Source organism: Schistocerca piceifrons, chromosome 2 (genome assembly GCF_021461385.2).
Source record: "Schistocerca piceifrons isolate TAMUIC-IGC-003096 chromosome 2, iqSchPice1.1, whole genome shotgun sequence".
Taxonomy (NCBI): domain Eukaryota; kingdom Metazoa; phylum Arthropoda; class Insecta; order Orthoptera; family Acrididae; genus Schistocerca; species Schistocerca piceifrons.
In genome coordinates, this window is record NC_060139.1 from 37,084,827 (window position 1) to 37,373,184 (window position 288,358).

The following is a 288,358-nucleotide window of genomic DNA, read 5'->3' on the forward strand; positions in this document are numbered from 1 at the left end:
CATTGCTGGTGCCATCCAGCACTAGTAACAGACCCTCTGCTCTACCTTCCCTTCCACACACTCACTCTACAGCCAGCCCTACTGCATACCAGCTTGCCTCCATGATTACTACCTGTATGTAGGGCTTTTTCTATGGTTATAAAGATGTAATTTATTGAGTCTGCTGATTTCACAGAGTCCTTTGAAATGTTTAATGTTCTGAGAACAACTGTTGATGTTCAAGGAATCACTGGGTTACACAATGAAATGGTGAAAGTGGCAAAGATGGTGCCAAGGGCATATACTTAGTCTTACAGTTTGAGCAGGACATGCGAATATTCCACATGAGAAACATAATATGCAATATTGTACACTCAGTAGTATTAATAAAACTGCCTACAATCTACTAATACAGATGTTTCAATATACTATTGATTTCCCTAGTAGAAATGAAAGAGCAGATATTTGCTCTCCCTCTCATATATATATAGTGAACAAATTACAATTTTTTAATAAATTTTATTTACATATCTTATAACAATATATACAAAAATGTCACAATTTTTATTAAAAATATGAAATAATAATGGATATCTATCTCTAAATATACATCAATAATGAGTAATACATAAATATTACACACAGATTACAAATTTCATATAGGCAAGACTGAGTTTTAGACATTCCAGTGAAATAACTCTTGATCCTGCTTCCTTAAGGCCTACACTGATTTTCAGCATATGATGCAGATAATGTATGTATGTAATAGAGCCTAAAGCAAGATTTAGGCAATTTAAAGTTAGCTTTGATAACTGATTCACAAATAAGCAGGCTAGAAACACACATTCTTCCATGACATTGACAACTAATGAAAATGATGTTCTTGGGCAAACAACTTTAAAAGTATGTAAGCTTACAACTGTCGAGGCACAATAAAAATAAATAAACATTAATCAACAAAAACAGAGAACTTAAAAATTACAACATGCACAATTTTTATGAGTCTTCAACAAATTCATGAATGTTCTGATGATTGTTTGAATTTCATGTCATTCATCGTCTATAAGTTGACTTCGTGTAGGGACCACGTCCACCTTCCTCTTGGACAAGCTGATAGTAACTGAACACTACCAGCCAAAGGTACACATATATTGCTGTAAAAAACAAATCACAATCAGGCACAAGTGTCTTGGAAAGGAAAATGTTAAAAATTATTTCAAGACAATCCTGACACTTTTTGTTCTTGATGAGATGCTTTCATAAAGAGAAAACTCATAATCTCTAGTAATAAAATAATATTTTCTCCATTTTCAACCACTCATTCATTTATTCATTTACAATGTGCTTTAATTTTCAAGATACTGGAAGTACAGGTAATCACATGAGTAATATTAGTGCTGGGAAATACCTATGGACCTGTATGAAGTCTGTTCAAAAAATTCCGGAACATTGTCCACAAAATTTTTCTACACTTACCTTTTTCTTATTGTGCATGGTCTACTTGAAAATACTCTCCTCCACAATTGACACACAGCTCTCAATGCCATTTCCACTTCCAGAAGCAGTCTTGGTACTCCTCTTGCCGGATTTCGTGAAGCACCATCTGTGAATTTTCTTTTGTGTTGTCTGTCGTTGCAATATCCATCCTTTCAACAGGGTTTCCAACTTTGGAAACATAAAAAACTCTACAGCACTCAGGTCAGGAGAGTATTGAGAATGATGCAGCACAGTGATTTCATTTTTTGTGCAATAGTCATGCACCAATGGAGGTGAATGTGTGGGTGTATTATCATGATGTAGGAGCCATGGATTATCTCACCACATTTCAGGTCACTTTCTTCTCACATTTTCTTGCAGGCATCACAACACATCCTAATAGTACCACTGATTAACAGGCTGCCTGTGGAATGAATTCATGATGAACTAATCCTCCAAAGTCAAAGAAAACTATCAGCACGGCTTTGACATTTGACCTGACCTGATGAGCGTTTTTGGTCTTGGAGAACATTTCCCGACATATTGTGAAGACTGAGCCTTGATCTCAACATCATAGCTGTAGACCCATATCTCATCACCTGCTATGATTCTCTTAATGAACATCTCTTTCTCATTTGCATGATCAAAAAGTTCTTCACAGATTGTGAGGTGAAGGTCTTTCTGGTCTTGGTTCATGAGCCATGGGATGATCTCGGTGGCTACAAGATGCATTCCAAGATGCTGTGTCAGGAGTTCATTACATGATCCAGCTGACATGTTATATTCTTCTGCAGTCAATCTCCGAATGGCACGCACAATTTTGTTGACTCCTGAAATGAATATTGTCGGTAGAAATCGAAAGGTGCCCTGAATTAAGGTCATCTTTAACTTCCATCTGCCACTTTTAAACTATGTGACCCATTCATAACACCAAGTACAGCTTAAGCACTGATCACCATAGACTTCCTGCATTATGTGATGCATTTCTGTAAACGTTTTCTCGAGTTGTATGCAAAATTTAATACAGTTGCATTGCTCCTCTAGCTCTGCCATCTTGAAATTTGCAAACTGTGGGACACAAAATTCTTCTCAATACATCACTGAAAAATAGCTAACAGACACACAAAAATGAAACCTCTGGCAGTTACACATCAAATACAGGAGTGTGCAGGGATGGCAACTGCATTTTGCTCCAACACACCACTGGCGCCTTACGAACTTTCTAGAATTTTTTGAACAGACCTCACACTTGTGAACTATATTACAATGATTTACAGAAGTTACAAGATGAAAACAGCAGCCGCAAAATGAAAGCAGGGACAGACAAAAACCCATCTGCAGATAAATGAGGAGACATAAGTACACTGAGAAAGCCTTTATATTGCACTGCCTTTTGAACTTTAGCCCTTTTTTGTATGAACAAGCTCTCTCATTCATAGCAGCTGTTGTTAGGAGGAGAAGCTTGCAGGATTTGTATGGCACATATATTGAAACAACTGTTGAGATCATTAGTGTTGTGGTGTACTCCATGTTCAGAATTTAGATGATCAAATGCATGATTAGAAATAATTTGTCAGTTACCATTCACTTATTTAATGGTCATACACATAATACAGCATGGTAATTGCAGTACATTTGATATATGATGTTAGTGGATTCAGATTCTAGCTCTCAAACTTGCATCACAAGGAGTAATACCTTGAGGATGATGCACCCACTACCATAACACAGTCAAGTCACAGGCATTTTCTATCCATAGTCAATGGTCATATAACAGCTATCCTGCAATTGCTGCACATTACCCTATGTAGCTGTTGGGTCAGATCTAGTACGCGATTCCAAGTCTCGGCTTTGAGCGATGACACTGTGTGTGAGATCATGAGTTAATGATGCAAAGGATGTTTATAGCCATGGAGCATAATAAGGGGAGGTGGTGCTATGTAAATCGCTTTGATGCTGGCACCACCATGCTGGATGCTCTAAAACATTAGCAGACTACTGCTTATGATTGCTTCTTGTTCTTAATTTCAGTTATTTTCATGGAAGAGTTGTTTAATAAGAAAATGTTAAAAGTGTTTAGGTGAATAAGATAGTGTCAGTAAAGCATTTAGAGAAGTTTTTCTAGTCTTAAATGCACATTTGATCCAATAATATGATGCAGTTCACCTCATTAATGTAACTTTCCTTTTGTTATAAGTTTTGAATGACCAAGAAGAGAAGTATTTATATGAAAGGGCTGCCTTCATAATCCAGCATTTTCCTTAATATGGACTGATGAACTGATGTTTGGTTTATGTCCTTGTCTCAAAAATGCTAAGAACATATTTTGATAAGTTGGGACAGTTACCAATCTTTCCTTCTCACAGTGTTCACCAAGAGAGTTTTTTGAGTTGGAATGACAGGAAATCTAGTCAAATGATAGAAATAAAACCACTACCATAAAAGGCAACAATGCAACCCAAAAATAAAACCACTACCATAAAAGGCAACAATGCAACCCAAATTGATATTTATAAAAGAAAATATCACTTGAATCAGTCTTATGAATGACATGTGAAACCATTACACTTTAGACTGTAATGAGAATGATTAATATGTCCATAAATTTTTTAAGCTGGCATTTTTTATCAAAATATTTCCATGAGAAGCTAACGTTTTTGGAAACTAATATGGCACTTGTTGCCTTCAAGTTTTTGACATCATGACAAGTTCCCTTATTATGCCTCCGCAGAAGAATGTAAACAGCCTATTATTAAATGTTGTCTGTCACTGTCTCAATAACATGTGTAAACTACGGTATTTTATCTGAATATGTCATGATTTCTGAGGGTGCGCTTAGACAGAAAAATAAAAACACAGAGTAAATTGCTGTGAGTGAAATGAGTAGCAATCATATTTATAATCTTGGTTCACACAAATACTTAGCTGTTTTCTCCAAATGTGGCACAATTTACAAAGCTGAGGTTAGGCAGAAACTGAAGAGGGTAACTCAAATTGCTGTGAGTGAAATGAGCAGCAATTATATTTACAGTCTTGGTTCTAACAGTTTCTTTTGGGATTTACTTCTTCGGTATCACTCTGTCACTCAAGTTGCCGATTCTAAGTTTCATTATTATTTGTGATTTTTGTCTATATCTTGTTCTTGTGTATATAATAGAGGGAAACATTCCACGTAGGAAAAATATATCTAAAAACAAAGACGATGTAACTTACCAAACGAAAGCGTTGATATGTTGATAGACACACAAACAAACAACCACACAAAATTCAAGCCTTCGCAACCCACAGTTGCTTCATCAGGAAAGAGGGAAGGAGAGGGAAAGACGAAAGGATGTGGGTTTTAAGGGAGAGGGTAAGGAGTCATTCCAATCCCGGGAGCTGAAAGACTCACTTTAGGGGGAAAAAAAGACAGGTATACACTTGCACACACACACATATCCATCTGCACATATACAGACACAAGCATACATATGTCTGCTTGTGTCTGCTTGTGTTTGCATTTACCTTTTCAGATTTTCTAGCTTCCCTACCACATTCAACCTAGTGAAATTCCATGCCTTGACTCATAGAAAGTTATCCTTTCATTGGTTATTGAATCTTATTCTCATGATCACCTCCGCCTTTGCAGTCTCCTCCCGAAGACCCGAACGAATGACTATTTCAGAATCTTTTGCCAATGGAGAGATCATCATGACACTTTTTCAATTACAGGCCACAAGTCCTGTGAATTCACATTATGTGTCATTAATGTAGTGGTTTCCATTGGCTTCTGAATCCTCAAGCTGTTGATCATTGCTGATTCTTCCGCCTTAAGCGACAGTTTCCCACCCCAAAGACAACCTCTTCCCACTCCTCTGCCCTCTTTCACATGGCCGTTGGTAGACTGAGGGTGACTTCTTACGCCAGAAGTCTTTGGACACCAATGCTAATTATTAATCAAAATTTAAGCGGTAGCAGGTTTCAAACCCGGGACCAAGGACGAATTGATTTCTAATCAAAGACGCTACCTCTATATCACGGATACAATATACAAGTATGTCATAAAACTTAAGTATCAGAGGCAGAGAGGGGGGGGGGGGGGGGGGAGAGAGAGAGAGATACCACAAAAAGAACATGAAATACATCAAAGTATGAAAAGGCAACGATCAGCAACTACAAAAGTTGCACAAATAGAAAGGAAACAAATGTGGATTTTGCAGACAGTATGAGCAAACTTAGCAAAAGTTTTTTTTTATTTCACGGCCAACAGAAGATAGACAAGATACATAACAAGGAATACAATATGGTTACATGTAAGTCTCCAATGACAACAGATTTTCAACAGCTCAGGAATCATTGAAAGGAAAATAAAATTAGCCATACCTCAAGACATTTCAATGCCTAGGCAACATAAAAATAAAGTCGAAATGTTCCTGAGTGAAACACAACCAGGTTTGTAATGCATTAGTGAGCAAGGACTAAATGAAGCAGAATGTTGCAGTTTAATAATAAGGAAATATGATCTGAATAATTATTTCTGTAGATCAAAACATAAAGCTGGAGGTGTTGCCATATACAACAAGAAAATTTGTAATCTATAAGTTGCTGAATACTGTAAATATATAAACTTCCAGCATGCACTGACTCGGCTATTGAAATTACTGGTGTAATGAGTGAAGAACTAAGAATTTTCTGTGTATGTAGGTCTCCAAGTGGTAATATTGAAATATTTCTGAAAAAAACTAGCAAAATTATTATTGAAGTTTAAAACGAAGGATGCTTAATATGTGGAGACTATGACACAGACACAGGTAAAGACTCAAAAACAAAACAAGAATTAAAAGAAGCATTGTTACAGTGTAAATGTAATCAACGTACCTAGGAAAGTGGCTGATCAGAGTCAGACCGTCATTGAAAACATTATCACTAGTATTGAAAATAGTGAATGTGAAGCAGAAGTTCTGCTAACAACAGCCTCTGATCAATATGGGTTAATATTTTGTATATACAAAAATAGGAACTCAAAAACAGAAATAAAGTCAGAAAACAGGGCAGTGAGAATTATAAATCTATAAAACATGAATGTTTTAAAAATAACTCTGAGGAAAGAAGACTGAATGAAACAATGAGAACAAAATGCAAATGAGAAGTATGGTATATTTCTTAACACACTAATGCATCACTTTCATGCAGTCTTTCCCAAAACAGTCTGACAGAAAAAGCAAGGTCACAGTAAAAAATTGATTATCAAAGAAATAATTGAACCCAGGACTAAAGTGAAGGCACTCAGGCAAACAGGGAACATGGAGACATATAAAAAATATCAGAAGTACAGCCAATCGATAAGAGAAGCAAAAGCCAGCTCACTAAACAAATCCATAGCAAATTAAAATCATAAAAGTAAAATAGCATGGGGGCATAATCAACACCAAAAATTTAGTCAAAAGAGTGTAAGTAACAGCAATTTTATTAAGTCAATGAGAACTGAGAAGAGTATAGTTACAGATGGAGCAAACGTTGTGAATATACTCAGCAGCACTTTTATAGATGCTATGTAAAATTTGAAGGGGGAAACAAATCACTAGGGATTACAGCATCCTAGAATACTTGGACAGCCATTCCACTCAGTGTTCCTGGAACCAGTAACACGAACATAACTCATAAAAATAATGCAAAAATTAAAATTGAAGAAGTCTGCAGGAGATGATGAAATATCAAATTGTGTAATAAAGCATATGAATTAAGTGTTCATTTGGAGAAGGAGAGTTTCTAGAAAAAATAAAATAAGAAATATATAAGAGAGGTGACAAAGATGACCCAAATAATTATGGACCATTATCTTTAACCTCTTGTTTTTCAAAAATACTATAGATGCTTGTGTATGGTAGAATGACTGCATTTCTGGAGAAACATAGCATTCTGATTCCAGTACAACATTGTTTCCAAAAAGAGAAATCTACAAAAACTGCTATCTTAAGCCCTATGTAATCTGTTATAGATGCATTACACAAACGAAACTCTGTATCTGCTATGTTTGTGGAATTGACTAAAGCTTTTGACACAGTTCTGATCAAAAAATTTGAAAGCAGTGGAACATGTGGAGCTTGCAGTGCAATGAATGACATCATGTGTCAGTAACAGAAAGCAGTATGTGATAACAGAATCTGGATGCAGATCTGAAATCAGGGTTGTTAAGTACTGTGTACTTCAAGAATCTGTACTTGACCCACTTCTGTTCAACCTATTTATAAGCAACATTGAAACCAGTGAGAAGGATCAAAAAATACTATATGCTGATGACATGATTTTAGTGAATGTAGAAGAAAATCTGGAAACATTGTCAACAAGCATGTTCATGTTGAAAAATAACATAGTACAGTAACTCATACAGAGTGACATACTTATAAATCTAAAAACGACAGTGTTCATGGTGCTCATGAATAGAGAAAAGGATGATCATATAGACGTATTCATAGATGAAACAAGACTGGAAGAAGTTACCTCCATAACATTTTTGGGAATTACTATTGACAATGAGCTCCAATGGATACAACATATAATCAGTGTCTGTTGTGAATTACACGCTATGATATTTATTATGAAAAAACTTGTACATTGTTACAGTGTGCCATTTTCTATTTGAACTGTACTTACTCTATGGAATTACTGTTTAGGGGAACTGCAGCAGCAATTATACAAAAAAGGCCATTAGAATCATTTTGAATAATAATAATAATAATAATAGTAACACTTAAACAAAACTGCCTTCAGTAATATAGAAAACTACTTTTTCATTCCTGTACGTGTGCAGGACAATAATTTCATGAATCAAGCACAATACATTACTGGAAAAAATATGGATATTCATTCATATGACACAAGAAGTAAGGGCCAGCTGAGAAGTATACTACACAGACTGCAAGCTGGTGAAAAAGGTCCTTGATATTCAGGTGAACAACTGGTAAACATCTTCTTAAGAGTCTACAGGACAGCATGAGTGAAAGGATATTCCAAAAACTTCTAAAGGGTTACTTAATGGAAAAAGATATAGTAGGGTGAAGTGAAATGGAAGGAAGACAAGGATTTCTGGTCAGATGAGTATAGAGTAATATCAAAACCAACAGAAAATGGTAAAACATGTGCAGGATTTGTTAAGAATAGGAAGGCAGGGCAGAGAGTGTGTTATTGTGAACACTTCAATGATAGGGTTGTTCTTATCAGAATCGACACCAAAACAACACCAACTATGATACTTTAGGTACATATGCTGACATTGCAAGCTTAAGATGAAGAGAGAGAGAAAGTATATGAGGATATTGAATGGATGATACAGTACACAAAGGGAAATGAAAATCTAACCGTCATGGCGAGACTGCAGTTGTAGGGGAAGGAGTAAAAGAAAAGTTTACAGAAGAATATGGGCTTCAAACAAGGAATAGGAGAGGAGAAAGACTAATTGAGTTCTGTAATAAATTTTAGCTAGTAATAGTGAATACTCTGTTCAAGAATCACAAGAGAAGGAGGTATATTTGGAAAAGGCAGGGTGATATGGGAAGATTTCAGTTAGATTACACCATAGTCAGACAGATTACAAAATCAGATACTGTAATTGTAAGGCACACCCAGGAGCAGATGCAGACTCAGATCACAATGTACTAGTGATGAAGAATGGCTGAAGTTTAAGAAATTAGTCAGGAAGAATGAAAGGCAAAGAAGAGGGATAGGGAAGTACTAAGGAATAACAAAATATGCCTGAAGTTCGCTAAGGCTATAGATATTGCAATAAGGAACAGCTCAGTAGGCACTACAGTTGAAGAGCAATGGACATCTCTAAAAAGAGCAATCACAGAGGGTGGAAAGAAAAATGTAGGTACGAAAAAGGTAAATGTGAAGAAACCATGGGTAACAGAAGAAATACTTCAGTTGATCAATAAAAGAAGGGAGGAAAGAAATAAATAGGTTGTGCAGGGAAGCTAAGACGACAAGGCTGCTTGAAAAATCTGAAAAAATAAAAAAGAAATGATTGTCAGAAGGACTGATTCAGTACATAGGAAAGTCAAAACAACCTTCAGTGAAATTATAATCAATGGTCATAATATTAAGAGTGCAATGGGAATTTCACTGTCAAATGAAGAGGAGAGGGTGGATAGGTGGAAAGAGTACATTGAAGGCCTCTAAGAGGGGGAAGATTTGTCTGAATGACAGAAGAAGAAGCAGGAGTCGATTTAGAAGAGATAGGGAATCAGAATTTAAGAGAGCTTTGAAGGACTTAAGATCAAATAAGGCAGAAGGGATGGATAACATTCCATCAGAGTTTCTAAAATCATTCTGGGAAGCGGCAACAAAACACCTCTTCATGTTGATGTGAAGAATGTATGAGTCTGGTGACATACCATCTGACTTTCGGGAAAATATCATCTCTCATAATTCTGAAGACTGCAAGGGCTGACAAGTGTGAGAATTACTGCACAATCAGTTTAACAGCTCATGCATCAAAGTTACTGAGAAGAATATTATACAGAAGAAAGGAAAAGTAATTGAGGGTGTGTTGGATGATGATCAGTTTGGTTTTAGGAAAGGCAAAGACAAAAAGAGGCAATTCTGACATTGGAGTTGATAATGGAAGCAAAGCTAAAGAAAAATCAAGACACCTTCATAGGATCTGTCAACCTGGAAAAGGGCTCTACAATATAAAATGGTGCAAGATGTTCGAAATTCTGAGAAAAATATGGGTAAGCTATAGGAAGAGACGGATAATCTACAATACGTACAAGAGCCAAGAGACCAAGGACGAAGTGCTCAAATTAGAAAGAACATAAGACAGGGATGTAGTCTTTTGCTCTTACTGTTCAATCTGTACATCAAAGAAGCAGAGGTGGAAACGAAAGAAGGGTTCACGAGTGAGATTAGAAACCAAGGTGAAAGGATATCACTGATATGATTCACTGATGACATTGCCATCCTGGGTGAAAGTGAAGAAGAATTACATGAGCTGCTGAACTGAATGAACAATCTAATAAGTACAGAATATGGGCTGAGAGTAAATTGAAGAGAGATGAAAGTAATGAGAAGTAGCAAAAATGAGAACAGCAAGAAACTTAATATCAGGATTGATGGTCATGAAGGAGATGAAGTTCAGGAATTCTACAACTTAGGCAGCAAAATAACCAATGACAGACAGAGCAAGGCAGACATAAAAAACAGACTAGCAATGGCAAAAAGGACATTTCTGGCCAAGAGAAGTCTGCTAGTATCATAGGCCTTAATTTGAGGATGAAGTTTCTTAGAATGTATGTTTGGACCACAGCATTGTTTGACAGGGAACAGCATTATAAACATGGACTGCACGAAAACTGGAAGAGAAGAGAATCAAACCATCTGAGATGTGGTGTTACAGGCGAATGTTGAAAATTAAGTGGACTGATAAAGTAAGCAATGAGAAGCTTCTGCGCAGAATCTGAGAGGAAAGGAGTATGTGGGAAAAAAAAAAAAAAAAAAAAAAATTTAAAAAATTATTATTATTATTACCTGAACTAATCTACTTGTTACCTGTCTTCTCCACTTTCAGCTCCCAAAACTTTCCAGCCCTATCCCTGTGCCACCATATCTTCTCTCCCAGTGAACAAATCCTTTTCTTCCTTCCTACTCATTTCCTCTCCTCCCATCCATTTACTTGAGCAACTGCTCATAAGGAGACAGTGCCACTGCAGCCATTAAAAATGTGCAATTATGTGTAAGCATGTGCATGTGAGTGTTTCAGGGAGTATATGTAGCAATTCCAGGAAACGAGCTGTAACTTGAGGCCACTGTCATTAAATAATTTTTCAACAGTGTCTGCTAGCAATTTATCGTTTTGGTTATTACTTTTCACATTTGGCAACTAAGATTCATTAATGTTAACCTAAAATAAAATAAACTCTTTTGATAGTTATCAATAAAACAAATTATTTCTATTCTGTATATGCTTATTTAAAACGATTATTATAAATGTCTTGAGTAGAAAAACACCACTTTCTTTTAATAGCTTATAGGTTTCCAGTTACACCATTCAGCTATTTTTGGCTAGCACTAGAGAGTGCACAGTTATGCAGTTTCATTGTGATTTACTTAACTTAAAGTTACCTGTTCTGGAAACATGAAAGCTTAGTTTAGCATATGCATGCTCCCTTACACTACTAACAGGAATTTGCATTTCCAAACTGTTGTTGTTGTTGTTGTTGTTGTGGTCTTCAGTCCTGAGACTGGTTTGATGCAGCTCTCCATGCTACTCTATCCTGTGCAAGCTTCTTCATCTCCCAGTACCTACTGCAACCTACATCCTTCTGAATCTGCTTAGTGTATTCATCTCTTGGTCTCCCCCTATGATTTTTCCAAACTAAGGAAGTCAAATGCCAATCTGTTATTCCCTGGAAGAATCCTGAGGAAATGTAATTTATGCATGAAAGAGGTAGCTCACAAGGCTTCTGTTTGACTTGTTCTTGAGTGCCACTTATCAGCCAAAGACTCATTCATAACAGCTAGTATTAATAGAAGGTCTAGAGAAAGTAGCACATTTTACTTCAATAAGTCTCAGATGGTCATGGAGATGCTCAGCCAATTTCAATAGCTGACACCAAAAGATGGGAACTGTGCATTACAAGGAGGGTTATTGTTTAAGTTCTAAGAGTGTACATTTCCAGAAGAGTCAAACAACATATTGCTTTCTCCTGCTTATATCTTGCAAAATTACCAAGGCATTAAAATCACATAAATCTAAACATATACAGAGGATCACTAACAGTTCCTTTATTTTTGCCAGCTACCATTTGTGAACAGAATACATAAAACACTCTCTGTCATGTACTCTAAGGGACCACTTTCTTTTCTTATGTTCACAAGGCATTTGAAGTGAATGAGAAAAGTCAACTTAGTATGAACTGTGGTACATGCGACAACAATATAGGATATAAAAATCCTCATATAGCTATCCTGGACTTCAGCTCAGAGTGGGGATGTGTATTCTGGAGCAAAAGTCTTTAAAAATATATCAACTGATATAAAGCAGAGAACTGGTAAACCCTAACAACGAGAAAACCTTAACAATTATTTGCTGTCCCTTCTGTATTACTGTCTTAATATCAGGATCCTGGTTTTGTAAATTTACACTAGCATTATAATAATATTTTCAGAACAATAACTTTTAATAGAGAGTTAGGTAGCCATGTAAAATACATAGCAGCCATGTAAAATACATAGCAGCATATAAACAACAGCTGAACAATATCACAGCAAAAGCCGCTACATATTTCCTATGTAGTCTGTAGTATGTTCAATTACTACAATTTTAAATACTAAAAAGTTTAAGCTATAATGCCATACAATCCTCGTAGCATAGTTATTAGAGAGTGTATTATATAGAAGAGATTTATAGCAGCTACTTTTCTACTAATTGTATCTCTAAAAGGTTCTCTTCAATGCTGGGAGTTACAGATCTTAATTTTAATGTGTAAATTGGAATATATAAATGAAGATAAAACCTACTGAAAAAAGTAATCAAAATGAAATTAAGATATTAATAATATATTATTTATGCGAGACAAAGAGCACTCACTTAACAAGCCAGGAACAAATGAAGCATAGCTCAGAAGCATAAATTTTTTATACATCCTATAGTTTCTAGCTTTTCAATTTTTTAAAGATTCCTGCATTGGAGGAGAGAGGTAAGAAATGCAGCAACGTAGATATTGCAAGAAACAAAAAGCTATTAAAAACCACGAGCAGGTGAAACTCATGGTACAGAACATAATAAGGAAAAACAGTTAATCTTTGCTGTTAACACACTGTTACATCATAATCACTTCTTATGCTTTCTGTTTCTCCTCTTACAACATTTGGGATGACTTTCACTAAAAAAACAAAAAAAAAAAAAAAAAAAAAAAAAAAAACCCTAGTGCTCTTTGTCTTCTTCGTCCTATTCTTTGAACAGCCGGTGTGGATGTTATTCTTTGTTTTTTTAAAGAAAAAATTAAAAGGAAGATGTCAAATATTAAATATTCACTCATATTTTTCAGTTCATGAGTCTGTCAGCCTTAGTCCTATCGTTCCTGTTTTAATAGACAGTAAGTACACTCTCCTTCTCTGTTGCAAATATCATGTTCATTCAAAAAAGAAAATTAACTACTTACCAACACTGATAAGGCCACCAACCAACCAAATGCTTCCTAATAATTCCTTTCCCTTTATGAAATTTGTAACAGATGTGTATATTATTGAGATGAACAATCCAATTGCCAGCATTATTCCAAGGACAACAAATGGCAACATCATGTACTTGCTGCGCTGTGGAATAAAGAGTTTATTGTCAAATAATAATTTTCAGAATCATTCTCAAGCAAATGCTCTACAGATATGACTTAAATGTATTATGAGTTTGCCAACTAATTTATAGATAAACTTACATATGTCCATAGTCGCCAAGTCATTTATTTGGTGTACTGGTATTATTTTATAGCCCATTTAGTTGTTTGCAAATATTGTTGCAACTGCTATGTCCATAGTCAGTATACAAACAGCACTACTATGTCTCAAAGAATATTTTTAGAATTCCTTGTTTTCAGTTGCTAAACTGAGGTGCAGGGTTTTAGAGTATAAGAAAAATAGCCATGAAATGTAACTTTATGTTTGCTTGCACCTACCTCCCCTTAATAAGAGGTAATGTCATCTGTTTTTAATGTGCCATATTATTCAGTCACAAAAAATTCAGAAACCTTTTAAACTTGGACAAAATGTACTTTTTAATAGCTAGGGTTCATTATGAAGACATTATTAACATATCTGGATGTTGTAATGAAAGAATATACATTCCAAATGAGTGAAAGCACCCACTATCTGCCAGATTCATGATATGGATTGTCAGTGAAATAGTTAACCAAAATGAATGGATTACTATTTACATTTTTAATAAATTGTGTAGTTGAAGTGCGGAGTGGTCAACAGGCATGTAAACAAGACCAAAAATGTTGCTGAGACTTAGGACAATATCCTTGTTCACAGCTAACAAAACACACACGCACGAACGCGCGTGCACGCCCACACACACACACACACACACACACACACACACGTGCGCATAGAGCTACATTGTCCTGGCTTGACTACAGTATTGCAGACTAGTTGTGGTGAGAAGTTGTGACAGGTGGAGAGGGTGAAAGGAGCGAAGAGACTGGGAGAAGAACAGAAGGGCAGAGGTGAGGGAGGCTGACATCTGTGAAAGAGTAGAACAAGGGAATGGCATAGGAAGAGCCTACCTGGTGTAGGAAGTAGAAGCTGTGTCTTGTGTCATACTTTTAGATTTTCTTTCTGGTAACCAGAAAATTCATTTAAGGAATAAAATGACTTTTTCTCCCATATTCCTTTGACTGTGTGCTTAAAGGCATTAATGTTCCTTATTTGGGTGATATTGTTTGGAACACAACTGAATAGGTACATCCCCACGTATGTTACAGTTGGACTGTTCTCAGTTTTCAACAGTTTCTTGTCTGGTATTGATGAACCTCCTCATTTTTCTTAAAATTACTAATGTTCTAGTATTGGGTACCAGTATTTTATATTTATTACTGTTAAAATATTTAGCAGTTTGAATTTTGGCATGCAGCTCATTTTAGAGGAGCTGCAATCACTGAAAGTAAGATGAAACATTTGGATTCCAACACACTCCAGACAAATTATTTGAGATCCACTGGATGATATCAACCATGACAGATGGATATGTGGTTCCATGGTCTATAAGTTCTCCCAGCCTCAGTTCTGTTAGGTTATCCTTTATGCAGCAGACATTATTAACACAGAGACAGTTTGTCAACATGTCATGAGGGCCATTGAAATTATTTGACTCTATGCACGTGTGATTATAAAATGTACAATGGTTCATGGTTCTATGAATGCATGCGGATGCAGAAGCAAGCAGAGGAGATTTTAGATATTTTATATATGTCTGACAGGAGAACTTGGAGAAATGGCCTTTCATCTTTAACTCAAAAATTAATCAAAAAATGGGAAATCCTGGATAGAATAACGAAATATTATGAAAAGAATGGATTGTTGCTCACCATGTGGAGGAGACATTTTATTTATTTATTTTATTTTATTTATCCATCTGTTGACAATAAATATTGTATGGATGTTGTCAAGGGTACATGTAAACCATTTCAAAGAAATGGGACCCAAACAATATATACGTAAAAAAGTACAAAGCAAAATAATACAATTAAGTTAATAATAATACAATGAAATTAATACAGCCTATATACATCCCTGCAGAGAGGCACAACAAAAAGACTGCTGTGTATTTAAGCTTTTGTTTAAAACTTCTAATAGAAAACATACATACACATTCACATAACCATACAAAGCTTATGAAGAAAATACTTGTATACTTCCACTCTGTCTACCCTCTGTACTTTGCACAAAGATTTTATGTAAACTAGCAGTAGGATACTAAAAAATAAATTTCAAACATTTTACTTACTCTGATTGCTCCAATAACAAGTAGTCCTGAGATGAGAACTGTCATCACAAGGTTTATGGCTAGTATAATTTTCACTGAAAAAGAGCAGACATGATAAGTAAGAATCATTGGATAACAACACACTGTCAGTACGGTACAAAGACATCATAGTTATATATACATGTTTGTGACAGTAGTATGCAAACAGATGACCAGCTTAAAGATTTTCATGATGTCCATTCCCAGGTGCTGGGCTATAACAATCTGCTCTTTGTCAAAGTCACTTACTGTATTTTATGGACTATAAGATGCACTTTTGCTTCAAAAAATTGTCTCCAAAATTAAGGTAAGACTTGAACTCAAAATTATCATAAAAATGTCCAGTGTTTGATTTAAAATTCCCACCAGTCTTAAAAATGGCCATTCCACCCTGCCATCGCAAACCCAGAGCACTCTCTAGTCTATGACGTGTCACTGCAGTCTATGGTGGCAGTGAACTTGAACTGAAAGTGATTTGTGTTATTGGTAACAGTACAATATTTTTGTTAGTGGCTAGCTTCATAATGGGAAAAAAAAGGTATTCATATGATTTGAGCTATAAACTGAAAGTAATAGCATACGCAGAAGAAGATGGAAACACAGCAGCTGAGTGGTATTTTGGCCCTCCACAAACAGAAAAAACCATTTGCAATTAGTGGGATAGTGAAGAATAACTGAAAAAATTGAGATACACTAAATGTGCAGATAGAGGACTGAATGCTAAGTGGCCAACACTAGAAGATATCATACTGAAATGGATTCAAGGACACCATCAAAGTGGCACTGAAATTAATACAAAAACAATTCAAATACTTACTTTTAAGCTAATGCTACAGTGGAAATTAACAGACTTTAAGGCTGGAGTTGGTTGGTGCTACAGATCTTTGAAGTGTCATGGACTTAGCATTTGAACCAAAACCAAAATATCTCAGAAAATACCACCAGAATATGAAGAGAAAATATTAGCTTTCCATCACTTTATTATTCAACATCAAAAGAAAACCAGAGTAAAACTAAGGCAAATAGTAAATAGGTACAAAATTCCTCTGACATTTGATGTGCCAAGTAACAGAACCATTGTCATGGAAGGTGCTAAAACTGCAACTATAAAGACAAACGGACCTGAAAAAATGCCCTGCACTGTTGCCCTTTTGTGTTGTGCTGACAGTACTGTACTTAATCCAATGATCATTTTCAAGTGCAAAGAAATGCCAAAACCTTTTGATGTACTGCCAAGCGTTGTTCATGTAAATGACAAAGGTTGGATGGACGAGGCTGGTATGAAATTTTGGTTTAACAGAGTGGGGGATTGAAGGAAAGATATTTTATTGAAGAAGAGTTGTCTTCTTGTGCTAGATCAGCTTAGTAGGCATCTGAAAAATTCTCTGAAAGAGAAACTGAGACAGGGAAGTACAGAGATTGTTACTATTCTGGGAGGACTTATTTCATAATTGCATCCTGTTGACGTCTCAATAAATAAACCAATTAAAGTGTATATGAGAGAGGAATGGAACAAATGAGTAATGAATGAAATCCAACAGGAATTCACAACATATAATCAAACAAGAGTGTCAGTGGCTAAAATTGTCATGGTCTAGAGTGACAGAAGATATTATTGTTAAATCTTTCAAGAAGCACAGCATAAGTAACATACTTGATTGGAGTGAAGGCCATCTTATATATGAAGAGGACAATGATGTCAATGAAGAGGAAGAAGAAGATGAAGAACGTCAGTTTGGTTTTATAAACTAAGAATTTTTTATTTACTTTGGCTTTGCAATATAACAAAAAAATGGTAAAAATGTTACTTTTTAAAAAACTGCTTAAAAATTAAGGTTCATCTTATGGCCCACAGAATCCTATAGTCCATGTTAAGTGTCCTGAAATACAGGGTGTCCCAAAAATAATGACCCAATTTTAAATAGAATTATTTATTAGGAAGAAGGGCTTAACACCAACAAATTGCATACTATATTACTCAGAAAAGACAGAAGTTTAAAAAAATCCATCATAAATGTTCAATATGTCCTCCACTGCTGCACGGACGACACCTAGCCAATAGCCAAATTCATCCCAAACTGAGCGTAAGGTGTCTTCTGTCACTGAAACTACAGCAGCTGATATTCTGGTTCTTAGTTCTTCAGTGTCACAGGAAGAAATCATATGGTGTTAAGTCAGGTGACCTAGGAGGCCAAGAGTGTAAAGCCTGGTCTCGCGGTCCTGTATGCCCTATTCAATGTTGAGGCATGTTGGCATTGAGGAAACTGCGCAGAGCGGTGGTGCTCCATATTGCTGTTAGATGAAATTGTCAGAGTCAAGTTGAGGGAATAACCAGTTCAGTAGCATTGCAAGATATGATTGTCCTGTTACAGTTTCTTCCTCAAAAAAGTAGTGTCCATAAACCTTGGTTTGTGAAACAGCACAAAAAACATTAACTTTTGGTAAATCACATTTATGTTCAATTGTTTCATGAGGATTTACAAGCCCCCATATATGCACATAATGATGGTGAACCTTACAGCTAATATGGAAAGTTGCCTCATTGCTGAATATCAACCATGACATAAAAGTGTCATCTTCCATGTCCTCTACAATAGCATTGCTAAAGCCCACTCGCTTCACTTTGTCTGTATCTTGAAGAGCTTGTACCAATTGTAATTGGTATGGTTTGAGGGCTAAATGATGCCGTAACTCATGCAACACTGTCATGTGTGGTAACACAAGTTCTCGGCTAGCATGACTTGCGGGGCTCCACTCAAATGCTCGTCGGATTTGTTCCACTGTTTGTACAGGAACACATGGCCGGGTAGGACTTTTGCCTTTACAGAGGCACCGTGTTTCTTCAAACTGTTTATACCACTGTCAAATGTTCTTTGGTGATGGTGGTTCAGCACAAAATCGAATATGAAATGCCTGCTGAACTGCAATCACTGATTGAGTATGAGTGAATTCAATAACACAATACGCCTACTGTTGTGTGGATGCCATATTGCATGAGACTGGCTGCATGCTCCAGGTCAGGGCTCGTAGCGACATCCTGCAGATTTTTTCTGAAACTCTAGACCATGCCAATTACATCTAGTGCTGTTTCTGTTACCTAGTGACATTTGTCTCAGTATTATTACAAGTTAAAAATGGGTCATTATTTTAGGGATACCCTGTATATGTTATAGACATAAAAATCAAATACTTGAAAATGACATAAAAGGCTGAAACCTCTGTTGTACTTAAATAAACGATAAAACACTCATACGGTGGTTGTCATGTACAATAAATATTACTTAAGTTTGACTATGCAGATGTGTCAAAACTCCAAATCCTCTGCATATACAAATAATATGAATATAGCTTTGTGTAGTCTTTCTCACAATTTATCACATGTGGAGATTTAAGATGTAAGTAGTTAATCAAATAATTATTTATTTTAGAGAGTACCATCAAAATTAGCTCCATGAGGTATTGAACATAATATTTTATGATGTTTCCATTGTGTGTGTGTGTATATATATATATATATATATATATATATATATATATATATATAAAAAAAACAAAGATGAGGTGACTTACCGAACAAAAGCGCTGGCAGGTCGATAGATACACAAACAAACACAAACATACACACAAAATTCAAGCTTTCGCAACAAACTGTTGCCTCATCAGGAAAGAGGGAAGGAGAGGGGAAGACGAAAGGAAGTGGATTTCTGCTTGTGTCTGTATGTGTGGATGGATATGTGCGTGTGTGCGAGTGTATACCTGTCCTTTTTTCCCCCTAAGGTAAGTCTTTCCGCTCCCGGGATTGGAATTACTCCTTACCCTCTCCCTTAAAACCCACTTCCTTTTGTCTTCCCCTCTCCTTCCCTCTTTCCTGATGAGGCAACAGTTTGTTGCGAAAGCTTGATCTCTGCCCAAACTCTTTGTCTTTAAATATGTCTGCTTGTGTCTGTATATGTGTGGATGGATATGTGTGTGTATGTGTGTGTGTGTGTGTGTGTGCGAGTGTATACCCGTCCTTTTTTCCCCCTAAGGTAAGTCTTTCCACTCCCGGGATTGGAATGACTCCTTACCCTCTCCCTTAAAACCCACATCCTTTCCCTCTCCTTCCCTCTTTCCTGATGAGGCAACAGTTTGTTGCGAAATCTTGAATTTTGTGTGTATGTTTGTGTGTCTATCGACCTGCCAGCGCTTTCGTTCGGTAAGTCACCTCATCTTTGTTTTATATATATGCAAAATATGTATTTTCATTCAGACAAATCAGTCAGAATCAAGTCTAATGCCACATGGGTAAGAGGGCAGAAAGATGAATATATTAATTTATTTATTGACAGAATATCTTATGTTAACTGGGACTTTGTATACAACACACAACCTGGAAAGGGTGCTGGTGAAATGGTGTTTAACAAATTCCTGGAAATACTCATAGATTTATGGTACTCCTGCTCACCATTAATCAAAAGTAGCCCTAAGCATAAACAGAAAAACAAACAGCTAAAATGGTATACAGATGAGCTAGCTCTCACTAGGGAGGAGATGCTCAGACTGTACAGAATATATAAAAATTATTGTAAACAAGGACCTGAGCTAGATAATACTTCTTATAGAGCCTATCTAAAATGTAAAAAAAATCTACAAAGACAAACTGTCCTTGGCCAAAAGGCAAGCATGTGAACATTACATTGAAAGTGCTCCCAACAAATGTAAAGCAGCATGGGATATCATCAACCAATATAATTCACAAACCCATACACAAGAACCAATGCTGGTCCCAGAAGAAGTAAATAATTACTTCCTAACCTCAGTGAGTGAGCTGAAAAACAAAATCAAGCAAAATGGCACTTGTGCACTAGATGACACAACAATCATTTGCACAGCTGACACAAAGGAGGAGCTTGAGAAGGAAGCACTCCTGACTATTGAAAATGCAAATAAATATTTAACACAAAACAACCTGTTTATGAATCAGTTTAAAACAATGAATGTAGTATTTCAGACCAAGCATAGTGAAAATTATAATATAAATGTTAACATAAATGGAAAGACTATTAAAGAAGTAACCAGCACAAATTTTCTAGGAACTATAATAGACAAACATTTGGCATGGGGGGAGCACATAGATGCACTGTGTAAACAGATAAACAAACAGATCTTCATCATGCATAAAACAGCTAAGACTGTGGATGATAAAGTCCTCAGATCAATGTATTATGGACTTGTCTTCCCACATTTGTCTTATTCAGTTCATATATGGGGAAATGCACAAGCTGGCTACCTAAAAAGAATATTCACAATTCAGAAAAGGGCAGTGAGATGCATTGCAAAAATAACACCAAGACAGACCTGTAGGCAAGCTTTTGTACACTATAATATTATGACAGTATATTCACTGTATATATACCAAAGCATAATGGTGGTAAGGTCAAGTGATAAACACCTCCTAAATAAAGATGTACACAAACACGGTACAAGAGGAAATGAAAATTACTACATGATAAACAGAAATCTAAAACTGTCTATGACTGCCCCAGAAGAAGCAGGCAAAAGGTTTTTTTAATAAACTCCCCAAAATCATTAAAAAAGAAACAGATCTAAAATGTTTTAAAAATCATTTGAAACTATATCTCACAGAGAAATCTATATACAGTTTGAGTGAATACTAAGATAGTGTTTAAATATATCATTACTGAAATGTACCTGTAAAAATTATCATTTCTGTATGTTTTTTTGATTTGTGTGTACGTATAATGTGAAACATGTAAAACCTTTGTATGATTATGGACTATTTCTGCTTAATCATTTGTTTCATTTATATATATATTGAAATCAAGTTTGATGTTAATAGGCTATTGTATGACACACCCAATACTCTCAGCTGGATTTTCAGCTGGAGTCCATGGGCAAAGAATAAATAAATAAATAAATAAATAAATCATCTTGGTGCCATGCCCCATAGTATGCATACTTTCCACTGGAATGTTGTCACCCCAGAGGATATTGTAAAAGCTGTGGCAAGGTTCACCAATTCCAAAAGTATGGACTGTTATTGGTTTTCTAACTATGTAATGAAAAAAATAATACACCTTATCTGTCAACCTCTTTATTTCATTTTTAATATATGTTTAGAATCTGGAGTTTTCCCAGATGCACTCAAAACTGCTAAAGTAATACCAGCCTTTAAAAAGGGAGATAAGCATCTGCCCCAAAACTATCGACCAGTGTCTATTGTCCCAATTTTCTCTAAAGATTTTGAATATGTAATGTACAGTCAACTAAATAACCATTTTGATAAGCACGATCTCCTCTCCAACAGACAGTTTGCATATCAGCATGGTAAAAACACCACTACTGCTGTCACTGAAGTTGTTAACCAAGTGTTAACTGCATTCGAAAATAAGGATCTAGTATCAGTCGTACTGTGCAATCTTAGCAAAGCCTTTGACTGCATACCATCTAACACCCTACTTGCAAAACTGGAATTTTATGGCATACACAAACCATCTTTGGATGTAATCGAATCATACTTAAGTAACAGGAGACAGTATGTATCAATTAAAAATAGATGCTCCTCACTGAAGGAAGTTCAGACTGGAGTGCCTCAGGGCTCGGTCCTAGGTCCTTTTCTGTTTATCATTGCAGTTAATGACTTACCTTACCATGTAGGAGCAAATTCAGTTGTGTGTTATGCAGATGATACAACGTTGCTCAATACACACCATGACACAACAGAACTGCTTCAGGCAACACAGGAAAAACTAGAACTAGTAATGGATTGGTTTTCTTCTAATGAACTCCTGTGTAATCCTGATAAAACACAAGAACTAATACTGGGTTTAACTACAGCTGTTGAAAGCAAATCAATAAAATTGTTAGGATTCCACACTGACTCAAAATTAAACTGGGAGGAACACATTAGCCATATCTGCAAGAGAATAGCAAGAGTGTGTTATCTCATCTGGAGACTGACAGATGTAGTCACTGATGAGTATCTAAAGATGGTATATTTTGGCCTCTTTCAGTCACACATTTCCTACGGCATATTGTTATGGGGACATTCTTGCTTTGTCAGTGAAATTCTGAAAATTCAAAAAAAAGTAATCAGAATAATAAGCAAAGCTAAGCCCAAGGAACACTGCCGTCCCCTCTTTATCAAGCATATGATATTAACTGTGGTGAACCTATACATCTACACAGCACTGCTTTATGTCAAAAGCAACTTAAATGAGTTCGAGACCAGAGAGAACATACATCCCCACAACACCAGAGGCAAACTGGACTTTGACATACCAAGACACAGACACACAAAGACTGCAAACCCACACAAAATAATGAGTTTAAAACTCTTCAATAAACTTCCAGCATCTGCTCGGTCACTGACCAATAATATTTTCAAGTGTAAGGTTTATGACTGGCTTCTCAAACACCCATTTTATAAGATAACAGAATATTTTGAAATAAGCATTGACATTAGTATATAAGAATATTCCTAAAAGAAAAGGAATTAAATTGTAAAAACTTTACTGTAAAGTTATTGTTAATTGTATATTTAATGTTTAGACCTATTCCACTGTAAGTGGAATGGTGAATAAACTGAATTAATGAAATGTCACAAAATGACTGGTGAGGAGAGGAATTCCCGCCAACATGTTAACTGTAGGCCTAATTTCCTGTAAATTTGAATGGTGGGCAATTTTCTTAAATTTTCATAGTTACATTGGAACTTGGTGTGAGAGTATTTAAAGATAAATGATGGAAAGCTTGTGATATGTTGCATGTTCTCACATGGTGAGGTAGGACTGTGTCAGTTTCTATGACATTCAGCTGATAGATTCTTGGGTCATGACTCAGCCACAGCAGTTTCGTACTTTAACATTTTACAAGTAACTGTCTCTGGGCACTAGCTTTGATCTTGTTTGGTTTTTATATAACAGAATTTTTATTGCGATCCAATTTTTAAACAACTAATGACTGATAGAATTAGAAATATTTGTGCTGTTTTTGATGATAACTCTAGTGTGTTTTAAATATTGACTTTTATCTCACAATCTTTGCCCAAATTTAAACAGATTGAGTGGTTTGCTTTCTCAAAGATTTGCCCTTCATTGCTGGTGATGGACCTGAGTCAAGTCCATATCTAGAGGTTATATGTACACTCTCTGCTAACATCTATGGTAGGTGTCTCCCTGGTGACTGTTGCTGTAGCTCATCAGTTGTTTTGTGCAGCAGTCATTCATTGCAGCATTGGAATCCAGGATCCATTTATCTTGAGGATTTCTTCTTTTTGTTAAGTCTGTTGCCCAGTCTATGAATTTCAATGGGTTCTCTGAACAAACAGGTCTAAGTGTTATACACTGTGAGAGCCTGCATGTCAGCAAATTTTATTTCTTGGTTAGTGTCATGTGGCACTTACTCTACCATGACTAATTTCCCTCCAGCTGTCCCAATCTGCAGTACTGATTATGTTTGATGATCCTGGTGTTGGTGGATTGTCCAGTCATTCCACCACAGACTTTTCCACATGTACATGGTACGCAATGAACTCTCAACATTGCAAGGGGGTCTCTTTTGTCACCTGCCAACCTGAGATGCTCTCTAATCTTCATTGTTGTTTTGTATCTGTCACCCTGACATGTCATAGCAATGGGTATTAGGTTTCATAACACTTCTTACATAACTGCTGACGTACCCATTGTTCATTGTAACACATTCCAGATGTTTCATGTTGCATGCCAGATATTACAGCACACATATTCATCTTGCATCAGTTATGGCCATATTAATCATACCTTTTTCCTGGCTTTAGTGATGATTTGGTAGTTTGTGCAGGTATAAGTGATAAGAATACGACCAGGTGAAATGTGTATTTTCATTTTTTACTGCCAGTGCAGCACTGGTGATCACCATTTCTCTTAACCAGCACATTTAGAAAGAGTAGCTATTGATCCTCTTTTACCTCCAGAGTACATTTAATGTCAGAAGGAAGGTTGTTCAAGTGTCTTAGGAAATCATCGAGCTGTTGAGCTGTACATCACTACAGCTTCGCACAACTCAGGTATCATGACTGTACCTATACCACACCTTTGGTTTGAAAGGTGAGAAGTCCAGCAGCACCTGCTACTCAAAATGTTCCATGAAGAAATTTGCAACTACTGCACTGAGTGGACTACACCGTGTGATGCCTTCCAGTTGTTTGTAGAAATTGCCATTCCACATGAAGTATCTCATGGTAAAATGCACATGAAACACCTTGGTGATGTCCTGTGCAAAATCACACTGAGTAACCTGGAGAGTAATTGACTGGCACTTTTAGTAAACAAAGAAACAACATCAAAGCTGACCTGGCCCAAGTTTTAGTCTCTTCAACTTCTCAATGAAATATGTTTTTTATGTACATGTTGGATTTTTTTCGTGTGCAGATGAAACAGACAGACCAAGCGTTTCAACAGTTTATATATCAATGAACCTTGAGCACTTAGTATCAGTCTTAATGGTTTGATCAATGAAAGATGGAAGTACAAAACTGTTCAGGAAAGACAGGAATGCAGCATTACAAACCATTTAGGAATGAAATAGATGGGAAGTCCAGTGCAGCCAAGATGAAATGGCTGCAGGAAAAATGAGAAGAAACTGAAAAAGAAATGATCATTGGAAGGACTGACTAGGCTTATACAAAAGTCAAAACAACCTTCAATGACATTAAAACCAAGGGCAGTAACATTTAAGAGTGCAATGGGAAGAACGAGAAGATAGATACAAAGAGTGCACTGAACCCTCTGTGAATGGGAGGACTTGCCTGACGACATGTTAGAAGAAGAAATTAGAGTTGACAAGGAAGGCATAAGGGACCCAGCATTGGAGTTAGAATTTAAAAGAGCTCTGGAAGACTTGAGAGCAATTAAGATAGAAAGGATAGATAACATTCCATTGAAATTTCTAAAATAATTGGCAAAGTTGCAAACAAATGACTATTTAAGTTAGCAAGTAGAATCTATGAGATTGGTGACATGCAATCAGACTTTCAGAATAATATCATCCACACCGTTTCAAAGATAGCAAGAGTAGATAAGTGTGAGAACTATCACCAGTCAGCTTAACAGCTAATGCATACAGGCAACTGACATCAATAATATACAGAAGAGTGGAGAAGGAAATTGAGGATCTGTTAGATCACAATCAGTTTGGCTTCGGGAAAAGTAAGACCACAGAAAGGCAGTTCTGATGTTGCACTTGATAATGGAAGAAAGACTGAAGAAAAAAATCTCAACCTACAAAAAGTGTTCAACAATGTAAAATGGTGCAAGATGTTCAAAATTATGAGAAAATAGGAGTTAACTGTGGGGAAAGATAGATAATACACAACATGCACAAGAACCAAGAGAGAGCAATAAAACTGGAAGGCCAATAGTGAAGTTCTGGGATTAGAATGGATGTAAGACAGGGATGCAATTTTTCACCCCTACTGTTCAATCCATACCTCGAAGAAGCAAAGGTGGGAATAGAAGAAAGTTTCAAGTGTGGGATTAATGAAAGGATATCAATGATAAGATTCAATGATGACACTGCTGCCCTCAGTGGAAGTGAAGAAGAATTATAGGGCCTGTTGAATGAAATGAACAATTTTTTAGCACATGGAATGAGAATAAATTGAGAAAAAGACAAAATAAATGAGAATAATGAAAACTTAACATCAAAACTGGTGATCATGAAGTAGACTAAGTTAAGGAATTCTACTACAATGGCAGGAAAATGATACAGAATGGATAAAGCAAGAAGTACATAAAAAGTAGACTTGCACTTTCAAAGAGGGTACTTCTGGTCAAGAGAAGTCTGGTAGTAGGAATTAATTTGAGGAAGAAATTTCAGGGAATGTATGTTATGGGCACAGCATTGTATAGTGGTGAATAGTGGACAGACGGAAAACCAAAACAGAAGGGAATCGAAGCATCTGAGATGTGGTGCTACAGAAGAGAATTAGATGGACTAATGAGATAAGGAATGAAGATATTTTCTGCATAATCATTGAAGAGAGGAGCATATGGAAAACTGTCAAGAAGGAACAGGATGGTGGGACATATATTAAGACATCAGGGAGTAACCTCCATGGTAATAGAGGGAGCTGAAAAGGGTAGAAGAAGACAGAGGTTTGAGTACGTCCAACTACTAAATGAGGATGTGGCTTGCAAGTGCTACTCTGAGATGAAGAGGCTGCAGCATGAGGTATTCACGGCAGGTCACATAAAAGGATAGCCACTTCAGTGGACAGACAGTTTGTCTCAGGTCAGCGATCATTCACTTATGTTGACAACTGTACACGACGTGTCAGTAATTGACTTGTCAATTTGTTCTTTCCCTTTCAAATTTTCTCTTCAGTCGTTCAGTTCAACAGTCGAGCTAATACTGTGTGCTTCTGTCAGTGATGCAGAAGATTTTGTCCCAATCAGCTCAGTGCATAATGTCACTGAGGTGATAGAAAATGTCCATAAGTTTCTAAGTCTCTCCCTGTTGTATAAATTCACTCATAAACAAAGCTTTTTCCATCCTGTCATAAATACAACAAATTGGGTCAGGTGGAGAAATTGGTCATGGAGGAGCACACACTGTATGGGACAAAACACTTGATAAAATATGCTGACATGTAGGGTCTCACTGTGATTCAGAGAAGGCACTGAAATACATAAACGTGAAATTAGTTTTAACAAGAATGAAAAAAGAATCAAGAAAAATGGAACCTGGATTCCCATTCTGCAACAAATAACAATTTCAAGCAAAAATGGAAGAAGTACACTAACAATAAACAAGGGCATGCCTCTCACAGAAATTAACACAGAAAATACACATAACATGCAGCCATGGACTAGACTCCAATCCACCACTAGCAATGGAAGGTGAATGATTGACAGTGCCAACCACTTGTGGTGATGAAATATCAGAGAAATCATTAGACAAAAATAGACCAAAGATTCCAATATGAAAACCAACAGACAGTATGTCAACCAACAAAAGGCTACAAAAGCCCCAACAAGTTTGTGGTTTAACTGTTTTGCCTTTTCTCACAAGGAATGTACACTAATTCTATGAGATTTGGGACTGTATTTTGGCATATTAACTGTTTGACTTTTGGATCATTAAGATATTTCAGGACTCGCCATTAATGCTCCATTTAAAAGGACAGTAGTTTAAGAGGGTATGCTGTTGGTTGTTCATTATACATGCAAGCCTTACTGCACTTCTAATATCTTCCATGTTAAGATACAACTTTACTTGAAGCTAGCATTTAAGGCATTGTAAGACCATTATTTATAAGTTTCAATGTACCAAATGCAAAATGCCCCAACTTAAGATTTATTTAATTTTATGATCGTGTGTGAAATATGTTTTATTTTCAGCCAGAGCAACAGTTGGGCACGTATGTAAGACAGTGCAACCTACCCTTAAGATTATGTAAATGAGCTACAGTAATTTAGGGTCATACATTTACTTAACTGGTGCTACCTAATTGCTGGTTGTTAATGGTAGCAAGAGGCATCAAGGTAGCAAGGCTACACAAATCTGGGACTTTACAAGTTTTCGGTTACTATTATTAATGGTGATGTAAGAGAAAAGCATTTCACTGACTTTGTTTATACTAATATGGCAGCATGTGGCCATCTTAAAGAGCTCCTGGTAAAGCTACAGACTACTGTTTTTGTTGTCATTTTGCTACTAAACCATAAGAAATTTGTCTAAGATCATAAACTGTGCCAAGGAAAATAATTATCTTTGTAAGAAAGGAGCCTTATTCTAACAGCAGCATGATTCTGTTAGATGAATTTTCAGAGTCAGGCTCATATTCATATGTAATGTAGGAAAGTGACTTATGAGGTATTGTTTTAATCTAATATTTAAGGATTCTTGGCATCTACTGCTTCCCATTTTCTGTAGTCAGCAAATATATTACTGAACTGAAGGAGCAGTAAGATACTTTGGTACTAACAAGCGTTAATATTAATTTTTCCTGTAGCATAACAGTTATACAAATTCTTTTGCATTTGTGCTTGTATATGACAGTCATGTACATCACAGTCTACAGCTTACAAAGAAAACAAATGATGTTAATGTTACGCTGCACACCTCAGATAACCAACCATCAGTGTTAACCAGAATTTACATCTTCTCCAAATCCAAATATTTGGTTAACATTTTTTGAATACTTTGGATTTCCAATTTCTGTGTGTTGTCTGCTAGCAACATGACATTTGCCCCATAATATGAAATTACATTCTCACCCTTAGACTGGGAAGCAAAATCTTTAGAGAAATAACTTTTAGTTTTATTAAAGCAGTTGTGAATTTCACAGTTCTTCCTAAATTCACCCTTATTATTAGCCACAAACATCTTCAGGGAGTAAATGTATTGGTGTGTGAGTGTAAGAACCCTGTCTTTCTGAAGCCTATTCACACTACATCGCAAATAAGATCTATCCAATCATTTTTGCCTGCTGGTCCAGATTTTACAATAACTTCTTTTATTTTTCAATATTTATATTTGTTCTTTTTCATATATCTTTTGTACCTTTCTGCCTTACAAGAAAGGAACTAGTTTTAATTCCCAATAATCTGATAATGACTGCACATTATAAATGTGCATGTTCCCTTAACCCTATTGTGGATACCTCTTTTTCAGTTATTAGTAAACAGTGGTTGCTTAGTGGAATTCCTTTTCAGTCTCTGTGAAGTATCACAATGATGTACATCATAGCGCATCAGAAGATAAATTCTGCTGTTACATACAAACATCATTATAGAGTAAATGCTCTAATAAATAAGTGTACAAATTCTAAAGAAATATTTGAGTACTGTTGTTACTTTTTCATTAATTTTCTTAAACTGTAAAATTTGAAATTGAGGTAGGCAGAGTGATACGCCACAGAGACTGAAAAGAATGCTGTGAAGTGAGCACTGTTCACTAATAACTGAGAAAGAAGTAACCAGAATATGGCAAGGTACACATGCACATATAAAGTGTGTAGCAAATGTCAAATTATTGGGTATTAAAACTAGTCCTTTGTTATAAGACAGAAAGGTGTAAAAGTTACATGACAAAGTAGAAGATATAAATGTATAAAAATAAGAGAAGAAGTTAATTTAAAACCTGGAACAATAGACAAATATGATTGACTAGATCTTATTTCTGATGCAGTGTGAATAGGCAGTTGCTACAAGAGATACAAAAATAACACACTGGCCTTGCTTTGCTGCTCAAAGTTCAGACTGACTTTCTGTAACCTAGTGCTGTGAGGTCCTTGTGTTACAGGATCTGTAAATAAGCATAAATTTCTGGGACTGCAATTCAGCAGGTGGACTGGAATGAGGGATCATGTTGAGTGGGGTGGACAGAGGGAGAAAGAGGCAGGAAGCAGGAGGGGGGTTGGGGTCAGGCAGCTAGCAGCTTGGAGAGAGGCAACAGGTGTGCTGGATAGAAATGTCGGAGTGTGGGGTGTTAGGTGTACAGGCTAGGCACGAGACACAAGTATATCCGAACCAGCGAGTTCATGTACAACATGTGGCATAGAGGTATGGATTGGAACTGGGTGACAGGAGAGAGAAAAGGGAAGCTATTGGGTAGAGCATCTGGGGACAGTGGGTTTACAGAGATTGACGTTGAGAAGATTATTGGAGTGCAGCACATTCTTCTCTCCTGTAAATATCACTCTCTGATTCTCTGTTAATCCAATGTTCCCCTCCTCTGTCCTGTCACCCCCTCCCCCAATCCATGTCTCCACATTGTCTTCACTGTGCACCGCACAAACTCATTGGCCCAGGTGCCTTGTGTCACATGCCTAGCTTGTGCATCTTCCAGCCCTCGCTCCTGTGTCCCTATCCTGCACACCTGCTGCCTCCTTCCAACCTGCTACCTGCCTGTCGTCAACTCATCCTTCCGCTTCCCACCTCTTTCTCCCTCTGCCCATCCCACCCAACACAATTCCTCACCCAGTTCACCTACCAAACAGCAATCCCAGCATTGTGGTCCATCTGGCAAAATACAGGTGCACAGGTGTGTGTGTGTGTGTGTGTGTGTGTGTGTGTGTGTGTGTGTGTGTGTTTGAGAGAGACAGAGAGAGAGAGAGAGAGAGAGAGAGAGAGAGAGAGAGATTATTTTATGAGCAGAACTTACCAATTAGAGGTGGCAATGTGTCAATCACAATTGTCTGCATCTTCACATTTGTAACAAGAACAAAGATAAGTGTAGCAATTGCAAGAATCTGAAACAAATAAATAGACAATAGTATTATGCTTACAAACCAACAAATTAAAAACAGCAAAACTTCAAATGATATTTAAAGATGATGCATCAAATTATATAATTATTTTCTACAACAGCTGTGGTTGTCAATGTAAAATTAATACATGCATTATCTGCCACAAATGAATAAACAAATAGCCATCAGAGAATGTAGCAAAAAGAGGAAGATATTCTTGCGCACATGATTTACTCCTCCCCCTTTTTCTGTGCACTGCAGCTCTTGTCAGCCATTGACTTACTCAACAATCTGCTTTAATCTATTGCATTAAAAGCCAGTGTTTCACCGATCAAGTCAAAGCCAGTGTTTCACCGATCAAGTCAAAAAACTGAACAATGGAAATTCTGGGTGGAATAATAACAAAATGGAAAGGACAGATTGCTACTCACCTCACAGAAGAGGCATTGAGCTACAGACAGATACAATGGAAAAGAATAGTAGGAATATTCAGCTTTTGGACTAAGTCCTTCATCACACATGGAAACACACACATTCACACAATCACAACTCACACACACATGGCCACTGTTGTCTCCAGACACTAAGGCCTGGATGGAGCTGTGCCTGAGGTGAGCAGCAGTCTTAGCTGGGATGGGTAGTGGGGATACAGAACAGGTGTGGGGCAGGGAGGGGGAGGGATAGCAGAACAGAGATGGAGAAAGGTGCTAGTGCTGCCTATGGGAACATGCAGGGACATGGTATGGACAGGATAGGGCTGCTAGAGTTGAGGTGGCGTAAGCAGATCCCTGACAGCTTGTAGTGCTGTTGCCAGCTTTCAACTCCGAACAGCTATTCCTGCAGCAGAAACAGTAGCTGTCTACATAGCTGTGACAATACTAAGGTGTTCCCATGAAGAAATTTGCAAAATCGCATTACATTATTGACTGAGGTAGACCCACGATGCTGTCACACCCAGCCCAAAGCAACTGTCAGGAATCAATTTACACTGTCTCAACTATAGCTGCAACACTGGGAGGCTGTGCAGGGTGGGGGGAAGGGGGGGGGGGGGGGACATAGAGAAGGGATAGGACTGTGCAGGCAGGTTGGCATGATAAAAGTGGGAGCTGGAAAGGGAATAAGCAGACAGATGATAGCAAGTAGTAAAGGTTGTTACCAAGGGAGTTACAGGAATGAAGGCTATTTTACAGGGAGAGTACCTATCTGCACAATTCAGAAAAGATGGTGTCGGTAGAAAGAATACACACAGCAGAAGCTGTGAAGCAGTTGTTAGAGGGAAACACATTGTGTTGGGTGGCAGACTCAACAATTGAGTGGTCCACCTGTCTTTTGGCCACAGTTTGGTGCAATTCATGTGGACAGACAGCTGTCAGAGGTCATGCCCACATAGAATGTGACACAGTGATTGCAGCTAAGTTGGTTTACCATGAGGGTGCTTTCCCAGGTGGCTCTGTCGTTCATGGAGTAGGAGATGCCTGTGACAGGACTGGAGTAGGTGGTAGTGGTAGGATGTATGGAACAGTTCCTGCATCTAGGACAACTGTAGGGGTATGAGCCTTGAGGCAAGGGGTTGGGAGCAGGAGTGGAGTAGGGGCAGACAAAGACCTGCATATGTTGGGTGGGTAGGTGGAATACCACTGTGAGAGGGGTAACGAGGCTATTTCTCACTTCAAGGCACAATGATAGATAGTCAAAACCCTGGGGAGAAAGTGATTCATTTACTCCAGACCTGTGTGGTACAGAATCATGAGAGAATCACTCCTTAGTGGCTGGAAAGTGCTTATGTGGAGGATCGTAGATGTCTGGGAAGACAAGGCACATGAGATCTGTTTCTGGACAAGGTTGGGAAGTGGAATATTTGAAGAGGAAATGCTCAGAACTGCAGGTGCTGACCCTGGATGGCTAGGTTGTATGGAAGGGACTTCTTCATGCAGATTTGGTGGAGCTGTCGAAGTGACAGTATTGTTGATAGTTGGTAGTTTCAATGTGGGTGGAGGTACTGATGCAGCCATCCTTGAGGTGGAGGTTGACATTGAGCAAGGTTGCCTGCTGGACTGAGGAGCACCAGGTGAAGCAAATAGGGGAGAAGGTGTTGATGTTCTGGAAAAATGTGGATAGGTAGTCCTCACCCTTCATCCAGATCATGAAGATGCCATCAATAAAATTGAACCAGGTGAGGGGTTTGGAGTTCTCTGTGGTTAGGAAGGATTCCCCTAGATGGGCTGTGAACTGGTTAGCACAGGATGGTGTTATGTTGGTGCTCATTTTTGTACCACAGATTTGTTTGTAGGTGATGAGGTAGTGTTCAGTGGCAGCAAGGCCATGGGCATTGTGGATGTTAGTGTAGAGGGAAGTGGCATCAACAGTGATGAACAGGATTCCAAGTGGTAAAGGAAGAGGAACTGTGTAGAGTTAATGGAGGAGACTGTTGGTATGAAGATAATTTATTGAAATATTTTCAACCCCCATCTTAAAGTATTATCATTTGGGGCAATGCCTCTATCCATGCAGCATGCAGGTAACTAATATTCCTGCAAAATATGCATTTAGTCACATAAATAAGCTATCAGTAAAAGATAAACAACAGATATTTGCTATAACTGAGGAAACAAGTGCATTTTTAAAAGTAGCAGTGTCCCAATAATTTTACTACATTCAATTTAGCCTGTGTAAGCAGAAATTTTATTTATTTATTTATTTATTTATTTATTCATCCGTAGACAACTTGTGTTGTATGGATGTCGTCAACTGTATACATGGAATGAGTATATACATAATAGTACTTCTGGTAGTACATATTTCTATGGTGCAACTTAATCATTTGTACACGAAACAAATACAGACCAATCTTAGTTACAAATAAATATAAATTTACAAATGTATTCTTGCATGGATTACACAAAACAAATACATACCAATCATAATTAAAGATAAATATAAATTTACAAAGGTACTCTTGCCTGAATTGAGGTGAACACATGTCATTTACAGTATTCTTTGACAGTATAGTAACATTTATTTGCTAAATAATTTTTTGCAGCTTTCCTAAAGGCATGTATTCCAGTTTCAGCTTTGATCTCCTCTGGAAGTCTATTATACATTTTTAATCCATTAAATAATAAACTATTTTGGGTTTTTGTTTTGTTTTTTCGTATGAGATGCAAATGGTGGCAGGATCTAGTCCAGTGTTGGTGTATAGATCTGTTTTGTGTGTACTGGTCAATGTGTTTCTTTATATATATCACAGTCTGAAAGATGTATTCACATGGTACTGTCAAGATTCCCATGGTTTTGAATAAATCAGTACAGTGAGCTCTCTTGCTGCTTTTTGTTATTATTCGTACTGCCCTCTTTTGCAGCTTGAAAATTGCTTGTATGTTCTGCACATTTGTACCCCAGAAGGTTATGCCATAACTAATTATTGAATGCACATATGCAAAGTATGTCGTCTTAGCGCATGAACTATTACATACTGACATAATTATCCGGAGTGCATAGCAAGCAGTAGCAATTTTCTTTTCTAGTGCTGCAATATGGTCAGTCCAGTTAAGCTGTGAGTCAACATGCATACCTAGGAATTTTGTGTTTGTGACACAATCTATAAGTTCATCTTTAACTCTTAGGCCTATGCTATTATGTTTTTTATTTATGTGGAAATTAATACTGTTTGTTTTTTTAATATTGAGGGTTAATTTGTTGCTTACTACCCACTTGCATACATGATCGAGAGTTTCTTCAGCTTTGTCTCTCAATTTGTCTGGTGACTCGTCACTGATAAGGATGCTGCTATCATCTGCAAATAGTATTGCTTCCCCGTATTTCACACTCTGGGGAAAATCATTGATATATATTAGGAAGAGTATTGGCCCTAACACACTTCCCTGAGGGACTCCTATGTTAATATGTTCTGGTTTAGAAATGTGTTTTGTCAATCTGCTGAACTTCGTTTGTGAGATCTCTACACACTGTACCCTATTTTCCAAGTATGATTGAAACCAATTATTTACTGTTCCCCTTATTCCTAGTGCCTCCATTTTGTTTAGTAGTATTTTGTGGTCTACCGTGTCAAATGCTTTGCTAAGGTCAAGGAATATGCCTGTTACATGTTCACCTTCGTCAAGTGCTTGTAAGACAAAGTTTGTGAAGTGAGCTACTGCTGAACCTGTGCTTCTTCCTGGCCTGAAACCAAACTGTTCTTTACACAGTAGGTTGTACTTGTTTAGGAAATCCATTAGTCTCTTTTTCATTATATTTTCTATTACCTTGGAAAAGGATGAGAGTAATGAGATGGGCCTATAGTTTTCTATATTTTCTGGATCGCCTTTCTTAAATAGAGGCAGGACTTTTGCACATTTTAAGTATTCTGGGAAGCAGCCTGCAGTGAAAGATTCATTTATGATGTGTGCCAAAGGATGTTGTATGCTGTCAATGCAGTCCTTTAGTAAGCACACTGGCACTTCATCTAAACCTGCTGATGTTTTATTCTTTAGATTCTTCACAACCATCCTTACTTCTTCTGTAGAAGTCGGTAACAGTAACATTGAGTTATCCATATAGTTCAATTTTTGTTCAGGCTGTTTTTTGCCAAACTTTTGCTGTAGCTTGGTAGCAACACTGCTGAAGTACTCATTTACAGTATTTACTAGTGTATTTGGGTTATGTATAATAGCACCATTATGTTTAATTTGAATGTTTACTGTTTTTAATTTATTACTGTTTGTTTCCTGTTTGGTAACAGTCCAGGCTGCTTTAATTTTATTTTCTGCCTTTTCTATAATACTGTCATTGTGGGCTTTTTTTGCATCTCGTAACACTCTTCTGTATATTCTTTTGTATGTGTGGTAGTAGTTTAAGAAACCAGGATCACTATGGTAGTTTTTTAACCTGTTCAGTTGTTTGAGTGTTGCAGAGGATTTCCTTATTCCTTTGGTCACCCAGGTATTTCTTTTGTGTGAGTGTACTGCAGTTTGCACCTTTGGGAATGCTTCATCAAATCTGAGTTTAAATAGTGACATGAATTTAGAAAATTTCTTATTTACACTAGTTTCAGCATACACATCTTCCCAAGTTATACTGTTTATTTGCTTGGCAAATTCTGATCTGTTTGGTTTGGAGAAAACCCTTCTGTATGTGTATGTTTTAGTTGTATTGTCTATATTTATGTTTAATTTTAGGATTTGACAGGAGTGATCAGAAAGGCCAAGGTTATCTACAATAATTTCACAACTTTCTTTATCTATGTCTGTGATGATGTGATCAATTGTTGATGATGAGTTTTTGGCTATCCTCGTGGCTCTGTTAACTAATGGTGATAACTTATAACAGCGCAATATATTCAAGAATGAGTTACAGAATCTATCTGGGTTTTGTGTGTTTATATTTAAGTCTCCACAAATGAGAACCTTCCCTTTAGGATTTGAAGCCATGTCTAGAATCTGGATTAGTTTTGCAGTGAAAGTATCTATATCACCACTGGGTGAACGGTAAATACATATTATAGTTAACCTTTGTGCCTCATCTGTCTTGCTTATCTCTACGGCTGATATTTCTATATGTTTTTCCTCACTTACAGAATTAATAATGTATAGCAGTTCAACAGTTGTTTATTATTAATGCATTTTCTAAGAGCTGCTTCTCTTTGTTCATATGTACTTTGTGACTCACTTCACAGCCATGCAGGTTCTCCTTCATTTTTTATTTATCTATTTACGGTATTTATTTGCACTTCTAGTTCCACAGGAGCAAACTGAAAAGCCAATCTCCATGGTCATGAAATGAGCCAGTCATTACACAGGCAAAGTTAATAAAAAATTAAATAAAATTTACATGAATCCTATGCAGATGACAAGCTGCTGGGTGTGTATCAGAATAATTAATAACATAACACAGTTTGTTGCTTAAAACTTTTCCACAAATTCTTGAACAGAACAGAAGGAATGAACCATGAGGGAATTCTTCAACAGCTGCATGGGGTAGCCGCGCGGTCTGCAGTGCCTCACCATGGTTCGCATGGCTTCCCCCCCCCCCCCCCCCCCCCTCTCCTCTCCACCGAAAGTTCAAGTTCCCCCTCAGGCATGCGTGTGTGCATTGTCCTAAATGTAAGTTAAAGTTACATTAAGTAGTGTGTAAGCCTAGGGACTGATGACCTCAGCAGTTTGGTCCCATAGGAACTTACCACAAAAAATCTTAAATTTAGAGTTCAAAGCATGAGGACTGCTGCTATGATTTGTTAATTTTTGTGGTAGTTTACTGAAAATTGATGTAACAGGATACCATGTGCCTTTTGGTACAAAAGTCAAGGAGATACAATACAAATGCAGATTGCATTTATGGCTAATATTGTTAACAAAAAAAAAGTGTGTATTGGAAGGCTGATGTAAGAAGTCCCAGATTCCTGGACAGGGGTCAAGAAGAGGTTCATGAACTTACACTGTATATTACTCAAACTGCTTGTTTCTGAGACAAAAATACACGTTGTGCGCAGGAAATGTCACCCTTGAATATGAAGTAGTATGTTATAACCAAATGAAAATAAGCAAAGTAGACAAATATTAGTGTTAGACCAGCACTTATTGTGATATTGTTCTGATGGTAAATGTATCAGCACTTTGTATCTGAACAAGATCCTGAGTATGAGTTTCCCATGACAGCTTACCATCACTCTGAATACTCAGGAATTTGGAGTGTTAAGACTCACAAATCATATGCTCATTTGTGTAATCAAAATGCCTATTTTAGCTGAATTTTATGTCAGGAACTGTGAAAGCTGAGCCTTACTGTGATTTACATTAATAACGGCATCCATGAATGGGTGAATATTCAACTGTGAAACTCTCTCATCAAATTTGTCCATTTTCTCACAAAAATCAGTACCTAAATATTCAATGTGCTCTTTGTAGTATTTAGCTATCTTATTTTATTTCTTGATATTTCTTTCTGAGTAGTCCAAACCTGGAAACACAGCTTAGGACTAATTTAGACATGGAATTTTATGCAAGGCAATAGCCATCATGAGACTTAGATGATAAAAAGTTCCATGTGTTATGTATGCATTATTCAGTCTTTACTTTTGTTTATGATCTTTATATCTCTAGAGTCAGTTTCTTAACCTAATGGCAATAAAGGTTCATACCATTTCTAGGAGTTTTAAAGGCGCCAGTTTCTTCTACATTTATTCATTTGCAAGACAGTATGTTCTTTATTCTGTGGCTTATCAATGGTTGGAAGACTTTTTATTGACTCTATGACCCTTAAATTAGCAGTAAAAATACAAATAATTAGACCACAGTGACATCCTATGGGTTAAGAAGAATTAAAAGTGTTTATCTAGCTCAGCAGATATCTCAACAACTGATAGTGGGCTATAAATGAAGTAAAACAGAAAAAATACACAAAATGGCTCTATGAATAGATTAAATATTTTTAATTACAAGATTTGCGGACCACAAATATGTTAATGAATGAATGAATGAATGAACAATAATTTTTCTGAAATAAGTGCCCTTGTATTTCAATACTTTTAGAAATTGGTATAAATTTATGAAAATTTAGTGGTGTGCCTATTTGGAGAGCACAAGACAAGTGTAAATAAATTTCCGATACTTTGCTGCTCACTGTGTATATTTTTTTTAACTGTAATTGAATTTTAAGGCATTTGAGCTGTGCACAGAATCAGAGAATGTGTGAATACTGACTCCTCCAGTAATCTGTTATTAATATGCCTCTGCTGATGTAATCACAGGTCACTTAGATGAATCAATGCTTTCTCTCTGCTGTTATTCTGTAAGTCCATACACATTTTGTTTTACTTCAAATGCTCAGTATCTTATAGTGTTCAAGGACCACAAAAGAAGGTGTAATTTCAGTCTGACCTTTTGTAATTCATAATACAAAAATTGTTAGTAAATTGTTGAAACTGAATAAGGGACTCGAACACTTTCAGTAACATTAAACGTCATGTAGGTACTTGTCTTCTGGCTAGAAGATACTGTTTTAGGAGGGAAGCTATATATCTACAGTAAGATTACTTTACTAATGCACAAACAAGTTTTGCCTTTATTTTAGTTTCTGCTCCTCATTACTGGATTAATTTTTTGATAATAAAGCAAACTTTTATGTAACCCTCCACATTTTACCAAAGTCATGCAATGCAGCTATAGCAAATAAATATACAAGTGCCAGGAATTTTGTAACTAATCAACCATGACAATAACCACTATGGAAAATGAATACTACATTTTAAAGTCCCATCAATATTGACATCACTAGTGCTGGAACTTTGCTTATTTTTGACATGGTTAGTGAAAAGAATTGACCTGTCCTGGCCTTGTTGAAGGAAGCACTCCAGTTTTCACTTGAAGTGATTCATGAAAATCAGAGTAACTGCAGGAGAATTTGAATTCTGCTCTTCCCAAATGATAAAACTTTACACTACATCACTGCAAAACTTTCACTGCTGCATGCAAAAGCCTGTGGCAGACCAGAGGAATTCCTCTATTTGTGTCTGTCTCACAGATTAACCTAAAGTTTCTTCTTGTCACTCATTTCTACACACACTTTCCAAGCTCTCCACAGGTGCTTATGATACAATGCTGGCTAAGAACTTCTCAGAGAAAGGATACAACATGGAAGATTTTGATTTTAACTACAGCCTCAGTGACATTAGTCACATTAAATTTTTAGACACTTTAGCACTGTGACTGACACTTGTGACAAGTTAAAGCTGTATGTGAAACAGAAACTCATACATAGATCATTGCATTTTGTGAGCAGTGGGCTGATATTTACAATGTGGCACACAATTTCACAGAATACTCTCGTCTAAAGTACAGACACATGTTTTCTCATCAACTGAGTTTCTTATGGCAGCTTCTTCCCACAACTGATATTGTAAACTATCTCCAATTATTTTAATGTAATTCTCACTTATATTGCTTACACTGTACTAATCCTCTATCAGCAGGTTTTAATGTGATCATTTCGCCATCATATCCAGATGGAAGATTAGGTTTTAGGCGCATCCTCCAGCCCATTATATAAAATTCACATTATAATACAATTAGATTGCTCCTAACAAAAAAGTCATGTTTCTTGCACTTATCAATGCACTGGAAAAACAGCACATTAAAAAAATATGCATCTCTGGCACACAGTTCAGCTTTTCTCGCAACACATGTGCAACAACAATGAGTTATATTGAAAGTTGCATTTTGCAGACCATATACATAATTTGTACCATCATGAATGGTTCTGACAAACTTTTTTCCATCATGCTTGAATTACAAAATTAAATTCCATCCAAACAGTCTCTGGAAGGCCCAATGGCATCGACTGACCACTGAGTCATCTTGAGTTAATAGGTGTCACTGGATGTTAATATGAAGGGGCATGTCGTCAGCACACTGCTCTCCCAGCCATTGTCAGTTTTTGTGACCGGAGCTGCTACTTCTCAATCAAGCAGCTTTTCTATTGGCCTCACAAGGGTTGAGTGAACCTCACCAGCCAACAGCGCTTGGCAGACCTGAATGCCCATCCATCCAAGTGCTAGTCAAGCCGACAGCACTTAACTTATGTGGTCTGATGGGAACCAATGTTACCACTGCGGCATACTTGAGTTACAGTGAACCCTGAATTTCTGTGTCTCAGTGAATATTTGCCATGGTTACACACAACAGCATTAGGTGATTAGATTATAGTAAAGTAATATGTAGTCTCACTTGCACATTAAAATTCATTGGTGACTGGGACCTGATGTCAATGATACACAGTCATGTTCCCCTTTTGTAAGCATTCTGACAGTTTGATTATGTAAGTAGCTTTGCATTTGAACATTAATATCAGTAAACTTACATTTTGTTTTGTTGGAGGAAACTTGAAAATGTATTACTGACATCTAAAAGCAGCCCTTATTAATTTTTAATGTGCAAATGAGACTGTGTATTACATGCTAAATTTATAGTGGTAGTTTTATGAAGCAACCTGTACCGTAATGTTAACTATGCACAAAGAACTGAAGATGGTAGTACAGCACAAATAAAAATCACTGCTTTGGTTAACATGAGGTACTGAAATTGGTAGTAATGCAAAATTCAAAGTTATTGATTTAATTTTATAGAAATATGTTTGACTTTTAGTACCATTTCTTAGGGTGCTTTAGGATTTGTAATGAAATATCCATCTGCAGTTTTTAATCAAAATGACAACAAAAAGGAGATGGTTAACAAGAGCAGAGTACCATATTGTTCTTAACATCATTCTTCCTTATCATACAGTGAAAAATAATAAAAAGAAGAAGTCACTTACAATGCCAAGTAGCCCTGTGATGATGGTTCCCCACTTAAGGGAGCCACAAAAGCAGCATCTGTCTAGGATTGGCATGTTTCCTGTAGTATCTGGAACAAAATCAACACAAACAAATAATGTATGAGACTGAACAATTCAGATAAGGGCTGAAAATGAGAAACTTCTGTGCAAGGTACCCGACACATACTAAAATAATAACAATCACAAATTATAGTGATTAATGGATAGAATACAAATTACTCTGTTTCTATACCCACTGTCTAGTAAAAGAATGAAAGTTAATAAATTAAGTAAGTTTAACACACAAATGATAAGTTGTAACTTCCTGATGTGGTCTTACTACTTAAGTCTTATTTAATGAACAGAAATTACATAAGACCTCTCAGCACTGTAATAAACAATCTCGTCATAATTTGTGAAATGAATCTCAAGGGCAATGTTGGTAATACAGGGTGTGGCAGTATTCATAGCATAATTTGACTTGCGTAGTACAATGACATACTGCAGGAATGCATGCCAGCTCATGCCGCATTTGTGTACTAATGAGCTGCCATTTTGAGTGTGACATTGTTATGGAGTGGTGGAGTGCATAGCATTGTGCCTTTGCTGTTGAAAGTTATTTCAAGAATAACGATTCTGTTATTGCTACCCAGCATCTATTTTGGCAACATTTCAACTTGGGACATCATGGGAAAGTTCCAGATGGACGGACCATTGTGAGGTGGGTATGTGAATTTCAAACAACAGGTTCTGTTTGCAGTGGCAAACCAGGAAGAAATGAAAGAACTGTGCAGACACCAGAAGCCATAGAAAATGTTCATGTTGCACTATTGCGTAGCCCAAAAAGATCTGCAAATCGTCACACGCAAATTGTGCATATGTCCAATCGCTCATTCAGGAGGATATTGGACAAAGATCTCCCTTTTCACCCATATAAGCTGCAGATTGTTCAGAAAATTAGTCCTCGCGATTGGGTTTCACCCGAAACATTCTGCTTAGCCATGCGTGATCTCCTTCGCCAAAATCCACAAATTTTGCACACCATCCTGATGCCAGATGAAACTCATTTCGAGTTATATGGTTCAGTGAATCAACAGAACATGTGTTATTGAAGTGATGTAAACCCATAAGAACTGCACATCAAGCCCTTGCACAGTTCTCAAGTCACAGTGTGGTGTGGAGTTACTTCCTTTGGGATTATGGGCCCTTACTTCTTTGAGGATGACAGTTGTGTGGTTGTAACTGTTACCAGTGAATGCTACATAAAGATGCTGCAAGACTTCATTCTTCCCCAATTAGGTATGGTCGATGTGGATGTGAAACAATTATGGTTTCAACAAGATGGAGCGACCTCGTGTACAGTCAGAATTTGCATGGATTTCTTGCGTCATTTCCCAGTAGATTAATTTTCCATTTTGGTGACATTTCCTGGCTGCCTCGCTCACCTGACCTTTCGTATGCAGACTTTATCCTTTGGGGCTGCTGGAAGCAATAAGTGTTCCAAACACATAGTGCCACCTTTCCTGAGTTGATGGATCACATCAGAACTGCTGTCACCAGTGTCCCATGGAATACATTACTCTGAGTTATAGAAAGCTTCCACCGCTGCCTAGATGATTGTTGTGCAGAGGGGCATCATTTGACAGGAGTCATATGCAAAAAGTAATCCACGCAATGGAAAATGACTTACACATTAGTAAATGGCATACCTTTAACTATTAATTGACATATGAGGTAATAAATAAATTACAGTTTCTATCTGATGGCGTATTTTGAATATCCTATACCATGGTACATTTCCATGGTAAATTTCAGTTATATGTTGCATTGCTCTTCATGCCCTTTTTCTTTGCCACTTCCAAGGCAGGAATAAGAATTGTGAAGCTCCTGCACTGTGAGTGTTGTGAGGAGTATTGTAGAGTGAATGTGTTGGATTTCACTAATGAAGTGTAAGCGGACATAGGAAGTGGACAATATACATACCTGTGCTCACAAGGTTCAACAACAAAACTGTAGCTGTTATTGCAGCAAAAGCATATGGTTGCTGATAGAGATATAATTAAACTGTTTACCTGGGGTCTTGCAGATTATGCTGACTGACAAGTACAAAATGAAATTAATAGTAAAAAATACATGAAAAGTACTCCAATAATAAATGTACAAAATTTGGTGAATTTTTGCATCACTGATATCAGAGTGATCATCTTCAACAGGAAAATCACAGAAAAATGACAGCTAAACAGAGCACGGAGTTTTTCTCTTAGTGGATTCCATATGGCTTTAAAATCAACAATATTTTGGTGACAAGTTAATGGTACTTCTATACTTTGGCCTTATTGTTTGGGTGGTCCCTGAGAGTTCCATTAGCATCTTAACTCTACACATGAAAACATGAATTTTTTTCACAGAGACAGAGAAATCTTAGGGCAATGTGAGAGCAAGCACACTTGGACATTTTATATTTCAAAAGCTCACTCACACACACCTTTACATAGGAGCTACTAGGTGCCACCACCTGTCTCAAGCAGCAGGCACTCTGATGTCCTTGATTCACTAACCCGATATCACATCATAATTGGAACACCTTCAAACTATATTCCTGGAAATTTTTGTTTGTCTAAGTGGCCACAAACCAATAAAAACATATAAACAGCAGAACAAGGATGAGGCCTTCAAGATGATAGTTCACCTGCCATATATTGCAACTGTTTCTGTGGAAATACACAGTAAGGAAACCAAAGAATAAAGTGATTTTTCATGCTCAATCAAAAACCTTGGCATTTTCAGAACTGATTAAAGGTTCCTTGGAGCTTCATGAGGCAGTTGCTTACAGATTTCTGTGTTAGTGCAGTATATTCTATGTAGGGAAAATAATATGCACTGTTCATGGGTGCCTCATGGAATATCAGCAGCCTACTCATCTCCTAAAAGCTGGCAAATCCACCACTGTCGAACATTCTACTTCTAGTGACCATTCAAAGAAACACAATGAAACAAAAATTGTCCTCCTTACTTCAAAGTTATGGATCTACATTATCAAGGATTCAGTGGAAATGTGACTGTCTGTGGCCCTTATCAATTGGGATGGCAGTTTCCAGTTAGATACTGCATGTAATACTATCTTGGAAAAATAGGTAGTGTCATTCTGTGATTCTCTTATTTTATCACGTAAAGGCGATCGATCTGCTCACAATGGGGGGACCAGGGAGGGGGGTGGGGGCGCACATGAAGCAGAGCACAGACTTTTAGTAGAAAGGATGCATGTGCTGAAGCAATGCATGGGCTTTGAAAAATGGGTACATCATGCATGCAGTGGTGGGGTCTTTAGGAGAGCTCTGTACATTTTTGCCAGTAAGCACCTGAAAATGACCAGAATACTTAGGATCAGAATATTGTGGCAGCTAACTTTGCCCAAAAGTTTCAGGAACAATCAAAATGCTGTGAAAATTTTACACTTCACATATAATGCAGTTTGAGACATTCAAACTCTTCTAATTTGTGCATATGTTATTAGCATCTGGCAACAGTTTAGCATCTATAAAAATTAAAATTCTTTCTTTTTACCTTCAGTTGTACAGTAAGTAATTTTTTACATTCATGTTGCTTCCTGCACACTCTTAGTAAAGACTCCTGATGTGTGTGTGTGTGTGTGTGTGTGTGTGTGTGTGTGTGTATTGCCATGTGTCATCAGTTTACAAATGATTTGATGATAGCCCCATCTCTAACTCCCTTGTCTTATTCCTTTCACCTAAGCATACCTATTAGGCCTACATACAGCATCTTCAATATTATGTTTAAAATACAGGGTGTTTCAGGAAGAATGAATGATTTGAGAGCTCGATATTTATTGAGAAAATATATTACAAACATAGGATCAATTGCAAAATACTAACAAATTCTTAAAGTTTTAGCTATGCTATTACAAATGCTCTATGCATTTACCAGCAGTAGCATAAACAATGTCTAGATGATAGCTAAATTCGTAATAAATTTTACACAGTGTATCTGCTTTTACAGAAGTTATGGCGGCTGTTATTCTGTTCTTCACATCTTGCATGTCACAAGGTAAAGCAGAGATGAATACACTTTCCTTCACATATGCCAACAAGAAAAAATCATTTGGGGTTGTGGCTGGTGACCCTGGAGCCCAAGAATGCAGGGCACTGTCCCAGGGTCCCGTGCATACTATCCAGCATTGAAGTAGAGCGTCATTGAGAAACTGACGTATGTTGTGCTGGTGTGGTGGAGTTCCATCCTTCTGGAAAATAAAGTCATCAGAGTCGTCTTGAAGTTGTGGAAAAAAACAATACTGTAGCATGTGAAGATAGCTCATTCCAGTCACTGTTTTTTTCTCAAAAAAGTAGAGACCATACACTTTCTCACGAGACATGGCACAAAAATGTTCATTTTAGGTGATTCTCTTTCATGATCAATAATGTCATGATGATTCTGGAATCCCCATATGCACATGTTATGTTGTTTATCACTAACATGAAATGTTGCTTCATCACTGAAACTTAACCATGAACTGAAGTCAATCCATTTCATTTTTTCACCAACTCCAAGATCTTGCATTAATTGAAGTCTGCATGGCCATGAACTGAAGCCAATCCATTTCGTTTTTTCACCAACTCCAAGATCTTGCATTAATTGAAGTCCGCATGGCTTATACACACACGCTTAACACTTGCAGGCAGTCATATGAGGCACTGCCAGTTCTCTGGTTGTGCAGTAAGTAGACTTCCGTAGACTCTGCTCAAATGTTTGCTGAATTATTTCCATCACATCATCAGAAGTGCAACATTGAACAGAACTCTTACCTTTGCACAAGTGTCCTGTCTGTTCAAATTGGTGATACCAGTGACAAATGTTTTTGGGAGTAGGAAAATTTATGCCAAAATACCAACAAAAAGCATGCTGAACCGAAACGCTGACTCACTCTTTGCAAACTGCAGCATACAAGATGCCTTCTGTTGAGCAGATACCACCTTATTTTTGACTGAGTGCAAACTATGAAGATGCACTGACTGACATCTAACGGCAATTTTCTGAAACTATGCCATGCCCATTCAAACAACACACATTTACTTGTAGGCACGTCCCATATTTCATAATTATTATCGCCCAAATTCACGTCATTCTGTTTGAAACATCCTGTACAGTACTGTTTGCTTATATCTACAGTTTTTACTCTCTGCTGGATATTCCTGTGTCAAACTGTTTCTGAATGTTGTAGAATCTGCTGTACTTACATTTTCTATGCTCTGGTTCGTATTTCCCAAAGACTTTTCTGCTCAAGGATTCTGTTCGTACCTCTCCATTTCATACTCTCACAAGGGACTCAAATTTTTACATTACTCCTTTCAAATACTTTCAGTTTCTTTTCTGTTTTGCAAGGGCCATATTACTGTAATGCGATGCTCTAGATATCCTCTTTCAGAAATGTCTTCCTTAATTCCATGTTATAGTTTCCTAGCAGCAGAGTTATTGTTGCCATCTTTTTTGCCTGTGCCATTCTCATTGTGATGTGTCTTTTGCTTCGACCATTTTGTATAATCATGTCACTTAGTTATCAGAATTAGTTCAGAACAATAATGGTAATTCCTGGATGGAGCAATATGTAAAATAAGGGAAAGGCAACCACTCATCATAGTGGATCTATGCATAGATCACAGCAACATACAATAGAAAACAGCATTCACACTAACTTTTGAGCCCTAACTCTTTTTCTAGCAATAGTAAATATACACAATCTCCAGTAGTACACACACCTAACCACACAGACACCCAAAAGCTCACTCCCATTTCCACAGCAAACCTGTATTTACAGTTGCTGCAGGCTAAAGCTGAAGGAGTGTGTGTTTGGGTGTCTATGTGGTTGTGTGTGTGAATGTGTGTACTATTGCCAGAAAAAGAGCAAGTGCTTGTTATAGCTATTTCTATTATTTAATAATTTTTACACAATCTTATTGTTCTGCAGTTAGGTACTTCCTCTTCTATTACTTTTCATAGCTTTAATCTTTGTTCTGTGTATTATTAACCCATTTTCTTGGTGAAAAGGACATTCCATTGGATTTGACAGTTATTCTAAGTCTTCCTTACTGGTAGAGGAGAGAGAAAGCCTGACGATGCATATGGGAAAAGGAGTGCATTACAGTCAATGAAAATTTTTCAATGGCACTACTGCAGAATAGGTCAGACACTTACAGAGTATTCTTTCACAACAGTAGGGAAACTTCAAAACCAGAAGACATTTATTATCTCATTAGATATTTACTTTTGACAGTTTCCTTCCATGTTTAAAATGACAGCACTTGTTTATATCTTTGCCTAAATAATTAACAGTCAATTCGTCTCACATCCACACTATCAAAAGTGACTAAGTACTGTTCTGTCTGTGGATCATTTTTTTGGGGGGGAGGGGGGGGGGGGCAGCTACCCTCCTCCTCCTTCCTTCCTGGAGTACATCCTTGCTGTCAGTTACAGTGTGTTATCTAATAAGCTGGCTTATACTGGGGAGGGGGGGAGAAGGGTTGTTGGGATTGGAGGACGCAAGTCCAGCCCTCACTGGAGGTTGAGGGGGTGAGGAGCCGTGCAGGGGACATGGGGGTTCCCCCATGCCCCCTGCCAGCTTGACTTATGATACACGCTTCCCAAAAGCAGAAGTCATGTATGTAGATAAATTTTGTTTAACATTTTAAATATTCCATCCCATCTATTATGCACTTCTTCCTTGAATCGCCCCAATAATTTAATTTTTCAGCTACAATCTTTTTGACAATACAATATTCATCGAATATTTCCACACTATATATTTCGACACAGCTTACTATCTGAATCAGTGGTACAGTTAATTCTATATCACTCCATCGTACATCCATTTTCAAATTGGCTGAACAAAGTGAATTATAATCTGAAAATTTCTTCCCCACGAAACCAAATATTCACGTGCTACATTATAGACTGAATGGACACAGGAATAAAATGAAGTGCAAGCAGTTTAAGCAGCCATACAATTTCGACATATATTTGATCTTAAAACTCTTAAAATTATTTTGTACCCTGATTTTCTTCTTTGTTAAGAGTAGTTCATAACAAGATATTGTCTTTGCAAGGCAGGAATTCTGCTTTTCGATTTTTTGAAAGCTTGTTTCAAGAAGACTGATCTGGATATGAGTAAACCACAAATCCCAACCATAATTCAGAGTTCTCATTGTTGAAACCTGATTTCAAAATGGACAACTTGATTCAGAGAAGAAAACTTATGTTAGAGCAAGATTTAAATTCAAAATTCTTTCAAGAGCAGGAAGTAACATCAACCACTTCGTACTGCTGTATCCTAGTAACTGACGTTCACAAAATCACACGACTCTTTGCATCTTTTCACTTTACAGTATAAATACGAAAATACTTGTAATTTTAGAGATGATATTCTCTATATCAACTGGCAGCTCCCCAACGGCTGTTTCCACATTGTTGTGGACAATATTTGCCATGCAACTCACATCTGTACGACAATTCCTACCAAAGCTCTCCTGTAATTTTGCAGAAACATTTTCTCTGCCTCTTCTGTTTACTCCACAAAACGAAGTGTACATATTGTTAGCAAATAAAGACAAACTTTGATTCTAGGTATGAGTATGCAGAACTGACATCACATTTTTAGATGTTAAATTAGAACTTTCATTTTCAATAGAAATGATTTCCAATAATTATTTTTTGATGCACTCAGCTTTCTGAAATGAAATACTTTTTTAATAAAGGAAGAAACTTCGTTGTGTCTGCTGCGTGGTAACACATCATTCCATCAACACCACCTGATGATGGCGGAACGGTTATTCGCCAAAATATCGTGACCTTCACTGACTGGCTCCGTCAGTACACCCGAAAACTTTGGAACCAGCATATACGCCGGGAAAGACTCAGATCACATACTTCGTCCGCCTTCGTTGTTCACAGAACGCACTGAACAGTTCCAACAATAAGTGAGGTAAGAGCCTATCCAAGACTTGCCATAACTAGAAATGGCAAAAATACTTCCGTTTCTAATTTAGGATTACCGTGTCAAGAAGATTCGGGAATTACCTATTCACATCCCATTAAAACTTCTGGGAATGCGGCGCACACAAGCAAGAAATGGAGACTGTCCAGTTTTTTATGGGACGAGCGGCAGGTTCACCGATGTTACATTATGTAAATCTATACTTTGTGAAATGACACTATCAAGAGTTACAGCTGGCGGAGGCTCAAATACGCCGAAGTGGTTGAGTAATGAAAGCGTTTACTGGAAAACCTTAGACACATTCCTGCTGTCCTCAACGTATTCGACTGGTACACCACACAGTTATCCAGTTACGACTAATATAAAGGACTATGCCATTTACAGGAAAGTAATTAGGAGCAGTCCATGCAGCCACCTTGCAAAAATAGCAAACGGTTTGCATAACTAATTAGGATACCAAACATAGTCCAAAGAAACGTTGATGTTACCGCTTTCAAATTCGATGGTCTACAGGACCCAAAATATACAAGTTTGGACAGGATTACCTTCTTGGTATACAACCAGTTTGTCGTCGTGCGCATCATACTAAGCTTGTTGGTGTTTCTGTTACACACATTGTTAAGTGTAAGCATGAAGAAGACAACGAGAAAATAAAATTCGGACGCTCCATGCATTGCACAGTATAACATCAGGTCTAATTAATAAATCACTGACAACATTTCCATGAGAAATAACTGAATACATATTAATTGTTCTATAGTTATTACTGTTTCTTACATTCAATCAAATAAACGATAACATTTCATCGAAACTGCTTGCTATTCGAACTTAATGAGGGAAAATCACACTAACTATTTACGGTATACATAAAGCAAACAAGAGTCATCGATTTTCGAAATAAAGTTAGCTGTATAACTGACAAGCTATTGTTGAACTCCTGTTACGCCTTCTTTCGCAGCCACTGTATTCCGTTCTGTTACATTACAATTGTGATGGAGCGAAAGTAAGCTTTATTTCGACAAAAACGGCAGTCAGGTCTCCAGAGTAAGAAATAATGTATCTATATTGTAAAAAAAAATGAGTATTGTAGACAACATCTTAAAAAAAGACGTCATATTACTGACATTACTGGTTATATATAGTTGTCTGTTTTACACGAAAACGACTAACGGCACAATAAACTGGTCTTGACATGTTTCGTAATGTGTCAGTTGTATTGTACAATGTGCTTTCATATAATAATTTCGTCCGTTCTGTGACAGCCATTTGCATGTACTGTTGTATCCACTATAAGATCGATGTTGAAAGCCCACGACTGTAAAAAACAGAGGTTTCGTTTACAAGATAAATGTAGTGGCTACTGGCAGCCACGAATTTCATTCTATTAATCAGTTTAATAGGTCACAGCTGCAAAATACTAACGCGAATTCTTTACAGACGAATGGAAAAACTGATAGAAGCGGACCTCGGGGAAGATCAGTTTGGATTCCGTAGAAATGTTGGAACACGTGAGGCAATACTAACCTTACGACTTATCTTAGAAGAAAGATTAAGAAAAGGCAAACCTACGTTTCTAGCATTTGTAGACTTAGAGAAAGCTATTGATAATGTTAACTGGAATACTCTCTTTCAAATTCTGAAGGTGGCAGGGGTAAAATACAGGGAGCGAAAGGCTATTTACAATTTGTACAGAAACCAGATGGCAGTTGTAAGAGTCGAGGGGCATGAAATGGAAGCAGTGGTTGGGAAAGGAGTGAGACAGGGTTATAGCCTCTCCCCGATGTTATTCAATCTGTATATTGAGCAAGCAGTAAAGGAAACAAAAGAAAAATTCGGAGTAGGTATTAAAATTCATGGAGAAGAAGTAAAAACTTTGAGGTTCGCCGATGACATTGTAATTCTGTCAGAGACAGCAAAAGACTTGGAAGAGCAGTTGAACGAAATGGACAGTGTTTTGAAAGAAGGATATAAGATGAACATCAACAAAAGCAAAACAGGGATAATGGAATGTAGTCAAATTAAATCGGGTGATGCTGAGGGAATTAGATTAGGAAATGAGACACTTAAAGTAGTAATGGAGTTTTGCTATTTGGGGAGTAAAATAACTGATGATGGTCGAAGTAGAGAGGATATAAAATGTAGACTGGCAATGGCAAGGAAAGCGTTTCTGAAGAAGAGAAATTTGTTAACATCGAGTATAGATTTAAGTGTCAGGAAGTCGTTTCTGAAAGTATTTGTATGGAGTGTAGCCATGTATGGAAGTGAAACATGGACGATAACTAGTGTGGACAAGAAGAGAATAGAAGATTTCGAAATGTGGTGCTACAGAAGAATGCTGAAGATAAGGTGGGTAGATCACGTAACTAATGAGGAGGCATTGAATAGGATTGGGGAGAAGTTTGTGGCACAACTTGACTAGAAGAAGGGATCGGTTGGTAGGACATGTTTTGAGGCATCAAGGGATCACAAATTTAGCATTGGAGGGCAGCGTGGAGGGTAAAAATCGTAGAGGGAGACCAAGAGATGAATACACTAAGCAGATTCAGAAGGATGTAGGTTGCAGTAGGTACTGGGAGATGAAGAAGCTTGCACAGGATAGAGTAGCATGGAGAGCTGCATCAAACCAGTCTCAAGACTGAAGACCACAACAAGAACAATCTGTCTTGAACACGTCGTATTCCGAGAAAAAATAACTCATTGGCAGTTGTGTTAGCCTACACCATGAAGACAAGCACTCAGCAAGCATCACAGTTCAGTCAGCAAAATGTCATAAGAAAAACACCATTGAAAATTATAATTGTCACCCGAAACGTTTGTGAGCAGGAAAACTTTTTATAATCGTAGTGGCCCAGCATATTTTTTGATGTTCAGACGATAACATGTGGATTTTATTTAGGAATATTAATTTGTTGCTTATGTGCCTCTCTTATTAAGTCATTTACAGTATGTGTGCACTGCAAATGTACATTAAATGCAACGCAAATTGCATGAAAATACTTAAGTATTACGAGATAAAATACAGGTTGCTTTTTCTTTTTCAGCACCTACACAACAGACATCACTAAGTTTTACAGAAAGTTACTATGAAAGTTACTTTCAGCTCTGGCTGCGCACTGTGTAAATGAAAAACGTGAAACTATACCACGATATTAATCTGTAGTTTTTTTTATAACTGCCTTGTCAAGTCAGCTGATGCGTAGGAGGATGGCAAGAGCGTACAGGTTCCATCTAAAAGAGCTAGCATAAGAAAAGCAATTTAGTGTTTACACCAGCTATCAGGGTAAGGACAAATCAGTGCCAACATAAATCAGTTATTATAATTGGTCGTTCACAGTACGACTGGTGCGAAGACATGACGGCAATGGATGGCACTGTTACATGGACTTTAAATAGGCAGTTACGTGTGACGGATCTGAAGGTCGTAAACCCACAATGAACGCAGCTTTCTGTTTACTATCTCCTGACCCTGAACTAGAAATGGGAGACTGACGCAAGCTTTGCGAGACCAGTGCACGGCCTTGGCCGTATTCGTGCGCACGTGGCCATTTTTGTCATCTTGAAGACATTGAGCAGCCAGACGATGGCACAGTTACAGTGTGTAAACTTTCACATGGCAGACCTCTCCCTAGTCCTGAATCGGTAGAAGTCGGTAAACGTCGGGAGGCTTCGGTACGCAGCAGTTGCGACTGCTGCCAACATTACGTTGTTGACTGTATTGTACAAGGTAGCCATTGTCGTCTGCTTCGTTATTGTTTTGCGCTGTACTGTTCTGCGTGTTTTTATTGTGCAGTTGTGGTAAACATTATCAAAATGAGTGAAGAACCAGTTGCTGGTCCATCTCGGGAGTCGCTAACAACCCCTACCGGTAGGCCTACGATTAGAAGGAAACCAGTATTACGTAGCGATGCTCGCAAAATTATATTGCGTGTGATTCAATGCTGCAAAAGGGAAAGGGAGCAGAAAAATTGCTTCCATTACTCTTTTCGGGCGTTCGGAGAATAACTCACCAAAGATTCATTGCAATTGGATGAATGGTTTGTGAGCGCATAGTAGACAAACACAAATAAATTCATATATATATATATATATATATATATATATATATATATATATATATATATATATATATTAATGTACATGACGATTTCAGTTTCGTTTACGAACAACATTTAAAGCGAGTTTTACTTCCAAGCCTTTCGTCTGCTTTCGTGAAGCATGACGCGCAATTTGTAGTGCCAGCACTGCAACTGGTAGGCGTGCCTTGTCTCCCCCCCCCCCCGCCCCAAGCGGCTCCACAACCCCTCGCCAGCCAATGCTTGCTTCCTCCTCTCTCCGCACTCCCCTCACAATTCAGCCGTCTTACAGTTAATAGTTAATACACTGTACGTAGCGCTGTCCACAAGAATGAAGAGGAAAATTACATTGTCAGTGGCAGCAGAGCGTTGAAAATTTTAATCGCTATACATGATAATGGTTGAAGTGAGCACATGACCAGAAGTACAGAATCATATGGACCAGCTACTCTATTACAAGCTTTGATAAAAATGTGTAGGCTACTATGGAGAGGCTCCTTTGGCTTTATTCGTTCTAAATTTCTAATGGAGTCGAGATTGTGTACACATTTCAAATTATGATTACTTCAAACATATGTGTAACAAGGCTTGCACTAGTAAATTATAAAAAACAACAAACCTAAACTAATTACGTTGCGCGTGTATGACACCACAATGCTTTCAAAAGTAATTTATTCAACTGTGTTAAATATATGATCATGCCAGCAGCACTAGATCTAAAGAGTATTGTTACGACAGTTACCAGTTTGGGCTAGAAGAAGACAATGTTCAGCATGAGATGATTGCATTTTGTTGGATGATTTCGTACATTACACAGTCTCGAGAAAAAAAAAAAATACTGATTACACGTCACTGGATACTTCCAAATGATGTAAAATATTAAAACGATGTCTGTTTTCAAATGCAAGTTAAATAGCAGTCAGTCTCAGATCTACAGTAAACAGAGTATTTACAAGATAATGTACCTTTTAGAAGGTAGGTTGCTGTATAAGACCCTCTTCGTTGTTTCATAGTTTTCTTTGTATAAGCTATCTACTGATATCTCGTTATAGCTCGTGCAGAATCAGTAGAAACGTGGATTTGCGCACGTGCGTGAGAAAAAAGTGTGAATGTGAAAGATTATTTCGAGGTACTTAGTTATTTATATTTAGTTGTTATAATTACAGCGCCTCCCCTTGCGTGATTTTCCGTGTATGGCAAAAAAATTCCCTGGTGGATTATATTGGGGGCGCTATAGCAGGCAATATTGCAAGGTTGACAACATTAACTGTGTGCTTTTCCACGCCGCTGTAAACATTTCAACTGTCCTCAACTACATAATCAACTGTGCCGCACTGTTTACACTTGGTCCGCTATGGATTTCTTTTTAGTTCGAAAAGTTAAAGAATTTTTGAAAGCACACAGTTTCAAATTCAAAAGTGCATTAAAAAGGCATGGTGCCAGGGGTAGAAGTTTAATAGTTCGCGTGCGTTTCGAAAGCTGGAAAAAGCCAGTGGGAAAATATATTAAAGTTCAGGAAGGTTATTTTAAAGGGTGCAACATATAAATATATTACTTCTTTCAACAGAAAATGTCTTCAACATGACGCTGTGAACTTTACCATCATACCTCATACTTCCATTACATGAAGGCAAAAAACTGATTGTAACTTCAAAGCGTGTTGAGTAATATTATGCGTAGCGCGTATATAATACAGTTCAAGTGTAAATTTGCTTTTTGAGTATCATTACCGATCCTCAAAACGTGGATAAACCATTACAGTTAACAGAAGAGTGGTTACCGCTTTCTGTGCATAATTTGCCCTCGTTTAAACTGTATCTGGTGAGACCACAGCTATAAAGCCACTGGAAAAGCTTGTATACAAATGTGTTCCCCTCCTACACATCAAGGAATACTGTAGTATACATCTTGAAATAACAAGCCGACACAAAAATTTGCTACAGGAGCAAAGTCTGCACGAAGGACGAATTCGTGGAATCTGTTATATTTTTAGCAACAAGGGAATCTCTTATAGAGCTTTCGCCATTTATTACTAGAGGCTGACAGCAGCCGAGAGAGGATTTCCCAGCCAGAACATCATTAATGTTTCATTCTCGTAACATGTGCTTATTTTGCCGGAACTTAGGATAAGCAAACCAAAAGACGAAAGCAACAGCTTGTGTGGCTTAGGAACTGGCAAATGTGCTACGACTTCAGTGTGATCAGACATACCGAGATTTGTCGTTGTCAGCGTGTTTCTACGCGCAGGAACGTGAGCGCGTGTCGTAGTAAAGTCGCGGTTTTCACTACGACGAGTTTTATGGTACACTAAGCACGTAACATCGGCGGGAATGCGGAAGATTTCAGAAACAGCCGATCAGAGAACGACTAGCGAGGTTGAGCCTAGCTTCAATATGACGTAGATTTCCCTTCCCTCGGCGGATTAATAATAACAGCTGCATGCTACAGTGTTTAAAAAATTTCTGTACAGGACAGATAGAATAATCCGCAATTGGTTCACGACACCAGAATAGTGTTTCCATCAAGTAACATTATACTATCCATCACGTACCCCGAATTAGGCCCAACAAGGCTACTACTGCAACATTCGAAATGAGCGTTATGTTTCTTGCAGTGACCATTAAATGAGAAATGGTGTAATACTGTTGGTGTTTGGCACAGGCATTCGAGCTCTCATTATTTTTCAAAGGACCTCAAAATTAGTGCAAACAACAAATAAAGTTCGAACAAAACCATTATCATTTATTTTCATATGAGGAAGGTCTCTTAATAATTCAATCTTGTGCTCTGTGTTCTTTGTAGTTAAAGCTTTACGTACTGCGACGCAAGAGCTCTAGAGTCGTGATTTATCTCGTCCATCATGACCGTGCTGTGGAGATGCCCTCTGGCATTGTCCCGCTCTTGTGTACGTGACTAACCAGCTAAGAAGTTCACCATATCATCACACGTATTAAGAACACCTGCCTCTGTCGATGCCTGTATCGGTTGCTTCAATCCCCACGACCCTTAATCATCGCTGAAAAATACTGTTCTCCAACTCCGTAGTATTATCGTCCATCTCGCATATTGTCCTGCCTATTGGCAGTTACTTCAGCTTCTGCGTGCCCAGTACGTTGTCCTCGATGGTGAGTGTTCATCGGAGGTGAGGGTATCATCTGGAGTGCCCCAGGGAAGTGTGGTAGGTCCGCTGTTGTTTTCTATCTACATAAATGATCTTTTGGATAGGGTGGATAGCAATGTGCAGCTGTTTGCTGATGATGCTGTGGTGTACGGGAAGGTGTCGTCGTTGAGTGACTGTAGGAGGATACAAGATGACTTGGACAGGATTTGTGATTGGTGTAAAGAATGGCAGCTAACTCTAAATATAGATAAATGTAAATTAATGCAGATGAATAGGAAAAAGAATCCTGTAACGTTTGAATACTCCATTCGTAGTGTAGCGCTTGACACAGTCACGTCGATTAAATATTTGGGCGTAACATTGCAGAGCGATATGAAGTGGGACAAGCATGTAATGGCAGTTGTGGGGAAGGCGGATAGTCGTCTTCGGTTCGTTGGTAGAATTTTGGGAAGATGTGGTTCATCTGTCAAGGAGACCGCTTATAAAACACTAATACTACCTATTCTTGAGTACTGCTCGAGCGTTTGGTATCCCTATCAGGTCGGACTGAGGGAGGACATAGAAGCAATTCAGAGGCTGGCAGCTAGATTTGTTACTGGTAGGTTTGATCATCACGCGAGTGTTGCGGAAATGCTTCAGGAACTCGAGTGGGAGTCTCTAGAGGAAAGGAGGCGTTCTTTTCGTGAATCGTTACTGAGGAAATTTAGAGAACAAGCATTTGAGGCTGACTGCAGTAAAATTTTACTGCCGCCAACTTATATTTCGTGGAAAGACCACAAAGATAAGATAAGAGAGATTAGGGATCGTACAGAGGCATCTAGGCAGTCATTTTTCCCTCGTTGTGTTTGGGAGTGGAACAGGGAGAGAAGATGCTAGTTGTGGTACGAGGTACCCTCCGCCACGCACCGTATGGTGGATTGCGGAGTATGTATGTAGATGTAGATGCGTAAGGCCTGAGCGAACTGTAATGTTGGAGTGGTATACCACTTCAGTTGCTCGAACGCTGATGCAGGCTTTCGAAACCGGAGCCACTATTACTGTTGCAACTAGGTCCTCATTCGTCTACTAGAGGCCGAGGAGTTGAACATCCAGGACTCTTGAGGAACAAATAGCTATTCCCCAAACACTATCAGATATTGTGTTCCATATCGCACTCGAGGCTGACAACTGCAGAAGCGGGTGAAAAAAATATAATTCTGTGCATAAAACATCGTTACAGCACTGCGGCCACTTTTATAGTCATTCGAACACGTTAGTGTTGCCATGATGCAGTATATTGAGCAAGGTTTGAAGTACGAACCGGAGCTGCAGGCAAGGCAAATTTGTGCGAATCGATTAATCCGTTTTGCAAAAGATTTTAACTGGGCTGAAATTAATGCTCACCTATACCATTTGTATCTGCACTGTTCTGATTTTACGTTGACCTTGGGCACAGTAGCTTAATTATCGCAAACAGCTAAATAGCAACACATACACTCCTGGAAATTGAAATAAGAACACCGTGAATTCATTGTCCCAGGAAGGGGAAACTTTATTGACACATTCCTGGGGTCAGATACATCACATGATCACACTGACAGAACCACAGGCACATAGACACAGGCAACAGAGCATGCATAATGTCGGCACTAGTACAGTGTATATCCACCTTTCGCAGCAATGCAGGCTGCTATTCTCCCATGGAGACGATCGTAGAGATGCTGGATGTAGTCCTGTGGAACGGCTTGCCATGTCATTTCCACCTGGCGCCTCAGTTGGACCAGCGTTCGTGCTGGACGTGCAGACCGCGTGAGACGACGCTTCATCCAGTCCCAAACATGCTCAATGGGGGACAGATCCGGAGATCTTGCTGGCCAGGGTAGTTGACTTACACCTTCTAGAGCACGTTGGGTGGCACGGGATACATGCGGACGTGCATTGTCCTGTTGGAACAGCAAGTTCCCTTGCCTGTCTAGGAATGGTAGAACGATGGGTTCGATGACGGTTTGGATGTACCGTGCACTATTCAGTGTCCCCTCGACGATCACCAGTGGTGTACGGCCAGTGTAGGAGATCGCTCCCCACACCATGATGCCGGGTGTTGGCCCTGTGTGCCTCGGTCGTATGCAGTCCTGATTGTGGCGCTCACCTGCACGGCGCCAAACACGCATACGACCATCATTGGCACGAAGGCAGAAGCGACTCTTATCGCTGAAGACGACACGTCTCCATTCGTCCCTCCATTCACGCCTGTCGCGACACCACTGGAGGGGGGCTGCACGATGTTGGGGCGTGAGCGGAAGACGGCCTAACGGTGTGCGGGACCGTAGCCCAGCTTCATGGAGACGGTTGCGAATGGTCCTCGCCGATACCCCAGGAGCAACAGTGTCCCTAATTTGCTGGGAAGTGGCGGTGCGGTCCCCTACGGCACTGCGTAGGATCCTACGGTCTTGGCGTGCATCCGTGCGTCGCTGCGGTCCGGTCCCAGGTCGACGGGCACGTGCACCTTCCGCCGACCACTGGCGACAACATCGATGTACTGTGGAGACCTCACGCCCCACGTGTTGAGCAATTCGGCGGTACGTCCATCCGGCCTCCCGCATGCCCACTATACGCCCTCGCTCAAAGTCCGTCAACTGCACATACGGTTCACGTCCACGCTGTCGCGGCATGCAACCAGTGTTAAAGACTGCGATGGAGCTCCGTATGCCACGGCAAACTGGCTGACACTGACGGCGGCGGTGCACAAATGCTGCGCAGCTAGCGCCATTCGACGGCCAACACCGCGGTTCCTGGTGTGTCCGCTGCGCCGTGCGTGTGATCATTGCTTGTACAGCCCTCTCGCAGTGTCCGGAGCAAGTATGGTGGGTCTGACACACCGGTGTCAATGTGTTCTTTTTTCCATTTCCAGGAGTGTACATTAACAGCCAATACTTGCAGACTAAACAAACTTAGTTTCTCTTCATTGCTCACAGACCGCGAACGCGTTAAACAGTGAGACAAGTGCCGATCTATCATTTCTCACCGAAGAAATGGCAAAAATAGTTACTATTTTTTTTATGTAGGAAGATGGTGTCAAGACAGTACGGAATCACTCGCGTCCCAACAAAAATTCTGGGAACGCTGGAAACTGGACACACAAGCGAAAAAAGGGGACAGTCCCGTTTTTTTACGTGGCGAATGGCAGGCTTAGGTATGACTGGTGCATGAATAGGACCGAGTTTGCGTTGTGTCTCCTAGTTGGAGTTACGTGTGCAGTGCATTGACAACACAAAGGCAAAGCAAGAAAAGAGTTTTTATGTGTCGGAAATTGCGAGATGTTAATGTGTTACAACAGTGGAGCGTGAATTCAGGAGGAATTATGGAAACAACTGCCATGTAAACATAGAATTATAACTTGACATCGACAATTTAGGGACACTGATTGTCTCTGTAAACAGAAAAGTGCCTATAGACCAAGTATGCCAGATGGAACCGTGGAGAGGGCGAGGGACAGTATCGTTGACAGTCCAAAAAAATTACCTGTTCGTGCAAGCCACGAACTTGGATTATCGGAAAACTGTGTGGAAGCCTGCAGTCAGTGAATAATTAAAACAGGAAGGTGCCTTCAATTTGGAAATTTGTGGTAAATTCCTATGGCACCAAACTGCTGAGGTCAACGGTCCCTAGGCTTAAAACACTACTTAATCTAACTTAAACTAACTTACGCCATGGACAACACACACACCCTAGCCCGAGGGAGGACTCGAACCTCCGACGGGCGGAGCCGGGCGAACCGTGGCAAGGCGCCTCAGACCGCGCGGCTATCCCGCGCGGCGCGCCTTCAATTTTGCATCATAATGCAGGAAGCACTTGAGGATGGACATTTCACCTCCGAGCTGATATTCAGCGACGAAGTAACCTGGCAAAGTTAATCGTCTTAATGTGAGAGTGTGTGGTACGGAACATCCTCATGAAATTCTGATGCATGAACGAGATTCCCCAAAGGTTAATGTTTTCTGAGCAGTGCTACAGGCGACGCTGTTTGGCGCGTTTCTCTTCTGTGAGAAGACTGTGACAGGTAGATCTTACTGTGATACGTTGATGATGTGGTGATTCCCCCAACTGACTGCCGATTCCGAGAATTTCATCTTCGCAGGAGATTGAGCACTTCGCTCCCCCCTCCCCATTGGAGCATCAACGTTCATCTCTACCTATACGACGAACTTAACGGATCGCTGGATTCGGCGAATTGGTGAAGATGATGTAGTTTTGCCCCTTTGCCGCCCCCCCCCCCCCCTCCTCCACCACTTCCACTTTGTGTCTTTGTGCTTTGGGGGATACCGTGTTTACGTACCCCCACTGCCTAGAACGCTGGAACAGCTCGGTGAATGCGTCAATACTGCTGTGGTGCCCAGTGACAGGGTGTTGCAACATATGGCACGGAATGGACTTGACTACCGATTGGACATGTGTTCTTTGACCAGAGAGGCACTCATAGAACATTTGTACACTCCAAAATTCAAACTTGGTGAGTTTACGATTCTACTCAAGCATTAATCATATGTGGGCATGTAATACTTCGAAAAATATTGGGTTCTGAATACAAATGAATCATTTGCAGCAGCCGTGTACGTTGTGTAGATTCGTCCATTCTGAATGTAGCACTTACTTCTTGAATTCTATCATAGCCTTGGCTGCGATATTTGGCACGTCTACATATGTAACTGATTGATGTTCGAATCTTAATGCACAATGATGTTCGACCTGGGAAAAGGAGGTAAATGATTCACGTCTCTGAAGGATTTCCGAAACCAACTATGATTATTTGAACACAGAGAAATACTCCAATGGACTGAGCGATTTCGCTAATTACTCCATTTTTCTTTCCATTTAATTATACCTTTTTGCCATTTTTCCTTTCTGGCCACCATGGACGTCCCTCTTCTCGAGGGGGGGGGGGGAAGGGGGGGGGGTAGCGAAATGTCGTAGCGGCCTCGACGGATCACGTCCCTGATTCAGTGTCGTGTTGCTGCTCGGTGGTCGAGAAGTTGTTCAGCCCTCTCCCACTCTTCGTAACTACATCGTTTGTGTAACGAGCATTTCTGCGAGACGCACTGCAAATTTCAACGGTCCCAAGCACGCTCAATCGGGTTCGTGTCAGCAGATAAGCACGCTGATTCCCGCCACCCATGCCTCTGCGTTATCGCCGCTAAAATGCTGGCCGTAGCGCTGGGCGATGGTTTGTAGGATTCCGTCCAGATACTGCTTAGCCCTCCGGCGTCCGACACCCGTACTTGATACTGGCCCAAAACACGGCTGACCCACCTCCCTGCTAAACCAGTAGACGGCGTGGAGAAGCGTGCAGTGTCACTCGGTCGCCTCCACACTCTTCTACGGCTATCATCAGGCGTCAGTCCGTCCCGATAGCCAAAAAAAAAAGTGGTCAGCGTGACCGACTGCTGTCCTAGGGGCCCCGGTTCGATCCCCTGCCGGGTCGGAGATTTTCTCTGCTCAGGGACTGGGTGTTGTGTTGTCTTCATCATCATTTCATCCCCATCCGGCGCGCAGTTCGCCCAATGTGGCGTCAAATGTATTAAGACTTGCACCAAGGCGGCCGGACCTGCCCCGCGAGGGGCCTCCCGACCAATGACGCCAAACGCTCATTTCCATTTTCCATCAGGCGTCAGAAAAATCTTGCACTCATTGACGATGAGACTCCACTAATTCAGGTTCCATTCCAGAGTGTTCTCTTTTCCTACCTTCTTCACGCATCACGATGCTGGGGGGGATTTGCACCGTTCTCTCTGATGGACCCCCAATTCACCTACATGTGGACGACGTGTGATAGTAAATTAACTTGTTTTTGGTGTGGTCTTGAATCCAAAGACTCGTTTGATGCGGCTCTCCGTTCAAGTATATTCATCTCCGAATAACTACTGCAACTTACATTCCTCAGATTTTGCTTACTGTGATGATCTCCCTCTATAATCTCCCCCCCCCTCCCCCCATACACACACACACACACACACACACACACACACACACACACACACACTCTTCCCTCCAATACTAAATTGTTAATCCCTTGATCTCTCAGAATGTAACCTGTAATGCGAACCCTTCTTCTAGTCATGTTGTGCCACAAATTTCTTTTCTCCCCAATTCTGTTCAGTACTTCTATTCAGTACCTCCTCACTAGTTAAGTGATCTACCCATTTAACCTTCAGCATTCTTCTGTAGCGCCACATTTCAAGAGCTTCTATTCACTTCTTCTCTTCTGTTCTCTTAACTTAGTCAACAGTAATAGCCTGAACAGTAATAGCCTGAAATTACAGCCAGAATGTGAGTTCACAATGTGAAATGTGTGTCACTGTAAATAAATAAATTTGTTATAAAGTAACTGCAGATGATATTTTATTGTGCTTACCAACTGTGTAAGTTGCATTTACCTCGTACGTAAGCCGAAAAGAAGTTGTGATTCAAAGCAATAAGATCTTGTAACAATTTCCTTGGTATTTTGTGAAGGTAATGTAGTCACAGTTCCTGTACTGATCAGTAAGCTCCTTAATTTGTCGAAACTTATTAAAATGTGAGCCATTTGCTGAATTCGTGCAGCAGCTGACGGGAAATTGCGACATTCTGTGCAAACATTGTGTGTTTCGTCGCGCACATGACTCTTTTTAACAGTACTACAGCGACAACGTACACCATTTGCCAATGCTTAAATCTGTTAAATTATAGAATCGCATTGAACGTTGGGTGGGGATTTCCAAACTTTCTGCTTTCACAGCAGAGGGTTACCTCAGCCCAGTGCAGTGATAAAGTGCTGACGAACAGCGCTATTTTGTTTTTACTCTGGCGTGCAACGGTACTGAGACGCGGGAATTTCGGTATCTACCAGAATTACGGATATGCATCTGTAAATTAACAAAAATATAATTGCAGAACTTCATTTTTTTCAGGTGATAATTAGAGCTTTATAATTATCATAAGGGTGAAGGCTGGAGTTAGGCGACAGCCTTGCCGCAGTGGATACACCGGTTCCCATGAGATCACCAAAATTAAGCGCTGTCGGGTGTGACCGGCACGTGGATGGGTGACCATCCAGGCCGCCATGCGCTGTTGCCTTTTTTCGGGGTGCACCCAGCCTCGTGATGCCAACTGAGGAGCTACTCGACCGAATAGTAGCGGCTCCGGTCACAGAAAACCATCACAACGACTGGGAGAGCTGTGTGCTGACCAGACGCCCCTCCTATCCGCATCCTCAACTGAGGATGACACGGCGGTCGGATGGTCCCGATGGGCCACTTGTGGCCTGAAGACGGAGTGCTAGAACGGTGGAGTTACTTCATCTTGATATCCGTATTAATGTCCGTATACAATTGACAAGACACTGTTCTGCAGTTAGTCAGAAGTCCTTTCACAGTTCCACAGTCAAGTATGGTTCACACTGGAGTCCGAGGCTAAAAGTGACGGTTGGGCATAGTGTGTCGTTTCACTTTTTTTTGGATGAAGAGAGAAGGGTTATAATGATGTGCAGTGCCAAGCAGCTTTGTTCCAATCTAACAGCACCACAGTGCTCCAAATCATTTGTCCTTGTTCTGTATAAGGCACTTGTATTGGCTTGAGATATAACGTGGGATACGGTCACATAGTAAGGGCACCAGGACGTTTGCACTACCAATTCACTTCCTAATGCTGACTTAAAGAAGATGATCAAAAAATGTCTTCCGCCGCCAGGGTTTGAACCTGTTGTACGTAAGCTGCCCTAGTGATGTGAGATTGCTATGAATTGTATTGTGCGCCGCTGTGCTCTCAAAATACAAAACTAAATTTACTGCGTACACGGTGGCCAATTCTTGCTTCTTGCCTTGAATCAGTGTTGAAAATCACGATAAATTCAAATTGTAAGATCCAGAACGGAAGTTGCTTCCAGTTCGCCCACAATTTCCGTTTCGATTTTTCATATTGTCATATTTTGGTGTTAATGAAAGACAGACTACCCTTCACGAATGACTGTATTACATACACTACTGACGAAGAAGAAATGCAGATGATAAACGGGTATTCATTGGACAAATATATTATACTAGAACTGACATGTAATTACATTTTCACGCAATTTGGGTGCATAGATCCTGAGAAATCAGTACCCAGAACAACCACTTCTGGCTGTAATAACGCCCTTGATACGTTTGGGCATTGAGTCAAACAGAGCTTGGATGGCGTGTACAGGTACAGCTGCCCTTGCAGCTTCAACACTATACCACAGTCCATCAAGAGTAGTGACTGGCGTATTGTGACGAGCCAGTTGCTCGGCCACCATTGACCAGACTTTTCAATTGGTGAGAGATCTGGAGAATGTGCTGGCCAGGGCAGCAGTCGAACATTTTCTGTATCCAGAAAGGCCCGTGCAGGACCTGCAACACGCGGTCGTGCATTATCCTGCTGAAATGTAGGGTTTCTCAGGGATAGAATGAAGGGTAGAACCACGTGTCGTAACACATGTGAAATGTTACGTCCACCGTTCAAAGTGCCGTCAACGCGAACAAGAGGTGACCGGAGACGTGTAACCATTGCCACCCCATACCATCACACAGGGTGATACGCCAGTATGGCGATGGCGGATACACGCTTCCAATGTGCGTTCATCGCGATGTCGCCGAACACGGATGCGACCATGACGATGCTGTAAACAGAACCTGGATTCACCTGAAAAAACGACGTTTTGCCATTAGTGCACCCAGGTTCGTCGTCGAGTACACCATCGCATGCGCTCCTCTCTGTGATGCAGCGTCAAGGGTAACCGCAGCCACGGTCTCCGAGCTGATAGTCCGTGCTGCTGTAAACGTCGTCGAACTGTTCGTGCAGATGGCTGTTGTCTTGCAAACGTCCCCATCTGTTGACTCAGGGATCGAGACGTGGCTGCACGATCCGTTACAGCCATGCGGATAAGATGCCTGTCATCTCGACTGCTAGTGATACGAGGCCGTTGGGATGCAGCACGGCGTTCCTTATTACCCTCCTGAAACCACCGATTCCATATTCTGCTAACAGTCATTGTATCTCGACCAACGCGAGCAGTAATGTCGCGATACGATAAACCGCAATCGCGATAGGCTGCAATCCGACCTTTATCAAAGTCGGAAACGTGATGATACGCATTTCTCCTCCTTACACGAGGCATCACAACAACGTTTCAAAAGGCAACGCCGGTCGTCTGCTTTTTGTGTATGAGAAATTGGTTGGAAACTTTCTTCATGTCAGCACGTTGTAGGTGTCGCCACGGGCGCCAGCCTTGTGTGAATGCTCTGAAAAGCTAATCACTTGCATATCACAGCATCTTCTTCCTGTCGGTTAAATTTCGCGTCTGTAGCACGTTATCTTCGCGGTGTAGCAATTTTAATGGCCAGTTGTGTAGGTGTCGATGGGCGTCGTGCAAACAGAAAAGAAGGCTTCAAATTGGGACGGGCTGTTTGCAAAAGACAATTTATGTTTTTTTATTAATGACGTTACTAATCGAACATAATACTGTTGTGGCGTAACAAGACAGCCACGCCACTCTGAAGTAGCCGAAAGGCACGCGCTAAGCTCACGCAGATTGGCGTGAGCTCTGAAACAGGATACGTAATGAATGCTATAAAGAAAAGTACGTAGCTTCTGGAATACTTAACTTTAATCCATCATTTGTATACATCGTTCTTGATGAGACATGTGAGACTCTGTAGATACTTGCAATGTTACTAATGGCGCCTTGCTAGGTCGTAGCCATTGACTTAGCTGAAGGCTATTCTAACTATCTGCTCTGCAAATGAGCGAGGCTTCGTCAGTGTGCATCGCTAGCTACGTCGTCCGTACAACTGGGGCGAGTGCTAGTCAGTCTCTCTAGACCTGCCGTGTGGTGGCGCTCGGTCTGCTATCACTGAAAGTGGCGACACGCGGGTCCGACATGTACTAATGGACCGCGGCCGATTTAAAACTACCACCTAGCAAGTGTGGTGTCTGGCGGTGACACCACAAATACAATATCATCTGTGTGATAAGCAGAAAGTACAGCAGAGAAACGGAAGAATCGAGTACCGAGCAAAGACTCTTGAAGTTCGGTCTAGCGACTACATCTGAATGACAGTAACGAAGAGCGTCAAAGAAGAAGGACACCGAGTTGCGTGTTCGCCAGAGAAGCAGAGGAACGAGGTTCGGTAGTGTCGGATGCTTCGACGAACCTCCCGCACCTCAGCCTTCGGAGAAACTGCGCGTGTAGTGCTTTCGCTCAGTTTTTGTGCTCGACCCGCGTGGCGGCAGCACGGTCGCGCTCCGTAAGCTGCCGCTGCCGGCCGCTTCCATAGAAGGAGCAGACCGCGCCGCAGCGCCGGTACGGGCCGGCAAGGCGCGCCGTGGGACGGCCGCGACCTCGCGCAACAGCCAGGGAACGCGCGCGGTCGGGCTTCCAGACCGCAGGGCACAGAGGCGGCCGCGGCGGCAGTCCGGTGCTTCATTCGTGCACGTTGTAAAATGTACGAAGGCCTCCAGAATTCCTTGCGACTAGCGAAGTTAGTTTGTTCGTAGTTAGCTACGTGTTCCATTGATCAATAGCACGGAAAAACCGTTATGATGTGGAACGTGTCAAATGCACAAGAAATGCGCACAGGGAACAAGTTTTTTTTTGTTTACATTATAGTGTTACACCCAAACATTTCTATTATCTATCCCATTCCCTTAAATGGCACAAAATGCATCTATTATATCTCGAGATTTATTTACTAATATTCAAGAATTCATCTATGGTATAGAAGGAGTTGTCAAGGAGGTGTGATTTTAATTTGTTTTTCAAACTATTACTGCTCTCTGTCAGACATTTTAGTTCATCCGGTAATTTATCAAAAAGTTTTATAGCAGCATATTTTACCTCTTTCTGTGCCAAAGATAGGTTAAGTAAAGGATGGTGTAGGTCTTTCTTTTTTCTGGTATTGTAATCATGAATCTCGCTGTTGATTTTAAACTGGTCCATGCTGTTGAGAAAAAAATTCATTACTGAGTAAATATACTGTGAAGCAGTTGTAAGAATTTCTAACCTTTTAAACAGATGCCTACAAGATGTGCGACTATGAACCCCACACATTATTCTAATTACTTTCTTTTGAGAAGTGAATACCTTTTGCCTAAGTGTTGAGTTGCCCCAGAATATTATTCCGTATGACATCAGAGAGTGGAAGTATACAAAGTATGTTACCTTAACAATTTCTACATTCTCGAAATTGGTAATTTCTGATTGCAAAAGTTGCTGAACCTAGTCGCTTTAGGAGATCCAAAATATGAATTTTCCAATTAAGGTTCTCATCTATATGTACACCCTAAAACTTAGTGTGCTCTACCCTGGCTACTGACTTCTTTTGATGTGTTATGTTTATTGAAGGAATTATACTTTTTACAGCAGAAAATTGGATGTAGTGTGTTTTTCAAAGTTCAGAGCAAGCCCATTCGCAGAAAACCAATTAATAACTTTTCCAAAAACCTTATTTGTATCATTTTCTATCGGACTTTCTTTTACTGGATTAATAATTACGCTTGTATCATAAGCAAACAGTGTCAGTTCAGCATCTTGTTTCACATAACAAGGGACATCGTTCACATATATGAAGAACAGGAGGGGACCCATGATCAAACCTTGCAGAACACGTAATGTAATTTCACCCCAGTCAGATGAAGTGGCAAACTCCTTTGAATCACTTGAAGCATATAAAGAGACTTTTTACTTCCTGTTCTGTAGATATGACTTAAACCACTCGTATGCTGTTCCATTTATACCATAGAATTGTAATTTCTCTAACATAATGCCATGGTTCACACACTCAAATGCTTTGGATAAGTCACAGAATATTCCTACTGTTGACATTTTACTATTTAAATACTCTATTATGTGGACAGTCAAATTGTATATTATTGTCACAGTGGAACAGCATTTCTGAAATCCGAACTGTGATTTACTAAGTATCCCATTACTGTTGAGATGGCTAACCACTCTTGAGTACATTACTTTCTCAAAGATTTTTGAAAATGCTGTAAGCAATGCTATCCACGTTTATTTGGAACTTAAAACTTAAGGATACATAATTCCAGGATGATTAATCAACAGTAGTGACTCTTAGCATACCAGTCTCTCGTCAGCCCATGACCGGGTGTTTTCAACCAGTGAGGGATATGGAGATCTTGCTGGCCAGGACAGCAATCGACACCCTCTGTACCGATGTGGGTCTGGACAGCATGGCCAACTTGCAACTTAATGTTGTTGAAAAATAACGTCATGGAGACATCAAAGTGAGGGTACATCCACTGACCTCAACACGTTAGGAATCTAAAGCCTGGTATCCAAAATACCATCTATACGAACCTCAGGTGATCTTTCTGTGTACCCAATGGTGTCCTGTTCAGTCACGCCAGGTGCTAGTAGTGATCACAAATGCCATCTGCCAACGTTAGTTCTTCTCCGAGCGTCCAGGATCGAATAGGTCTATCAGGATACTGTATGCAGAACTGGGACACATCTGAAAAGATAATGTCGTGCCACTCTTGGATCCAGTGGTGTTGTTTGGCGCAACACTATCGGCATGTCTCTCTCTGGTGCTGCAAACAGCAAGTCTGTCCTCTCAGGCGCTAGTCGCGTGTGCCCATTGAAATTCTTTGTGCCTTATGTATAGCTCTTGTGGCGCCATCGATACCATACTCGCAAGAAAGCAATAATAGTGTTATGGCGTAAAGTTGAGCGCCGGCACGCCAATCGGGAACGACAGGGCGGAGAAGGCTGTGACAAAGGATGAGCCAATCGCACGCTGACCGACCTCCCTTCCAGGATGACAACGCGACAGCAGCGGCCCCTAGGCGAAGAGGACATGAGCGCCGCGCCCGATTGGTGGCGGCCCACTTGGATAGCAGCGTCAGCCACTTGGATAGCAGCTTCAGTGTTAGACATTTGGATAGCAACTTTAACGTTAGCCACTTCGATAACAGTTCAGGACAGTCTTTTGTCAGTTAGAGACCAGCAGTAATTCGCCCTTTGCCTGCAGCACATCTGTGCAATTGCCAGAGTTAAGTATTATATTTGACTATTTGTAATAAAACTCATTAATTCGAGTTCTTTGATTGTTTGTCTAGCGAACCGAATAGACAGGATTCCTAGACATAACAAATATCGCAGGGCTATAAAGCACAGTCTCAATAGACCATGATACTGACGGATTTCATCACGTTTTGGTAGACGTTTCTCCTTCTTACACGACACATAAAACGAGCTTCTCACAAACATACAACATTCAGATACGATTTCTGAATGAGAAACCCGCTGCCTAACTATACAGAATGTAAGGATCGTTATTCTCACATACTTTATGTGGTTGCAGTAAAGTGCTAACCATTTGCGTGTGCAGCCATGCAGTACGCTTCACGCCAATTTGCCGTTTGTTGCAGTAGTTGTGTAATACGGATTTTAACAATTCCTGGAACTCACTGGACACACCCTAAAGTTATTACTGCTCATCCGAGCGTGCGACACTCCAGAAATGTCCGCGTTCATGTTTACAACGTCCGAGAGCTTTGTAAACTTTCTTCCTTCACACGACACGAGTGGTACGCGCAGCTGATGTAAACAAACCAGTTGATGACTCAGCCCCAGAGTCCGCCACGTTCTGAAGCAGCGGCGGCAGCTGACAGCGTCTTTTAATAGTCATGTGATTCATCCCTGTTTGCCTGCGTACCTCCTGCCACCTTAGCGGGCGTCGCCGGCCATGCGTCAGTTTTAAACCGTTATTCACTGCCATCATCGGCTGTTATGTCAACATGAGTGACAGTTTTAATATTACCGCGGATCAAGTAAATTTCTCAAGAAAACGTACCCTGCAGCCTGCCACCACATGTACCAACAGTAAAGAAATCATGTAAAAACTGAAGCTGGCGATAGAATTACTTTGGTGACAACAAAACCTTCACCGTGCGCTACAGTACCAGATGAGGTACCTCTCGACCAGACGTACTACATTTCTGAAAACTCGTTCTCAGTGAATGACACGACAATATCCTTAACATAGGTTTGGCGCAGAATGCTTGAACATATTCTCAGTTCCAGTATATTAAATTTCCTTGAGAGGGAAAAGCTTCTGTCCATAAAGCAGCACAGATTTTAAAAGCATTTTGAAAGCATTGCTCGAGCGATACCCAGCTTGACCTCTTCTCACGTGATACCGTGCGAACAATGGATGAAGGCAAGAGGCAGATTCCATAATGTTAGATTTGCGTAAAGCATTTGACACGATGCCATATTGCCGATTGTTAACGAAATTACGAACATACGGAATAGATAGGACAATAGTGCGACTCGTTGTTGAGTACTGTCGGAGTGTCTGGGATCCACAACAGGTGGATCACTGTCAAACTTCCCCTTAGAAAAATTTATACATGACTGTGCTTAAACTGACACACAATGTTTTTAGCGCAACGCAATCTGACTTTCAAAAATCCCTACAAAAAAATGGCCCTGACTAACATTAACCTATGCGTTTCACAAATCGCTTACCTCACAAAAATCTTGGTTACTCGAACTACTGCAATACAGCGATCGCCACTACTGCCAGCTAAATAAAAGATTCAAACTACGGAAGGCACTAACTACTGATAGGCACAGTTAGCAAATGAAAGATTTTGATAGAGAACAAATGATGTATTTACCTTAATAGTCATAATATATATAGCAGTCCATGACATCCAGTCTTACAAATTTCAAAACTCCGCCATCTCTCTCCCCACATCCAGCACTGCTGGCACCTCACCTCCAACTGCGCAATGCTACGCGCTGTTCACATCCAGCTGCCCAACACTACAATGGCAGACAACAATGCAAACTAGCCACAGACTGCACACAGCACAGCCAGTGATTTTCATACAGAGCGCTACGTGGCGTTACCAATAAGAAAACCTAAACAGCCTACTTACAACTGGAGGATAGGTGACGTTCTTTTCGAGGGGCACTGTTGAGAAAATTTGGGGAACCGGCATTTGAGCCTGACTGCGAACGATTCTACTGCTGCCAACGTTCATTTCACGTAAGGACCACGCAGATACTATTATAGGTATTAGGACACGTACGGAGGCATATACACTGAAGATCGAAAGAAACTGGTACATCTGCCTAATATCGTGTAGAGCACTCGCGAGCACGCAGAAATGCCGCAATACTACGTGGTATGGACTCGACTAATGTATGAAGAAATACTGGAGGGAGTTGACACCATGAATCCTGCAGGGCTGTCTTTAAATCCGTAAGAGTACGAGGGGATGGAGATCTCTTCTGAAGAGCACGTTGCAAGGCATCTCAGATATGCTCAATAATGTTAAAGTCTGGAGAGTTTGGCGGTTAGCGGAAGTGTTTAAACTCAGAAGAGCCACTCTGTAGCAATTCTGGACGCGTGGGGTGTCGCATTGCCCTGCTGAAATTGTCCAAGTCCATCGGAATGGACGTAAATGGATACAAGTGGTCAGACAGGACGCTTACGTACGTATCACCTGTCAGAGTCGTACCCAGACGTATCAGGGGTCTCATATCGCTCCAACTGCACACGACCCACACCGTTACAGAGCCTCCACCAGCTTGAATAGTCCCCTGCTGTCATGCAGGATCCATGAATTCATGAGGTCTCCATACCATTCACGTCCACACGCGCGATACAATTTGAACGAGGCTCATCCGACCAGGCATCATGTTTCCAGTCATCAACAGTCCAATGTCGGTGTTGACGGGACCGGGCGTGGCGTAAAGCTTTGTGTCGTGCAGTCATCAAGGGCACACGAGTGGGCCTTCGGCTCCGAAAGCCCATATTGATGATGTTTCGTTGAATGGTTCGCATGTTGACACTTGATGATGGCCCAACATTGAAATCTGCAGCAATTTGCGAAAGTGTTTCACTTCTATCACGTTGAACGTTTCTCTTCAGTCGTCGTTGGTCCTGTTCCTGCCGGAACTTTTTCTGACCGCAGCGATGTTGGAAATTTAATGTTTTACCGGATTCCTGATCTTCACGGTACACTCGTGAAACGGTCGTACGGCAAAATCCCCACTTCATCGCTACCTCGGAGACGGTGTGTCCCATCACTCGTGCGCCGACTATAACACCACCTTCAGGCTGACATAAACCTTGATAAGCGGCCATTGTAGCAGCAGTAACCGATCTAAACAACTGCCCAGTCACTTGTCTTATATACCGAGCGAGGTGGCGCAGTGGTTAGCATACTGGACTCGTATTCGGGAGGACGACGGTTCAATCCCGTCTCCGGCCATCCTGATTTAGGTTTTCCGTGATTTCCCTAAATCGTTTCAGGCAAATGCCGGGATGGTTCCTTTGAAAGGGCACGGCCGATTTCCTTCCCAATCCTTCCCTAACCCGAGCTTGCGCTCCGTCTCTAATGACCTCGTTGTCGACGGGACGTTAAACACTCACCACCACCACCACTTGTCTTATAGAGACATTTCCGACCGCAGTTCCGTATTCTGCCTGTTTACATATCTCTGTATTGGAATACGCATGCCTATGCCAGTTTCTCTTGATAGTGGCCGGGCCAAATATCTCACGAAATAAGCGTCGAACGAAAAAACTACAAAGAACGAAACTTGTCTAGCTTGAAGGGGGAAACCAGATGGCGCTATGGTTGGCCCGCTAGATGGCGCTGCCATTGGTCAAACGGATATCAACCGCGTTTTTTTAAATAGGAACCCCCATTTTTTATTACATATTCGTGTAGTACGTAAAGAAATACGAATGTTTTAGTTGGACCACTTTTTTCGCTTTGTGATAGATGGCGCTGTAATAGTCACAAACATATGGCTCACAATTTTAGACGAACAGTTGGTAACAGGTAGGTTTTTTGAACTAAAATACAGAACGTAGGTACGTTTGAACATTTTATTTCAGTTGTTCCAATGTGATACATGTATCTTTGTGAACTTACCATTTCTGAGAACGCATGCTGTTACAGCGTGATTACCTGTAAATACTAAATTAATGCAATAAATGCTCAAAATGACGTCCGTCAGCCTCAATGCATTTGGCAATACGTGTAACGACTTTCCTCTCAACAGCGAGTAGTTCGCCTTCCGTAATGTTCGCAAATACATTGACAATGCGTTGACGCATGTTGTCAGGCGTTGCCGGTGGATCACGTTATCAAATATCCTTCAACTTTCCCCACAGAAAGAAATCCGGGGACATCAGATCCGGTGAACGTGGGGGCCATGGTGCTTCGACGACCAATAGTGTAGTGTTATATTTGTGTTGTATAATGATGATGATGAGGCCGGCCAGTGTGGCCGTGCGGTTCTAGGCGCTTTAGTCTCGAGCCGCGTGACCGCTACGGTCGCAGGTTCGAATCCTGCCTCGGGCATGGATGTGTGTGATGTCCTTAGGTTAGTTAGGTTTAAGTAGTTCTAAGTTCTAGGGGACTGATGACCACAGATGTTAAGTCCCATAGTGCTCAGAGCCATTTGAACCATTTTTGATGATGATGATGGTGATGATGAGAGAAGGGAGAGGATGAACCTCAGTGCCGACACACAGCCCACTCTTCCCGAATAGCACCAAGGGGACCGCCTAGCATAATGCCCTATCCGAAGGATGGATCACTCAACGCTGCCACAAGCTCTCATTTTATGAGACGCTACGGAGAGGCTTGGAATTTAACTCAAGACATTGGCGGAAAGACTGGCGATCAGGGACTTTACGCCACCACCTCTCCTCCCCTTCTCGTGCAAATACTGGCAGTGATTGTGTCATTGACCCCAATGATTCGAACCGGATAACCTTCGCGTCGAGAACTATCGCACAGGCGTGCGCTAGCGACCTCAGCTAGGAGGCGGGTGTGAACTGTATTCGCAGACAGCGCCAAGGATCTATCTGTCTGGCGGTACGACACTCTCTGGTCATCTTCCACTACTTTCCGTACTACAGCAGGGCGCTGTTCCGTGACCAGTAAAGATCACTGTACACGTAAATCTGCACTCCCCGCAGCACCCTACGATGTTAGCGGGAGGGTACGCAATGGACCAGTACGATTCCCCCCTACCTCACCCACCTTTCTTCCCGAATTCCACCCGCTATGGAAAAAGAAAGATTGTCGGTGCCCTTCTGTATCGATCCGAGGTTCTTTGTCATTATGCATGATGTTGGAGGAGGCAATATGTTTATTGATTTGTTTTGGAACTTTCGGGGTCCAGGAATTTTGTGAATAAGGCTCTCTCGAGTGCAAATGGTCTTTCATTAAAGGTATCTGAGCATTTCTGCGACATTTTCACCCTGATAAAACTAACTCATAACGATTTTGGAGCTCTTAATTAAATATCTTCTCTCTCTTTCCTTAGTCACAATTGGTAAGATTCCCAAGTCAACGAACAGTACCCAAGAATCGGTCTAACGAGTATTTTGCAAGTGACCCCTTTCGTGCACGAACCACTCTTCAAACTGTTTACGCGCATTACATTACCTTGATTTATATTTAGGCTCAGCTCTATCTTTGCACCATAGACTGATCACCCGCAGTTCTCTCTGCGTTTCCTGAACACAAGTGCGTCGTCTGTGAACAGTCTAACAGGGCTTCAGGCGGTCTACGGCGCCAGCTTCCTCAGGACTTAAGTTCCTTCCTCCCAAAGGCATTTTAAAGCTTCTGCCAGTTTCCTTCTCAAGAAGGAATCTGTTTACCTCTTCTGTCTGCATCTAGTATACACCTCAATAGTCAAATGTGACAAAAGTTTACCAAATTAGCTAGTCTAACTGAGGCGGGACGTGGAAACTAGCCCAGTATTTACTTAGACAGTTGTGGAAAACCACCTAAAAACCACATCCAGTCTGACTCCCATCTTTAATCCGCAACTAGTATTCGATCTAGAGCTGGCGCGCCTCCCCGTGTCCCGGAAGCGGACGCTTTAATAGGACGTCAAACGGCCTGACTTGGAGCAGGAGACGCACCACAGGACATTTTAATTTCCATAGTCTATACTTTTACAAATAAATTCATTAAACTTTGTCAGCATGACCAGGAAGGATACAGAATTCACACTCATAGCAGTGGAAGTTCTAAAACACAACGAAGTAATTTTTTTACGTGTGAAATTTCATCATTTTTTTCACTTACTAATGGCACCATTTGTTGCTATAAGTACACATTTCTTCATAAGTTAGAGAGATTCTTCGATGAATTTTGCACAGCATACAAACCATACTTAAAGGTGTATGAAACTCTATAATTTTCCAAATCTATTAAAAATTGTGGTAAAAATTGAGGTAATTAACTATAAAATTTGTGTTTTTTCTAAACAAGAAGTGTAAAATATAACAGTTAATTCGTAATTTCACAAATTAAATAAATTCTAGAGTTTCATACATCTGTGGGTATGGTATGTATGCTGTGCAAAATTCATCGAAGAATATCTATAATTTATGAAGAAAAGTGTGCCTATAGCAACAAATGCAGCCATTACTAAGTGAAAAAATGATGAAATTTCGCACGCAAAAAAAATTATTTTGTTGTATTTTCGAACTTAAACTGCAATGAATGTGAATCCTGAATCCTTTCTGGTGATGCTGACAAAGTTTTGTGACTTAATTTGTAGAAGTATAGACACTGGAAATAAAAATGTCCTGAGACGCCTCTCCTGCTCCAAGTCGGCCCGTTTGACGTCCTACCACCCTTAATGTGCTCAGGTGTCTGGGCCAGTCAGGACTGAAATTATTCCGCTGAAACACTTTAAAACATCAACATGCGGTACAGTGATGTGGTCAGTGCTTTCCAAGCACTAGGTGTGCTTTTCAAATAAACTAATACACTCCATATGTACTCACTAAAAATTACATTTATCATTCAGGACGCGTTCAGATTACAGTCATAGACTTTACCCTTTATGAGCATTGCATTGTTAGAGATTCACCAGTTTCGTTCCCTCCGTTTCGTGTATTTGTCCTAGTGAACTTCACACTTCCAAGTCTGCCAGGTACTGGATCATTTCGTGCGTAATTTGTTGTAGCCTTTTTTTCAGTGGATTCGGTCTACTTCTGGGACATCCTATAGCCTGAGTCTGGAAACCACCAGCGGGAATCCTTTCTAGTATATGGGAAAGTGACAACGTCCGTCGTACAATCGACTTCTATTTCTGTTCCAAAACTGCTGTGCGACGGTAGATCAGTGAGCAGTTCGCCATTGAGTAAGAGCTGTACAGTTCATGTTAGCACCCGCAATCAAGAAGCTAAGAACAAATCTAAAAGAAAGTTTCCGGCAAGCATTAATGATTGGTACTATCACCTCACAAAGATATCTTGTTCCAAAACACAGGTATTATCAATATTTTGATAAAAATGTGGTCAGTGTTCTGTATGTAAGTCTTACTTCATCTTTCGTCGTACCACGACGCGTCCTAGATAGCGGAATAATGTTTCTTGCTTTGGCTATTGGTTACACTATCGATCTTTGTCAAAACTGTACCCACCTGTTTTATAGTCATAACATTCATCTTCTACCTTTAAAATGCACTTGCTACACGCTAGATTCATTTGGAATGCAGACGTATTGCATTTTAATCAGTCACAAACTATGCATCAAAATGTACTGGCATGTTTATTTATCTCTGCAGATTTGATACAGTATCTTGTCTGGTCTTATTATACCATTTACTTCTTCAGTTATAAATTTTAAACGATCTTCTAACAGAAATTTTTTTTCCTTTGTAGGCTTTGTAATCAGTCCAAGCGCTTACCTAACTTGGGGTGCTTGGTCACTCTTAATAAAACGTATACCATTATATCACACTATATAAAATGATTCAGAAGACAGAACAAATTTAAATTGTGGCAAGACTCTACTCGAATTAAGTTCTGATAACGTTTTAAATCACTGAAGGGGGTACTTGCCGTTATGCGTATTTCGCGTTCTTGTCCTGATGCAAATGCGTTTTTCTTTTACGGGGTATTGTATATGACAATATATTTGCTTGATAATAATCGGGGGTTGAGACCGGCTAATCGGCAAGAGTGATTACTCACGCAACGCAGTCTGTGAAGGGAAAATGTTGTGAAATTAATTTCAGCTGCGATTCCAAATAACCGAGACCATTAGATATTTGTCTCTATGTGGCTATCTCACGACCTCTGTTGCAGTATTTTGAACTAATACGGCTCTTGGAGCTCTCTCGCTTGGTGAATGCTGCAGGTGTCCTTGAAGGAGAGCCGATCCCTCTCCTGCGACGCTGTTGCAGCAGGGCGGAAACCGGAAATTTCTGGATCCCACTGACCTCATCTCGACTCGACCATCGTGTACGTACTGGCGAGTGCAAAAATATGGTCGACCGGGAAGCACGTCAGTATGCCATACGCGACGTTGGTGACAGTATGTGTGTCATATGAGAGGAATCTCATACCGACGCACCTTACTTGCATGCCTGGTGAGTGAATGAGATATGCCTGCTTGTCCGATTTGTGTGTTCGTATGAATGTGAAAGTGATCTTTCCCAAAGAAATGATGAAAACACGTTTGTCACACAGGTTGCAACAAATGAACGCTACAGTTTCACAGTTACACAGTTTTCCTGGCTGTGTATCAGAACATATGTTTTTAACGTTTTTGAAGTTTTCAACATGTACACTACCAAATTCTGCTTATGTCCAAGCAAATCTGAACATGTCCTGGAATTTCGGAGAGCGCAGTTGGTTGTGCGTGAGAGCTTTGACTGGTAGAAACACGATCGCATAAGCTATACTGCTCTTTGTACCTGTGCACTTCTGCAAAATCGTGGTCTCTCCACAAAGTATTTCATTTCTGTAAAGCCAAACACATCTAACGGTTGCACAAGAGGTGTACAACCTGGAGGAATGGTAATCACGTCTTCTCCTACATCAAAATTCTACAATGGCTGATCCGTCTGTGCTCTACAGCTGTCAAGTAGTGAAGCGAAATCTTTGTTCGCGCAAGGAGAGAACTGGAGAACTGTCGCGTCGAGGACTGGACGGACAGCTCAAAATTTTGTCTGGAAAAAAAAAAGAAACACGGACATCTTGATTTGCTGTCCAACACCGTGACCACATAACCACGACGCCGTGGTCTCTGTAAATTGCTCGATATTGCTCATCTCAGCCCTAGACCATTCACTGTTTCTATTTTGCTTCTCTTTTCACAGTTCAGCTCATCTTCTTCCCGTTTTCATGCTTGATGTGTGTTCAGTTCTTTATGGCCTATCCAATGGGCCATCTTATCACTAAATCTGAAGGGTGTGCGATGGAGAGCTTCCCTTGTAAGTATGGAGCTATTGTATCAGCATATTCTTTAAGGTACCTGACTGGTGTACAATCTGGACCGGAAGCCTTGCCTTTCTTAAGTGTTTTAAGTTTCTCCACTGCTTCTAAGTTACTCATGTTGGCACTTGTCCTTGATTCGAATTATGGAATATTTATGGCGTCTTCTTTTGTGAAGGAAGTTCTGGAAACCGTGTTCACTAACTCTGCTTTCTTGCCACTCTCATCAACAATAACATTACATATGTTATCGTGCAGTTTTGCCACTGATGTACTCTACATACGACAAGAATCGCTTTGGGTTTTCTGCCAGATTTCTTCTCTCTCTCTCTCTCTCTCTCTCTTTCTCTCTTCACTACCAATCCTGGCTGGAAAGCATCTGCCGGCCGCGGTGGCCGTGCGGTTCTAGGCGCTCCAGTCCGGAGCCGCGCTGCTGCTACGGTCGCAGGTTCGAATCCTGCCTCGGGCATGGGTGTGTGTGTTGTCCTTAGGTTAGTTAGGTTTAAGTGGTTCTAAGTTCTAGGGGACTAATGACCACAGCAGTTGAGTCCCATAGTGCTCAGAGCCATTTGAACCATTTTTTTGGAAAGCATCTCACATTGAAAGTGAATCATATCTGTTTAATATCCCTCCAGTTAGTTTCAATTCTACAATTAATTTTATGTTGTGATTTCACTTCAAATTGCCCCGAAAGCATAACTCAAGGTATTTATTGTTTGCATTATCAAATATGAAAAAATATAGCTAGGTGAGACAGACATTTTTTTCGGTGCTTGCTGGAGGTTGTGCATCGTGTGTGCTGCCTACTAAGACAGGTAGGTTTATTTTAATTGAGTGGTCACATGTGATATTTATCAAAAAAATTGTGCCGTGGAAGGCATCAGTTGAAGACGTAAACATTTCTTAATAAAAGTATATGCTGTTGATTTGTATTTTTATAAATGACTGCTTATTTGTGTTCATATCTCCTATGGTAGAGAATGACTTATGATGGTAAATCAACTCTTAAACAAATGAGTGTAGCACATACTGTAGTGAGAAAAGCCCGAAGACTGATTAGAACATCACATTCCTTTACTATACGAGGTGTGGCTAGAAAAAAACCGGACTAGTGCTGGTGAAACAATAAAACGAATGCAATGAGGCTGAAAGTCGCGTGGCCTGTCACGTGACTCTTGCTCCGCCTACTGCTCGAGTTTCATCTGCCTCCTGCACTCAGTCTGCCCATCGCGTCTGTTTTAAGTAGTTGACGTTTTGTCTGTGCGTCGGAAAATGTTGAGTGTACAGAAAGAACAGCGTGTTAACATCAAATTTTGTTTCAAACTAGGAAAATCTGCAAGTGAAACGTTTGTAATGTTACAACAAGTGTACGGCGATGATTGTTTATCGCGAACACAAGTGTTTGAGTGGTTTAAACGATTTAAAGATGGCCGCGAAGACACCAGTGATGACACTCGCACTGGCAGACCATTGTCAGCTAAAACTGATGCAAACATTGAAAAAATCGGTAAACTTGTTCGACAAGATCGCCGTTTAACAATCAGAGCAGTGTCTGAGTTAACAGGAGTTGACAAGGTAAGTATTAGGCAGATTCTTCATGAGAGTTTCAACATGAACAAAGTGTGTTCAAAAATGGTTCCAAAGTGTCTCACAATTGAACAGAAGGAACGCCGAAGAATGATTTGTTCTGACATCCTGGAAAACATTGAAAGTGATCCCACCTTCTTACAAAATGTTATTACTTGCGATGAATCGTGGTTTTTTACTTACGATCCCGAAACTAAACGCCAATCGATGCATTGGAAAACTCCTGGTTCTCCACGACAAAAAAAAAAGCACGAATGTCAAAATCGAAATTCAAGGCAATGATGATTGTTTTTTTTGACATCAAAGGGATTGTGCACATTGATTGGGTACCAGAGGGACAAACAGTGAATCAGCATTACTACATTAGCGTCCTGGCTACCCTACGTGAGCGAGTACGGAGAAAACGGAACGATTTGTGGAGAAAAAAGTCATGGATCCTTCACCAAGACAATGCCCCAGCTCACAGTGCGTTGTCAGTGAAGACGTTTTTGGCAAAACACAACATTCCCATCTTAGATCATCCACCCTACTCACCTGATTTGGCCCCCTGTGACTTTTTTCTTTTCCCTAAAGTCAAGTCAGCTTTGAAAGGAACTAGATTTGAGACTGTTGAAGCAGTAAAAGAAAAAGCGACGGAAGTAATGTATGGACTTACCGAAAATGATCTGCAGCATTGCTATGAACAGTGGAAAATTCGTATGGAGCGGTGTAGAGACCGAGGAGGAGAGTACACTGAAGGAGATAACATGAAATTGTAAATAATTGTAAATAAATGTTTTTTCCAGCACCAGCCCTGTTTTTTTCTAGCCACACCTCGTACGTTGACCTACTATAGGTGATGTGCCCGTCTTTTCCGCCTACGGTTAAACTGACTTTCTCCGACAGTTATAGCGTAACTACGGTTTAAAGTGAACTGCAACTGCAGTATAACTCAACATATTTGCTCTAACGCCGTGGACGTGTGAAGTGCAACCGCCATCTTTAACTGACAGCTGCACCGTGCGGCGTAGCTAGTCGTAATTTGGCTAAAACAATAGGGGCAAAGACTTTCGGATTTTTCCTCGTATTAGCATGCGACGCTCCACTTTATGAGTGGACTGCACCATTATGTTCTAGCTCCTATAGTGACGTGCCATGGTGCCATGGACTGGGGATCTCGAGGAGTACCAAGACCACAAACAAAAAATTTATAAGTAAATTTTTCGAGTTTACAATTAAAACTTCACGATTTTGCCTCGCATAAAAAGGGAGTAATGAAGAAGCATAGAAACATTGTTGATAATATGGCAGTACTGAGTACAGTGAAGCAGGCTGTAATTTCCTTGTGGCACACTTTCCTCTTCTTTGTGTGAGCGAGATGACGCCGCATCGTCCCTCTTGGCCCTCGTCCAGCCTACGAAACGTGACGTCACGCGTTAAATCCGATGGCCGCTGCCTCTCCATCGGCGCTTTCCGTTGCGCGGCTGCCCACATTGACATCGCGGCACAGTGTGTGCGCGCGACACGGGCTGTCTCTGCAGCCATAGGCATTCTGGTTACGCCTTATCGATTTGCCAGCCAACTGCACGTTTTCATTGAGAAACTAACTAAATTCAATTCTACATCTACATCTACATGGATACTCTGCAAATCACATTTAAGTGCCTGATAGAGGGTTCATCGAACCACCTTCACAATTCTCTATTACTCCAATCTCGTATAGCGCGAGGAAAGAACGAACACCTATATCTTTCCGTACGAGCTGTGATTTCCCTTATTTTATCAAAAATGGTTCAAATGGCTCTGAGCACTATAGCGGCCGCGAGGTTCCAGACCCTTATTTTATCGTAGTGATCGTTTCTCCCTATGTAGGGCGGTGTCAACAAAATATTTTCGCATTCGGAGGAGAAAGTTGGTGATTGGAATTTCGTGAGAAGATTCCGTCGCAACGAAAAACACCTTTCTTTTAATGATGTCCACCCCAAACCCTGTATCATTTCTGTGACACTCTCGTCCATATTTCGCGATAATACAAAACGTGCTGCCTTTCTTTGAACTTTTTCGATGTCCTATCTGGTAAGGATCCCACACCGCGCAGCAGTATTCTAAAAGAGGACGGACAACCGTAGTGTAGCCAGTCTCCTTAGTAGGTCTGTTACATTTTCCAAGTGTCCTGCCAACAAAACGCAGTCTTTGGTTAGCCTTCCCCAAAACATTTTCTGTGTGTTCCTTCCAATTTAAGTTGTTCGTAATTGTAATATCTACGTATTTAGTTGAATTTACGTCTTTTAGATTAGACTGATTTATCGTGTAACCGAAGTTTAACGAATTCCTTTTAGCACTCATGTGGATGACCTCACAGTTTTCATTATTTAGGATCAACTGCCAATTTTCTTACCATTCAGATATTTTTCTAAATCGTTCTGCAATTTGTTTTGATCTTCTGATGACTTTATTAGTCGATAAATGACAGCGTAATCTACAAACAACCGAAGACGGGCTGCTCAGATTGTCTCCCAAATCGTTTATATAGATAAGGAAGAGCAAAGGGCCTGTAACATTACCTTGGGGAACGCCAGAAATCACTTCTGTTTTACTCGATGACTTTCCGTCAATTACTATGAACTGCGTCCTCTCTGACAGTAAATCACAAATCCAGTCACATAACTAAGATGATATTCCATAAGCACGCAATTTCACTACAAGCCGCTTGTGTGGTACAGTGCCAGAAGCCTTCCGGAAACCCAGAAATACGGAATCGATCTGAAATCCCTTGTAAATAGCACTCAACACTTCATGTTAATAAAGAGCTAGTTGTGTTTCACATCATGTTCCTTCTGTGTCGCTGCCTTAAGCATTTACGTCTACATACACATGCGTGGGTAGCATACATCGTACCAATATTATCGCTTTTGGGGCGAAGAAAAAGTGACTTTATGATTCCGTTTGCGTCCTGGTCTCTCTTATTTTATTCCCGTGGTCTCTACATGAGATATACGATGGTGGCAGCGTAGTGATTGCTCAGTACTCCTCAAATACCAGTTCCAATGAAGTTTCGCGCTGACTACATCGTCTTTCTACCAAGAATTCCCATTTCAACTCTTCGACTGCCATTTTTGTTTTCGAGTGAAACATGTTATCTCTCAGCCATTTTAATTATTGCCTCAATAAGAAGTAACAGTGTGAGAGATCTATTTCCGACTGTTCATTTACTAACGTGGGAAGGGTTGGGACGTGCAGAGTTATTCGTAAGGACCTCCAGGGTTTGAGAAGACGACTGTGTAGATGTTCAAGACATACAAGAAACAGACACATATGAATGGATAGCTCATCTCTCGAAGTAGTTAACTGATATTAGAATTGCTCGATATGTGCATCGTTTGTGATGCTGCAGATGTCAATAGATGTGTCACTTCATTGACACGGGGCGTCCAGGAAGGCGCTACAACAGCACGCTTTGCAAATCTGTTCATTGGGTTGCCTATCTACAGACACGAACAAATTTGAAGTGACGATACACAGCAGAGGAGTAACGAAGAAACTTGAAGGCAGCACAACCTATAGATGAAATCTGCAATTATAAGAGTTGTGTAAACCATCACCAGGCTTCCCTTTGTCAGTGGGATGTTGATACACAGCAATAACAGGCAGCAAATTCCCACTGATTCTCTGATAACCTATCGTGAGCACTCACGTTCTGATGGTAGTCAGAGGGTTAAGTTCCCCGAGCATTTCTGTTACCGTTTCTTATGGTCTGTACAGAACTGTTAGGACCCTAGCAGAGCGACTCTGAATTAGTTCGATATCTGTTGTCCTGTCTACCTAATAAGGACATTCATGAATTTGTCACAGTAGCGTCCTTTATGCGATATTCTTTACAGATGCATCGTATTTTCGTGCAACACTTCTAACAAATCTAAATCTTTCATTCGTCTCCCCTAATCCTGATTACACGTGACTGCCCCATTTCATATCGCTTTTTAATACCAGCCTCACACACATACACGATATGACGTGCTCAAGATTTTCACCACTAATCACCCAGTGGTCAGTGAATTTTGTGATTTCCAAAATGTCGTTTGAGGTATTGAAAACCGATACACGACTGATTTTAATTTTTTCCACTACCACCTCAGCTTTGACACGCTGGTCTTGGGGTGCCAGCACCCCCACTCCTCTAGAGATTCCTTGTTCTTTCCAGAGAAATAGTCTGCAACCTCGTTCTTCATCATTCAGACTTGTTTGGCCAGAGTACAAGCCTTTGCGCCACTCGATCACTTTGTCATAATGTGATGCATTGAACCGTACACTTCCATCAACTAAGCATTAGATGTTACACCATTATTCTCCTTCAGATGCAGAAAATCAGTTGCTGTTCATGTTCCACTTTATATATGGACTAAGTTTTTTTTTTTTTTTTTTTTTTTTTTTTTTTTGGCACGTACCTGTAACGAACAAAAAATTAATTATGTAACTTTTTTGAGGTGATAATTAAAACTTTATGGTTACCCCTCGGATTTCTTATACTTGTGATATCCTTCACTACACTGTCATCTTCCATACTAATAATGTTGTTGTTGTTGTTGTTGTGGTCTTCAGTCCTGAGACTGGTTTGATGCAGCTCTCCATGCTACTCTATCCTGTGCAACCTTCTTCATCTCCCAGTACCTAATGCAACCTACATCCTTCTGAATCTGCTTAGTGTATTCATCTCTTGGTCTCCCTCTTCGATTTTTACCCTCCACGCTGCCCTCCAATACTAAATTGGTGATCCCTCGATGTCTCAGAACATGTCCTACCAACCGATCCCTTCTTCTAGTCAAGTTGTGCCACAAACTCTCCTTCTCCCCAATTCTATTCAATACCTTCTAATTAGTCATTTGATCTACCGATCTAATCTTCAGCATTCTTCTGTAGCACCGCATTTCAAAAGCTTCTATTCTCTTCTTGTCCAAACTATTTATCGTCCACGTTTCATTTCCATACATGGCTACACTCCATACAAATAACTTCAGAAACGACTTCCTGACGTTTAAATCTATACTCGATGTTAACAAATTTTTCTTCTTCAGAAACGCTTTCCTTGCCATTGCGAGTCTACATTTTATATCCTCTCTTCTTCGACCATCATCAGTTATTTTGCTCCCCAAATAGCAAAACTCCTTTACTACTTTAAGTGTCTCATTTCCTAATCTAATTCCCTCAGCATCACCCGACTTAATTCGACTACATTCCATTATCCTCGTTTTGCTTTTGTCGATGTTCATCCTATATCCTCCTTTCAAGACACTGTCCATTCCGTTCAACTGCTCTTACAAGTCCTTTGCTGTCTCTGACTAATAATGAGAGGAGTGTTTTTTCTCAACCAATTTTTGGATGGAAGAAAAGCGGAATTTGTTGTGGGACATCGAGGAGTATTCCTGCTTCAGATCCTATAGTTTCATGAAATTCTGATAGAAGGTGGCGCTACACGTAGCTTTCAAAATGGCATCTACATCGAAGATGCGTTCCAAGCAGCGAGCTGTCATTGAGTATCTTTTGGCGGAAAATCAGAGCGTCGCAGATATTTACCGGCGCTAGCCGAATGTCTGCGGAGACCTGGCAGTGAACAAAAGCACAGTGAGTCGTTGGGCGAGGCATATGTCGTCATACGCAGACCTGTCCTATCTCCCGCTTGCCGGTCGGCCGGGCACAGCTGTGCCCCCTGCAATGTTGGACGTGCGGACACTCTCATTCTAAGTGACTGACGGATCACAATCAGACTCCTCGTGGTCAACTGGGCGTCTATGTTGACAGTCCTAACTTACTCATCCACTAGTTGGGGGTAGTCAACGGTTCACGCTTGGTACCTCAGCACCTAACAGGAGAACACAGAAACGAACCGAGGTCCAGCTATGCGGAGTTCCTTGCGCTTTACGAGTCTGCTCGTGACAATTTTTTGTCGAACATCGTTACGGGCGATGAAATATGGGTTCACCACTTACAACAGGAAACAAAACGGAAATCCATAGAGTGGTGCCACATCACCTCTCCTTCGAAGAAAGAGGTCGAAGCTGCACCCTCAGCTGGTAAAGTGATGGCGACGGTCTGCAACGATCAACTCTGAAGTGTATCGTGCTAGCCTCAGGAAATTGAAGAAACAGCACCACGAAATTCTCCTTCTCCACGACAAGACAAGGCCTCACTCTTACCACGTCCAAGAGGAGCTCACGAAACTTCACTGGACTGGTTTTCAAATGGCTCTGAGCACTATGGGAATTAACATCTGAGGTCATCAGTCCCCTAGAACTTAGAACTACTTAAACCTAACTAACCTAAGGACATCACACACACCCAAGCCCGAGGCAGGATTCGAACCTGCGACCGTAGCGGTCGCGCGGTTCCGGACTGAAGCGCCTAGAACCGCATGGCCACACCGGCCGGCGGACTGGTCTTCCTCTTCCACCCAACAGCCCAAATCTCGCACTTTCCGTGTTCCATTTGTTTGGCACAATGAAGGATGCACTCCGCGGGCAGCGGTACGTGGGTGGTGGGGAGGTTATTGATGCAGCAATGTGTTGGCTCCGACGTCAACAAAGAAGAGTGATACCATGTGGAAATACAGGCCCAGTCAGTAAGATGGCGTAAGACAGTCGCACTAAAGCAGATTACGCTGAAAAATAGCGCTTTGTAGCCAGAAGAGTGGGGAATAATATGGTATATTGGAATCGCCAATAAAACCAAACTGCTTTCAGAAAAAAATAGGTTGCGATACATATTGAACGCCCCCCCGTAAATCTGTAAAACTGTCGGGGATATCGCTTTGAACACGCTTCTCCAAAACTACTAGACGAATTTTTGTGGGGTTTTCACAGATAACTTGAACATAGCTCGGGGCACCTTATAGGCTTTATTTCATCAGAAACTGATCAAGAAAAAAAATCGTAACTCAAAGTGCTACTCATACTAATATTATAGGTGCGAATGTAACTCTATTATATTTCACGACTAACACGCTGAACCGATTTCGATGACATTTGGTATGGAGATAGCTTGCACTCTGAGGAACAGCATAGGCTACTTTATAAAGTCTGTAGTACAAGACACTTGATTTGAAGAATAACACGCGAATTAGGGAAAGATATTCACTCTTTGAAAAATCTATTTACTCTTCGACTTTTGATCTTTGTCATATTTGTGAATACGTTTTTTTATTGCTATTTTGTCTAAAACAGACATGGTGAGACCGTGGCTGTGTACAATTAATGTAGGTTAATTCTTACAAAGAAGAAAACAGCAACCAGCCACTATTAATACTGCTATCTATTTAGGTAAATAGCGCCGTTAACGGTTTCGAACTGGCAAGTTCATCATCAGACGGCTGTTCACATGATTTTAAAGATATATATTGGATATATTTTGGAATATTCGAAAAATACAATCCTGCAACTTCGCAACAAAATCGCGCGGAATTTTCGATGTAAGTACCATAACCACTTAACCTCACATATTTATTTACGCTGTATTTCATCGTTTGGAGGTTAGTTATTTTCACGTAGGGCGCTTCTAACACTGTTTTCTACCGTAGGGCAACAACACACCAAAAATACTTCGCCACAGTGGAAAAATAAAAATCGAAAACGGACGATAATGTAAATTGTATCTTGAAAATCACGTGAACAGCCGTCTGATGATGAACTTGCCAGTTCGAAACCGGTAACGGCGCTATGTACCTAAATAGATAGCAGTATTAATAGTGGCTGGTTGCTGTTTTCTTCTTTGTAAGAACTAACCTACGTGTTTTTATTGGTTGATACGTGCTACATGATACGATTCAAAGTAATCAATACAATGCTTATACAATCTTCAATGTGTTTAATCCATACTTCCACACTATTTGTTGCATAATGTACAGAACATGTTATATAACGTATACATAGTTACTTCAACAGATGAACATGTGCGCACTCTCGTTTATGCCCCCCCCCCCCCCCCCCTGTAGGCACCGCTCACCGGCGACGGGGACAGCATGGAAGAGGGCAGAGCAGGGCGCACATCATGAGCTGTGCCTACCCAAACAGACAGACACGTGAGGGCAGCTGAAGTTATTGCATGCACTTACTAACCATCACTCGACGTAACAATACTACTGATAAGTGAGCACAGCTGCAGGTAACAGCTAGGGAGCAACATAATTACAGATAGCTGCTGTGTTGGTGAGAAAACGACCTGTAGCCATGGAGAACAGAATAGTTCCATTTGTCACGTGAAAGAGCACATGATGGAAAAAAGGCTGTAATGTCGCAATGTTTGATAGTGAATAAGTTGTGAGCACCCAGCACATGGCACACTTCATCTCTGAGGTACGCATTGCAATGTGCTAAGGGTTTATCATCAGTACCTCGATTCAGGGCCGCCAGCTTGGATAACAACATGTTGACAGCAGTCACGGTCGACTATCACTTACTGTAACAGCGAGTAGGAGGGCAAGTGTGGCGAATCACTCGACAATTCAATACCGGACCAGCGCAGAGTCACGTGAGTCCCTCCCGTGAAAACTCTAAGACAGGAGAAAAGCCCTCCTGGATTGCTGAGTCACGGTACACCTTGCTTATACGCCCACGGCCGAGTACAAATACGGAAAAAAAATCACAAAAGGCGCCCGATCGTGCCTGAGAGCAGGCCACGTTCAGGAAGGTGGTTGCAGTGTTCTGGTTTGGAGGATACTTACTTGTGATGGTGGACTTGGCTTTCTTTGTCTTGTTGAGCCCAGATCACGACTCGCCATCGTCCTCATGAGGGAGAAATGAGGTGCCACACGCTGCAAGGTAGCTACTTAAATTTCTTGTGAGTGCGTGTATGACTCAGTGTAAATGTTCTAATACACTCCTGGAAATTTAAATAAGAACACCGCGAATTCATTGTCCCAGGAAGGGGAAACTTTATTGACACATTTCTGGGGTCAGATACATCACATGATCACACTGACAGAACCACAGGCACATAGACACAGGCAACAGAGCATGCACAATGTCGGCACTAGTACAGTGTATATCCACCTTTCGCAGCAATGCAGGCTGCTATTCTCCCATGGAGACGATCGTAGAGATGCTGGATGTAGTCCTGTGGAACGGCTTGCCATGCCATTTCCACCTGGCGCCTCAGTTGGACCAGCGTTCGTGCTGGACGTGCAGACCGCGTGAGACGACGCTTCATCCAGTCCCAAACATGCTCAATGGGGGACAGATCCGGAGAGCTTGCTGGCCAGGGTAGTTGACTTACACCTTCTAGAGCACGTTGGGTGGCACGGGATACATGCGGACGTGCATTGTCCTGTTGGAACAGCAAGTTCCCTTGCCGGTCTAGGAATGGTAGAACGATGGGTTCGATGACGGTTTGGATGTACCGTGCACTATTCAGTGTCCCCTCGACGATCACCAGTGGTGTACGGCCAGTGTAGGAGATCGCTCCCCACACCATGATGCCGGGTGTTGGCCCTGTGTGCCTCGGTCGTATGCAGTCCTGATTGAGGCGCTCACCTGCACGGCGCCAAACACGCATACGACCATCATTGGCACCAAGGCAGAAGCGACTCTCATCGCTGTACTGTGGAGACCTCACGCCCCACGTGTTCAGCAATTCGGCGGTACGTCCACCCGGCCTCCCGCATGCCCACTATACGCCCTCGCTCAAAGTCCGTCAACTGCACATACGGTTCACGTCCACGCTGTCGCGGCATGCTACCAGTGTTAAAGACTGCGATGGAGCTCCGTATGCCACGGCAAACTGGCTGACACTGACGGCGGCGGTGCACAAATGCTGCGCAGCTAGCGCCATTCGACGGCCAACACCGCGGTTCCTGGTGTGTCCGCTGTGCCGTGCGTGTGATCATTGCTTGTACAGCCCTCTCGCAGTGTCCGGAGCAAGTATGGTGGGTCTGACACACCGGTGTCAATGTGTTCTTTTTTCCATTTCCAGGAGTGTATGAGACAGCAGCATTCGAAATAAACCTCGATTTATTGACACTGGAAACGGAACTACAATGAACTACTTCTAACACTTCCCCGCCAGGCGCCGAGGACGAGTCGCAACTGGTACGCTGAGCCGCGTGATGAGGTGAGGTAAACCAATCCCCCTAACATACTTCTCCAGTTACTGGGACGTGTTTACGTCCAGGCAAATCGATCCTGATTTTTCTATTTGTGTTGATGACATAGTTTCTCTGTTATAATATTTCGGTTAATTTGTTTCACTACGTTCTGCCCATCAACACGGACCTCCGATTCATCAATTTGAATTTTACTACACACTACGCGATAAACTAATGGCGGATCACTTCAGTAAGCTTTTGAACAGACGTCTTCAGTGGCTGTTATTGATCGACACAAGGTAAATCCGCAGTCCTGTGCATGACTGTCAAGCAAATATCACTATAGTGAACAAACCAATAAAAACACACATAACAAAATGGCTCTGAGCACTGTGGGACTTAACATCAATGGTCATCAGTCGCCTAGAACTTAGAACTACTTAAACCTAACTAACCTAAGGACATCACACAACACCCAGCCATCACGAGGCAGAGAAAATCCCTGACCCCGCCGGGAATCGAACCCGGGAACCCGGGCGTGGGAAGCGAGAACGCTACCGCACGCACGACCACGAGAACACATAACAAAAATAGCTCTGAGCACTATGGGACTTAACTTCTATGGTCATCAGTCCCCTAGAACTTAGAACTACTTAAACCTAACTAACCTAAGGACATCACACACGTCCATGCCCGAGGCAGGATTCGAACCTGCGACCGTAGCAGCAGCGCGTTTCCAGACTGAAGCACCTAGAATGATGGACTGCAACAGAAGTATTACTGCCTTATTTACTGCCGTCATGATTGCAAGTAAACAAAGAGAAAGCTGTTGCCACGTTGTTACTTCTTACAGCTGGCCCTCATAAGAAGGACTGGCGTAGCCTAATGACAAGTGAAGAGACGTTCGGGAAGGCACCACCATCAGCCATAATGTCTCAGTTACAGCAAGGTCTTCCTCATTGTGGGAGCGTATCATGATCCGATTGTAATGAAAATAATTAAAATTAATACAGTATTACCTTGAAATATTTCCTGGCGGTGACGATAAACGTGAAACTTCCTCAGACATTAAAACTGCGCAGAAAACATTTTCTTCCAGGCGCGCTAGTCGGGTAAGGTATGAAGGAAAGCGTATCGAGTTTGGAAAGTAGCAGAGAGGTGCCGAGAGACTGGAACTTTCAGTCTGGTCTCGCTGTTCCCGGATGTCCTGCTGCCAGGAGCATTGCTAGCGAAAGGCAGGGCTCGTGGTTCGTGTCCGGCCTGTTACGATTTTCATTTTAACTTAGTTACACAACGGAAGATACATTGTGGGCAATAAACTTAACTGAATAATGGCACAAGGAAACTAGAGAACTTACGGCTCTGTTCCCTCACTGGAACTTCCCGAAATTACTTTACAGAGGAATTGGTACACTGATTAGCCAGAACATTATGACCACAGGCCTAACATCGACATAAACCAATCCAGACGATAGCAACTGGCGAGGAATGACTACTAGTCAGACACACGCGCGGTGCTTGTAATATCAAGGAGCGTGCTGTCCATGTGTAGAGTGGGGAAGTCGCGCGTCCTATCTGAGTTTGACAGAGGGCAGATTGTGATAGCCTGGCTCGGCTTGTCGGGTGTTCGAGGAGTGCTGTAGTGAGTGTCTTCAACGGGTGGCGAAACCAAGGTGAAAACACGCCCAGACGTGATGGGGTTGGGTGGGGATCCTCATTACAGATGTCGGACGTCATAGGCTGGGCAAACTGGTAAAACAGGACAGTCGGCGAACTGCGGCGGGACTAATGTTGGACAGAGTACAAGTGTGTCTGAACACACAGTGCACCGAACATTCCTAACGATGGGTCTCCGCAGCCGACAACCTATGTACGCGCCAATGACATCATCACGACATCGGCAACTACGACTGAAATTGGCACGTGATCATCGGCACTGGACGTTGGTGCAGTGGCAGAGCGTTGCATGGCCTGATGAATTGTGATACCTTCTTCATCATGCCGATGGAAGGGCACGAATCCGTCGTCTTCCAGAACAGCTCCTGTACTGCGGGACGCAGAGAAGCTGGCGGCGGCTCCATTATGCTCTAGGGAACATTTGCGTCGCCATCTTTGGTTCCAGTAGAGCTCTTGCAAGGCACCATGACGGTCAAGGAGTATCGTACACGCCTTCATGAGACTCATGTTTCCCGGTTGAAGTAGGCTTTTTCAGCAACATAATTTGTCGTGACACAAGGCCAAGAGTGTGATGGAGTGATTCGAGGAACAGAGTGGCGAGTTCCAATTGATGTGCTGGCCCTCCAAACTCGCCAGAGCTGAACCCGATCGAACATACAGGGTGTTTCAAAAATGACCGGTATATTTGAAACGGCAATAAAAACTAAACGAGCAGCGATAGAAATACACCGTTTGTTGCAATATGCTTGGGACAGCAGTACATTTTCAGGCGGACAAACTTTCGAAATTACAGTAGTTACAATTTTCAACAACAGATGGCGCTGCAAGTGATGTGAAAGATATAGAAGACAACGCAGTCTGTGGGTGCGCCATTCTGTACGTCGTCTTTCTGCTGTAAGCGTGTGCTGTTCACAACGTGCAAGTGTGCTGTAGACAACATGATTTATTCCTTAGAACAGAGGATTTTTCTGGTGTTGGAATTCCACCACCTAGAACACAGTGTTGATGCAACAAGACGAAGTTTTCAACGGAGGTTTAATGTAACCAAAGGACCGAAAAGCGATACAATAAAGGATCTGTTTGAAAAATTTCAACGGACTGGGAACATGACGGATGAACGTGCTGGAAAGGTAGGGCGACCGCGTACGGCAACCACAGTGGGCAACGCGCAGCTAGTGCAGCAGGTGATCCAACAGCGGCCTCGGGTTTCCGTTCGCCGTGTTGCAGCTGCGGTCCAAATGACGCCAACGTCCACGTATCGTCTCATGCGCCAGAGTTTACACCTCTATCCATACAAAATTCAAACGCGGCAACCCCTCAGCGCCGCTACCATTGCTGCACGAGAGACATTCGCTAACGATATAGTGCACAGGATTGATGACGGCGATATGCATGTGGGCAGCATTTGGTTTACTGACAAAGCTTATTTTTACCTGGACGGCTTCGTCAATAAACAGAACTGGCGCATATGGGGAACCGAAAAGCCCCATGTTGCAGTCCCATCGTCCCTGCATCCTCAAAAAGTACTGGTCTGGGCCGCCATTTCTTCCAAAGGAATCATTGGCCCATTTTTCAGATCCGAAACGATTACTGCATCACGCTATCTGGACATTCTTCGTGAATTTGTGGCGGTACAAACTGCCTTAGACGACACTGAGAACACATCGGGGTTTATGCAAGATGGTGCCCGGCCACATCGCACGGCCGACGTCTTTAATTTCCTGAATGAATATTTCGATGATCGTGTGATTGCTTTGGGCTATCCGAAACATACAGGAGGCGGCGTGGATTGGCCTCCCTATTCGCCAGACATGAACCCCTGTGACTTCTTTCTGTGGGGACACTTGAAAGACCAGGTGTACCGCCAGAATCCAGAAACAATTGAACAGCTGAAGCAGTACATCTCATCTGCATGTGAAGCCATTCCGCCAGACACGTTGTCAAAGGTTTCGGGTAATTTCATTCAGAGACTATGCCATATTATTGCTACGCATGGTGGATATGTGGAAAATATCGTACTATAGAGTTTCCCAGACCGCAGCGCCATCTGTTGTTGAAAATTGTAACTACTGTAATTTCGAAAGTTTGTCTGCCTGAAAATGTACTGTTGTCCCAAGCATATTGCAACAAACGGTGTATTTCTATCGCTGCTCGTTTAGTTTTTATTGCCGTTTCAAATATACCGGTCATTTTTGAAACATCCTGTATTTGGGACGTGATTGAAGGTGGTGTCAGAGTTCATCGGCCCCCTCCGCGGAATTTACGGGAATCAGGTGACTTGTGTGTGAAATTGCGGTGCCAGCTACCTCCAGCGACCTACCAGAGCCTTACTTGGCACGACGCGTCGCCGCTGTTATCCGTGCCAAAGGTGGACATACCGGCTTTTAGATAGGCTGTCATAATGTCCTGGCTGATCAGTGTACACCACACAACGCAGAAGAATTCGTTTCATACTAGCCGTCTACCCGTCTAAGACACTGAAAATGTCACCTATGAACAGTACTATGTCATTTTCGAGACATGCTACTTTTACAGTCCTATTCTGACACGTATAGACTGTGCGGCTGATCCCAGCGGAGGTTCGAGTCCTCCCTCGGGCATGGGTGTGTGTGTTTGTCCTTAGGATAATTTAGGTTAAGTAGTGTGTAAGCTTAGGGACTGATGACCTTAGCAGTTAAGTCCCATAAGATTTCACAGACATTTGAACATTCTGACAGGTAGAGTTACGAGAGAAATGGAGAAGGCGAAAAAATTTTTTGAAGCGACGGCACTTTACGAAGTACCTCAGACGTGGACTCTGAGAGAAATGATTTATCTGCCGTACGTCTTCATTATAGAGAAAACTTAAACTGGAAGGTAGATCTACACAAGTCTCCTCTTCTGAAGAAATTACTAAAACTGGTACTAGAAAAGAAAGTATCTTGTGACTCGCAACTAGTTGCAAGACTTTTGACATTAACAGCACTTCTGGAGCTTGCAAGAAATAGTCGTTTTTTGTTGGGCAGTTGGCTTCGAAGAGAGTGTGGATGTCATGATAGGCATCCCCCCCCGCCCCTTTCTCCCAGAGTAGAATTCTTATTTGTTGCCAGGAGTCGAAACCAGCATTGCGGCGATAATACTGAGCATTGGTGACCGATGAACCACGAAGACGGACACAACTGGAAACACAAGTACACAGGGAAATGGTGCGTCTTTTGCTATGCCATCCTCACGTCAGAAACATACATCTTAACGCAGGAGAGCCTTTCCCGAAGTGGAGCTTTGCACGTGCTGTGTGTTTACATCGCGTGTCGTGCGCGAGAGAGCAATGGCGTAATATTTTGGGCGTCGGCCGTCTCTCACTTTTCGACGCCTCCAGGCTACCCTTGCGGCTATTTTAAGATCCGCAGCTCGAGTTACTTCACAGTCAATGACGTCGAGTGAGAATGCAAAACAAACCAATGCGGATTTCAATCACTGAAAAAAAGACCGACGACGTTTTCGCCGTAGGCTTAGAACATCTTCTCGTTTTTAGTTATGTCGTTTCACTATAAGACGGTTTCTGCACATATATGCAACATATAAGACAGCGAGAGGTTTTACGCATCCTGTATCCCATTTGCCTATAATTGCTTAAGCGACAATCTGTGTGTTTTTTAACTGTTTTTATTATTTCTTGCAATATCTATTGACAGTGTTCATGCTGAAAACAAAAATGTCAGTTGCTTTAGTTGGAAACATTTAATAAATGTTTTGAACTGGTGCCACCATAGTGCGGATTTTGTGCATGTTAAGATACAGGTTTTCAGCTGGATACAGTATGGCAGATGCATTATCTGTCTATTTCCAAGTAGTGTTTCTCATTATCATCTCATTAATACGACCGACAAGTATCAAATACTTGTTTGTACATGTTTCCTAACCGCTACAAGATCCTGCAGAAATGCTGGCTGTTTCAGAAGGAACAGTGAACGTTTCAGGTGGTGCCAGTATCGACTAAAGGGAATAAAACATATCTGTTTAATAAGTGTCCAATTTTTACTGGTTACAGAGATAAGTTTTCATTTGGCGTCTTGATACGCCGGTTGCCATGGGTTCCTTTATCGGTTATCGTTTTTTTTAGTTCAAACTGTGAAGTTGTGCTTGAGTTAATATAATTGAATTTTTAAACTGTCATTTTGACTGTCATTTGTTGCCAAATTCTGCTGTATCGTTGAAGCATAATGCATGTATTTAGCAACGGGGAGTACAATGATATGGTATTTGTGAACGCATATTGTAATGGAAACGCTTCTGCTGCTTGTAGAGAGTACGGTAGACGATTTCCTAACCGCAGAGCACCAGATCCATAAGCGTTCACCCGTCTCTCCATTAAGCTGTATGAGACTGGGACAGTGTCCAGCAGTCATAACTCATCTGAACGTCCGAGTGAACAGAGAGTGGTTGAAGCAGAAGACATTATTCAGTTGACAGAATGTAGCCCTTCAACAAGCAGGATTTCTGCTCAGATCGGCGTTCCACATACAGGAATGTGTTGGCATTACATATGTACGACCTCTGTTCTTATCATTTACAGTGGATTCAACACCTTCGAGATGGAGTTAAAAGTAGACGATTGGAATTTTATCGTTGGCTAACTGAAAATCGTTGACTAATTCCGTTAATACCGTTAGCAGACGAAGGGGCCAATTTCAGTCGCGACGGCATCAAAAAACGCTCTGAAATCGGGGTCAGACGAGAACCACCATTTCTTTGTAGAGACACATTTTCAAGAATACTTCTTTGTAAATATTTGGCAGACAATGAATTAATTGAGCCCGTTGTGTTACATGGCCTCATTATCTAGACTTCCTTGAGAATGAGCTCCCAGCGTTATTGAAAGAGGTTCCTTTGTGTACAACGATGTACATTTTAGTCATAAGTGTCACACCGTCTAAACGTAACATTTCCCAGTACGCGGTTCGGAAGAAATGATCACGTTACTTGGCACCAAGAGTCCTGACCTTACACCTTTAGATTATTGCCTGTGAGGGTGGTTCAAAGGCGGTGTACAAACATAAAGAGACGAATTTATCATTCGGGGTGTGAATAGTATTACCTCATAAAAGAACTCCGAGACGGCCGCTACAGACCTATACGTTGTGTTATCAAGACATTTCGCAAGTGCACTGAAGCCAGAGATGGACTTTATGGAAATCAACTTTAAACTTAATCGTTTACGTTAACACGTTCTGTGAGTATCTGGTTGGGTTACATCGTAGCGGCTGTATCTCTGTAACCATAAAAAATTGAGACATTTTATATGGAATGTTTTATTCGAATTAGTCTACTTTATCACCTGCTGAAATATTTAGTATTCAACTTGAAACGTCCTGTACAACGAAAATATCTAGAATGATCTCGTCAGTACTATACCGTAGCCTACACTGATGTTAGTTCCAAATAATGCTAATGAATTAGGTTAGAGAAGCTTTCCCCTCGAAACAACATGAGCACTTATACATTTAAGGGACGAGAATGAACTTCAAAATATTATATGCAGTTTTTTCAATACTTATTTTTGATCATCTTCGTGTCATAAATAAATTCTAACGTTTCTGGTCATTTGAAAAAATGGCCAAAATGAATGCAGAATTGGTGCGTGGTATGTAGAACAGTGTTCCAGCGTAAGTGGTTAATGTTGAAGAGAGCTGAAGTTCTCGTAAGCACAGTAGAACCCTCTGTTGTGTGTGGAGAAAGGTCAGTTTTAAGCCGTCAGACGAAGTAGAAACATGAAAACAAGTGGCACTAAGCCACATAATCAGCCAGCCTCTGTGGCCAAGCGGTTCTAGGCGCTTCAGTCTGGAACCGCGCGACCACTACGGTCGTAGGTTCGAATCCTGCCTCGCGAACGGATGTGTGTGATGTCGTTAGGTTAGTTGGGTTTAAGTAGTTCTAAGTCTAGGGGGCTGATGGCCTCAGAAGTTAAGTCCCATAGTGCTCAGAGCCATTTGAACCACATAATCATGTGAGTAAGTTCGCAGAGGGCAGAAACATAGGACAGCGACGCGTGTGTCGAGCTAATGGACAGGAGAGTGGTTACACTGTACCACGCTTCTGCCCGCAGCACGGGATTACCGCCGTCTGGCCTGTACAGCTTCATGCACAGTATTAAGCCGCAGCTGCGCTCTTGTGACGTCTGCAGTTCTGTTACGTTAGACCGTCTACTGCGGGCGCGGTTAGCGGTAGCCGTACTTTTGCATCGGCTTCCGCTGTTAAGAAGCCAAAAATACAGCATAAGAAGTTGGACGTATGAACTCCGTCTCTGGTTAGCGGCAAAATGTCGAGTTTCCGAACGAATCTGTTTCAACTGGCCTTGCAGCGATGGCCACATATATCTTACATGATAGTGTGGTGTCAGCGTTCTGGCAGCGTGCGTTTCTGAGCGATAATACGTACAGACACCAAGAGCGGTGGCCCGTGACGCTATTCCATACAATATGCGATTACGACTCCAGCGTGTAGAGGGAAAGCTCAACAGTAATCGCTATCTGCGGGAGGCTTTAGAGCGCGATGTTGTTTGTTCTTCCGACGCCCCCCCGCGTCATATTTCAGCGCATAAGCAAGAGCGAGGCGTGTGCTCACCTTCCACGAAGAAAGTTGTCTATCGCTTCCACTGTGACCTGCATTTTCATTTGACATATAGAAATTACTAGCTACATGGTGTGTAATTATCCAGGAGCAAATACAGACAAACTTTGATTCGAAGTATGGCTTCAAGAGCACTTTTCCAACACACTCTGGGTACCATAATTTTATTAAAAGTGACATATCTCTAGATACAAGCAAAAATTCGTGCGTGGTAGTATCTCAACGTACTGAATTCTCAAGTTAGAGTTAATATACAGTTGTATGAATCTGATCACTCGTGTTTTACCATGTACCTAATATGTGTGTTAAGTCCGATTCTATCACTCGAGAAGTGCGCAACACATAATCCCTGCCTGGCAGCCAGCAGCAGCGCAGTTTGGAGTGGCGTGGTGTAGTGTGGAGTGTTTGTGTGTGTATATGGTGTGTGTGTGTGTGTGTGTGTGTGATGGGAAAGGGGGGGGGGGACAAATTGTGCTCACATCGAGAAACTGTTTCTGGCTTTGACTCTCTCCCAAAAATTTTATACATATATGAAACCAATGCATATTGCTTGTTGGCTTTAAGTGCTGCGCTTGATTTATAAAAAAAAAAAATGGCTCTGAGCACTATGGGACTTAACAGCTATGGTCATCAGTCCCCTAGAACTACTTAAACCTAACTAACCTAAGGACATCACACAACACCCAGCCATCACGAGGCAGAGAAAATTCCTGACCCCGCCGGGAATCGAACCCGGGCGTGGGAAGCGAGAACGCTACCGCACGACCACGAGATGCGGGCACTTGATTTATCACCCAAACTCTCTGAAACGTAAAGCTGTAATCAGTTACAAGATTGGTTAGAACACTGCAGTTCTATACAAGAAGTTTTTTGTTGGATGTAATATGACTGTCTTCGTAGACCACAGAAATGAACAACTTCGCCTTTTATAAAGATTGAAACGTCCCCTTAGAAAAATTTATGAATTACTGTGCTGATAAACCTCTTACGTTATTTGATTTTCAAACAGCTGAGCAGAACTGAACGTACTCAGGAATTTCTCCCTTTACTTTTTCTGATCAACACTGAACTGACACACAATATTTTTAGCGCAACGCAATCTGACTTTCAAAGATCCCTACAAAAGAATGGCCCTGACTAAAAATAACCTATGCCTTTCATGAATCACTTACCTCACAAAAATCTTCGTTACTCGAACTACTGCAATACAGCGAGCGCCAATACCGCCAGCTAAATAAACGATTGTAACTACTGAAGGCACTAACTACTGATAGGCATAGTTAGCAAATGAAAGATTTTGATAAAGAACAAACAATGTATTTACGTTAATAGTGTTCAAAAGTCATAATATATATATTAGTTCATGACATCCAGTCTTACAAATTTAGTCTCTGATGGACACACGTCCAGATCGTTCGCTCTCAAAAGTCCGCCATCTCTCTCCCCAGATCCACCACTGCTGGCGGCTCACCTCCAACTGCGCAACGCTACGCGCTGTTCACATCCAACTGCCGAACACTACAATAGCGAATATTACAACAATGCTAACCAGCCACAGACTGCACACAGCACAGCCAGTGATTTTCATACAGAGCGCTACGTGGCGTTACCAACATAAAAACCTAAACAGCCTACTTACAAGATAGCTACGGTTTATCGCCGTCTTCTCACTATTTATAAGGTACGCTTGCTACTGCGCACTGCCCCAACACACACTTTTTTACGAGCACATCAGTCTAACATAGTTCTGGATGTTTCAATTGTAACAAACGCTAGTGTACAAGTAGAGCGAGTTGGCGCTGTGTTAAGACACTGGATTCACGTTTGGGAGGACAGCGGTTCAAATCTCCGTCTAGCATACAGATTTGTGTTTCCCACGGTTTCCCTAAAGTGATTAAAGCAAATGCCGATTTGGTTCCCTTGACAAGGCCAGTTCCCTTCCCGTCATTCCCCAATCTGAGTTTGTGGCCCGTCTGTAATGATCTTGTTGAGGACGGGAAGCTAAACCCTAATCTTTCTATCTGCAAGTGTACGAAGAATCACGTTATTCAATGCTTCCCCAGCGTGGCGCTGTTGCGAGAAAGAGTTTGAGCCGGGTTGTGCGTTGCCGGGAGATGGAGCCAGCGCCGTGGGTGCAGACGAAGGGACGCCGTGCGACGCTATCCGCGGACGTTTCGCAAGCGGTGACCCAGTGGCCTCGCGCCGCCACCGCGTCCAGACTCGATAATCCGACGGGCATCGGTTCGACACCCTGTGCGGAAACTTTTTTTTTACTGTTTACATTATTGAAACTGGAAATAAATCTAAATAATGCGCAAACCAATGTATTTATTAATGTCTTCATAAAAGGCTTGAAAAGACAAGGCAAAGGACAATTTGGGATAGCGCTTAAGACTTCCTATTCCGTTAGTTTCATTTTAACCTTCGAGCACCATTACGAGTGGTTGCTGGAAAACTGTGCGATGACACAGAACCTCCTATGAATGAAAGTAAAGCAAGTTTATATTTCTATAGTAAATGTAAAATAACTATGTGACTGTAAAAATGCGGCGCTTATAACGTGTGCAGTATGCCGAGAAAATTACTGCTTTTCCTATTTGCGATGAATATAACCCCAAGACGTCTAAATCACCAACTGTAAAATAACAGAAGGATCTAATCTTGGACCGGCCGCGGTGGCCGTGCGGTTCTAGGCGCTGCAGTCCGGAACCGAGGGACTGCTACGGTCGCAGGTTCGAATCCTGCCTCGGGCATGGATGTGTGTGATGTCCTTAGGTTAGTTACGTTTAAGTAGTTCTAAGTTCTAGGGGACTGATGACCTAAGATGTTAAGTCCCATAGTGCTCAGAGCCATTTGAACCATCTAATCTTGTACACGGAATTGTCGCGTACGCTTTACAATCTTTTCCTGAAAATTTATTTGCAAAGGCCTCGTGCATGCTGTTAGGTACAACCCTTTCTTGGAAATTTATTTTCAGGGCAAAATTTTCCTTCGCCTTTCCTTTTCATCCATTTTATCAAAATATAAATAAATACAACATATTGAGCATTATTTCGCTTTACTTGCGGTGTAAGTAATATAAAAATGTGAACAAAAATTAAGCTGCAGGGCAGCACTCCACCTCACGACCCTCGGAGTACGCTTCTGTACTCTCTCGCTGCATCACCGACTGACTACAAGTTACACTCACATAAATGGTTTATGCGTCGCCCGACACGCTCCAAACGTTTGGCATCTGGAGCCCCCACTGCTAGCTCTTTCATTTATGGTCAAGTCCTGCATGTAACTAAATTTGGTTATGACGAGAAGTCGCAGTCTCCTTGTTAGTTTATCGGTGGACGTTTACTTACCGCTTTGTGTTTTTATGTCAAGTCCCTCTTTCACAATTATGTCAGTGAATACACGGTACATGTACATGTTTCTAAAACAAGAACACCAAGTTGGGATTCGTTTAAAGACATTACCCTATATTTACCTGTGTGGTCCAAAGAATACATGGAAAACGCAAGTCGGCACCACCATTCTAGTTAAATTGTAGCTGTCGGTAACATTGGCAGGTTTAACTCAATTTTCTGTTCTACTAGCCTTTTCTCTGCGGCTTTGCTTGGCTTATGTATTCGACACATATAATGAACACACCTCCTCCTTCCTCTCTCTGTGGACCATATATCCCTCCCTCTGTCTGTTCACATCATCCTCCCACCACTACCTGTCTATCCCCTCACCCCCCCTCCCTCCCCAATCTCCCTGTCTCTTCATCTCGTCCTCTCCTTCTCTTTGTCCATTTCCTCCATCCCCCCTTTCTGACCAGATCTTCCTCTCCTTCGCTTTGACCATATCCTCCGTCCTCCTTTCCCTCTCTATCTTCGCCTCTCCCTCTCCCTTTTCCACTTGCCCAGAACCCTTTACACCTTTCCCCTAACTCTTGTATGTCTCCCTACTCCCCTCTCTCTGCCTATTTCCTCCTCCCCTTGCTCTATCCATTCCCTCCTCAATCCATCTCAACCTATCCCAATATAGACTCTGCAATATAGTTGAATAAATCATGCTCACACTGCCTCAACATGTCTATCATACAGGGCAGGCTATATGTCATGGACCTAAAAATCATTTGTTTGTCCATGATTCACAGTTTGCCATGCAAAGAAGATCGATAAAGCAGGCTGATTCTAGTGCAACACAATATGCCTGTCTTGCTGGGCAGCCTACATATTAGGGCCTGTAACCAGGAGCTTTTTTTTTTTTTTTTTTTTTTTTTTTTAAAAAAAAAAGAGCCATTTCTGCCCTATCTGTGCTCTTGTCGGAGCTGGGAGGCTATAAACCCCACAGTAATGATACGCTCGTAGCCCACTGTTTCTGCGCCGAATTTGGTTGAAATCGATCCAGGAGTTTGGAAAGAGATTCAGGATGTACACACATACTCTCTGCTTTATGTATATAACAGAAAACAGATGAACAGTTTGAAGCATGTGTTGTGATTTTAGACAGGCTTTCGATGAATTTCATATACACATTTGATATTAACACAGGAATTTTTGCATTTATTCTGCTATGACTCTTTTAATAGAATTATGGTACCGAGCAGTAACAGAATCGTTATAAACAAATAAAGCATATTAGTGTGCGAAATTTATACAATGGCTGTTCGGAAAGTAACGAATGATCAGTCGCTAAATGGGTATGACAGTGATGATCTGACGAAGCTTTCCATAGACGTGTTGGGCAGTGTCCCTAATATGTCTGTAGATAGCGTCACGTCGCTCTTCTCATTTCTAAGCGCACAGTGAGCACATAAATACGCATAGAAACTGGAGATCGCCCCAAGTATGGGTGCCTGCCGAAAGATTTCGCCTGATTTCATACAGCCCTACTTAATGTAACTGTCATGCATTTCTTTCTTCATGACAGTTCTCAGTCGCACACTGCAAGGGCAATGAAGATGCTCCTGTACCGTCTTCAACGGGAAGTTTTATCACCCACCACATACCCTGGACTTGGCTTCCTCCCATTTTCATCTCTGATCCAATGAACCGCTGGGAATTAGGACAACATTTTGGCACAGACAACGAACTGCAGTCCATCGCAGAAAATTGTCGGAAACCACAGGAGGGTGCCTTCTATGACCAAGGTATTGGAAAGTTGGTACAACTCTACGATAGATGTTTAAGTCTGAGTGGCGACTGTGCAGAGAAGTAGCTGGAAGGTGTAGCTAACTGTTGCAAACAAAACAGTTTTGGTTGTCTGTGTGAATTCCATTTCGCGACCGATCGTTCTCCACCTACATCTACATACACTACGGGGCATTAAAATTGCTACACCAAGAAGAAATGCAGATGATAAACGGGTATTCATTGGACAAATATATTATACTATAACTGACATGTGATTGCATTTTCACGCAATTTGGCTACATCAATCCTTAGAAGTCAGTACCACCTCTGGCCTTAATAACGGCCTTGATGCGCGTGGGCATTGAGTCAAACAGAGCTTGGATGGCGTGTACAGGTACAGTTACCCATGCAGCTTCAACACGATACCACAGTTCATCAAGAGTTGTGATTGGCGTATTGTGACGAGCCAGTTGCTCGGCCACCATTGACCAGGCGTTTTCAAATGGTGAGAGATCTGGAGAATGTGCCGGCCAGGGCAGCAGTAGAACATTTTCTGTATCCAGAAAGGCCCGTACTGGACCTGCAACATGCGGTCGTGCATTGTCCTGCTGAAATGTAGGGTTTCGCAGGGATCGAATGAAGGGTAGAGCCACGGGTCGTAACACATCTGAAATGTAACGTCCACTGCTCAAAGTGCCGTCAATGCAAACAAGTGGTGACCGAGCACACGCCGGGTGATACGCCAGTATGGCGATGACGAATACATGCTTCCAATGTGCGTTCACCGCGATGTCGCAAAACACGGATGCGACCATCATGATGCTGCAAACATAACCTGGATTCATCCGAAAAAGTGACGTTGTGCCATTCGTGCACCCAGGTTCGTCGTTGAGTACACCATCACAGGCGCTCCTGTCTGTGATGCAGCGTCAAGGTAACCGGAGCCATGGTCTCCGAGCTGATAGCTGATAGTCCATGCTGCTGCAAAACGTCGTCGAACTGTTCGTGCAGATGGTTGTTAACGTCCCCATCTGTTGACTCAGGGATCGAGACGTGGCTGCACGATCCGTTACAGCCACGCGGATAAGATGCCTGTCATCTCGAGTGCTAGTGATACGAGGCAGTTGGGATCCAGCACGGCGTTCCGTATTACCCTCTTGAACCCACCGATTCCATATTCTGCTAAAAGTCATTGGATCTCGACCAACACGAGCAGCAATGTGGCGATACGATAAACCGCAATCGGTATAGGCTACAATCCGACCTTTATCAAAGTCGGAAACGTGGTTGTACCCATTTCTCCTCCTTACACGAGGCATCACAGCAACGTTTCACCAGGCAACGCCGGTCATCTGCTGTTTGTGTATGCGAAATCGGTTGGAAACTTTCCTCATGTCAGCACGTTGTAGGTGTCGCCACCGGCGCCAACCTTGTGTGAATGCTCTGAAAAGCTAATCATTTGCATAACAGAGCATCATCTTCCTGTCGGTTACATTTCGCGTTTGTAGCACGTAATCTTCGTGGTGTAGCAATTTTAATGGCGAGTAGTGTACATAATCCGCAAGCCACTGTACTGTGAGTGGCGCACGATACCTCGCTCTACAACTGGTCGTTTTCTTTCCTGTTCCAATCGCAGACTGAGCGAGGGGAAAACGGCTGTCTATATGCCTCCGTACGAGCTCTATTTTCTTGTGTCTTATTTTCGTGGATCCTACGCGAAATGTATGTTGGCGGCAGTGGGATCGTTCTGCAGTCAGCTTGAAATGGCGATTCTCTAAACTTTCTCAGTAGTGCTTTTCGAAATGAATGTTACTCCCCTCCAGGGACACCCACTTACGCTCCCGAAGCATATCCGTAACTCTTGCGTGTTGATACAACCTGCCGGTAACGAATCCAACAGCTCGCCTCTGAATTGCTTCGACGTCTTCTTTCAATCCAACCTGGTGGGGATCCCAAACACTCGAGCAGAACTCAAGAATAGGTCGCACCAGTGTCCTATATGCAGTCTCTAAAGATGAACCACACTTTCCTAATGTTCTTCCAGCAAAAACGAAGTCGACCGTTCCCCTTCCCTGCCACAAAATTCTCACATGCTGGTTGCGTTTCATATCGTTTCGCAACGTTACGCCCAAATATGTAAACGATGTGACTGTATCAAGCGGGACATTACTAATGCTGTATCCGAACATTACAAGTTTGTTTTTCCTGCTCATCCGCATTAACTTACATTAAGAGCCAACTGCCATTCATCAGACCAACTTGAAACTTTGTCTAGCTCATCTTGTATCAACTTACAGTCACTATCTTCGACACCTTCCTGTACACCACTGCATCATCAGCGAACAACCGCAAATTACTGCCCACCCTGTCTGCCAGATCATTTATGTACATAGAAAACAGCATCGGTCCTTTCACATTCGCTGGGGCACACCTAACGTTACCCCTGTCTCCGATGAACACTCGCCGTCGAGGACAACATAGTGGGGAATATTATGTGAGAAAAGAGCAAGCTCGATTTCGTACAAGTGATGCTTTCTAAGGCCATGTTGATTCGTGGATATGAGCTTTTCAGCCTCTAGGGAATTTATTATGTTTGAACGGAGAATATGCTCTAGAATTCTGCAGCAAACCGATGTTAAGGATATTGGTCTGCTACACTCCTGGAAATTGAAATAAGAACACCGTGAATTCATTGTCCCAGGAAGGGGAAACTTTATTGACACATTCCTGGGGTCAGATACATCACATGATCACACTGACAGAACCACAGGCACATAGACACAGGCAACAGAGCATGCACAATGTCGGCACTAGTACAGTGTATATCCACCTTTCGCAGCAATGCAGGCTGCTATTCTCCCATGGAGACGATCGTAGAGATGCTGGATGTAGTCCTGTGGAACGGCTTGCCATGCCATTTCCACCTGGCGCCTCAGTTGGACCAGCGTTCGTGCTGGACGTGCAGACCGCGTCAGACGACGCTTCATCCAGTCCCAAACATGCTCAATGGGGGACAGATCCGGAGATCTTGCTGGCCAGGGTAGTTGACTTACACCTTCTAGAGCACGTTGGGTGGCACGGGATACATGCGGACGTGCATTGTCCTGTTGGAACAGCAAGTTCCCTTGCCGGTCTAGGAATGGTAGAACGATGGGTTCGATGACGGTTTGGATGTACCGTGCACTATTCAGTGTCCCCTCGACGATCACCAGTGGTGTACGGCCAGTGTAGGAGATCGCTCCCCACTCCATGATGCCGGGTGTTGGCCCTGTGTGCCTCGGTCGTATGCAGTCCTGATTGTGGCGCTCACCTGCACGGCGCCAAACACGCATACGACCATCATTGGCACCAAGGCAGAAGCGACTCTCATCGCTGAAGACGACACGTCTCCATTCGTCCCTCCATTCACGCCTGTCGCGACACCACTGGAGGCGGGCTGCACGATGTTGGGGCGTAAGCGGAAGATGGCCTAACGGTGTGCGGGACCGTAGCCCAGCTTCATGGAGACGGTTGCGAATGGTCCTCGCCGATACCCCAGGAGCAACAGTGTCCCTAATTTGCTGGGAAGTGGCGGTGCGGTCCCCTACGGCACTGCGTAGGATCCTAAGTTCTTGGCGTGCATCCGTGCGTCGCTGCGGTCCGGTCCCAGGTCGACGGGCACGTGCACCTTCCGCCGACCACTGGCGACAACATCGATGTACTGTGGAGACCTCACGCCCCACGTGTTGAGCAATTCGGCGGTACGTCCACCAGGCCTCCGGCATGCCCACTATACGCCCTCGCTCAAAGTCCGTCAACTGCACATACGGTTCACGTCCACGCTGTCGCGGCATGCTACCAGTGTTAAAGACTGCGATGGAGCTCCGTATGCCACGGCAAACTGGCTGACACTGACGGCGGCGGTGCACAAATGCTGCGCAGCTAGCGCCATTCGACGGCCAACACCGCGGTTCCTGGTGTGTCCGCTGTGCCGTGCGTGTGATCATTGCTTGTACAGCCCTCTCGCAGTGTCCGGAGCAAGTATGGTGGGTGTGACACACCGGTGTCAATGTGTTCTTTTTTCCATTTCCAGGAGTGTATTTTGCGGCGCCGTTCTTTTACCCTTCTTATGTACAGGAGTCACCTGCGCTTTTTTCCAGTCGCTTGACACTTTGCGCTGGTCGAGAGATTCACGATAAATGCGAACTAAGTAAGGGGCCAATGACGTACAGTAAGTACTCTTTATAGAACCGAATTGGGATCCCATCCGAACCTGGCTACGTATTTGTCTTCAACTCTTTCAGTTGTTTCTCTACGCCAGAGATGCATATTAGTATGTCTTCCATACAGAATTCTGTGCGACGGTCAAACGACGGTCAAACGACGGTATGTTTGTACGATTCCTCTGCACGAACAATTTGTTGAACGTGAAATTTAAAACTTCAGCTTTCCTTCTCCTATCTTCTACTGCCAAACCAGACTAGTCAACGAATAACTGAATGGAAGCACAGACCCGCTTAGCGATTTTACATCGGACCAGAATTTTTTCGGGTTCTCCGTCAGATCTTTAGCCGAGGTATGACGGTAGTAGCTCTTGTGTGCTTCGCGCGGTGATCTTCCCGCAGACGCACGAATGTCTGTTAATCTTTTCCTGGCGTCTTTTGCGCGTCCTCATTTGAACCGAGAGTGCTAGACCCTTTGCTTCCTCAACATTTTCCGAATTTCGTTACTAAACAACGGTGGATCTTTTCCGTCCTTAATCCACTCCAGGGCACGATTTACAATCTGTTTAAACTTGGCCACAGTTTCTCTATGGCCATCATTCTGGACCTAAATGTTGCAGTTCATTGTCTAAGTGAGATGCTAACAACTGCTTATCTACTCTTTCTAGCAGAAACACTCTGCTAGCCCTCCTGACTGCTATACTAACTTTCGTGACATTAGCCGCTATGATGACATCATGACACCAATCCCCGTCCCTATACTAACCCCCTCTATAAGGTCCGGCCGGTTTTTAGCTAAAAGGTCCAAGATACTTCCATTGCGTGTTGGCTGCCGAAATAGCTGCTAAAGAAAATTTTCGGAAAACATTTTCAAAAGTACTTCACAAGACTGTCTCTCTGTACTCCCTGCGATGAATCGATACACGTCCCAGACTATACTCGGCAGGTTAAAGTCAACACGAAGTAGTATTGCAAGATCTGGGCATTTATGCACAGCTGACCTTACACTTTTGAATTACTCTAGAACTGTCACATGGGAGTCGGTAAAAACATTCAACAATTAACATGGTTTCACCTAGACCCTTGCCCGCCCCCGATAACTGAGTGGTCAGCGCGACAGATGTCAATCCTCAGGGCCCGGGTTCCATTCCCGGCTGGGTCGGAGATTTCCTCCGCTGAAGGACTGGGTGTTGTGTTATCCTAATCATCATCATTTTTTCCCCATCGACGCGCAAGTCACCGAAGTGGCGTCAAATCGCAAGACTTGCACCCGGCGAACGGCCTACCCGACGGGAGGCCCTCGTCACACGGCATTTTTTTGCCTAGACCTATTATGGGTGACTAGATAACTTCACTATCACACTCAACTTCATCCTCAGTGGAGAAATTATTTTTGTCGAGTGGAATGAACACTCCCCCCTCGTATGGCGTCTAATCTGTCTTTCCGATAAACATTCAAAAAAAATGTTCAAATGTATGTGAAATCTTATGGGACTTAACTGCTAAGGTCATCAGTCCCTAAGCTTACACACTACTTAACCTAAATTTTCCTAAGGACAAACAAACACACATGCCCGAGGGAGGGCTCGAACCTCGGTCGGGACCAGCCGCACAGTCCATGACTGCAGCGCCTAAGACCACTCAGCTAATCCCGCACTGCGATAAACATTCCAAGAGTCGCTAAACATCTCGTACCTTACTTTCCGAAAGGCCTTCGCATATTTTGAGACAAAACATTATGACCACTGCCCACCATACGACTGAGTGCCGCCTGGTGGCATGTGAAGCGGTAAGGAAAACATGTAAGTGGGACATAGACGGAAGGGAACCAGATGACGATGTGGGCCGCAAATGGGGAACTCAACTGTCATAAAGTACTTTGAGCAAAGACATATTTTTATGGCCCCACACCTGGGAGAGAGCGTCTTGGAAACGGTGAAGGTGTCCGGCTGTTTGCGTGCTGCTATTTAGTGTCTCCGGAAAGTGGTTGAAAGGTGTTGAAACCACGAGTAGAAGACAAGATACTGGGCGTCAACGCCTTATCACAGAACCTGGGCGTCGGAGGCCTGCCCGTTCTGTAAGGCGGGGTAGGTGGCGATCTGTGACAGATGCAGCAACTGAGTAGCCTACATTGCTGATGCAGGCACAACTTTTTTGGAACACATCGTTGAACATGGTGCTCCGCAGCTAACGGCCTCTATGTGATCCCTTGTTAACCAAACGACATCGTCAATTACGATGGATTGAGCATGGGATCTTCGAGATTTACCGTGGATCAATGGAAGCGTGTTACGTGGTCACGTTTCCTGTTACACGAGGCCTATGGTCCTGATACGGATACGTCATCATGCAAGCGAATAGCTGGTTGAAACACGCACAGAGCGACGGACACAGGCCGGTGGAGCAGTATTATGCTATGGGAGGAGGGGGGGGGGGGCATATTCTGCAGACCATGTTTGGGATCTGGTATCGACGGCACAATGATTGTGGGCTCCGTGAATATTATTGGGAACCACCTCCATCCCTTCATGTTTGACGTTTCCCCTGACCGCGTTGGCGTCTTTCAGCAGGATAACTGTCCGTATCACAAAGCCAGAATCCTGCCAGAGCAGATTCAGGAGCGTGGCAGTGGCCTCATGTTGATGTCTTGGCAGCGAATTCGCCTGATCTGAATCCGAGGGAACACATCTGGGATGCCGTCGGACGCTCGCAAATCACCGTACCGCAATCTACGGGAATTTCGTGATCTGTGTGTAGCTATCTGGCGCCACATACCTCCGGGAACATACACAGGGTTGATGAATCCACAGCATACAGAATCGCTACTGCATTGCGTTTCATAGGTGGGCCTGTGCAATTTAAGGAAGTGGTCATCACGTTTTGGCTCATTACCGTATGTGAACTCAATATGTTTTTGTCGTTCTTTCATAACGTGTTCATCAACTTGGCAGGAAAACATGACAAAGATCTCACCTGACTGTGTTACCCCAGCTGGAACAGCTGGGTTACGTTTAAGTTAAATACACTACTTTTAACGCAGTTCGCCACTGAGTTCCACCCAAATTAAATTATGAATCATAAAAAATTTAAGCTTCCATGGTAGTAAATATTACAATTACTAAAATTTCCTAAGTTATTGTACCGTGGCCGAATGGATTTCCTTGACAAGCTCAACGTCTTATCCCAGTCTGCGACGAATATCTTCAGGGAATTTGTGACATCGGTTCACTGCACACAGTGACGGAGGTAAATTATGTGACGTTTGAGACCTTCATTAAATTACAAAATTTGACTATGTAACGGCCGGCCGGGGTGGCCGAGCGGTTCTAGGCGCTACTGTCCGGAACCGCGCGACCGTTACGGTCGCAGGTTCAGGCATGGATGTGTGTGATGTCCTTAGGTTAGTTAGGTTTAAAATGGTTCAAATGGCTCTGAGCACTATGGGACTTAACGTCTGAGGTCATCAGTTCCCTAGAACTTAGAAGTACTTAAACCTAACTAACCTAAGGACGTCACACACATCCATGCCCTAGGCAAGATTCGAACCTGCGACCGTAGCAGTCGCGCGATTCCGGACTGAACCGCCTAGAACCGCTCGGCCACAGTTTAATTTCATTAAAGTAAGGGAAAATAGGGTATTGCGTTGGGAACAAGGAAGTTCGTATCATTTGAAATCAATGTAAAAACTGCGCAGCATCGGAGTGGCTGGCACATCGACCACCCTTATGAACCGTGGGCGCCATTGAAACACAGCCGGAAAATATATTAACATTTCCAGTGACTATGTCGGTCTCGTCTCCTTTGTCAGAATGACCCATCTCGTTAGTATCTTTTTGTGCGGAGATAAATTACGAATCCCTGTCCCTCTAAATGCAAGTCTCTATCGACTGCAAACCTGCTGCGCACCTACTGAACGAACAATGGGCTGTGAAGCACTTCTAGCTTCCAACACAAGCTACTGCTGGCGAGCAGTATTTTCCGCTGCGGAGCCTTTGCTTGGCTCAGGAACCGTTATTGACAGACGGAAAGATCTTTCGGTTGGCAAAAGATCAGTTTTACTCTGCATGCACCTCTAAATAGGTACGTAGCCTGCAAGCCACAACGTGAGGCACTGCGGTATCAGTTACACACCTCCGTATTCTATTGACGTGTTGAGTGATTAAAACATTGCTCTTATGCTTCTGTTTACGACACTTTTTTTTTCCTCACTGTCGTCCTTGTGTTATTCGTTTGCAGTGTTGATAATATGGTCTTAAAGTCTTCTATAAAACCATATGACTGCACTGTCCAGCGCTAAACTAATCGAAATTGCTCTCCAGAATTCTGAGTTCAAGGGAACTAAAAAAAGTTATAATAATTGAGAGTATAATTTAATGCGAGTTTGTGCCATCAAGATTAAATCAGAAAAAAATCGAAGTGGGACTTTAAGTTAAAAAATAGTGCTGTAATTTCAATAAGACGCGTATTTATTTTCAAAGGTAAGAACAAAGTAACAACTAGAATAAAGACCATTTCTGCGTTTTGTTATTATTTTTATTTATTTTTATATTTGAAGCGAAAGGTACACACAAGTTCCCGAGAATACGTAAGAAAACTTCAATTCCATTCATTTTTATATGCTGAAGAAACTGTGTAATAAATTCTCGCACTTCCTCCACAGATCTCCTTAAAAACGAAATTATGTCTTTTCTTTCAAATTTAGTGTGCTACTCTTACATCAGTAAGCATTCTTCAACAAGTGGAAACTAACCTCACTGGGACCGTTTCTTTCCTTTTTATAATACTTTCCAGCAATCTCATCTTTATGCTTCAGGAATGTCGACAACTGGATGGCGGAATTCAGAAACCTTTATTTTCAGCCTTCTTTCTCACTTCGCATTACCTTTTTGCAATAGACAAGACAAAGGCATGTACTTCTTTGAAGTCACTTTTATCTAATTTCTATACTGTGGTACGTTATACATTCTTGAGAAAACAAACGAGTGCCGGAAAGATTTGAATGACAAAACAATGATCTGAAGAACTGACGAAATAATTCGAACTATCGCGTGTTAGATAGCTGATGACTGCATATTATAGAGTGTTTGCGACACAACCTGTAATGACAATCATTTCGATTTATCGAGCGCACCGAAACACACAGGTTTTCCTAGGTTTATTGATGTTTTTACCGTGGATCTGACAAGTTTTATTTACTGAGAAAGAACAAAAAGGGCGAATATGCTCCTTTTTAAAAGACTCTGACTGAAAAGTGGAAAGCCAGCTGCCTCATTCCATCGTCCTTGGCATCTTAAAGAAATTTCCCAAAAATTTTGGAATGCGAACATATTCGCGCTTTTTTATGCTGAGAGAGGAGACAGTACCTGTGGGAAGGAGACGAAAAAATAATAAATACTGGAAGACAGTAGACATTGGTTGCGGTATAGAAAGAGCGAAGGGACAATCGCGGCATGAGAGATAGAGAGGGACACAGTGACAGTAAAAAATAGTTGACAGTGACAGGACAGTGCTAGGAGAAGAGTGAAGAAGACTGTATCAGTGGGAGAGGAATGAAGAAAGGGAGAAAGTGGAAGTGGCTGAAAGCCAGTGATAATGAGAGACAAAGTCAGTGAAAATGAGGACGAGGAATGGAAATCGCATACCTCCGTATGACTGATTCCACCGTTCCAAAATATTCTGCATATATATTTTAAACAGATTTGTAGATTTCCAGAAGGCTTTCGACACCTTACGTCACAAGCTTTGTTCCGTGCTTATGGAATATCGTCTCAGTAATGCTATTCGATTCGTGATTTGTTGCCATAGAGTTCACAGTTCTTAGTAACTGAGGGAAAGTCATCGAGTAAACCAAAAGTGATTTCTGGCGTTCCCCAGGGTAGTCTTGCGTTGTTTGCACATGGCTCTGTTGTTTACCGCCTAGTAAAGTCGTCAGAAGATCAAAACAAATGGCACGACGATTTAGAAAAGATCTATAAAAAACTATCAGCCTCGATTGCGGTTATGAAACCAACCTTTACCTAGGTTTCAGCCCAAGTAATTGAGCCTTCTCGCCGCGCGGGATTAGCTGAGCGGTCTGAGGCGCTGCAGTCATGGACTGTGCGGCTGGTCCCGGCGAAGGTTCGAGTCCTGCCTCGGGCATGGGTGTGTGTGTTTGTCCTTAGGATAATTTAGGTTAAGTAGTGTGTAGGTTTAGGGACTGATGACCTTAGCAGTAAAGTCCCATAAGATTTCACACAAATTTGAACATTTTTTTGAGCCTTCTCCAGAAGATAAACCTGATTCTATAATATGTCTACGAGGGCATGGTCTACAAATAAAACTAAAACAGCCTGAATAGGCGTAGTCACATTTTAAAAATGCGGTACATACGTACTAAGTCACCACCAAGATTTAACTTAAGCTCCGACGAGCGCCTTGTCTCCATGGTCGCCGTGCGGTGGGCTTCGGGAGCTCACGTGGTCACTTAGTACGTATGTACCGCATTTTTAAAATGTGACTACGCCTATTCAGGCTGTTTTAGTTTTATTTCTAGACCATGCCCTCTTAGACATATTATAGAATCAGGTTTATCTTGTGAAGAATACTCAATTACTTGGCGTGAAACCTAGGTAAAGGTTGGTTTCATTACCGCAAACGAGGCTGATAGTTTCTTATATATTAGATTATCACGATAACTGACTGGGCTGCAATGTTGAAAGTACTAAAATTTAGAAAATATATCTGTATGGCTCGAAAATTGGCAGTTGATCTTAAATAATGAAAAGTGTGAGGTCATCCACTCGAGTGCTGAAAGAAATCCGTTAAACTTCCATTACACGATAAATCTTCAAATGTAGAGGCCGTAAATTTAACTAAATATGTAGAATTACTATTACGAACAACTTAAATTGGAGAGAAGACATACAAAATGTTATGGGAAAGGGGAACCAAAGACTGCATTTTATTGGCAGAACACTTAGAAGATGCAACAGATCTAGTAAAGAGACTGGCTACACTACGCTTGTCTGTCGTCTTTTGGACTGCTGCTGCGCGGTGCGGGATCCTTACCACATAGGGTTAACGTAGTACATCGAGAAAGCTCAAAGAAGGGCAGCACGTTTTGTATTATCGCGAAACAGGGGAGAGAGTTTCACAGACATGATACAGGATTTGGAGTGGACATACTTAAAACAAAGACGTTTCTTGTTGCGGCGGGATCTTCTCACGAAATGTCTGTCACCAACTTTCTCTTCCGAATGCGAAAATATTTTGTCGATGCCGATATCCACAGGGAGAAACGGTCGTCATAATGAAATAAGGGAAATCAGAGCTCGGGCGGAAAGGTATAAGTTTTATCCGCGCTGTTTGAGAGCGGAATAATAAAGAATTCTTGTGAAGGTGGTTCGATGAACCCTCTGCCAGACGCGTAAGTATGATGTGCAGAGTATCCATGCGGATGTATATGTATAAACAGGGTCGGCGTCTAACAATACCACCACTTGCAAAATAGATTAGAAATCAGATTAATAATGTTGCTCACGCAGCATGTGTTCGGTTTATCGGGCAACAACAAAACTATTGACTGTGGATGGTATAGTCAGAACCGAAATGATGAGGTCACTGTAAAGAAGTCATTAATGTGCACTTAGCTTGAATGGATTCCCACGTAGATTTCGTCGAAGTAATTACGACTCATCTTGTTGATTCTAGGGTGATTGCACTTTGGCTGCTAGAAGGTCCGGATCTGTATTTTAGGAATATTTGAAGACCTAACAAATGCGTTTTTCAGGAAATTCTTAATGATCAAACAATCCCAGATCGGAACAATGGCACGATAGAAATAATTTTTGAATTGGTGTTCACGATCCACATTTTTAATAAATTTCTTGTAAATTCACATACACTTCTTCTTAATTGTCACATCATCAAGAAAACAGTTTTGTATCAATCTTCACATATTTAATTTCCACTTTAACCAAACACAAGACTTGACTGTTCTTTTACAAAGCGAAATAACAAAATACCTTCTGCAAAGTGAAACAAAGACTGCTCTGTGCGCATTCACGCCAAAAAAATTACTAGTAAGTCAAAGATTATGACAGTCTCACAGAAACGAATACACACAGGAACCATATCACTGTAATATATCGACACATCGGAGTACCTATACATTAATAAAACCAAATGTGAATATTGTTACAAAAATATGTCTGTTAATTCGCAGAAAAGTAGTTCGATATTACTGGTATCGAGAACTGGGGCTGGAGTGCCGTAATGGTCACGTAAATAAAGAACGACTTCGACGAAATATGCGTGGGAATCCATTCAAGATAAGTGCCAAATTAATGACTTTTTTACAGTGACCTCATTATTTCAATTCTGACTATACCATCCACAGTCAATAGCTTTGTTGTTGCCCGATAAAGTGAACATTTGCTGCCTGAGCAACTTTATTAATCTGATTTCTAATCTACTTTGCAAGTGGTGGTATTGTTAGAGTTACTACAGCCCTGTCTAAGCCCTTTCGATATTTAGAATTGTTATCCTTCCAAGTGTACAAATTTTTATGGCTAGCAGTGTATATCTTTTGGACTCTGCGAAACTCCCCTTAGTGTGTGGATGGTTTTGGGGTGTCAGTGCCCATTTGTAATGCCGGAAATGCATATCCTCCTATTTCCATCTATTGTACTATAAATTTTTTTCCTTATATTGTTACCTGAAGATATGCCATTTCTGTGTCTTTATATATTGTAATTGTTTTACTAGTTGTGTATAATATATATTTATGCATTTATGTCGATGTATAATTGATTTGTTTTGTAAATGTTATTTGTATTTTTACGCTGAACCTGGCCTAGGGAAAAGTATGTTATCGAACGATTACATCGATAGGTCGTGTGGAGAACCAAAGTGTTTAGGATCTTTGGTAGTGTTAACTCTGCCGCGTGGAGCGCGGGCAGAGCAGAGTCTGGCTGGAGTAGGGCGGTGGAGCAGGTGTGTTGTGTGACGCTCCCGCGAGTTGCCGCGCTTTCGGGGTTTGGTAGGATGTAATTGCGCTCGACTTGCTATGATAGTTTCTGACACGGTGTCGCGGACGGGAAGCATTAGCTGGCGCACATCAAGAGCCCGTTTCGCCTGGTGACCGTGTCGAGAAGAAGGCGCTCCAACATCCAGCTTCTGCAACAGCGACGGCCAACAATGAGTGACTGTCGCCACCTCCTCGACCGACGACTTCAAACCTTCAATCAACCAACAAGGAAGACTGGAAGCATGTAAAGTTTTAGAACTGTATGGCAGACCTCAGCTTTTCAAATTGTTCCATTTGCATAACTAAAATTACAGCAACTTAGCATGAACATTTGTTGCTGAGTGTCCAAATGGCATTACCAAGCAGGGTCCATTCCTTTTCTAGAATGAACCCGAGTGTCGTTGAAATTCAAACGCCAGCATTAAAGTAATATCATTTCATTTCGCTGTCTTAATTTCAAAGTTCAGTTAAAGTATTCATAGCTGGCTACAATATTTAAATTAAACTAGCACAAATTAAGAGTGGGAGTTTTGTTACCATATTTTAGCTTACCTGTGACTGCAGCTCAGCTTGGTACGTACTAAATTTTACTATTGTTAATTGTTCAGAATCCTTTAATTCAAGTTCAAAGTTAAATCTCTTATTTCTAAATTGCGTAGATTCAAGTAGCTTCTGAAGTGATTGTTGAGGTAGCCCAAGACTAACCTTATTTTCTAGAATGAAATTTTCACTCTAGAGTGGAGTGTGCGCTGATATGAAACTTCCTGGCGGATTAAAACTGTGTGCCGGACCGAGACTCGAACTCGGGACCTTTGCCTTTCGCGGGCAAGCGCTCTACCGACTGAGCTACCCAAGCACGACTTACGCCCCGCGAAAGGCAAAGGTCCCGAGCTCGAGTCTCGGTCCGGCACACAGTTTTAATCTGCCAGGAAGTTTCATATCAGCGCACACTCCGCTGTAGAGTGAAAATTTCGTTCTAGAAACATCCCCCAGGCTGTGGCTAAGCCATGTCTCCGCAATATCCTTTCTTCCAGGAGTGCTAGTTCTGCAAGGTTCACAGGAGAGCTTCTGTGAAATTTGGAAGGTAGGAGACGAGGTACTGGCGGAATTAAAGCTGTGAGGACGGGGCGTGAGTCGTGCTTGGGTAACCTTATTTTACTGAGTTTCGTAGTGCTTCAAAAACAAAGCGCACTATTAATTTCAGTCACTAAACTAACTTTCAATTTTCTGGTTTTACCAATTCTTTTGCTAAATTAAGTCAGAGTGTAGCGAAATTTATTACTTCTGACAAACATTCAGTTTTCACACACCAAGTGACAACCTTCAGCTGCCACGCTTTTAGTGCTAATTATATGTGCAATAACCTTTCTTTTTCAGTTATTATGGTAGTTGTCCATAGGACTGGCGACCGTAATTTTCTCCAAATCTCAAATATCTAATTAACGCCAATTAATTGTTAACGTAACGACCGCACATTTACTTTCTTCATTAATTTTACCCTTTTCTCAAAATTAATGTCCACCGATTTCATTTGCATTTTTCCTTTCATTTAGGTGTAACTCTTTCCTCCCTTTTTACCGACAAATTAACTTCGGTACGATTGCTTTTCCCAAATTTCCATTAGGTGCACGCGGTTTAATTTTTCACTGTCATTAAGGTCGATAAGTGAGGGGGAGGTTACAAATGGCCGGTACCCGGCGCTACGCTGGCCTCAGGATGAGCGGTCGGAGGCAGCGGGTGGACGGCGGGCAGCGGCCCGGGGCAGGACGGCCGTAGAGCGGGCTCCGCCGTGTGGCCATGTAGGGAGCCGAGCCGAGCCGAGCCGGCAGCCTCTGTCCACCAGACCAGCCAGCCAGCTCTGCTCTCCTCTGGCCGGGTCAAGGCGCGCAGCCGCCTTTCCCGGGACACACGCCGTTGCGTCCGTTCTTTCGTCACGCAGCCCACAATTTGCCCACATCTGCAACGCAGCCAGCGTACGCCAGCAAGAACGCGTGTCTGTCCATAAATTCATTCGATATCTCATCAAAGCTATCTGGAAACTCCTTTGTAATGTGTAATTGGCCACTAGATGTGACGAGCGGCGGACGCGCCGCTACACACTGAAGTGATTAAGTCGTGGGACAGCGATATGCAGTATAGCGCAGGCAACGGCCTTGTCGCAGTGGGTACTAGAGATCGGTAGTTCGCGAACGAATGGGTGCAAAGGAACGATTCACCAAGATGAACGAAAGGGCCGAGGAACGAACTCCAAGGAACAATCGGTTCATAGTTCACTTCGGTCGCGGCGGTCTACTTATAGTTCCCAGGAACGAGGAACGATCGGTTCATAATTCACTTCGGTTGCGGCGGTCTACTTATAGTTCCCGGGAACGACGAACGATCGCTTCATAGTTCACTAGTTCACTTCGGTCGCGGCGGTCACTTCGCCAACCTGTCTCAGTCCCACTGCCGACTGCTCCTAGTTAGTCCAGTATCCAGTTGTTCGTTTCGTTCACTGCGCTCGCCTATTTTACATGTTTTACAAACTGTTCTTGCACTTGGGTCTGGCTATTCAGCGTCCACGATTGGTAATCAAAACGTATTTTATAGTTACGTAAATTACATAAAACTTGAGTTGTATGTAATAGGTACGTCTTTTCACGCAACAAAAGGAAGTATCAGCTCACTTCATTATATCGATGAACAGCATGGGACATACTTACAACAAGGCAAGTTTTTTTTGTTATCCATATATTTTTTGGTTTCATCGACTTGATTTAGCAGCTAACTTTCAATAATTTGATTAATTTTTCGTGTAAGAAAATTCATATAAAATGATTTTCGTGTATCTTTCATACACAAAACATTACATTTAGTAAGGCTCTAATTATTTTTAAGTTTGGTTGTTTCCAATTTGCATTACCTGCTAGTTTGGTTCCCTTGAAAAAAAAAGTGGGTTGTGGGTCATTGTGGCTCAGTAGGAAAAGCGGGGCCTCTCCATTTGAAAAGACATAGATTGCCATAAAATCGTATTTACTTATTATCTCAAAAACATTTGTTCAGATGGAGCTTTCAAACCAAAAACTTTATTACTGCAAACTTAATTATTATTATTATTGCTGCATTAACCTTAATAATACAACATTAAAACCTAATTTTTACTAAGCGTGTGGTGCAAGTATGAGAAAACCACATTTTATTTTATGCTTCCATAAAGTCTCTACTTCGCCTACGAACTCAAGAGACAACGTAGCATAGCTACGCAGTGGAAGTCGAAACGAAGAATTTTATACAAGACACTTGTGGTCTATTAAGTTGGGAAACAGCCACCAACAGGTTTACAAGACTACATGAGCTATAGCCCACGCGCGCCGCGTGAGATTTTCATGTTCTCTTCTGCAGCTCTCTACACATCGTCATCGATTGTTTCGCAATTGTTGCTTGCATTAGCTTGTTATTTCTTCACTGCCTAATTATTACATATTTGTCTGTTTGCTGTATCTGCTCGTAAGGGGCAACACATCGTCCGTAATTGGCGAGCAGTCTGTACTCGGGGCCGGTTTTCCGTGCGCCACCCTATATTATTTCCCTGCGATCAGCCAAGCAAGGCTACGGTTGGCTAAACGACAGGTTCTGCAAAATCACAGAAATTACTTCTAAAAGTGTGTAAGAATTCTGTAATGAATAAAAACTCTGTACTCCAGGGGGGAGGCAAGTGCCCCCTCTTGCCGCCCTCCATCCTTCAGTCACCTACACTACTAGTTTTCAGTTTTTCATAAGAACCATATACCAATCACAGATGAACGGTGAACGAGTAAAAACAAAACGATCAGCAGTGAACTAGTTCCCAAGGATGAACGAGTTTGCCCATCTCTAGTGGATACACCGGTTCCCGTGAGATCACCGAAGTTAAGCGCTGTCGGGCGTGGTGGGCACTTGGATGGGTGACCATCCAGGCCGCCATGCGCTGTTGCCATTTTTTGGGGTGCACTCAGCCTCGTGATGCCAATTAAGGAGCTACTCGACCGAAACAGTAGCGGCTTCGGTCGAGAATACCATCACAACGACCAGGAGAGCGGTGTGCTGACCCCACGCCCCTCCTATCGGCATCCTCCACTGAGGATGACACGGCGGTCGGATGGTCCCGGTAGGCCATTCGTGGCCTGAAGTCGGAGACAGCATAGCGTACACAAGGTATAAAAGGGCAGTGAACTGCCACAGCTATCATTTGTACTCAAGCGATTCACATCTTTGTTTTCGACATGATTATGGCCGCACGAAGGGAATTAACAGACTTTGAGGACGGACTCGTAGTTGGAGCTAGACGCATGGGACATTCCATTTCGGAAATCGCAAGTGAATTCGATATTCCAAGATCCACAATGTCACGAGTGGGCCAAGAATACCAAATTCCAGGCGTACCTCCCGCCACGAAAACTGCACTGGCCGACGGCCTTCACTTAACGACCGGCAGCAGCGGCGTTTGCGTAGAGCTGTCAGTGCTAATAGACAAGCAACACTGCGTGAAATGGCCGCATAAATCAATGTTGGACGTTCGAGGATCGTATCCGTTAGGACATTGCGGCGAAATTTGGCGTTAATGGGTTATGGCAAGCCGGCCTCTGTGGCCGAGCGGTTCTAGGCACTTCAGTCGGGTACCGCACGACCGCTACGGTCGCAGGTTCGAATCCTGGCTCGGGCATGGATGTGTGTGATGTCCTTAGGTTAGTTAGGTTTAAGTAGTTTTAAGTTGTAGGGGACTGATGACCTCAGAAGTTAAGTCCCATAGTGCTCAGAGCCATTTGAAACATTTTTGGTTATGGCGACAGACGATGAACGCGAGTACTTTTGCTAACGGCTCATATCGCCTGCACCGCCTCTCCTGATCTAGTGACAATATCGGTTGCAGCCTAGTTGACTCAAAAACCGTGGCCTTGTCAGATGAGTCCCGAGTTCAGTTGGTAAGAGCTCATCGTAGTCTCCGAGTACGGTGCAGACCCTACGAACTAATGGTCCCTAGTTGTCAACAAGGCACTGTGCAAACTGGTGGTGGGTCCATGAAGGTGTGTGCTGTGTTTACATGGAATAGACTGTGTTATCTGATCTGTTCGCCTACTTAGAGACCATTTGCAACCATTCATGGGCTTCATGTTCCCAAACAACGATGGAATTCTTATGGACGACGATGCGCCATGTCAGCGGGACATAATTTTTGGCCACCTAGATTGCCCGACATGAATCCCTTCGAACATTTATGGAACATAATCGAGACTTCAGTTCGTGCACAAAATCCTGCACCGGAGAGACTTTCGCCATCATGGACGTCTGTAGAAGCAGCATGGCTCAATGTCTCTGCAGGGAACTTCCGATGACTTGTTGAGTCCACGCCACGTCCAGTTGCTGCACTACGCCGGTCACAAGGAGGTCCGACACGATATCAGGACTTATCCGGCGACTTTTCTCACCTCAGTGTAAAAGGACACGGAATGTAGTGTGTTGTCAGTAGAGAAACAGTAACAGCAAAATGGTCCCCAAAGCTCAGTGGCTTAGATCTTGGACTACTCATTGGATGACATCTTAGTAGAAAATCCTTCAGGGATATTTCAATTCACCTGAGGCTGTTCAAGACAGTTGTTGGTGATGTGATTGCGAAGTGGAAACACCAAGGGACAACCACAGTTGAAACAAGCATAATGACCGTGCGTAGGGACTTAAAAACAAGAGGGTACAACGGTCGAGCATCTCCTCATAAGCCACGCATTTCTGTGGTCAGTGCTAAGGAACTTTTGAGGCGGTGTAAAGAGAGACGCCATTGGATACTGGGTAACGAATTGGTAGTGTGTGTGATCAGTCATGTTATAACCTCAGGCAATCCGATGGAACGATTTGGGTTTGGCGAACGCTTGAGAACGTAACCTGCCAACATGTGTAGGGCTAACAATGAAGTACGTAGGAGGTGCTGTTACGGTATGAGGGAGTTTTTCGTGTTTACCGTGTGGTCCCCTCATTGTGCTCAAGAAAACTCTTAAGAGCGGAATTATGTGAACACATTTTACAGCATTGTGTACTGCTTACCGTAGAGGAATAGTTCTGATACAATGATTGTATCAGCATGACAGTGCAGCCTGTTACAGAACAACGTATGTGAGGCAATGGGTTTTGGACAATAACGTTCTTCAAATAGACTGGTCCACCCACAGTTCCGACTTAAACCCAGATGACATACGTTACAATGTCGTCTTTGCTACGGACCCTAGCATCCATCATCACTACCTTCTCTTCCTTAAAGAGTTTATTAACGATTCTGTCACCAGTTTCAGTATTTATATCAGGCCGCAATCCACACACGCCTCTTAACAAGTCACAAGTTGACCTGGTAAGAGACATGTGTGGATTGTGGCATTCATTCTGCAAACATTTATAAAGCATGTGTTGCCACGTTTTATGTTTATTATTAAGATCAAGCACTGTCTGTGCAGTCTCTGTAGAACAGGCTTGAAAATGAATCTCTAAGATTCAAAACTAGTCGCCTGATGTAAATAATTCAAGTGGTGACAGAACTGTTAATAAACGCTTTCAGGTACTTAAAAAAAGTTGCTGGTTTCCTATCAACAAAATGTTGACCTTCTCTGGTTTCAGCTTTTCAGGAAAAATGGGCTGATCCCTCCACAGACATTCAGACATGATAATGAAAGTGCCTCCTGCAGAGTTCAAGTCCTGATAAACGTGAAGAGTGGGCACACCCCATATTAATATCCACTGACTCGTGTCTGGATATTTTCTAGGGGATACTGTATGTTTATACCCATCTTTATTCGCTTTCCCACCTCGTCAGCAAAGAACGTGTCTGCAAAGCAATTTACGAGGTGTTAACCAAAATTTCCTGCAACGAGATTCTTTCATGCATATAGTTGCAGGCTCCTTAGATATACTTCCTCAGCATGTGTAGCAAGTAGTGCTGAGCTGAATGATGATGTACACCTTTAGTTTTGTTTTGTTACCATTAGCTTTCGGCTCTCCCATATCTGATCCAAAAGCAGAATGTGTCTGTTTAGGAGTTTGTTTCGAACATGTCAACATTTTTTGCAGGAGCACATGTAAAATTAAAGGAAGATTTTCATACCAACATCTTAGGCTGGATGATCTCCGTCGTCAAAGGGTTTTCTACAGCCCAACATCTAGCACTCAATTACGCTAGTATACTATTACTGTAACACTGAACAGAGCGTGTCCCACGCACCTATGTAAAAGAAAACAACGCACCCTTGGAGTAGTTTACTGGTACTGTATGATGTCGCCTAGATGCCTAGCCGGGTTAGAGCCATTACTGTTGGTAGACGTGCCAGCTCCGTGTACTAAATTTCGCATCATGTACACCCAAATCACCTACGTATTCCGAATACGCCGTGTACGCACCATAATTAAAACTACTCGTATGAACTGTCCTGGAAAACTTTTTAACTGTTGTGAGCACTGAGAGCAGTTTAGTAAAAATACCAACGAATATTGCATTTTTGATGGATAACACTTACTTGAAAGTGCGGTACAGTAATGCAACGGATTGTGATATTAGCCATAAACGATAAGTGGTACGAGAACTGGAGCTATAACTGTAGCGCTCTGGAATGAGATTTTGTAGACTTACACTGCCATCAATAGGTAAACAGAACATTAATTGCTCCTGGATTCTATTTATCTTCTCGCTGCTAGCAATTGCGATAACTGGAAAGCCTCGACACACACACTCACACACACACACACACACACACACACACACACACACACAAACTTCCAAACGAACCCCGTAAACAGCGTGGCTGCCTTTATTTCTTTTTATGTGTAGTAAATTTTGCGTTCACCGAAAGGTTGATATACAATTTTCTTAGGACATACTTGCCATAAATGCATGCTATAGAAAAAATCTCTGTAAAACATAGATATTTTTCAGATGTGAAGTACCACAATTTTATTCGTAACTTCCCAATCTTGCGGTTACATCAGAAGGCCATCGTCTAAAATGTCACCGGATGGCAGAGAATGCGGTCACTGCCTACACTAACGCTGACGCTTCTCGGGCACGCCGGGTGTGACAGAATTTTCAGTGAAAGCTAAACACAGCGGCAGTGACGCCTCGGGAGAAGCGACGTCACCGCAGAAGTGACGTTACGGAAGTGATGAAACCTACTCTCGCGCTGCACCTCGCTTCGCTGTCAACCTTACGTGGCGCTCACTTTATTAGGTGGCGGCACAGTTGCGTAGGTAACCATGCGTTAATGTTCAAGGAAATCTGTCTTTACCGCCTTCAGCCGCAGTATGCACTTTTATTTTCCGTACCGAACATGTTTCGGACGTACGCAGATTTTCAGTACTCCTCGTATATACGACGAATGCCAATGTCAAACGTTTTTAAGTGTCATTTTTCTCAAAATGCATTTTCAGTGCAGTTGTGTTCTCGGTATTCGGCTGCACTTCATTAGAGTTGTTGCAACTGCCAAAATCACAGAGAAAATGTTTCAAACATTCATTAATTACTAGATACTCATGATCTTTGTGTCAAGCATTGCTTCCCTCTGGAGTTCCAAGTCCAACGCGTTAAATTTTTCGTTCCGCAAGGTTTACAGACGATTGTTGAGTTAGCAAAAGTTACGAGTCCATTCCATGTAATTCCAATGCATACAACTGACTTCTTTGATATTAAAAATGTTGCTGAAATATTGTTATCAATGCACGCGTCTAAGATCCCCAAAGACAGTATGATCAAAATGTCTCATACTCATTTATCTCGAAGAGCCATTAAAAAATCTTACTCTGAAACAGAAGAATGGAAAAATGTCAATGTATTCAAACGCGAAAAGAACAGCCATGTTTGCCAGTTGCGAAAGAAAAGACTTATTGACGATTTTGCCATTTCTCCGTCAACAGCATAGGGAGTTCTACAGTAAAGTTTGCAAGTCTGATCCGAAGAACGCTGTTGTGTAACAATAAGAAATCAGTACTAAGAGGCTTTTTTCCTCGAACTTAATTTCGTTCTTCTCCTGTAAATGATGTGGGAAATGGTTTTTGTTGACTACATTTTTAGTACGAGGGTCATGCACACTATTTTTTTTTAAATCCAGCTTTTATTCTAAATGTCTGAAAGTTTTACAGTGCGTAGATACATTCTTTAGGAACAATATTTTCATTTCTCCACATCATTTCCATCCCTCTCAACTGCCTTATTTCATCTTGGAACCAGCGCCTGTATACCCGCACGGTAAAATTCTGGACCAACCTGTTGGAGCCATTGTTTGGCAGCGTGCACAAGGAAGTCATCATCTTCAAACCTTGTTCCATGAAGAGAGTCTTTCAGTTTCCCAAAGAGATGATAGTCACATGGAGCCAGGTCAGGACTGTAAGGCTGGTGTTTCAGTGTTGTCCATCCGAGTTTTGTGATCGCTTCCATGGTTTTTTGACTGACATGTGGCGGTGCATTGTCGTGCAACAGCAAAACATCCTGCTTTTGCCGATGTGGTGGAACACGACTCAGTCGAGCTTGAAGTTTCTACAGTGTCGTCACATATGCATCAGAATTTATGGTGGTTCCACTTGGCATGATGTCCACAAGCAAGAGTCTTTCAGAATCGAAAACCACCGTAGCCATAACTTTTCCAGCAGAAGGTGTGGTTTTGAATTTTTTTCCTTGGGTGAATTTGCATGATGCCACTCCATTGATTGCCTCTTCGTCTCTGGTGAAAAATGATGGAGCCATGTTTCATCACCTGTCACAATTCTTCCAAGAAATTCATCTCCACCATTCTCGTACTGTTCCAAAAGTTCGCGGCATACCGATTTTCTTGTTTCTTTGTGAGCCACTGTCAACATCCTGGGAACCCACCTGGCTCAAACCTTTTTTAACGCCAACACTTTCAGTATTCTGCAAACACTTCCTTCCCCTATCCCAACGTAGCGTGAGAATTCGTTCACTGTGATGCGTCCGTCAGCAGCCGCCAATTCAACTCTCTGCACATTGTCTGGAGTGCGTGCAGTACGAGGCCTGCCGCTGCGAGGACAATCCTCAATATTGCAGTGCCCACTTTCATCACGTAACCTGCTCGCCCACCGACTAACTGTACTGCCATCGACAGCAGCATCTCCATACACCTTTTTCAACCTCTTGTGAATGTTTCCCACTGTCTCGTTTTCACAGCACAGGAATTCTATGACAGCACGTTGCTTCTGATGAACGTCAAGTGTAGCAGCCATCTTGAAGACATGCTGTGACGGCGCCACTCACGGGAACGGGTTGAACTAAGTTTGAAGCAAGCGGGAGGGATGTATCTACACACTGTAAAACTTTCACACATGCAGAATGAAAACTGTATTTTTACAAAAATAGTGTGCATTTCTTTTGGAGTGACGCTCGTACTTGAAAATTAATGCTGTATTTCCATACTTACATCATCACTAATAAATCGTTGTGCCTAAGTATTGTGGCACTTGGAACGAAAGCTTTCTTATTGGCGCTTAAGACTAGTCAGTTTCCTTGTAAGACGCTTAGAATGTTCTTAATAAATAATTTTCCTTCTAACTCATTATCTTCTGCAGCTATGGGGTGAGCAGCATAATTCTGTAGTATCAGAACACCTTCTCAACATTTTAGATACAAATAAGTCATGTACAAAAAGAATGCATTGGTTTCGTTTTTCCTGACACATATGAGACTTGGCGCTTACAAAGTTTGGCGTTTCTGCCATTTGCATGCTACTGTCGTAGCATCTACGGAGAGTGGATGAAGGACGGTCAATACGCGAAGAGAGGGGGTTGAACCTCCACGCCTTGTCACAGTGAGTTGATGTCGGAGGCTGGGGTAGGATAGGCGGCGGTCTATAGTGGATCTAACGACAGAGTAGTGTTGTGCAGACATTGGAGTATCGGAGCACAACGTTCAACGCATATTGCTCAAGACGGAGATCCGCTCCAGATGAGCCCTACGTGTTTCTGTTTTGAGCCAACGTCACAGTCAATTACGATTGCAGTGGGCAGTGGATCAAACGAGATTATTCCGTGGATCAATGGAAACGTGTCGCTTGATCAAATGAATCACATTTCTAGTTACACCAGGTCGATAATCGTATCCGGAGACGCCGAAACCCAGATGACCAGCTGCTTGTAACATGCATCACGTCACGGACATAGGCCGGTGCGAGCAGTAGTATGCTGTGTTGGACTGTGGTCTCCATGAAAATTGTGGACGGCCATCTGCATCCCCGCGAGCTTGATGTCTTCCCTGAGGGCGGTGGCAACTTTCAGCAGGGTAACTGTCCTTCTCGCAAGGGTAAAATCGTGCTGCAATAGTCAGGGGAGCATGATACTGGACCCCGGTTGATTTCTTGGTCACCAAATTCGCCTGATCTGAACCCGCTGGAAAACATGAAGGACGCTATTGGGTGCCAGATTCTTCCCCACTAATCACCGCCCCTTGATTTACGGACATTGCGTGACCTAAGCGCAGACAAGTGTTGTCACATACTTCCGGAAACCCACTAGGGACTTGTCGATGTATGTCAAGCAGTATCTCTTCGGCATTACAGTCCAAATTGTGCAACAACATGCTATTAAGCAGGTGATCATAAAGTTTTGCTTCATCGGTGCATGAGATGATGAAACTCAGCTAATGCAGACGCCACACTTTTATTTTCTGTCCACGACGACTGTTGAAAATGGGCGTATGTCCGAACCTTGTTCAGTACACAAAATAAGAGTATTAGCATACAGGGTGATTCAAAAAGAAAGAACAGATTTCAGTTGTTTATGATAGACGAACTATGAAGGGTGGAACACACTGCACATGGCTCTGGAAGTTTTATCTTCGCGCACGCACTGTACCACACACTCAACATGAGCGCCTTGCGTTGCTCGAGAAACATCGAAACTGTAGCCCGTTTCACTCCACGCACAGACCAACAGGTCCCTGTTTACTGCACCGACAGCTTAAATAGTTCGATTTCTCAGCTCTTGAAGAGTAGCTGTCATAGACATCACAAAGACTCTGTCTTCTATGTACCCCTCCACCCCACCGCAATAAAAAAATCGCAAGTTGTGACCTGGGAGACCAAGAACAATGAACAAGATCTTGTTGCCACTTCTTCGAATCCAGAGTTGTGGGGTGTTATTGTTAAGATAACGCCGCACCTCAAAGCGAAAATGACTCGGGGCGTCGTCGTGCATAAAGATGAAATCATTGGAATCTTCGTGAAGTTGAGGAAACAACCAATTTTGTAGCAAATCCGGGTATGACAGTCCTGTCAGTTTCCTCCGCAATAGGAAAGGCTCATAAACTTTGTGAACAGAAATGGCGCAAAATACATTGAGTTCCAGTGTGCTTCTTCCATGTTCGACGAGGACGCCAGGACTTTGTGACCCCCAAATTCTTAAATTATAGCGGTTTACTTTACCCGATAGATGAAACGTCGATCGTCCGAAAAGATGAGTCGTTAGGAAAAAGTGTCCTATTCCTTATCCTGGAGATTTAAAATGCAAAATTCGTGCCTTCTGTTATGGTCAGCAGGACGCAATTGCTGTAGTAACTGCAACTTGTAAGGCTTCATATACAGGTGTTGCTTCATATGCAGGTTTCGATTTAGAACACGCCACATCATTATTTAACGAAGTTGAAGTTCCTGGCCTGCTCGTCTTGTCGAATTCCGAGGCCTCCGTGTGAACGCATCTCGGATACGCTCGACATTTTCATCAGAAGTGCGTGGCAGACCAGTGATCTTTCCTTTCCGTATGCAACCAACTTCCAAGAATTTTGTGCGCCAGTCATAAATCTGCTTATGCAGAGGCAGCTGAATCGACAGTGGAAAGCACTTTCTTCTTTAACAACAGACTGACTTCGCTCAAATTCCAGCAAACTAAACGATTTCTCTAGTGATATAGTCGCAAGTTGCTAGAACAAACAAGAGCGCAGCTATGTAAGAACTTTGAATCTTCCTCTAGCCAGTGAAATCGCGATGTGTTTCTATCCTTTATAGTTTTTTTGTAACAAACAACTGAAATGTGGTCTTTCTTTTTGAATCACCCTGTATAATGTAAGTGAAGGTGTTGAAGACGGTGATTTTAGAAAAAGTGCTTTTGCATGCGATACACGGACCGTACAAGACATTTAAACTATACCATGACACTATGACTGGCATTTGAACCTATACATGTTGTACCAAAACAACTCCGGTAACACTTAGAATTTTCTGAAGGACGGAAAACTTGTTGGCTTTGAAGATGGAACTCGTGTCCGGAAGTACGTGGCCTGGGCGATTTGGAAAGCATAAGTTGAAAATTGTGATGTCTTTCTTAGGATTTGATGTGGTGCCGCTATGGTTTAGCCGCGCTGGGTAGCTGACCGGTTTTAGACGCCTTGTCACGATCCGTGCGGTTTCTCCCCGTCGGAGGTTCGAGTCCTCCCTCAGGCATGGGTGTGTGTGTTGTCCATAGCGTAAGTTAGTTTAAGTTAGATTAAGTAGTGTGCATGCTTAGGGACGGATGACCTGAGCAGTTTGGTCCCATAAGACCTTGCCACAAATTTTCAAATTCCTGTGGTTTAAACAGGTGACATGTTTGGAATACGATGCAGCACCAGCTCCAACTGATGCAAACTGATGCAAATATGATCCGCCACTTGGACGATAAAAATACAAATCGATGGTTTTGTCTGTTTCAGAGCCATACGGTTATCAGATAAGAAACCTCGTCACTGTTTTCTGTAAGTTAATATGTCGAACATGCTGTGTACTGTTTCCATGGCACAGCCCGAATTCACGAAGCGATTGTTGTGCTTAACACGGAACAGCACTTATCAGGTCACGTACGTTGACCTTTGTAACCCCACTGTACTCGCCGCTATCATGCTGGATGTCTTAAAGTTTGAATTTATTTTGTTCTGAGAGCTGACGTTAGCGTTTTCGACGAAATGTGAAATACGCGCTCATCCTCGCATCTGAACCATTATCAAACTTCAACTTCCAACAAAAGGCAAATCACACTTGGCGGTCAGTGGTCCTCTCTTTAAACCTGGTCAGTGTATCATCCTATACAGCTTACCAAACGTTACGGGTGACGTTTTGGTAAAATTTTATGTAGACACATGCGAAGAGATTCAGAAATCCGTTACAACACTTAACTATAGCGTTAGCCATGATTGATTTGAGCCTGTGAAGGTATTCATATAGCACGGTACTAGGGTTGAACATGGCCATTGCTTTTCGTAAACAGTCTTATTTCGGAGATACGCTACGAATGTAAAATTAGAGAGATTAGAGCGCGCACGGAGGCTTTCAGACAGTCGTTCTTCCCGCGAACCATACGCGACTGGAACAGGAAAGGGAGGTAATGACAGTGGCACGTAAAGTGCCCTCCGCCACACACCGTTGGGTGGCTTGCGGAGTATAAATGTAGATGTAGATATTCCTGGGAGGTGTGTACTTGTGGGACAGTCAGAAAGGTTTAATGAAAATAAATGTTGCTACAGCTGCCGATAGTTGTCTGTCAGTACGCAACTACAATGGAGTCGCAGCTGAAAACCAACTCCTTAGTTTAAAGCATAATGAGAAGTAAATAATTAGTCAGTTGTATGATGCAAATACCTTGGTATCAACGATTCAATCGGGAGCGTTGGGATGGCGATGTCAGTCTCACAGTGGCACAGCGAAGTCCTAAAACAAATTTATTACAAGTTAAACGTTTTTATCTCTTATATAATCTGTGCTTATTATTTACATGCTACAAAAGACTTTAATAACAATAACTATAACAATAATCACAATAACAATAGTACTTACAATAATAACAATATAGTACACTACATGTATCATATTTGAACCAATTATTGCTCCATGATCTTCGGCTGATTTCAAACGTTTATCACTATTCTTATGAGAAACTGATAATACTCTGATGCTTTAAGAAATTGCTGCACTATTTATAGTCAATGTTCAGTGCAGATAGCAACTTGCAAATTTACTTATATAGTTCACGCATTACGGCTAAGTCCACTGTCAGAATTGAAAAATAAAAACAATAAATTTAATTTATCAAGTCAAGATTTATAGTAGTGTAGAACTGATGATGGCGAAACTCTTTAATTGTATAGAATGATTTAATAAATTATGCAATCCAAACTGAACACAGATTGCAAGTACCGATATGATCGCTGACCTCTATAACGAGTTTTCAACCTACATTGTGTTGCCATGCTCTTTCTGAGAGGTTTTTGATGTTACATTATTTGGAGATGTTAATTATTGGTGATTAACTAGAAAGTATAAACGTCATTGTGGTGGATATCGTGTGTTAACAGCACTAAACTGCCGCAAGACTAGCCAAGAAACTGTCCAGGGGTTGTAGTTATAGGTACTTTTTGGTGTTAGTTGATTATTCATTTTTATGTATCTTAGAAGAAAGATTAAGGAAAGGCAAACCTACGTTTCTAGCATTTGTAGACTTAGAGAAAGCTTTTGACAATGTTGACTGGAATACTCTCTTTCAAATTCTGAAGGTGGCAGGGGTAAAATACAGGGAGCGAAAGGCTATTTACAATTTGTACAGAAACCAGATGGCAGTTATAAGAGTCGAGGGACATGAAAGGGAAGCAGTGGTTGGGAAAGGAGTGAGACAGGGTTGTAGCCTCTCCCCGATGTTGTTCAATCTGTATATTGAGCAAGCAGTAAAGGAAACAAAAGAAAAATTCGGAGTAGGTATTAAAATTCATGGAGAAGAAATAAAAACTTTGAGGTTCGCCGATGACATTGTAATTCTGTCAGAGACAGCAAAGGACTTGGAAGAGCAGTTGAATGGAATGGACAGTGTCTTGAAAGGAGGATATAAGATGAACATCAACAAAAGCAAAACAAGGATAATGGAATGTAGTCTAATTAAGTCGGGTGATGCTGAGGGAATTAGATTAGGAAATGAGACACTTAAAGTAGTAAAGGAGTTTTGCTATTTGGGGAGCTAAATAACTGATGATGGTCGAAGTAGAGAGGATATAAAATGTAGGCTGGCAATAACAAGGAAAGCGTTTCTGAAGAAGAGGAATTTGTTAACATCCAGTATTGATTTAAGTGTCAGGAAGTCGTTTCTGAAAGTATTCGTATGGAGTGTAGCCATGTATGGAAGTGAAACATGGACGATAAATAGTTTGGACAAGAAGAGAATAGAAGCTTTCGAAATGTGGTGCTACAGAAGAATGCTGAAGATTAGATGGGTAGATCACATAACTAATGAGGAAGTATTGAATAGGATTGGGGCGAAGAGAAGTTTGTGGCACAACTTGACCAGAAGAAGGGATCGGTTGGTAGGACATGTTCTGAGGCATCAAGGGATCACCAATTTAGTATTGGAGGGCAGCGTGGAGGGTAAAAATCGTAGAGGGAGACCAAGAGATGAATACACTAAGCAGATTCAGAAGGATGTAGGTTGCAGTAGGTACTGGGAGATGAAAAAGCTTGCACAGGATAGAGTAGCATGGAGAGCTGCATCAAACCAGTCTCAGGACTGAAGACCACAACAACAACAACAATGTAATGCGCGGGTATTGCAAGGGAAAACAATTTCGTTCTATAAGCGTCGTTTGTCACGTACAGAATATCTTCAGCGGTACACTGTCGTGCCCTCTGTGTTACACCAGGATGACAAAAAGATTAAAGGGGTGGCCTGCCTGTGAAAGGGGTTTATTTTGTGGGAGCGGTTTTTTTTTTCTAGCCGTCAGAAGCTGATGAAAATCGACGACACTCCTAGACTCCAGTAAGTGAGCTTTTCCTGTGTTTTGTGTTGCTCACAGTCTTCGATTTTTTTAATGGTGAACCCCCTGTATCCTAGTGTGGTCCATTCTTGACGTCAAGGCAACTGGCCGAGTATTAGAGACAGTTCGTGATTGCACTTTTCATCGTTAGTGGAACACATCATATACGTGCGTCATGTAATAGCCCAAACGTATCGTCACATTTCCTGAGCTACAATCGTTATCGAATGACTCGCTCAGATCATTGCTGGGTAGTGAGGCGCAAGGCTAGTGAAGAGTTTGGCACTTTGTTGGTGTACGAGAAATGGCGTTGAAGGGCTGTATGACAGAAGGTCGCACACAGGGCCGGAGGTCTCACCATCAGGTGGCGACCGATGTCTGCGCAGAAGCACCGTAACGACAGCAAAGGCGTGGCTGCGCATGTAGTTAAGCGTGTAATGGCATTTACGACTGGTAAGCGCATGATGGCGTTTACGAGTGTCAGCCTAATCTAAACACTACACAAATAATCTGTTATGTTCCAACACAGCGTGCATTCAGTGGCAGGTAATGAAACGTTCCTTTCGTCCTGTCCTCGGAGCTTCCGCAGCGTTGCACCAAGTTCCATTTGCGGCGGTAGCCACAAATCACGCAACGGGCGCCGTGCGTTTCGCGATACAAAAACTGCACAACTTACTGCTCCACAGATGTAACAGTAAACGTTTATTGACGCACTCAGATTAATTATCTGCTGTTACACTATACTCCGATTAAAATTACTTTATGATCGAGGTTTCAGCGAATCGAGTGGTACGGGACAGCCGCGAGCCAATCGTAGTTTCTTTCTCGAGCTCCATTTGCTCTCTGTGCTGCCTGCTTTGCTTGTTACATGGAGCGCTTTGCAAAGCGTGGCTGGCCGTACGCCGACAACACTGCCCCCTGGCACTGCAGTCTGTAAATCACATAGTAGTTTTAATCGGAGTGTACCGATTATTCTAAATATAGGTCGCCAATCTCGCTTTGACGCGCGAGTCACGCTTAAACTTCTTACAACTCTGAAATCAACAATACAAAAGCTCTGTGGTTATCCAACTACTTTCCATAATAGCAGAATGATTCTAGACTCGACCACTGGACACGACTATGTTCACCGCTAATAGTTCAGTGAACCGTCTCCAACTGCCTACCTAGGAGGGGGGGGGGGGAGGGGGGAAAGAATCACTGAAGAACACTGTACCCCTAATCGGTATACAATCTGGACCTGAAGACTTGCCCGTATCAAGCGATTTGAGTTGCTTCGCAACCCCTAAGGTATCTACTTCTAAGAAACTCATGCTAGCAGCTGTTCGTGTTTCAAATTCTGAAATATTCCATTCGTCTTCCCTGGTGAAGGAATTTCGGAAAACTGCGTTCAATAACTCCGCTTTAGCGGCACAGTCGTCGGTAACAGTACCATCGGCACTGAGCAACGAAGGTATTGACTACGTCTTGCCACTTGTGTACTTTACATATGACCAGAATTTCTTCGGATTTTCTACCAAATTTCGAGACAATGTTTCGTTGTGGAACCTATTAAAGGCATCTCGCATTGAAGTCCGTGCCAAATTTCGCGCGTCTGTAAATTTTAGCCAATCTTCGGGATTTCGCGTTCTTCTGAACTTGGCATGCTTTTTCCGTTGCCTCTGCAACAGCATTCGGACCTGTTTTGTGTACCATGGGGGATCAGTTCCATCTCTTACCATTTTGTTGTTGTTGTGGTCTTCAGTCCTGAGACTGGTTTGATGCAGCTCTCCATGCTACTCTATCATGTGCAAGCTTCTTCATCTCCCAGTACCTACTGCAACCTACATCCTTCTGAATCTGCTTAGTGTATTCATCTCTTGGTCTCCCTCTACGATTTTTACCCTCCACGCTGCCCTCCAAAGGTAAATTTGTGATCCCTTGATGCCTCAAAACATGTCCTACCAACCGATCCCTTCTTCTAGTCAAGTTGTGCCACAAACTTCTCTTCTCCCCAATCCTATTCAATACCTCCTCATTAGTTATGTGATCTACCCATCTAATCTTCAGCATTTTTCTGTAGCACCACATTTCGAAAGCTTCTATTCTCTTCTTGTCCAAACTAGTTATCGTCCATGTTTCACTTCCATACATAGCTACACTCCATACAAATACTTTCAGAAACGACTTTCTGACACTTAAATCTATACTTGATGTTAACAAACTATGAGGTATGAATCTCTCAATTGCCGTTGCTACTATATCTTTGAATTTGAGTCACATCTCGTCTACATTTTCATAGTCAGTTCGGAAGGAATGGAGATTGTCTCTCAGGAAGGCTTCTAGCGACACTTTATCCGCTATTTTAAATAAAATTATTTTGCTTTTGTTTCTGGTGGATTTGGAAGAAACGGTATTGAGCCTAGCTACAACGACCTTGTGATCACTAATCCCTGTATCAGTCATGATGCTCTCTATTAGCTCTGGATTGTTTGTGGCTAAGAGGTCAAGTGTGTTTTCGCAACCATTTACAATTCGCGTGGGTTCGTGGACTAACTGATGAGACAGAACGTTATGATCACCTGCTCAATAGCCGCACTGGTCATGTAATTCGCGTAAATAACGGGCCGCTGATTCGCGTACATGATGATGGCGAATTTGGTTGCCCATTCGCCAAGGTAAGTCCAATATAACGCACCTCAAAGCACTGTAGCACGTTCTGTGTCCGAGACTAGGACAATTACACTGCTGAAAGAAGACATCGCCGTCGGGGAGACATCAAGTGGTTCAAATGGCTCTGAGCACTATGGGACTTTACATCTGAGGCCATCAGTCCCCTAGACGTAGAACTACTTAAACCTAACTAACATAAGGACATCACACACATCCATGCCCGAGGCAGGATTCGAACCTGCGACCGTAGCAGTCTCGGGGTTCCGGACTGAAGCGCCTAAACCGCTCTGCCACAATGGCCGGCTGGGAAACATCAAGCGCGAAGGGATGCACATGGTTTGCAGCTGCCAACTTGTCTTCGGTTACTGCCACAGGTCCCATGCAAGGGCAGGAGAATGCCTCCCATATCATAATACTGCCCCCACCAGCCTGCTTCCGTGGCATTTCGAGCCGCCGTTCATCTTGATGGCAGTGTTTGTGGAGACGAGTATCGACCTAGTGTAGCAAAAATGTGATTCACCCGGAGAGCCGACAGGTTTCGATTGATCGACGGTCGCGTCCCGATGGTCCTGTGCCCAGAGCAGTCGTCATTGACGGTGTCGTTGGCCAACAAGTGAACACGTAGGGGTGGTCTGCTGCGATATTCAACAATGTACTATGAACGGTGTGCTCCGGAACACTTGCGTGTGCACTACCATTGTGCTCTTTCGGTAGAGATGCCACAAATCACTATCTATCCTACTTTACAGAAAGCCTCCGAACCCCACGTTCTTTGAAGAGTCATGGACGTCCAACCATTCAGCGCCTAGAGGTAGTTTCACTGTCGTTCTACTTCTTTACGTAGATATACACGGCAGTAGCACGAGAACATTCGATCAGTTTCGCCGTTTTCGAGATACTCTTTCACAGTTCTTTATTATTATTATTATTATTATTATTATTAATCAATAATAATCAGCCCTGTGTCGAAGTCGCTTATCTCAGTGGATTTCCCCATTTGCAGCCTATATTTTCGCTATCGTGATCCCCCTTCCGTGTCTTCTCCGATTGCGCACTTTTGTTTCCACGTCACGTGCCTGCGACGACACCTGGCGGAATCCGACGTCGCGGTGGTCGAAGGTCATAATGTTTTGTCTTATCACTGTATTGCTCCACAAAAAAGTAGCTCCAATCCCCTCGTTCCGAAAAAGATTTCAGTTGTAAGATAAATACCGAAATCGGTAATCACTTCGGACACACCCTACTGGGAAACCATCCGCCCCATTCCCAGTTCGCTGGGTTTTGGGTGGAAAGAACGAACGCTAAAATGCGCCAAACTCCGAAATGAAATTTGGAAATGAATGGACACTATATCTCGTCGACGGCAATAAGCCATTTGCTACTAAATTCTTTAAACAGAAGAAGATATTCGGTCTTCAAGAATGTAGTTTCACGCTTCGTGAACAGAAATCTGTATGGGGCATAATACAACTGTAGTGATGGACGCGAAGACGAAAGGGAACAAAGGCAATAAAATCTACCATTAACATGAGGTGATGGACACTTCATCTATGTACCAACAACGTATCCTATAGCATTGTCAGTTGGTAACCATGCAGTCTGCATGCTGTTAACATTTCTACTTTTCTCATCGCACATACATTTTTAGATCATATTTCGCCTCTCCTTCCACTTGTTCGTTTCTGCTGTTTTGATCTTGGGAGCCGCGTACTGAAGGAACTAAGGATAATTAGGTACTTCGAAATTAATTATTTTTTATGAATTCTAAAGACAGTTTCGAGCAACTTTTTCAAAAGTTTAAGATGAAACTCTTCACAAGTACTTTTAAAAAGGCAAAACTTTTTATCTCTCGTGAAAACTAACGGAGAATACGTCGTGAAGATGACTGCAAATGGAGAGAGGATGAGTTCAATTGGTTCAGATGAACCGAGAGCGACTAATGGTCGAATGTTCTACGTCCGTTTAATGTCAAGGTCGTTAAGAGAGGAATATTTTCTCTCGTAATTGTTACGACGTGAGCAGAAGACACCTCTTAAGTGGAACTAATCGACTTAACTACGTGAAATGGACCGAAATGACACAGTAACTGCTGTTGTATAGTTATAGAAACTATGCTCCCATTGTAGGTCATACAAATATCCTTTCATTAGCGGTATAAGCCCATACTTTTAGGTGCCTTAACTGAAAGCCAAGAGAAGCGTTTACTTCTTGGACAGTGTAACACAGTAATTACTTTTGTTGCACTATAAGCATCATAACGATATGCAGCAGGCGAAGTTCCTTCCATTAACTATTATCTTTTGTTTTTCAAGCAATGAGCTAAGTCACGATGTGTAGCGTTATGTAAGACGTGTTTACTAAGATGTTCCTCGTATATAAAAAAAATGGCTCTGAGCACTATGGGACTTAACTTCTAAGGTCATCATTCCCCTAGAACTTAGAACTAGTTAAACCTAACTAACCTAAGGACATTATACACATCCATGCCCGAGGTAGGATTCGAACCTGCGACCGTAGCGGTCGCGCAGTTCCAGACTGTAGCGCCTAGAACCGCTCGGCCACTTCGGCCGGCTCCTCGTATATAACGAAGCATTGACACCGCTTTGTTTGCTGTACTGTTAGTCCTTCCCACAATCAGTCTGCACAGTTTTTCGTCTAAATGTTTTGTAGCAGTATGTATACCTCCCTTCATCCTCCCGGTACAGAAGTCACAACAGACACGATTGTGAAAATATTTAGCAGAAGGTTCACTTGTCCCGTCTAAAGCATCAAAGTTGCACCAGGAACTTCTGGAGTACAATTCACGAACAAAGTAACTAATGTCCTACAGGGTGAGCACAAAGTCTTGCCCTGATTATAACAATTTGTTACAGAATAACCGTTTGACGTAATAATTTACATTTGATACCGTTACATAGGTTTTTTTTAATACCACTTACGTTAGTGAACCTTGGTAGCTCGGTGAGTGTCGAGGCGGTATTCCAGTTCCCGCCAGGTGTTTCGTAACTTGTGTTCTGTCACAGTACCCACAGCAGCTTGTATCCTAGCCTTCAGTTCGTCGACGTCAGCAACTGGTGTGACGAAGACTCTGTCCTTGATATAGCCCGAGAAAAAAGATTCAAGGGGCGTAATGTCTGGAGAGCGGGTTGGCCAGGGTGTTGGACCGTTCCTTCCAATCCACCGATCCGGCAATGTTTCATCCAGGAAATCGCGCACTATCAAAGTCCAGTGGGGGGTAGCTCCATCTTGCTGTAAAATTATCCATGGTTGATATTCTTCTAACTGTAGGGCAATGAACTGTTGCAAAACGTCTAAGTAAATGTTAGTGGTAATGGATTTTTCCGCGCAGAAAAGCGGTCCAAAAACCTTGTTATGCAAGAGGCCGCACCAAACATTCGAGTTTTCGCTGTCTCGCTGTAATTGTACAGTAGCATGTGGAGACTCTGAACCCCATGTGCGGACATTATGCCTATTTACCATTCCACTGACATGAAAGGTGGATTCATCGGTAAAGTATATGCGATTTAAGCAATCGTTAGCGTCATCAATCCTGTTGAGAATCTCAGTTGGAAATTCAGCAAGTGTGAGCAAATTATTCGGTTGAAAGGCCTGCACAATTTGCACTTTGTAAGCATGCAACCTAAGCCTTTCATGAAGAATCTTCACCACACTTGCTTGCGGTATTTGAAATTCACGTGATGCTTGACGAGTTGATTTAGACGGACTCTGGTGAAACGATTGCCGAGCACGATCAACAGTTGCATCACTCACATGAGACCTGCCACTTCGAGGACGATCTTCAACGCTGCCTGTTTCGACCATCGCTTTATTAGTTTAACATCAGGAGGGCTGCGTCCATAAGAAGCCCGAAATTTACGCTGAACACTGATGGGCGATTTCGTTTCGTGAAAACAAAGCACACATTGCAGTTTCTCCTGCTTCGGCGCCATTTCGCCAGCAACTAACGTGACCTAAGAGACCGCGTTGGTGTTGTGGAGCACTAGCGCCATCTATTGGTCACAACTAGTAACACTAACCTATGTAACGGCATAAAATTTAACTTATAATCTCAAACGGTTATTCTGTTATAAATTTTTATAATCAGGGCAAGACTTTGTGCTCAGCCTGTACTTTTATTCGTACGTTTGAAGTAAATAGCCAGCCCTTATTAAATCTGGACCAAAACAGGAAATGTCAGACACACGGTTCTTCTAGCGGCTTGAGAGACGCACGAGACTGTACAATATGAATCATGGGTTCGGGAGGCACCAGCTACACATTAAAAAACGACAGTGAAAATAAACTGATTCAAATGGAAGACGTTATGCCATGAACACCTTAAACGAACGTTATTAAACTGATACTCTAGTATTTCCTATGGAACACACTGACAAAAATTTTATCCTTGTGTAGGTCAATTTTCGCTACAGATAAAAGCCACTCTTATAGATGAATAATGATTTATACACATGACGGCTATTGGATGTACGTGACATTACTGGACTTTCCCGGTGGAGCTCCTAACAAAGACCGCTGGAAGACTGGAGGATTGTTCGACTGACTCTGGCGAGCAGACGGATGGCAACAGCTGAAATGGAGTAGGGTGCAGTCAGAGTGTCACCACCAGCCGTCGAAAATACGGTACTGGAAGATGGGTTGAAGTGTGCAGTTGCAAGACTACCACACGTCCCGTAAAAAACGGGACAGTACTCTTTTGTGGTCCCGGCGTCTGGCGTCCCCGTAGTTTTTGTCGGGACGCACGAATGTCCCGTATATTAAAATTTCGTATATACGTTTGATGCCATAAATTAATAACGCTGATTTATATTTAACTTGTGTATAATTGTTTGAAAATGTTGGGATCTGTAATTCTGAAAATACGCCGTAGAATTACCTTATTTTCTAGGTTATCGCTTTATTTATTTTTGTTAGGTTTCTGTTAAAGTTCCTGCAAGCTTCCACACAACACTACGATGGTCAACAATCGCCTACCCTCCTTCCACCCCATCGAAGCCTCCTCTATCACCACTGCACTAAACTATATTAATATTTACTTTCAAACAGCAACACTGCATGACTTAGCTGATAAGGTTTAAATTTAACCACATGTTTTGTTTCTTCGACAGGTCTTATTTATTTTCTGTGCATTCTTGTGCCGAACTCAGCTCAGTGATGACTGTTGAGTGATGAATGTTTTAAGAAGTGCGTGTGCTGTTGTTCATTTCAGTATTATATTCACTTTCAGTATTCACAGAATCTTTCTCTTCCTTACTGCGATACAACATTTCTTCAAATTAGGCCTAAACGCAAGTACATGTTTTCATCTAAACTCAAGGAAAAGTATCCTTCTCTGGAAAGTACCAAAATAAGTTATTGCACAACTTGCCACGACACATTTTCCATTGGACGTGGTGGAAGTTCAGACATTTTACAGCACGTGAGAAATAAGAAACATAAACTGTGTTCAACAGCTGCTGCAACATCATCGAAAATGGGCACTTTGTTTCCTATTGCAACATGAGGTATGTTAACAGAATATTGTAATATTGAAATCTTATACTAGTGTTATTAACTACTCCATTTTTAATTTTGTGAGTAAATTTTACAAATTCTCTCTGTCTTATGCAATGAAGAATTAAAAGTGACTGCGGCAGAAGGAACATTTGGCTATCACGCTGTGTGACACAGCCACAGCTATGGTTCCATGGACTGCACATCGAAAATGGTTAAGAAAGTCTATGATATCAATTTAGCTGTGCAAGGACAAACACAGAATGTATTGTTAATAATGTGCCAAGAGCTTCTTACCGAAGGCATTAATTAAGTGAATTTTATAATCATTTCGATCGATACCAGCAATCTACTAAATTATTTCCTCTCATTGTCAGATATTTCAAACCTGAAAGTGGGATACGTGTAAGGTCGTTAGATTTCTGTTCCTTCGACAACATAACATCAGCTGCCTTATCACAGCGTGTACAGCAAGTTCTACAGGCCCACAATTTGGAGTCAAAATTTGTTCGAGCACGCCTGGTTTGGTCAGTCCTTGTCGGTGCCAGTTACAATGTCCGTGGTCAACATCAACTCATTACACAACAGCAAATTTGCAAGAATTTACGTATCTCGTTTTCATTGCGACCTGTGTATGTTCTTCCACTTTGATGTGTTTAAGGTCGGCTTGGTGAGAACGAGTGGACACACAGAACTCTGAGAATCGTATCCAGGCTTAGCACTAATAAGTAGCTGCGATATGCTCGACATCTTTCATATCCGGCCAATAATTCTCTCTCGCTGCCTTTTATTCCTAAGGCCTATTACACAAGGGCAACTCGTTATAGGCGCATCACGGGCCAGTGTATAAATTAGCCACCAGCCCCGTGGCAAGTTGGTCTGTGACGTCAGTTATCAGTTGTTCGTGTCGAGTGTAGCGTTCTAAATTCCGTGCACGCTGAAGAATGTGAGTAAAAAAACAGAGGACCATAATGACAATTGCGTCAGTAATGAAAATATCAGCTCTATTCCATGAGAAAAGTAAATTTTTACGCAAAAAAGATGTTATTTAGGATATCCTATCGATTGGGGTCAACCGCCAGTCGGAAATGGTGTTCTTCCTCCGCGCACACTGACCGATTTCGTTGGGGGTATCTGCGAATTGTGTCGCATGTTCATGAGTGGATTGTAGGTGAGTCTGTAGTGTGGCATTATGTTTGTGTTGTATGATGACGATGATCATCACCATCATGATCATGAGAAAAAAGAGATGGTGAAACCCGATGCCGGCATATAGCTTACTCGGGAACAGCATCAAGCGGACCGCATAGTATAACGTCTTTATCCGACTGACGGATTACCGTCAACACTGTAACATGCACTGACTCCATGAGACACTGCGATGAGGTCTGGAATTTAATAACGGACACTGGCACAAGGACTGGTGGTCAGGAACCTTAACGCCACCACCTCTTCTCTCGTTGCCGGCCAAATATTGGCTCTGAAAATTTCATCCACTAGCAAGATTCGAACCGACTTACCTCTGAGTCGAGCGCCACCGCACAGTCGTGCGTCACTGACCTTTCCACTCCCCTCCTCCCCCTCCCCGCTCCTTTTTTTTCACCTTGGCTACGGAGATGATCTTTATTTACGCAGTACTTAGCAGGAAAATAAGACACAAAGAATAAGGTAAAAACCCTGCCAGTACCATCTTCTAAATATTGTTTGATGTGTTAGTATGTATACTTTCTCAAGAAAGTAATTCTTAATATTTTGAAATGTTAATATGAGAGAGAGAGTCTGGTGGGACGTTGTATTAACAATACACAAACTACTTGTCATGTTACTTTACAACAAATATAGTTACTTGCAAAGCAGCCAACGATAGCTGTCAGTCCTCGAAATTAAACAACCAGATAATTTGTAGAAGGAGAGGCTAATAGGAAAAATATTTGAGTTTCTTTCGGTATGGTAGCAATTCCCAGTTACTTGCTTTATATTAGATGAGGGTGTGTTAAAGACCTTTGCACCAGAGTACGTACCTCCACACTGTACACTAGCCAAGGATCAAATTCTACATGAAAATTACCGAGGAAGGCAGTAAACACTGGTCGTGCATTCGGGAGGACCACCCCCTCCGGCTACCAGGTGGTTCCCTAAATAGCTTAAGGAGATTGCCGGGATAGTTCATTTCAAATGGCACGGTCCATTTCCTTCGCCGTCCTTCCCCCATCGGAGCTGGCAATCCTTCCCTGAATGTCTCGCCCTGGTCGGAATATTCCTTCTTCCTTTACAAGAAAATTATTTCCTTGTCGTGTATTTTGCTCGTAGCATTTATAATTCATTTTGAAAGAATTCATCCTTCCCACGAGAATAAGAAAGGGCTTAGAATCCAACTCACGTGTGAGTAGCGTTCTGCTGAGCGTATTTTGCAGCGCTGCCCAGACGGCCGCCTTTGTGAAACCGTTCTACAAGTACGGCAGCCTCTCATGTGGTAGGGGGACGCTCCTATTTGAACAGAATACATTGCTGTTCCGGTAGAGGACAGATTTTCTCCCTCGCACCCATTGTATCTGCTCCAGTTTCCCTAAGAGGTGAGCTGTAGCACAATAAAAGAATTATAAGGTGGCCTGGAACAACTTCGCAGCACTATGCTGCGCCGTTGCCACTGCCATTTCCGGCTGTAGCGCGAGTGCCATACGCCGCCAGCGGCCAACTGCGCGCGCCAGATGGGTCGAGTCGCGTGTGCGCAGACGCGCCAAGGCCGCGCCGCCGCGTGACGTCACGGCGCTGGCACGCCGCGCGCCGCGGCCTGGATCACGGCGTCCGGCGTGGGCAAGGCCCGGCCGCGGCGGAGGCGGCCGGCGCACCGGGGAAGCGCCGCCTGCCCACTGGCTGCGCGCCGCCCCTGCCCTCACCAACGGGGCGGCCACATCGAAGCCAGTCGCTGCGTTCTTGGGCAGCTGCACATTCATTCCATCTCTCTGTGTCACCTGTCATCATCACGAGGGAATGGAAATAAAAAGCTGCGTATTAGGGTCAACGTTTATGTACACTACTGCCATTAAAATTGCTGCACCAAGAAGGAATGGAGATGACAAGACGGTCGTGTGAAACTCAGCTCGCGCTATTCGTCTACGAGATTCAGAGGGCCACAGACACGAGTTTACAGGTAGATGCCGTGTTTCTTGACTTCTGCAAGGTGTTCGATACAGTTCCCCACAGTCGTTTAATGAACAAAGTAAGAGCATATGGACTATCAGACCAACTGTGTGATTGGATTGAAGAATTCCTACATAACAGAACGCAGCACGTCATTCTCAATGGAGAGAAGTCTTCCCAAGTAAGAGTGATTTCAGGTGTGCCGCAGGGGAGTGTTGTAGGACCGTTGCTATTCCAAATATACGTAAATGATCTTGTGGATAACATCGGAAGTTCACTGAGGCTTTTTGCGGATGATGCTGTAGTATATCGAGAGGTTGTAACAATGGAAAATTGTACTGAAATGCAGGAGGATCTGGAGCGAATTGACGCATGGTGCAGGGAATGGCAATTGAATCTCAATGTAGACAAGTGTAATGTGCTGCGATTACATAGAAAGATAGATCCCTTATCATTTAGCTACAATATAGCAGGTCAGCAACTGGAAGCGCTTACTTCCATAAATTATCTGGGAGTACGCATTAGCAGTGATTTAATATGGAATGATGATATAAAGTTGATCGTTGGTAAAGCAGATGCCATACTAAGATTCATTGGAAGAATCCTAAGGAAATGCAATTCGAAAACAAAGGAAGTAGGTTACAGTATGCTTGTTCGCCCACTGCTTGAATACTGCTCAGCAGTGTGGGATCCGTACCAGATAGGGTTGATAGAAGAGATAGAGAAGATCCAACGGAGAGCAGCGCGCTTCGTTACAGGATCATTTAGTAATCGCGAAAGCGTTACGGAGATGATGGATAAACTCCAGTGGAAGACTCTGCAAGAGAGACACTCAGTAGCTCGGTACCGGCTTTTGTTGAAGTTTCGAGAACATACCTTCACCGAGGAGTCCAGCAGTATATTGCTCCCTCCTACGTATATCTCGCGAAGAGACCATGAGGATAAAATCAGAGAGATTAGAGCCCACACAGAAGCATACCGACAATCTTTCTTTCCAAGAACAATACGAGACTGGAATAGAAGGGAGAACCGATAGAGGTACTCAAGGTACCCTCCGCCACACACCGTCAGGTGGCTTGCGGAGTATGGATGTAGATGTAGATGTAGATATTCATTGGACAAATATATTATACTAGAACTGACATGTTGTTGTTGTTGTTTCTGGGGGAAAGAGACCAAGCTGCGAGGTCATCGGTCTCATCGGATTAGGGAAGGACGGGGAAGGAAGTCGGCCGTCAAAGGAATCATCCCGGCATTTACCTGGAGCGATTTAGGGAAATCACTGAAAACCTAAATCAGGATGGCCGGAAGCAGGAATCAACCGTCGTCCTCCCGAATGCGAGTCCAGTGTGACTGACATGTGATTACATTTTCACACAATTTGGGTGCATAGATCCTGAAAAAACTGTACCCACAACAACCACCCCTGGCCGTAATAACGGCCTTAATACGCCTGGGCATTGAGTCAAACAGAGCTTGGATGGCGTGTACAAGTACAGCTGCCCATGCAGCTTCAACACGATACCACAGTTCATTAAGAGTAGTGACTGGCGTATTGTGAAGAGCCACTTGCTCGGCCACCATTGACCAGACGTTTTCAGTTGGTGAGAGATCTATAGAATCCGCTGACCAGGGCAGCAGTCGAACATTTTCTGTATCCAGAAAGGCCCGTACAGCACCTGCAACATGCGGTCGTGCATTATGCTGCTGAAATGTAGAGTTTCGCAGGGCTGGAATGAATGGTACAGCCACGGGTCGTAACACATCTGGATTGTAACGTCCAGTGTTAAAAGTGCCGTCAGTGTGGACAAGAAATGACCGAGACGTGTAACCAATGGCACCCCATGCTATCAGGCCGGGCATACGCCAGTATGGCGATGACGAATACACGCTTCCAATCTGCGTTCACCGCGATGTCACCAAACACGGATGCGACCATCATGATGCTGTAAAGAGAAGCTGGATTCATCGGAAAATATGACGTTTTGCCATTCGTGCACCCAGGTTCGTCGTTGAGTACACCATCGCAGGCGCTCCTGTCTGTGATGCAGCATCAAGGGTAACCGCAGTCATAGTCTCCGAGCTGATAGTCCATGCTGTTGCAAACGTCGTCGAACTGTTCGTACAGATGGTTGTTGTCTTGCAAACGTACCCATCTGTTGACTCAGGGATCGAGACGTGGCTGCACGATCCGTTACAGCCATGTGGATAAATGCCTGTCATCTCGAGTGCTAGTGATACGAGGCCGTTGGGATCCAGTACGGCGTTCCGTATTACTCTCATGAACCCACCGATTCCATATTGTGCTAACAGTCACTGGATCTCGACGAACGCCAGCAGCAATATCGCGATACGGTATACCGCAATCGCGATAGGCTACAGTCCGACCTTTAAAAAGTCATAAACGTGAATTTCTCCTCCTTAAACGAGGCATCACAACAACGTTTCACCAGACAACGCCGATCAACTGGTGTTTGTGTATGAGAAATCGGTTGGAAACTTTTCTCATGTCAGCACGTTGTAGGTGTCGCCACCGGCGCCAACCTTGTGCGAATGCTCTGAAAAGCTAATCATTTGCATATCACAGCATCTTCTTCCTGTCGGTTAAATTTCGCCTCTGGAGCAGGTCATCTTCGTGGTGTAGCAATTTGAATGGCCAAGTAGTGTATATTCCGACGTAGAACCTTATGAGTCAATTTACCTTGTCCAGCGTACTTCCACTGATTACATACAGGGTGATTCAAAAAGAATACCACAACTTTAGGAATTTAAAACTCTGCAACGACAAAAGGCAGAGCTAAGCACTATCTGTCGGCGAATTAAGGGAGCTATAAAGTTTCATTTAGTTGTACATTTGTTCGCTTGAGGCGCTGTTGACTAGGCGTCAGCGTCAGTTGATGCTAAGATGGCGACCGGTCAACAGAAAGGTTTTTGTGTTATTGAGTACGGCAGAAGTGAATCGACGACCTATGTTCAGCGTGCATTTCGAACGAAGTATGGTGTTAAACCTCCTGATAGGTGGTGTATTAAACGTTGGTATAAACAGTTTACAGGGAATGGGTGTTTGTGCAGAGGGAAAAGTTCTGGACGGCCGAGAACGAGTGATGAAAATGTAGCACGCATCCAGCAAGCATTTGTTCGCAGCCCAGGAAAATCGACTCGCAGAGCTAGCAGAGAGCTGCAAATTCCACAATCAACTGTATGGAGAGTCCTACGAAAAAGGTTAGTTATGAAACCTGAACGTCAACTACCAGAGGCGATGGACCGGCCGCCAGGCAGCCCGTGACAGAGCACTTCATCACTGGCCTCCAAGAAGCCCTGATCTTACCCCCTGCGATTTTTTCTTATGGGGGTATGTTAAGGATATGGTGTTTCGGCCACCTCTCCCAGCCACCATTGATGATTTGAAACGAGAAATAACAGCAGCTATCCAAACTGTTACGCCTGATATGCTACAGAGTGTGGAACGAGTTGGAGTATCGGGTTGATATTGCTCGAGTGTCTGGAGGGGGCCATATTGAACATCTCTGAACTTGTTTTTGAGTGAAAAAAACCTTTTTAAATACTCTTTGTAAAGATGTATAACAGAAGGTTATATTATGTTTCTTTCATTAAATACACTTTTTTAAAGTTGTGGTATTCTTTTTGAATCACCCTGTAGTATTGTAGCCTTCAGAGTGTCGTCTTTAACGGTGGTGCGTCCCAGGCAGAAAACTGTCAGTAAGTTTCTTTTGGCAGAAAACCAGAGCATCGCAGGTATTCACGTGCGCTTGCAGAATGTCTACGGAGACTTGGCGATAAACAGATGCATGGTGAGTCGCTGTGAGAAGTGTCTGCCATCATGGCAACAACGTCGCACCGACCCGTCCGATCTCGCTCGTGCCGGCAGGCCGTACGAAGCTGCCACTCCTGCAATATTGGAACGTGCGGAGGTAATCGACGAATCGCAATGAAAGACCTCCTTGCTCAAGTGGACGTCTTTGTTGGTAGCGCTGATGCACTCGTCCGTCAATTGGGGTACTCAAAGCTCTGTACCCGCTGGATTCCTCACCGCGTAACAGAAGACCACAAAGGGCAACGAAGCACCATCTAAGGGAATTGCTTGAGCGCTGCAAGGCTGATCGTGACCATTTTTGTCGAACATCGTTACAGGCAATGAAACATGGGCTGACCGCTTCTAATCGAAAACAAAACTGCAATCCATGGAGTGGGGCCACACGACCTCTCCTCCGAAGAAAAACTTCAGCGTCGCACCCTCAGCAGGTAAAGTGACGGCGACGGTCTTCAGGGACTCCGAAGTGGTTATCCTGTTTGGTGTCCTCCCTCACGGTGCAACGATCTGCTCTGAAGTGTATTGTGCTACCAGCATGTAGGTCGTCACAAGAACGCAAACGAACTTCTGCTTCTCCATGCCAACTCAAGGCCTCACAGAAGTCTGCGCACCCGAGAGGAGCTCACAGAACTTGATTGGACTGTTCTTCCTCATACGGTCTACAGTCCGGATCCGACTTACATCTGTTCCTTTCAATGAAGGGTTCACTCCGCGGGATGCAGTACGTGGATGATGAGGACACTATTGATGCAGCAAGACGTAGCCTGCGACGTCGACCAGTAGAGTGTGTGATGACCTCAACCCACAGGAAAAATAATTATCAAAATCTGAACTGTGAAGCCATCCAAAATTCTAGTTGGAAAACCACACTCTTTGTTATACTTCTCAATTGGTCACGATCCCACTTTGTTTATCAACTGAAAACTCTAATATTCACGAGAAACTGCTCTGAAATTAACCTGAACCAACAAAATTGTGTATATATTCTCCGAAACCTCAAAGACATCTAAGACAATATCTGAAATGAATTAGAAAAAGTGACAAAATTTCGTGAATCACACACAATACTGTTAATAATCGCATGAGCACTGGGGGGTTTCGCCATACATCTACCCACTTGTGAGTATAACCAGTGTCTCTTAATATTACGACTCGTAGCAATACAATATCAAAAACTTTTATTACTGGGTAAACAGTCCCTACGTGATTTGATAGCTGACATTTATAATTCCCGCTCACGTCACGAAATGCACCAATACGGGAATAGCAGCTTTTACGTTATTGGTCAGAGCGCAAGCAATTATGGCGGTCGCCGTAATTTTCGCGCGAAGCCATATTTCGCGACAAAATACTCTTATTAGTCACTGTCATATATCTAGTCTCATAACAATACATAAAACTACATAAAATAACTACAATAATTTTGACATGCAAGGAGAGTTAACTCTAATGAGAGAAAGAAGTTTATATTTACTGGTGTTCAACAATGACTACCAGGCAACTTTTAATTCACTGATTGTAATTTTATTTTCGTTAGCAGAAAGGAAACGTAAACTAAACAAAGAATTTATTTAAATAGAGTCTGTAATTCTTGTACTTTTAATAGAGTTTCTAGGTCAGTGGATAGCGTTCGGCGAAATCTCTTAACTTTTTGTTGCATACGAAGCGTTGCGTTGGGCTGCACGATGTCGGCGGGTTACGATGATGAGAGCAGGATACAGGCAGTTCCGCTGGTTAATCTTCTCCGGCGAAACGCAAATAAAGTTCCGGCACAGCTGTATCATTAACCCCGTGGTGATTAACAAACCACAAGACGCCAGTATACGACCGTTGTTGACATGTCCTCTCTTTCAAAGTACATGACGTAGACATCGCTCGTTTTTACACTTAATGCACTGTCCGTGACGCTATCATCCATAATTACACAGTTCGTCACATTCATATAGTCTTAGCCACAAACACACAGCGCGAACTTCAATGCGAAGGGCGTTTAATAGTTTCCACAACGAAATTCTGTCTCGAAATCTGGCAGAAAATCCAAAGAGATGCTGGTCGTACGTGAAGTATATCAGTGGAAAGACGGAATCAATACATTCACTGCGCGGTAACAATTGTGATGTCACGGATTAGAGTTATTAAATACAGTTTTCCAAAATTCCTTCACCAAAGAAGTCGAAGTAAATATTCCAGAATTCGAATGTAGAACAACTATCAACATGAGCAACTTAGAAGTAGATATCCTCGGTGTAGCGAAGCAGCTTAAATCACTTCATAATGGCTGGGTCTCCAAATTGTATACAAGTCAGGTTCGTTTCAGAGTATGTTGATACAGTAACTCCATACTTAGCAGTCATATAGAACAGCTCGCTCGTAGAAGGATCATTACCTAAAGACTGGAAAATCGATTTTCGAATTACTTGTACTCGATCGTCAGAGCATACCAACTCATAAATCTAGGCAACCTTTTTCCAAGCTCTGATTTACAAATGGCGGTGGACGTTTGCCCAACCTAACCCTAGCCCGTGCGACGTATGGCGGACAGAGGCGTGGCTCTTGTACTCAGCAGGGAGGAGCTGGTTCTGTATATTATGGCCGCTCGCGAATTGATGTTGCCCGACATTGAATATCCGAATAATTTGTAGCATTGCAGTCCTTCTATCGTATGTTACAGCCAGCTGAGGTTTATGGCCCAAGCGACACGAGCCGCCACTTGGGGCATCAAGCTGACATGGTCGTCCAATCGCTAGGTTTGTATACAGTGGATGTCACAGTTAGTGGCAAAACTGACGCGGATGAAAGTGTATTGGGGGGGGGGGGAGTGGCAAATGATAAATCGCTTTTGTGGAAGTATGTTCTCGAACCAACACTGTTTACAGACAGTTGCAGTCGATGGCGACCTCAGACAACAGTACAAAGTTGTTCACGGATGTTGTCTCTGACAGCGCAGGTTTTCCACAAAAAGATACACCCTTGGCGGAGTCACATATGAAAAGCACATTGTGTGCACGATCTTGGAGATGGAATATCCCGTTTACTGGGCACTCAAGATTTGGCAACGATCAACGTCTTTGCTATCGTGCCGTTAGTATTCTCAGTTTTTTTCGAAAAGAGAACAGTTGTGCACATAGATGGTGAAAGATCTTGGAAATTGGAGCTCACAGCTCTTATATCAACACTTACAGTGATGCATAATGAATTTGCGAGGTTTTTCTGTTTGTCTTTTGAGCGAAAAACCTATCTAAGATAACGGGCAGACAATTTGGACTGTGATTAGTGGAATGAACATATTTACAGTATGACTGTACGTTGTGTGTCAATAATCATATTCGTTTTTTTGTATGAAATAAGTTACATTAATTTATTTCTGTATTAGTCAAATGAATGTCTCGTAGGATGTTGATGAGTTTGGGTTAAAGCCAAAATAGAACTGAATCATATCTATAATCGACGTATTGCGTAGTATTGTGAGAATATGGAAACTACAGCCGCGCTTAACTTACTGGATTACGTCGTGACGATATCATTTTAGGGCTTCATGTCTTGTTCTGTAACTGTATGAAAATTCTACTTTCATGAGACTACTGAATGCTACACTACATTTCGTACAGCGCTGCATTGTGCGCACATTAGCTGAACACAGCGCCTCCCTGCCCTGTAGAAACCAGAACGAGGCTCACGGTCGGAATGCCGAGCTCGGTCCAGCCTAGTCCAGCTGGATGGCAGCTGCTCCTCGTGCACGCCCTGCGGGCATGACCTCGACACGGCAGAGATTCGCTGGCAGCGCCACAGCGGGACGCGCCGGAAAGTTCGCCCATACTGTGAGCCTTCTGCCGTGTCCTTGAACGCCGCCGAGCACTGCAACCAAACGATATGCACAAAGCCTGTGGCCACGGGCGATACATCTTGGCGGAAATTTTCCACCCCTATGCTCTGCGACTTAACTGTAAATGCAGATTCCATTTACAGTAAAAAATTAAAATTCCTAAACCACGAAGATCACGTGCTACAGAGGTGAAATTTATCCGACAGGAAGGAGATGCTGTGATATGCAAATGATTAACTTTTCAGAGCATTCACACCAGATTGGCGCCGGTGGCGACACCTACAACGTGCTGACATGAGGAAAGTGTCCAAGCGATTTCTCATACACAAACTGCAGTTGACCGGCGTTGCCTGGCGAAACGTTGTTGTGATGCCTCGTGTAAGGAGGAGAAGTGCGTGCCATCACGTTTCCGACTTTGATAAAGGTCGGATTGTAGCCTATCGCGATTGCGGTTTATCGTATAGCGACATTGCTGCTCGCGTTGGTCGAGATCTAATGACTGTTAGCAGAATATGGAATCGGCGGGTTCAGGAGGGTAATACGGAACGCCGTGCTGGATCCCAACGGCCTCGTATCACTAGTAGTCGAGATGACAGGCATCTTATCCGCATGGCTGTAACGGATCGTGCAGCCGCGTCTCGATCCCTGCGTCAACAGATGGGGACGTTTGCAAGACAACAACCATCTGCACGAACAGTTCGACGACGTTTGCAGCAGCATGGACTATCAGCTCGGAGACCGTGGCTGCGGTTAACCTTGACGCTACATCACAGACAGGAGCGCCTGCGATGGTGTACTCAACAACGAACCTGGGTGCACGAATGGCAAAACGTCATTTTTTTCCGGATGAATCCAGGTTCTGTTTAGGGCATCATGATGGTCGCATCTGTGTGTGGCGACATGGCGGTGAACGCACACTGGAAGCGTGTATTCGTCATCGCCATACTGGCGTATCACCTGGCGTGATGGTATGGGGTGCCATTGGTTACACATCTCGGTCACCTCTTGCTCGCATTGACGGCACTTTGAACAGTGGACGATACATTTCAGATGTGTTATGACCCGTGGTTCTACCCTTCATCCGTTCCCTGCGAAACCCTACGTTTCAGAAGGTTAAAGTACGACTGCATGTTGCCGGTCCTGTACGGGCCTTTCTGGATACAGAACATGTTCGGTTGCTGCCCTGGCCAGCACATTCTCCATATCTCTCACCAATTGAAAACGTCTGGTCAATGGTGCCCGAGCAACTGGCTCGTCGCAATACGCCAATCACTGCTCTTCATGAACTGTGGTATCGTGTTGAAGCTACATGGGCAGCTGTACCTGTCCACGCCATCCAAGCTCCGTTTGACTCAATGCCCAGGCGTACCAAGGCCGTTATTACGGCCAGAGGTGGTTGTTCTGGGTAGTGATTTCTCAGGATCTATGCACCAAAATTGCGTGAAAATGTAATCACATGTCAGTACTAGTATAATATATGTGTCCAATGAATACCGGTTTATCATCTGTATTTCTTCTTGGTGTAGCAATTTTAATAACCAGTAGTGTATTTGTTTAGTCGATACTGAAATACTGTTCAAGTGTGCGGGGTCCACAACTGCATCTACGTGACTATTCCGCAGCTCACACTTAAGTTCCTGACAGATGATTCGTCGAACCACCTTCAGACTATTTCTCTGCCGTTCAACTCTGTAACAGCATGTGGGAAAAATGGCCATAAATTTGTCTGTGCAAGCTCTGATTTACAATGACATTTTCTCCCTATGTAGGTTGGCAAGAATAAAACATTTTCACATTCAGGAGAGAAACTTGGCGACTGAAAGTTCGTGAAAACATCTCGCCGCGACGAAAAACGCCTTTGTTTTAAAGATTGGCATCCCTCTTCGCTTATCATATCCGTAACACTCTGTCCCCTATTTCGCGACAGTACAAAACGAGCTGCCTTCTTTGAACTTTTTCGATGTCTCCTCAACGCCATACCGTAGCAGAGAACGAACAAACGTAGTGTAGGCAGTCGCTGGTAAGGATCCCACACTGCGGAGCAATATTTCAGCAAAGGACGGACAAGTGTAATGTAGGCTAGCTCTTTAGTGGGTTTGTCGCATCTTCTAAGTTTTCTGCCAACAAAGCGCAGTCTTTGTTTTGCCTTCCCCACAATATTATCTATGTGGTCTTTCCAATTTAAGTTGCTCGTAATTGTAATTCCCAGGTATTTAGTCGAATTTGACAGCCCTTAGAAGGTATTTAGTCGAATTGACAGTCCTCAGATATGTGCGATTTGTCGTATATCCAAAATTTATAGGATTTCTTTTAGTACCCATGTGGATGACCTCGCACTTTTCTTTGTTTAGTGCCGATTGCCACTTTTCGCACCATACAGAAATTCTCTTTAGATCATTTTGTAATTGGAATTGATCGTAGGATGGTAGGATAGGAAATGTACGCCACTTTGTAGCACCTCGAATATCGAAGGCTATTCCTTAAATAATAGGATCTTTCAGGTAATAATTGAAGGATGGCAGTCAAGTACTTTAAATTTTTATTTGATAATTAGTTTAAATGCAAAGAAACTTTGTGGTCGAATGTTACATGTTTCATTGTGCTGGGTTGCGCAAAGAGGACTATCAGTAACATCTCCAGGTAAGGAAGTCACTGTACCTGAAATTTCAGTTTGATGACGTTAGTCGTGAATTCGCTAACTGAAATCCATGAGATGGCGGCTAATCAGAAGAAGTCGTTGCACAGTTTGAACGTGGCTACTTCGTTTAAAACTCCCCTCCTCCACGCACAAGGCTTACCAACCAGATAAGATGCTACTGAACCCCCATGTAGAACATTGTTGCAGAGACAAGTACAGGGCCTATAGCACTTCCATGCGTGACGCCAGCCATCACATCAGTTTGGACCAACAAGAGACATGGAGCATGAGCAAAGGACAGCACCACTCTTCACTGGTTTGTCTGCCTCGCAGGGAAGTGTTATGTTAACTCTGTAAAGTGTGATCTGGCAGACGCTACAAGTAATTTGTCCAATATCTCTCTGAACCTCCGCAAAAGATTAATCAACCAGTTTTCGAAACTGTATCTGCGAATTTCCTCAAGAATAAGTCTTACAAATACGCATTTCTGTGAGTTCGTAGATAGGATTAGAAAATAGTGGCTTTTTAAGATGAAGCGTTGTTGAAAATGAGTATGCCAGTGATTCATATTGTAACACTACGAGGAGATCGTGGTAAGAGCCTGAAACTATTCTGTTGTAGAAGTAATAGTTGCATGGTTAAATGATTGTTTTGTCCATGGATTTAGGTTCTGCAAGCTGCTCAAAGTCAATAATTGGCATGAAATTGTTGTGTATTATGAGAGTTTAGGTGCTATGGCAGCAGTCTATCACTTGTAATATCTAATTAATTCACTCACTCTATAGTAATTGAAATATGTTAATAACTCAACTAGCTTCGGAATGTGTTCATTCTATCTTCCGTCATATAAGCATCACTGCGTTACACTTTTATCCAAACACAGAACGTCATTTGCATAAGAAAAACTCACTCCTTAAGTAACTCGAAATTTAATTTATATAAATTTGATAATATTAATCAATATTACCTGTACCAAGTAAGGAATATACTAGTGAACTGATATGTAGTTTGCAACCAGTTGCGGAAACAAGCCAAATTTAAGCAAAAAAAATGGCTCTGAGCACTATGGGACTTAACTTCTAAGGTTATCAGTCCCCTAGAACTTAGAACTAATTAAACCTAACTAACCTAAGGACATCACACACATCCATGCCCGGGGCAGGATTCGAACCTGCGACCGTAGCGGTCGCGTGGTTCCAGACTGTAGCGCCTAGAACCGCTCGAACACCCCGGCCGGCAAATTTAAGCAACTCTGGCTGTATTTATGAAAGTTTATAAATTATTTACTAAATTTAAAGTTTTGGATCAGTACAGTTAAATTATTGGTGGCTCTACAGTTAAAGCCTTGGCTACAAACCAGAAGTCTGAGGTTCGGTTCCTGGGTGGTCCGAGGATTTATTGTGATACTAACCGCTTTTATTGCTTTTTGCGCAATACTAAAGACTAGTTCCTCCATCGTTCAGATTTCTTCTGTATGAGTGAGGAGAAGGAATCAGACGTACATATACACTCCTGGAAATTGAAATAAGAACACCGTGAATTCATTGTCCCAGGAAGGGGAAACTTTATTGACACATTCCTGGGGTCAGATACATCACATGATCACACTGACAGAACCACAGGCACATAGACACAGGCAACAGAGCATGCACAATGTCGGCACTAGTACAGTGTATATCCACCTTTCGCAGCAATGCAGGCTGCTATTCTCCCATGGAGACGACCGTAGAGATGCTGGATGTAGTCCTGTGGAACGGCTTGCCATGCCATTTCCACCTGGCGCCTCAGTTGGACCAGCGTTCGTGCAGGACGTGCAGACCGCGTGAGACGACGCTTCATCCAGTCCCAAACATGCTCGATGGGGGACAGATCCGGAGATCTTGCTGGCCAGGGTAGTTGACTTACACCTTCTAGAGCACGTTGGTTGGCACGGGATACATGCGGACGTGCATTGTCCTGTTGGAACAGCAAGTTCCCTTGCCGGTCTAGGAATGGTAGAACGATGGGTTCGATGACGGTTTGGATGTACCGTGCACTATTCAGTGTCCCCTCGACGATCACCAGTGGTGTACGGCCAGTGTAGGAGATCGCTCCCCACACCATGATGCCGGGTGTTGGCCCTGTGTGCCTCGGTCGTATGCAGTCCTGATTGTGGCGCTCAGCTGCACGGCGCCAAACACGCATACGACCATCATTGGCACCAAGGCAGAAGCGACTCTCATCGCTGAAGACGACACGTCTCCATTCGTTCCTCCATTCACGCCTGTCGCGACACCACTGGAGGCGGGCTGCACGATGTTGGGGCGTGAGCGGAAGACGGCCTAACGGTGTGCGGGACCGTAGCCCAGCTTCATGGAGACGGTTGCGAATGGTCCTCGCCGATACCCCAGGAGCAACAGTGTCCCTAATTTGCTGGGAAGTGGCGGTGCGGTCCCCTACGGCACTGGGTAGGATCCTACGGTCTTGGCGTGCATCCGTGCGTCGCTGCGGTCCGGTCCCAGGTCGACGGGCACGTGCACCTTCCGCCGACCACTGGCGACAACATCGATGTACTGTGGAGACCTCACGCCCCACGTGTTGAGCAATTCGGCGGTACGTCCACCCGGCCTCCCGCATGCCCACTATACGCCCTCGCTCAAAGTCCGTCAACTGCACATACGGTTCACGTCCACGCTGTCGCGGCATGCTACCAGTGTTAAAGACTGCGATGGAGCTCCGTATGCCACGACAAACTGGCTGACACTGACGGCGGCGGTGCACAAATGCTGCGCAGCTAGCGCCATTCGACGGCCAACACCGCGGTTCCTGGTGTGTCCGCTGTGCTGTGCGTGTGATCATTGCTTGTACAGCCCTCTCGCAGTGTCCGGAGCAAGTATGGTGGGTTTGACACACCGGTGTCAATGTGTTTTTGTTTCCATTTCCAGGAGTGTAATATCACTGTGGTCATCAATCCCACGCTCAGGTTTGTGACTGATTGTTTATTTATTATTAATGAGTAATAAACGTCAACAGCGTTTGTGATAATTCGTAGTTTTTTATGTCCACAAGTGCAGGGAAAAGCACAAGCACGCCAACAATAAGCCAACCCTTCCTCTAATGATTAAATTTCCTTACTCTGCTCGTATATTAAGGCTGTGAGATATTAACATTAGACCTCTAAGTTAATATAACACCGCCAACAATTCCCAATGACACTTCAGAATTGATAAAATCGTTATAAGCTTGTTTTTACGTCAAATAACGATATTTAATTGTTGATCAATAACCTCTTTTGTTGGCATTAAATAACAGTTTTAAGCCCGCCTTCTTGTTCCTTGTTTACTGAGTGTAATAGTAACTGCAGAACTTAAGACAGAAAAGCTAGTCGTATTTAATAACTGTTTTTAATGCATAATTTGATTCTTAAAAACGCTAGTTTATAGTCATCACTTACAAATGCCCGTAGTTTACATACAATACTTTTCCGTAGTTAAATACATATGAAAAATGCGTCTACCTGCTGCACATTCCTAGACGATTGCCGATTGAACTATAAAACATTTAGATGCCCACTGCACATACGCAACGCGTTGATGCTCCTTTGTTGTAGGAGACAACACGTGAAACATTGGCTTGTCGCCCGAAACTCCCGATGACATTCTTGGCTGGTGCTTAAATCGCCAGTTCAGAGACCTCCGGAATGTAGTAGCTATTTTGACGTCGTGTGCCCGTGTCTTACCTACAATAGGTACGAACTTGGTACGATCTGATCTCATCTGCTCTTTCGCAGACACACAAACACCATTTGAAAAAAGAATTTTTCATCTTTCAGGTGTCGAGCGCCAGGCTGGTCGTATAGTTGAGACCTAGCAAGTAGGCTTTCGAGATAAGGTGAGCCAGAATCGGATCAAAACCGAACATCAGAGAAACGACCACTGGTCTGGTGCCCGGCAAGCGTAACTGTTGGTTTTAGGTAAATGCCTCAGAAAACACAATACACATGCAGTTAAAATACGACAACACGCAGAACAAAGTTCACACAATTCACACATGATGCCCACGATTTTGCTCCCTTTGGTCAAACCAGTAAATCTCCCGATTCCGTACAGAATCAAACTCCCATGTACAAAACAGGTTCACACTTGTAATTACTTCACAAATGAATTAATATGTTAAATAGCTGACGTTAAGCATGCAAGGGAGAAAAAGTTTAGAAAAGATTAGAAATTATGTTTAAGGTTTGTTGGAAGCCGATAAGTGCTCTCATTATTAACCACTGGGAGAGTGTATTCCGCTTAATTTTTAAGCAAAAGATAGTTTTTTATGCATCTCCCTGTTTATGACGTTACATCTCCTGAACCATGTGTCGTCAAATGACATAATTCTGCAAGTCCTCTCAGTGCTATATGTGGATACTGCCTGCAAACTATGTCGCAAATAGAGTCCGTAGCATAGAAGAAATAAATTAAAATATAATGTGTGATGGTGAAATTTTCATGCATATAGCGATATACTTCTTTTGTTTCATTATTTCGTGGGGGATATCAGTGATAAAAAGTTGGAAATCACTAAGTCCTCTGATTCTCAAGTACTGAATGAATAAAGGCCGGGTATTTGAACGCCATCTATGTCGCTGCCTCAATATAAACAGACAGTTTCTAACGGTAATACTTGTGTTAAGCCTTTAATTTAAGATTATACTTCTTAATGAGTAAATTATGACAGTAATCTATATTCGGTCATTAATCATACGAAATATTGAAAATCAAATTTTCGTTGCCCCTGGAAGCCGTTTGATAGGCAACAGGTATCGGTTCTGGGGTTAGTCGTTTAGTAATACACACTGCGCAACAGAAGTAAAGGACAGCTTTTTCGAAACGCTGTAGTTGTCTCCCAGTGCGACGCATAAGTTTGAAATTTGGCTCGAAGATGCGTACAACCTTTCTCTCATAATGATGCAAAAGTGCGGCGCCCTGTAATATCACCCTCGGGCTGGACAACGCTTCAAACGGCAAGACGTCGACAAATGTGAAAAAAGGCCACAGCTCAGAAGTTCATGAACGTGTAAGGTGGGTTAATGATGTCATATCGGGACCAAACTTCAGCATAATTCTGCCCAACGCGACCGTGGATGTGTTACACGATGAGAAGATCAGCACATCAACTCTTGCCAACACCTCACTCGTTCTCTTGTCGCCTCTGCGATGGAGGTTAGAAGCGTGACGCCCAGCATTGAGAGTACCACGTGAGGGGTCGCCCAACCCTCAAACGCTGGGGCAGCAACGAGACTTAATTTGTGTCGAAGTTTCATACAGGTACATCTGCAACGATTTCAGCTAAGGTGCGTGGGTGGTACTCAGGGTGTTGCCGAACTGGTGGGTTTTAGAAGGACCCTCTGGCGTTTTATTGACACGCATCATAATGTTGCAGCCCCCCTACCCCTCCCCCCGAGATCGCGCTGTAACAGGGCACGAAAAAGGAGGTATGAATATGCGTAAATACCTTTTAATGTCGCGAATCACGTTGAAATTGTGTCTAATGGTTTTGAATGGTCACTCGTGGTTCCAGCCTGTACACGAGAACAAAACTTGTGGTCGCTCTGCTCTCCAAAGCGGTCATATCTGGCTTTATGGGGACGCAGCCCTACAGAGAAGGGCTGAAACGTCCGAGGGTGTCAGCAGTGTCAAAAGTTGTCAAGAACGTCTTACTGTTACTCATCGCACTGTGAACTGTCGTTTTCGACTGCGTGATGTGTGGGGGTCAATACCCTGAGGGAGGGGGCAGTTTTATTGACGGCCTTCACGCCAACCCCTGAGGGCCTCTCGTGCCGGTTCTGAGCGGCGGTATGTCTGGAATGTTTTCTTCAGGCACTCATACGAATACCGTACGATATCACAGGTGGTCGTTGCAGCTCTGATCTCCGTCGCAGAGATGTTAAAAGAAGGATTGAGATGTGGGCAAGAGGAGCTGTCACGACCTTCGCATCGTGAGGCACTTTCACGGTGGCGTTGAGCAGAATTCTAATCAATTTCTTCTAATGAAATAGCTTCTTCTGCAGCTCTTCATTCTGCTCAAGAATCTCATTTTTTAACACTTATATTCGGCCCAATATTTTTTTTTATTTATCCAACACCTACTTTCATACGATAGTAAAGGTATCACCACAGCTTTACAAAGTCCGCAGCTCGTCCTCCAGTGGCTAGGGTTGCTGCCTCTGGATCACGATGTCCCGGGTTCGATTCCCGGCCCGGTTGGGGTTTCTCCGCCCAGGAACTGAGTCTTTGTGTTGTCCTTATCATTTCATCATCATTCTTGAAAGTGGTGAGATTGGACTGAGTAAAGATTGGAAATTTGTACGGCCGCTGATAACCGCGCACTTGAACGCCCCACAAATCAAACATCATCATCATCACACACGACCTCACAAAATTCGATTTTTGTATCTTCTCGGGGTATTTTTAAGTTAAGTTAAGTTCCACTCTTTGCGCTTTGTGACATTACGTCGTAAATGTAAACAACAGACTATACTTAGCTTACAACATAAGTGTAAATGCTGCAATTTAATTGTACTGGGTGATCAAAAAGTCAGTATAAATTTGAAAACCAAATAAATCACGGAATAATGTAGATAGAGAGGTACAAAGTGACGCAGATTCTTGGAATGACATGGCGTTTTATTAGAACCAAAAAAAAATACAAGTTCAAAAAATGTCCGACAGATGGCGCTTCATCTGATTAGAATAGCAATGATCATCATAATAAAGTAAGACAAAGCAAAGATGATGTTCTTTACAGAAAATGCTCAAGATGTCCACCCTCATTCCTCAGCAATAGCTGTAGTCGAAGACTAATGTTGTGAACAGGACTGTAAAGCATGTCCGGAGTTATGGTAAGTCATTGGCGTCGGATGTTGTCTTTCAGCATCCCTAGACATGTCGGTCGATCACGACACACTTGTGACTTCAGGTTACCCCAAAGCCAATAATCGCACAGACTGAGGTCTGGGGACCTGGGAGGGCAAGCATGACGAAAGTGGCGGCTGAGCACACGATCATCACCAAACGACGCGCGCAAGAGATCTTCCCCATTCTTCACTAAAAGCGCCTTTTCAGGTAACGTCAACATGCTGCGACTGCTGGCGCATCTGATTCTCTCCCTCATTACAGCTCCTTTTATATACGATTGTCATGCGCAGTCACTGACGTTTTGCTCTCCAGCGCCATCTGTCGGACATTTTGTGAAATTTGTTGTTTTTTTTGGTTTGTTTTTTGGTTCTAATAAAACCCCATGTCATTCCAAGTATGTGTGTCAATTTTTACCTCTCTATCTACATTGTATAATGGTAAGACAGAGATTTAGGAACCAGGTTTTAAATTGTAAGACATTTGCAGGGGCAGATGTGGATTCTGACCACAATCTATTGGTTATGAACTGCAGATTGAAACTGAAGAAACTGCAAAAAGGTGGGAATTTAAGGAGAGGGGACCTGGATAAACTGAAAGAACCAGAGGTTGTAGAGAGTTTCAGGGAGAGCATAAGGGAACAATTGACAGGAATGGGGGAAAGAAATACAGTAGAAGAAGAATGGGTAGCTCTGAGGGATGAAGTAGTGAAGGCAGCAGAGGATCAGGTAGGTAAATAGACGAGGGCTAATAGAAATCCTTGGGTAACAGAAGAAATATTGCATTTAATTGATGAAAGGAGAAAATATAAAAATGCAGTAAATGAAGCAGGCAAAAAGGAATACAAACGTCTCAAAAATGAGATCGACAGGAAGTGCAAAATGGCTAAGCAGGGATGGCTAGAGGACAAATGTAAGGATGTAGAGGCTTGTCTCACTAGGGGTAAGATAGATACTGCCTACAGGAAAATTAAAGAGACCTTTGGAGAAAAGAGAACCACTTGTATGAATATCAAGAGCTCAGATGGCAACCCAGTTCTAAGCAAAGAACGGAAAGCAGAAAGGTGGAAGGAGTATATAGAGGGTCTATACAAGGGCGATGTACTTGAGGACAATATTATGGAAATGGAAGAGGATGTAGATGAAGATGAAATGGGAGATAAGATACTGCGTGAAGAGTTTGACAGAGCACTGAAAGACTTGAGTCGAAACAAGGCCCCGGGAGTAGACAACATTCCATTAGAACTACTGATGGCCTTGGGAGAGCCAGTCACGACAAAACTCTACCATCTGGTGAGCAAGATGTATGAGACAGGCGAAATACCCACAGACTTCAAGAAGAATATAATAATTCCAATCCCAAAGAAAGCAGGTGTTGATAGATGTGAAAATTACCGAACTATCAGTTTAATAAGTCACAGCTGCAAAATACTAACGCGAATTCTTTACAGACGAATGGAAAAACTAGTAGAAGTGGACCTCGGGGAAGATCAGTTTGGATTCCATAGTAATATTGGAACACGTGAGGCAATACTAACCTTACGACTTATCTTAGAAGAAAGATTAAGAAAAGGCAAACCTACGTTTCTAGCGTTTGTAGACTTAGAGAAAGCTTTTGACAACGTTAACTGGAATACTCTCTTTCAAATTCTGAAGGTGGCAGGGGTAAAATACAAGGAGCGAGAGGCTATTTACAATTTGCACAGAAACCAGATGGCAGTTATAAGAGTCGAGGGGCATGAAAGGGAAGTAGTGGTTGGGAAGGGAGTGAGACAGGGTTGTAGCCTATCGCCGATGTTATTCAATCTGTATATTGAGCAAGCAGTAAAGGGAACAAAAGAAAAATTCAGAGTAGGAATTAAAATCCATGGAGAAGAAATTAAAACTTTGAGGTCCGCCGATGACATTGTAATTCTGTCAGAGACAGCAAAGGACTTGGAAGAGCAGTTGAATGGAATGGACTGTGTCTTGAAAGGAGGATATAAGATGAACACAAACAAAAGCAAAACGAGGATAATGAAATGTAGTCGAATTAAATCCGGTGATGCTGAGGGAATTAAATTAGAAAATGAGACACTTAAAGTAGTAATGGAGTTTTGCTATTTGGGGAGCAAAATAACTGATGATGGTCGAAGTAGAGAGGATATAAAATGTAGACTGGCAATGGCAAGGAAAGCATTTCTGAATAAGAGAAATTTGGTAACATCGAATATAGATTTAAGTGTCAGGAAGTCGTTTCTGCAAGTATTTGTATGGAGTGTAGCCATGTATGGAAGTGAAACGTGGACGATAAATAGTTTGGACAAGAAGAGAACAGAAGCTTTCGAAATGTGGTGCTACAGAAGAATGCTGAAGATAAGGTGGGTAGATCACGTAACTAATGAGGAGGTATGGAATAGGATTGGGGAGAAGTGAAGTTTGTGGCACAACTTGACTAGAAGAAGGGATCGGTTGGTAGGACATGTTTTGAGGCATCAAGGGATCACAAATTTAGCATTGGAGGGCAGCGTGGAGGGTAAAAATCGTAGAGGGAGACCAAGAGATGAATACACTAAGCAGATTCAGAAGGATGCAGGTTGCAGTAGGTACTGGGAGATGAAAAAGCTTGCACAGGATAGAGTAGCATGGAGAGCTGCATCAAACCAGTCTCAGGGCTGAAGACCACAACAACAACAACAACAACATCTACATTATTCCGTGGATTATTAAGTTTTCAAATTTACACTGACTTTTTGATCACCCGGTAGATCTAAAGGACTACATTTCGCCATGTACGAAGTAGGTGCCTCTACGAAGCTGAGAATAGTTCCGTCTTCTGAGTAAATCTTGGAAGTCATTACAGTGACTGCTCCATTTTCTACTTTTTCCTATTGTACTTACTATTTGGGCACCATTGTGTAGTACTTTGCTTCCAGCCATTTTGGAATGCTTTACCTGTGTAACTGCAATTGTCTTAAGACTGTCCAACATAAGTAGTGGGTTGTCGGAACTGGTGAGAGGTTCGGTGGCTGCTGGGTACCACCGCCGCGCCCCCCCCCCCCCCACCTCCCTTCACGTCACTGACACACAGTGCGTGGCTGCAGGACTCGGCAGCTCGGCTCTTCCGCCTCGTCGGCCGCCTGCCAGGCCAGCCAGCGCCTTCGAGCCGTGGCTCGGTGGCTCATTTCACGGATGGCGGGCGGCCTCACTGCCTCAGCAGGGGCCGCACCCACCACGGTGCCTTGCAGCACCAGCGCGTACCTCAGAACGACACTTGCTACTCTTCCTCAAAACTGTCGCTCGCAGACTTGTTGTGGCTCTTATCCGTCTCTTGTGGAAGCCTTAAACTTAGTATGTATTTAGCGTATGCTGTCAATCACAGGCATAACTTTCACACTGGATACTATGGATTTCTGTTCCTCTTATTTTTATTTCAAGCTACCGAACCTCGAGTGTGAGGTGGGTAGCTACAGGTACAACACAGCACTCTTCGGCCGTAACAAGAAATAAAATAAGTGTAAAACAAATGTACTTGTAAAGCAAAGACACGATAATGTTGAACTGTATGAAGCAACAGTGTTGATTATCTTTCATTGTTGTATGTGTTAGCAATAGTCGCTAATGTTTGGAAATACCTAGTCGAGGATCTGCAGTAGTAATTGGCGCGGATGAGCTTAGACAAAGAAGAGGAGGAACAGGAGGAGAATCATAGTTTAAAATGTCGTCGACGATGAGTTCACTAGATACGGGGATCAGGTAGGGCGAGCATAATAAAAGAAATTGCGCGCGTGCTTCTCAAGTGAACTATCCCGTCTCACCAGGGTGCGACATTGTCGCGAATAAAACAGTGACCCGAATGTAGAATAACATTCGTTTACTTTACGTCTATGGTCACAAACTTTTTGTCAGCAGATTATCGGTTTCGGTCTATAATGACCATCTTTTTCCTGTTACTTACCATTCGGGCACTGTTGTGTTTTTATAAAACAGAACTGAATATGGTTATTGTAGACCGAAACCCGTAATCTGTTTAAAAAATTTGTGACCATAGACGTAAATTAAAGGAAATTTAAACTATCCCGTCATTCGTCTTAATAGATGTAGCAAGAAGTGCGGAAGTGGATTTAAGCAAAAAAATGGTGCAAATGTCTCTGAGCACCATGGGACTTAACTTCTGAGGTCATCACTCCCCTAGAACTTAGAACTACTTAAACCTAACTAACCTAAGGACATCACACACATCCATGCCTGAGGCAGGATTCGAACCTCCGACCGTAGCGGTCGCGCGGTTCCAGACTAGCGCCTACAAGCGCTCGGCCACTTCGGCCGGCTGGATTTAAGCCCCACTCTTCTAAAATGCGAGTCCATTCTTCTAATTACTGCGTCACCTCGTGCGTCAAGTCGAGAGGAAACATTGCGCACAACTTTTATTTTATTTTTACAATGCCTATTCTTCTAGTCATGATTGCAAGTCTGAAGAACAGACGTTGTAAAAATAAAATAAGTATTAGACGCCTAGACGCGCAAAACGACGATGATACAACACTGCCCATTAAAATTGCTACACCAAGAAGAGATGCAGATAATAAACGGGTATTCATTGGACAAATGTATTAGACTAGAACTGACATGTGATTACATTTTCACGCAATTTTTGGGTGCATAGATCCTGAGAAATCAGTACCCAGAACAACCACCTCTGGCCGTAATAACGGCCTTGATGCGCCTGGGCATTGAGTCAAACAGAGCTTGGATGGCGTGTACAGGTACAGCTGCCCATGCAGCTTCAACACGATACCACAGTTCATCAAGAGTAGTGACTGGCGTATTGCGACGAGCCATTTGCTCGGCCACCATTGACCAGACGATTTCAATTGGTGACAGATCTGGAGAATGTGCTGGCCAGGGCAGCAAAAAAATGGTTCAAATGGGTCTGAGCACTGTGGGACTTAACATCTATGGTCATCAGTCCCCTAGAACTTAGAACTACTTAAACCTAACTAACCTAAGGACATCACACAACACCCAGTCATCACGAGGCAGAGAAAATCCCTGACCCCGCCGGGAATCGAACCCGGGAACCCGGGCGTGGGAAGCGAGAACGCTACCGCACGACCACGAGCTGCGGACCCAGGGCAGCAATCGAACATTTTCTGTATCCAGAAAGGCCGGTACAGGACCTGCAACATGCGGTCGTGCATTATGCTGCTGAAATGTAGGGTTTCGCAGGGATCGAATGAATGGTACAGCCACGGGTCGTAACACATCTGAAATGTAACGTCCACTGTTAAAAGTGCCGTCTGTGTGGACAAGAAATGACCGAGACGTGTAACCAATGGCACCCCATGCTATCAGGCCGGTTATACGCCAGTATGGCGATGACGAATACACGCTTCCAATATGCGTTCACCGCGATGTCGCCAAACACGGATGCGACCATCATGATGCTGTAAACAGAACCTGGATTCATCCGAAAAAATGACGTTTTGCCATTCGTGCACCCAGGTTCGTCGTTGAGTACACCATCGCAGGCGCTCCTGTCTGTGATGCAGTGTTAAGATTAACCGCAGCCATGGCCTCCGAGCTGATAGTCTGTCCTGCTTCAATCGTCGTCGAACTGTTCGTGCAGATGGTTGTTGTCTTGCAAACGTCCCCATCTGTTGACTCAGGGATCGAGACGTGGCTGCGCGATCCGTTACAGCCATGCGGATAAGATGCCTGTCATCTCGACTGCTAGTGATACGAGGCCGTTGGGATCCAGCACGGCGTTCCATATTACCCTCCTAAACCCATCGATTCCATATTCTGCTAACAGTCATTGGATTTCGACCAACGCGAGCAGCAATGTCGCGATACGGTAAACCGCAATCGCGATAGGCTACAATCCGACCTTTATCGATAGGCTGGAATCCGACCTTTATCAAAGTCGGAAACGTGATGGTACGTATTTCTCCTCCTTACACGAGGCATCACTACCACGTTTCACCAGGCGACGCCTGTCAACTGCTGTTTGTGTATGAGAAATCGGTTGGAAACTTTCCTCATGTCAGCACGTTGTAGGTGTCGCCAACGGCGCCAACCTTGTGTGAATGCTCTGAAATGCTAATCATCTGCATATCACAGCACATTCTTCCTGTCGGTTAAATTTCTTGTCTGTAGCACGTCATCTTCGTGGTGTAGCAATTTTAATGGCCAGTAGTGTAGTGTTACAAGCCTAGACTCAGAAAACGATGATAACAACATCGATCGCGATTCCTCGTAGTCTCAGTCTCCCTATTGCGGGGATCCAAGTAATGTTGGGAGCATTAGGGGATTTAGACAGTGTAGCATCTTGAGTCCGGGAAGCGTGCACGGATAGCCGAAGTGGTTAAGGTGACCGCTCGCGATAAACGGGAAATGGGGGTTCGAGTCGCGGCCCGGCACAAATTTTCCTGTGTGCTTAACAGGTTGTATAGCTATTTCTGATGTAGATGGCGTCAAAGAATTCGCAGTCGGCGAATAAATTGCGTAATATTGTGTACAATGCTGCAATATCTTTGAAATCCTAAGAAAAGTAGATATATGCTATGGAGATAGACGAGAAATACAATATGTACCAGATTCGAGAGAGAATCATAAAGACCAAAAGATCAAAAGAGAAGTAAATGGATTGGAAAAGGCACATGGCAAGGTATAGTCTTCCTTCTCTACCACTTAATCTGTGTATTAGAGAAGTAAAGAAGAAAAAAAAAGAAAAATCCAGGAAGGGAATAAAACTCAGCGCAAAATGTTCAACGGTACCGTTAGCTGACGATATTGCTAGCCTCTGTGAAAATGGAGAAGGATTGCAGGACTTGTTGTAGAAACAAACGGTCTGCAGTGAATATAATTTGATTAAAAGTAAAACCAAGAAAGACAGAAGTGTAAAGAAATTATAATAGCGACGAAGGTAGTATAAATATTGCTAATCATGTAGTAAATGAAGTACACGAATTCTGTTATCTTGGAAGCAAAATAGCGCACGACAGACGAAGCAACGAAACTATAAGAAGCAGACAAACACAGCCAAAGACAACATTCCTCGTTAAACAAGTCTACTAGTATTATGTATAGGTTTTACCAGGAGAAAGAAATTTATGAGAATGTACATCTGGGGTACTGTACGTACCTGAATAACTGACTGCCGGTAAACCAGAAAAGAAGAGAACTGAAGCGTTTGAGACATGGTGTTACGGAAAGAAGGTAAAAGTTAATAGGACAGATAAGATAAGAAAAGAGGAAATGTTTTGCACAATCATCTAGGAAAAGAAAAATAGAGAAAACACTAACTAAAATAAGGGTAGGGTGACAGGACTTATATTAAGAAATGGCAAAGCACTCCGTCTTCAGGCCACAAGTGGCCCATCGGGACCATACGACCGCCGTGTCATCCTGAGTTGAGGATGTGGATAGGGGGGGCATGTGGTCAGCACACCGCCCTCCCGGTCGTTATGATGGTTTTCTTTGACCAGAGCCACTACTATTCGGTCGAGTAGCTCCTCATTTGGCATCACGAAGCTGAGTGCACCTCGAAAAATGGCAACAGCGCATGGCGGCTGGATGGTCACCTATCCAAGTGCCGGCCACGCCCGACAGCGCTTAACTTCGGTGATCTCACGGGAACCGGTGTATCCATTGCGGCAAGGCCGTTGCCATATTAAGACATCGAGGACTGAATAACTTGCATCGTACTGAAGGAAACTAGCAGGGGAAGAAAGAGCTTAGAATATATAACACAAATAATTGGTGACGCTAGCTGTAGGTGATTCTGCAAGCTAAAGAGAGTGCTCGCGCCTCTCCTGGATTTGAGAACACTCTGGAAGACTATATGCTGGGTTAGGGACGGAGTTCATAGCTGGGAAAGAAGCGAAGGGGAGTATGGTGATGACATAGGAACTGACGGAGGTTCGTGGTTACAATCTATGTGGAAAGCAGCCATGACATTTCTTGTGCTATATGGGTTGTAAGTGGTAAAGGGATTATGTCAGATTCGGGGTAGGTGAGGGGGGGGGGGGGGAGGGGGGAGTTGATCAAGCAATTACAAGTCTTTTCACCTATTACGTTACCTAGACGCTACATTTGTTTTTATTGTGGGTCAGCATGTTGAAAGGATTTATCCTTACGACCTTGATAAGAGATGACTAAGTTGAAGCACTGTCTCAGAGATTATTTTCTACTCACCTCAGAAGCTCTCTGAACTCCGCGTACTCACTACTTATGGATATTGTTAGCGACATATATCAAATGTGTCAGTCATCTTTTCTGATTTGTTCATCATTATTTCGAAAAATGGATTACCATAGCTCATTGGAGGACATGTTTCGCTATTGTGCGACGGTCAGGATGGCGGGCATGAGGACTGAGTCACGTGTTGTACACATACCACCGCGTGGAGGCTTCTGCTCTACATCCGCAGGTATGCAGGCCTTCGCGCAGAGCAGCGTTAACTAGTGTAGGTGCAGCTGGCGTTTGTCCTTGGTGCAGGAAGAGGCCGCAGTACGAAATGCGTAGCTTACAACACCAGGAAGTGAGCAATCAGCCATTCATTTTACAACTTACACGTCTCCATCGTGACAGATCTATGTAGGCATGATCCTGTTTTGCATTCATTGGACTACGTCGAATGCCTCCACAAGGATACCGCACAATGTTTCCAAATGTCTGACGAGCGCAGTTATTTGCTGGGACGTTCTATGCACTCGGTATCCCGTGTACCTGAAACCATCTAACATTTATACACGTTTCTTTTGACGGTGAAATTGAACCAGCCTCCCATTTCTATGCTTCCCATTACTATGTGCAGATCTTAGTGTTTACTTTCGTTTTTATGCAAATTACAACGGGACATCCACAACGGTTATTCATCATCAATGATTTCATCATTGGTAACATCTAATATTTGCTAGTCTGAAGATGTCTCAATCAGGCAAAACGGGTCACTGAGTAAATAAATAATAAATACATCGCAGCAACAAAGATTGACTGTTTCTTCATCGTACCATCCGTACCATGTGTTGGAAAATGTCGTTTACAGTAGGGCAAGTAGCCCATGGGAAGAAATCAGTCCAGAGTTAACTGAAGGAAACATACACGTAATCAAATGAACTGTTATACGGAAACAACCGCGAAGCTGCGGATTGCATGGCAGGGATTTGAACCCCGCTTCTTCAGGGACACAAGTCCAGTCTCCACATCGAGCGGTTCTATAATAGTAGGACAAAACTGTTCGTGTAGGTTTCACGCTACGATATCCAAAATAAACACCTATTTCCTTTGGTACAAACTGCGCTCTGTCATGAAAGTTGAAGCATCTAGAAATTTGTTCAGCTTTTTGTCCAAAAATATTGTACGAGATTCAATTCATTCCTCTTCAAAAATTATGTAAACATCGCCTATTAAAGTATGCCTATCTGGACGACTTTGGCTGTAGACAGACAACTAGTGGCGCAGAAAATAATCAGAGCCCTTTACTCCACCACGGAAAAACTTACCACTACTTGATAAAGTCTGTTGGTGTGAATACGATTTGGAACTATATTTTAGGTTCAAACTGAGTATGTGCTTTTGTTTATTTTCTGTTACTTTGTTGGGCTTCTGTAAATGTGTTTGATTGAACGATAACACAAAACTGTATACTCCTTTCTTTGTTAAAACTTTGATGTCATGATTTGATCCTATGCAATGTAATATATCTGTAATTTAAATTCTTTGTCCCATTTGGAGGGAACAAAACTTACTGTATATAATCGTAATTTCTATGTGAATAATTTTTTGTGGAAATGCAAATATGTGCAAATGTCCTGTTTTATTTAATGCATTTGGTTGCTGTTATGTAAACTGCTGATCCTCACTTAGGGTTATTAGTTAGTTTGTATGTAAAAAGTGTAGTGGTTCCCCTCGGGAACGGAACTGTGTAGCGCGCGCAAATTGTGGTTGGCCTAGGTGGAAAAGGTGGAACAAGAGTCAGTCGGTGACGAGCTATCAGTCGGGGACGAGCTACCAAACTGTGCACTGCCATTGTGCTGGTTCCGAGAGAGGTTTTTTTCTGCTACTTTCCAATGCCTCGGATGGATGGATAAATAGCTGGAACAATTTTGGAATTAGTATCTATCATCGCCACCAAGAACTGACAGAGTCCAGCAATTCTACCTGCGATTCCACCTACCAACATGCAGTTGCCACCACATTGCGCAATCATTGCATCGGAATGCTACAATGATGTACAGTGAAGGATCAGCTTAATGGAGGTGTTAGTGTGCTCAAATATAAGGTAATTTATAACTGAATTTATGTACCTACCTTGATTTTTTTCCTTATCATAACACCTCTCAGGTTCCTCTCCGTTTGAACTAAAGTGATTACCGAGTATCCCTACTGAAAGAATATTAAAGCCCAGTGTTTTGCTAATTAATGGCTCTTTAACATAGTAAAATGAAAGTTAAAGTGAATGTGGCAAGAGAGTGAGTTAAAGTAAGTGATGCTTTCTGAAAATAATTTTCCTATGAAAACTGCTTTTTAATGTGTTGTTGCCAAATTCAAAACTTAAAAGTTCTTAAGACTGAGGCTTATAAAGTTTTGCTTAGCAAATGATCACCTTGCTATCTGTAGTAAATTCTAAAAGGTGAGTCAGTTTCTTGCAATTTTGTCAACATTGTGTTTCGCTGTAATAAAAGTGGAAAACTGCAATAGTAGGAAATTATATGTTCGTGATTGCTAAGTGTTTGTCTTTCTTCTGTATTGGAAGTGCATATTAATAATATAACTGGATCCACAGTTTGTCTATTGTGTTAATGCTCAGTAACAAGTAACGAAAGACCATTAATTATGAAAACCATAATTTCTTTCTTCAAATGATAGTGAGAAGCAACGTTTCAGTGGATTCCAAGTGACTTTCATTTTAAATAGTAAAGTATTTAACTGAGAGAGACTTAACCTGTATCCAATTAATGATTCTGCAGTGAATAGTAATAATAACGTTATAAAGACCATTCAGTTTGTGTAAGCCCTGAAAGTAATAGTGTGTTTCGGTATCTGTTATAATTTTGCAAGTAGTTTGTGCTGCTCTAGCTGCTTGCTTCAATCTTAACGTAAACAAATGTATGTGTCAGAATTCACCGCACTCCCGTGTGACAAAGTATAGGTTGTGTTTATCCATTAAAATTACTAATAACTATTTTCTTGAACGAGAATGTTAATCATTCTCTTGCCTAGTTAGGCTGGCCACCGTTTTCTTTATCCATTAAACAGTGCAGATAACAAAATTTCGTTTGTTACTGTTCAAACATTTACGTAATTCTGACTTTCATTTCCGATAAGCCACCTCCGTTAGGTACAACACGGTCAACATAACAAAATTCCTCTCAGAGGGTAACACTGCTCTGTTGCTTTATACCATAATTGCTTTAACAAAATAGTTTTATTTCAAAACCTGTTTCCAGCTTTAAGGTTATGGTACAGCAGTAGCAGACAGGAGTGTTAAAGTTCTTTGGATCTAGAATCTCAACAATCGTAATATTTATCAAATTACAATCTACGTAAATAAAAATGTAAATGTTCGTTTGTTCGAAACCGTATATCTCCGAAAGTTTTCGCCCACCACTTTAAAATTTGACGCAATGTTGCATTCAAATACAAGCCTGTTTTATATATCTACTTTATAATTATATAGGAGAATAGTTGTTGCCAAAAATCTCTAAAGGTTTTTGACCGATTTACTTTAAATTTTTGCGTAACACTCTAATGAAGATTCGGACGAACATAGGCTATATACAGGGTGAATTACATCAAACTTGCTCCTCACATATTGCGGAAATGGAAAGTGCTATTGATGTGCGTTTTCGTAGAATGGGATGGTAGACAGGGGCTCGCATTGTTAGCCAATAAACAGGATGTAATAATACTTAGAAAGAGTATTTTTTGCGCAAACACACAATTTTTTAAACGGAGCAATGTCTATTGATAGTAAAAGACTAAAAGTAGGATAAATTAGAATGTCAGTGGTGTTTGTTGCATGATTCTAGTGCGAGTCGTCTACGAAATATCGTTATTTTGAAAAGTTTCCTCACCGATACTTGTTTGTGCCATTCAGCTTGCACTGTTTTAAGTACGATATTGTTATGTTTACCTATAGTGTGCTTGTGTGTTCAGTGAGTGCACAGTGACTTGCTGGTCAATTAGTGTGTGACAGTCCAAGCAGTAGGTTGTGGGTGGACGATGGTATTTGTCAATGCAGAAAAAACTCACATGATCATGCTGTATGGTGAGCCTAGGAAGAATGCTGTTCATTCTTGTACGGTGTATGAGGCAAGATATGCCAATAGACGTCAAACATATCGGTCATTATTTATCAACCCTTTCAACCAGTTACGTGAAAGTGGTAGTATGACACCTAGACCATCTAACAGAAGTAAACAAGTGACGACAGAAGAGGGGTAAATTAATGTTTTTGTTGCTACTGCAGTTGATCTGCACATCAACTCCCGCGCAACTGCACGAGGAAGTGGCGTGAGTCTGGCAAATGACCTACACATTCCCCATCTACATAGGTTCGATCTTTATCGTGTCTCTCTATCAAAAGCTGCATGGAAACCAGAATGAGAATCGTGTTAACTTTTGTACATTGGTATTAAGACAGGATACTCCAGATACATGTATCATGTATCTCGTTTAGTGATGAAACCACGTTTACCAGTCACTGACTAGTCATGATGGCCATATAAATCGCCAAAACATGCACTACTGCTCTGTTGACTTCGTCAGGTGGAATGCCTCGCCAATATGCTGCCGATGTGGTTGCACTATAGGTCGGAGGATGGCATTCAAGTATCGTACAGCCGTTACGGCGCCTTCCATGACCACCAGCGGCGTACGTCGGCCCCACATAATGCCTCCCCAAACCATCAGGGAACCTCCACATTGCTGCACTCGCTGGGCAGTGTGTTTAGGGCGTTCAGCCTGACCAGGTTGCCTCCAAACACGGCTCTGACGATTGTCTGGTTGAAGGCATATGCGACACTCATCGGTGAAGAGAACGTGATGCCAATCCTGAGCGGTCCAATCTGCGTGTTGTTGGGCCCATCTGTACCGCGCTACATGATGTCGTGGTTGCAAAGGCGGAGCTCGCTATGACGTCGGGAGTGAAGTTGTGCATCATGCAGCCTATTGCGCACAGTATGAGTCGTAACACGACGTCCTGTGGCTGCACGAAAAGCGTTATTCAAAATGGTGGCGTTGCTGTCAGGGTTCCTCCGATCCGTAATCCGTAAACAGCGGTCATTCGCTGCAGTATTTAGCCCTTGGGCGGCCTGAGCGAGGCATGTCATCGACAATTCCCGTCTCTCTGTATCTCCTCCACGTCCGAACAACATCACTTTGGTTCACTCCGAGACACCTGGACACTTCGCTTGCTGAAAGTCTATCCTGGCACAACGTATCAATGCGGACGCGATCGAACCGCGGTATTGACCGTCTAGGCATGGTTGAACTATAGACGACACGAGCCGTGTACCTCCTTCCTGGTGGAATTACTGGCAGCGATCGACTGTCAGACCCCCTTCGTCTAAAAGGCGCTGCTCATGCATGGTTGTTTACATCTTTGGGCGGGTTTAGTGACATCTCTGAAGAGTAGAAGGGACTGTGTCTGTGATACAATATCCACAGTCAACGTCTGTCTTCAGGAGCTCTGGGAACCGAGGTGATGCAAAACTTTTTTTGATGTGTGTCTTACCCAGCTGTGTAGGTACTTGTTATGCTGGCAGCTTTTTTCCTTTCATTTCTGGAAGTATCCGATGAACCTATTAAGAAGCAGCACAGACAGCCTATGAGCAGCTATCAGTTACTCATGTCTGTTGTCTGTAAGCCGGCCGGAGTGGCCGAGCGGTTCTAGGCGCTACAGTCTGGAACTGCGCGACCGCTACGGTCGCAGGTTAGAATCCTGCCTCGGGCATGGATGTGTGTGATGTCCTTAGGTTAGTTAGGTTTAAGTAGTTCTAAGTTCTAGGGGACTGATGACCACAGCAGTTAAGTCCCACAGTGCTCAGAGCCATTTGGACCATTTTTTTCTTTTCTGTAAGACATCGCAAAGCTTGCATAACGATGGCGTTACTAGATGAAATTGGGAGGGCCCTGGATGGATTTTCCGGGGAGCCACACGGCATTTAGTCTGCTTCCAAGACGGGCAGCAATGATATGGTGATCACAGTGATTGAGAACGACAACAGCCAGCAGAGAAATTGCGGTGCAGCGTAACGAACGGTCTTTGACGTCAGTTCTTCTAGAGAGAGGTTACGATGAATGATAGTCATTATTCGGCAAGGTAACATGATCAACACAACAACAACACTATATATCTTCGTAACAGGACAGTAGAAGGATACGAACAATATTTGCGTGGTACATGGGCTCTGATTTTATTTTCGTGTACAGTCAAGTACTAGTACCTTTCTCCAGAAGTACACGTGTTACTGAAACGCTGGAGGATCAGATCATCACGCAAGTGTAGTAGTCTGCGTAACAGCTTGACATGAATCATATAGGGCATGCGTGGAACAACGCACGCGGGATGTGGTCTGGAAATAATGCTTCCGTTTCGGACTCTTCAGCATCTACTGTCATCTTTCCTGTAATGTTTCCTTCTCGGTAACGTTATGCATGCGGCAGCATTCGTTCCTAATATGTTCCAAAGCGCCAAGCATAAAAACGGGATTTTCCTGTGAACCTACCTGGGGTACTATTGGTGATAAAAAGGTAGGATCAAGTGTTTTGGACAGCCCTTGGGCTGTGGATCATTTGTACACCTAACGGAAGGATCGTCTTAGTGCCGCTATCATACAGTACAGGGACAAATGCTTGGGCAACTGGCGCAAATTGATTGGTTCTTTTTGCATTTGATGTGTTCGGTGGATTTGATGGAACTAATAGCTGAGGCACCATTAGTTTATGGACCGTTCTCGGAAAACAGCAAAAAAGGGTTTCTTTACCATATTTTCGGCGCCACCAGCGGACCAATACCCACCCGAGGATTCACGGACGGCTATGCGCAGGAAATGGCTGAAATGTCTGCAATATATTCCTAAGATTCCTATGTCGAACAGTCTTGAAAATTTCCATGATACTCTTATCCGTTTCCGAGCAACCGAAGTTCAAAGTTACCGTACTTCTACACCTAAAATTCGGTACGAGGCGAATTCTAAATGATAAATAATCGCAGAAAATTGCTTAACTTTTAACGTTATATTCTGTAGCATTTATTTAGAAGAGCCATCTCCCAGTTTTGAAAATCTTTATCCTTATCGAAAAACACATCAGAAACTTCTTTCTTTGGCACCAAAAACCAGCCTGGATTGCGAGATTGCTCTGCACAGCGAATGGCTGTAATTTTTAAGATGTGTTCCCAAGATCACAGTCTCAAACAACTTTACAAAATTTTCTTCATATCTTTACCCGTTTTTGAGATACAGAGGTTCAAAGCTACCCTACTTGTGTCCTTGAAATACGCAGGCAAAATCCGGTGTGAGCCGAAATCGTAGTTTATAAAGTGACGCAGCACGGAGAAACAAGCTGTAAAGTGCCTCCGTTATCTACGAACTCCATACAGATGTACATGCAGAATGTTTTGCACGTAAAATCGCGTCTGAGATGTAAGATTAGTTTTACTTTATTTCAGTTTCACGTAAGTAAACTATCTAAATTTTAACAAGTTTGTTTGCCTGTCCTGCTCCGCAGCAAGCACAGAAATATTTGTTTTGTAAACATAAGCCGCCTTTTCTTGCTACACTGTGTTTTATTTCACCCAGACGCGTTTCGCCTGTTTACTTTAATGCATCTTCAGTGGGATATAGAACGAAACAGTTTTCTTTTGGTGTGTGACATTTGTAAATTATAAAACAGTTTACGTCTCGTTTTTATGTAAATAAGTGGTTACTTGCAGTTCTTCGAGTTTTTGGTTGGCATCTGCGTTTCCTCTCGTCTGGTCACATGCTGGACGTCGCACTACAACTTTCCTCACCAAACACAAGCACGCTTTCATGTTCCGAACTTTTATCTTCTTATGGTTGGTAAGGAAAGTTATAGTGCGACCTTCAAGATGTGACCAGATGAAAGGAAACGCAGATACCAACGAAAAACGTGAAGAACTGTTAAGTAATCACTTATTTACATAAAAACGAGACGTGAACTGTTTTACAATCCGCAAATACCACATATCAAAGTAAAACTGTATCATTCTAGATTCCACTGAAGTTGCCTTAAAGTATAAAGGCAAACCGCGTCTGTGAGAAATAAAATACAGAGCAACAAGAAATTTTACTGACCAATATACTGATCAATACACTTCTTTTCATATGAGTCACATGCCATGCTGCAACAGGGAAAAGAAGGGACCAATGGAAGCAGTGGAAAAATGTTCCTATCAGAGCACGATAAATGCGAATATGTTCCTGGTTATTCAAAAGCCTCACGGAAAAATGGAATACCGGCTGCGTCATTCTATCTACTTCAGCACCTTTAAAAATTTTAGAGAAGCGAAAAGTGGGAGTGGGTTAGAGATAGTGATAATGAGAGGCAGAGAATATGACGATCACAACGAGGAGGAGAAAGAGACAGGAGCAGTGGGAAAGAAGGAATTAAGATATTCACAATAAGAGAGAGCAAGAGGGAGACCGTCACAGTGAGATAAGACTATAGTAGTAGGACAGAACGAAGGGGTCTGAGGCTGTGACACAACAGACAACGACAGACAGACGCAAAAGAGATAACGACGATGTTTTAGGCTGAATGAGTGAGTGAGGAAGGAAAACTTGGAGCGGATGGGTATGAGCGACTAACAGTACTGATATCTAAATAATCTGTAAATCGATAGCCTGCACCTCGTGATCGTACGGTAGCATTCTCCCTTCCCACGCCTGGGTTCCCGGGTTCGATTCCCGGCGGGGTCAGGGATTTTCTCTGCCTCGTGATGGCTGGGTGTTGTGTGATGTCCTTAGGTTAGTTAGGTTTAAGTAGTTCTAAGTTCTAGGGGACTGATGACCATAGATGTTAAGTCTCATTGTGCTCAGAGCCATTTGAACCATTTTTTGTAAATCGATAATAGGAAAATAGCTGACATTCTCATACTACTGAAGAGTAATGTGGATCCGTACCAAACAGGAGCAGACCGTGAGTTGCTCTCCTTACGTCGGGTAGTACACTTTTCATCGGTGCACCATACTGCGCTGATAGTTGTTGTTGCTGTGGTCTTCAGCCCAGAGACTGGTTTGAAGCAGCTCTCCATGCTACTCTATCCTGTGCAAGCTTCTTCATCTCCCAGTACCTACTGCAGCCTACATCCTTCTGAATCTGTTTAGTGTATTCATCTCTTGGTCTCCCTCTACGATTTTTACCCTCCACGCTGCCCTCCAATACTAAACTGGTGATCCCTTGATGCCTCAGAACATGTCCTACCAACCGATGCCCTCTTCCAGTCAAGTTGTGCCACAAATTTCTCTTGTCCCCAATTCTGTTCAATACCTCCACATTAGTTATGTGATCTACCCATGTAATCTTCAGCATTCTTCTGTAGCACCACATTTCGAAAGCTTCTATTCTCTTCTTGTCTAAACTATTTATCGTCCACGTTTCACTTCCATACATGGCTACACTCCATAAAAATACTTTCAGAAACGACTTCCTGACACTTAAATCAATACTGGATGTTAACAAATTTCTCTTCTTCAGAAACGCTTTCCTTGCCATTGCCAGTCTACATTTTATATCCTCTCTACTTCGACCATCATCAGTTATTTTGCTCCCCAAATAGCAAAACTCCATTACTACTTTAAGTGTCTCATTTTCTAATTTAATTCCCTCAGCATCATCAGATTTAATTCGACTACATTTCATTATCCTCGTTTTGCTTTTGTTGATGCCCATCTTATATCTTCCTTTCAGGACACTGTCCATTCCGTTCAGCTGCTCTTCCAGGTCCTGTGCTGTCTCTGACACAATTAAAATGTCATCGGCGGACCTCAAAGTTTTAATTTCTTCTCCATGGATTTTAATTCCTACTCTGAATTTTTCTTTTGTTCCCTTTACTGCTTGCTCAATATACAGATTGAATTACATCGGGGATAGGCTACAACCCTGTCTCACTCCCTTCCCAACCACTGCTTCCCTTTCGTGCCCCTCGACTCTTATAACTGCCATCTGGTTTCTGTACAAATTGTAAATAGCCTTTCGCTCCCTGTATTTTACCCCTGCCGCCTTCAGAATTTGAAAGAGAGTATTGTCAAAAGCTTCCTCTAGGTCTACAAATGCTAGAAACGTAGGTTTGCCTTTCCTTAATCTATTTTCTAAGATAAGTCGTAGGGTCAGTACTGCCTCACGTATACCAACATTTCTACGGAATCCAAACTGATCTTCCCCGAGGTCGGCTTCTACCAGTTTTCCATTCATCTGTAAAGAATTCGTGTTAGTATTTTGCAGCCATGGCTTATTAAACTGATAGTTCGATAATTTTCAGATCTATCAACACCTGCTTTCTTTAAGATTGGAATTATTATATTCTTCTTGATGTCTGAGGGTATTTCGCCTGTTTCATACATCTTGCTCACCAGATGGTAGAGTTTTGTCAGGGCTGGCTCTCCCAAGGCTGTCAGTAATTCTAATGGAATTCTGATAGTAACTTTCTTATAATTAACAAGCATAACCGTCGAATATTACAGTATTCTGTCCAATGTCAGATTTTCCTCTCATAAAGCCGCTCGTCGACACTGAAGTGCGTCACAACACGTGCGAACCGAAAATGACTGGCTGATGGCGTTTCATCAAGCAAAGTCGTGTACTGATTGAGGCACTGGGCTCACAGCCCGGAGGACCGTGGCTCAAACCCTAGTCCGGCAATTTTCATTGTGATTTTCCTTACTTTGTTTAATCGCTTAAGGTAAATTGCGGCATCGTTTCTTTGGACAAGACGTGGCCAATTTCCACCACTAGCCCAAGCTGTTGACTTCATCTTTGACAGGACTTTAAACCCTCTTCTTTCCTTACTTCGATGACGGGTCCTAGAGTCTTAGGAACGCGTTGTTCGTGCGGTCGTCTGCGAGAAGTTGGTGCTCGCTTTGTAGTTATCGCGCAAGACTGACACTGGCCAGCGTGAAGAATTACTGCCCGCGGGCAGTGTTGAGTGGCAGTTGAGGACTCGGACAGCGGGCGCTTGGCCGGGACGGTCTGGGTGTGGCTGCCCACAAGGACAGCCGCGGCTTTCGAAAGGCGGCCGCTATTTCGGGAAGACGCCCACCGACACCAACAGCGGCGGCGGCGGCCGCGATGAACGACGCAAAGCGGCCGCCGCCAGCCGGCGAAACCGCGCGCCTCCTCGGCCGCGTTTCGCTTCCTGCGTCACACGGCGCGGGACCACAGCCGAGTCTCTGGCTCTCGACATGCGGGTACGTCGCACTCCTGGTAAAACACAGCCGACGCTGAAGAAGACTTGTTTTCAGGGGATCCACCTACATCTACATCTACATACATACTCCGCAATCCACCGTACGGTGCGTGGCGGAGGGTACCTCGTACCACAACTAGCATCTTCTCTTCCTGTCCCACTCCCAAACAGAACGAGGGAAAAATGACTGCCTATATGCCTCTGTACGAGCCCTAATCTCCCTTATCTTTGTGGTCTTTCCGCGAAATATAAGTTGGTGGCAGTAAAATTTGTAGTATACAAACTGCACGATGACCACAAGCCACTGTGCGGTTCATAGTGAATGGTACTTCGTCAATTACTATCGATATTTTATCGTATTCCATTCGTGTATTGAAGGAAGTAAAAACGACTCTCTATAAGCCTCTGTACGCGCTCTGGTCTCTCTGAAGTTACTCTCATGACCCTTATAGAAGATGTACGATCCCGGCAACAGCACGGTCACACAGCCTTCCTCTAACGCGAGCTCTAAATTTATCCTACGGATTTCGCGAAAACTACATCGTGTTTCTTCTAAGAACTTCCCGTTTAAGTTCCCGAGCACCTCTGTTACACTTTCATACGGACTATACCGACATGTTACGACCCGAGCAACGTGTTTCCGAATTCGTTTGATGTTGTTGTCTTACCCACTTGGACGCTGTGACAATACAGTTGCAAGATCTAAGATCTCGTATGCGATTTTCTTTACAAATGTACAGTGCATTTTTTAGAACATTTCCAACAAATCGAAGTCTCCGTTGGTATTCCCTAATACTAATTTTACGCCTTCGTCCCATTTAATATCGCCTCTTCGTACCGCTGAAACGTATACGATGAGATGTGCTTAAGTTGTTCTCCACGAATCTTGTAATGGAACACTATCTGGTCCTTTCACTCTGCTTTAGACGTAATCTTTCATTTACCCGCATTATACCAAGCGCATTATACCACGTGACAATTAATTCGCAGTCTTTCTCCATGTCGTTACTCAAAACAGGTGAACATACTGTGCGTGCTACATTACGATCGTCCAACGACCATCGTTCCCTGTAGACAACAACATCGCTGTGAACAATATGATAGTGGTACTGATCGTTGAATTTTTGTTGCTGCAAGAAATTTTCATCTCTAATGTTTGGCCAACGAGGTAATGAGAAGCGGTGGAATGCGGTACCTGATCAGCCGAGTATGCGATAATGTCTTCAAAATTTGTTACACTACAAAAGTTAGCTCACATTCTGAGTGGTGACGTCCAGCTCAGCGTGCACGTCTGTGGTTTTTAGAAGAAGCGGATGGAGTCTACATCTACATGATTACTTTGCAATTTACATTTAAGTGCTTGGCAGAGGGTTCATCGAACCACAATCATACCATTTTTCTACCATTCCACTCCCGAACAGCGCGCGGGAAAAACGAACACCTAAACCTTTCTGTCCGAGCTCTGATTTCTCTTATTTTATTTTGATGGTCATTCCTACCTATGTAGGTTGGGCTCAACAAAATATTTTCACATTCGGAAGAGAAAGTTGGTGACTGAAATTTCGTAAATAGATTTCGCCGCGACGAAAAACGTCTTTTCTTTAATGACTTCCATCCCAACTCGCGTATCATATCTGCCACACTCTCTCCCCTATTACGTCATAATACAAAACGAGCTGCCCTTTTTTGCATCCTTTCGATGTCCTCCGTCAATCCCACCTGGTAAGGATCCTACACCGTGCAGCAATATTCTAACAGAGGACGAACGAGTGTAGTGTAAGCTGTCTCTTTAGTGGACTTGTTGCATCTTCTAAGTGTCCTGCCAATGAAACGCAACCTTTGGCTCGCCTTCCCCATAATATTATCTATGTGGTCTTTCCAACTGAAGTTGTTCGTAATTTTTATACCCAGGTACTTAGATGAATTGACAGCCTTCAGAATTGTACTATTTATCGAGTAATCGAATTCCAACGGATTTCTTTTGGAACTCGTGTGGATCACCTCACACTTTTCGTTATTTAGCGTCAACTGCCACCTGCCACACCATACAGCAATCTTTTCTAAATCGCTTTGCACCTGATACTGGTCTTCGGATGACCTTACTTGACGGTAAATTACAGCATCATCTGCGAACAAACTAAGAGAACTGACACCGAATTTACTCTTCGTTCTTAACATCTCTACAAGTGTATCCTAGATAATACGCACGTAACGCTACACTTACCAAGCAGTCAATACAACCTGCAAGGCCAGTACAGTTACACACGTAGAATGGCGCCGGCTAATCGCAGAAAGCAATAGCAACAACAGTCGTTGACTGAAAAATTACAAAGAAAGCAAGCTGTTATTGAAATTTTTGCTAAACAGGTATTAGCAGGAATGTGGCAATCCTTTTTCCTCTTGTTGTGTCCAGATCTGGGAATTCTTTACGGTACTGTGTGCCTTCGTCAGAGCTCTTCTGTAATGCAGTGTTTTGTGCGACTGCTTCAGCGACGTCCTTCTCTCTGACCTTTATTGCTGTTGGGTATTACTTGTCCTGCTCCGTTTGAAAATATTTCTCGCGCAGATCCTCTTAGTCAGCCAAACTGAAGTAGAACTAAGAAAATGTTTATCAAGATCTTCTTCCAAGTTGTGCTACCTCTCTTAAACGGAAACGCACAAATCTTACGCCTGAAGTCGCGTACGAAGCGAAGTGACGCATTGGTTAAGGTGGTGGACTCGAAAACTGGATGAGCGGGATTCACACCTCCACCAGGTGGTACAAATTTAGATTACGTGTGGCTTCCATAAATCCATTAGGCTTTTCGAGTCTGAGTTTCATCTCTAGCTCGTTTGTCACCAAACAGACATTAAGCAACAAAGGAAGGAAATTCTTTGAAACCAGCTCGATCCATTCAATGTTACGACTCTTCCACCAGTGGTTGCCGATTATAATTCCTGTTATTTTATAAACTGCCATCAGTCTCGTCTGTGTAAATAGTTCCTTATCTGAACCAATTGTATTGCGACGTTTGCGACTAACATTTTTTTAAAGTGCCTCTAATCACTGTCGAGAAACCGACACGGAGAAGGTAATAAGAATCGATCGATATTCTGAAAGAAAATATTGGCTGCCACAGAACTTGTAAAGATGGGATTAAGATCACGCTTCTCTTGTACCCTCAGTTGTTTTGAGTATCCAAGCATTTCGTATCTCAATACGGACCACTTGTACTTGGTAATTTTTATTTTATGAGCATATGGTCCAAAGTACGACGCCGGAGACGTCATCAGAGCAGATAACACACTGGAACCAGTGAGTCACAAAACTCGTTTCTCTAATATTATATTTTTGTCAATGTTCAATCAGTAATATGCTAGAATTTACAGAGAGACGACACAACTTGAAAGGAACAAAAACATATTCAACAGAGAAGGAGCACTGACATTAGGCAAGCTGTATGGCTGCGTGCTAAAAGCAAACAGACAACACATGTCGGTGCGACTTCGCGATCTAGACAGCGGTCTGATGGATTCACGATGCGACTATTACGCGGATACGGATAAGCAGTTTGGCTTGTCTCAGAGTGCTACCTGACTTTTTATAGCCTCTCGTGGAGGTCAAATTCACATAAAGACTTATAAAACCTTCAACCCGCCGCGGATGGAGCCAGGAACATTAATACACTGCCGGGAAAAAAATTAGTACACCTGGAAAGACAACGTCAGTCCGGTGACGGCATATGCCACCTAGGGGATAGTAGATCTACTGACAATGGTTTCGCCGTCGTCCGCCAACAGATAGCACAGTGGCTTTGCTACCACAGAGCATCTGTATCTACCCTTTAAGAGGGAATGCTCACAGCCAGAAGGCTTACAAGGAGACGGCACGAGCGTGGGGTCCGGGATTTGTCCGAATTTTTGTGTGGTGAAGGAGGACCCCTAACACCTCACGTGGTTAAAATATTAGGACGCACTACTCGGAAAATCCCGAGAAAAATCGATCCAAAGTTTCTTAGGTCCCTTATGAGTATAAAATGTTAGTCCACTGCCGAGACGCCGTCTGGCATACGTGGTTAGCGCTCGGACCCTTACGCCAGATTTCTCGTGTTCGATTCCACCTTCTGCACTTTTTTTTCTGTTGCTTGCAAAATTGCAGCGCATTGTTACAGGAGAATCGTGAAATTTATTCCCGGGAAGATTGTATAAAAATTCATTCTATAATTCACCATCAATTATCGTCACCAATATTCCGAGGGCCGGCCGAAGTGGCCGTGCGGTTAAAGGCGCTGCAGTCTGGAACCGCAAGACCGCTACGGTCGCAGGTTCGAATCCTGCCTCGGGCATGGATGTTTGTGATGTCCTTAGGTTAGTTAGGTTTAACTAGTTCTAAGTTCTAGGGGACTAATGACCTCTGCAGTTGAGTCCCATAGTGCTCAGAGCCATTTGAACCATTTGAATATTCCGAGACATGATTCAATGTGCCTGGTTTGCCTCAAAATTATCAGAAACTTGAAACGTTTTCGTAAATGTTAATGGGGCATGTTTTTGTACAGATTTATTGCAAACGCCCTGTGATTGTAAAAAATCCACTTTTATATGTTGCGCAAGATGTCGCAAAAATTATTGCTTTGTTTGTTTTTACGATAATTACCATTGCCATTCTTGTTTATAATTATTATATGTATAAAAATGGAATGTTTCCCAATCGACTTTGTTATCCTGACTAAAAACTCAGTGTTTCTCCTCATATACTTTACAATGAAAAATGGAAAACCCACTGCCATGAATTGTGTTGTTGGACAAAAAGAAAATCATTTTTATTCAATAATGTAACTAATTTGTTAAAGATAATGTAGGTTTGGGAAACTTTCTGAATAATTGGTGGAATAACAAAAGAAAATGAAACAGAAAAAAGAGTGCCGGAGGGGGAATAGAACCCTAGTCCTCTGGCGCAAGACTCCGAGCCCTAAACATGTTTTTTTTTTTTTTTAAGACATCCTGTTATCCTGTTCAAGTTCGGTGGTTGATCCTTCCATTCAGTTTTTTTTTTGTTTTTTTTTATTACAGAGGCCAACCGGCTCTCTGACCGAACACGCTGAGCTACCGTGCCGGCATCATCTAGACCAGACGGCGGGTCGGCACTGGACTAACATTTTATACTCATAAGGCACCTAAGAAACTTTAGATCGATTTTTCCCGGGATTTTCCGGGTGGTGCGTCCTAATATTTTAACCACGTGAGGTGTTAGGGGTCCTCTTTCACCACACAAAATTTCGGACAAATCCCCGAAAGATGTGAAGCAAGCAGGCAACCGTGCTTCCTACAGCCAACTGACCGAGTTTGGAGGGGGTCAAACTAGGACCTTCCGAGTGGCGGAATGGCCCTTTGGGAGAATTGCCACAAATGTTGGGTGTGCTGCTTGGTCAAGAGGTCAAGTGAACATTTCCACGCCCGTAGAAAAGGTTTGGGCGTCCACACAGCACAGACGCCCATCGGGATCGTGGCACTGTAAGGGCAGCACTGGCAGATCGTACAGCTGCCACAGCGCAGGTAAGGTGGCTTCTGAGCCCAGACGTGTCAACACGAACTGTTGCGAACCGGTGATTAGCGGTCAGACTACCGTGTAGGCACGCACACCTTTAGCTCGTCTTCCACTCACGCCGCAGCGTCGATTTGCACAGCTTGACTGGTGCTGTCAGAGGAACCCTTGGAAATGGGAATGGCGCGCCGTGGTCTTCAGCGGCGAAAGCAGATTCTGTCTGGAAACAAGTGATGGTCGTTTGCGCTTGCGCTGTAGACCTGTTGCGCGCTGCCTCGTAGAGTTCGTTCGTCCGTGACACATGTGACGGTACGTCACATAAATGGACATTTGGAGAAAAAGAAAAAAAAAAGGTTTTTGCTTGTCTCACGTGTGAATTATAAATTATTTCAAGACTCTGTACGTGTGCGCGATGTGTAAGAAAGATTAAAAAAGTTAAGCAATACCACCAAAAATCACAAACAGCGATGTGATATAAAAGAAAAGAACATTCTTTTTATCTATGTAATGAAAATGAACATGCCCAGAGACTAATGCTTTATTGAAAGTGCTCCTCTTTTATGTTTCGTCTAGAGGCAGGCCTCCATTGTAGCGCTAGATAATAATTAATGTAAGTTTTCTGTATTTTTGCAAAATATAATAGAAATTGTTATTAGAAAGTGTGTACTATTGACTTAGTTGTCACCTCTCATGATCGCAACCATTAATTCTCAATAACCAAGTTTTTACAGAAGTTCGTAGAGCAGGGAACTCATCTTCCCTAGCAGGATTTAGTCGGCCATTACGCTGACTGTATTATTTAATTAAAATTTCATGTCATAATATTAAATGTAAATGCGAGAGACTTCTCAGTTTTGATCTTTCATTAATTTCAAAGTTAAAAAGAGTAGTGATAGATTTCATTTACCAAATTTCACAGCACTGAATGAGTTCAGTATGTTTCATTTAGGCCGCCTAACGGCAGATGACATTCTCTCCAGTTTTGCCTTGCAAATAATGAACAAGAGATATTGAAAATCATTCCATTTAATGAGCTCAGCAATATCTAAGTTAATCTTTGTGTAGCTGGGTACATAAATAACCACTATCCCCTGAGACCCATATTAATAATTACAGTTTTCATAAGAATACGCATATTTTCTTTTCTAAATAGCAGCGCTCACGCAAACTATTTACTAGGAGGGCGCGTTGTGTTTAAAAAATGTTATATCGTATGTACTTCGGGGCAACGGTTCCCGTGAGATCACCGAAGTTAAGCGCTGTCCGGCGTGGTCGGCACTTGGATGGGTGACCATCTAGCCGCCACGCGCTGTTGCCATTTTTCGGGGTGCGCTCAGCCTCGTGATGCCGATTGAGGAGCTACTAGACCGAATAGTAGCGGCTCCGGTCAGAGAAAACCATCATAACGACCGGGAGAGCGGTGTGCTGACCACACGTCCCTCCTATCTGCATCCTCATCTGAGGATGATACAGCGGTCGGATGGTCCCGATGGGCCACTCGTGGCCTGAAGACGGAGTGCTATGCTATGCTACGTACTTCGGAGCAGCCGATGTCCGTACGAGTGTTATCGCGGTATAAGTTAATTAAGTCTCATGCTAGCTCACAATATTTAAAGACACCCGAACCAAAATCATAAAATATATAATTATAAAAATACTATACAGTTATACCGTGATACACACTGGCCCCAAGTCAGGCCTTATGGTCTAGGGTGTGATAAGCTACAACTATCTTTCACCTTTGGTGTTTCCGGAGAGGACGCTAACCAGCGTTCAGTACGTACAGAAAGTTGCTAGAGCCGTTCTTGCAACAGGAAAATGATATGTTGATCCAACAAGATAACGCTCGTCCACACACTGCCCGGGAAACTCAAAGTGCTCCGCAAGACGTACGGCAACTTCCCTGGCCAGAACAATGTCCATACTTGTCTCCAATAGAGCACGTGTGGGATGTGATGGGACGAGAAGTGACTTGTGAGACTCGTCAACCGACAACTCTTACAGAACTAGGTGAACAGGTCGAGCAGGCGTGGAATAACGTATCCTAGGACAGTATTCGCCATCTATGCGATTGACTGGACGTCATAGTCATCGCTTACTTTGGCACCTGTGGAGGCTACACCACGTACCAACATGGATGTTCCAGCATGGAACTTCAGAACCGTTTCTGCTGGTGATCTGTAAATGTAATCATTTCATGTAATCCGTATGCACTGTTCCAGCAATGAATTTTGAGTGAATTGGAATTCTCTAAAAAGATGTACGAGGCGCGTTTTATAAGTAAGTACCGTTTTGAAATTTAAAAAAAGACGTGCTAAGATATCTCAATAATTTTATTTTTACATGAAAGCCTGTACCTTAATCTACGCACTGACGCCATTACAGTCTGTTTCTTCCTTGTTTACGTTGTGTACTGAGTGTTTAAGATGCCTCCGATAAAAGTGAGTCCCGCCGACTGTGAAGTACGGGCTGTTATAAGATTTCTTAGTGCTAAAGGCCTAAAAGCGATCGATATTCATCGTGAGATCTGTGCAGTTTACGGAGAAAACATTATGAGTAATGGAATGGTAAGAAAGTGGGTGAGAGCATTTAAAGGTGGCCGCACAAATGAGCATGATGAACAACGGAGTGGGCGTCCTTCGGTCGTTAATGAAAGTTTGGTGCAGGAAGTGGACAATAATGTGAGAGGAAACAGACGCTTTACGATTTCCTCCTTTCGGGATGACTTTCCTAATGTTTGTCGTAGTATTTTGTACGGCATTGTGACCGAGCACTTGAATTACCGAAAATTGTGCGCACGTTGGGTACCGAAAATGTTGACGGATATGCACAAAACCAAACGTTTAGACAGTGCTTTGAATTTCCTTGAGCGGTACCACAACGACGGTGATGATTTCTTAACCCATATTGTTACGGGCAATGAAACATGGGTGGCCTACATCACACCAGAATCAAAGCAACAGTCCATGGAAGTTGAGCAAGGGCATCGTTTTGCTGCAAGACGACGCCCGTCCGCATGTGGCGAATCAGACCAAAGATCTCATCACATCTTTTCGATGGGAAACTCTAGATCATCCTCCGTACAGCCCCGATCTTGCGCCCAGTGACTGCCATCTGTTCCTTCACTTGTAGAAACACCTGGGCGGTCAGCGTCTTCAAGACGATGACGAAGTCAAAACAGTGGTTAACAAGTCAGGCGGCAGACTTCTATGAGGAGGGTATTCAAAAACTGGTACAACGTTGTGACAAGTGCCTCAATATTGACGGAAATTATGTAGAAAAGTAGATTAAGGTACAGGCTTTCATGTAAAAATAAAATTGAGATCTCTTAGCACGTCTTTTTTCAGTTTCAAAACGGTACTTACTTCAAAAACACGCCTCGTACTAATTTTTTTCAGGCAGTATATGACTATCGTGGTATTCATCTTAAGCAATACTCATCTGAGTTTTTTTAAGTGATACTACGAGAATACACTAGTGTAAGGAAGGCGATAGTAAAATATTACGCAAAATGGACAGTGAAGTATTGTGTCCATTCATAAATTTCTGCAATCATGCAGAACCCATATTTGTGCAGATAAACGAAATATTCATCGAGATGCAATACAAGTAGTCAAAAGCTTGAGGATATTTCGAAGTTCCGTATGCGGGCTACGTGTTCACTACTACGTTCAGAAGCAGGTGCGTCTGTTCTAATTCGCGCTGTGACTTTCACCTCTTTTTTCTCTCTGTCTGAAACCAGTTGCCGGTGAACTTTTTGCACAACAGGAAAGAAAAAAATCAAACCTTATAAAAAGTATGATTTGGTTGTGTGCTTCAGTTAGTTTCCTGTTTTTTTTCTGTTTCAGTAAGTCAGATTGGATAACGGCAGCGGTGAGGTCGCTGTTGTGAGCAGAGTAACTAGATGCTGTCCAAGCGTAATACAATACGCCTCGTATTATGATCAGTTACGTAAGGCAGGCAATGGATATCTTTCCATCTAACCTGACGCGCTTCGCCGCTAACGGTCGAAGCTCTGTGAAAATATAACCTGCTCTGATACTGGTTTCTATATCACACTCCGCCAATAAACCCACAAATCTGTACTGCAGATTTCAGGAAGCGTTTATGTAGAAACCGTCGTACTTTTTTCATCGATCCAAAACGGAACGCGCCACAGCAGAGATACACTGGACGTTGGGGCTAGTTAGCGGAGCGGCCATCAACTGCAAAGCACGAGCGCAATTGTAGATGGGCGACCTCCATTTACAGATGAAGTCAGTCCGGCCACAGCTGGCGAAGCCTTGCACAATTCTGAGTCGCGGCCAACACCGTCTCCCCCTATTCTCGCACAGCAGGACTCTGTTCTCTGTATCATGCCCGCATCTCGTGGTCGTGCGGTAGCGTTCTCGCTTCCCACGCCCGGGTTCCCGGGTTCGATTCCCGGCGGGGTCAGGGATTTTCTCTGCCTCGTGATGGCTGGGTGTTGTGTGATGTCCTTAGGTTAGTTAGGTTTAAGTAGTTATAAGTTCTAGGGGACTGATGACCATAGATGTTAAGTCCCATAGTGCTCAGAGCCATTTTTTTCGGTATCACGATACGCAGACACTCAACACTGCCTCACTCTAACATTGTCCACCACGTCCCCGAGTTCTCTCGTGTTTCCCCTCAACATCGACACAAATTGAGCACCGGAACTTTGTACGAGTAGTCACTCTCCCGTTTCGCGATCTTGCGGCCCGTCTGTTGATAGCAAATTGAGTTACGTTCACAGCAGGATTGGTGGATGCGGGGTTAACAAGTAGAGGCTACTTGCTGAACCGGTGAACAAATATTGTTGCAGTTTTGAATGGCAGCAGTGTCCACATGGTAGATTGTACGAGAAACTCAGCACAAGCAGGCATGCCACAGTGTGACTGAAGCAACTCAAATAAAAGGATTGAAGTGAGTCTCCTACTTTTTTTAACGAAGCCAAAGACTTTATGCAGTTCAGAACTTCCAAGAGATTTCCTTCTGGTGTGTGTATAAAATATGATGACATGGAAATAGGAGAAGTTCAGAGTGTAAAATTCTTCGGATTACAACTTGATAATAAATTCAGTTGGGAGCAACATACTAACGAACTGCTAAAGCGCCTAAACAAGTCTGAGTTTGCAATGCGAATGATGTCAGACATAGGAGATATAAATATAAAAAAACTGGCATATTTTCTCTTATTTTCACTCCATTATGTCATATGGTATCATATTTTGGAGTAACTCCACAAACAGAGAAAAAATTTTTAGAGTACAGAAGCGTATAATAAGAGTAATGAGTAGTGTAAATCCAAGAACGTCATGTCGAAACCTATTCAAAGAGTTGGGCGTATTAACCACAGCTTCTCAGTATATTTATTCCTTAATGAAGTTTGTTGTAAATAATACATCTCGTTTTCCAACTAACTGCTTAGTACACAGTATCAATACTAGGAATAAGAACAATATACATAAAGATTTAAAATCACTTACTCATGCCCAGAAATGAGACCAGTATTCAGCAACGCATATTTTCAATAAGTTACCGGCAACCATTAAGAGTTTGGTTTCAGACAAGGCACAATTTAAACATAATTTAAAAGAATGTTTGGTGGCCAACTCCTTCTAGTCCATCCGTGAGTTTCTCAACAAGTGCATTAGACCATTTTAACGAAAATTTATTATACTTTAATTTTTGACGATACTTGGTTGTCACAGCCAAGTAACTACCTACTGTGTGAACGGTGGATGTATGGAAAGCAGATGTAAGTCTTAAGTCTGTAAATAGTCGAAGTTTAATTTTAAATCTTGTACATAATCTGACTGTTCTTAACTGAGGATCACTGAAATTAATACTTTACTTTAATTTTTGGCTATTTTGTAATAGCTAAGAAACTAGCAAATGTCTGAATGATGGATTTAATGAAAGCAGATGTAAGTATTAAACCTGTAAATATTAGAAGTTTAAATTTAATTCATGTACGTAATTTTACTGTTTATTGACTGAGGATCATTAAAATTAATGAAACTCAAGTTTTTCTAATTACATTTTTGTAAAGTGTTTATCTGACATGTTCCACACCCAAGAGTATTCCCTCTTTTATGGGTCTATGGAATGAATTATTATTTAATCTAATCTAATCCTATGGGGTTGTGTTAAGAATGACGCTAATTCCAGATGTTCGGGATTAGATGATTATCTGTATGTGTGTCACAAGACATTAATTTATCGTTGACTGACGAGCAGAAATGTGACCCACTTATGCACATTCAGTGGCTTAAGTAGCTGACTTCGGATCATCACTGAAAAGGGTGAGGTGTCTTTTTCGGGGTTCCCTACCTCAGTCAGTAAAAACGGAACCCTTATAACATGACTTTGTTGTCCGTTTGCCTGTCTGTCTGTCCGACTGTTCAGAACCCTACTTCCCAGGAACGGATAGACAAGTCAAGTTAAATTTAAGTCACATATTAAGATCTAGGGTCTCTTGGCGATATAAAAAGGTGGAGCTTCTAATTCAATGCTATCAAAAGATTCACCATTTATGTCACTTATTTCAATACAAACTGACTCATTAAAACCTAAAGGATGCTTCCCGTTGACGTAGAATAACGAAATTTGCAAAGAAACAAGATTTCACACTACAACCAAATGGAAAAAACGCGAAATTGTTAATTTGTAATTACATCACAAAAACCTTTTGTTCTTTTTTTACCAGAATTTCTGTTTGTCTGTCCGTTTGTTAAGACCCCTCTATCGCAGGAACGGGGTAGACGTATCAAGATGAAATTTATGTTAAGCACTGAGGCCTGCGGTCCCTTGCCGGTGTAATAAACATTGACTTCTAAGTCAATGCAATCAACAAAGGATACGGCTATTTTTGTCACATATTTTGACACCCGCAAACTCACTCGTTAAAACCGAGAGGGTACTTCTCCTTGACGTAGAGGTATGAAATACGTCAAGAAGAAAGGTTTCACAGTACAAACAAAGGAAAAAAAGTCCGAAAATTGTTAATTTTTACTTATATCACACGAAAAAAGTATTTCTTTTTAATTTGTTATCCGACTTCAAGCTTGAAATTAAAACATTCACGTAAGTCTTGGAATCCTTGGAACCGATATCTTGCCAGTATCAATGTCATTAACAGGAAGAAATCGCCGAGATGCTCGATTCCTGGAATGCATGAACTCTGCATGCATCATTAAGTTTGTGCAGAACCCTCAGTATGCGAGTCCTTCTTTCACTTCGACAACTCTTTTTTTTAATATGATGCGATATTTACTTCAGTTCACTGAGTGTGTGGTCTTACTTTACAGTAAGTCATCACTTTTTGAACCTACTATCGCCAAATTGAATGTAGTTGTATCAACAGAAAAAACCTACCACGTTTGTTTTGTATTTCTCCTGAGGTAATTGCACGAAATTACAGCTTTTCAGGGAAGTCTTCCGTCTGAAAGCATTAGAATGGTTCAATCTTTACGTTAGCATGGAATTTAATTGTAATTTAATTAAAATAATTGGGCTACTACACTCCAGAACGTTCAGAAGCTGTGGCGCATCTTAGTATGTCTATTATATGTACTTCTGAAATAGTATGTTGTTTAATATTGTTCAGTCAGTTTCATCATCAGCAACCTGCTTTGTTAATGCTGTATACAGGGTGATTCAAAAAGAATACCACAACTTTAAAAATGTGTATTTAATGAAAGAAACATAATATAACCTTCTGTTATACATCATTACAAAGAGTATTTAAAAAGGTTTTCTTTTCACTCAAAAACAAGTTCAGAGATGTTCAATATGGCCCCCTCCAGACACTCGAGCAATATCAACCCGATACTCCAACTCGTTCCACACTCTCTGTAGCATATCAGGCGTAACAGTTTGGATAGCTGCTGTTATTTCTCGTTTCAAATCATCAATGGTGGCTGGGAGAGGTGGCCGAAACACCATATCCTTAACATACCCCCATAAGAAAAAATCGCAGGGGGTAAGATCAGGGCTTCTTGGAGGCCAGTGATGAAGTGCTACATTTTCATCACTCGTTCTCGGCCGTCCAGAACTTTTCCCTTTGCACAAACACCCATTCTCTGTAAACTGTTTATACCAACGTTTAATACACCACCTATCAGGAGGTTTAACACCATACTTCGTTCGAAATGCATGCTGAACAACTGTCGTCGATTCACTTCTGCCGTACTCAATAATAACACAAAAAGCTTTCTGTTGAGCGGTCGCCATCTTAGCATCAACTGACGCTGATGCCTAGTCAACAGCGCCTCAAGCGAACAAATGTACAACTAAATGAAACTTTATAGCTCCCTTAATTCGCCGACAGATAGTGCTTAGCTCTGCCTTTTGTCGTTGCAGAGTTTTAAATTCCTAAAGTTGTGGTATTCTTTTTGAATCACCCTGTATAATGCAAACAGTATTTCTAGGCACGCAGTGAAAATAATCATCTTCTTAAACTTATTGAAGATGTGAGCGCAAGATGTCACTGTCCTGAACGCTTGCAAAGAATCTAAGAAGCCAGTGCGCAGTATCTTGATGGAACTGGAGGATCGCGGAGAGCATCCACCTAGTTAAAGACGCGACTTAATTCTTTAATTAGTGGTGTGTCTTCTCAGTTACTGGCCATTTAACATTTCCTTTCAGTCGAATGAAGAGAATTGTTAATGATAGAATTTTGCGCAGTCGACATGGTGGAACGAGTGCAGTAACTTTTATTGAAGTGAGCAACAAAGGTATAATCCTGAAACAAATGTGACAAGAATTGCAACTGCTGAAGCCGTTGGAGAAAACCGCATTGCGAACCAGACCAAGACTTTCGCTTTTATTAAAAAGTTAATTAGTTTCCGACCTATCTCATTTGTCAGGAAAATTCGCTCGTAAGAAGATATTAAATTTGGACAGACAATTAACAACTAAACACGTGCCATAACACTGACGTATTACTGACCTGAATACAAAACATTTCAACACAAGGAAACACGTTGTATTATTGTTATTTGTCCTTGTCTTGCCACATTTTTCTGCAGTTTTCCCGACACGGTCTGTATTCCTCTTTCGTCTTCATTATAGAACTGATGGGGCTGAGAATTATTTTTAGATTCGACAGTTTACAATTTGCTAATAAAGTTTCATTTGAGCTTTATTGAACCCTGCTATACTCCCGACACTGATTTTCTCCGGTTGTCTCAAAATTAAATTATTACGAGCGATCAATGAGCGATCCCAGTCTTCTCCTGCCACTTGGGTTTCTGTGTTAAACGGGTGGCTACAATTCCTAAAGTGGACTATCTGACATAGTTGTAGTCCATAAAAGTTAGCTGTGGGGATGGCGAGAAATTGTGCAGAGAGAATGCGCTGGTTGTTGGAAGAGGAACGTCACAATAATGTTTGTTTCTGCTCATGTGCCGACTTAACAAAGTCTAATAAAATTAATTCGTGTAGGCAGTGATTTTACTTGGTGCTGGTTAAGTATATTTTGACTCTGACGATCTACATAAATTTAGACGATGATAGATAACGAACGAAGTTTATGCAATGCAATACGCCATAGCTCCAACGAAGTCGGTAAATGGGGTGGTTGTTTATTGCCTCAGTGTTGTGACTGATGACCTCTTGGTCGCGAAGGTGGCCTTAGATCATTTTGTGTCTTGGAGAATATCGTGTTACTTATCGCCAGCAGACCTAAAATTTTCCCTAGCGTTGTGGTCTCAAGCTCCTCGTGGCACAGAGCATAAATCATGTCTCACACAGCATAGCAGTGGCGTGGGAACTTAAAATTGTAAATTCTTTTTTAGTTCGTGGCGATAGTGCAGCGTTGATCGGAAGTAGTTTCGGTCGTGTGAATTCTGGTAAATGCACTTGTAACGTTGCATAATTGTAGTAATGAATGTAAACCTACCAAATTGGAGAACACTGGGCCTCAACAACATATATTGTGAAACTTCCTGGCAGATTAAAACTGTGAGTCGGACCGAGACTCGAACTCCGGACCTTTGCCTTTCGCGGGCATGTTCTCCTTTCTTTCAGGAGTGGTAGTTCTGCAAGTTTCGCAGAAGAGCTTCTGTAAAGTTTGGAAGGTAGGAGACGAGGTACTGGAGGAATTAAAGCTGTGAGGACGGGGCGTGAGTCGTGCTTGGGTAACTCAGATGGTAGAGCACTTGCCCGCGAAAGGCAAAGGTCCCCTGTTTGAGTCTCGGTCCGGCACACGTTTGTAATCTGCCAGGAAGTTTAATATCAGCGCACAGTCCGCTGCTGAGTGAAAATCTCATTCTGGAAACATATATTGTATTAAGATTTTACTGGATTTGTTTGCTGTTCGTTTGCTAGTGTACCGGTCTCATCCACAGGGGTATGGTGTGAGAGTAATTTGTTATCGGAGTTCATATGCTGGAGCGCAACGTACGAGCAAGGTCAAGTGTGTGTGGATGGACTTCGGGGACGCAGTACCAGCAGGTAGGTCTGTGCTGAAACTCAGTCTTGCCCACTAATTACGCTCCCACTTTATGGTACAGGCAGTTGGTTCGATAGTACATTGTTGCTTCGTGTTTGTCCTTTATTTCCTCTCGATTTAAGCGGAAGGATTGTGTTCTGATTAGCGCAAAAAAGGTGTAAATCTAATTACTTACTAACACGAGAGGGTTTAACATATTCCAATCAGGTAGTAATTTCTAGGCATATACTGGCAAGATTTTTTTTGTGGTCCTGATAAATGCTGTCTCCTCTTCTACAAGAATTTGAGACTCTTTTCTTAGACAATCTATATATCTTGGCTTCCATACCAAATACGGTTCAAAGAGACACATACAGTGTTGTATTTTCCTCTAACATACAGTGATCGGATAGATAAAAATCTCTCTGAGTAAGATTAGAATTGTTTTTCAGACTGTTTAAAGTATTAGTTTAGATTCCCTAGTATTCTGTTCGAGTCTCGGTCCGGCACACAATTTTAATCTGCCAGGAAGTTTCCATTCCCTAGTATTGTTACATGAGTATGAAAAGTGGTTCATGATCAGTGGTAAATTTCTGGAAAACTCCTTTAATATTAGCTCGCTGAACAACGATTCCGTGGATTACTTTCAAGCAAACTTGTACGGGATGCAACTAGAAAGCTGTGATATATAGTCTTTGGTTTCATAGATCTGTGACTGTTCCGTGTCTTGGAAACAATAACAAACCAGATGCTTTGTTTATGAAGAAGCAATTCTTGTTTTCCTTGTGCAACTGACGGAGATGAAAGATACTCTTCAGGTGTATTATGAAATCGTATCAGACAGAACATATCCATTTACAATGACACGAAGAGCGCAGTAGGGGCTACATATTTCCACAAGGTGTCAATAGAAGAACATGATATTCATCGTCTGTACCACGTTAACTGGTGCACTGTAAATATTTGCGGGCTTAGAGGAAATAACAACCCCTGCATTCACAAGCAGAGGCTTCCAAATTGTATGCTGGATGTTGTCAAGCCCACTTACAGATTTCTGGCCGATCTTGAACTTCTAAAAACGCGTGTTGATGCTAAAACCCATATCCAAATGAGTCTCTTAATTCACTCATATGGAGACGATGCCCTAAAACCACATTTTCATCTGCTACAGTCCTCAGAATTCCAGCTATTGATGCAGTTCCTCTATTTAATGATGGGAACATAGGAAAGATAAAGGTATTAGAGATAATGGGATACATCTTGAGAAAAATAGATGTACAGCGCCTTTCTGCAGCTGAAAGTCAGCTGAAGACCTGGTAAAGGAAAGTAGGCAGAAAACGAGAAACCAGAAGAGAAACTTTGAAAGGAAAGAGAACCATAAGTACAAATCTGGGGCCTTCTGAAGAGATGACATAAGATAACACGTTACGCTGAACTTCAAATTACATTTCCTGAAAATTATGTTTTTTAAAGTTTATGTACCTTTTTCTCAGAACCTATGAAGGCAAGAATTTTGAAATTTTGTGCACTTATTTCTATAAACCCAATAAATGTTGTCTCAAGAGTAAATTTTGAAATCTGAGCGTGAGCTGAGATGTGGGACAAAGTGTTTGGAATTTTTCAAGTATTTTATATTATACTTACTGTATTGTAATCAATAATTATTAAAATTATCCAATTAGATATATTCAAAAAACCACATGAGAGAAGCTTACTAAATGCAAAGAAATCAAACAGAGAAAATTCTGTAGAAATCTATGGAATAGTTTTTGAGAAAAGGTATATATATTAAGTTTTGAAAATAAAATTTTTAAATTCGATGAAAAAGTTAAATATATAATCCAAGGGACTCGACAGTAAATGTGTTAATTTCATATGAAACATGTACAAAATTTCATTGCTATATCTTCTGAACAGTGCATTTGGTGCATCTTTTAAATAGTGTGTGTTTATGAACGTCCCTCCTTAAAGCTTGTTATCCACAAACACATTTAAAAGAGAAGGCAAGCTTTCAAGGAAAATAAGTTTCGGTTATTGTTTAGCAGACTGTTACAGGAGGAGGCAGATATATACATTATTTCTTCTCGCTTGAGATCTCAAAGAAAATTTCTTCGGTTCGTAGTTAAGTCTCCGAGGGAGACGGATGCACCACACATGAGCAGTCCAATAGGTTTCCTCCACAATTCCGATTGTTGCCAGCAGTAGTTTGAGGTCACACTGAAGATTTATCACCTGCGCTCGTCCAGGTGTTCTGTATTGTAAATGGATAACTTTTCAGTGAAGCTGGCCGACGTGGGTCAATGAAAACATTGCTAGACCTTAAAACACCAGAGAATATCGAGACCCACAATACTAAGAAACAAAAGAAACAAGAAAAGAGAAATAACCACATCGTGCTACACAAAAGAATATTCCCACATACATCATAATTGCGTGTCAGCACACTCGCTTCCCTCTTAACCTTGTAACGTACATCGTATACATATTTTAACTCTCTTGTAAGCAAAAAACAATAGGCATTCAGTCAACTTACGCGTATTGTCCTGCGAAATTTCTCTTGAAACGGAGGGCCGTTTTGCAAATGTCGTTGTTTTAACTGAACTTGTGTCCAACCATTCTGTAACAGAACGATGTGGCGTTGTGCTTGGCATATAGAAGGAAGAAATTTGGTATGTTAAAATCGTTGGAGCGGCTGCGGAAGGTGTTGTGCGTTTTTCTTGCTGCCAAACCGGCTATGCCACCAACATGATGACGGCGTATACATTCCGATGGTGACCTCACCGCCCTTGTCGCAAAAACAGGACGCCGTGTTAGAGCTGCAGCGTACCCGTTGTTTTTGCAACTTTTCCTCTCTCAAGTAGTCAGGCCGCGTATCGGTGCAAGTGGGTGAGATACGCAGCAAATAATTAAAATTCAATGAGGTCACCGGCATTCGAGACATGTGCAGCAAATTATGGTTTCATAAACAAAATATATGAACTATTACAAAGACCAAGGCTGACGGCGTGGTGATTAAGACGCTGCATTCGTACTCAGGTTTTTACATATCCGTCTGAAAATTCTTATTCGTGTTTTGCGTGGTTTCTCCAAATCACTGAGGGCACTTTCCGAAATGGTTTATCTCACAGGAGTGGATCGATTTTTTAAACATTTTGTCTAGCTGAACTTTTGCGACCTCTTTTAAGACTTGGGTGATGGCGCTGCTGAACTGAAATCCTCTGCCCCCTTTTCCCTATGTCAACACTCTCGACAGGTTTAACACACCAGCGCACATAAAATCTGCCGGGCACGACTTTTATAATAGCGTTACCTCTGTCATGCAATCTGCATCCTTAGCATGTAGAGTAGGAGGGGGTAAATGTGCGCACGGAGCAAAGATCCGAATCTAGTGTTTCTCCTACTTGTGAGTGCAGTGTGGCATTCCTGCATCTTTAGTTGAGAGCTTCTACAGTGGAAGAGTGAAATATATGTTATGTAAGTGGTTAGCGCTTTGAAGCTTTCGAGATATGAGGTGAGTTATTTGTTTGGAACTTTCGATCCAAGTATATACGATGCAATTTGCGACTACCTATCTGCTATAACAAAACACTGAAGAATTACTAATATCTCGAATGTAAATACATAACGTAACTCACACTTTAAGCGTAACTGTTGGTTTAACAAGTTGCCATACATGGCAGCTATTACTAGAAGTTCAGAAATCTGCACCACGGGGCAAAGAACCTACCAAGTAGCTGGGGCAAATGTCCGCATGCGTACCTTTGTTCCAAAATATTTGTTTTTCCTTTATTCGGTTTTAATAGCGAACTCGTACCGGTAGGTCTATTGAACATATTTAATGGATCTTAATTTATAGTGCACTATTTCGCATCGACTGATTCAGTTTTAATAAGACTAGTTCAACTTCGTGTTACAGAAATTACGAGAGAAAAATGACCTCCACGCCGTTGTCTTCTAAAACGTTGGAGAATGTTAAGAAGCTAATAGAAAATTGACCTTCCAGTAGAAAAGCAGCTAAAAGACTAGGATGCAATGAATCCACATGACGTAAACAGGCTGTGGAGTGGCATCGTCGGGGAGCTTCGAGAGAGCGTCTTCTGAGGCAGAGGAAACTGAATTGGGGGAGCACTGCATCAGTCTAGTTCGTATGTTCTGTTGCCTTACATTCAAACACTTCCGACATTTAGTATATCAATTCGCGGAAATTAATGGCTTAAGCCACCCGTTTAACGTAGAAACCCAAGTGGCAGGGGAAGACTGGGATCGCTCATTGATTGCTAGTCATAATTTAAGTTCGAGACAACCGGAGAAAATCAGTATCGGGAGTATAGCAGGGTTCAATAAAGCTCAAATGAAACTTTATTAGCAAATTGTAAACTGTCGAATCTAAAAATAATTCTCAGCCTCATCAGTTATATGATGAAGACGAAACAGGAATACAGACTGTGTTGGGAAAACTGCAGAAAAGTGTGGCAAGACAAGGACAATTAATAATAATACAATGTGTTTCCTTGTGTTGAAATGTTTTGTATTCAAGTTAGTAATACGACAGTGTTATGTTTTGATACTTAATACGATCACTACTATGGAGACAATGACGATGATGATTATGATGATGGAGATAATTTTGGTATAGTAAAACACTATACAAGTTATAATGGCTGTACCTGACAAATAATGTAATTCTTCTTTATTCTGTTATAGTTACTAACTTCTTTTTGTGTGTAATTTTGCCTTATAATAATGGAATGTTTACCCCAGACCTGAGGCAAAGAGAAATTTTCTTCATTTGAAACATTTTGTTAAATATAGCTTTAATACATCATCTAAGCAATCTTTAACTTACGGTATCGTATAAAGTGTGGTCCTAGGTATACTGTGTACGATTTCCATTGCCACGTTACCAGAAAATCAGAAGGGAAAAATAGAAAAGTGTTAAGTGCGGCCGGCCCGTGTGGCAGAGCGGTTCTAGGCGCTTCAGTCTGGAACCGCGCGATCGCTACGGTCGCAGGCTCGAATCCTGCCTCGGGCATGGATCTGTGTGATATCCTTAGGTTAGTTAGGTTTAAGTAGTTCTAAGCACTAGGGGACAGATGACCTCAGATGTTAAGTCCCATAGTGCTCAGAGCCAATTGAACCTTTTTTTTTCTTTTTTTTTTTTTTTTTGTTAAGTGCACACCTTTGCCCCCGCCTACCCTAAAGTCCTTTCGATCGCTTGAGATACAGAAAACCGTACAAGGTACAAATTACGAGCATAATCTCTCGCAGTAAACTCTTTACTGTTTGTGCTGTACACTGAGAGTAAGACAACTGTTTTTATTTGAAGTATTCCATGGGTTCTACGTTTTGTGAAATCGCTAATTGGCCTCTTTCTTCGCATTCCTGTTACTGTAAATACTAACTCTGGCGGTAATGCCCACGTCTGAGAACCATTAAATTTTTATGAAACACACAATATTCCAATTGAAAGTTTCAATTTATCATCAGATAGTCACGTAATTCTGATTGTTAGCATTGAGATTTCGCTTTGAACTTACTTCCAACAATCACGGCCTTTAAATATGAAGTGTTGGCAGAAGAGCCAACACTGTGTTGCTAGAGGAGGCCGAAATGCACGCGTTTACTTACACGCTGACTGGCGCGAGGTCTGGAACAGTTAAAGGAATTAATAGTAGCAAATAAAGTACGTAGTTGATATAATACTTAACTTTAATCCACAATTGGTGTACATCGCTCTTGACGGTACATGTTATAATCTCAATATCCAAATGTTATGGCGCCTTGCTAGGTCGTAGCAAATGACGTAGCTGAAGGCTACGCTAACTATCGTCTTGGCAAATGAGAGCGTAGTTGTCAGTGATCCATCTCTGGCTAAGTCGGCTGTACAACTGGGGCGAGTGCTAGTAAGTCTCTCTAGACCTGCCGTGTGGTGGCGCTCGGTCTGCAATCACTGACAGTGGCGACACGCGGGTCCGACGTATACTAATGGACCGCGGCCGATTTAAAGGCTACCACCTAGCAAGTGTGGTGTCTGGCGGTGACACCACAAAATACAACAAAGTATGACATACACTGAACTAGTATCTGTATTTACAGATACAGGGTATAAAATAAACGTCCTGTTGTTTGTGTCTGTGTTTAATAATTAATGTGATACTGCACGCCACTACGGGTTCTTCGCTTGAACTCGGGCTTCGTTTCTCACTGTCTGAGTCACTTTTAAGCAGACGTGGGACTGTTCATTTTGTAGAACTAGCAGGTGATCCATCCTCAAATTGTAGTAAACGTAGGTACGCAATACCCATACGGCCGGTCCTTTTTAAATCTTACAGACAGTGACATGCTTGGAAAAGAACTACTGTCAGCAAGTTTGGCTATATTTAGTATGTATCACCGACTGCAAAACTAGATCAAATTTTTCATAAACACGTCTCATACAGATGTTGAATGAAGACGTGATTATCTGAACTTTTGATTTTCAAAGTCAAGTCTCTTTCTGTGACGTATAACGAACAACTGCCATAGCATTGGTGAATAAGCGCAGTGCTTAAATGGGTGTCCTCTTTGGGTATAAGTTTTTTTCATTATGCGTTTGGTGCAAGAAACTTTTTTCTTACTTTCCCATTAATCTGCAAATATTAGTGTCCAACTGTGGCAGGCGATTGTATTTAAGTGGTGTTTGACACAAACGGAACAATTTACAAACCGACTGATGTCCAAATGTACACATCTGATAGCTGAAGACAGTTGTACAATTAATAGGAATGAATTTAATCTTGCTGAATACTTACGCAAATAATATTATTAACACAATTTCTTTGTTAAATTTGCTAGTATAAACGTGGTTCCTTTCTGTGGAGACTGAGTGAATAAATCACCAAAGTACAAAGGAGAGGTGGTGACGTCTCACGTGCTCATTGTTAGGTTGATGAGACGACGCACGTTCTGGTGATAAGGTAAGCACGACCAGCTCCACAAGACCGAGACTCTCTTCTCACGAGGAGATAAGATGGAGTTATAAAGTTAGCCTCAAGGGCGATAACGGAATATTCGACAGTAATCCGAAAATAATTGAAATTGCGTTCAGATATGAGACGCGACAAACAATTATTGTTATATCTTTCCAATTATTAAGTCGCAAACGGTATAAAAAGTGTTTGGTAAAATTTCTAGGAGAATTCTGTTCGCCATTCACAGGACACACCAGATGTCTAAAGAATAGAACCGGTAACGCTGAAATGCTTGAGACTGTATAGAAGTATGTATACAGACTGCTGACATTGTACGGATACCGTACATTTATGTTTGGGTAAGTAGTGCGAAACATTTATGAAACTTTTGTTCATCCAGTGGAAATAGTTTACATGTGAGATCTTTGTATTCTATCTTCACCTAAAAATTTTGTGAGAAAAGTTACGGTATAGTTATAAGGAAACCAGAAACTCGGACATAATATTAGAATATCCTGAAGCAATAAAATAATCATATTCTAGTGATCTGCAGAAACGAACAAACGGACCAACCACTCAAAATTTCGCTGAATTGATTTACCCGCAACTAATTTCAAGAACAGGTAGACCGAGACGACGGCGTACACTTCTTGGGCAAATCGTTTTCCCGTCCAGTGAGAACGTCCAGAGTACTGATTTGTGGAACAGACTTTGTGCAATACATCATGTTTTTATTAAGACAGAAATTAAGTATTATTTTACAATATATGTACTTTCCCATCATTAGAAACAAAACGTAAATTGCACACAAGTATGAGGGGCAGTGAAATGAAAATGTGATAGATGAGAAAAAAGTAAATAAACTGTTCATTATTTCAAAAGTAATCATCGTAACTGTTAATGCGTTCATGGCACTGTGCGACAAGATGTTCAGTGGCTCCATGTAAATATGTTTGCGTTTGCCTGTGGAGGCGCGCAAATCGCTGGCCACGAATGTCTTTCTTCAGGACACCAAAGAAATGGAAATCGGACGGGGAGACATCGGTACTGTATGGAGGATGTGTAAGGGCTACCAGCGAAACGTCTGCAACGAAATCGAAACTACCTTGGCAACATATGCGCGGACATTATGACGCAAGGGAATGACGCCGTCCGTCAAGCCGCTGCTCATGTACTTTGTGGAACACGACGCCACAGTTAACTCGCAGTGGTCTGTGGGCCACTGAAGCGTGAAATCAAGTCCAAACACCCATGAATGTTAACAGAGGGCGTCATTCTTTTGTGGGAAAATGCCCGCCAACATGTTCTATTACGCTGCAGAACTTTCGCTGGAAAGTCCTTGCACATCCTCCATACAGTCTCTGTCCCTCTCCATCCGATTTCTATATTTTTGTGGCCCAGAGGGAACACGTCCAATGCCGTCGATTTGCTTCGGACGAAGATGTGCACGTCTGGGTACAGTCGTGGTTCCACAGGCAACCGCAAACATTTTTCCACGGAGGCACTAACGGTTTAGTCGCACGGTGGGATAATTGTATTACTGATTATGTGGATTACTTTTGAAATAATAAACAGTTTAATTAGTTTTCCATCCATCTTGTTTCCGTTTGACTGCCCCTTAAGCATAGAGAGTTTAAGGATGTGCTTCGGCCAGGAATTAACTACACAGATAAAAATCGTACATTATGGGATATTGTGACTGCGAACATTCTTGGGATTTCCAGACATCGTGGATAAAGTACGAGGGCTGTTCGGAAAGTAAGGTCAGATCGGTCGCGAAATGAAAACAACAGTGAAAATAAAAAAAAATTATTTGCAACAGTTAGCCACACCTTCCAGCTACCTCTCTAAATAGCCGCTCCTACTTTAACATTTGTCGTGTCGTTGTACAAACTTTCCACTACCCTCGTCACAGAAAGCAGCCGCCTGTGCTTTCCGCCAATTCTATACTCTCGTCTCCCTTTCGTTGTTCGTGCCAAACTGTTGCCTTTGTAGCCAGCGATCCATGTCAGCAGAGATGACCAACGGAGGGTGCCAATAAAGGGCAGTATTGTGGTGATCGAACACTTCCTATCGAAAACGCTGCAGGAGCGTCTCCATTGCTCCTGCAGAATGCGGCTGAGAATTGTCTCAAAGAAAGAAACGCATCACATTTATGTTATGTGGGCTGCACAGCTTCTACATCTACATCTACATCCATACTCCGCAAGCCACCTGACGGTGTGTGGCGGAGGGTACTTTGAGTACCTCTATCGGTTCTCCCTTCTATTCCATTCTCGTATTGATCGTGGAAAGAAAGATTGTCGGTATGGCTCTGTGTGGGCTCTAATCTCTCTGATTTTATCCTCATGGTCTCTTCACGAGATATACGTAGGAAGGAGCAATACACTGCTTGACTCCTCGGCAAAGGTATGTTCTCGAAGCTTCATCAAAAGCCCGTACCGAGCTACTGAGCGTCTCTCCTGCAGAGTCTTCCACTGGAGTTTATATATCATCTCAGTAACGCTTTCGCGATTACTAAATGATCCCGTAACGCTGCTCTCCGTTGGATGTTCTCTATCTCTTCTATCAACCCTATCTGGTACGGATCCCACACTGCTGAGCAGTATTCAAGCAGTGGGCGAACAAGCGTACTCTAACCTACTTCCTGTGTTTTCTGATTGCATTTCCTTAGGATTCTTCCACTGAATCTCAGTCTGGCATCTGCTTTACCGACGATCAACTTTGTATGATCATTCCATTTTAAATCACCCCTAATTCGTACTTCCAGATAATTTATGGCATTAACTGCTTCCAGTTGCTGACCTGCTATTTTGTAGCTAAATGATAAAGGATCTTTCTTTCCATTTATTCACAGCACATTACACTTGTCTACATTGAGATTTAATTGCCATTCCCTGCACCATGCGTCAATTCGCTGCAGATCCTCCTGCATTTCAGTACAATTTTCCATTGTTACAACCTCTCGATATACTACAGAATCATCCTCAAAATGCCTCAGTGAACTTCCGATGTCATCCACAAGGTCATTTATGTATATTGTGAATAGAAACGGTCCTACGACACTCCTCTGCGGCACAACTGAAATCGCTCTTACTTCGGAAGACCTCTCTCCATTGAGAATGACATGCTGCTTCGCTTCAGGCGAAATCTCGCTTCAGATCCCCATACTTGCCGGGAGACACTGTTGTTTCAGGCATTTCTACGTGATCACTTTGCGCTCTGAACTGAAAAGAGCGACGTGAAGCGATCGACAAGCGCACTAAAGACACAGCCCAACACACCTCATTAAAGTTCCATCGGATTTTTACAATGGTTTCTATTTCGCACCTAATCGGGCCTTACTTTCCGAATACGGCCGGGCGGTGTGGCCGTGCGGTTCTAAGCGCGTCAGTTTGGAACCGCGTGACCGCTATGGTCGCAGGTTCGAATCCTGCCTCGGGCATGGATGTGTGTGATGTCCTTAGGTTAGTTAGGTTTAAGTAGTTCTAAGTTCTAGGGGACTGATGACCTCAGTAGTTAAGTCCCATAGTGCTCAGAGCCACTTGAACCATTTTTTCCGAATACACCTCGTAGTAATGAAATTTTTTTCCTTCTAATATCCGAAAGCTTATCTCGCTGCGAACCTGTACGGATTCTCCCTGAAAAAAAAAAAGTGTGCCACGCGGCAAAAGAAAAATCCATGAAGTAAACGATTAAAGCAGAAGCCCAGCGTTCAGACCATGGGGCGTCCAAGCCGCGGGCCGCATCCGAGCCAAACTAAGTGTTAAAGCGGCCCAGGAAGGAGCCTCTATCGAACGATCGGTATATAAAGAGGTAAATAAAAAAATAAAAACAAAAGAATCCGTTTATGTAAAATTATGCTAAATTGAATATTGTCAATTTGGAAATCCCACCACACGATGCTTCTCTGTCATTGGTCCATTCCTGTTTTCTTCCTCCGTGGCCATTGTCAGTATTAAGCATTTTATGCGGTCCAAAAAAAAAAAAACACGTCTTCTTTGATGTGGTCGAGGTAAGCCAAAAGCCCCTGGTTTAGGACGTGCCGGCGGTGCGGCCCCCTACCTGCTCTGTGGTGAGCTGCGCCGCCGCCTGCTGTCTGCTGCCTGCTGTCTGCTGTGGCGTCGAACGTCGACTGAGCTGCTCGGGCTCAGCGACGGGCAGCGGGCGTCCTCCACCCCCCACCACCCTGCGGCCCGCACACAGCTCGCGCCAAAACCGCGACCGGTCAGCTGGCTGTCGCGACACCAGCGATTTAACGCGCTGACGTTACAGCCTTCCGTGAACGCAGCGCTTTTGCTTTAAGTTGTCATCTTACTGCTTAGCCACTTGCGGATGCAACTTGCGGCTGGCGGCGTCTGTTCTCGTCGCTGGCTGTCGCACCACAGGGTTCCTTACGCATGCTGCACGCTCTCTATGTGGCGAATCTCAACCAAACTGAGCGTATACAGTAACCTCACACATGAATCTGTAACGCATCTACACTTCTTGTTTTTTAAATGGCACGTACACGTAATACTCCCTGCTTTTTTTGGGAAAGGCATCTGTTCGAAGAATAATTAAAATCCGGTTAAGTGCAGAATCGTTATCGTGCGACTACTTTTTCACGATAATGATCGAAAGAAATTTTGACGAAAAAGGTAAAAATAAGAAAGAATCAGCGAAATTTAGAGTTAATAAACTGCATCTGTTATAATTTTAGATTGAAAATTACTTCAGAACGGTTGTCGGGTCACTCTGTGAGCAAAACTTGCTGTAGGATTATTGATTGTTTATAGATTGTAATTACGGACTAATCAATGAATCACAAGCAGACGAGAACGGATCCAAAAGCACCTACTCGAGTTCAGATGTAAAAACACAATTAATTCCACGACTTAAATTAATCAGAAAACAAGCAAAGCAACAAAATAATAGGAACACATGCACCTGAATCGTTTGCAAAAAGGTTCGCCTAATGAATAGCTATGCACTGCTCACTGCAGTGTCAACTGTTACCGATTATAGAAATGAAAATGCCCGTAAATATTTGTTTTCTATTATAGTAAGCTATTTCTGGAAAATTCGTAATGTTTCATGAGCGTATAATCAGTAATTTTACACTATATTGTTACGTAACTTGCAATGCACACAAAAAACATAAAACGGATTGTTCTGAAGTAATATTTTGTCAAAATTCATTTAAATTATGATTTTACCCCTTTACTGTTAGGCATTATTCTTTAACTAGTTGTTCTACCACGTAGCAAAATTCACTGCTATTAAACAACCGTTCTGGATGAACTCAGTTTTATAAATTGCTGTTCTTTATCTTAGATACCGAAATTAAATAAGCTCATGACTTTCAGTGTTTTACTTGCCTAGTCAATAGTGGTGATAGGATAAGATCCTCTTACGTAAATGATTGGGGTGAAGTTCATTTAGACTACTACGCTCGCTAGCCTTGTACAGTCTAAAGATGAAACTGATCGCATCTTACTTTGACATATTTCTGCTAGTGCGATGTAAGTTATTAATCGTCGACAATGTAAGGGAATAGGCTCTTCTTTATCGTTGCCTCATATAAAAAGTTCGTGCCCACAGTACTCTTCTTTAATAATTCCTCTTGATCACAATTTACCGTTAATATGCCTGGCCACATATTAAAATTCTTCCAGTTTATTCCTTCCATTCCCGCGCACCACGTCTGCGCTTAAGCACTTGTCGCTAGCTACTCTCTCCGCCGACTACTTCTGCCCCACTAAGCGCTTACGCCCCCAGCGACAATACTTCTTGCTTCGAATCCAGTCTTTGCCTCTCAACAAAAGCAAACTTCCCTGACAAGGCCATCGTTTTTACTACACTATTATTACAATATTCTTTTATAATAAATTGGTTTGAATTAATTGACTTTTAATTATTTGAGAACATTAATAGAATAATAAAAGGTACATATGACAGAAATTTTATCAAAATGGCTCTGAGCACTATGGCACTTAATTGCTGTGGTCATCAGTCCCCTAGAACTTAGAACTACTTAAACCTAACTAACCTAAGGACGTCACACACATCCATGCCCGAGGCAGGATTCGAACCTGCGACCGTAGCGGTCGCGCGGTTCCAGACTGTAGCGCCTAGAACCGCTCGGCCACTCCGCTCGGCGAAATTATATCACAGTTACGTTATGGTTACAAATTTAATTATGAGAAAACGTCTTAGGCACTGTGTTGATGTGTTTCAATTCTTACGCTCCCTCTCAAAAATTCTATGAACGTTTGCTAAAAGTAGGCATCGGACGATCCATTGTCAGCAAGTCATAACCCTTAACCTTATTTGCAATGTACCCCACGTAAGTACTTGCTCAATCGTCGGCGTGTCTGCCTGCTATGCGGAGGCTCAGGCTTCGATTCCCAGTACTATCTCCAGTTTTTCCATGGTGGAAGTACTGGATCCGGATGCACTCAGCCTCGTGATACCAACTGAGGAGCTACATCAAAGCGAAGTAGCGGTTCGAAGACCTCGAAAACCCACAACGGTCCTGAAAGCGGTATGCTGACCCACGCCCCTCCATCCAAATGAAGCCTTTGGCAAAGGATGACACGGAGGATGGTCGGTCCCGACTGACCTGTCAGCTTGTTTAGTGGATACTTCTCCTCTACAAAGTGAATAACATAGCTGCAAATCCAACTGCCCACCATGTGGAATTACATCGACTTAGATTTCACTATTTTGCATTTTTTCTCGAAACACAAGCTCAGTACTTCTAATAGGACTTCAAAATCACAATTCTCTTTTTCACATAACTTCGTCTATAAGAAGAGATAACAATTTAGCTGTACGTTCAGCGTAAATGATATAAATAAATAAAAATAATTGAAATAAAAAATAAAGAACACTTTCTAACCCTGCAAGAAAATTACCATATACAAAGGACGAAACAGAAAAGAAAACGCTGTTTAATAATAAAGTATACATATAACTCGCTGCTTACGTTAATAGATAACGTAGTAGAATAACACTCCAACAGAGGATTATTATTATTATTATAATACCACCCAACCCCTTTCCACACACACTTCCATGATCCGCTACACAAAACATTTAAGGTAAAAGTCAAATCAGGTGAACAACGAAACTTTCAACCACTGTCTGACAGCCGTTGCATTCATATTCAAGTTTCTATAACTCGCCCTGACTACACACACACACACACACACACACACACACACACACATGGCCGAGCGGTTCTAGGCGCTTCAGTCTGGAACCGCGCTGCTGCAACGGTCGCAGGTTCGAATCCTGCCTCGGGCATGGATGTGTGTCATGTCCTTAGGTTAGTTAGGTTTAAGTAGTTCTAAGTCTAGGGGACTGATGACCTCAGATGTTAAATCCCATAGTGCTCAGAGCCATTTGAACACACACACACACACACACACACACACACACACACACACACACAATCCATACATATACTTCCTCCCTCTCTCTCCCTCTCCCTCTCTCTCTCCCCCTCCCTCCCTCCCTCTCTCTATATATAGGGAGATCCATAAAGTGAACGCACATTAGTCACGACTTTAAATCACAGTTTTCGATAAAACATCTACAGCTGGCGACAGAAAAATAATAGTGCTCCATATCAGTTAGCGCAAAGAACATGTAAGCTGTGAAGAAAGAAGTTCGTAACGTGAAAATGTGGCTATGTTTCGTAAGTGAAGTTATATTGCGACCTCCAGCGCGTGACCAGATGAAGGGAAACGCAGATACCAGCCAAAAACTCGACTAACTGTAAGTAATACTGGTATTAGTGGATTTCTGCTTGCTATAGCGGCACCTTCAACCATCATATGCCGACTTCGTCTACTAATACCAGTGTTCCTGGCCCCTGTTTTGATCAGACACCAGGTTGACTCTTCCTATACGTCGGTCGGGTGTCTGAAGATGGCGTAGTAAATCGCCGATACTGGTAGCCAAATAAAATAATGTTGGAAACTAGACGGCTGGAAGGTGGTTAATTTGACATCTTGCACTGAACAGCTGATTCCCGCAACCGTCTCTGAAAAGATGGGCATACAGAGAATCATACTCCTTTTCCTCCGGCATTTTTGCTGTCGATTCCTTGGCTTCCAGTAGCACCGATGGTAAAAATATTCATCTATCACCAACATTACATTCCTTTTAGTCCATTCCATCGCTCACGCAGATCAGAGAACAAAAGCAGACAAGATAGCAGACGAAAGCTTTCTGTATTGCTAACGCCGAAGCGAAGAGGTCGCGATTTTCCTTTCATGGTTCGCTAAAAGACCGACAACCAACAGGAGGCCTGTAGATAGTAGATAGTGTCGAAAGTTCCATGCGGCCTTTCGCGAATGATGCTGTAGTATACAGAGAAGTTGCAGCATTAGAAAATTGTAGCGAAATCCAGGAAGATCTGCAGCGGATAGGCACTTGGTGCAGGGAGTGGCAACTGACTCTTAACATAGATAAATGTAATGTATTGCGAATACATAGAAAGAAGCATCCTTTATTGTATGATTATATGATAACGGAACAAACACTCTATCATTCGGTGTGGTGTCTCTTTGTTCTAAGTCGTGTCTCCCTACCACTTTCGCACAACGACGCTCTGAGCTCGTTTTTTAGGGAATTGACTTGTTTGAACCTGGGACCTGATGCTGGTAAGGAGACGCCAGACTACACATGACATGTAGAGTTCAGAAGAGTTCAGTGAGACTAGCGATGATATAACCAAATACTTAATGATTTCAGCGTCAGCTCCACTGCACTCCCTGTAAAAGAATCTTAATACTAACTAAATTTAGAGAAAGGGGTTCAAGGCTTCCCTATTTTTAGTTTGCTTGTAAAATAACGTGGAAAAGCAGTTAAGTTTACCATTGGAAATTTTATTCTACTCACATAACATTGTTTATAAATTGCACTATTGATAAAAGGAAATGTTTTAATACAGCATGGTAAAAACCAACTGCGTTCAACAAAAATGTGAACGAATATTCCCTGAATGAGTTTCCAAGTTCTACAATGGATCGAAGGACGACCTATGCTATATCACATCTATAATCTAGGTTTAAATTAAGTTTCACCCAAGAGAAAACTATCAAAATGGTCTACAGTGACCCTCAATTATCTTTAAATACTTATCTAAATTGTCGTAAATTTCAGTGGCTGATGTGGCTTCTCAATAACTATATAACAGAAAAATCATCGCGCTTCAGATTTTTATTTCAAGTAGCAAATGTGAACACCATGAACTTTAATTGACGTTCGACGCTAGTATTACGCAAAAAGAGGGTGTAACAGATGAGACTTCCGCAGTTCTGAGTGAAGCTTTATGCGCTGTTATGCAGCATCGCGTGCGATCATTACCTTGTCGGTGTTCGTCAGAGGGCGGGGGCAGCACAGCTCCGCTCAAATGGTTCAAATGGCTCTGAGCACTATGGGACTTAACATCTATGGTCATCAGTCCCCTAGAACTTAGAACTACTTAAACCTAACTGACCTAAGGACATCACACAACACCCAGTCATCACGAGGCAGAGAAAATCCCTGAGCTCTGCTCACCTCGCTGTCTCGGAAGCAACTCTCTCCTAACTTCTCCTTACTACAATTTACCGAAGTTGGTTTAAAAAATCTATCTGGCTGTGTTTTCATCTGACCAATCAGGGTCTTAATGTTAACCTTAAGCTCCGCCTACAAAAATTCTGTCTATCCAATGAGAAACGTTATACTTTTCGTGGTGGGGCAAAGTTATTAAAGTTTGCAACGTAACAGAGACGCGAAAAAGTCTCACGCTAGAACTTGCGGGTGGTGTTGGGGTGGCCCTTTTTGTGTTATCGTAAGATCTATACTGTTCTTCTGGAGGGCTCTAGCTTTTAACATGGGCTGGGGGTGGTCCTGACGTAACAGAGACGCGAAAAAGTCTCATGCAAAAACTTGCGGCTGGGGTGTGGTCCTAGCGGTTAGCTGGCGACGTGGGTGTCCGTCCCTTATCGTAGGGCCTTCCAGCTTAACACGGTTCTGCTCTCGGCTTCTGTTCTCGTATCTCCCCTCGGATCTGCGTCTGTCTCACGGTGGGAAGGTATGACATGCATTTAGGCATTCTTGTGTTAGTCTGTGATATTCCATTTGCTCACTCGTTACTCGTATTACTTTGGTTAATTTAATGTCACGATTTATTCGGAGCTATGTGACATACTACTGGATTTGCTTATCATGTCGGGGTTTTCATGGAAGGTGTTGAATTTGCCTGACACCTTACATATCACCACCCTTCGAACTTAATTTTTGCACTGAATTTAGGCAATGATTGAATCGCTGCCTAAGCCGGTCAAAAATTATTCCATTATCTAAATTTTGTTGCCTATTGTTCAGCCACGTTATTGTGGTTCTATGCTAGTTTGTATTACTAATTTATATTTTCATATTCTTCCACATTATTCTCAAAAATGACAAGAGAAGAATATTTTTATGCTATTATTAATTTTTAATTATTTTCTCTCTTTATTTAAGTGTGAAGTTTGTTTTTAAGAAGTTTGTTATCGAAAGTGAGGGGTCTTACACATCGATTTTCTTAGAAATATATTTTTTTATAAATGTAGTAATTAAGTAAAATCTATCCCAACACATTTTTTAAATATCATGTACAAGTAAAATGTTTTTGTTTCTAGACACTCATTTCAACATTGTTACACTAACAAATAAGAATTATTTCCAAGAATTGCTTTGACCAAGAAATATACATACACAAGTATTGAGATATTATCCCAACAAATGGTACAAATGTTTAAAAAAAAGGGAAAACATCCAACAAGATAATTATTTATTCTTTGTTTTTATAAGAAGAAAATAAGTAAAATATAATTGTTCTTTCATTTTTATGAGGAGAAAATAAGTGGCATATAGTTTTAGTGTTTATTATGCCTTACTTTTGTTCTTTATATACTGTCTATTTCAGAACTAATGACTTATTTTTATCGATAGTCTATTTTTTACTTAAGTCCATAGTCAATGACTGTTATTTTGTAGTTTATTAGCTGTCTGGTGTGCTTAACTTATTTAGTTTTTCACACATTTCTTTTGCACAATTCCTACATCACATAATTTGATTTCACACATTCACACAATCCTATGAATGTTTAAGCATGAGGTTGGCAAATGTTTTTGCACGAAGGTGATGGACTCGAGTGAGATGGATGTGGGCAAGTATTTGATGTACAGCTTCGCTCGTGGTTCCTTGTTGGCTTTGCAAGTGTGTGTTGCTGTTGTGGAGGTCTCATAATGGAATGGAGCTGTGAGTGCAAAATCTCATGGTTTACTGGCTTTGTATGCGTGAAAGTCATCGTTATGTGTCGCTGAAAGCAGTCGTTTTTTGTTGTAATACTTCGCAGACGACTAGTTTACAATAGGATAGGAATTTGGGAAGGTATGTCGTCTATTCTTCACCCATCTTCTTTCTTGGTCTCAATCTTGCGAAACTTCAACTTCTGTTCTTCCTGCTTTTTCTCTGCTTCTTACTTGATTCTTGGTTCTTCTCTGGGCAGGATATGGAAATATTTATTGATAACTAGTCGCTTTGAAGTTCTCCTCTTAGTAACAGTTTGATAAATTGTTTGGGTGTGTCATTTTTACTTTGTGGAAGTTTTCTTCAGTTTCGTGCATCAGCGTGCTGTTTAATAGCAGTAGTGTTACTTTTACACATATTTTTTGCCAGTGGTGGCTTGCCCAAGCCGTCTTCTCGTCGGGCCGTTTTTTGTTCGCTCCGCTGAGTTGGGGTGCTCGGAGACCCTTCCGGCATTCAGCGTCCCATCGCGTCTCTGTAGGGGTCCGCCACTGTGCAGCTCCATGTTCCGTCCCAGCAGGGTTCTGCCTAGTGGGCAGATTTATTGCCCTCTTTCGATACAAGGGCCTTCTGTTGGTCTCGCTGTCCTTTCCTTTCTCACGACACTTCTGCCTTGTAGGAATTGTGTCCTGCTAATTACGTCCTTTCCTTTCTTGATACTTCTCGCATTGCAACTTGTGGGTCGTTGCATCTCGTCCCTGCTGGAGTTTTTACAATGGTTCTTACAAAAAGTTTTACTTATAATCATCTAACATATGTCTAGTACCTACATTAGTTTTACGCCTTCTTAAAAGCTTTACAAATTTCGGCGCCCTTTCCATGTTACAATTCTAAGATATTTTGGGTTTTAACGTCTACAAGAATCCTCAAATTCGTTTTTTATATTTGTGTAGTGTCGTGGTGTATAGCATTTTAGTACTTCATGCTGTTAGACTATCTACGCTTTATCCCTTCAGCTTAATCTATGGTACTTTTGGTGTTATTTTTGTTTTTGTTTTTATTGATACTACTTTGTTTTTCCCACCTTCCTCTCTCTTCATTCTTCTTTCTCCTGACGATCTTATCTGCAACATAATCTTGAAATATTGTGCTGATTATTTACCAGCAATAAAATTAATCTTCAAACTTCTACTGAAAGTGTTTAATACTGCCAGTCTTAGGTAAAAGTACCTCTGCTTTATCTCGTAAAATACCCTCTAATTCTCTTTTACTGTGTTCCAAAATACCTTGAACTTCTTGCAATTTTTCGTCGATTTCTTTATGGACTTCTAACATGAGTTGAGGCGTTTCCCCCTTTTGTGCATAGCATTCTAATTCTTCATCCTCTTTATCTCACATCATTCTTAATTGTTTGTTTATAACTGGTATTTCTTCTAATTTTAGCATTTGCTCAAAGAGAAGTGTGACATTCCCGAATGTTACGCTACCTTTCCCCATATCTATTATCGCTCGTCTCTCATTTAAAAAATCTGCACCTATAATCAAATCTACAGTTAGTTTAGGTATAATCACGAAGTTGGCTTCGATCTTTTGACCTTGACACGAAAGAGTTAACCTTGTTTGTCCCGTAACTTCCGCAGCATTGTTTCTAATAGGACCTCTTACTTTAATCTTACGTTTTTTCAGAATTGGCAATTCCTCATTGGCATTACACTGCATGAATAAATTTTCTGAGATCGCAGTCAGTTCACTTCCGCTATCAATTACAATATTGACTGGGATATGCTTTACCATGGCCTTCACAATTGGTTGAATTTGAAAGTGTTGGTTCTGTTCTTCTTCTTCTTGCATCAACGAATCCTCCTCTGAATCATGCATGAGTCTTTTTAGGAATTTCTCTTGTGAATTCGAACTTTCTGTAGGATAAGCTTCGACTGCTACTTCTCTCTCTTTTATTTCCTCTTCTTTATTTCTTCCTTCATTTACGCTTTCTTCAACATCCTCTACTTTTTCCTCATCCTCGTCTATCTTCCCCTTCTTTGTCGCTACTTCCACATAATCGCATCCAAATGCTCTAATTATCGCTTCATAACTTCCTTCATTGTATAAATTGGGTTGTGTGCCCACTTGTAACTTATTTTCAACTTCTGTCGACTGCGCATTATCCTCATTGAATTCGCTTTCACTGGTTTCCATCTCAAATAGCTCTGCAATACTCATTACTTCGTCCTTTCCTCCTACATTCGTTGTGCATGCCTCTGGTAATTCATCTTCCTCGTCAGTATTCTCTCAATTAATTTCGTCCCAACACGATATTGTTATTTTCTTGTCTTCGTTTTCATCTGGTCCCTGTTTGTTTCTTCCTTCTTCCCTTCTCGTGATAAGATTTTTACTTCTCTGTTCAAGGTGCTGCAATTGTCCTGGGTCGATGCGTCATTCTCTTTGGCATGGGCGCTTAGCTGTCAATTCGAACGTTTATCGCTGTTTGGTGGTCTTACCTCCACCTCTTCTATCTGTATTCTCTTTTCTTGTTCAGCTTGTTGATAGTGGTTTCTTTGTTGATAATTTGCCGGTCTATTGGTTCTCCAGTACCCGTTCCGGTTGTCGTTATTCCCTCTGTAATAGTTGTTGCCGTTCCTGGGTGAATTATAGTTATTGCCACATTCTCTTCTGAATCCATAACCGGTTCTTTGTTGAAATCTATTGTCGTTTCTTGGTTCGAAGTTATCACGTGGTTCGTAATTATTGTTTCTTCGTACTGTGTCTTGTGGATTCCACTGCTTTTTGCTTTCGTTTTCACTTGCGCTTCGTCTTTTTCTTGCGTCATCTTCCGAAAATATGAACTCTAGTTCCCTTAGAATACCTTTAAATGCTTCGACGTCATTGCCTCAGCGACCTACTAATGATTGCTGATATTTCAATGGTAGCTTCATCGCGCATAATTTAATCAACTCTCCGTCACTGTATGGTACATCTAAGCATTGATTTTTCTTTGCCATTAATTCGAAAAATTTCACGGGACTCTTCTCTCCTGAATTTTCAAAATATGGGTTCTGTAATAATTCGTACTTCACTCTGTTCTGTGCTTCGCTGGACCACTATCGTGAGAGAAACTTCTCTCTGGAATCTTCGTACGATCGGCATGTCGCTGCAACATTCTGCATGGTTTCTGCGACTGTTCCTGACATGTGTGCACATATAAAGTCTAATTTGTGTGCTAGCGTCCAGTGTTCTGGTAATCCTACTCGGAATTGATCAATAAAAGTTCGTGGATGTAATGAGTTCCCTTCTCGAAAGTGTTGAAATTTTCTGACTGTGAGGAAATGATCGTTGTCGTACTTCGTCATAGTTCCATATGAAATTCGCGATTCTTCGCCACTTTTGTTTCTGATCATTTCTCCCGTTGTTCTTTCCGGTTGTGGTAGATCCATTGGATATTGTCCACTGTAACTTTCGCCTACCCTCGCGTAGTATCGTTGGAGTGGTACGCAATAATTTTCTTCCATCGGTTGTGAACGTGTAGTTGAATGCATTGCACTGTACTCTTCGCGACTTGGCTTTCCATTGTTAGGTATTGGTTCGATACCTTGTCTGGCTAACCTTGCTGCTTCATTGCACGATCCAAACTGTCTTGAAACATACATTTGTGGTTCCGCATGTGTTTGTGATGACGTTTGTTCATCAAGAATTTCGAAACGTGTTTGTTGCTGTGCAGGCTGTCTGATTTCTCGTATGTTACTTTCCGCCTGTGACTGGAATCGCAAATGCGTAATATCTTCGTTAATTGCTTGTTTTTCCGGTGCTGTTACAGATACGGATGTGGTTGCAGACTCTGTGCTTGTTCGACCCTGTTCACTACGCTCTTCAATGGTTTGCAACAACTCTGTTCGCAATTTCTGAAATTGTCGCTTCGTTTGCGCTTCTGTTTTGACTATGCGGTTATCATATCTTTTCAGCGCTGCTTTTGTGATACGTTTGTGTAACACACTGTTTTCAACAGTTTTACGCGCTGTACCTGCTGCTTGTCTAGTAATTACGTTTATCTGTTTCTCTAGTTTCTTGATTTCTCCCTGGGTGTTGTTACGTAATGTTTTGATCTCGTCCTGAATGTCATTACGCAATGCTTGTACGTCCGCTTGTACCTTGTCAATGTCTGTTCTCAATTGATTGTGACCTGTTATTAAGCTTCCTATCACTTCTCGAGATTCTTTTGCCTCGTCTTCAGTACGACTTAGGTGTAACTGAATTTTTTTGTTTTGTTCTTTAATCTCACGCATTTGTCTCGTGGTTTCTGCATTCTGAATTTGAATTTGGTTCGCTATGTCTTTATTTTGCCTTGTCATGGTTTCCGTAATTTGTTGTAATAATTCTGCCAGATTTGTGGGTCCTGTTGCGTTTTCTTCTGACGTCCGTAACTTAATTATGCTACTGTCTCTGCTGGAACGACTCTCTATTGAATACTTTATTACTATCTATCGCTGCAGCTACTGTTTTCGACTATGTATAACTTTAAGAAAAAAATTTTTTACAACGTAAATTTTTCAGCAGGATATTTTTCTGACCTAGTTAGGCATGTGGTCGACCTTCAATCATGGTATTTTACCATCCTGGCAGGGTCGCCATTCTCTAACATTCCGTGTGGTGTCTGTTTGTTCTAAGTCGTGTCTCCCTACCACTTTCGCGCAACGACGCTCTGAGCGTGTTTTTTAGGGAATTGACTAGTTTGAACCTGGGACCTGTTGCTGGTAAGGAGACGCCAGACCACACATGACATGTAGAGTTCAGAAGAGTTCAGTGAGATTAGCGATGATATAACCAAATACTTAATGATTTCAGCGTCAGCTCCACTGCACGCCCTGTAAAAGAATCTTAATACTAACTAAATTTAGTGGAAGGGGTTCAAGGCTTCCCTATTTTTATTTATCTGGTAAAATAACGTCGAAAAAGCAGTTAAGTTTACCATTGGAAATTTTATTCTACTCACAAAACATTGTTTATAAATTGCACTATTGATAAAAGGAAATGTTTTAATACAGGATGGTAAAAACCAACTGCGTTCAACAAAAATGTGAACGAATATTCCCTGAATGGGTTTCCAAGTTCTACAATGGATCGAAGGATGACCTATGCCATATCACATTTATAATCTAGGTTTTAATTAAGTTTCACCCAAGAGAAAACTATCAAAATGATCTACAGTGACCCTCAATTATCTTTAATTGCTTATCTAACATGTCGTAAATTACAGTGGCTGATGTGGCTTCTCAATAACTATATAACAGAAAAATCATCACGTTTCAAATTTTTACTTCAAGTGGCAAATGTGAACACCATGAACTTTAATTGACGTTCGACACTAGTATTACGCAAAAAGAGGGTGTAACAGATGAGACTTCTGCAGTTCTGAGTGAAGCTTTATGCGCTGTTATGCAGCATCGCGTGCGTTCATTACCTTGTCAGTGTTCGTCAGGGGGCGGCGGACAGCACAGCTCCGCTCACCTCGCCGTCTCGGAAGCAACTCTCTCCTAACTTCTCCTTACTACAATTTACCGAAGTTGGTTTAAGAAAACAATCTGGTTGTGTTTTCATCTGACCAATTTGGGTCTCAATGTTAACCTTAAGCTCTGCCTACAAAAATTCTGTCTATCCAATGAGAAACGTTATACTTTTCGTGGTGGGGCAATGTTTTTAAAGTTTGCAACATAACAGAGACGCGAAAAAGTCTCACGCTAAAACTTGCAGCTGGTGTGGTCCTTTTAGCGTTATCGTAAGATCTATACTCTTCTTCTGGAGGGCTCTAGCTTTTAGCGTGGGCTGGGGGGTGGTCCTGACGTAACAGAGACGCGTAAAAGTCTCACGCTAAAACTTGCAGGTGGTGTTGGGGTGGCCCTTTTTGTGTTATCGTAAGATCTATACTGTTCTTCTGGAGGGCTCTAGCTTTTAACATGGGCTGGGGGGTGGTCCTGACATAACAGAGACGCGAAAAAGTCTCACGCTAAAACTTGCGGCTGGGGTGTGGTCCTAGCGGTTAGCTGGCGACGTGGGTGTCCGTCCCTTATCGTAGGGCCTTCCAGCTTAACACGGTTCTGCTCTCGGCTTCTGTTCTCGTATCTCCTCTCGGAACTGCGTCTGTCTCACGGTGGGAAGGTATGACATGCATTTAGGCATTCTTGTGTTAGTCTGTGGTATTCCATTTGCTCAGTCGTTACTCGTATTACTTTGGTTAATTTAATGTCACGATTTATTCGGAGCTATGTGACATACTACTGTATTTGCGTATCATGTCAGGGTTTTCATGGAAGGTGTTGGATTTGCCTGACACCTTACCACACTGGTAGCAGTTACTTCTGTAAAATATCTGGGAGTATGAGTGCGGAACAATTTGAAGTGGAATGATCACATAAAATTAATTGTTGGTAAGGCGGGTACCAGGTTGAGATTCATTGGGAGAGTCCTTAGAAAATGTAGTCCATCAACAAAGGAGGTGGCTTACAAAACACTCGTTCGACCTATACATGAGTATTGCTCATCAGTGTGGGATCCGTACCAGATCGGGTTGACAGAGGAGATAGAGAAGATCCAAAGAAGAGCGGCGCGTTTCGTCACAGGGTTATTTGGTAAACGTGGTAGCGTTACGGAGATGTTTAGCAAACTCAAGTGGCAGATTCTGCAAGAGAGGCGCTCTGCATCGCGGTGTAGCTAGCTCGCCAGGTTTCGAGAGGGTGCGTTTTTGGATGAGGTATCGAATATATTGCTTCCCCCCACTTATACCTCCCGAGGAGACCACGAATGTAAAATTAGAGAGATTCGAGCGCGCACAGAGGCTTTCAGACAGTCGTTCTTCCCGCGAACCATACGCGACTGGAACAGAAAAGGGAGGTAATGACAGTGACACGTAAAGTGTCCACCGCCACACACCGCTGGGTGGCTTGCGGAGTATAAATGTAGATGTAGATGTAGACGAGTGAACACTAGAGAATGCGAACCGAACACGACCGAATGCAGTTCCATTCGCAGCTTACATCAGCGAGAATTCTCATTCGCTGCTGCTCGGTCACTTATGTTCGCTACACTGTGAACCAGGCTTTACAAGCGTCGTCCGTGAGGCGAGGGAAGAACCCTGACGGTTTATGTGGGCTATGCGTAGCTGCTTCGCGCGCCTACCATGACGTAACGCGACTTTGTTTACGTTTCCTTGGCAACGCGTCGCTGTCGCCGGTGACTGGTTTTCAGGCAGTAGTGACAACAGTCTCTCGCAGCCCACGGCTGAAAGCTTGTGAGTGGTGCTGTCAGCTGTCCAGTCTCTTCCTTCTGCATACGGTGTATAAACATCAGTCTGAGCAAATATGTCCGAGAGACCTGTGGGTTGCCGGCCGGAGTGGCCGAGCGGTTCTAGGCGCTACAGTCTGGATCCGCGCGACCGCTATGGTTGCAGGTTCGAATCTTGCCTCGGGCATGGCTGTGTGTGATGTCCTTAGGTTAGCTAGGTTTAAGTAGTTCTAAGTTCTAGAGGACTGATGACCTCAGAAGTTAAGTCCCATAGTTCTCAGAGCCATTTGAACCAACCTGTTGGTTTACAGTTATTGAATTATGAAACTGCTACAAAATATGCTTAATCCTCGCGTTATCAAGCAGGGTATTCAGACTACCCCTGACTGATTATGTCGGAAGAACTATATGCATGTGATTTCATGAATTCGTCGTAAAATGATTGGAATTGTATTCATAATCGTCAACGACCCGAATTTTATGTATAGTTGTTATTTAATGGATACATTGGTCGTGTTGTGAGACTACCACTTGGTATGAAATGTCTGATCTCCTTATTTGTTAAGAATAAATATTTATGAAATATTTCTCTTATTTCGTCTTTGATGAGTTTTACCATACATCCGTTATATAGCTTAAATAACATTTACTGTTTTCTATTGTTTGAGGCGTCTATTGTTGAGCTGAATTAGATGTTCACTGTTGAGCTGAAATTACACGAGACTAGATTTCATATCCAAGTAAGGATGCCAAAAGAACTTTCTATAAAGGGATTATTGGAAATTCTAGACAATTCCGATGTCAGTGACGATGAAAATTACTGGAACATTGACAGTGTATTGAATGAATATTTGGGATCTCTCGACAGTTATCATATTACAGTGTCAGCTGAAGCTGATGATGAAATATCAGAAAGTAACATATACTGGTGTCCAAAATTAAAGCAACAAACCGCTATTTCTCTATCCTCTGTCTAATTCGGGATACTGTCATACAAACTGTCAACAGATGTGCGTACGATCGTGTTCTGCACGGAAGATGGCATTCCGGTCAATGGACAACCACGCCAATAATAATGTCAAGGCACCTATCAAACGGGGTAGTGTTTGCCGGGTAGTCCCAGAACCACAATCGCTGTGTGCGCAGTCACAGACGGTGCATTATGGCACAGAGAAGGCGCCTACCAGACACTCTGCAGTGGAGGACCGTAGGAAGAATGGAAGCAGGACAGTCGCGAACTGATTTGACCCGATGGCTTAATGTGAAAAGTTCTGTTGTTTCTAGGATGTTGCGACGGTTTATAGAGACAGAAACTGTGTTCCGAAGAGCAGGACAGGGCCTACAACTTGTGGCATCAGGAAGAGAGGAACGTTATTTGGCTTGAAGGGCACGACGGTACTGTCTTACTACTGCGCGGCAATTGGCATCTGACCTCGCAGCACCCACTGGACGTGTTGTATCGAGGAAAACGACGTGCAGAAGGCTTCGGCAAACTGACATTTATTGTAGGAGACCTGCTGCATTTTTATTTCTGACGCGTCTTCACAGAAGCGAATGTCTAGAGTGGAATCATCAACATGCCACCTGGGCGGTCGAACAGGGGGCCAATGTTCTTTCCACAGATGAGTCCCGATTTGCTCTGGAGAGTGATTCTCAGCGGATTCGCATCTGTAGGACACGTGGAACACGATTTCGGGACCAAAGCAGTGGGAAAGAGACCGGTGTGGGCAGGGATTATGTTGACCGCTCGAACATGCCTTTATGAAAGTGTACTGATGAATCGGCGAGGTTTAACTGCTTTCTTGTATCGTGGCGAGATCTTTGGACCTCATGTACGGTTGTGGCGAGGTTCTGTGGGCTCAGGTTTCGTATTCAACGACGATAATGCTCGACCTCATAGAGCACGGGTGGTTGATGTTTCCTTGGAGTCACCAAAGCGATGTAGGATCAAAAGTCTTGCACTCGGTCACTGAGTCACACACGATTACCGTTACTGGAGAATGTAAGGTCTGTTTTGAGTTAAAAAAGAGAATGGTGCTGTTTAATATGTGTTCTTATCAAATATGTTCAATTAGTGCTGGTCACTTTCAATGAAAAATCGTTTGGGTTTAACGTCCTATCGATGAAAGGTGATTACAGACGGAGCACAAGCTGTGTTTGAGACTGATCTGAGAAAATTGGTCGCGTCCTTTTCAAACAAACCATGTCGCCATGATGATTCAGGAAATTCATAAAATACCTAAATCCAGATGGCGCGACGAGGACTTGAACCGTCCCACTCCCACATACGAGTCCACGGTCTCAACCTTCAATGTAGGACCAATCTGACTCCACACACCTCTAAATTCGATGTTGAACTTATTTTTTCAAAAAAATGTGAGTGTCGTATTCCGTGAGGCTGTTCAGTAGATGTGTCATTCCATCTTTAATTCCTCCACTCTCACAAAACGACTGTATTTTATCGTAGACAGGAATATCGGACAATAGCAAGTCAGACGTGTAAGAAGAATGCTCAGTGATAGTACTATTTTCACTGGACGGAATTTGCTTCACAATTAAAGTATTTCGGGTAAGTGCATTGTTGTGATGGAACATCCATATGTTCCTCGGCAACTCAGGGCACATGTTCATGTAACATTTCCAAAATTTCTTTATAAAGTCAAAGGTTAGCTATTTGACTAGTGAGTACCTTTCTCCCATAACGAAACTATAGATTTCTAAGAAAACTTTAAGTATTACCTTGAAAGTGGAAGAACTTAATGAATGCTCGTAGGGAATATGATAATCTATAATGTAGGAACTGCCGCTTAATTAATCCATTCCAAAAAATTTCCCCACTTTCATTTCTATCGTCACTCATTTTAGCGCAATTTACTTACTTACTCTCCTCATGTTCTATTTATTTGTTTAAGCACCTCCTCTGTCCCCGTGCAGTATTTCAGAATACTCCGAACAATCACTTTTCCGTCTTACATTCGGGAGGAAGACGGTTCAAACTCGCATCCGGCCATCCAGATTTAAGTTTTCCTTGATTTATCTTAGCTGCTTAAGGCAAATGCCGGGATGGTTCCTTTGAAAGGGTACGGCCGATTTCCTTCTCCATCCTTCCCTAATCCGAGCTTGTTCCCCGTCTCTAATGTCCTCGTCGTCGGCGGGACGTTAAACACTAATTTCCTCCTGCTCCTCCGTCTTACCTTATTGCTTCCGAAACTTTTATAACGTTAATTCTTGATTGCACGACAATCGAACTGTGGTTATCTTGTATACAGCCCATTCTGGCAGAAAATCTTTTAGCGTCGATAATTATTCGGCGTTTTGCAGGAACACTTCTGTAGTAAAGTGTTCGTCCTAGTCCACTGAATTGATCGACCAAGTTAAAATCTGTTATCAGGTATGGACACATTTCAGAGTCGAAGCTATGGCAAATAGGTACTTGGTCATGCGAGTCGTCTCGGTTATTTTGTGTCAGACGTCATAGTGCATGCAGACGCCGGCTTTCTACCAAGTTGTCCCATATTTTCTAACATCCAGTAAACATTCACTTGCTTTATTCCCGTCTACTTATTCCGTCTAGTTATTGCTAATCTCCAGAAGCTTCCTGGATTTAACTGGGTTGTACGCACAGCGGAACTGTATTGAGAACCGGAGCTTGTCTCTGTTTTGTCTAATCCTGTAGGAGTATCAGCAGTGATTCCGACAGTGTCTTTCTGCAAGCACCAGTGATAGAGGATCAGGGTTTCGCGTTTATCCGTGTGAGGGTGTGGATGCACTTACGTTTCCTGCAAGGGTAGTGCCGAGTTGCATCTGGGGGGCAACTCCCTTACAAATTCGAGCATCGCCACTGTGGCCTTCGCGCGCCGAATCGAATTTCTCCGCACAAAATACCAGCCATAGTAGCAGCACTGCCATATAAAGTAATTTCTTATGTGTCGCCCTCACAGAGAATATTATCTGCTGTCTTGAATCTGTTCGTCGCATTTGAAATCGTATGCATGAACACGACTGTCGTTGAAAATTTGAAATTGACACTTACGCCGGAGGTGGGACTCTAACATGAGACGTCAACCTTTAGAACTAGGGAATTACGCCAAATCCAATACGTGGTACTTGGCGGGTGGGCACTTAGGAAGGATAATGATGCACTAATATTGTCAATTTAACAAATGATTTATCAGGTATGGTCAGCATCAGTGTAAGATTGTTGGCTAACGATGCAGTTTTCTGCAGCAAAGTACGAATTTTAAAGATAGTATGGAATACAAAACGTCTTGGACGTAATATACAGTCGGCGGAATGAATGACAGCTCCTTTTAAATGTAGATGACTGCAAGACAATGCTCGTAACGAGGAGAAACAATAAGATGGTACCCGACTACGAGATCGTCCGCCCCGATAGCTGAATGGTCAGCGTGACGGACTGCCGTCCTAAGGGGCCCGGGTTCGATTCCTGGCTGGGTCGGGAATTTTCTCCGCTCATGGACTGGGTGTTGTGTTGTCTTCATCATCATTTCATCCCCATCCGGCGCGCAGGTCGCCCAGTATGTAATAAGATCTGCACCAAGGCGGCCGGACCTGCCCCGTAAGGGGCCTCCCAGCCAATGACGCCAAACGCTCTTTCCACCACAAGATTAATGGTGACATTACGAGGCCCGTCGCTTCGGTAATACAACAAACGCTGAAGCTGAAAAATCATATAAATGGGACGAACATGTTAAATAAGTAGAGGAGAAGATTTAGATTCACTGGAAGAGTCCTGGGATAGAGCAGCGAACCTGTACAAAGATACTTGTACAAGATGCCAGTGGGACCCACTGTAGAGTGCTACTGCTTCATTTGGAGTCTTTATTAAGTAGACACTGCAGCAGAAATTCAGAGACGGGTTGATACGATCGTAATAGAACGGTCTAGCCCATACCGTTATGTAACAGACATAACCAGGAAATTTCAAAAATGGTCTTTCGAAGAAAAACAGCGGTTTCAGATTGAATTTTCAGTCTGCAGCGAAGTGTGTGGGGATTTGCCGGAAGTAAAGCTGTAACGATGGGTCGTGAGTTGTGCTTCTATAGCCCAGTTCACGGAGCACATGCCTGTGGAAGGCAAAGGTCCTACGTGCGGGTCACAGTCCGGCACACGGTTTCAGTCTGATAGGAAATTTTTTTAAAAAAGTCAACGCTGTTTTGCCGGGTGAATGTGTGTGAAATCTTATGGGACTTAACTGCTAAGGTCAGCAGTCCCTAAGCTTACACACTATTTAACCTAAATTATCCTAAGGACAAACACACACACCCATGCCAGAGGGAGGACTCGAACCTCCGCCGGGACCAGCCGCACAGTCCATGACTGCAGCGCCCTAGACCGCTCGGCTAATCCCGCGTGGCTTGCCGGGTAAACATAGAGATTTCGTGTTAGAGGGTGGCTCACCAACAGTTCTGCTGCTCCATCGTATACGCCGCACCGGTGTGGTAAGAATAAGATGACAGAGGGTTCCGAGCGTACAGTCATTTTTTCGTCGTCCACCGCAGCAGGACGGAAAATCACTAATATTAGTGCTAAGTACCCTCCACCATGCGCTGTAAACTGGTTTGGGAACTTATGGAGTATCTGTGATGTGTGGAACACCTACAACTCAACACCAGATGAGCATACATGCTGCGCTACGGGTGTAATGCGGAACGAAAGGGATGATTATTTAATTAGAAACACTGAAACGAGCGTGGCAGTCATGAACAATGAGACTCTCAAGACACTAGGAACAAACTAAAAATATGACTGCGACGTTCAGCCTACCATACTGTCGGCAGGCAAGAATGATCTGCTCTCTTGTGTAAAGACACACTGTACTGAAAGAGAGCAAAAGTATTTGAAAAGAGTAAATACTAATTTCAAGTGAAATTAGGTTCTGATGAACTGATCTTGTAGCCTATAATAACAACTGTAATCAAAAGCTTGCAGCACATTTTAATTGTTAAAAGAAGTTATCACAGAACACGTCGATCTTAATATACACTCCTGGAAATTGAAATACGAACACCGTGAATTCATTGTCCCAGGAAGGGGAAACTTTATTGACACATTCCTGGGGTCAGATACATCACATGATCACACTGACAGAACCACAAGCACATAGACACAGGCAACAGCGCATGCACAATGTCGGCACTAGTACAGTGTATATCCACCTTTCGCAGCAATGCAGGCTGCTATTCTCCCATGGAGACGATCGTAGAGATGCTGGATGTAGTCCTGTGGAACGGCTTGCCATGCCATTTCCACCTGGCGCCTCAGTTGGACCAGCGTTCGTGCTGGACGTGCAGACCGCGTGAGACGACGCTTCATCCAGTCCCAAACATGCTCAATGGGGGACAGATCCGGAGATCTTGCTGGCCAGGGTAGTTGACTTACACCTTCTAGAGCACGTTGGGTGGCACGGGATACATGCGGACGTGCATTGTCCTGTTGGAACAGCAAGTTCCCTTGCCGGTCTAGGAATGGTAGAACGATGGGTTCGATGACGGTTTGGATGTACCGTGCACTATTCAGTGTCCCCTCGACGATCACCAGTGGTGTACGGCCAGTGTAGGAGATCGCTCCCCACACCATGATGCCGGGTGTTGGCCCTGTGTGCCTCGGTCGTATGCAGTCCTGATTGTGGCGCTCACCTGCACGGCGCCAAACACGCATACGACCATCATTGGCACCAAGGCAGAAGTGACTCTCATCGCTGAAGACGACACGTCTCCATTCGTCCCTCCATTCACGCCTGTCGCGACACCACTGGAGGCGGGCTGCACGATGTTGGGGCGTGAGCGGAAGACAGCCTAACGGTGTGCGGGACCGTAGCCCAGCTTCATGGAGACGGTTGCGAATGGTCCTCGCCGATACCCCAGGAGCAACAGTGTCCCTAATTTACTGGGAAGTGGCGGTGCGGTCCCCTACGGCACTGCGTAGGATCCTACGGTCTTGGCGTGCAGCCGTGCGTCGCTGCGGTCCGGTCCCAGGTCGACGGGCACGTGCACCTTCCGCCGACCACTGGCGACAACATCGATGTACTGTGGAGACCTCACGCCCCACGTGTTGAGCAATTCGGCGGTACGTCCACCCGGCCTCCCGCATGCCCACTATACGCCCTCGCTCAAAGTCCGTCAACTGCACATACGGTTCACGTCCACGCTGTCGCGGCATGCTACCAGTGTTAAAGACTGCGATGGAGCTCCGTATGCCACGGCAAACTGGCTGACACTGACGGCGGCGGTGCACAAATGCTGCGCAGCTAGCACCATTTGACGGCCAACACCGCGGTTCCTGGTGTGTCCGCTGTGCCGTGCGTGTGATCATTGCTTGTACAGCCCTCTCGCAGTGTCCGGAGCAAGTATGGTGGGTCTGACACACCGGTGTCAATGTGTTCTTTTTTCCATTTCCAGGAGTGTATATCTGCATCATGTAATTAGGAGGCTGGTCGCAGCTTGAAAAAAAGTACTACTTTCCCAATTTTGCTATCCATCCACCTTAATACTCATGCAAGGGTTCAAATCAATGTTGAAGAATAATAATTATTATATACTATGTGAACAATGATTATTCACAATAAATATACCGTAGTTCGATTCCAACTGAGATTTCAAAATCCATGATCAAAATCTTCAGATAATTTGAGGAATGGGTGGATAAGAAGACCACAATTTCCTTACGAATTTACGCGGGTTCCCAGTTTCTTGACTAACGTCAGCGGGAAGCCCGTTAAAAAATTTTTGGTCTACAATAAAGAACTCTAACGGTGGGGTCAATAGAGTAATAAAAAAAGATTTGAATATACAAAACAAATTATGGAGGAGAAGATGGATGGAAATGAAAAAATTGGACGAGATGGAGAAAGTCATCCGACCAAGTGAAAGACGTAATCTGAAGACAAAAGGGAGCTCTACCTAGGGATGCAAACAGTTACATCGAATTCGTTTTTACGTTTACTGTTCCTAACGCGCACATTATCAGGCAAGAAGTGTCCGTCCCCACACCGGGGCCGCTGTGTCTGCCTGTAGGTTACGGACACGTTATTAGAAGGATTTTCTGTTAGACTGAGTAAACGGAGACAATTTAATGACTTTGAACGGGGTACCATTGCAGGGGCCGTTAATTTCAGGGAGAGAGATCTGAAAGGGCCTGAATCCCAATGGAAACGTTTGGGACGAAATACAACGTCGGTAGCGTTTAGGAGTGATTCTCCGACCAACGTGGCGACATCAATTCATCATGGTTTAGGGAGAATGGAAAGTTTCCGCATCACTACATCAGAACTTACTGTGTTGCCTTTATAAGAGGGCAGCTCTTTGAACGTTAATGACGAAAGATAAGGGACGCGTCCGGCTAAATTGGCCTGTAAGTGGAACTGCGATCATTTATCGCGACGCAATTAAATTCGCCATACAAGGGTCCGCCGAGGCTACTGGGATTCCTTATTTCAGCATATCTGCAACACAGAAAAATGTCCCACTGTTGATTCCAATCCAAGCAGTCCTTTAAATTTATAATGGCAATCGGACTGAGTACGATCGAGATTAAAACACTCGTCGCTCGGAATAGCAATGCCTACTCAAGTACCAAACGTTGCGCATTACACTTTAGATACACTGAGAAACAGAATGAAACACAGCTGGGCCGCATCACTTTGGGAGAAGAAAATGAGAATAATCGTATTCAATTACTCATTCATCTCAGTAAATGCAGCAGTGCGTGTCCACACAGTGATTCAGCCAAGACCGTAAAATCCAGCCTCCTCAGTTGAAAACAAAACAACTTGAACAGGGCGCACTGGTGCAAAGCAGCACAGATTACAGTTTAAAGAAGTGTGAGTTCCTTATCCACATGGCAATGGACACTATCTCCAATTTTTTTTCCAAAGCTAAACAACACAAGTGTTTAACCATAATAACTGTTACCTTATAGATTAGCACAAAACAACATAATTTTGAAACCACATGAAGCAGACTCTATTAAGGAACGTAAAATTAACTCGAATATACGAGGGCTTTTTGGAAAGTAAGGTCTGATCAGGCGTGAGATGGAAACCACAGTGAAAATCCGATGAAGCTTTGCACAGATGTGTTGGGCAGTGTCTCTTAGTATACCTGTCGATGCCGCCACGTCGCTCTTTCCAGTTCTGAGGGCACTGTAAGCACGCGAAGATCCACAGATGAATAGTGTATCCTACCAAGTATGAGGGCCTGGTGAGAGATTTCGACTGATCTCTTGCAGCCCACATAACACAGCTGTCATGCGTTTCCTTCATGACAGTTGTTGGGCACATTCTGCAGGCCCACTGAAGATGCCCCTTGCAGCGTTTTCAATATTAAGTGTTTGATCATCCGCATTACAGCCCGCAGTTTGCTTCCTCTAAGTTTCATCTCTGCTCACCTGAACCGCTGGCTGTCAAGACAACATTTTTGCTCAGACAACGAGCTGCAGACCAGCGTAGAGAGAATTGGCGGAAAGAAGAGTCGGTTGCCTTCTATGGCGAGGCTGCCGGGAAGTTGATACAATGCTACGACAAATGTCTAAGTCAGAGCGACAACAACGTACAGAAGCAAAAGGAAGGTGTAGGTAACTGTCGGAAATAAAACATTTTTGAATTTTACAGTGGTTTGCATTTCACAACCTATCGGACTTTACTTTCCGAATAGCCGTTGTATATTTTCATCTGAGAGTGTAATTTACGTTAACAGTTCAGTCTTAACAGGAGATATAGTGGCCCTACCAGCAGCCGTTGGCTGATATATTACCATTCGCAAGGCTTTGCAGAAATCACATTTTTATCATGCGATGTTGAAACTTCCCCTTAGAAAAATTTATGAATGACAGTGCTGATAAACCTTTTACGTTATTTGATTTTCAAACAGCTGAGCCGAACTGAAGGTACTCAGACATTTCTCTCTTTACTTATTCTTTACTCTCTTTACTTATTCTGACACTAAACTGACACACAATATTTTTAGCGCAAAGCAATCTGACTTTCAAAAATCCCTACAAAAGAATGGCCCTGACTAACAATAACGTATACCTTTCAAGAATCACTTACCTCACAAAAATCTTCGTTACTCGAACTACTGCAATACAGCGAGTGCCAATAGTGCCAGCTTAATAGTGTTCAAAAGTCATAATATGTATATCAGTTCATGACATCCAGTTTTACAAATTTACTCTTTCTGATGGACACACGTCCAGATCGTCCGCTCTCAAAATTCTGCCACCTCTTTCCCACATGCACCACTGCTGGCGGCTCACCTTCAACTGCGCAACGCTACGCGCTGTTCACGTCCAGCTGACCAACACTACAATAGCGAATATTCCAACAATGCCAACCAGCCACAGACTGCACACAGCACAGCCAGCGATTTTCATACAGAGCGCTACGTGACGTAACCAACATAATAACCTATTAACAGTCTACTTACGATGTATGCAAGCCCATGACAATTTAACCGACGTAGAACTGTTTTGCTCTATGTTCGACTCACATGATCCTGTTGGTTGCTGTTTCTAGTACTGCTGATTATGGGTGTAACGAGAGCAAACGTCCAAGGTCATTAGTCTCCTATTCACTTCCCTCCCCTCCCACCCCCCCCCCCTCCCTCCAAGGACGGAATCAGTGTACACCATCTGTTTGGATGTAGAGTAAATTCTGTGATAATGTGTTCTAAGTGTTTGTGTAGGTCATATATATGGCGGACAAGGGTATCAACCCGATATCCGCCTAGTGGGATGTGCGAAACCGCCTAAAAGCCACATCCAGGCTGGCCGGTACACCGAATCTAGTCGCTACCCCGCCGCGCCGGGCGAATTCGAACAGGGACCAGCGCCTGAACGCTCACGGTCACCTGGCGGATTTTCTGTTTGTAGGCTCATCGTAGATTCCTGTCTGTGCATCTAGAAAGTTGGGGCTCCCATGTGTCTCGCACTCATATGAATTCCACAGGAGAATGAAGGCAGTCGTGGGACATGTACGAGTCTGAGGACCACTGTATTTACGACTTGATAGAAGAGATAGTTCGCAGGTTCTGGAAGAGGTGTATGTATGACTCTGAAGTAGGTTTAGGAAGGACAATTTCTGTTTTGTAGCTTCGCAAATGATTCATTACTCAAGAACAAGGAAAGTTATTCAAACATAATTCGTAATTCGATTCGTGAGGTGAAGATTCAGAAGTGGACAATCAAATGTAATGACAAACTTTGGGAGAATCTTCAGTAGAAAGAGATATGTTGCTGCTTGGGAACACTCAAATGCTACGCTTGAAGTGAAGCACGTCTGCTGCTGGAAGATCTCTCAACACAATGTGTAAGCGACGACAAACCGTTACTAGAGTACAGGTCCACTCAGACCTGGCCGCAGCCACATGCGAACAACATCCAGCGCCTAGATGTGGTGCAGTCCATATAATTAATAGATTTTTATCAACATAAATTATGTTCCAAAGCAGGATTGTATAATAAATCCATCACAATATAAATGGCAAATAAACAGTAATTTCAATGTCTGTACCAAATTATAAGGTCATAAAATTCATTGACACACTTCAACCGTAGATGTCCTACTACATCAGCCAACGTTATCCAGTTTTGAGTAGTTAGAACCGCAAGGACGCACGCTACAGAATTAAAAACAGAAGAAGAAAACGATATACACTGTATGATCAAAAGTATTCGGACACATGGCTGAAAATGACTGCAAGTTCGTGGCGCCCTCCATCGGAAATGCTGGAATTCAATGTGGTGTTGGGCCGCCCTTAGCCTTGATGACAGCTTCCTCTCTGGCAGGTATACGTTCAATCAGGTGCTGGAAGGTTTCTTGGGGAATAGCAGCCCATTCTTCACGGAGTGCTGCATTGAGGAGATGTATCGATGTCGGTTGGTCAGGCCTGGCACGAAGTCTGCGTTCCACAACATCCCAAAGATGTTCTATAAGACTCAGATCTGGACTCTGTGTAGGCCAGCCCATTATAGGGATGTTATTGTCGCGTAACCACTCCACCACAGGCCGTGCGATATCAACAGGTGCTTGATTGTGTTGAAAGATGCAATCACCATACCCGAATTGCTCTTCAACAGTGGGAAGCAAGAAGGTGCTTGAAACATCAGTGTATCCTGTGCTGTGATAGTGCCACGCAAAACAACAAGGGGCGCAAGCCCTCTCGATGAAAAATGCGATCACACCATAACAACACCGCCTCCGAATTTTACTGTTGGCACTACACACGCTGGCAGATGACGTTCACCGGGCATTCGCCATACCCACACCCTGCCATCGGATCGCCACATTGTGCGCCGTGATTCGTAACTACACACAATGTATTTCCATTGTTCAATCGTCCAATGTGTACGCTCCTTACACCAAGCGAGGCGTCGTTTGGCGTTTACCGGGGTGGTGTGTGGCTCACGAGCAGCCGCTCGACCATGAAATCCAAGTTTTCTCACTTCCCCCCTAACTGTCATAGTACTTGCAGTGGATCTTGATGCAGTTTGGAATTCCTGTGAGATGGTCTGGATAGATGTCTACGTATTACAGATTACGACCCTCGTCTATGGTCGGCAGTCTCTGTAAGTCAACAGACGAGGTCGGCCTGTACGCTTTTGTGCTGTACGTGTCCCTTCACGTTTCCACTTCACTATCACACCGGAAACAGTGGACCTAGGGATGTTTAGGAGTGTGGAAATCTGGCATACAGACCTATGACACAAGTGACACCGAAATCACCTGACCACGTTCGAAGTCCGTGAGTTCCACGGAGCGCTCCATTCTGCTTTGACGATCCGTAATGACTGCTGAGGTCGCTACATCTACATACATACTCCGCAATCCGTGGCGGAGGGTACCTCGTACCACAACTAGCATCTTCTCTCCCTGTTCCACTCCCAAACAGAACGAGGGAAAAATGACTGCCTATATGCCTCTGTACGAGCCCTAATCTCTCTTATCTTATCTTTGTGGTCTTTCCGCGAAATGTAAGTTGGCGGCAGTAAAATTGTACTGCAGTCAGCCTCAAATGCTGGTCCTCTAAATTTCCTCAGTAGCGATTCACGAAAAGAACGCCTCCTTTCCTCTAGAGACTCCCACCCGAGTTCCTGAAGTATTTCCGCAACACTCGCGTAATGATCAAACCTACCAGTAACAAATCTAGCAGCCTGCCTCTGAATTGCTTCCATGTCCTCCCTCAATCGGACTTGATAGGGAACCCAAACGCTCGAGCAGTACTCAAGAATAGGTCGTATTAGTGTTTTATAAGCGGTCTCCTTCACAGATGAACTACATCATCCCAAAATTCTACCAACGAACCGAAGACGACTGTCCGCCTTGCTCACAACTGCCATTACATGCTTGTCCCACTTCATAACGCTCTGCAATGTTACGCCCAAATATTTAATCGACGGGAGGGTGTCAAGCGCTACTCTACTAATGGAGTATTCAAACATTACAGCATTCTTTTTCCTATTCATCTGCATTAATTTACATATGTAGAATTAGCAGCCATTCTTTACACCAATCACAAATCCTGTCCAAGTCATCTTGTATCCTCCTACAGTCACTCAACGACGACACCTTTCCGTACACCACAGCACCATCAGCAAACAGCCGCACATTGCTATCCACCCTATCCAAAAGATCATTTATGTAGATAGAAAACAACTACATCTACATACATACTCCGCGATCCACCATACGGTGCGTGGCGGAGGGTACCTCGTACCACATCTAGCAGCAGTACCTGGCAGTAGGTGGCAGCACAATGCACCTAATATGAAAAACGTATGTCTTTGGATGTGTCCGGATACTTCCGGTCACATAGTGCAGATTTACACGGATGTTAGTCACAACCACCGTGAACATTACAGACTATAGTAGCAGCAAAAGGGGGCTTACGCACTGGCGTGTTCGTAACGAACGACGCCGGGTGTTGTGAGAGTCTTGGTGGTAACGTGCAGCAGCTGTTGCTTGCTGGGGGTTGCGCTGCCTGTTGGGTGCTGCGGCGCGTGTGCGGCGGTGCCAGAGACCGCCAGCAGCTGCAGTCAGATGGGCCGTACTGCCACCAGCTACGTGCTCTGGAAGGAATCTAGAGCGTCATCAGGCGCGCCGTGCTGCCTCGTGGCATTCCACACAGCTCACCTCACTCCTCACACCCCGACCGCCACGAACGCCTGCCTTTGCGGAAGCTCACCGTGGAACTCTGAGCTGTTCATTGAAGCCTGGGGAAAGGAGATTCGTAGACAAAACTATGGCGCTCCTTATCTGCTTAAAACTGAAGAGATGAAGCAACTCCCACACGAGTTTCCTAGAGCGTAAGCTGAGACACAAATGTAATAATGGGTTTCGAAAAAGACGGTCGTGTGAAACCCAGCTCGCGCTATTCGTCCACGAGACTCAGAGGGCCATAGACACGGTTCATAGGTAGACGCCGTGTTCCTTGACTTCCGCAAGGCGTTCGATACAGTTCCCCACAGTCGTTTAATGAACAAAGTAAGAGAATATGGACTATCAGACCAATTGTGTGATTGGATTGAAGAGTTCCTAGATAACAGAACGCAGCATGTCATTTTCAATGGAGAGAAGTCTTCCGAAGTAAGAGTGATTTCGGGTGTGCCCCAGGGGAGTGTCGTAGGACCGTTGCTATTCACAATATACATAAATGACCTTGTGGATGACATCGGAAGTTCACTGAGGCTTTTTGCGGATGATGCTGTGGTATATCGAGAGGTTGTAACAATGGAGAATTGTACTGAAATGGAGGAAGATCTGGAACGAATCTCAGTGTAGACAAGTGTAATGTGCTGCGAATACATAGAAAGCAAGATCCCTTATCATTTAACTACAATATAGCAGGTCAGCAACTGGAAGCAGTTAATACCATAAATTATATGGGAGTACGAATTAGGAGTGATTTAAAATGGAATGATCACATCAAGTTGATCGTCGGTAAAGCAGATGCCAGACTGAGATGCATTGGAAGAATCCTACGGAAGTGCAATCCGAAAACAAAGGAAGTAGGTTACAGTACGCTTGTTCGCCCAGTGCTTGAATACTGCTCAGCAGTTTGGGATCCGTACTAGATAGGGTTGATAGAAGAGATAGAGAACATCCAACGGAGAGCAGCGCGCTTCGTTACAGGATCATTTAGTAATCGCGAAAGCGTTACGGATATGAAAGATAAACTCCAGTGGAAGACTCTGCAAGAGAGACACTCAGTAGCTCGGTACCGGCTTTTGTTGAAGTTTCGAGAACATACTTTCACCGAAGAGTCAAGCAGTATATTGCTCCCTCCTACGTATATCTCGCGAAGAGACCATGAGGATAAAACCAGAGAGATTAGAGCCCACACAGAGGCATACCGACAATCCTTCTTTCTACGAACAATACGAGACTGGAATAGGAGGGAGAACCGATAGAGGTACTCAAGGTACCCTGCGCCACATACCGTCAGGTGGCTCGCGGAGTATGGATGTAGATGTAGATGTAGAATAAGAAAACGATTGAGTAGTGTTGCGGCTCGCGTTGGTGCCGTGAGTAGGTTTCTGCCAGACCGAATCGTTTAGTTGGCATGGTTGCGGCGTTTGTTTCTTCTCGTTTATACTGGCGCCACTCGGTTCCGTAAGCGTTGCCTGTCCGCTAGTGGCAGCAGCGGCGCTTATCGCTATGTAGTTCTGCTGCCCTATCTTTGGGACAACCTCATGCTTCTTCCGCGTGCTGTGAGTGAGGAGTTCGGTTGGGGACGTAGGAGCAGCGAGGTCCCCGCAGAGCGACAACACGCCGGAACCGCTGGCGGCGTGTATGGACTGCCGGATCGAAGAGCAGTGGTCACGAGGGTGCACGACCTCGTCGAAACCGGATCCTGCATGTTTAAGGTGAGTGCACTGCAATTCGCGTGGAGAAACCTCCACCACTGTGTTGGGTTCGTGTTGCTGCTCGCAGTTTCGCCTAGGGAGGAGCAGTGAGTGGAGTGCCTGGGGAAGGCGGATCCGATTAGCCTTCCCGTGCTTCTAATTGTTGTTGTTGTTGTTGTGGTCTTCATTCCTGAGACTGGTTTGATGCAGCTCTCCATGCTACTCTATCCTGTGCAAGCTTCTTCATCTCCCAGTACCTACTGCAACCTACATCTTTCTGAATCTGCTTAGTGTATTCATCTCTTGGTCTCCCTCTACGATTTTTACCCTCCACTCTGCCCTCAAACACTAATTGGTGATCCCTTGATGCCTCAGAACATGTCCTACCAACCGATCCCTTCTACTAATCAAGTTGTGCCACAAACTCCTCTTCTCTCCAATTCTATTAAATACCTCCTCATTAGTTATGTGACCTACCCATCTAATCTCCAGCATTCTTCTGTAGCACCACATTTCGAAAGCTTCTATTCTCTTCTTGTCTAAACTATTTATCGTCCATGTTTCACTTCCATACGTGGCTATACTCCATACAAATACTTTCAGAAACGACTTCCTGACACTTAAATAAATACTGGATGTTAACAAATTTCTCTTCTTCAGAAACGCGTTCCTTGCCATTGCCAGTCTACATTTTATATCCTCTCTACTTCGACCATCATCAGTTATTTTGCTCCCCAAATAGCAAAACTCCTTTACTACTTTAAGTGTGTCATTTCCTAATGTAATTCATCACCCGACTTAATTCGACTACATTCCATTATCGTCGTTTTGCTTTTGTTGATGTTCATCTTATACCCTCCTTTCGAGACATTATTTACTATTTTCAACTTCTTACGTTGTTAAGTTCAACCAGTGGTATTTTTCTGTCTTGTGGCCGCTAGCACCCCAGTTACCTGCCCTGGTGGTTAGTGTATGTAACGGCAGTGTACGTTTCCTCGCCTTGCCGCCGCTGTCCGGTGAGGCGTGTGAGTTTGACAGCTCGTAGGTTGGGTGGCGTTATTCTACCTTAGTGGTAGTCATTCCTTCTTGTTCCGGGCGCTCTAAGCACAGTATTCTGCGGGGATCGAACAGACCGCCGGTTCCGGCTTTGGCGTAATTTTACATCTTACATTGGTTTTGTTGGATGTCAGGTAGCCTCACCACGATTATCATTAGTCACTCGTCAGACTGACACTATTCCGAGTTACCATCTTGTGATCTGAATGCAATTCTTCGCTGGCATTCCTTTCTCTCGCGAAAGTGTTTTTGGTGTTACCTACTCAGAGGTCGATTCCTGGAGCACCGTTTGTCACTGGCCCTTGTGTTTTATTTTATTATCGCATTATTAAGTTACCATAATTTGTCTCACCTGTTTGTTGATCTCTTGTTTGTTCCTTTTAAATTAACTTTTGCTATGCGATTCGCCGTTTGACAGTATATTTGTTAATTCTTTTTTATAATTGCCATTCTGGGGTTAAAGGCCTTCAGCCGTGGTTGTGCTTACCTGCTTTAAAATTGTGGTTACGACCTCATTGGCTTGTTTTTCAAAATTATTTGCTGTCTGTATTTTATGTACGTTTGCTAAATTTTTTAATGATTGCCATTTTTCGCGTTAAAGGCCGTCAGCCGTGATTGTGGTTACGTGCCTCAAGAGTCTGATTGCGACCTCATTGGCTTGTTTTCAAAAATTATTTATTAAAGTAAATGAGTGAAATTGCAAAGCAGGCCAGCAGTAATTGATTCGGGCCCCGTCCACAATCGTAACCCAATCCTGCCTTCCTTAATTACCAGGTTTCGACGATGGACAGCAAGGAATTATCCGAATGGGACGTTAATCGGTAGATGTGATGTACAACTGCAGAGAAACAAATTATTATAATTCCAGAAAAATTGAACGATTTATTCAAGAGAAGGAGCTTCACAAGTTGAGGAAGTCAGTAACGCGTTGGTCCACCTCCAGCCCTTATGCAAGCAGTTATTCGACTTGGCATTGACTGGTACGGTTGTTGTAAGTCCTGTAGAGGGATACCGTGCCAAATACTTTCCAGCTGGCGAGTCAGATGGTCAAAATCCCGACGCGGTTGGAGGGCCCTGCCCATAATCCTCCAAACGCTCTTAACTGGGGAGAGATACGTCGACCTTGCTGTCCAAAATAGGGTTTGGTAAACATGAAGAGAAGCAGCAGTAGCTCTCACCGTGTTTGGGCGGGCATTATCTTGCTGAAATGTAAGCCCAGGATGAATAGCAATGAATGGCCACAGAACGTGGAGTAGAATATCGTCGTCATTCCGTTGTGCTGTAAGAGTACCGTTGATGACAATCAAACGGTACCTCAGACCATCACTCCTATTGCACCGTATGGCCGGTGACATGTCAGGTTGCTATCCCACCGCAGTCTAGGGCGTCTCCTGACACGTCTTCGGCCTGGAATCTCATTGAATGGAGTATAATTGTCTTTTGTGATAAGTCCCGCTACTAACTGAACACCGATGACCAAAGAAGATGTCTCTGGAGAAGCCCCGGAAAGCGGTTGGATACGGCCCGACAACCTGGAGTGATGGTTTGGGCTGTCATTTCCTTTCAGTACAGGACCTCTTCGGTTGTCACTCTAGGCAAGCTTGCAGCACGGCGGTAGGTCGGTAATATTCTACGCCCCGTTCTGTTGTCCTTCAAGGCAAACCATCCTGGGCATTTCAGCAGGATAAGGCCCACCCGCGAACGGCGAGAGTTTCTACTATTTGTCATCGTGCTTGCCAAACTCTACCTTGGCCAACAAGGTCGCCAGTTTTCTCCCCAAATCAGAAAGTTTGGAGCATTATGGGAAAGGCCCTCCAAACACCTTCAGATTTTGACGGCCTAAAGCGCCAATTGGACAAAATTATTACAGTATCCCTCAGGAGGACTTCCAACAACTCTATCAAAATGTTCAAATGTGTGTGAAATGGTTCAAATGGCTCTGAGCACTATGGGACTCAACTGCTGTGGTCATAAGTCCCCTAGAACTTAGAACTACTTAAACCTAACTAACCTAAGGACAGCACACAACACCCAGCTAGCACGAGGCAGAGAAAATCCCTGACCCCGCCGGGAATCGAACCCGGGAACCCGGGCGTGGGAAGCGAGAACGCTACCGCACGACCACGAGATGCGGGCTGTGTGTGAAATCTTATGGGACTTAACTGCTAAGGTCATCAGTCCCTAAGCTTACACACTACTTAACCTAAATTATATTAAGGATAAACACACACACACACACACACACACACACACACACATGCCCGAGGGAGGACTCGAACCTCCGCCGGGACCAGCCGCACAGTCCGTGTCTGCAGCGCCTTAGACTGCTCGGCTAATCCCGCGCGGCACAACTCTATCGATCAGTGCCAAGCCGATTAACTGCTTGCATATGGCGGACCAACGCATTATTTGCTTACTCAATTTCTCAAGCTGTTTCTCATGAATGTATCATCCACTTTTTCTCAAACATTAATAATATCTTTGTCTGTACATGTGCAGCATATCTACCGGTTTTCGTCCTATTTGGATAATTATTTCATTGTGAGTCTTTTTTTGTTTGTTTTAGAGTGTATTTTAGAAACATCTTGGCATAGCCTGTGTGCCAGACTGGGCCTCGAGTATCGATCTGGGCTGTTCAGGTCCCAGAATCTCTTTCTTACTTTTCATGCTTCAGGCGTCTTTAGTCTATCAGGAAGTCTCAAAAGAGCGCACAGTCCACTGTAGAGTGAAAGTTTCATTCCGAAAACAATTCCCTAGACTCTCACTAAGTCATTTCTGCGCTACATCCTTTCATCAAGATGTACTCGTCCAGCAAGTTGTGCAGAAGCAGTTTTAATGTGCCAGAAAGTTTAGAAACAGTGGCCTTTTTACTGCATGGTGAAAAATTCATACTGGAATTTAGAAAGCACTCAGATACCTTCACCAATGGTACCTATTAGAACACGCAAATCGCTGTATTCCTTGCAAACCTTTCCTCACTGTTTAGAAGTCTGCAGCGGTACGGGAGTCGTTAGTATGTGCCATCTGCAGTGATAAAGGTTTTATGCATAGCTGTTCGTGAGACACTGTTCGTGAAATGTCTCAAAACGTTGCTCCAGCTATTCCGCCAATAGTTTTTCTGGCCGAGTTGTACAGTATAAGGATACCAGGTTGTGTCAGTATCTATTACAGTTTGTGAGATGCTGGATTTTACTGCAAAATCCAGTGGTGCTCCAGAAGAAAGCGACGCCCACAGATGCTGGCAGCAAAGCGCACAGCAGCGTTAAAGATGGCTTTGTGATGTGAACGTACAACGTATAGCTTCCATTTGTAGTTGGCAGAGCCTTCAGGGGCAATATTGTGCGTAAACACTGTTTTTTGGAATTGGACTAATACATTGTGCCCTTTCAAGCAGTCTGAGTAAAATGACTGTCTCCAAAGTTGCGTTTCTCCTATCATTAAATTCCTTCAACCAAAACTCAGGATCTTCTGAAAACACAGCCGAGCTCTGCAGGAATTAATTGCGTTTGCTTAAGTAACTGTGCACGCTACTTAGTTACTTGGATTTTTGTATTAGAGCAGATATCGGAAAAACAAACGTACCTTGTGTGGCGTGAAATATGGAAAGTAACAGCACTATGTAATAATAATGTTGCGAAAAATCTTGTTATTAAGGAATTCAGTTCAGTCCGATTCTTTAAATTCTACACCTGCAACCTGCAAACTCGGAAATAAACGGTAGATTTCGCAAATCTTATGACATTCTGCATTTCATTATACTTAGTACTACATAAACAGACGTAAGTTGTAGTCCGTGCAGAAAGAATTAATTTTTAATAGGGAAACAAAGGCAAAATATATCATATCCAAAATTATCTCCACCACAAATTATTTATTACATTTTTCACAATATACGTCAGAAGTGTTCGAAGCTTGCCAAACGCATATTAAATGTAACTAAATCTGTCCTACAGTCGCTGATACTACTATTTTGTCCCCCAAAGTTTTCACCATTACATGCGGCCTTTGGCAGTGTTGTAGTCTTCTTACAGCCTTGTAAGCGGCCATTTTATGCAAATAATTTTACGATTTTCTTCGTTTGAATCTTAGTTACTATGTTGCTGCTATGAAAATAACACTTCTTGTTATTCACATCTTAACTCATTCATCGAACTCATCAGTTTTTCGTAGTTATTCCACGTGTCTTTTTAACCGTAAGGACTGAAAGTAGCCCAACTGTTTCTTTGCGGAGGGAGTTGCATTAATGCTAAGTTTTATCCTAGATCTAGATTTTCTAGGATTGTTTGCAGATTGTAATCAATCTGCCTACATTGCCGCCCTTCCTGGAAATCAGGACAACTCAAAACCACATGAGTAGCGCAACCTCCTCCTCCTCTTTCAGATATTGGTGTCGTGCCACCTTCCAGTAGACTAAAATGTTTGTGGTTTGGTACATCACCTGTTAACAGGTACACTGTGCCCTGAGCAGGTTCAGTATTGTGCGCACTAAACCTATACTTAAAACGAGATAAATAGCTGTACATATTCCACGCAGTGTTACTCTTGATCCTGTAGGACTGTCGTTCCACTAGTCTCCTGATTTGGAGAGGTCGTTGTAAGATATGTGAGTTTATGTGATCTCGTATCATAATCCACGCCCCAACGTATCACGATAACCGTACCTCGAGGATCATCGGTAAGCGTTCAGTAGAGGCATCACAGCATTGTCCAGTGGCGTTCCAGACGATGTTGACAGGAAAGACCACAGCAGCATTAAAGATGGCTTTATGATATGAAAGTACAAGACAGCTTTAATTTGCAGTTGGCACAGGCAACCTTGAACATAAACAAGAAGTGCGGACTAATATATTACGACCGTTCTAGCTGTCTTGGCTGACAGTCTCCCGAGTTCTATATTTGTAGTCTGATTATTATCATGTTTTTGTATGATAATACCTCACAAACCCGATTTTGTCCGGATATTCATTTTGCCAATTTGACCTGTGTCCAAGGCGAACATCTCACTTTCGCTTATTATTACCTTATGTACACTCGTGCAGTAAACTCGGTATGAGATGATCCCGGACACTTCCTGTGCGCTGGGCACAGCTACTTCTTGTGTCTACGACTTGATTTTGTAAAAGTCTCTATGACAATGCCTCTTCATAGCTCTATAAACGGCTATTGTCTCCGCCTATGGCCGTTTGCGCATAGCAGTTGAAGTCTGTCAAAAACACTGCCAGGTGTCAGGGATTTTTTTCGATTGGCTCGACTGTAACAATGCCTTAGTAGTAAAGAACAGATGTATTAAAACTTCATGCATGATGCGGTATTTTTTCACGCATCTCAGTGTTTATGGCGTCATACAATAATATCATTTTGTAGGTACAGTCTTTGTGCCAACAGAATGTTTTCGCAATCGGAGGAGAAAACTGGTGATTGAAATTTCACGAGAAGATACCGTCGCAACGAAAAACGCCTTTGTTTTAATGATTGCCACTCCAGTTGACGTATCCACTCCCATTGTCAGATAAACTTCGTAAGTCCTAGTAGTGACGTTCTTTTCTGACAGCAGAAAATTCTGTGTCAGCTTCCTACTACTTTCTATGGAAACAGTTGAAGATACGCCACGAACATAGGTTTTCGGGAAAACGTCATAATTTCACAGCTACACCAGAATAAAGACTTTCGTGTTAGATAAGGACGTACCACCTCACTGCCAATTACGCCTTCAGCTGCATCGCTACATCATCCTTCAGATTTGTTTCAGGTTTCGGTATTTCGTAATACAGAGGCAGCAAAATAAAACAGGCAGAGGAAATATTTCACGCGCTTTAAGACAGGCATCCCAACATACGTCATCTGCCCGGGATGTGGATGATGTAAGTTAGGTTATCTGTCGTAAGGAGCGTAAAATATTTAGTGGACCAGCCTTTCATTCTACAGTAGCTGTGGGTCTTTTGAGCAACACCCTGCGAAGTAACTTCTGCTGTCAGCACAGCAGCTTTGTTAATGTGGTTGCCTAACGCCAAGGCTGTAGTGCTTCCTCCGCTGTACGCGGAACTCCCAGAACATGCACGCAGGTCTGATTAGATGTTGACGAAAGTACTGTGTCCTCGGAAATTGTCCTTCCATCCCTTCTCCAAGAGCGTATACAGGATATGGGCTGTGGGGTGGCTGGTAGTTTTCTGGAGAATGGGGAAATAACTTTGATTTTTCACGACAAATGGTTCAGGGCGCACTTGCTACATGCCAGTATTTGTTACAGTGAAACGTCTGTCTATATGGCTGGAAAGGATCCGAGTTCAGTTTGTGAACATCATTTATTTCTAGTAGGGGAGAGGTCAGCTATTCCGCCTGCCCCCCTCACCCCTTCCTCTACTTTTCCTTCCAAACTCCCTGCTTGGTACGCCCATGACCTCCTCCCTTCCTCTAAGATGGTATCTTATCATAGCCCACTTTATTTAACTTCAAAAACATATGAAATAAATATTTTAATGCAAATTTTTTTTTCTCACCAAGTCTCTAATATCAAGTATTTTGTTTACTGTTCTAACACATAGACAGAGCTAGTAATTACTAAAATTCCATATATTCTTGAAACTAAGGTCCTCATTACTCACATCTGCTTTATTTCGTAATAGCGGAGCGATATCTCCGAACAGTATGCCTAACAAATTTCCATGATTTTTTTTGTCTACACTAAGCGAAATAACGTTCCTGCATAGCGCTGAAGAAGCAGAGAAAAAGATAAGAATTTCTTTCTGCGAAAGCTTTCCAACTGTCTACGTATTCTACTTTATTTACACTGACTTACAGAGTATTACTAACCTAATTATTTGCAGCTGAAACGCTGTGGATAAAAATTTTTAAATAAGAAACAAAACATTTTCATCGACTTTATGAAAACATGTTTTCACACGAAGATATTTTCAGTTTTTGTGTAATCTCACACTATTCATGGACTTACAACACAAGAATTCACAGCGACAGCTAACTTCTGTTTTCCTCTCGTCTGAACGCAACCGGTGGAGTGTCTGGTAACTAATTCCAGGATGTATAGGAGAGTACTATTTCCTGCGAAAAAGTCGTCAAATGTCAAGATTGTACAGAACCATGAAAATAAAAGGAAACCAGTCAGGAAGATTGTCAAGCAGTAAACAGAAAAAAACAACATAATGACTTACAGCTAAAGAAAAGGTGTAGGGAAATAAATTTTCTATAGGAACTAACAAAGATTGCGAATAAATAGCTTTCCATTTCTGCAGAAAAGCTGTAACAGAATTTTGCAGAAACAGATGTACCTTCCGTAAAACAGTATGCAACAAGTGCAATGATGATGTTATCCATCATAGAACTTGAAGACGGGAAAACAGTATAACATGCAAAATCAGTAGAGACAGATGAAGTCTGTCTATTGAAACGATACATAGGAAGAACACAAGCTCCTTAATTAAAGTGATAAATGAGTTCTTCAGCTCAGGTAACTTTCCAAAGCATTTAAAACAAGAAAAAAGTTAGACCTCCAGTAAAGAAAGGTAATGCAGAAGACATAGAAAAATACAGCCCTCTACCTATGTTGTCGTTTTCTCAAAAATTCTGTAATCAAATTTGAAAGACAGGCTTGCGAGTTATCCGAACAAATGTAACCTTCTCAGGAAAGAGTGCTCTATTTTTTAGTAGCAAAAATAAGAATCAGCCATAGAGGAATTTACAAAAGTGATGCTTCATGCAACAGAAAATGATAAGTCCCTAAGAGGCATAGTTTTAGATCCAAGCAAGGAATTTGTCTCTATTAACCATAAAATTCTACTGAACAAGCTATAATTATTAGGAATTAATGAAGTTGTAAATGAATTGTACAGAGAGGTTGAGAGGGAAGAGCTTGTTCCACCTCATTATAATTAGCCTTTTCCGTCGCATTGAATACTGTAGATATTTGAGATACTTTCAACATTTTTTCTAAAATTAAGAAATGTTGTAACTCGAGTGAAGAAATGGACTACCTGTTTATTTAATTCATAAGTACATAAATGTAGCCGGCCGCTGTGGCCAAGTGGTTCTAGGCGCTTCGGTTTGGAACCGCGTGACCGCTACGGTCGCAGGTTCCAATCCTGCCTCGGGCTTGGATGTGTGTGATGCCCTGAGGTTAGCTAGGTTTCAGTAGTTCTAAGTTGTAGGGGAATGATGACCTCAGATGTTAAGTCCCATAGTGCTCAGAACCGTTTGAACCATTTTTTACATAAATGCACTTCCATTCCTTAATCCCTTTACGTTGCCTTGGGTTAATTAACTTCGAGTTCGTATTAAGAGTTCGCCTGCTGGCAGTGTCAAGGCAGAGATGTCGTCACTCCGTAGGTCGGTTAGTGCCAACATAAATTTGGGGTAAAGGCAGCGATGACTTTAGTCCAAGGCGGAAGAGAACGACCGGTGAGGGCCGCCATGCCAGGGACACTCTGGCGGAAGCTGTTGAACTGGGCGGATGGAATCGAGAGCGATCTCCATCTTTGCCCCCAAATTCTTTGTGTGATGAGGTATAATTTATTATATTGTTATTAATCCGCTCTTTTTCAGGATGGAAGTAGTTAGCATGTCGTTACGACCATTCATTCTTTTGAGAAATTTTGCCGGTAAAGTTAAAATTTTCGGTTGGGGTTTCTTTTCCAGAGGTGAGTATGGGGGCTCACGTTATCTATTTGTAGTAACGCAATCAGTTAGTGCCTCCAGCACACGAGAGCAGTAAAAGTATAAAAAATCATATAGTTCCACTTTTAGCAGAAGCGTTTTGCAGTTTTAAATTTCTTACTGGTCTTGCTAAAGTAACAGGGGCCCCACCCGGCCAAGTTAGCTTAACACATGGTCGTAACTGCTCACGAGAAATTTAGACGATGGTTCCGTGTGAAACCTGCTAGGACACGCGCGTTTTTTGTGTGAGTTACTAAAGGCTCTAGGCGTGTGACGTAATTTTTTGGCAAATTCATAAATTTTTTGCACCGATCTTCTGATTCATGACCACCCCCAGTTGCAGGCAGCAACCTAGGCGAGGTTCCACGTCCTAACTAACTGGTAAATAATAGGTTGTGCGTGTGAATAATTATATAGATTGAAAACAAGAGTGAACAATGGGGTGAGTACAGAAAAAATTAGCCGATGGTGTCGATCACCCACGTGGTTTCGAACTGCACCGCCAGCGAGTTACCAGTTCGTTCTAGAAAATTATTAAGGTGAGGATGCTTGAATGTGCTGTACATTGTTAATCTGCATGTGCCAAATTTTATAGGATGTTTTATTTTTGAAGAAATTGCTTTTTGTGTATACGAGAGGTGTTTGTGTCTGCTTTTTGTTCCCGCAGCTTTCCCGTCAATAATCTTTCCTGTAATTTTGACTAAGGGAACGCTGCTGAGAAGTAATTGAGGAACCGAAGCGCGGTTCATTAATTCCTAACAATTCGGTCCAAGTAAAAACATGGGATAAGAATTTCAGTCACTGTCCAAGCAGACGGACTACAGATCCAGCAACGTAGATCCCTCGCCTTTCCCAGTGCACAATATTATAAACGTGACCACATTTCTGATAGTAGAAGCACCTTCAGTGCGAGAGAGTGTTGAATAAATTTCTGTTAATATGGTCGGCCGGTGTGACCGAGCGGTTCTAGGGGCTTCAGTCTGCAACCTCGCGACCGCTACGGTCGCAGGTTCCAATCCTGCCTCGGCTTTGGATGTGTGTGATGTCCTTAGGTTAGTTAGGTTTAAGTAGTTCTAAGTTCTAGAGGACTGATGACCTCAGATGTTAAGTCTCATAGTTCTCAGAGCCATTTGAACCATTTCTGATAATATGGGCGTTTTCAGTGCTAGGTAAGACAGAATTTATTCGTCTTTGCTTTGTTAATTGCAATTATGAGATCACTTAAGTAGCGAGTAAATAAATAATTATAATATTTGTAGAGTTTCTGGATAAATAATAAAAATGTCATATGAATTTAATTTCATGCATTCAGTGACATCATATCACCCCCATCCTGTGTAGAAACGATGTTAGTACTAAATTGAAGCCATGATAATCTGGCGGGAATGGAAATGAACAAGGATAGAGAATATGGACCATGTTAGAGCGTGGTAATTTGCTTAAGCCCTCCCCCGCGTTATCGGTTGCGAAATCTTAATATGACGACTACCTAATCAATCAAATACTAACTTCGGGCCGGTCCCCTTTCAATGAATCCTTCCGAGCATTGAAGCAAGCGCATAAACAGCGCGCATATGAGATGCCTTGGCACACACGCAACCGGCACGCTCTAACGTAGACTGGGGGAGAGAGAGAAAAGACAACAACGGGGAAGGTAACATTTCAAGGTGCAAAGGCAGAGGTAATATGGGCCACAAATGAAGTGAGATTTTTAGTAAAACGTCTATGAGATCCAAGTTACGTTTATGTAGGAATTCGTCATATAGTGTCTTAGAACCCTTATTCTTCTTAATATATACCAATGAGTTTCCGAAAAATGTTAACCTCAAATAAAACTTCTTTTTGCTGATAATAGCAACATTATACACTGTCCTGTCACATGAATGTGACGACCTCAGAATCCTGAATAACGGCATTTGAACAGCATGGACCGCTGCGGAACGTTTGCAGGAAGGCAGTTAACGAGGTTCTGGAAGTTACCGAAGGGGATGCCGACTCCAGCGCCACGGCCAGCTGGACAAGGTTTCATCGGTTGAGGATCCGTGGCGTACACACCCCGATCGATGTGGTCCCACAGATTCTCAATTGGGTCTAAGTTCGGGGAGTTGTGATGACGAGGGGAGTGTGGTAAACCCATCCTTGTGCTCTTCGAACGACGCGTGTTCACTGCGAGCTGTGTGACATGCTGCATTTTCCTGCTGGAAGTGCCATCGTGACGAGGGAAAATAAACTGCACGTACAGTCGAACATGATCCCTAAGGATAGATGCATACTTGTGTTGATCCACACCGCTTTCCACGGAATGCTACGGAAACATTCCCCAGACCACAAAGCTCCCACCTTGTTTGCTTTCGGACGTTCCATGCCGCACACCCCAACGGCCATATGTCCATGGGAGAATAAAACGTGATTCAGCTGAAAAGCCCACCTGTTGCCGTTAAGTGGACCTCCGGTTGCGGTAATGGTGTGCAAATTCCAGCCTTCGTCGCCCGAGAACAACAGTCAGCGTGGGTGCCCGAACCAGGCGTCTGATGAGGAACCTTCGCTGAAAGATGTTGAGGGGACATCGTTGGAAGTCTTTTGGTTCATTTGGTCGGTCAGTTGCTGCACATCTATTTGCCCGTACACATCTCCGCAGCCGCCGTTCACCCCTGTCGCCTATGACACGTGCTGCCCTGAAGTTACCTCTGTGCTGGTTTTGGTCAGCCCCATTTTGCTATGCATGGTATACTTTAGCCACGGCGGCACCCGAACAGGTTCCAAATGTAAGTGTTTCGGAAATGCTTCCACCGTTGGCCCGAAAGCCAATGACTATTCCCCTTGGACGTCAGACAAGTCGCTCCGTTTCCTCATTACAACAGTGACTGCAATGTTTGCCGCGACCCCCCTCACCCGCTCTCCCCCCCCCCCCCCCCCCGCCCCTCCCGACACGGTTTACATACCCTCCACTACTTATTCTGCCACCTGACCCGTCTGTGAGTGGTTATTGCACGTTGACGTCGAACATACGCCGTGATCTAATTAATGCGACTGAACTGTGTACGTACAGGTACGAGGCCTATTCGGAAAGTGAGGTCCGATCGGTAACAAAGTGGAAACCATCTTCAAAATAAAAAATGTTTTATTTGCAGCAGTTAGCTACACCTTCCAGCTACTTAGTCGCCGCTCCGATTTAGATATTTGTCGTAGCGTTGTACCAACTTTCCAATATCCTCGTCATAGAAGCAAGTCTCATGTGCTTCCTGCCAATTCTCTACGCTGTCCTGTGGCTCGTTGTCTGTGCCAGAACGTTGTCTTCGTAGCTAGCGGTTCATGTGAGCGGAGATGAAACTCAGGGAGAGTCAATTACGGGCTCTATTGTGGGTGATCAAACACTTCCCATCGAAAATGCTGCAGGGGCAACTTCATTGCACCCTGAGAGTGCGGCCGAGAATTGTCATGCAGAGTCGCGCAGGGTAGCCGCGTGGTTTAGGGCGTCTTGTCACGGTTCGCACGGCTCCCCCAGTCGGAGGTTCGCGTCCTCCCTCGGGCATGGGTGTCTGTGTTGTCATTAGCGTAAGTTAGTTTCAGTTAGATTAAGTAGTGGTTAAGCTTACGGACCGATGACCTCAGCAGTTTGGTCCCATAACATCTTACTACAAATTTACAAATTTCCAATGTCACGCAGAAGGAAACGTATGACAGTTATGTTTTGTGGGCTACATGAATTCAGGCGAAATCTCACACCTGGTCCTCAAAAAAAAATGGCTCTGAGCACTATGGGACTCAACTGCTGAGGTCATTAGTCCCCTAGAACTTAGAACTAGTTAAACCTCACTAACCTAAGGACATCACAAACATCCATGCCCGAGGCAGGATTCGAACCTGCGACCGCAGCGGTCTTGCGGTTCCAGACTGCAGCGCCTTTAACCGCACGGCCACTTCGGCCGGCACCTGGTCCTCATACGTGCCTGGAGACACTATTGTTCTAAGCATTTTTACGTGTTCACTGTGCGCTCAAAACTAAAAAGAGCGAAGTGATGTCATTGACGGACATACTAGAGTCACTGCCCAATATGTGTATGCAAAGCTTCATCGTATTTTCACTGTGGTTTCCATTTCGAACCCCATCGGATCTTACTTTCCGAATAGCCATCGTAAAACACGAGAACTCTTGCTAGAGGAAGCATATGAGCCCCACAAGGGTGTTTACACTTGGTCAGTGACAATAAACTAACGCCAAAGATAAAGAAAACGCAGGTATCTTCATGGTCCTGATTTCATCCTAGAGCTTGTAGGTGAAGTGTCTGCAGTGAGCGATCTGTGTGCGCTGACTCGTATGATGACAAGAGAATAAATAGTTCAAGTAAAGCTGTAATTAACTGTACACCTGCATGTTCGTTAAGTTTTATTATTCGGAAGACGAAATGGCAACCCTGCTGCAGCTGGAGCTGATTAGGTCATGTGACGACGTGAAATCACATTCCACCTTAAAGTAGCGTCCGCTGTTACCTCGCAGTGAGAGCCCAAAAAAGGCGATGGCGGAAAACATTTTCTTGGGAATCCGCCCCAACTAGTTGTTAACGTCATTAGTTTTACAGAAAATGAGAACGAGGAAGGTGTGATAGGGTCTGCAGAGAAGGTGACGCAAGTAGTAGGCGAATATCGAGAACCGGAAGAGAAGTAAGCCTGTAGTGTGCAAATTACCGAGGTACGGACACGATGACGAGTGGATTTGGATTTAGGTATCTGCCCCAAAGCAGAATTCCTAAACGCACACAGTAAGCACTTCATTAATGCTACAATTAAATTCTCTTTAGACACTAATTCCTGCGATATTGGAAGCAAAAATATTTCGTAGCTTTTGTGAACTGAACTTCTAGGCTAGCAAAGAAACTTTAAAGAAAACTCTTCCATCCATGGTATTTTATTTTAAAAGGTACCAGACTGAAAGAACCATTACGTGCGGACGAGAGAACATACTTGCATCGTATTTTCTGCAAAAAAATAAGGCATTGGAATTAAAGTGGCCAGTAGTTTATTTAGACGAATCTTGGATTCGTACACACTGCACTGTGAATAAATGTTGCGTAGTGGCAATGTGTGAAGAGTGTTACATATAACGGTGCCGGACAGCGTTTCATTGTCGTGAATGCAGGGTTTCCCATCATGTTCACTTCTCCTCTATAACTATAACGGAAAAATTTGTGACTACAGATACAAATAGACAGAAAAAATTTAAAAATACCCAAAGATAAGGAAGCCGTACGTTTGGCAATAATTAACGTTCAAAAAACTTCTCCTACTCATTCCGTTTACAAAATTCCCACTGCCGCAGTAACTTTTAGATCAAAATTCTATAGAATTGAGCTGGAACCTGGTAAAGAAGAAGATTCACAGTGATAATACGTGAAACATCTCTCTAACCCGAGAAATAACAGCTGATGCTTTTGTTGCTAATACATTACTGGCCATTAAAACTGCTACACCACGAAGATGACGTGCTACAGACGCGAAATTTAACCGACAGGAAGAAGATGTTGTGATATGCAAATGATTAGCTTTTCAGAGCATTCACACAAGGTTGCCGTCGGTGGCGACACCTACAACGTGCTGACATGAGGAAAGTTTCCAACCGATTTCTCATACACAAACAGCAGTTGACCGGCGTTGCCTGGTGAAACGTTGTTAAGATGCCTCGTCTAAGGAGGAGAAATGCGAACCACCACGGATCGTGCAGCCACATCTCGATCCCTGAGTCAACAGATGGGGACGTTTGCAAGACAACAACCATCTGCACGAACAGTTCGACGACGTTTGCAGCAGCATGAACTATCAGCTCGGACACCATTGCTACGGTTACCCTTGACGCTGCATCAGAGACAGGAGCGCCTGCGATGTTGTACTCAACGAAAAACCTAGGTGCACGAATGGCAAAACGTCATTTTTTCGGATGAATCCAGATTCTGTTTACAGCATCCTGATGGTCGCATCCGTGTTTGGCGACATCGCGGTGAATGCACATTGGAAGCGTGTATTCGTCATCGCCATACTGGCGTATCACCCGGCATGATGGTATGGCGTGCCATTGGTTACACGTCTCGGTCACCTCTTGTTCGCACTGACGGCACTTTGAAGAGTGGACGTTACATTTCAGATGTGTTACGACCCGTGGCTCTACCCTTCATTCGATCCCTGCGAAGCCCTACATTTCAGCAGAATAATTCACGACCGCATGTTGCAGGTCCTGTACGGACCCTTCTGGATACAGAAAATGTTCGACTGCTGCCCTGGCCAGCACATTCTCGAGATCTCTGACCAACTGAAAACGTCTGGTCAATGGTGGCCGAGCAACTGGCTCGTCACAATACGCCAGTCACTACTCCTGATGAACTGTGGTATCGTGTTGAAGCTGTACCTATACACGCCATCCAAGCTCTGACTCAATGCCCAGGCGTATCAAGGCCGTTATTACGGCCAGAGGTGGTTGTTCCGGGTACTGTTTTCTCAGGATCTATGTACCCAAATTGCGTGAAAATGTAATCACATGTCAGTCCTAGTATAATATATTTGTCCAATGAATACCCGTCTATCATCTGCATTTCTTCTTGGCGTATCAATTTTAATGGCCTGTAGTGTAAATAAAAGTCGTGTCACACAGACTGCTGCGAGATTTTCGATACATCGCTACTTCGGCCACTCGCTCGCCAATTTCGCTGCTTTTATATTCAATGAGCCTTTCAATTGACCTGACTAGGCCGAATGGACCCTCTTCCACACCTCTTTAGAGGGAAAAATTTGAGATGGTCAGCGTGATTCCTACCCGAGACGCGCCGTTACTACCCACAAAACACTAACCGCTTGCCATCGCGCTGTTTTGTGTGTCTTGCTGTGACATTAGCTTTTATTGTTGTCGTGATATTAGATGACTAGACGGCCGTTATCGCTCCAAAAATTGTGCTGCGAGTACTCGAGTCGATGGATTTTGACGGACGAGGAAAGTGAAATTATAAGAAAATCAGTCGGCGTAGATTCGAACGTTGAGTCGGCATTATCGTCTGCTACTGAAAGAGTATATGATTTACCAGCAGAGACAGCTGCGGAAAGTAGCGACGTCGCCACGGAATGTAGTTTTACGTACACTGCCAGCGAAGCTTCGTAATCGTTGTAAATGACATATACTGCACATCTTGTTGCTGTTCTTGTTCCAGATGAGCACTTCATTCAGCGGTGCGTTCAGACGTGTAGCGTGTAGCAAGGGTCCACATGTTAGTCACAGAACTTTTCATGGTGAAAGAGGCACAAAAGTGTCGCAGCGCGCCAGTCGCCGGATCCTTCACTTTTTACAACTCTCAGAAAAGTCTCGACAACAAATCTAATAGTTTATATTCATGAGCAATTTTTTCTTCTTAAACAAATCGAGATGTACCACAAAGGTACCTACTAATCATTATTTTCTTGGATTAACCCAGTCGATTGGCAACCAGTGCACTGTGCGTTCAAATGGATGTGCGATTTGCCGCCTAAAATAGATGCAGGTTGTACAAAATAATCAGAGCCACAATGGTACCTGAGATTGTGACACGCATCATTACAACTTTGGGCCATCAATCATGGCATTGGTGCACGGGCTGGAGCATCTGCTCTGCACTAGTGCTTCCTGTTTGAGTCACTGTGAGCTCGTCTAGTGTGCTTGCGTTCTGGCCAGAGAGTACATTAATTGCTTTATCTGATCAGTACAACGAAACCTGTGTCACATTCACTATGGTGGTTACAGTTGTCGTGGCTGGGAGGTGGAAAGTTGGTCCTGTGGTATCAGAAGTTGTGCCGTTAATTAACCGACCACTACCTTGTAGCTCTAATCGTTTCGCGTCCCTTGGTGGACATCGCTCATAGCAATTTGTAATGTTGTTGTTATTTTGGTCTTCAGTCCTGAGACTGGTTTGATGCAGCTCTCCATGCTACTCTATCCTGTGCAAGCTTCTTCAACTTCCAGTACCTACTGCAGCCTACATCCTTCTGAATCTGCTTAGTGTATTCATCTCTTGGTCTCCCTCTACGATTTTTACCCTCCACGCAGCCGTCCAATGCTAAATTTGTGATCCCTTGATGCCTCAAAACATGTCCTACCAACCGATCCCTTCTTCTAGTCAAGTTGTGCCACAAACTTCTCTTCTCCCCAATCCTATTCAATACCTCGTCATTAGTTACGTGATCTACCCACCTTATCTTCAGCATTCTTCTGTAGCACCACATTTCGAAAGCTTCTATTCTCTTCTTGTCCAAACTGGTTATCGTCCATGTTTCACTTCCATACATGGCTACACTCCATACAAATACTTTCAGAAACGACTTCCTGACACTTAAATCTATACTCGATGTTAAAAAATTTCTCTTCTTCAGAAACGATTTCCTTGCCATTGCCAGTCTACATTTTATATCCTCTCTACTTCGACCATCATCAGTTATTTTACTCCCTAAATAGCAAAACTCCTTTACTACTTTAAGTGTCTCATTTCCTAATCTAATCCCCTCAGCATCACCCCATTTAATTTGACTACATTCCATTATCCTCGTTTTGCTTTTGTTGATGTTCATCTTATACCCTCCTTTCAAGACACTATCCATTCCGTTCAACTGCTCTTCCAAGTCCTTTCCTGTCTCTGACGGAATTACAATGTCATCGGCGAACCTCAAAGTTTTTATTTCTTCTCCACGGATTTTAATACCTACTCCGAATTTTTCTTTTGTTTCCTTTACTGCTTGCTCAATATACAGATTGAATAACATCGGGGAGAGGCTACAACCCTGTCTCACTCCTTTCCCAACCACTGCTTCCCTTTCATGCCCCTCGACTCTTATAACTGCCATCTGGTTTCTGTACAAATTGTAAATAGCCTTTCGCTCCCTGTATTTTACCCTTGGCACCTCCAGAATTTGAAAGAGAGTATTCCAGTTAACGTTGTCAAAAGCTTTCTCTAAGTCTACAAATGCTAGAAACGTAGGTTTGCCTTTTCTTAATCTTTCTTCTAAGATAAGTCGTAAGGCTAGTATTGCCTCACGTGTTCCAACATTTCTACGGAATCCAAACTGATCTTCCCCGAGATCCGCTTCTACCAGTTTTTCCATTCGTCTGTAAAGAATTCGCGTTAGTATTTTGCAGCTGTGACTTATTAAACCAATAAGCACACCAAATTCGTTCATGGAGTATATCCTATGTACGCCTGCCCTCTGGAAATAAGTTTGCGAGGCGAGGATATCCTGTGGGCATCCTTCTACACTCGATTTGCCTAAAGCAGCGCAACCCTGCAAGCCTCTGCGTTGGTTTGGACCCCTCGGATCGGCTGTAACGTGATATACTCTCTGTGACAAAGTCGGAGTTTGCTGAGATTAACCAGTAACTCTTCCCTTCCTTTGAAATTAACATCACCTCTTTCGTTCTCATTTGTATGTATTTCCCCAGAGCTCCTCATTTTATAGGGTTGGATGGACTGTAAAACATTAGTACTATGCGTCAGCATTTGCTACCGGAAATTGGAATAGCACTCAGCGTAGCGTTGCGTCGGTGCTGATTCCCATTGCTGCGACGTGATAAAGTAATATCGCGGTCTGTACGGTCGGGATGGTAATAAACTGTAATTCAGATGATAGTTCCGTCTGGACCTCCCGTAGGCCAGCCAGGAATTGTTGCGGAGGTAACATTATAGGGCTCAACAACACTTGCTGAATGGCCTCCTGGAGCTCCTTTACCTCAACTCATGCATCCCCTATGCTGTGAGATAGTGATCTTACGAGTCTTCCTACAGCTACCCTGATGTCTTAACGCGTTTTACCAGGTCTGTGTGACATTCACATACCGATTCACTACGACAATGACCTTTCACACATTACGCGCCAATTCCACCATTACCTCCCACAGTGTTCTAGTGTTATTCGGTAGACCCTGTTGCAATGTTCTCAATTGCGTACTGTGTCCCTCGGCTATAGCTTCATTACGGTCCGCTACTTCTCTTACCTATACCAGAGCATCCGTCAAGAGAGTACCGGTATCCATGTTCACGAATGCCGTATTTGAATAACGACCGTCTGCGTCCAACCACCCTTTCTTAGGTGGCACATACATGGTACCAAATCCACCACTTGGCACAAATGTTCACACAGGTGTTTGTAGGAGACACGTGACTCTCGGCACTCCCCACACACGTCTTCCCAACACTCCCTTCTTCTCGGCCTCTGGGTGCAGCTCTGACGACGTCTCCTCCAGCCTCCGTTCTCTGTTCCACGCATTGTATGTTAATTTTACCGTCCAACGATGGCTGGTTAGAATGACATCCTCCTGCCTGGAGAACGGTACCCTCCCTTTCAGTTGTCAATTCTGCAATGCGCCTATCCTTTCCTCGTTGAAGAGTTGCAGCACTGCCAGAACTACAATTTACGTCATGATCATTCTTGCTTATGACGCTGCCTCCGGAAACGAAGCTGCAGTCACCCTTCCTCAACTTTTCGAAACATCCACTATTCCTCATCTACACTCACAGATACATTTATCAATTACACAAGAACTCCGCTACGTCATATTCTCATTTTATTCAATAAACTGCAACTCATGTATACCGACAATAAAATAAATCAAAATTAATAACCCTACATTAGCAAAACCATATCCTTGTCAGAAGTTAAATGAACAATATACTACCGTTACCAATGAGTTCCATGAATCCCATGCTTCCTATATACAAGGTGCGACAATAAAGTAATGAGACTGATTTTCTTTGCAAGATGTGGCAACGCTGCAGGCTTGCGTAGCCACAATATCTTTGACCTTGGTGTATAAGCTGCTTCTAGTCCAAGCGGCACATCGATGCAACTGCTCAGTTGTGAGTTGTGCTGTAATTAGTTAACACGTGTTTGTGTCTCTCGTCACGGAAATGGAACCGCATAATATTGCGCAACGGTATGCCATTTCTTTTTGCGTTAAATTGGGTGAAAACGCAACGACAACTTACGGTAAGTTTCAGAAGGCTTTTGGAGAGGAGGTTATTGTGGTGTCACCGCCAGACACCACATTTGCTAGGTGGTAGCTTAAATCGGCCGCGGTCCATTTAGTACATGTCGGACCCGCGTGTCGCCACTGTGTGATCGCAGACCTAGCGCCACCACCAAGGCAGGTCTCGTGATACGAGAGAGCACTCGCCCCAGTTGTACGAGAACCTAGCTACCGCCCAGTTGTACGAGAACCTAGCTACCGCCCAGTTGTACGAAGCCTTCTCTCTCATTAGCCGAGAGAGACAGAATAGCCATCAGCTAAGTTAATGGCTACGAACTAGCAAGGCGCCATTAGCCATACAGTGATTGTACTTAAAGTCTCCTGTGTATCTGAAGATCGATGTACCACAAGGATTAATTAAAGTTAAGTATTAAACCTGCTCCGTACTTTTCTTCCTAACATTAATTACGTATCCTGTTCCAGTACTTCACGTCCGTCTGCGTTAGTCTCGCGTGCATTTTCAGCCACCTCAGCTTCACGGTGTCGGCTCGGCGGCCGACACAACAGTTATGTCAAGAGCTCAAGTTTTTCGTTGGCGTAAAATGTTTAGTGAAGGCAGAACGAATGTTGAAGGTGAAGACCGCAATGGACGACCATCAGCCTCACGGACAGATGTCAACTCGACCTGGGTGTGTGAACTCGTACGATCTCATCGAAGATTATCCGTTAAAATGATTGCAGAAGAACTAAACAATAATCGAGAAATGGTTTGTCTAATAATAACTGAGAAAGATTTGTGCAAAAGTGGTCCCCAAAAATCTCACACGACAACAGCGAGAAAGACGGAAAAATGTGGCAGCCTATCGGTTAGAGCAAACGGAAATCAATCCAAAATTGTTGAGCCATTTATCACTGGTCATGAAAGTTGGTTTTTCAATATGATCCAGAGACAAAACGCCAAAGTTCGCAATGGTGCTCAAAGGGATCACCCAGACCAAAAAAAGCTCACATGTCGAAGTCAAAAGTGGAATGCATGCTTGCGTGCTTCTTTGATTCCAAGGGAATTGTTCATAAACAGTGTGTGTCTCCTGGACAAACAGTTAGCCAATATTACTACAAAAAAATTTTAGGAAGACTTCATAAAAGAGTTCTTCGTGTCCATGCCAACATTGCTGATAATTGGATTCTGCATCACGATAATGCGCCATCCCATACTGCTCTGTCAGTACCGCAATTTTTAAGCTCAAATCAAATTTCAGTACAACCACAGCCACCTTATTCACCAGTTATCGCTCCGGGCGACTTTTTCATATTTCCAAGAGTCAAAACGGCTGTCAAGGGACACCATTTTCAAACAACACAAGATGTCCAAAAAGCTGTGACGTGGGTCTTGGAGGATATTACAGAAGATGAGTTCCAGAAATGTTACTATCAATGGCAGAAGCGCTGGAAAAAGCGTCTGCATTCAGAAGGGAACTACTTTGAAGGAGACAACACTAAACTTGACTAAAACGGTAAGCAACATTTTTTTTCACATCAGTCTCTTTTACTTTACTGGCGCACCTCGTATTTGTGAGTTGCTTGGGAACGCAGGCGATTTCTGTCGATAGTGAGTGTCATGTCTCGTGTTCCTGACGTTTCTTCGGCGGATTCTCTCACCTGGAAAAATCTAATTCCATGCTTATCCAGTGTAGAAAATTGTTTGACTTTTTGCCCCAAATATGGAGTACTACTGGACGAGGAAAGAGGGACTATGTAGACTGTGGTCCTGCTAAGTGCGTAAAACTTCGTAAGAGCAGTTTCGATGCTGAAATACCGTTTCAGTTTCATTGCGGACCGTGCGGAAAACGAACGAGTTTCAGGAAGAATACGTGGTTCGACGCTTCCAAATTATCCATCGAGACCAGCGTAATTCTTCTATCTTGCTGGATTCGAGACTACACGTTGTAAGCATCAGCATCGGAAACAGAGTCATCTGCTACTACCGTTGTGACTATTTCGAGTTTTGCAGAGAAGTCTGTTATGTGTTAGTGATAAACGACAGTGTACCAATTGGTGGATCGAGTAAAGTTGTGGAAGTGGACATCTCATATAGCTAGACGGAAGAACCAGAGAGGACGATCTTCAACGAGTGAAGTCGATCATATTTTACTATTCGGTGGAATAGAAAGAGAGTCACGGAATTGTTTCGTTGTGAGAGTATTGTCCAGAGACAAAGTCACTTTAGTGGGTCTGATAAAGCACTTCATACTGTCTGGTACTAAAGTCATTACAGATTGGTTTCAGACCTACACGATTCTGTAAGCTGAAGGAGTCAACCACGAGTTCGTGAACCACTCTGTGGAGTTTGTGTCTTCAGATGACCCCAGTGTCCACACGCAGCATATCGAGCAGCTATGGGAATCTGTGAAGTCTTCCATTAAAAGAGAAGGTCGTCCAGGACAAATAAACGAACTGTACTTGTTTCAGTACCTCTATTTGCATAACTTGCGTTGGCACGGAAAAGTTAACACTTGTGACCCTCTGCCGATATTCTTGCGTGATATTGGCAGAGTTTACCCAGGCTATGGCAAAAAGGTAATTGTCCTTGTAGCGTACACATCACATGGACTTTCACATGACGACTACACCGACGACGAGTAAGGAAAATCGTCTCCTTTGATATTAGAAGTATTTCTTTAACGCTCTTCTTTTGTCGTTGCTGTAGTGACCACCGTAAACATACTCACAATGGCCGCCACGAGACTCGCATGATCGATTTACAGTCGCAAGTTCGATATGTGTCGTTTGGCCCCCGCCACTTCGATAGGTAATCATTCTTTGAAATTACCTATCAACCGTCTATAGGACATATGTAAAACACTTCACAAAATGGACATCGTCGACATTCAAGAAATGTTGAAAACAAACCATTAACTTGCACCGTTAAGACCGAAAGAAAAATGGCGCACCACTGTAATCACAAAGGTTCGGTCCATCAAAGGCGAACTCCTTGGGAGTTACAAAACGTGTAGGACATTCAGTTATGTATCCACTCTTAAGGAGCGCATATCAAATCATATTTGAGTTACGGGGTAATGAGAACTAATGGAATGTGACGGCATGCAACCGAATGCGGAACACAGTGCACGGTAAAAATAAGCATCCAGAGGCTGATTCTGTCCAGTGCTTCCAGGTGGTATGAACTACAATGTCACACGCTTGTCAGGAGGGATAGTTAGCTCTGAATGAGTATGATCTTTATACGCAGACTAGGAATCACGCAAAAGCAAGTTATTTTGATCAGCTGTTGGGCAAAAGCTGTGCTCATACCATAGTTGTAGCTCTCTTACGCCTGTTTTCCCATTCTTTCTTGCTGTGAAGTAAATATTCACTACCACCCTGCAAGATCACGCACACGAGAAAGAATCGTAGGGGGCAAAGAACCTCCAATTTCTCGAAGCACAGTAAATGACTTTCCAACCAATTTACCATCCAGATTAATAGTTGGCATAATTTATACGAATGCGTTAAGGCATTGGTGTTAGTTCATTTTGATACAACTCTCTTGGTATCTCCAATTTTCAGGGTTCCTTGTGTATGCATTTGCTCTTCAAATCCCGATTGGACGGAATTGAAAACAAATTCCTCACTGAACGACGGGATAAGTTTGTTTACCTCATCTTAAAATTGTCGCGCCGATTCCGCAGTTTGTTCAGGGCAGCTCCTCAGAGAACAAAGAAAAACCATGATGTTTTTTGGTAGTTTAATAGTAATGCTACTGTTCATGTTATACGTTAATGACTTCGCGGATCATACAAATTGTAGTCTCAATCTTTTTGCAGACGATAAAGTAATCGGAAATTCTGCTCCCATAAAAGTGTATGAATACCCTGTTAGATGTCAACAACAAATCAACCTTGTGCAAAGACTGGTAAATAACTCTTAATGCAAATCGTAGATGATGATTCATTGGTAAGATACTTGGAAGCAGCCGTTTGTTTACAAAGCTGATTGAATACAATCACTTGTACAGCCTACTCCGGAATACTGGACATGTGTAAGTGATCCATATCATGCCGAAATAGGTGGCACATGAAAGTATACAAAGAAAGGTTGGGCAATGGGTCGCAGGATTGTTTGACTGACAAGAGTGCAACAAATTTTGAAAAACCTCAACTGACATGCATTCGAACAGAGCCGCGATGCAACTCGTGAGAACCTGCTTAGAAAACTCTAACGTCTGCCTTTCACTGCACAATCTGTGTATATTCTTCAGCTCACTACGAATCGAAAATTGACCATGCAGACGAATTGAGGCAAACGAACAGTTTGCGCAGGCGCTGTATACGAAAATTTCCCCATGCACCAGACACGAATGGAACGGGAAGAAATCGTAACACAGTTAAAAGTACCCTCTGATGCACACTCTATTGTCATTCGCGTACCACAGATGCGTATATAGAAGGCCAGAATAAAATTTTCGATCAACTATTACAGTATTATAAAACACACACACACACACACACACACACACACACACACACAATACTCTTCTTGCTATGTTGTCTTGCTGTATTTTTAACTGTTACACTGTAAATACCGGCAAATTGTACACCGCGAAAATACGTGCTAACGTGCTATAGGTCATCATCTGTAGTGTTTATATTGCTGCAGACGACAGTAGCTACATTGCTAGAAATAAGTTTCAGTGCATTCGATCTCGGATTACCGTCGTTGTTATCAGCACTTGTTGCACTATGTATCCGAACACCCCCAAAAACATACGTTTTTCATATCAGATGCATTGTGCTGCCACCTACTGCCATGCACTCCATATTAGCGACCTCAGTAGTCATTAGACATCGTGAGAGAGTAGAATGGGGCGCTCTGCAGAACTCACGGACTTCGAACATGGCCAAGTGATTGGGTGTCACTTGAGTCATACGTCTGTGCGCGAGATTTCCACACTCCTAAACATCCCTAGGTCCACTGTTTCCGATGTGATAGTGAAGTGAAAACGTGAAGGGACACGTAAAGTACAAAAGCGAACAGACCGACCTCCTCTGTTGACTGACAAGAGACTGCCGGCAGTTGAAGAGGGTCGTAATGTGTAATAGGCAGGCATCTATCCACATCATCACACAGGAATTCCAAACTGCATGAGGATCAACTGCAAGTACTATGACAGTTAGGCAGGAAGTGCGAAAACTTGGATTTAATGGTCGAGCGGCTGCTCATAAGCCACACATCACGCCGGTAAATGCTAAACGACACCTCGCTTGGTGTAAGGAGCGTAGACACTGGACAATTGAACAGTGGAAAACGTTGTGTGGAGTGACGAATCACGGTACACAATGTGGCGATCCGATGGCAGGGTGTGGGTATGGCGAATGCCCGGTGAACGTCATCTGCCAGCGTGTGTAGTGCTAACAGTAAAATTCGGAGGCGGTGGTGTTATCGTGTGGTCGTATGTTTCATGGAGAGGGCTTGCGCCCCTTGTTGATTTGCGTGGCACTATCACAGCACAGGCATACACTGATGTTTCAAGCACCTTCTTGCTTCCCACTGTTGAAGAGCAATTCGGGGATGGCAATTTCATCTTTCAACACGATCGATCACCTGTTCATAATGCACGGCCTGTGGCGGAGTGGTTACACGACAATCTGATACCTGTAATGGACTGAACTGCACAGAGTCATGACCTGAATCCTAAAGAACACCTTTGAGATGTTGCGGAACGCCTATTTCGTGCCAGGCCTCAGCAACCGACATCGATACCTCTCCTCAGTGCAGCACACTGTGAAGAATGGGCTGCCATTCCCCAAGAAACCTTCCAGCACCTGATTGACCGTATGCCTGCGAGAGTGGAAGCTGTCATCAAGGCTAAGGGTGGGTCGACACCATACTGAATTGCAAAATTACCGATGGAGGCGCCACGAACTTGTAAGACATTTTTAGCCAGGTGTCCGGATACTTTTGATCGCATTGTATATCACCAGCTGTAGTTGTAATCTCCAGCAGTCCGTATTTTATTGCGGACTCCACTGTAACTTTATTTTCCTCCTCTCTACAACCGGGACTGATGACCAAAGATGTTAAGTCCCATAGTGCTCAGAGCCATTTCTCTACAACCATCGACTTGGCTATCGGGTGAGGCATTGGTTGGTTGGTTGGTTGGTCTTAAATTCAAATAATCATGAAGACACTTGTGCACAAACAACGAAGGTCCCATAGTGCTTAGAGCCATTTAACCATTTGGTGAAATAAAATGCTGTGTTCGTGCTTTCCACAGTGATCTCATAACTTCAACATGTGACACGCCAGGAACATATTTGGACCGAAGACTGGGAGCGTGAGAGATGCGGATCTCAGCGTTGTGACGTCAGGGAATGACAACGTGTCTTCTGCAGGGACATCATAGAAACTGCAAGTGCGACTTCTGAAAAACTGATGATAGAAAAACTCGACACACTGTGTACGAAGTGCAATTAATACAAAGGAAAGCATAAAACAACTGAATGAAAAAATATTGAAGGAATACCGATGGAAGACACTAACTAAAAATCATTGGGAACTGCAGTAGCCACTGGAAATAGAGAAGGAAATAAGAAGAAGAAAATTGAGTGCGTAAATGAAGATAATTAAAGAATCTGTAAATGATAAACACGTTGCTTACTTACAACACCTGCAAAACAATTCGGAAGATACAAAGAAAAAAGTCTTTGCTAACAGAATAATCAGAGAAGTAGAGGCAGTAGCCTGGAATAAACACGAAGTTACGATTCCACGGGCAGTCGAAAAGTTTCTAGCCCGAGACAGTTAACGTAATGTCTCGCACAAACAACAACACCTCCTTTTATGGTGGTCCTTTTTGGGTATGAAAGTCAAATTTCGCGGCTCCACATTCTTTAGTTTTGCCTCTAACATGCGTTGTACACCATAGCGTACGCAAAATGGCGAATATCGAGAGAATCAAGAACCGCGTTGTGATTAAATATATTCACTTGAAAGGAATGACGCCCAAGAAAATTGCGGAGGACATGCGGAATACACTGACGGACAACGCTGCGTCTTATGCAACAGTGAAAAACTGGGTGTCCGACTTCAAACGTGGAAGAATGGGTGTGGAAGATGCGCCAAGCGGCGGAAGGCCTGTCACCGTTGCCACAGATGAAACATTGAGTGCAATTCACGGCAAGATTTTGCAGGATCGTCGAACAACGTTGCAGCAAGTTGAAACTACGTTTGGAATCTGCCATGGGCGTGCTCATGACATTGTTGCGGATATTGTGGGAATGCTGAAAGTTTCATCTCGGTGGGTCCCAAAAGACTTGTACTCAGATCAGAGGCGGGAGCGTGTGCAGTGTTGTGAAGAAATCGTCCGCCAATTTGAAGCGAATGAAGATGGCTTTCTTGTAAGATATGTGACAGTGGACGAAACGTGGGTTCACAACTTTGATCCTGAGACAAAACAACAGCCAGGACAATGGAAACATCCTTCGTCCCCCACCCCAAAAATATTCCGGTGCAAAAATCAGCCAGTAAGGCGATGACATCTGTCTTCTGGGATGCAGAAGGGGTAACTACGGTGGACTACTTGCAAAAGGGCGTAAATATCAATACATGACACTATTACACTCTCCTGCGCCGTTTGAGAGTAGAGATAAAGGAAAAAAAGGTTCGGAAAATTGGCGCGCGGAGTTCTTTTGCATCAGGACAACGCACCGCTGCACAAAGCCCTCGCAATACTGGAAACTGTGCGTGACTGCGGCTTCGATTTGTTACGTCATCCGCCATATTCTCCATATTTGGCTCCATCAGACTTTTTTCTTTTCCCAAAACTAAAGAAAGACCTCAAAGGACGACGATTTGACAATGGTGATGCAGTGATTGATGCTGTGAGCGCTTGGTTGGACTCGAAATCGAAGACCTTTTATTTGAATGGTTTGCAGAAGTTATCTGAGCGTGCCCGCAAGTGTATTAGTGTACATGGGTATTATATTGAAAAATAAATTGGTATTATGAAATTTCTGTCATTCTTTGTTAGGCTAGAAAGTTTTCAACCACCCCCCCTCCCCCCCCCCCTCCCCTCACCATCCGACTTTTAAATTCTAAACCATACGTGTAACAGCAAAAAGGATACGGTAAGAATAGATGAGATAAATAAAGATTAATGGGTGATTCACGGAAAATACAATTATGGTACCAGAAGAGATATCAGGAAGACCTATAAAAAGAGGACGATGAACTTGATAAAACTGATCCCATTGCAGCACAAGGTCTTCCAAAATACGACTTAAAATAAACTTAAATCAGAAAAGATAAAATAAAAAACAGATGAAGCTTTATTAGAATATTTAGGCATTATGCACCCTAGGACGCTGCTACATATAATCCATGTCGGCAAACAAGTAAAATACCGTTACCTGTAACATGTAAAACAGCAGAAGTTATACCACGCTTCAAGAAAGATAGCCATTGTAGACTGCAAAACTTAAAGAAGTCTTTTCAACTTAGAAGAAAAGATACATGCAAGAATTATTTATTGATTTTGATCCCTAAACGTTTGTGTGTTCAAAGTACTACAGTACTGGTATTTTTTTTTAGAAAAGTAAAATGCCACCACTTTCTTCAGGATTAGAAAGATAAGACATGTTAGTAGTGATTCGTAGAGAACGAAGGTTACGTAAGTTGTTTCGAAAGTCAAAAACAATATGATGTGGCGTTCGAAACATGCGTTTATTACTATGCCTAATATTATGTTTAAGGTAACAATGACCAGTGAATGCTTAATCAAGCGTGTTTTGCTAATGTTCTGTCAGTAACATCAACAGAAGTCTGTTGCTTTACGCATTAGCATTCGTGTAATTACAAATATATGTTACAGGCGCTGAGACAGATCCAGTAGAAACAGCGATAACAATTATGATAATAGTAAAAGGTTAGACGGCATCGATTGTTTCCTTAGCATAAAAGAAGGCTAACAAAAAAACTTCCGCTTGCTTTTTTCTGTTACATATGTCAAACAGAAGCATACAATATAAAATCTAGTCACTACAAAAGAACGGCACTTGCTGAATAGTTGAACAGCAGAAAGAAGTTCTAAGCACCGACTGCAACCACAGATGAGTTACGTCCACACGGCTGGTGCGTTCCAGGACCCACAAGAACCGGAGGAGCATCTGCCGACGTGGTCTGCTGAAACAACACGAGTATATAAACAGAGTGACTGCAAAGCAAGCAAGTTTAATGCATCACAAAGATTTGTTCTCTTGTGTGGGCATGACACGGTGAGTTGGAACTTATGGGGGCATGGGGAAGTGGATGTGATGACAGACATCTGCCTGAGACGAAACTGGTGACTGCAGTACTGGTGCTGGATCACTTCCGCTTTTGGTAATACCAGCGGTACTAACCAACCACTTTCATTTTGTCTCCTGGATGAACTGTAAAGAGGAAGCAAGCTATCATTACAATTGCAGCTTCCTATCTGGTACCATTTGGTAATCTCTGTCTGCACACATACTATGCAAGCCAACATGCGGTGAATGGCGGAGGGTACCTTATACTACTACTAGTCGTTTCCCTTCTTGTTCCACCAGCATTTCGAGCGTGAGAAAAACGACAATCTATAAGCCTACGTACGAGCCCTAATTTCTCCTATCTTGTCTTCGCGGTCCTTACGAAATATACAGGGCTATTACAAATGATTGAAGCGATTTCATAAATTCACTGTAGCTCCATTCATTCACATATGGTCACGACACACTACAGATACGTAGAAAAACTCATAAAGTTTTGTTTGGCTGAAGCCGGACTTCAGGTTTCTGCCGCCAGAGCGCTCGAGAGCGCAGTGAGACAAAATGGCGACAGGAGCCGAGAAAGCGTATGTCGTGCATGAAATGGATCACATCAGTCAGTCATAACAGTGCAACGACACTTCAGGACGAAGTTCAACAAAGATCCACCAACTGCTAACTCCATTCGGCGATGGTATGCGAAGTTTAAAGCTTCTGGATGCCTCTGTAAGGGGAAATCAACGGGTCGGCCTGCAGTGAGCGAAGAAACGGTTGAACGCGTGCGGGCAAGTTTCACGCGTAGCCCGCGGAAGTCGACGAATAAAGTAAGCAGGGAGCTAAACGTACCACAGCCGACGGTTTGGAAAATCTTACGGAAAAGGCTAAAGCAGAAGCCTTACCGTTTACAATTGCTACAAGCCCTGACACCCGACGACAAAGTCAAACGCTTTGAATTTTCGGCGCGGTTGCAACAGCTCGTGGAAGAGGATGCGTTCAGTGCGAAACTTGTTTTCAGTGATGAAGCAACATTTTTTCTTAATGGTGAAGTGAACAGACATAATGTGCGAATCTGGGCGGTAGAGAATCCTCACGCATTCGCGAGGCAAATTCGCAATTCACCAAAAGTTAACGTGTTTTGTGCAATCTCACGGTTTAAAGTTTACGGCTCCTTTTTCTTCTGCCAAAAAAACGTTACAGGACACGTGTATCTGGACATGCTGGAAAATTGGCTCATGCCACAACTGGAGACCGACAGCGCCGACTTCATCTTTCAACAGGATGGTGCTCCACCGCACTTCCATCATGATGTTTGGCATTTCTTAAACAGGAGATTGGAAAACCGATGGATCAGTCGTGGTGGAGATCATGATCAGCAATTCATGTCATGGCCTCCACGCTCTCCCGACTTAACCCCATGCGATTTCTTTCTGTGGGGTTATGTGAAAGATTCAGTGTTTAAACCTCCTCTACCAAGAAACGTGCCAGAACTGCGAGCTCGCATTAACGATGCTTTCGAACTCATTGATGGGGACATGCTGCGCCGAATGTGGGAGGAACTTGATTATCGGCTTGATGTCTGCCGAATCACTAAAGGGGCACATATCGAACATTTGTGAATGCCTAAAAAATCTTTTTGAGTTTTTGTATGTGTGTGCAAAGCATTGTGAAAATATCTCAAATAATAAAGTTATTGTAGAGCTGTGAAATCGCTTCAATCATTTGTAATAACCCTGTACAGCATGATTATAATTAGACTTTCAAAACACTGTAGAAATAACACCACTGGTCAGAATGACGTCAAATTGCAACGAAATATTATCGGAGCAGGGGGAAAACGTATGGAAGAAGAAGAAAAAAGTGTGAAAATTGATCAATAGATGGCGCTGTGTGTGTCAGAATACGTAAATGAAAACACCTGTCACGCCCACAGCCCACTGAAGTTGGTATAAACACGTCGGGTCCGGGGCTTTTCCTCCTTTCGCGTCTGCGACGTTCACCATGACTGTCTCATTGCAGTATCGCGCTCTGCTGGTAAAGCTGCATTACAAGAATGGTGACTGTGCTCACGTCGCTCTGCAGGAGTTCCGGACACTGAAGGGTTTGAAAAAAGGCTTTTGTCCGATGACTGCCGTGGGTCTGGAGGAACTGATTCGGAAATTCGAAAAGACGGGTTATTTTGGTGTGCAACCCGGTACAGGGAGTAAACGAACTGATTCGACGTCAGCGGAAGCAGTGGCCACAGCAATGTAGGAGGAGACGAGTGGTGGTGTGCAAACGTGTAGTGCACGGAGAATTGCCCGAACACTGGGCATACCCGTGAGCACGGTGCGTAAAATCCTACGAAACATCCTTCTTTGCTATCCACTCAAAATTAGCCATGTGCATGAGTTGCTTCCTGTTGACCTGTCAGCAAGAGAGACCTTTGCTTTAGAATTTCTTGCTCGCATGGAAGTGGACAATGATCGGCCGTTGAAGATTTTGTGGACAGACGAAGCCAACTTCCATCTGACAGGATATGCTAATACACAGAATTGTCGAGTATGGGCAACGGAAAATCCACACGCAAGTCAGCCAGTACCACTTCATCCTGAAATGGTCAGTGTGTGGTGCGTATTTCCGACATCATTTAAAATAGGGCCATATTTTTTTCGAAGAGACAGGTGCTTCTGGTCCTGTTACCTGTACCGTCACTGGTAAGCGCCATGAGTGTCTTTCGCGCAACCACGTCATTCCAGCTCTCCAACAGCGTGGATGTGTGGATGGGATCATTTTTATGCAAGATGGCGCACCTCTGCACATCGCAAATCTAGTTAAGGAGCTGCTGAAGCGCCATTTCGGAAATGCTACAATTATCAGCCGGCATTTCCCTACAGCCTGGCCGTCCCGATCACCTGCCCTTCATCCGTGTGACTTCTGGCTGTGAGGCTATCTGAAAGCTGTTGTGTTCAGTGTTCCGATTGCAAACTTAGCTGCACTGAAGGTACGTATTGCACAACACATTCTGAACGTGACCCCAGAAACACTTCGATCAGTAGTGGAACATGCCGTTTCTCGATTTCAACTTGTTGCAGAAAACGGTGGACAGCATAGTGAACACGTTTTGCGCCAGTCACACGGAAATTAATAATCCCATCTGATTTTGATTCATGCTTTTTATGCGGTTTTTGGCCTCAGGACAATCAAAAACAGATTTTCCCCATCCGATGTGATACAACCTTGCCGTGGTGGATGGACTTACGTAACTAACAGTATCATACCTGTACGCCGATGCACACTGTGTAGAACAGTTTGTTTAATGTCAAACGTAACCTTAGGCATTGTTGTCTGGTTCATCTGTCGTTTGTAGTGGAACACTATTAAATTATGATGCTTACAGCGCCGCCTATTGCTACATTTTGTAACTATTTATTTTTCTTCTGCCACACGTTTTCCCCCTTCTCCGATAATATTCCGTTGCAATTTGACGCCATTCTGACCAGTGGTGTTATTTCTACACCGGTTTGAAAATTTAATTATGATCATCCTGTATGTTGGGGCAGTAGGATCGTTCTGCAGTCAGTTGCACATGTCGGTTCTCTACATTTTCTCAATAGTGCTTCGCGAATAGAACGTAGTCTTCCCTCCAAGGATTCCCGTTTGAAATCACAGAGCATTTTTGTTAAACTCGCGTTTTGGTCGACCCTACCGGTAACAGATTTAGCACAACCCCTCTGAATTGGTTCGATGCCTTCCTTTAATCCGATTTGCTGGGGATACCAAAAACTCGAGTAGTACTTGGGAAGATACGTACAAGTGTTCTGTACCTGTTATCGTTTTAGATGAGCTGCATTTTTCTGGAAATCTCCAAATAAACCGAAGTCGACCATCACCTTCCATACAACTGACCTAATATATTCATTTCATTTCCTTATCAATAGGTTTGTTTATAAATAACTCATCTGCTACCAGTCACGATTTTCTTTATTTTATTTTTCGCACGACGTGTTTCGGGAAATAATTCCCATTTTCAAGTGCGTTTTTTTGTGTTTGTTATGCTATTTCTATGTGATGTTGTCGATGTGTGAGAGTCTGCTTCATTTCGTTGACTTCACTGCAAAATATAAGAAAACACGCGATTTTTAGTTGGTTGTCGATCTTTTTGTGAAGTTAGTGGCGAAATTTAGGAGAATTTTTACTTAGTTTCCTTATGGTCCATTTGTGCAGTGTCTCACGCACACTAAACATCACACACAACTTGTACACTTTTAAACATCGAAAACATTTTACGTAAACAAAACAGTTACACAAATGTTCCTACAAGCAGTCAACAGAGATGACATTATAGGTCTTCCACAGAGTATATATGCTTTTGTACAGAGGTTATTTACCTTAACAATTTGGATCATAATTTGTTTTACAATTGTGCTTATTTATATATGTTACTATTTTTATTGAAGTAGACTATCGAAACATCTGAAGAAATTCACTAATTCACTTTCAAGTTTTTCGTTTAATATTTTATCTTCATATTTTCTGTAATGTGAATATATCTCCAGTTCTTCTAGCAAATCCATTTTATGTCCTTTATGTCGTGCCGCGCGGGATTAGCCGAGCGGTCTGAGGCGCTGCAGTCATGGACTGTGCAGCTGGTCCCGGCGGAGGTTCGAGTCCTCCCTCGGGCATGAGTGTGTGTGTTTGTCCTTAGGATAATTTAGGTTAAGTAGTGTGTGAACTTAGGGACTAATGACCTTAGCAATCAAGTCCCATAAGATTTCACACACATTTGAACATTTTTTTCCTTTACGTCGTCGGTGGAGTACTTTGACATTTTGCTCTATTTTTCCAAATACGTGTACTGTATAAAGTATATGTGTTGCTGTGGCTGATGTAGTGTATCTATTGTGTGTGTAGGCTTCTATGTGCTCTGTGTACCTGGTGTTGAAGTTTCGGCTTGTTTGTCCTATGGAGAACATGGAGCATTCTTGGCATGTTACCTTGAATATTCCAGAGTCTGAGTATGGATCATGCTTACGCTTTATATTATGTATTAGTTTTTGTTGTAGTTTCTTCTTCTTTCGTTTCAACCTCTTTGGGGTACGCTGGATCAATCATTTCCTTGTGCGTTGTTCTTTTCTTAGGGCCCAGTATTTCTTCATTCTTTCTGATCTTCTTCTCCTCTCTTCTTCCGAGGTGAAGGATTTGGACTTTTGTGTGGATTTGTCTTGGAACCTTATGTTTTCATCTTTAGTAATTAATTTAGCAGTTCGATTAATAAGTGAATTTTCTGAAATATTTAATTCCACTAGGTCTTTCTCAGTTTCTTTAAACCAGTTGGGCTTCGTTTTTCGGTTACGGAAGAAGTCAAAGATTTGTTTAGTTAATCTGTTGGAATTCATTCTGAGAAGATGACCATAAAAATTTATTCTCCTTTTTCGCATAGAATCTGAAAGCTTTTCAATTTTCTTGTAGAGAGTTTCATTTTTGATGTATATAATCTTATTGTCTTGAAATTTTGGCCCAATGATTTTTCTTAAAATTTTTCTTTCCTTTACCTCAAGTTTCTTTATTTGGCCTTTGAAATTCGTGTTAAGTGTTTCTGCTGCATACAGTGCTTCTGGCTTAATCACTGTCTTGTAATGTGTAATTTTGGACCCCCATGAAAGGAATTTTTTGTTGTATGTATTTTTTGTTAGTTGGAAGGCCAATTCAAGTTTATTTTTTCTGGATTCCATTGCTTTGCTTTCCCCAGCATTCCAACTAATCCATTCTCCGAGATATTTGAATTCTTTTACTATTTCAATCTTCTGTTCTTGAACTTTGAGGTATTTTCGTTAGTGCTTGATGTTTGTCAATATCTTAGTTTTTTCAGAGGAAATGTGAAGACCAATTTTAGCTGCTTGTTTCTTTAGTTCAAGGATTTGCTCCCATGCTTCTTCCATTGTTTCAGCAAAAGCAATGCAATTTACTTTAAGGTTCTTCTTTTTGCAACCCAGTCTTATACCACTCTTAATATTTATGTTCCATTCTCTGACTACTTTCTAAAGCGCACAATTGAACAGCAATGGTGAGAGCCCATCGCCCTGTCGCACTCCCGTTTTTATTTCAAAGGGTTCCGATAGTTCGCCCATAAATTTAACTTTCGAAAATGTATTTGTAAGGGTCGCTTTTATAATATTAGTTGTTTTCTTATCCAAACCCATCTCTTCCAGGACTGATAACAGAGATTCTCTATCAATCGAATCATATGCTTTTTTGAAATCAATGAAGGAGATTACGTATGTCTTTGCCCTTGATTTTTGGTGTGCCATAATGTTTTTGACCTCCCCCCATGAACCATGGACCTTGCCGTTGGTGGGGAGGCTTGCGTGCCTCAGCGATACAGATGGCCGTACCGTAGGTGCAACCACAACGGAGGGGTATCTGTTATTTAGAGGCCAGACAAACGTGTGGTTCCTGAAGAGGGGCAGCAGCCTTTTCAGTAGTTGCAGGGGCAACAGTCTGGATGATTGACTGATCTGGCCTTGTAACAATAACCAAAACGGCCTTGCTGTGCTGGTACTGCGAACGGCTGAAAGCAAGGGGAAACTACAGCCGTAATTTTTCCCGAGGGCATGCAGCTTTACTGTATGATTACATGATGATGGCGTCCTCTTGGGTAAAATATTCCGGAGGTAAAATAGTCCCCCATTCGGATCTCCGGGCGGGGACTACTCAAGAGGATGTCGTTATCAGGAGAAAGAAAACTGGCGTTCTACGGATCGGAGCGTGGAATGTCAGATCCCTTAATCGGACAGGTAGGTTAGAAAATTTAAAAAGGGAAATGGATAGGTTGAAGTTAGATATAGTGGGAATTAGTGAAGTTCGGTGGCAGGAGGAACAAGACTTCTGGTCAGGTGACTACAGGGTTATAAACACAAAATCAAATAAAGGTAATGCAGGAGTAGGTTTAATAATGAATAGGAAAATAGGAATGCGGGTAAGCTACTACAAACAGCATAGTGAACGCATTATTGTGGCCAAGATAGATACGAAGCCCACACCTACTATAGTAGTACAAGTTTATATGCCAACTAGCTCTGCAGATGACGAAGAAATTGAAGAAATGTATGATGAAATAAAAGAAATTATTCAGATTGTGAAGGGAGACGAAAATTTAATAGTCATGGGTGACTGGAATTCGAGTGTAGGAAAAGGGAGAGAAGGAAACATAGTAGGTGGATATGGATTGGGGGACAGAAATGAAAGAGGAAGCCGCCTGGTAGAATTTTGCACAGAGCACAACATAATCATAACTAACACTTGGTTTAAGAATCATGAAAGAAGGTTGTATACATGGAAGAACCCTGGAGATACTAAAAGGTATCAGATAGATTATATAATGGTAAGACAGAGATTTAGGAACCAGGTTTTAACTTGTAAGACATTTCCAGGGGCAGATGTGGACTCTGACCACAATCTATTGGTTATGACCTGTAGATTAAAACTGAAGATACTGCAAAAAGGTGGGAATTTAAGGAGATGGGACCTGGATAAACTAAAAGAACCAGAGGTTGTACAGAGATTCAGGGAGAGCATAAGGGAGCAATTGAGAGGAATGGGGGAAATAAATACAGTAGAAGAAGAATGGGTAGCTTTGAGGGATGAAGTAGTGAAGGCAGCAGAGGATCATGTAGGTAAAAAGACGAGGGCTAGTAGAAATCCTTGGGTAACAGAAGATATATTGAATTTAATTGATGAAAGGAGAAAATATAAAAATGCAGTAAATGAAGCAGGCAAAAAGGAGTACAAACGTCTCAAAAATGAGATCAACAGGAAGTGCAAAAAGGCTAAACAGGGATGGCTAGAGGGCAAACGTAAAGATGTAGAAGCTTATCTCACTAGGGGTAAGATAGATACCGCCTACAGGAAAATTAAAGAGAGCTTTGGAGATAAGAGAACGACTTGTATGAATATCAAGAGCTCAGATGGAAACCCAGTTCTAAGCAAAGAAGGGAAAGCAGAAAGGTGGAAGGAGTATATAGAGGGTCTATACAAGGGCGATGTGCTTGAGGACAATATTATGGAAATGGAAGAGGATGTAGATGAAGATGAAATGGGAGTTACGATACTGCGTGAAGAGTTTGACAGAGCACTGAAAGACCTGAGTCGAAACAAGGCCCCCGGAGTAGACAACATTCCATTGGAACTACTGACGGCAGTGGGAGAGCCAGTCCTGACAAAACTCTACCATCTGGTGAGCAAGATGTATGAAACAGGCGAAATACCCTCAGACTTCAAGAAGAATATAATAATTCCAATCCCAAAGAAAACAGGTGTTGACAGATGTGAAAATTACCGAACTATCAGCTTAATAAGTCACAGCTGCAAAATACTAACATGAATTCTTTACAGACGAATGGAAAAACTAGTAGAAGCCAACCTTGGGGAAGATCAGTTTGGATTCCGTAGAAACACTGGAACACGTGAGGCAATACTGACCTTACGACTTATCTTAGAAGAAAGATTAAGGAAAGGCAAACCTACGTTTCTAGCATTTGTAGACTTAGAGAAAGCTTTTGACAATGTTGACTGGAATACTCTCTTTCAAATTCTAAAGGTGGCAGGGGTAAAATACAGGGAGCGAAAGGCTATTTGCAATTTGTACAGAAACCAGATGGCAGTTATAAGAGTCAAGGGGCATGAAAGGGAAGCAGTGATTGGGAAAGGAGTGAGACAGGGTTGTAGCCTCTCCCCGATGTTATTCAATCTGTATATTGAGCAAGCAGTAAAGGAAACAAAAGAAAAATTCGGAGTAGGTATTAAAATTCATGGAGAAGAAATTAAAACTTTGAGATTCGCCGATGACATTGTAATTCTGTCAGAGACAGCAAAGGACTTGGAAGAGCAGTTGAATGGAATGGACAGTGTCTTGAAAGGAGGATATAAGATGAACATCAGCAAAAGCAAAACAAGGATAATGGAATGTAGTCTAATTAAGTCGGGTGATACTGAAGGAATTAGATTAGGAATTGAGGCACTTAAAGTAGTAAAGGAGTTTTGCTATTTGGGGAGCAAAATAACTGATGATGGTCGAAGTAGAGAGGATATAAAATGTAGGCTGGCAATGGCAAGGAAAGCGTTTCTGAAGAAGAGAAATTTGTTAACATCCAGTATTGATTTAAGTGTCAGGAAGTCATTTCTGAAAGTATTCGTATGGAGTGTAACCATGTATGGAAGTGAAACATGGACGATAAATAGTTTGGACAAGAAGAGAATAGAAGCTTTCGAAATGTGGTGCTACAGAAGAATGCTGAAGATTAGATGGGTAGATCACATAAATAATGAGGAGGTATTGAATAGGATTGGGGAGAAGAGAAGTTTGTGGCACAACTTTACCAGAAGAAGGGATCGGTTGGTAGGACATGTTCTGAGGCATCAAGGGATCACCAGTTTAGTATGGGAGGGCAGCGTGGAGGGTAAAAATCGTAGAGGGAGACCACGAGATGAATACACTAAGCAGATTCAAAGGGATGTAGGTTGCAGTAGATACTGGGAGATGAAAAAGCTTGCACAGGATAGAGTAGCATGGAGAGCTGCATCAAACCAGTCTCAGGACTGAAGACCACAACAACAACAACAATGTTTTTGAGGTTTAGTATTTGTTCCGAACATGATCTACCCTTTCTAAAACCTCCCTGGTATTCCCCGATTTGCGGATCCAACAGCGGCTCTGCCCTGTTCAAAAGGACTTTAGAAAGAATCTTGTACGTTATACCCAGCAGTGATATTCCTCTGTAATTGTTGGGGTCTGTCTTCAAACCTTTCTTGTGGATAGGGTGGATGAGAGCTGTTCTCCATTCTGCGGGGATCTCTTCTTCTTTCCAAATTTGATCGAAAACACACTTTAGGGATGTAACTGCATTTTTCTGAAACTTTTTTCATAGTTCGGCCACTATTTGATTTTCTCCGGACGCCTTGTTGTTTTTAAGTTCTGAAATGACCTTCTGCAGTTCTTCAGTCGTCGGTGGTTCTGAATCCTGCTTCTCACGGTTGTTTGGGATGGATTCAAATTTTTCAAGGATAGGTTCACAATTCAAGAGTTTCTCAAAGTAGCCAGCTAGTATTTTGCAGTTTTCCGTGTTGTTGTGAGCGATGGTCCCATTTACATCTCGAAATTGGAGGGTGGATGCTTTGTATCTTGATAACCTTTGTTTGAAAGTTCTGTAAAAGCTCCTTGTGTTGTTTTTAGCAAATTCTTCATCAGTTTGGAGGAGAGTTTTGTTTTCATGTGTCTTCTTAATCCTTTTTATATTTTTATCTACCAGTTTTCTAACTGTAATGAAATTCAGTCTACTTTCTTCTGTTTTCTGTGATTGCCAATTTTGCCATGCCTGTTTTCTTGTTTCAATGAGGGCATCACATTCCAGCGACCACCAGGCATGTTGTAATTTATTAGATGAAGAAAATCCAATTTTTACTTTGTGATTTTTGAAAATATTTACAATCTTCTGTGATACATGCCAGTGTATGGGATACTAAATATACATTTCTTTTTTCTTTTTCTTCTGTGGTGCAGTTTGTACCTGGATCTTTCTTCACTTTGTCTAGGATTGTGTCAACCATGGAAGCATTTTGACCATTGGCAACTGCAATCTTTTTCACTGTTTTTATTTGTTGTTGCGTGTTTTCTTGGTTCAATGGTATTTTAGTGCCCTATGTAGCATTGACCTGTATACTGCCTGTTTATGGATATTTGGGTGACATGAGGTTGCAGGGATTGTGATGTCAGTCATTGTATTTTTCCTATGAATTTTGAATGTGCATGTGTTGTTGTGTCTTGTAATATTTAGGCCCAGAAAGATGATGCTTTTAATTTGCTCATGTTCCACTGTAAATCTGATTTTCTCATGTAGATTATTGAAGTAATTTAGAATGTTTGTTATGACTTCAGTATCCCCTTTCACTATCAGTAGCGTGTCATCTACATATCTCCTATAAAACTCAATTTTCTTAAGGTAAGGTTCTTAGCTGTTAAATAATTTTTGTTCTAAGTGATTTATGTATATGTCAGCTATGGTATCAGATATACAAGATCCCATTGCTAGGCCATCTGGTTGTTTATAAATGTTGCCATTAAAAGTGAAGTAGTTGTAACTTAGTGTTAGCTGAAGAAGTTCCATAAATTCAACAATTTCTGTGTATGAAAGTTTCTTGTGTTTCATAAGGTTCTTTTGTATTACTCTTACAGCTTCATGTATGGGTATGTTTGAGTAAAGCTTGGTCATGTCATGCGATATAAACTGAGCATCTTGGTGGAGCTTCCTGGTTTTTAGTTCTGTTTTTTTTTTTTAAATATTTTGCTTCATATGCATAATTTTTCATGAGTATGTTATTCAGTTTTTGTGATAGTTTGTATGCTGTGCTATTTATATAGTTGACCACAGGACGTATTGGATTTCCATCCTTGTGTATTTTAGGCTGTGCTCTTAGTTGTGGTGCTTTTGGCTTCATGCATGTAAAGTAATTCTTTTCAGTTTCTGTCGGTAGGAAATGTGTATTCTTTAGTTGTTCCTTAATTTTATTTTGAAATTGATTGGTTGGATCGTTTTCAATGTGCTGAATATTATTAGCATCAAAAAATTCATGTGTTTTGTCTATGTATTCCTTTTCTTGCATCACATCTAATATATTGTTTTTCTCTGACTTTACAACTATGGATTGGTTGTTTCTCAATTTATTATTTATGGATTTTAGAGTTTTTTCATCACATATTGTATATTTAGATCTAAAATTATCTTTATTCATTTCTTTCTCAAGAGGCTTGCTTACTTTGTGACCTAATCCTTCTTTTGTATTAGATGGGTGACAAGGTACCTATTCCTGCTTTTGTATTAGATTGGTCACAGCTCTTGCTTGTACTCACTAGTACATATTGTACAAAAATCCACAAACAGCGCATAACACACCAAACAAGAGCTCCACAAGAAAAAACGAAGCATAGCTCTTGATCACGGCTCTATTGCCTATAGTCAGTTGAAAGAAATCCCGACTTCTTGCCAGAACGATTGCGAACCTGTGTAGTGTGATCTTCAGGCAAAGTACTGTCCTGAGCCGTGGAAAACTTCCCATTTTCTAAGTTTTAAACTCAACAATCCCGCTAGTGATACACCCTCCTACTGACCCATTAGCCTCACCTCCGAGTACAGCCATATCATCACTCGCATATTCTCCACAAATACCTAAACCAGCATCTTGCGAGATAACGTCCACAGCTTGTATGTCGGCGGCAGTACATTATAGACCTGGCGGTGCGGAAGTAACCGGCCGGCACTGAACGACAGGTACAAATAGACCTCTCGGCGAGCAGAACGACCGCTAGTGTCCAGAACTCGCTACCTGCTATGCGAGGAGTAACTACTAGTAAAATGGTACTGCATCGAGACACCTACGCGAAGCTATAACCACAGATTTCATGTCAAAATATGAAGATGACCCCTGCCAATACTGCAGAAATGTAGTTCTGCTATGTAGAATCATTCTACAGAATTTCCACATGCACCAAAATGTTCGTGTCAGTGAGACAAATTCATTGCTCCTTATTCGACACAAGTAATACGAAAATTAAAAAAGATACTACAGTACGCGTAAATCAATACTTATACAAAAGTTAAAGCATGTGGACGCACACACCCATGATTACAAACATCCCCTTTCACAACAGGCTCGGTTCAAAGTCCTTATCTTTTATCTTTTCTACCTCACAGTAGTAGAGCAATGTTCCTGTCAGCATACTCTGTATTATTGCCAAATTTATTCAAGATGACAGCGATGACGTCATCCAAGATGGTGGCATGTAGACTTGGCAACAGTGCATGACGTCATCCAAGATGGTGGATTTTGGCGGGAAAATATGCCAATTGGGCTACCTCCACTGACCCAACCCCCAGAAAAAATGGCGGGAATTTTGAATTTTGGCGGGAAAATAGGTCATTTCGGCTATGTCCACTAACCTAAGCCTCCATAAAAAATGGCGGCAAATTTGAATTCCAACAAGATAACGTCGGGCTTCTCTTTATTATTATTTATATCAAGTACGTGTCCAACTGGGCTATTTGATATCTGCCCCACCTCCATTACCTGATTAAAGGTGACCAATTGGGCCACATCCACTAACCTAACTCCACCAAGTTTGAAATATCGTGGTCACTTATGCTTCCAACGCTAAATTATTAAAATCTTGTCACTTGTACTACGCAAAGTCACAAGGTGGGAAAAGGACTCTTTATTTCAGGCATTACGGTCATGCAGGTGTGTCCCAACTCACTTAGTACACACCCTCGAGATGCTCACACCACGAACTGCAGAGCCCAGCTGACGTACGCACAGCCGTCTGAGGCGCTCCGCTTTCTCAGGGGCCCCGCGCGCCAGGTAGGCGGCGACCAGCCCCCGGCTACTGTCTTCGCAGAGTCCGCCACACCACTCGCCTTAAGTAAACATGTTTTGAATTGATCTGACATAAAATCGAAAGAAATGCGAAAACTGTTAGGGCATAGGTGTAAACTAACCTAACATACAGCGTAAAGCAGTGAAAATGAGGATGTACCTGCTTATCTTCTGGTTCGCACGGAGCATTTTGCACGTGGTGTCAAGCATGCGGCATCAAGAGGAATGTAGGAAAACGATGACATTGAAGCGAGCGGAATCAGGAAGGTAGTCAATTTTTTCTCGTTGAGTTCGTATTATAGTGTATGTTTACTGAGGTAGCAGTGATACAAGCGAGTTGAATACTGTATTTGATGCTTTTCAGGGGGACAGAGAATCATTCATGTCTTAACTTACATCTGTGTTAAATGATAACAGAGAGAGTACGGGATGATCGATTGAGAGAGAGCTGCAACTAGGTACGATTTAAACGATTTATTCTAGAGAAGGACAAGTTGCTGAAGGACAATTTTTTTTTCCAGTGTTCTGTCTGGATGCTTTAGTCACATGATCTAGCCTGCATTCTTGTTGTAGGTAGCTACATGTTCTGTATGTGGTTTAAAGCACTGTATACTTGCGATCGTTAATGGTGAACGCGTCGGTCATCAGAGGACTTCCATCTCATGTGTGATGAAAGTTGACACATTCCTCTAAACGCACTCTGATTTACGTGATCCCCACCCTGTCGCATCCTTGGTGTAAAATCGAGACTAAAGCGTCATCACTAAGTTAGCTGTGGGTACTTCTGAGGCGCTGTAATCATTGTGTACACATTTACCCGAAAGATGGCCTGTTTACAGAGTTGGTGAAGGAATGACTTGTAATTTTCTCATGTTGGACGCTGCTGTTATGCGCATCTGTTTCCTTGTAGGATGTACCGCCCACTACTATCATTTTTATATAGACCTGATGGAGTAATAGTATAATTTCTGACTCATGATCGGATGTGATCAGTGGGCACTACATGTGTCTGCAGGGCTATATTGCGCTCGTATCATACAAAGGAAAAGTTTTACCAATGGGGGGAAAGATAGCTCAGCATAGGGGGACCGGGGAGGATATACTGACAGGACGGAAAAGTAGGCGATCTAAGATTAACGCCCGTTTTTAAGTGGTGAACGTTCTAGTCTTAGGAGTGCGTGTGTTTATGTTCTCTCTCTCTCTTACCAGAACCTTCGATGCACCGATCCAAGACTCTAGAACAATACTTTACACATGATAGATTGAATGATTTACGTAAAAAGTGTCGAACTACGTTGCGTATAGATATCACTCGGTCCTTGTTCTTCTTAACTGTATGCTATTAAATTAAGGCACTTTGAGATCTGTTACTATAGATTGATATGGTGTGCTAAGCTCCAATAATTGGTTATATCTCGAGATTAGGACCAGGAAAGCTCTATTCAGTCAAGAGAGGTGGACTGTAGCTGCATTCGTCTGCTCAGTTGAGGATTAATTGGGTAGCGATGTTTCGGGGTAGGTTGGTCAATGTTGAGGTGAGGATGGTCTTTTAACGTAAGTGGGCGAGACTGCTCTGTGATCGCCATACGCAGAGAGATTGATTGAGTACTATGCGCGAGGTTTTAGATAAATGTATAGCGTTGTCTGGTATAATTTGATCGTCTTTATGTGTTTGAGAATTAAGTGTGAATGGACGTGCTGAGCAATCATCTATCAATGCTCGCAATGATACTTGCGAAGTAGAGGAGGTATGGTTCAGCTATGATACTGAAATTAGGAAAACATGCTGTCACATGATTGGCCAGTGTTGGACTTACTGTAAAATTTTTCACAATATCAGCTGTGATGGATAATATTACAGTAGATCGGAGATGTCTTAACCATCCCATCCATGCATTGGGTACCACATAATGATTTAGTGACCATGCTTGTTTGAGTTGGGGAACAAATTTTGGTTGATGGACTGCAATTTCTGGGGTTGCTAGCACCAAAAATGGTGATCTTGTACTTGTGTGCAAAATGAACAATCACTAGAAATGGAACGCAGAGTTATCAACTATTGGATCATTGCGACATATGAGTTGAAATGTTAATCAATGTAAAGTCAATCACTTTCGGGGGATAGTTTGGAAAGTCGCCACAACGCCACCAGGCTCTTCTAGTTTCCCTGTGTTGTCGCAGTCCTTTATTTAAAATCATTCAATGTTATGCTATCTACTGTAAGAATATGATTTACAAGGTGCAAGGTATTGTTTCCTGTGAGAGACCGTGCATCAGTCCATGTTAATGTCTGTTTAGAATCAGACATGGACTTCGAAATCACGGCAGAAAGACGAAATGTTCGGCAGTGTGCAAAAGCGTGTTAGAAAACCCTGTTTGAACAAGGGGGTAGCTTCTCATTCGCTTAGAGTATGGGTGATCAAACTTTAAAGTGGTCTCTGCAGCGTCTGTATATTTAATATGATCTTGTTCATATAGGCAGCTGCAGTTTGAGGTGTCAGACTTGGTGAGCTGTTAGGAATTCTTGGATGGCCGCACTCTGAGTTATTCGGGCAGAGTATTGTGAATTCCGTTTGTCCGCACTGGAGGTGGATCGCATTGGTGCCTTCGTGACCTGTAAATATGATGGGCTTTTATAGCTGGTAATTTTTTTCACTGTTTAATGATAGAGAATAAAGATGATAGGGTGTTGAGGATCTGTTGTACTTGTATCTAGTTTGGGACGTACAACATTGCGCGCATTTCCAGCGAATGGTCAAAACGAGGTCCTGTTGCAGTAACTGAGGTCGTTCTGTTTCTAGACATGCTGCAGAATGTAATGGATATGTCTTTCTCTGACTTAAATTGCAGAGATAAGATGGGCAAAGATCTGGAAATGAGATCAGCTGAACGATGTGTAGAGTGTGACTAAAGCCAAGTTGGAATTTTATTGTAGAAAGGTGACTCGTTTCGCACTGGGTGCAGCCATCTTGAATAATGGTAATTGCGTAATCAACTGACGTGATGACAGAGCGCTCTGGTGGTTGTGATAGGAGCTAAACATCATTGAACTTGGATGCATTTTTGTTAGGTAAACGAATTGTAAGATGTTCCGCCAAAATTCAAACTCGCCACCAAAATCGGACATCTTGAACGACGCCCTCTGGTAGTGGCGATGTGTACTAACCCAGCTGTACTCCAGACCTCGTGGCGAACACATGCGTATGCTATCAATAATAATAAATAATCAATGATAGTAAATAATAATAAATGATCATAAATGATAATAAATGTTAATAGATGATAATAAATAACTGGAGCAGCTGTCCGAATGCAGAGACCTGTTGGAATGTAGCGATCTGTAAGAGTTAACTTTGCTGTCGTCTAGACGACCGAATAGCGAAGTAATAGTATGTGTTGGGCGGCTTTGGTGATCAAGTCAGAATTTGAGTAGATGATTGATTTGTGTTGGAGTGTTATTCGATGGGATGTAGATTGTTCGGTTGACTACTTCTGCACATTTGCTGCCTATATTTAGTTGAGTGAAGATCGATTGTGGTGTGTTGGATACATGCTTGACTGTTCTCTAGACATGGGACAGACCTTAGTTGACGTGTAAATTATAGCGAAGATTTCGAATATGTTACATGACTGAGACCAGTATTCAAGAGTGGAAATATCAGTTTTCGTATGTTTGTTTCTAGTTAGTCAGTGGTTTACAGCATGCTGCACATAAATAAAGTTCGGTGTTTGTAGAGAATTAATTTGAAGACTATATCTTGCGAATTATGATGAACTAGTGATCTGTAGGGTGTAGCCTAGTGCATGATATTGAGAAGTGTTCTTGCAGTCTATGAGTCTGAGGGCGTTTGTAGAAAAGCGAACAGACAAGGAAGGAGAGACAGTAAGGTGTTTGTGCTGAGGGGGGACGATACCGAATTTGTAAAAAGAGTTCTGAGGGTGACTTAGGTCCCCTGATGTAAGAGGGAAGATTAACTCCGAGTGTCGGGTCTGTAGAGAGAAAGAGCTGGTTGATGGTGCTTTCCTGAGATTGGAGAGCATTGCGGTATATAGACGCTGTAGGAATAGGATTTTTTTTTTTTCGCATGCTGTAGAGATATACTGGATGAGTGCACTGTTTTGTGTCAAATGTATATATAATGTATTGTAAAGTTCATGTGGTTTACACTGTGTAGCGTTTGTGCTAATTGCATTGTAAAGTTACTATTGTTTATGTTATGTGACGAGTAGAAATGATGACTGTGTGTGTTGTATCGTGAGGGAGGTATAGATTGAGGGGACTGTGGGTGCAATTTAGCGATCTCTGTAAAATAACAACAGAAAGCGCCAGAAAGAAAAGAAAAAGCTGGATAGTACTTCGATGCGGGAGTGATCACTAATTCAACAGTTAAATTAGATACGAGAAAATAAGAATTCTTGATTGACTGTGTGGTGGGATATTGGAGGGGTCATCTGCATATTTTGAGAGTATGAGGGCTGAAACGTTAGGGGGGCGAGGCGTTATGTTTATATAGAGGTTATGTTATTTCCATGCACGCAGAACACGAGACATGTATAAAAAGAGCATTGCCTATTTGTAGTAGGCTACACAATTTCCAAGAGGTTGACTTGGCTGTTTTTTTAGTGAACAGGCGAGTGGTAACTGTTTTCGAGGCTGCGTTAATCGTGTGTGTCAACGAGCTATGAGCTGTTCTGACAATAGACGTGAAGGTAGCCCAGACCTGAGACGCCGGCGGTATACATGAGAAGAACAATGCAGCTTTCACATGTGTCAGAGGAGAGTGCCCTTTCTGGTCGGCTGTCACGAGCGCGCAGAAGCTGAACTTGGGTGGTGGCTATGGACCCCCTTCCCACTGACCGCATGCATGTGTGGCCTGCCTTGGAGCGTCATCTTCGGCGCATAGGTGATATGAATTTCTCGGATGTTAGGCGCGAATGCGACTGTGATGAGGTTATGTTTGGGGGGAGGCCGAGCAGAGACTTTTGGTCGGTTTGGCAGCTTGGGGCGGGGTATTGGGTGAGGGTGTTTGAGCGCATCTGTGCACTATGTTGTGCGTTATTCTGAGAGTGTAAGAGCACGGAGCTCGTCTGCGGATATTGTGTACTGCATTATTTAAGAGCAGTTTCCTATTGTGAGATGAAATTAGGGGTTGTTTACGTGTTTGTGGGCTGTGTCGCATGACCACAGGCATATCAGTGTGGGTGTTTTGTGACAAATGTACTCCATGCTCAAAATAAATAGAGTGCAGTCCTTCCTTACTTCTCCGAGCAGCACAGCGCAGTCTGAGTGGTTTTTGCGCAATTTTAAAGCAGAGAATCTTGGTTTACGTCAAGAAAAGGATGAAAGAGTAGTGTGGTGGTGGAACTGAGACCTACTGGAGAACACTCTGTTTGCTGACATCATGGATAACTGTGCTTGGGTAATGATCTGTTGTTGGAGGGGGGGGGAGGGGAGGAGTCCTGTGTCGATGGTTCTGTGTTCTAAGTCAGCTGGACTGTGGACTGAGTGGCGAATACAGAGGGTGGTGGTGCTGTCTATCTCTAGTTGTTTAAATAAATACAGGTGTATGATTTTGAAAAGTTGACGCCGGCAACGGTGGTCTTGCGGTTCTAGGCGCTGCAGTCCGGAACCGCGGGACTGCTACGGTCGCAGGTTCGAATCCTGCCTCGGGCATGGATGTGTGTGATGTCCTTAGATTAGTTAGGTTTAAGTAGTTCTAAGTTCTAGGGGACTGATGACCTAAGATGTTAAGTCCCATAGTGCTCAGAGCCATTTGAACCATTTTTTGAAAAGCTGACGATTAGCGAGTGGCGTATTTTAGATGGATTATTATT

General features: G+C 42.4%; 1 protein-coding gene across 1 annotated transcript; it reads right to left on the bottom strand.

Annotated features, from left to right (window-relative positions):
- Positions 1-478: 478 nt before the first annotated feature.
- On the bottom strand, positions 479-208,898 carry LOC124777273. Its single transcript, XM_047252607.1, has 7 exons — positions 208,819-208,898; positions 131,798-131,866; positions 41,493-41,581; positions 31,106-31,193; positions 15,941-16,014; positions 13,599-13,752; positions 479-1,133 (listed from the first exon to the last, which is right to left on the bottom strand). Exons 3-7 carry the CDS (start codon positions 41,565-41,567, stop codon positions 1,033-1,035), a joined length of 492 nt encoding a protein of 163 aa, XP_047108563.1. The 5' UTR covers positions 41,568-41,581; positions 131,798-131,866; positions 208,819-208,898; the 3' UTR covers positions 479-1,032.
- Between the last annotated feature and the right edge of the window lie 79,460 nt (positions 208,899-288,358).

What these genes read in the sequence shown, in the direction of transcription:
- LOC124777273 (XM_047252607.1), bottom strand. Translation starts at nt 41,567, where the DNA reads ATGCCAATCCTAGACAGATGCTGCTTTTGTGGCTCCCTTAAGTGGGGA. An exon ending in TTGTTATTGGAGCAATCAGA is followed by an intron (nt 13,753 to 15,940) that starts GTAAGTAAAATG and finishes TTTATTCCACAG; the next exon opens with CGCAGCAAGTACATGATGTT. An exon ending in TGGTGGCCTTATCAGTGTTG is followed by an intron (nt 1,134 to 13,598) that starts GTAAGTAGTTAA and finishes TGTTTTTTACAG; the next exon opens with CAATATATGTGTACCTTTGG.